This window comes from Diplotaxodon limnothrissa, linkage group LG1, assembly GCF_057381915.1.
Source record: "Diplotaxodon limnothrissa isolate DT_005_m linkage group LG1, D_limnothrissa_male_GT1.1, whole genome shotgun sequence".
NCBI classification, from domain to species: domain Eukaryota; kingdom Metazoa; phylum Chordata; class Actinopteri; order Cichliformes; family Cichlidae; genus Diplotaxodon; species Diplotaxodon limnothrissa.
This window is the reverse complement of record NC_140596.1, coordinates 40142722-40431079: the sequence shown is the minus strand read 5'-3', so window position 1 is coordinate 40431079 and position 288358 is coordinate 40142722. Positions and strand designations below refer to the sequence as shown.

At 42.1% G+C, this 288358-nt stretch overlaps 7 protein-coding genes across 11 annotated transcripts; 1 reads left to right on the top strand and 6 right to left on the bottom strand.

Moving 5' to 3' along the window:
• Positions 1-25175: 25175 nt before the first annotated feature.
• Positions 25176-64201, bottom strand: LOC146640203 (uncharacterized). Of its 4 annotated transcripts, none has more exons than XM_085350370.1 (30): positions 64085-64201; positions 61956-62014; positions 60531-60686; positions 57418-57552; positions 57131-57244; positions 55774-55929; positions 55413-55589; positions 55206-55328; positions 55009-55122; positions 54363-54666; positions 54078-54193; positions 52611-52728; positions 52433-52524; positions 52185-52335; positions 47657-47763; positions 46646-46769; positions 44568-44701; positions 43925-44034; positions 41520-41688; positions 41335-41439; positions 29851-41232; positions 29510-29592; positions 29245-29278; positions 28467-28595; positions 28057-28173; positions 27839-27936; positions 27619-27711; positions 27417-27531; positions 26365-26562; positions 25176-26149 (listed from the first exon to the last, which is right to left on the bottom strand). In XM_085350370.1, exons 2-29 carry the CDS (start codon positions 61998-62000, stop codon positions 26404-26406), a joined length of 14760 nt encoding a protein of 4919 aa, XP_085206496.1. In that variant the 5' UTR covers positions 62001-62014; positions 64085-64201; the 3' UTR covers positions 25176-26149; positions 26365-26403. The 4 variants fall into 4 exon arrangements, with proteins under 4 accessions (XP_085206496.1, XP_085206503.1, XP_085206494.1 ...); XM_085350377.1 differs by adding an exon at positions 44382-44429 and having other exon boundaries at positions 25176-26562; positions 64085-64093; XM_085350368.1 differs by having other exon boundaries at positions 25176-26562.
• A 2759-nt stretch (positions 64202-66960) lies between these two features.
• On the bottom strand, positions 66961-69624 carry guca1g (guanylate cyclase activator 1g). The gene is made up of 4 exons (XM_085351767.1): positions 69430-69624; positions 69198-69347; positions 68339-68435; positions 66961-67091 (listed from the first exon to the last, which is right to left on the bottom strand). Exons 1-4 carry the CDS (start codon positions 69622-69624, stop codon positions 66961-66963), a joined length of 573 nt encoding a protein of 190 aa, XP_085207893.1.
• A 3345-nt stretch (positions 69625-72969) lies between these two features.
• Positions 72970-74330, bottom strand: LOC146640201 (retinal cone rhodopsin-sensitive cGMP 3',5'-cyclic phosphodiesterase subunit gamma-like). Its single transcript, XM_085358477.1, has 4 exons — positions 74266-74330; positions 73377-73489; positions 73260-73297; positions 72970-73178 (listed from the first exon to the last, which is right to left on the bottom strand). The coding sequence occupies exons 2-4, from the start codon at positions 73487-73489 to the stop codon at positions 73102-73104; spliced, it is 228 nt and encodes a 75-aa protein (XP_085214603.1). The 5' UTR covers positions 74266-74330; the 3' UTR covers positions 72970-73101.
• A 4854-nt stretch (positions 74331-79184) lies between these two features.
• Positions 79185-81229, bottom strand: rdh14a (retinol dehydrogenase 14a). The gene is made up of 2 exons (XM_085358467.1): positions 80905-81229; positions 79185-79996 (listed from the first exon to the last, which is right to left on the bottom strand). Exons 1-2 carry the CDS (start codon positions 81145-81147, stop codon positions 79379-79381), a joined length of 861 nt encoding a protein of 286 aa, XP_085214593.1. The 5' UTR covers positions 81148-81229; the 3' UTR covers positions 79185-79378.
• A 2319-nt stretch (positions 81230-83548) lies between these two features.
• Positions 83549-86305, bottom strand: LOC146640199 (ras association domain-containing protein 8-like). Its single transcript, XM_085358455.1, has 4 exons — positions 86200-86305; positions 85308-85949; positions 84953-85215; positions 83549-83832 (listed from the first exon to the last, which is right to left on the bottom strand). The coding sequence occupies exons 1-4, from the start codon at positions 86300-86302 to the stop codon at positions 83680-83682; spliced, it is 1161 nt and encodes a 386-aa protein (XP_085214581.1). The 5' UTR covers positions 86303-86305; the 3' UTR covers positions 83549-83679.
• Positions 86306-108696: 22391 nt separating this feature from the next.
• Positions 108697-254079, top strand: LOC146640198 (serine/threonine-protein kinase BRSK2-like). 2 transcript variants are annotated; one of them, XM_085358435.1, is made up of 21 exons: positions 108697-108790; positions 184183-184277; positions 205077-205162; positions 210679-210819; positions 212868-212984; positions 215581-215614; positions 217998-218066; positions 220910-221056; positions 221872-221903; positions 222570-222734; positions 222970-223067; positions 226013-226166; positions 230265-230324; positions 236306-236366; positions 239351-240008; positions 240521-240569; positions 241535-241658; positions 244136-244316; positions 246183-246275; positions 250080-250127; positions 253862-254079. In XM_085358435.1, the coding sequence occupies exons 1-21, from the start codon at positions 108697-108699 to the stop codon at positions 254077-254079; spliced, it is 2724 nt and encodes a 907-aa protein (XP_085214561.1). The 2 variants fall into 2 exon arrangements, with proteins under 2 accessions (XP_085214561.1, XP_085214570.1); XM_085358444.1 differs by lacking the exon at positions 250080-250127 and having other exon boundaries at positions 226016-226166.
• Positions 254080-263072: 8993 nt separating this feature from the next.
• LOC146640197 (ankyrin repeat and BTB/POZ domain-containing protein 2-like) lies at positions 263073-287070 on the bottom strand. Its single transcript, XM_085358424.1, has 17 exons — positions 286191-287070; positions 275574-275702; positions 274400-274607; positions 274123-274275; positions 273626-273791; positions 272543-272632; positions 272363-272464; positions 272139-272235; positions 271666-271792; positions 271322-271575; positions 267463-267641; positions 266603-266708; positions 266415-266517; positions 264822-264894; positions 264669-264737; positions 263873-263986; positions 263073-263318 (listed from the first exon to the last, which is right to left on the bottom strand). Exons 1-17 carry the CDS (start codon positions 287068-287070, stop codon positions 263073-263075), a joined length of 3096 nt encoding a protein of 1031 aa, XP_085214550.1.
• Between the last annotated feature and the right edge of the window lie 1288 nt (positions 287071-288358).

Here is a 288358-nt window from a genome sequence, read left to right as displayed (position 1 = left end):
CGAATGCCTGGATGTTAAACTCAATTGTTCCACCTGGTAAAGCAGCAACACTGATCATTTTATTAAAGATGAAAGAATTAGGACAGTTTTTAACTCTCAGTGTGCCACAGTGTTCGTTTGACTTTGGGACCTGCAGCGGACTTTGGACCCGGACACGGCTAATGATGACAGACTTAAAGACCAGATGGTTGAACTGCACTGGGGTGTGACATACATTTACTTGACCAATAGAAATACAGGGAGTGCAGAATTATTAGGCAAGTTGTATTTTTGAGGAATAATTTTATTATTGAACAACAACCATGTTCTCAATGAACCCAAAAAACTCATTAATATCAAAGCTGAATGTTTTTGGAAGTAGTTTTTAGTTTGTTTTCAGTTTTAGCTATTTTAGGGGGATATCTGTGTGTGCAGGTGACTATTACTGTGCATAATTATTAGGCAACTTAACAAAAAACAAATATATACCCATTTCAATGATTTATTTTTACCAGTGAAACCAATATAACATCTCCACATTCACAAATATACATTTCTGACATTCAAAAACAAAACAAAAACAAATCAGCGACCAATATAGCCACCTTTCTTTGCAAGGACACTCAAAAGCCTGCCATCCATGGATTCTGTCAGTGTTTTGATCTGTTCACCATCAACATTGCGTGCAGCAGCAACCACAGCCTCCCAGACACTGTTCAGAGAGGTGTACTGTTTTCCCTCCTTGTAAATCTCACATTTGATGATGGACCACAGGTTCTCAATGGGGTTCAGATCAGGTGAACAAGGAGGCCATGTCATTAGTTTTCCTTCTTTTATACCCTTTCTTGCCAGCCACGCTGTGGAGTACTTGGACACGTGTGATGGAGCATTGTCCTGCATGAAAATCATGTTTTTCTTGAAGGAAGCAGACTTCTTCCTGTACCACTGCTTGAAGAAGGTGTCTTCCAGAAACTGGCAGTAGGACTGGGAGTTGAGCTTGACTCCATCCTCAACCCGAAAAGGCCCCACAAGCTCATCTTTGATGATACCAGCCCAAACCAGTACTCCACCTCCACCTTGCTGGCGTCTGAGTGGGACTGGAGCTCTCTGCCCTTTACCAATCCAGCCACGGGCCCATCCATCTCAAGGTTCAAGGTTCTTTATTTGTCACATGCATAGTTATACAAGTATAACACACAGTGAAATCAGTGAAATGTAGCCTGACACGCTCTTCGACATGTGCAAAAATTGGGGGGGGGTGTAGAGGAAGAACATTATATAAAAAAAAAAAACACCCAGCACGCCCCTGCGGGCGGTTTATCCTTCAAGCTCGGGTCCTCTACCAGAGGCCTGGGAGCTTGAGGGTCCTGCGCAGTATCTTAGCTGTTCCCAGGACTGCGCTCTTCTGGACAGAGATCTCCGATGTTGTTCCCGGGATCTGCTGGAGCCACTCGCCTAGCTTGGGAGTCACCGCACCTAGTGCTCCGATTACCACGGGGACCACCATTACCTTCACCCTCCACATCCTCTCGAGCTCTTCTCTGAGCCCTTGGTATTTCTCCAGCTTCTCGTGTTCCTTCTTCCTGATATTGCTGTCATTCGGAACCGCTACATCGATCACTACGGCCGTCTTCTTCTGTTTGTCTACCACCACTATGTCCGGTTGGTTAGCCACCACCATTTTGTCCGTCTGTATCTGGAAGTCCCACAGGATCTTAGCTCGGTCATTCTCCACCACCCTTGGGGGCATCTCCCATTTTGACCTCGGGACTTCCAGGTTATACTCGGCATATATATATATATATATATATATATATATATATATATATATATATATATATATATATATATATATATATATATATATATATAAACACCCAGCACGCCCCTGCGGGCGGTTTATCCTTCAAGCTCGGGTCCTCTACCAGAGGCCTGGGAGCTTGAGGGTCCTGCGCAGTATCTTAGCTGTTCCCAGGACTGCGCTCTTCTGGACAGAGATCTCCGATGTTATTCCCGGGATCTGCTGAAGCCACTCGCCTAGCTTGGGAGTCACCGCACCTAGTGCTCCGATTACCACGATTACCATTTTGTCCGTCTGTATCTGGAAGTCCCACAGGATCTTAGCTCGGTCATTCTCCACCACCCTTGGGGGCATCTCCCATTTTGACCTCGGGACTTCCAGGTTATACTCGGCACAGATGTTCCTGTACACTATGCCGGCCACTTGGTTATGGCGTTCCATGTATGCCTTGCCTGCTAGCATCTTGCACCCTGCTGTTATGTGCTGGATTGTCTCTGGGGCATCTTTACACAGCCTGCACCTGGGGTCTTGCCTGGTGTGATAGACCCCAGCCTCTATGGATCTTGTACTCAGAGCTTGTTCTTGTGCTGCCATGATTAGTGCCTCTGTGCTGTCTTTCAGTCCAGCTTTGTCCAGCCACTGGTAGGATTTCTGGATATCAGCCACCTCCTCTATCTGCCAGTGGTACATACCGTGCAGGGGCCTGTCCTTCCATGATGGTTCCTCGTTTCCCTCCTCTTTCTTGGGTTTCTGCTGCCTGAGGTATTCACTGAGCACTCGGTCAGTTGGGGCCATCTTCCCAATGTATTCTTGGATGTTCCTTGTCTCATCCTGGACTGTGGTGCTGACACTCACCAGTCCCCGGCCCCCTTCCTTCCGCTTAGCGTACAGCCTCAGGGTGCTGGACTTGGGGTGAAACCCTCCATGCATGGTAAGGAGCTTTCTTGTCTTTATGTCAGTGGCTTCTATCTCCTCCTTTGGCCAGCCTATTACCCCAGCAGGGTACCTGATCATGGGCAGGGCGTACGTGTTGATGGCCCGGATCTTGTTCTTACCATTCAGCTGACTCCTCAGGACTTGCCTGACCCTCTGCAGGTACTTGGTGGTTGCAGCCTTTCTAGCGGCCTCTTCATGGTTCCCATTTGCCTGCGGGATCCCCAGGTACTTGTAACTGTCCTCTATGTCTGCAATGTTGCCTTCTGGTAGTTCAATCCCCTCAGTTCTGACTACCTTCCCTCTCTTTGATACCATCCGACTACACTTCTCCAGTCCGAACGACATTCCAATGTCATTGCTGTATAGCCTGGTAGTGTGGATCAGTGAATCGATGTCTCGTTCACTCTTGGCATACAGCTTGATGTCATCCATGTACAGGAGGTGGCTGACAACTGCTCCGTTCCGTAGTCGGTATCCGTAGCCAGTCTTGTTAATGATCTCACTGAGGGGGTTCAGGCCTATGCAGAACAGCAGTGGGGACAGAGCATCTCCTTGGTAGATCCCGCACTTGATGGTGACTTGTGCTATGGGCTTGGAGTTGGCCTCTAGTGTTGTACGCCACATCCCCATTGAGTTCCTGATGAAGGCTCTTAGGGTCCCATTGATCTTGTACAATTCTAGGCATTCCAGTATCCAGCTGTGGGGCATTGAGTCATAGGCCTTCTTGTAATCAATCCAGGCAGTGCACAGGTTGGTCAGTCTGGTCTTGCAGTCTCGGCTGATTGTTCTGTCTACCAGTAGCTGGTGTTTTGCGCCTCTGGTATTCTTGCCAATTCCTTTCTGTGTCCCGCTCATGTATTGACCCATGTGCCTGTTCATCTTAGCCGATATGATGCCTGACAGGAGCTTCCAGGTAGTACTGAGGCAGGTTATTGGTCGGTAGTTGGAGGGGACCGGTCCCTTCTTGGGGTCCTTGGGGATCAGGACCGTCCGGCCTTCAGTTAGCCATTCCGGGTGTCTCTCGTTAACTAGCAGCTGGTTCATTTGTGCTGCCAGACGCTCGTGGAGTGCAGTCAGCTTCTTCAGCCAGTAGGCGTGAACCATGTCGGGCCCTGGTGCTGTCCAACTCTTCATACTGGAGACCCTTTCTTGGATATCTGCCACTGTGATGGTTACTGGACCCTGTTCAGGGAGGTCGCTGTGGTCTGCCCTCAGATCCTCTAGCCACTGAGCATTGCCGTTATGGGTTGCATCCTTCTCCCATATGCTCTTCCAGTATTGCTCCGTCTCCAGCCTTGGTGGTGCTGTTCTCTTATTGTTCCCTTGCCACTGAGAGTACACCTTTGCTGGTTCTGTGGAGAACAGCTGGTTTATTCTCCTGCCTTCTATCTCTCTGGTGTACCTCCTTAAGCGGCTGGCCAAGGCTGTGAGTCTTTGCTTGGCAGTTTCCAAGGCCTCAGGTATGGACAGCTTGCTGTATTTCTTAGGCACCTTATTTGTCGCACCTTGCTGCAACTCCGTTAGTTGGCTAACCTCCCTCCGTGCTACTTTGATCTTGCCCTCTAGCCTCCTTCTCCATGGAGGGTACTGCCCCTTGTCGGTGTTCAACTTGTAGCCAAGCATCTCACTGATCACTGCTGCCGTATTGTAGATCAGCTTGTTAGTGTCGGTAATCGTGGTTGTAGGTATTGCCCGTAGTGCTGCATTAACATCATCTAGCAGACCTTCTGAGGGTACTCCACGTAATCTTGGTAACCGGCTACGGGGGATCCAGGTTTCAAGCTCCTCTTGAGTCTCTCTGTCCTTGCCCGGATGATGTGGAACCTTCTACCAGATTGCAGAAGTTGGAACAGTTTGTTGCCAGGATGGGACGGGTCCTTCAGTATCTGCGCTGCTCTAGTCCGGCATCTCCTGGTGTAGGTGTCCTGAAGCGGGGGGAGAGCAATCCTGCAGCAGCGTTCTGCTGTACGGATCACTCTCTGGAGAGCTTTTTGGTCCTTCACACAGCTGTTCCCGAACCACGATGTCATGTTCTGTGTGAGGATGCTCTCCACAGCGCCTGTATAGAAAATCCTGAGGATCTTTGGAGAGACCCTGAACTTCCTCAGTTGTCGTAGGTGATACAGGCGCTGCCTAGCCTTTTTGGTCTGGACCTGAATGTGGGCAGCCCATGTCAGGTCTGAGGAGATGTGGACACCAAGATACTTGAAGGACTGCACCCTCTCCACTGGAGCTCCATTGATGATAATGGGCTTGTAGTCTCTGTGCTGACCCCTTCTGAAGTCCACCACCAGCTCCTTGGTCTTGCTGACGTTCAGCTGGAGGTGGTTGTCCTGGCACCACGATGCCAGATTCTTCACTTCATCCATGTAGGCCGCCTCATCGTTGTTGGAGATGGCACCCAACACCACTGTGTCGTCAGCAAACTTCACAATGGTGTTGGAGCCATGGGTGGCCACACAGTCTGAAGTGTAGAGGGAGTAGAGCACTGGCGAGAGGACACATCCCTGAGGTGCTCCTGTGTTGATGGTGATGCTGTTGGAGAAGGACCTGACCACCCTCACCACCTGAGTTCTGCCAGTGAGGAAGTCCAACACCCATGCACACAGACGGCTGTTAAGACCCAGATCCCTCAGCTTTGTGAACAGTCTGCAGGGCACTATTGTGTTAAACGCTGAACTGTAATCAACAAACAGCATTCGCACATAGTTACCCTGTTTCTTGTCCACGTGGCTGAGAGTGGTGTGTAGGACGTGGGCGATGGCATCCTCTGTGGATCTGTTGGATCTGTAGGCGAACTGCAGCGGATCTGTGGTGTCTGGGATGGAGGAGGAGATGATGTTCTTCAGCAGCCTCTCAAACACCTTCATTACTACCGAGGTCAGTGCAACTGGCCGGTAATCGTTCAGGGATGAGGGTTTGCTGTTCTTGGGCACAGGGATGATGGTGGATCTTTTGAAGCATGTGGGGACCACAGACTTCGCCAGGGACTCGTTGAAGATGTAAGTGAACACACCTGCTAGCTGGTCAGCACAGCAGCGCAGCAGACGGCCGGTGATGCCGTCTGGCCCCGCCGCTTTCCTTGTGTTCACTCTCCTCAGTGCCGCTCGGACGTCATGCTCCGCGATGCTGGTCACCGGTCTCTCGCTGATGACGTCACTGTCCTCGGTAGTCAGGCGGTAGATAGCATTAGCCGCCTGGCCAACCTCGAAACGGGCGTAGAACCGATTCAGCTCGTTGGTGAATGCAGAGTCGGCGTTGATCGGCGCAGTGTCCCTGGCTTTGTAGTCCGTAATGGTGCGTAGTCCGTGCCACATACTCCGTGTGTCGCCCTGGTGGAAGCGGGACTCCACACGTTCCCGGTACCGGTGCTTGGCATCTCTCACCGCGCGCCGCACGCCGTATGAGGCCGCTTTGTAGGCGCTCATATCGCCAGTGGCGAGACCCGCGTTGTAGGAGGCGGTCCTGGCGTTTACTGCAGTGTGGATCGATCTGTCCATCCACGGTTTCTGGTTTGGGAATTGTCAGGGTCCTGGGACTGGGCGACCCAGGATCCCTGAGCAGTCATGTATCATATTATTATTATTATGATTATTATATGTATTTTGGTATTGCTGCTGCTCTCCTCCATGATTGTAGATGTGAGTGTGTGTGTTTATGTCTGCGGGGATGCTTGGAGGATGGAGCTCAGCCACCTGCAGGCCTGAGGGGTGTGGCCCTGCGGAAGGACTGGCCACACCCGAAGCCACACACCTGCCGCTGATCAGGGCTCGTCGGGGGAGCTACTTAGGAGAGTCTTGGAGCTCCCACCGACGCGGGATCATTCCATGAGACTCCACGTTAGTCTTCTGCTTAGCTAAAGTCTGAGTGTATGCCTACTGGAATTAAGTGTCTTGACGGCTGCCTCTGTCATTTTCCCCTCAGGAGGAGCGTGGAACCTCGGAGGGCAGCAGGCACGGGGTGTGTGTGGACACACGGCAGTGGAGAACACGGAGCACGGACTTTTGGGAAGACACGACACGGGAGTCACGGGAGAGCACGGGGATTTACTGTTATTGTTTCCATCACTGTAAATAAACGCACTGTTTATACACAGAGTACCGCGCCTGGGTCCTCCTTCCCCACACATCCCCACGGTCTGCCAGCCAGACCGTGACAGGAATGTGGTGACTCTCGCAGTGGGGATAATCTCCTCCGCTAGCATATTGACGAAGCATACTGCTACTTCCGTAAACTCGTTGATGTCGACTGCGCATGCTCTGAACATGTCCCAGTCTACGTCGTTGAGTGCGTCCTGTAGCGTAGCTTCTGATTGGGCAGTCCACCGTTTTACTTCCCTCGTGGTCACGTCTTCCCTCCGTATGCTTTGTTTATACTGGGGAATGAGGAAGATGGCGTTGTGGTCAGACTTCCCAAAAGCCGGGTGTGAGACAGCTTTGTAGCCCTGCTTGTATGGCGTGTAGCAGTGATCCAAAATCCGATCCCCTCTCGTTGGACACGAGACATGCTGGTAAAAGTTTGGCATGACTTTTCTGAGGTTCGCTTTGTTGAAGTCTCCTGCTACAATGAGGGCTGCGCCCGGGTCCTTGTTTTGAAGCGAGCTCAGCACATCATGTAATTCGGACAAAGCCATACCTGTGTCCGCTTGGGGTGGGATGTAGACCACCGTGGCGATGACCGAGGTGAACTCACGGGGCAGATAGAAAGGGCGGCACTTAATACTCAGGAACTCCAGATGTGGCGAGCAGCCGCTGGAGAGAGTAGAAATGCTCCTGGCATCACACCACTTTCTGTTTACCATGAAACACACTCCTCCACCTTTGGTTTTGTTCGACTCTGCCGTTCTGTCCGCGCGGAGCACAAAGAATGAGTCCGACGGAGTTACGGCCTGGTCCGGCACGGTGGGGGTCAGCCATGTCTCCGTGAAGCACAGAATATTGCAGTCCCTCATGTCACGTTGGAAGGTGACCCTTGCTCTTAGGTCATCGAGCTTGTTCTCCATGGATTGTACATTGGCCAGTAGGATACTGGGCAGTGGTGCGCGATGCGCCTGCTGTCTCAGTCTGTTCCTAATACCAGCGCGTTTTCCCCGGCGCTTCTTTGTTCTGCGCCTCGGCTGAGCGGCCCGTCCTTTGTTGTTCTCCGCGCCACGTAGAATCTCTGGCGGCCAGGAAGGGTCAGGTTTAAAAGTGTCCAAGATTAGATGTGCAACCTTGGCACCGATGTTTACACGTGATCCGCTGTCGTATACTATAAGACTAGAGGATTTTGGGATGTAAACCAGAGCAAAAAATAAGTAAAAAACAAGAAAAGTGGATAGTCGGAGCGGAGCGGTCAGGAAGGCGTCTGGACGTGGCCGCGCCATCTTACATCTGGCCCATCAAGACTCACTCTCGTTTCATCAGTCCATAAAACCTTAGAAAAACCAGTCTTGAGATATTTCTTGGCCCAGTCTTGACGTTTCAGCTTGTGTGTCTTGTTCAGTGGTGGTCGTCTTTCAGCCTTTCTTACCTTGGCCATGTCTCTGAGTATTGCACACCTTGTGCTTTTGGGCTCTCCAGTGATGTTGCAGCTCTGAAATATGGCCAAACTGGTGGCAAGTGGCATCTTGGCAGCTGCACGCTTGACTTTTCTCAGTTCATGGGCAGTTATTTTGCACCTTGGTTTTTCCACACGCCTCTTGCGACCCTGTTGACTATTTTGAATGAAACGCTTGATTGTTCGATGATCACGCTTCAGAAGCTTTACAATTTTGAGACTGCTGCATCCCTCTGCAAGATATCTCTGTCACAAACTGAAAGCAGGGACTCAAGCGCAGAGCAGGTTGACGTATCAGAACACGATTTATTTACACACCAGTGCAATACTATATACAGTGACGGGGGGAAAGGTCAGGGTTCCAGGGAAGGCTCTCTCTCTCTCACGCTCGCTCACGTCCTTACATCCGACTCACACACGTCCGTACCGCGGGGAGGTCACAGGTCCGGGAAGATAAACTGGAATAGGGAAGGGAGAAATCACTCACAAATCCCGAAGGTAGGTATAAGACCAAAAGAAAGACTAACGTCAGTAGCTCAATCATCCAGCGATGAGAGGATCTGTGACCCAGCCTCAAATAGTAGACCGGTAATCAGCTGATCGCCATCAGCTGATCGCCAACAGCTGTGTGAGCCAAGGGTGGGAGCCAGCTGTGAGCTCCGCCCAGGCAGAGAGGTAGGGGAGAGAGAGAAAAAGCAAAAACACAAGTGTAGCCTTGTGAGGCCGGCTGGGCAGGCACAGGGACCATGACAATCTCACTATTTTTGACTTTTCTGAGCCTGTCAAGTCCTTCTTTTGACCCATTTTACCAAAGGAAAGGACGTTGCCTAATAATTATGCACACCTGATATAGGGTGTTGATGTCATTAGACCACACCCCTTCTCATTACAGAGATGCACATCACCTAATATGCTTAATTGGTAGTAGGCTTTCGAGCCTATACAGCTTGGAGTAAGACAACATGCATGAAGAGGATGATGTGGACAAAATACTCATTTGCCTAATAATTCTGCACTCCCTGTACAAAAGGACAGTGGATGGGATATTTAGAAGTAGAATGGGAGACAAAGCTTTCAGGTTCCTCTTCTGTGGAACCAGCTCCCAGTTTGGACAGACGCCATCTTTGCTTTCAAGATTAAGCTTCAAACTTTCCTTTTTGATAAAGCATATAGTTGGGGCTGGAACAGGTGACCCTGAATCCTCCTTTAGTTTTGCTGCAATTAAGATGTTACGATGCACTAAGGTCCTGCTAGACCTCAGTGCAGCATTCGATACTGTCGACCATAATATCCTATTAGAGTGATTAGAGCACGCTGTAGGTATTACAGGTACTGTGCTGTAATACCTACAGCGCAGTATCTATTAGATAGATAATTGGAGTCTATTATCTATCTAATTATTATACTGCTGATTTATAAGAAATACTGTTTTCAGAGCATTACCTTGGCCTCCAGTAACACTGTGAGGAACCTTGGAGTCATTTTAGCTTCCAGTTTGGATTCAGGAGACAGACACTATCTCTACTTTTAAGATCAGGCTTCAAACTTTGCTTTTTGCTAAAGCATATAGTTAGGGCTGGACCAGGTGACCCTGAATCCTCCCTTAGTTATGCTGCAATAGACGTAGGCTGCCGGGGATTCCCATGATGCATTGAGTTTTTCCTTTCTAGTCACCTTTCTCACTCACTATGTGAGTCGCCTTGAGGTGACTGTTGCTGTGATTTGGCACTATATAAATAAAATTGAATTTAATTGATGTTATCCCTTACGATGTTTTGCCTTGTCAGAATCAAGCATAAAGATTTTTTTTTAATTAATAAAATACATATGTAGTAGATATCCATCTACACTTACAGAGAACATTGCCATCAAATTTGCTGTTTGTGCCATAGCCAATCAGCTGCTCAGCAGTGACACCTCCAACACTGATCAATACAGAGAGGAGAATCCTCTCCAAAAACGTCAGTAGTTATGTTGCTGTTTACCAATGGTCTAATTGGATAACTCCTGCTGATCTGATGTTTGCTATTCTGTTCTGCCTTTCTTTACCTTGCTTGGTGTTTCTTACATAGATTAAACAAATGATGTGCAGGTCAGAACAGTGATTTGATTTCCTAGCTGACAGCTTCTTTTTGTTTGTCAGGTTAGATTACTTGGCAGTCTGTGTGCATGTGCTGACTGTCCAGCTCTGTCCATCCAGGTATTTTCTTTTGCTTTGATCTCCTATAATTGCACAACAACCGGACCTGCGGCTAATTTAGAACCACGCATTAATCCAACGTGCGTGTTGTTGAATTGTGTGAGGACGCTCAGACAGGCACATGCAAACTTCACACAGCAGGCTCCTTGCCAGAAATTAGGGATCGTCTTGCTGTGAGCCAGCAGTGCTGCCCATTATGCCACTTTATAGTTGTTATTCTAAGTAGAGGACATTACAGTGCACATGGCAGCGATGAGTCTGAGAAATTGTGGTAATAACAGGTCATTTGGAAAAGTGATTCCACTTCAAAGGAAGCAAATCCAAAGTTAATTATGGCATCTAACAAGTCACTTTGAAGACACTGCATGTCAGTAAAATGTTCACAACATAGACTAAAATGACCTTTTCTGACAATAGCAGATATTTTTGTGACACATAAAGAAATAATTGAGCAAATTATTAGTTCTTTCAGACACCTGAATAAAGCACTGCCAGAAATGCAGCAGATCAGCCGATCTCATGCATTGTCTGATTGCTACCGAACACCAGCTGATAACTGCAGAGTTCAGATTTCCTCCTTTTTACATTTGCATTGCTTTACTGAACACAAGCCAAAAGCAGAATTACAATTTCAGGAAGCAATATTTCATTACAGGTTCAGCCTTTTCAAATTTCCTTTGTGCACATAAACAGTCAAGGAAAAAATAATTGCAGGAATTGCCTCTGACTGGCTCTCCAGCTGTGGATACTTTTGAAATTCATCCAGTCGGCCCAGTTTACAGCAGCTGATGTCAGAACAGTGCACAGGTGTGGAAGCTCCAGCAACACTTGTGACATAAAGATCAACTTTATATCTCAGTTTCCAGCCTGTGGCCTTCGTTTGCTTCGTGTTCTGTGTGTTTTCACACCAGTGCAGGCTCTACAGGGTCACCACCAGCTCTGTGTGGTGCATGCAGGCAGCTCACTCTTCAGATGACTCTGATATACAACTGAAAGCAACGTTTTAAATATGCTGTATAATTAACTGCCAAGTACTTAAGTAAAAGTGCTTATGTGTCACTACAGTTGGGTTTAGTCATCAGACGCACTCATTTTGTATGAGTGCAGTTAAAGTACATGTATTGTAGTGTTTGCAGAACGTTGTACAACAACTCTTTGTACTATAACCACGAGATGAGAATAAAACTATGAATTTAAAAAATGTAGGGATGCTTAAATTCTCTTTCAAACAACTTTTCTGCTGATGAAAGATGGAAGAAGGTACTGTAGGTAAGATGGCTGATGCCACGTTCTGATATGGTCTTTGTAATCCATTGTTTCAGTTATAAATCTGTTTTCTAGTCTCTGTGATTTTGGATATTCATTCTTGGATTTCGTCGTATTTCCTTCTTGTTGTTTAACGAGCGTTTTCCCTTTTCATTGGCTTCTTGTAACACCCCCGGCTGTTTGTTTGAGTTTCTTCTTTGTTCCTCTTTTCTTTTTCTTCGTACTTTATTTTGAAGCTTCGTTCTTCATGTGCCTTTCAACATTTTTGCTTCTGTCCTTTCTATTCATTGTTTCCTTTTTCTCATTAGTCTCTTATCGGCTGCACCTTTTCCTTCTCCTTGCCTTCTCTTCGCACAATGGAAATTGCCCATGCATTTACATTGTGCTTCATTTCCTAGGTCAAGTAAGCTTTTGTTTGCCCCAGCGTCTCACACTAGCTCTCTCTCACACACACATTTTAAAAAAACTGTTGCAGAGCTCATTGAGTTTTAAGCTTGACTGTGCTCTCTAACGCCTTACAACTTTGGTATTTAATAAAAGCGATTTTCACAGAGGCCACTGTTGGAGTTCTTTACCTGGATTAATAATCATACCATGTGTAAAGTACTTCACCTCACCTCTTCAAGTAGAACAGTCTACCCAATGTCCTAAGACATGTTTTTCATTGCAACAGCCAAAGAACTGACTCTTTTGTTATTGTTATTAAAATTATTATTATTATTATTTAGGAAATATAGTTAGACTTTCATGTTTAAATGTCCAATGCACCAAAACCTTTTTCATGTGTATGGCTGATTTCTAATTTTTATAACTGCAAACTGCACAGGGATGAATTTGTTTATCATTCACTCATTTAAACTGTATTAATGCAAAACATTTTGCATTATTATAAGTGTTGCATTGAGTGACTGGTGAGTGTTGTTGTGTGGATGGACAAATTAGCAAATTTGAGGCTTCAAACCAGTTGACAAAATCATAGGAATGTCACAGTGCCTGTGTGTAATTATTCTACAAAGTGTCGTCCCCAGTTTGCCCCACCTGAACCTAAATTGTATTTGCGTCCCCTTGTGTTATTGCTCTAACCTACTACCCAGCCTAGGATTTATGTAAAAAACAATTTCTTTGAGAAAATATGCAAAAATCTCTGCTTTTTTCTGGCATAAGATTAATCACTGTATGTTTGAAATACCTTGGGAGCAAGCAACTGTGCTGCAAAGATATAAAGCAGTGTATAATAGTCCTGCTTTTCTCAGATCTTATCTCTAAAATCACTGCTGTCAGCACGTTTACGTTTTCATCTGTGTATAAATTTCTTCAAGCACCGAGGACAAAGAGCAGACATCTGGACATGCTATATGATGTACGGTTGGATGAGTTGGGGGTCTTGAGCTCATAGCCAGAGAAGACCATGTTGCTATGGCAACTAATTAACCACACTGAGAGGGAGGTCATGCATGTAGCATTAGATCTCTGCTAAGATGCTTTAGTGGGCCATTTCAGTATTTGTAATAAACCAACTGTTAGAGGAGCACAGCTTCTTATACAGGACGTAATAGAAAACCAAGGTCAGAATGGAGAGTTATTTAGATGACTGGATCACAGGTTTCTGTGTATAATGGGACTGGTGACTTGTAGTAGAGGAGGTACACAAAGGGAAGCAGAAGAGAAAGAGGAAGAGTTGAGAGAGGCATGACCAGCTCTCGAGAGAATGGCAGGCGGGGTGTCTGTCAGGACATGTCTGCAAGCGAACCCAATTTCACATGCAACTAAAGGCAGTCTGAAAGTTTAGAACAGCGCGAGGCTGGATCACAGATGACCTGACAGACACACACACGCACGACAATCTGCAGCACAGACGAAATCTCCATCTAGCTGTTCCTCTCTGTACAGCAGAAGCAGACCTAATTGCAAAGTGGGACATTATATAGGGCACACTGGAAAAAATGTTGGGCTAAAAAGAGAATAGGAGGCAAGCGGGAGCGGTGCGGTACAGTCCTACAGAGTCCAAACAACACAAGCACTCTCACTCACCCCTGACATTTACAGCGTGGGCCCAAAGGTGCTCCATGGTGTCAGCATCACTGTCATTACCATTATCATCAAATATGATGCTGTTAGGGTTATATTGTTGGATTGTCATTTATGCTTGGAAACATATACTCATTTATGCTTTGAAGTATATAATCGTTTGTAGATGGAAAGAATGTCTCATCCTAGGAGGTCTGCAACAACCCTGTGTACCGTGAAGAGGGGAGTACGTTCACTCCTCTTCAGAGGATCACACGCTTCCTAGGGTCATGAGAGAGGTTGTATCTTCTCTTTTGATATGTGGTATAGCAAACACGCCTATATCTGTTTGAGTGTAAGTGAACTGCTGGACTCCCTGGAGCCAGCAGGTCTGGGGAGTCTTCACAGGGTCACATCTGTGACACACACACACACACACACACACACACGCACACACACCTACACGTACATACAGACTGGTACTTTATATGCATGCCTGTGTAAGATGTCATATGTTAATATACTCGTGCATATTCATGCAACCACAATAAAGAGCAGTGCTATGGGGGAGCATACTGAGAGTGACTGGGGTTCAAGCGTCAGGAACAGCGCTCGTCAGTTCTCTCCCTCGTGCACGAGATTACCCAAAGAGTTCAGCCTGGTGTCTAATGCTTTTGCTGTTGTAGTAGAATTGTCTTGGTCGTTCCAGCAATAGGTCTGTGCCAGCAAACCTATCAGATGCACATTTAAAACTCCCTTTATCCTGACTGATTGGTTCATAAATTGCATTAATGTGTTACTTCAAAACTAGTAAAAATCAGCCTGGTATTTCTGCATTATCATTTCATTATTAGTTAATATGCAGGTCTCATTTGTTCATTAGACAGAGGATGTCCTATTACTCCTGTTGTTGTTTTTTCCAGCTTGATATGTGGTTGATTGCTTTGATTGACTGCCTGCGAATTAAGTTTCCCCCGCAGGGACGTTATTGTCTGAATTACACTGATGACTGATCTGCTTACATCACAGGAGTCGTGTGTGGGATTCTTCTCTAGGAGCATAAATTATAGTTTTTTTAAAATCTATTTAAAAAAGGTTAGTTGATGTTTAAAAGCTTGGCTTTCAAATTTAGCTTGTAATAACTGACAAAACATGACAACGATTATAACGGTGTAATCGTACTCATAAAACGATGATGCATTATGTAGAGAGAGAGTAGATTTTTTGAAAGACCCCTCCAGTCACCAATACACTAATGAGGAAAAGAAAAAAGGAAAGCATTACAAACACTTATAGTGCTCATGGTTTGAAGACAAAACATGACTTTGGAGTCGTCTTCCACGTCACAGCGTGTCCAAATCCTAAATAAAAGAAACTGGACTCGCTCGAGGTTATTCGAGATCCTTCACCTTACCTTTTCTCCAATAGGCTCCTTCAGTTCTGACTGGTGAGGAGTCTCCAAGCTTTAATCTTCTCCTTGGGTGGTTTGAACCTTAAGATTTGCTACATCTAAGTTACCAAACCACCCAGCAGTGTCTGAACTGCTGCAGTGAAACTGAACTTTTTATGCTGGATTTTTTATCCGATGGTTTTCTATCCTGATACTTTTTGATCATTTATATTTATTTCATTTACAAAAATCAAATAGAAAACTAGGAGGAGATTATTGTCATGTGCTAATTATTATAGTGGGCTTACACGGCATACCAGAAAGACCTGTCACCAGTACACTTCACTGTAGTGTTAACACAGTACTGCTAGCCTAGATCAAGTGTTACAGTCAGATGACTCGAGCTGTGAAATGGTCCACAGTTAATCTTGACTTTTTAAACTCAACAAACCTGACAACACCCGACTAAAGGTCAATGAAAGTAAACAATTTAGAACGGAAACAACTTAATAGGTAATAAAATCATTAAAACTATTCAAATCATCTATTATCTATTCTGTTGAAAATGTTGAAATTCTAAAAAAAATAAAACATTTTGAAGGAGATATTAATGACATTTAGAAAAATCCATTTTTGTATATATAAAGGAATAATAATGATGATAAAGTTTAAATGACATTTTCACTCGGTTATTTTATGAATATAGCTAAAGGTGCTGAATCGACAGATGCTACATTTACAACGCGGATTTGATTTGTGAAAAATATTTGGTGTAATATTGAATAAAATAATGAAAGTTGTTGTATGAGTTTGTACTGTTTCCACATTTAATCTATTTGTACATATTAACCGGCTTCTGTGTGCGGACAGCAGAGAAAGTATTTCATTGTACAGAGAAATGTTTTTTCTTTGCATGACAATAAATGCTTTGAATCTTGAATTGACCCTGGTCTGGATCACTTCGAATCCATTTGACAAAACCGTCTTCAAACTGTAGAACACTTTAACGATGTTGGTCAGAGGAGCAGTTATTTAACGTAAATCATTAAAACTGTTCCATAAGCTTATCCTGGTTGAATTGTCAGCATGAACCGAGGATTCTGAGGCACAAGTTTTTTCTTTGTTGTAAGCTTCAAAGATCACTCAATCCTCAAAACATAAAGGCTACAGCAACTGTTTATTTAGCCAGGAAATAAAAGTAGTGGACGATGATGACTCACAGCAGAAACATACTGAAAAAGATTTCCCTAGACATCTTAACATCATTGAGATTTGGTTAAAAAGGCAAAGATGAAAAGTCATCTCAGGTGACACAAAAGACATCCTGAAAACGTATGTCCAGACATCTACACGGGACACTTTCCTTCTGTGTAAACTCTTCAAACTCCTCATATCGTGTTGCTGTAGCACACTCAACAGTAAATGGTAAATGGCCTGTATTTATATAGCGCTTTACTAGTCCCTAAGGACCCCAAAGCGCTTTAGATATCCAGTCATCCACCCATTCACACACACGTGATGGCAGCTACATTGTAGCCACAGCCACCCTGGGGTGCACTGACAGAGGCGAGGCTGCCGGACACTGGCGCCACCGGGCCCTCTGACCACCACCAGTAGGCAACGGGTGAAGTGTCTTGCCCAAGGACACAACGACCAAGACTGTCCAAGCCGGGGCTCGAACCGGCAACCTTCCAATTACAAGGCGAACTCCCAACTCTTGAGCCACGATCGCCCCAGTACAGAAAAACACAACTTACTTGTACAATAGAATAAACATGATTTTTAAATCTTTGATTTAATTTAATTTAAACTTTAAGAATTTATTTTTAAAAATTCAGTTAGACAAAAGAAGGAGCTCGGTTAAACAGAAATACAAAAAAGTGAAAAGCTTAATAGCCCAAACCCAAATGTGGTGCAATGAGGAGTCTAACAGCTCAGACAGACAGTAGTAGGGTCAGGATCCAGTAATTATCCAAAGCCATTCACCATGTCACAGTTATTTTCATGGCCTCTAAATCCAAACAGCAATTGATCAGTTGATCCAAAATTCTGCAGCAAGGATACTGATGGTGACTAGAAACAGAGAGCACAGTTTATTGAATTGTATTTTAAATCCTGCTCCTCACATACAAGGTCTTAAATAATCCGGCCCATCTATCAGAGCACTTCGCTCTCGCACTGCAGGCTTACTTGTTGTTCCTATTTAAAAGTAGAATGTGTTTATACACATTCACACCCTAAGTGATTAATCATGGTGATTAATCATTAGTTAATGTTCATTTTTGGCTCTCTTACACCACGTATCTTTGGCCGCCCCTCCCTGAGCCTGGTTCTAGAAGAGGTTTCTTCCTGTTAAAAAGGAGTTTTTCCTTCCCACTGTCGCCAAATCACTTGCTCATCGGGGGTCAAATGATTGTTGCAGTTTTCTCTGTTCTCTCTGAATTACTGTAGGGTCTACCTTACTAAAGTGCTTTGAGGCAACTGTTGTTGTAATTATATATATATACAAATTGAAGTGAATTGAATATGGAACCACTGCGAAGCTTTAAATTTGAAGTCTCTGAAGAAGTGATGCTCCAGGTTAGCGTACTGTTCGTCAAAGGTTTTATTAACATTTGGAAGAATCAGAATTGAATCGACCCCTTTCTTTGTGGTGCCATTGATCTTCTGGTATCAAGAGGATAAAACCAGGGTATATTATAAATCACTGTCGTACCTGTAGAGTCATTGGGGCATTCACATTTCTGCCTTAATGGTCATCAGAAAACACACAGGGAAAACAGGCAAAGTGGAGTTCTTATCCAAGAAAGAAAATCGCCTGATGTTAAGCTATCACTCTGACTTTGCAGGTATAATTCCTGCTGAATTGGTGAGGTAACAGCATCACCATCAACACAGGAGCACCACAGGGGTGTGTCCTCTCACCACTGCTCTACTCCCTCTGCACTTCAGACTGTGTCACCACTCACGGCTCCAACACCATTGTGAAGTTCGCTGACGACACAGTGGTGTTGGGCGCCATCTCCAACAATGATGAGGCGGCCTACATGAAGTGAAGAATCTGGCATCATGGTGCCAGGATAACCATCTCCAGCTGAACGTTGGTGGACTTCAGAAGGAGTCAGCACAGAGACTACAAGCCCATTATCATCAATGGAGCTCTAGTGGAGAGGGTGCAGTCCTTCAAGTATCTCAGTGTCCACATCTGCTCAGACCTGACATGGGCTGCCCACATTCAGGTCCAGACCAAAAAGGCTAGGCAGTGCCTGTATCACCTCTGACAACTGAGGAAGTTCAGTCTCTCCAAAGATCCTCAGGACTTTGTATACAGGCGCTGTGGAGAGCATCCTCACACAGAACATCACATCGTGGTTTGGGAACAGTTGTGTTAAGGACCAAAAAGCTCTCCAGAGAGTGATCCGTACAGCAGAACGCTGCTGCAGGATTGCTCTCCCCCCGCTTCAGGACACCTACACCAGGAGATGCCGGACTAGAGCAGCGCAGATACTGAAGGACCCGTCCCATCCTGGCAACAAACTGTTCCAACTTCTGTAATCTGGTAGAAGGTTCCACATCATCCGGGCAAGGACAGAGAGACTCAAGAGGAGCTTCTATCCCCAAGCCATCCGTGCCCTAAACACACACACCCGCCCTCTCACATCCATAAGTAACTGAGACAGGACTCAGGACTCTCTTCCAGACACTCTAAACTCAGAGGCACAATGTACATTTCAAATTCCTTTAATTATAAATATGTTCATGTAGAATAGAATAGAATAGAATAGAATAGAATAATCCTTTAATTGTCCCACAAGGGGGAATTTGGTTGTAATATTGTCTATTCTGTAAAATGGTCAGATTGTTTATTGTTATTTAATTCACTTAATGTACAGAATTCACCTGCTTGCTGCATACATGCCACTACTGCACATTCACCTAATCTATATATTATATATAATGGTGTCAGGTTTCATTTCACTGTGTGTTATACCTGTATAACTATGCATGTGACGAATAAAGAACCTTGAATTACTTTTATGCTTCACAGTTTCACATGGATGCATTAAAATGAAGATAGGATCATTTATTTGTTGAGCGTACCTCACCAAAGCCTACTTGTTCTCTCTCCACCATCACCACGTATCACAGGTGCCCTTGTTCTGCTCTCTCTCTCTCACTCTTTCTCTTGCGCTTTCTCACTCTCTCACTCACTCCAGCTCTGAAAGCACATTAATCATAGCAGTCTCCCACATGTTTTCACCTCTACCTCCTCCCCGCCCCTTTTCTCCTACTCCTCCGGTTCTCTTCCTCTGGTGCTGTAGGCAAGTGGGTCACCGGCAACTGGAGGACTGTTTTCACTCTGGCTGAGAAAGACAGAGATAGGGAGGAGAAGGCTGCAGGAGCAAAACCGAGATGCAGATTTCCTTCTTTTATTAGAACATGGTCGGAGCGGTTTCCTCCAGAAGCCACGAGATTCAAACCGAGCTGACTTTGTGTCAGTCTGACTGTGAAATTTCACCGTCCAGTCTTTAAACGTGGAAATGAATGAGTCATCGTCATCAGTATCAAAATGAAACGTCTACCTCAGACGGGCCACATTTCACATAAAAAGACAAACGTAGTATTACTAAGAAATGTGTCTCTTCAGTAATGAAAATTCTGCAGGAAGGCAAAGAAGTGTAATCCCTCTGTGATCAGTGTTGTATAGAAGAGCACAATAGCGGTCGTAGATTGATGTCGCACTGAGAAAACTTGGTTCTCAGTGTGGTCCACCCAATCACATATCTGGCCCCGTGACTTAAACAGGACACCGCAGTTTAAAAGATGAGATCCTGTCACAAAAGGGAAGAAAGGGAGAATTCTCCATGAATATTTATGAGACTGGACAGGCCTTCCAGGCAATAAATTAGCCACAGTATTGTATTCCACAGCTGAAATAACTCCAATAGAATGAGGAAAATGGGCCAAATTCATGAACAATGGCACATATAAGGACAAGATACAGAACCCACCTCTCTCATCCGTCCCTTCGTGGTTATCTCAGATAATACCAAAGTACAGCGCAGTTACATAAAAGGGTTGTTCCGCACCTTAACAGACTTTGCCATCTAGTGGCCTTATGTTCACATTACATCAAACATCAAAAACGTAAATGAAGAAGCCTGCAAGCCATTGCTGTTAAATGTTACATTCACCATCCACCTTATCAGGTACATCTTGCTAGTACTACTGTTAAGTCTTTTTCTTCAAGAACTGCTTGAATTCTTTATTGTCAGCAGCCTGACTGCTAATGCAGTGTGAGATAGAATGAATATTTGCTTTCATGTTCACACCAAGTTCTGATCCAGCCATCTCTCTGTCACTGCGGGAATCAAGACTCAGACCAGGTAATATTTCCCCAAACTTCTGCTGTCCAGTGTTGCTGGGTCCACGTGAACTGTACCTCAGCATCCTGCAGGAGAGCCGCACAGAGAGCTCTGCTGCTGCTGCTGTAGCTCATCAGTATGGTACCTTGGGAATAATGAGTGGCTGTTTGAGTTACTGTCTGGTTTTCAGCCCATTCTCTGTAAACCCTACAGATAGTCGTGTGGGAAAATCCCAACAGATGAGCAGCTTCAAGTACTCAGACCAACACGTGGGACCAAACCATGTCTGAACAACCATTTAAATACCATTTCTTCCTCACACTGATGCTCAGTCTGAACTTTTAACCATGTCTACTTGTCAGGATGCACTGAGTTACTGCTGTGTGATTGGCTGATTTGTTTTCATGAGCAGTTGAACAGGTTACATAAAGAGTCTGAATAGTTTTCAATTCTTTTAGACATATTTTCAGTTATTTTATTTTATGTGTTTTGGTTAAATGAACTAATTAATAAACAACTATAGTAATCAGTTTACTTTGAGATAATTTCAAATGACTTTTTTTTATAGCCCCACAGCCACAGTCATTTCATTGCACACAGTACAATGTTAGAGACATAACCACAGCAATCAGGTGATACTGTGAGCAAGCATTTGGCAACAGTGAGCAATACCAACCTCCAGAGTTGAAAAACAAATTCAACACTGAAGTGCCAAAACTTGCAGTTTGGCCCCTTCGAGCTGGCTCCAAAAGTCCCCATGGACTCCATGTTAAATGTCTACATGAACAAACCCAGTGTGGCCCGTTACAGGAATCCTAACACAGGCAGCTGTAGCCAGCTGGTGTGTGCTAAGCCTCAGCAGCCTCAAGAAGCCTGTGCTTCAACTGCGTGCACGTTTTATCAGTGCAGCTGGTTAATCAAGTTAGCTAGTGGTGGATGATAACGCGGCACTCCACTCTTAGCCAAACATTGTCACATCTGACTGAAAACCTAACATGGGGGGCAAATAAGGTTTCAAAATGTGCATTCAAAAACCAGTCGGTGGGCTTCACAGCAGTCGTCTTTCTGTGGAAGCCTGTTTCCGCCACTAAATAAAAACAAAAAAGCTAGTATCCATAACTCGAAATTTCGAGTTATTTTCTCGAAATTTCGACTTATTAACTCGAAATTTCATCCATGAGCCAACCCTCATTAGAAGAGAGGGACTCTGCCTCCTGAACCCAAAGCAGGTGGTGGTTCCAGACAAGAGAAGCCTGATAGTTAAAAGATTTTAACCTTTAAATATATTGACCCCTCCACTTCTTGACTTTGTTCCCAGGCTTTAGAAAATCTAGCATGTGATAAGACATTACATGAGCTATTATGGCCGATTTTGATCCTCTAGCATGTAAAAAGCATGGATTAGATAAAGTATGGCAAGTAATTCTAAACAGTGTCACTTAGTTGTTTTAGTAGCAGTAGTAGACTGGCAGCCTGCTCTGTGCAGTAAGATGCTGCCTTTAAATTATTCCTACTCTCAGACTGTGGATCTGCTCCTTATCAGCAGTGAATTAAGTTTCAGTGAAGCATTGTTCCTGGTTGGCCAGCAGAGGCTTGCACCTAGCATACATTACCAGCCTATACAGTAACTGAGTATAGGATCTGTAATTCAATTCAATTCAATTTTATTTATATAGCGCCAAATCACAACAAAAGTCGCCTCAAGGCGCTTCATAGATACAGAGAAAAACCCAACAATCATATGACCCCCTATGAGCAAGCACTTTGGCGACAGTGGGAAGGAAAAACTCCCTTTTAACAGGAAGAAACCTCCGGCAGAACCAGGCTCAGGGAGGGGCGGGGCCATCTGCTGCGACCGGTTGGGGTGAGAGAAGGAAGACAGGATAAAGACATGCTGTGGAAGAGAGACAGAGATTAATAACAGATATGATTCAATGCAGAGAGGTCTGTTAACACATAGTGAGTGAGAAAGGTGACTGGAAAGGAAAAACCCAATGCATCATGGGAATCCCCGGCAGCCTACGTCTATTGCAGCATAACTAAGGGAGGATTCAGGGTCACCTGGTCCAGCCCTAACTATATGCTTTAGCAAAAAGGAAAGTTTGAAGCCTAATCTTGAAAGTAGAGATAGTGTCTCTCTCCTGAATCCAAACTGGAAGCTGGTTCCACAGAAGAGGGGCCTGAAAACTGAAGGCTCTGCCTCCCATTCTACTTTTAAATACTCTAGGAACAACAAGTAGGCCTGCAGTGTGAGAGCGAAGTGCTCTAATAGGGTGATATGGTACTACAAGGTCATTAAGATAAGATGGGGCCTGATTATTTAAGACCTTGTATGTGAGGAGCAGGATTTTGAATTCAATTCTGGATTTAACAGGAAGCCAATGAAGGGAAGCCAAAACAGGAGAAATCTGCTCTCTCTTTCTAGTCCCTGTCAGGACTCTTGCTGCAGCATTTTGGATTAGCTGAAGGCTTTTCAGTGAGTTTTTTGGACATCCTGATAATAATGAATTACAGTCGTCCAGCCTGGAAGTAATAAATGCATGAACTAGTTTTTCAGCGTCACTCTGAGACAGGATATTTCTAATTTTAGAGATGTTGCACAAATGGAAGAACGCAGTCTTACATATTTGTTTAATATGTGCGTTGAACGACATGTCCTGGTCAAAAATGACTCCAAGGTTCCTCACAGCGTTACTGGAGGCCAAGGTAATGCCATCCAGAGTAAGAATCTGGTTAGATACCATATTTCTAGGCTTTTCAGGGCCGAGTACAATAACCTCAGTTTGATCTGAATTAAGAAGCAGAAAGTTAGCGGCCATCCAAGTCTTGATGTCTTTAAGACATTCCTGCAGTTTAACTCATTGGTGTGTGTTATCTGGCTTCATGGACAGATAGAGCTGGGTGTCATCTGCATAGCAGTGAAAATGTATGCTATGTCTTCTAATGATGCTGCCTAAGGGAAGCATGTATAATGTAAACAGAATTGGTCCTAGCACTGAACCCTGTGGAACTCCATAATTAACCTCAGTGTGTGAAGAGGACTCTCCATTTACATGCACAAACTGGAGTCTATTAGATAGATATGATACAAACCACTGCAGCGCAGTACCTGTAATACCTACAGCATGTTCTAATCGCTCTAATAGGATATTATGGTCGACAGTATCGAACGCTGCACTGAGGTCTAGCAGGACAAGCACAGAGATGAGTCCACTGTCAGAGGCCATAAGAAGATCATTTGTAACCTTCACTAAAGCTGTTTCTGTGCTGTGCTGAGCTCTGAAACCTGACTGAAACTCTTCAAATAAGCCTCTGCAGATGATCTGTTAGCTGTTTGACAACTACTCTTTCAAGGATGTTTGATATGAAAGGAAGGTTGGAGGATTGGCCTATAATTAGCTAAGACTGCTGGGTCCAGAGATGCTTTTTGAGTAAAGGTTTAACTACAGCCAGCTTGAAGGCCTGTGGTACATAGCCGATTATTAGAGATGGGTTGATCATATTTAAGATCGAAGAATTAATTAATGGCAGGACTTCTTTGAGCAGTTTTGTAGGAATGGGGTCTAAAAGACACGTTGATGGTTTGGAGGAAGTAATTATTGAAGTTAACTCAGAAAGATCAATTGGAGAAAAAGAGTCTAACTTAACATCAATGGTACTAAGAGTAGCTGTAGATAATATTACATCTGTGGGATGGTTATTGGTAATTTTTTCTCTAATGATAAAAATTTTATTTGTGAAGAAGTTCATGAAGTCATTACTAGTTAACGTTAAAGGGATTGTTGGCTCAACAGAGCTCTGACTGTTTGTCAGCCTGGCTACAGAGCTGAAGAAAAACCTGGGGTTGTTCTTATTTTCTTCAATCAGTGATGAATAGTAAGATGTTCTGGCTTTGCGGAGGGCTTTCTTATAAAGCAGCAAACTATTACTCCAGGCTAAATGATGATCCTCTAAATTTGTGACACGCCATTTCCTCTCCAGATTACGAGTCATCTGCTTTAGGGTATGTGTTTGAGAATTATACCACGGAGTCAGGTACTTCTGATTTGAGGCCTTAGTTTTCACCGGAGCTACAGTATCCAGAGTCGTACTGTAAGACTGGTACTGTCATGTTTCTTTGTAGAGGAAATGGTAAAGACTGCACATCATAAATATTATTAGATATTTTACTCCTTACCTGTTAGAAGACAGCGTGCCTTTACTCTGTTTATTTCAATAAAATGTTGAAATGTCACATTAGGGTCCAAAACAACACCAAAGACCAGAGGCAGTGCTCAGACTGCATCTTGCTACTTCAAAGCAAAGTGGGATCTGTTCTCAAGACTGCCACAATTTGAATGTTTTGCTCTTTGACGTTCGACTATCCTTAATTTGGATGGTGTCAGTGGCCATGTCCATCTTTCATATACAGTCTTTGGGCTGATTTAGTGAGTCCTTAAAGACGCAGGAGAGCCTCTAATGTGAAACCAGAAGATATACAGGCTACAAAGTGGACTTTGACATGTACAGTACTCAACACTCAAACAACAGCACTGACTGGAAATGTTAGAATTGATACTTCTGCTATTGTTAAGAGGACGCATGCAGTGAGGGCTTTGGCGTTTATTACTCTGTCTTGATTGTTAACTCCACCTTTTGTTATTGCAGTGGTCAAATCACCACAGATTTAGTAAAAAACAATTCATGTGGGCAGAAAACTTCAATGAGCTTTATTAAAGTCCGTTCTAGATGGTGAAAGGCGATCAGAAAAGGTTCTCCCCGACACAGTATTGCATGACGTCAAGCCTCATGAGCCTCAAGGCCAACTGCTTTGCTAACGTTTAAAAATAGAGGCAGTAGAGAAAATATGCCATCTGAACATTTTTCAGTAGTTTACCTTTTTATAAATAGATTTCGGTCACTGTTCGTTGATTGAACCCTTTATATACAGATACTTATAACACAAACATGTGCAGAACTGCATTTTTCAACAAAAATGCATCAACTAACAAGCCAGAAAACAGATCCTGACGCTCATTTGCACTGTTTGTGTTTTTTTAGTTGAACCTACACAAAGAGAATTCTGGCTTGTTAGTCGAAGTTATTTTAGAAAAAAAAATTCTTACCAACCTGTTTTTAACCTCTGAACAATCAAGAAGAAATTTACAGTCAATAAACATCAAGCAGACAGGATAAAAATCATATGTACAGAAATGTGACATACTGTGTGGATGCAGACATAAATACACTTAAATACAAACAACTCGTACCTGCTACTGCGTTGCAGTACAATTTCAATGGCACACCATGATACTGGCGTTAACTCGAGAATATTATGTCTCCCACTAGCTTTTACAGGCATGAGGGTGCTCGCCAAAGTAACAATACAGACACCTTTGGCTTTACAGTTTAAAGGGAACAGAGTGGGAGAGGTGTAGTGCTTCGGAGCTTCCACAAAATGATTACATACACATTTGGAGTTTCAGTGCATAGTTTAAACTCAGCATTTTGATTATGTGATCATGTGCAACACACGAACTCAGGCAAACAAGAAAAGCAGCAGCTGGTGTGTGCAGGAGATTTCTTAGTGTTAAGTACGGGTGTATATGGCTTTCTGCAAACTGTGCAGCTTTTCCCCGAGGGTCACATCAAACAAACTCTTTTCTCGTCTCCTGTCCAGTGTGGCTCTTAAAAAATGAAAGAAAAGAAAAGCAAGCAAAGCCAACGGCTTTAAGGCTTGGTCTACTTACAAACATAAGAAAACTTAAATCAGATGCAAACAAACTGTCGTCCCCGCCCCCCCATTACCATTACATTTAAAAGAGAACAACGTGTCAGTTTCAGGTTTTACTGTGTATGCACAAAGTTATTCACTGAAATCTCTGTTAGCTTTCATATGTACCCTTCAGCCAGTTTGTGTTTAGTCCAGGAACGACTTTGCCTACAGGGTTCCAGTGAGGCACATGAGAACGAGCACATGTACGGTGAACAAGTAAGCCAGAAAGAAATATCGAGAGCGAGTGCGACTCGTCAGCAGCCTGGAGAAGTAAAGGCTCCGGCCTCGGAGCCACCGTCGACACGCCACCATCCCTCCTTTCATCTGCGAGGAGAAACAGAAGCAATCAAAGAAATGCTTACATTTGCACTGGAGAAGCTCCAAACACGGCTTTAGTGCACTGGCCCGAATATATGGTGACCCTAATTAAAAGACTAACAAGACTTATTGGGGGCAAGAGTCCTCGTCATTAAGCCTTTTCTGTAATGGGCCACTGTAGGCAAAGTAGAGCAAAGAAAAATGTATCTAAAACTCTTTATTTGATCTCAATGACGTTCTAAAAATTCTCAGTCTCAGACAGTTTGATCCATATGTACTCCATTTTCTTATTTGTTTTGCATGTGCAATAAGTGACAGTTTTCACATCGCTGTGGAGGAATTTGAGTCCGGACTTTAAGCAGGCCACTTCAAAACTATAACTCTGGTTACTTTTTTTATTAGTTTTATGGTGGGTACGAGTTCACAGGGTCGGGTAGGATAATAAATGTAATCACCTTTTAAAAACTGCATTTTGTATTTACTCAGGTTATCTTTGTCTAACATTAAAACTAAGCAACCGGGAATGGGATTCATATTTTCCACAGCACATCCATACATTACATAGCTACATACAAATAAGTTTCCATACTTTTCTTTCATAATAAAAAGTCTGTCACACTCACACCTGTCAGGCTCACTTTTCACTGATCTTTGTGTTTCATTATCGCTGCACAGACCTAAACAGCCACTATGAACTTGTTTTCTCACGTCATCGATTTATATGACTACTCCACGACAGCAGTAAGGTTACGCTGTCAAACACACCGTTCTGCAAAAGCCAACTCGAAAAAGCTGTGTCATAGATTCACGCTGGATCTGTACAGTAAGCAAATCAAAGGAAAATAAAGTGTACCGAGTACCTTTCGAGTTATGAGAGGCTGGTTTGGGTTGAGAGTTAGAGCTTCCCACTCCTCTTCAGCTTCCATCTCGATGCTGAAGTCTCTGTGACTGTCCCTGGACAGACTGGAGGCAGCACTGCACAACAAAAAAACTCATTAAAGATCTGCTGTGTTGACGAATAAGAGTCAGGTGTACGGCTGAGTGACTGCATCTGGCTCCAACCTCTTTACTCTGTCCTCAGCAAGACGCAGAGCCTCCTCGGCCGTCTCTCTCCTGGCTCTCTCATCTGCCAGACTCAGCTCCACCTCCAGCAGCCTTAAAGACAACCACACCCAGGGATAATGTTAGCATGTCTACGACTTCAACCGACCGTACGGATCTCTCCAGGACAATGTGGAGATTTTTGCAGGGATCCAAACTGAAGGCTGTTTGTTTTTTTCACCTTTCTCTCAGCTGACTGGCTTCAGCACTTTCACTTAACATGGAGTCGTTGCTCTTCTCCTGTGGAGCCCCTGGTGCAACTTCAGTGTGAAGTAAACCCTGGTAGGAACGAGTGCAGGATTACAGGTATAAACACACAAGAGCATACAGAGACAACGCAACTGGATTCAGTGGCAGCTCGGATTTGAGTTTTTAAAGCACATGTATATAGAGCTTTACCTGCACCCGGCCTTGGCTTTCCAGCCAATGACATCGATTCTGGGTGTCCCTCAGAGTCTGGGAAACAGCCCTTAGCTGAGCTGTAACAGCAGCTTTCTCCTCCACTGCCTCCTGCAACTGTGAGTATTGATAACCCAAAGAGGAGGGGCAGATGGCTGTTTGACTGTTTTGTACATTTAGAGTTATTCAGCATTCAGTTGCTTTTATATTTGTATATTATTTTGTAGGAAATGGGAAACAAAAATCATGAAATCAAACCTTGAACATTTGAAGTTTATTGTAGTGTGGTTTAATTAGACAGCTTGCCTACACTGTCTGTATCCTCAGGACGTTTTTGCCTGCTTACAAAGGGCTAGCTGAACTCTGATGGGTTTGGCTTTAAAGGACAGTCACCTGAAGCGTTTTCATACCTTTGTGTTGAGCTGCTGGAAGTACTGGTCTCGCTGCTGAATCTCATACATACAGCGCTGCAGATCTCTGTGAAGCTGCCTCCTCTCTGCATCCAATCGACTCACCACCTCCTCCAGACCGCTTTCCTGCTGTGTCGGAACGAAGAAATGGGATCGTTTGGTGTCACAACTACCAAAGAGAGAAAAACTGGTTTATCAACCAGGATATCTAAACAGTTTAACTTAGGTAGGATTTCCTGTTCTGTGTGCTGGTTATTGTTTGTTTACATATGCAGATACATTTTTCAAAACATACAAAGTCAAATCACAGTCAGACATTAGCCAAGAGTTTTCCCTGCTTTGCTCTCCTCTCTACTAAAGCTTAAATATGACTCGTGAATAAAGAGCAATGTCTACAGATTCTACATATTCATATGCAGATATCTGTTTATGATTAGTCTCGGTCGTTGTGTCCTTGGGCAAGACACTTCACCTACCGCCTACTGGTGTTGGCCAGAGGGGCCGATGGCGCGATATGGCAGCCTCGCCTCTGTCAGTCTGCCCCAGGGCAGCTGTGGCTACAACTGTAGCTGCCTCCACCAGTGTGTGAATGTGAGAGTGAATGAATAGTGGAATTGTAAAGCGCTTTGAGGGTCTTGAAAAGCGCTATATTAATGCAATCCATTATTATTATTATTATGATTAAATTCACTGTGACCGTGAAGGTCAAAAGCTGCACAAGTGCATCCGTGAGTCACAGCCTCCCAACAAAGGAGGACGACTGAGAAGTGTAACTTACTTTAACTGGCAGGTCCTTCGGCTCAGCATCAGATCTACATAACAAAAAATGTGTTAAAAATTGAAGTAAAATGAATTTAAGCTGTGTGCATAACAGTGCTGCAGTCAAGCTTTCAAGCCTTCACATAGATGGAGGAACTTACTTAGCTTACTAGCAAATACAGTAACACACATTTCCTGTTTCTGCTGTATGGAAAAACCTTTGAGCCGGGCAGCTTTGGGAATACTTTTAAAACTTGAATAGGAAACCGTTTTCCTTCCTTTACCTCTGATCCACTGTTGCTTCCTGCTGGCTTCTCACTTCTTTGTGTGCCATTTGTTGCAGTTCGTCCATCTTCTGATGTATCCCCTGCGATGACAGTAAACAGAAAGAAAATGCATCATTCACAAAGACAAACAATGCATTTAACATTTATGTTATTGAAGTGAAGTTTTAAACAGACACCACAGCGTGAGTATTTAACAAAAAAAAAACGAAAAAAAGTATGCAAGTCATACCGATGGGATGTGAAACCAAAAACACATCTAAGCTGACCCTGCATGCTGTTTGAACCACAGAACCACAGCAGAGAAAAGGAAGTGCAAGCAACAGCCAAACTTGACTTACCAGCCCATCTGACTCAGTCTCCAAGGCACTGACACCACTTCCCTTTGACTTTTCCACGCTCGCCGTACCGACAGTCTCTGGGCTCGACCCTTGCCTGGACTCAACCACTCTTTTAGCCCCGGCCAATTCGTCCATCAGCCGTTCACGATCGTTTTGGAGACTGGCCATGGATCTGGAGAATGCTGACAGTTGCCTGCTGTAAGTGTTGTTTTCCAAAATGACTTTTTTTAGTTCTCTTTCCTTTTCTGGCAAGACCTCCGTCAGCTCGTCCAGCAGCTTGTTCAGCTCTGCGTGTGCGTCTTTACTCTCAAAGGCTTTTAATTTGCGAGTAAGGATGTCCCTCTCTTTGGCAAACATGGCCAAATCTGACGTGGTGTCCTGCAAACTGCGCTCCACCTTGTTTAAGGCTGCCCGAGTCTCTCTGAGTTCTTCATCGTATCTCTGCCTGAGGACCTTGAAGTCCTCGATGAGCTGGTCTCTGTCATTCTGCAAAGCAGCCATTGCCTTGCACAGGGATTCATTCTGAGCCTTGGTATCTTTGCTTTGCGATTTAGCCTCTGATAACTGCTGCTCTATTTCTAGTAGGTCTTTTGCGAGCTCTGCCACCCTCTGATCGGCAGTTTCTCGCTCATTCCTCATCAGCTCCACCTCGCGCTCAAAGGCATCCAGCTCACTGTTGTACTTTTCCTCAGCTTCTGATAATTTTTTGTCCGTTTCATCTTCCAGCTGCTGCATTTTCCCCTGGAGCTCATCAGTTGAGAGCTTCTGAGAAAGAAGTTTTTGTTGAAGGTCATTACATTCAGATGCTTTGGCTGTAACAGCTTCCTGCAAGTCAGCAATCACCTTGCCCCAGTTTGTTGACTCACTGTCTTTTCTCAGAGTTAACAGTTCCTCCTCCAGCTTGGACGCACGAGCTTTAAGTTTAGAATTCTCTTCCTTTAATGCATTGCTTGCTTCTTCTTCCTTCTGGACGTCCAGCTGAGCCTCTCTGTGTTGCTTTTCAGCCGCAGCTTTTTGGGTTTCGAGGTTTTTGATCACCTCCTGTTGCTTCTTTAGCAATACTTTCAACTGGTTGTCCTTAAGGGACAAAACCTGATTTAAATCCTCCCTGTATCGGACCAGTTGAGCCCTGAGCATCGCGTTCTCAGAATTGAGATCATCCATCTGATGTAACAGTTTTCTAATTTCGTGTTTAAGGCCTTTGGCTGCCCCACCTTCCCCATCGGGAGAGCCCTCTTTGCCCTTTAACCCCAACTGACTCTTTGCTTCCAGTATTCTGTATTCTGACATCAGCCGTTCCCGTTCGCTCTGCAAAGACACCATTGAGTTCTTGAACGACTCCATCTTTGCTTCCATCTGCTCCTTTTCCTGGATAGATCTGTTTACTTTAATTTGCAGACTTCGGACCTTGGCCTCAAGCGCTCTCAACTCCTTGTCTGTCTTTTCCTTTTGGTATCGTGAAGACGTCAGCCTGTCCTCATAAACGGACACCTGGTTACGATAGTTAGCCTGCAGTTGCTCCAGATAGCCTGACATTTGTCCATCTTTGCAGGACAGTAGAGAGGAGATCTCAGCATCTTTGCTCTGAAGGAGCGTTTTGAGCTGCAGACAAATTCCCTCCTGCTTCTCAAAGTCAGCTTGAGTTTTGTCATTTTGAGACTGCAAAAGGAATATCTGAGCTTCCATGTCAGCGTTTATCTTCTCCACTTGCTGTAGACTGAGCTGCATTTGGGAGATCACGTCTTCTTTGTCAGCCAGCTGTCGTTTCACTGCGTTTTTCTCTTGCTCTGTTCTTTCCACCTGAGCGCTGAGCTCCTTCACCTGCACAGTCATGAGCTCTGCGCTCTCACTGAGTTCAGCATTGCTTGCGCTCATAACAAACAGCTGCCTCTGATGCGCAGCAGCAGCTACAGAGTATTCATTCAGCGTCCTCTCCAGTCTCGACTTGGTCACCCGTAACTCATTCACCTCTTTGTCTTTCATTCTCATATCTTCCAGGAATCTTTTAATGATGAAACCTTGCTCAAGGAGCTGATTGTCCTTCTCATGTAAGGTTTTTTGGTACAAATCATTCCAAAGTTTGGTAGCATTAGCCCCGTGTGGTGTGGAAGCTAACGCAGACAGCTTTGCTTCTTGAGTCTCAGCCGCTCTCTTTAGAGTATTTATCTGCAGATCTCGAGAGTCTAGCTGCTGCCTCAGCTCATCAACTGTTTGACTTTCTTTCTCTTTCAAATCCTTGAGATCATCTATCTGCCGCTGTAACAAAAACTGATTCTCTATGTAAGAGTTGATTTTTGCTTCTTCTACATTTTGAGGTGTCAGATGTGATTTCTGATTTTCAGACTGTTTATTTTGCTGTGACACTTGAAGAGCCAGCTGGTCTCTTTCAGACTCGGCACTCTCAATCTTTTCTTTGGCTTCCCGGAGATGACTCTTGTGCATAATTAGCTCAGCTTCAGCTTGTTTACCTCTCTCCTCTAAATCTGCAATCTTCTCTAAGTTTTTCTTCAGTTCTTTCTCCAAGTGCTCACACGTTGATTGTGAGCTCTTCAAAGAGCTCTCCAAATCTAAAATCAGTTCCTGGTATTTGATGCAGTTTTGCTGCAGCTGATTTATCTCCTGATGCTTTTCTTTGAGCAGCTCTTGCAGCTCTTTCTTCACGTTCTTCGAACCCTCGTTGCCTCTCTGAACTGTCTTGAGTTTCTCCTCAAACTCTTTGACCAACTTGAGCTGCTCCTGTTCTTTTTCGTGACGAATCTGATCGTTCATCTCCTTGCTAGCTGCAAGTTGAGTGGAAAGCTGCGCAGTTTGGGACTGCAGGGCACCGACGGACTCGGTGAGTTCGTCGATCCTTTCCGAGTTCTTGAGGATTACAGTCTCCAAATATTCGTTTTCACTCTTCACCTTGTCTGAGATCTCTTGAGCGTTCTCAAGTTCCTCTTGCAGAAGTGACTTGTCATCCTCCAAAATTCTCACCTTCTCATTCAGGTTAATAGTCTCTTGGCAGTGCCTGGTGATAATGTCTTTGAGGTCCTTAACTGCGTCATCTTTTATTCCCAACTGCGACTCATAGTCATTCTGTATGTTCTCAATTCTCTCTGAAAGAGTCTGCTTCTCCCTCTGCACCAAGTTGTTGATTTCCATTTGAGCAGCAAGTTCAGTTTTCTGAGCTTCAATCTGAGCAGTCAGTGAACTATTCAAACTGAGTGCTTCGTCAAGTTTGTTCTGCATGTTGCTTGTGTATGTATTGGATTCCAGGTTCTTCTTTTCCAGCAAACAGGTAGCTTCTTCCAGCCTTTCTGCTAGCTGGATATTTTCAGCTTCCATCTCAGTAAGTTTCACTCTCAGAGCCTCGAATGAGTCCTGAAATGGGGCAGTCTCTGCCTCCAGTTGTTGGTTTTTATCATTTAGATCACACATCACCTCCATCACCTGTTTCTTGATTTTCTCATTCTGCTCCTCCAGCTCCTCGATTCTCTGCCTTTTCTCTTTGGAAACTTCCTCCACTTTTTCTTTCATTCTTTTATTTTCTTCCTCCATCTCTCGGACTTGCTTCCCCAGGATCTCCATCTCACTTTCGTGCTTGTGTACTTTTCGGAGGGCTTCCTGCCTGTCTCTTTTAGCTCCCTCCAAAAGCTGTCTCATCTTGTCCATTTCACTGCTGACATTTTCATACGCTTGCAAAAGCGACTCGTACTCTTGCTTGAGCTCTGCGTGTTTCGACTTCCACTTGGTCAGCTCCTCTGTTTGAGAATCTTTGAGCGATTCGAGCTGGCACGAGAAGGCTTGTTTCTGCTGAGTGATGCTTTCTATAGTTAGTTTCAAACTTTCGCAGGCTGCAGATAGGTTGCGATTCTCGTTAAGGATGCGGTCGACTTCAGTGCTCATTTTGTCCTTCTCTTCGGAGAAACGTGACACAGAACTTTCCAGGTCCGTATTTTCTTGTTTGAACTTTAAAAGAGATGATTGCAGAGCAAAGTACTCTGTTTCTTTTGCTTCGTGTTTGGCTGACAGATTTTCTACTTCTTCCTTGAGCGCTGCATTTTCCTTCATGAGTTCTTTCCTAGAAACCAAAGCTGCTTGAAGTTTCCTTGTTAGAAGGGTAACTTTGTTTTGGTTATCCGGATCATTCATCCTGGCACCCTCATCAGGAGATTTCTGAAGCTCACCACCCTCTCTTCTCATCTTTTCAGTAGTGGTTTCAAGCATTTTGCTTTGCTGTTGTAGCTGAATTTCAAGGGCAGCAATTAGTTCCTCCTTTTCTGAAACTTGAGCTTGAGAAACTAACAAGGCATCATCTCGCTCCTTTAGTTTTGCTTCAAAGATTTCTGCACATTTGCAAGAAAAACAGACCCCTTCTTTGTTATGACCCTCTTGTTCAACGGGTGCATCGTGCTTCTTCAGCAGCTGCTCTTTTACCTTCTCTGACTCCTTCGATTGCTTTCTCAGGGAGGTCACCTCATCCCTCAGTTCATTAAATAATTGGACAAAATGTTCTTTTTCCTGCTTCAGCGAATCCATATTCCTCTGTGTTTCAGTAAACTGCTGCTGCAGATGTTTAAGCTCCTTAGCCAAAGATCGGTTGTCCTCAGTGAGCTGCTGCTCTGTTTGTTCTAATGTCTTCTGAAGGGTCAAAACTTCAAAGGATTTCTGCGAAACTAAATCAGCTTTTGTTTCAAGTTCTGCTTTCATCTGATTACTTTGCTCCAAAACAGCCTCCTTTTCTTTCAATAAGGTTTGATGCTTCTCTTCATTTGCATGCATATGTTCCTCTAGTGACGATTTTAGGATGCACAGTTGAGTCTCTAAAGCCTTGTTTTTATCAAATAAAGACTGTTTCTCCTGTTGGGTCTTAACCTCAGCAACTCTGACTGCATCCCGATATTTGTCAACCTCTTCAATTTTCTCTCTTAATTCGTTCTCTACGATGTGCAGTCTTGATTTCAAAGAATCTGCTCTTTGCTCCATGGCTATGAGAGACTCTTCTTTATTGGCCATCTCAAGAGAAATAGCCTCTAATCCGGATTTAGTAGCTTCAAGTTCTGTTTGCAGGCTTGAGAGAGAATGGCATTGGCTCTCTTTCTCAGCCAAAGACATCTTTAAATCTTGAAGAGTTTTGTCTCTCTCCTCGACGAGCTGTCTCAGAGTTTGCAATTCATCCAGATAACAAAAGGAGGTTTTGTTGAGTTCCTCCGTTTCTCTGGTCTTCTCATCCAAGCTTAACTGCACTGCGTTTAGCTCGTTCGTCTGCTGGCAGTGTTGCTCCAAGAGCGCCTTGTAGTCATCTTTTAGTTCAGCGAGCTCTTGAGTTAATTTCTTTTCATTTTCTTGAGCTTTCTTTATTGATTCTTTGCGTGCCAGCAAGGCGGCCTGGGCTTTCTTCTGTAAGGTCACCTTTTCTGACTTTACCTGTGCAAGCTCATTTTCTAAGTCAACAGCACTAGCAGCAGAGGAAGACTTGTCCTTTAACTCATCTTTGCATGTCTTGATTTCATTTTGAAGCTCTTCTAATTTCTGCATCAAGCCCTTCCTGTTCTGCTCAAATATCTCTTCCTTCTCGACAGCACTGGACTGCAGCTGCTCGACTAGTGAGTCTTTCTCACTGAGCATTTGTAATGTTTTTGACAAATGAGCTTCTTTATCATTTAAGATGGTTTGCAAACTCTGTTTTTCTGACTCTAGCTGTTCCAAAAGTGTTTTGCTTTCGGTGTTATACTTAAGAAATTCTCCCTCTTTCTCGAGAGTTTTCTTTTCAAGTTGGGAAATATTTTCTTTATGCAATTCTGCTGTAGCTTGAGCTTGACTTTTGGCTTCCTGCAATTGTTCATGCAACAGTGAAACCTCAGTTTTACTGCTTACGCTCTCTTCTTTTTGGTTTTCATATTCTTCAATCCTCCTTAACAGATCTTTTCTCACAATAAGCGCAGCTTGCAGCTTCTTCTTCACTGCATCTTTTTCTTTCGATACTTTTGTGAGTTCACTTTGTAGCTCATCCTTTTCCTTAATTAGCATGAGCTTCTCTAAATTATTTTTCTCAGTTTCACTTGAACTGTGCGAAATCTGTTCTTCTAACTGTTGCAAAATCTCTTCATGTGCTCTCTCCATGCTCTTTAATTGTGCCGAGAGCGAGTCATTTTCCTCACCAAGTTTCATTCTCTCATTTGAGGCGGACTCCATGACCTGGGCAATGGATGCATCTTTTTCCTTTATCTGCTGAGTAAGGCCAGCAAGCAATTCCTTCTGTTGACTGATCTGAATGCTCATGCAGCTTATTTGCTCATCTTTTGTTTGCAATTCATCATATAAAGAAGAGTGTTTAACAGTAGCTTCTTTCACTCTTACTAACTCGGCATTAAGCTGAGTCTGTAAATGCTCCACAGCCTCTTGCAAAAGAGCTATTTGTTGACCTTTCTCGCAACTATTCTGCTCTCTCTGATTAAGTACAGTCTGTGTTTTTTCCAATTCTGCAACAGTTTTAGCCAACTCGGTTTGCAAAGCATCTACCTCACTTTGATGACTTTCTTGTAACCATTTTATCATGTCCTCCAAAGAGGCTTTTTCGTCATTCAAAGCAGAAGATTTCAATAGAGAGGAAACTTTGTCTGTTTTTCTCACTACCAGTCTTTGTAACTCGTCTTCCACAGCTTTGAGAGCCTGCTGCAAAATATGGTTCTCGTTCTCCTTTTCCTGGATAGATGCTAACACATTCTCAAGCTGAATTCTGGATGCGGATGCCTCCAGCTCTTTCGTGCTCAGTTGATTAGAGCCCTCCCTAATGGCAGAGGAAGCCTCTGCTAGTTTCTCCTGCAAGCTGTCCATGTCCTGTTTCAAAGCATTTACTTTAACATCTTTAGATTTCATCTCATTTTCAACACTTTTCAATTGTTCTGCAAGAAGGTTCTTTTCCTGCTTTTCTCTATCCAGAACTAAAAGCCACTCTTTCTCTGAATCCTGCAGAATTTGTTCTATTTTTTGAATGTTTTCGTTCAACTGAGAAATTTCTTCATCTTTGGCACTAACCTTTGCTTGAAGGCTCTGCTTCTCGGACGTCATTCTCTCCACGAGTTCATTCACGCTGCTGGATTTCTGCTCCATTTGAACCTGCAGCTCCGCCAGCGTTTGTTGACGTCTTCTTTCTAGCTCTTCTTTCTCTGCAAAAAGTTTCCTAAATTCCTCTTTCAAATGTGTGTTTTCATTACTGAGAGCAATGTGAAGTTTCTGATTCTCTTCCTTTGACAATCCTATCTCCTCATTCAGGCTCTTATTCTGCTCTTCCAACTTCTGCATTTCTGAAACCAGCTGAGATGCATGTTTGGCCTGGGCGCTGTACTGACTATTGATTGCGTGGAGAGCCATTTCTCTCTGCTCGAGGTTTTCTGTCAGTGCATTCATCTGTGCCACGACCTGAAGATGCTGTGATTTGAGTCTTTCTATTTCGACAGTCAACAATGACACGCTCGCTTGATGCGAAGCAAATGCGTCATCTTTTTCCTTTGAAAGACTGGAGTTCAAATCCTCAGCTTTCCCCAGTTTCTCCTGGATCACATGCAAGTTACTTTTCAGTGTCTCTACGGTGGTCTTTGCAGTCTGATATTCGTTATTAGAATCATGCAATGACATCCGGAGCTCAGACACCTCATCTGTCCTTTGAGAGAGTTGCTTCCTCGAGTCTTGTAACTCTTCTAAGGTGGCAGCATATTTCTCCTGCAGGTTATTGAAGGCACTTTGGGTTTCTTCTGCTGTCTTTCTACATTTTTCAGACTCAGTGGACAGTAACTGCATTTGACTTTGCAGCTGTGATGCCAACTCTGTACTTTCCATGAACTGAGTTTTGAACAGCAATGCTTCGTCTCCTCTTTTCTGGAAGTCCTGGAGAGCTTTCGCTTGTTCCAAAAGAGCTGCTTCTTTTTCTTCCAAGGCCATTTTGAGGTTTGTCACTTCAGATGTCTGTACTTCCAGGTTGCTGTTGAGCTTTGAGACAGATTCCTCAAGGTGTGATATCTTTTCTTTCAAGCTCTCACATTCTGCCTCTTTGGCTTGTAGATGTGAAGTCAGACTATCAAAGGCAGCGGAAGAAGTACTTTGATATTCAAGACTTGACGACTCCTTTTTCTCCAAAGTATTCTTTAGTATGGAAGACTCTGATGTCAGACTGTCAACTTGGCCTCTGAGTGTACACACAGAATCTCCAAGCTCCAAAATGGTGCCTTCTTTCTCTTTCAGCAGCTCCCCCCGCTCAGCAATCTCACTGTTGAGCTGCTGGATCGAATTCTCCTGCTGTTTCAGGGCGTCATTTATTCCTTGGATTTCCAAGTTGAGATTTGCAGCTTCTTCGTTTGCTTTGGCCAGCTCTGCCACTGCTTTCTGAAGTTCAGATTTCAATCGAACATTCTGTTCACTGAGGGCTTGAATGTTGTCATGAAAATCAGTTACCTCTGCTTTCCTCTGGCCCTCGTCCTGGATCAGCTGACAATTTTCTGCAGTGAGTTTCTGCACAGATGCCTTCAGGTTAGTAATTTCCACCTCCATCTCTGAAGCGCTCTCATTCATGGCCCCAAGCTGAGCACTGAGCGAAATGACAGATTCATTTCGTTTATTCAGCTCATCTTTGTGGTTCTGAAATTCGTGTGTTGCTTCTTTCAGTGTTTGTTCTTTCTGCTGTAGTTGTTGTTTGGCCTCCACACATTCTTTCCTGAGCAACTCTACCTCAACCTGCATCTGTGATGCGAGCTCTTTCTGTAGCTTGACTTCATTCAGAGATACACTACATTCCTCAACTTTCTGCTGCAGCATGACATCTTTTTCCATTAGTCCTGACTTTAAAACTGATCCCTGCTCCTGAAGCATAGATACAGTATCCTGAAGCTGCAGCAGCTGGTCCTGCTGGGCCATTATCTGTGAAGTCTGCTCTGACACAGTTTGGTCTTTTTCAACCAAGGACATGCTCAGCTGATCGACCTGCTCTTGTAAACTCTGAAGCTGTTGCTCTTTCTCCCTCAGATTTTTCAACAGATTAGCACATTCGTTTGTTTTCTCGAGTAGACCTACAGAGATTGCCTGTTTGCTTTCCTTGAGGACCTTTTTTAATTCATCTGTTGCTGCAGCGAGCTCCTCTTTCTCCTTCAACAGGCTAGCAACTGTTTTTTGACTATCTGAGATCTGAATTTCAAGGTCCGAAGTTTTTTCTTGGAGAACAAGTCTCTCAGCAGTAAGTTCGGAAACTGATTTCATGTTCTGTGCCAACTCTTCCTGTAGTCTTTGATTATTTTCTGTTAGACTGCTAATCTTCATGCTAAAGCTGGAGTTCTGGTCAAGGGTCGCTTTAAGCTGCCCATCAAGGTCAGACAGAAGCTGCCTTCGTTGTGCAAGCTCCTTTTCTTTGGATTCACATGCAGCACGAAGCTGGCGGTTCTCCTCGGACAAAGCTTGGGTGTGGCTTTTTAAACTAGCCAATTCTGTTTTGCTCTGATCAGCTTCACACTCAAGCTTTCTAGCATTTTCCTCCATGACACTGACTCGGTCACTTAGAGACCTGATAGTTGTGTTTTTGTTATTCAGTTCATCTTTGTGCTTCTGACATTCCTGAGTTGACTTTTTCAACATTTCGTCTCTCTCTCCCAGTTGCTCTCTGAGTTGTGAGCGTTCCTCAATGAGCGATTCCGCCTCAGCTTGTAGCCTGGACGCAATATTTTTCTGGTTTTCAGTTTCCTTCTGCAAACTCTGGAACTCCTCCTGCTTCTGTTTATACATTGCATCCTTCTCCAATAACCCAGACTTCAGACTACTTTGTTGTTCCTGAAGCAGAGACAGAGTTTCCATAAGCTGTGCTTGCTCATTTTGTTGGGCCTCTATTCGTGCTTGAAGTTCAGTGACAGTCTGCTCTTTTTCGGCGAGGTCGCGCTGCATTTTGTCTATCTTAGACGTCAAGCTTTGCACCTCTTCCTGCTGCTGGGTCACTGTCTCCTCTCTTTCCCTGAGTAGCTGCTGGAGCGAACTACATTCATTTGTTTTTGCCAACATGATCTCAGAGGTTGAATGTGTGCTTTGCTCAAGAACTCTATTTAGCTCAAGAGTTCGAGTAGTTAGCTCCTCTTTATCTTTTTGTAGCCCTTGAATAATTGTGTTACTTTGTGAGTGTTGCATTTCCAATTCAGATATTTTGACATGCAAGGAATCCATCTCGGCTGTAGCCTGTGAAATATTTTTGACATGCTCAGTTACTTCCAATTCAAGCCCGTCTCTCTCTTTTGTAAGGACTTGCACTTGATTCTCCAGACTGCTGTTGAATTCAAGAGCAGATGTAACCTTTTCATTTAGCTCTTTTAAATTCCTACGTTCGAGTTCAAGCTCCTCATTCAGCCCCTTCAGGTTTTCTTGGAGCTGCTCTTTTTCAGTCTTCATGCTTTTTAAGAGATTTTCAAGCTTGGAGATATTTTCAGATCTGCTTTGAAGTTCATTGCACAGTTTCTCATTTTCAGTGTTGAATTTCTGCCTCTCGTCCTTTAGCTGGTTTTCGAGTGATGCCATCTTTTCCACTTTCTCTTGCATTACTTGCTTGACATTCTCTTCACTCAGAACTTGCTCGTCTAATTGCTTTGATAAGGTCTGAAAGTCATTGTTATACTTCTCCACCTGTGCCAAAAGCTTATTCTGTTCTTCCTTGAAAGACTTGAGCTCCTTTTCATACGTCTGCTCTTTGTCATTAAGCTCTTGCTGTAGTTTCTCATTACTTGCATTTCTATCCTTAAGCTGCAAAACAAGTCCTTCTGACTCCTGTAGTTTCTGTGCAGATATTGCCAGCTGTTCCTTTAGTGAAGTGATGTGCGTTTCACATTCAGAAAGATGATTATGATGGCTCACATTCTGCTTCTGGATTTCTCCTCGAAGGTCCTGAATAGTCGTCTTATCCTTTTCAGCCTGCTTGATTAAGTGTTCCACCTCAACTCCTTTAGACTCTCGTTCATCTCCGGCCTTGACCATCTCCATCTCAGCTTCCTTAAGTTTCTCCACCAGCTCTGTGATCTTATTATTAAGGGCCTGCTGGTCTGAACTCTGTGATTCTTTCATTATATTAGCCTCCCTCTCTGCCTTACTCAGTGCATTTTCTACTTGTACCAGGCTCTCCTCTTTGAGTTTGATCTCTTGTTTCAGTGCTGTGACCTGCTCTGCATACTCAGCCATGTTCCCAACAAGAGTTGATATCTCTTTATCCTTTTCCAGCAGAGCATCTTTAAGGTTATCGATTTCCCGCTCACAGCTTTGAAGGTCATAAATGAGCTGGGCTCGTTCCTCCAAATGCGAGGTGTTCAGTTTGTCCAGCTCCTCGTTTGTCTGATCAAGGTCAGTTTGTAATGTTTCAATGGTGACATCTTGTTTTTGCATCTAAAGAAAATTAGGGAGGAAAAACACCATTGGCACCTTTTTCTTAATCTTTACAGGCAAAACAACGAAAATCTTAAAAAATCTTTATCTTTTCAAGCATACCTTCTCTTTCAGCACACTCAGCTTTTGTGTGAGATCCATAACTTCTGCTTTCAACTCAGAGCATTGTTTCTCTGATGTAGCGTATTTCATGGAAATGGTCTCAAACTGAAAAAAACAAAACAACACATTTAAAGACTGAAAAATGGCAAATCATAACACAACGAAAAAAGGAGCCCAGCTCTTACAGTGTGCTCCGTCTGAAGGAGCTTGTCAGACAGCTCTTTGCACTGAATGTCTTTTTCACTCAGTGATTGTCGAAGGCTGCTGATGAGCTCAAGTTTCTCAGATGTCTTGGCCAAAGTATTCTCCTTCTCAATCAGGGAACTTTGCAGGCACTCCTGTGTGTCAGTCAGCCTAAAGAAAAAAGTGACAATCGATTGAAGGAAGTCTTGAAAATAATTAAAATCTTACGGTTCATATATTAATGTCTTGTGATCTAAACCATCACAAAGGACCAAAGCCATACTCTAGCCAAAACGTAACCATAAAAATCAAGTCTTTAACCCCAATGAAAAACTCATTCACTCATCTTGACTCTTTAGATGTCTGCAACCCACAACCCGCCCAGTCTAAACAACCATGTTTTCCACAATCATTTAGTGAGTGCATGTTCACAGCAGTCCTTTTCCAAACTAATAACTTTATGATTGCCGACATGGCAAAACATGTACTACAAAAATGGATTACACTCTATTTGAACATTCAGCTTATTGTTAAAAAGTGAAATCCTCTCATTAATAGCCATAAATTAGACTAAATTAGATGATGTGAAGTAAGAGCTAGCTTGTTGACCAAAATTTGTCTGAACCATCTGACCCCAATTTAATCAAGTAGCCACTTAATGGTTTGGTGTAATAAAATCCTCTCGAATAACAATGTTGAACATAACCCAGAAACACCTCCTTTTACATTTACTATCTTTTGTTAAAAACACTTGTTGGTGGTTGAGCTTTATCGGCTAAAACTGACTGTGGACACCATCTGTAACGGTGGTACTAAAAGTATTTGTCAAAGCACTTAGGCTACGTTCACACTGCAGGCGAAAGCGCATCAAATCCGATTTTTTTGACCCTATGCGACCCATATCCGATCATGGTATGACAGTGTGAACGGCACAAATCCGATATTTTCAAATCCGACCTGGGTCACTTTCGTATGTGGTACTGAATCCGATACATATCCGATGTTTTAGAAAGCGACTGCTGTTTGATGGTCATGTCGCATTAAATCCGTCTTTTACGTCACCGACAGAAGACACACTAATTATCAGCACCGGAGAAGACATCGCGAACGCTTCCTGGCCATACGGTGAAACTGCTGGGAAGACAACGTGAACATTTTATTTGTACTGTATAATCTGCAGATTCTGACAGAAATCTGCAACTATCCTTTGAAGCACCGCTCCTCTCTAAAACAGCAATAAGGATCATTATTAGGTTATTTACATTATTATGTAAATAACAAAATAACTTAAAGCAAAAATTGGGAAACGTAAAGTCCGAAGTCTTTATATTAAGGGCCATCGGTCAAACAATATTGTTTGCTTTGGGTCTAAACAGAGCGCGTTGTGTGTGACGTCTTCTTTTGCGCATGCGGGCCGCTTTGAGCGCTCACACTAGAGCGCGTTTGCTGTCGCATTTTAGTTGTAGTGTGAACGAGCAGACAAAAAAAAAATCGGATTTGATCAAAAAATCGGAACTGAGCATTAAGACCTGCAGTGTGAACGTAGCCTTTGTGGAATTACTAAGGCGGGAAATATCAAGGCAAAGCAGTCTTGAAGAAAGAAAAAAACAAAAAACAACTTGTTTCGCCCAGTTCTCGAGCTCGCAAAGCAACTGGCGTTTGTAATTAATACACTACATTAATTTAATCCTAAGTTTAAGGGTACTGCAAATTACCAATATTACTGAATCATTTGATGAACATCAAAAATATGTACGGTTGTTTACTACTTTATTAGTTCTATCTGTTCAGCTGCTCATAATGCAAATATCTAATCAGCCAGTCACATTTCACATTTCGTAGGCGTGGTCAAGACAACCTGCTGAAGTTCAACCTGAGCATCGGAATGGGAAAGAAAGGAGATTTAAGCGACAGACAGCCTTTATTTACAGATATTACCCACACGACCATCTTTAGTCTTTACAGAGAACGGGTAAAATGGGCGAGTGAGCCTCGACTCACATTTGCGTTCAGTTTGTAGGCAGCCTGAATGACCCACTGAGTACCGAACCTGTTGGTTTAACAGTCCTTGTTTTACTATCCGACTCATTGCAGCCAAAACTAAGTACAGGTTATTCTGGATGCTTTAATGTCGTTTATACACTTTGTTGGTGATATTACATTTTTGAATTATTGGTTATGCAACCCTGCAGCTACCTAATTTACCGTGCATTGACCTCAAATAATTTATATAACACTTTACTTCTAACAATTACAGCACATATCACATACAGTCAGATGAACACTTCAGTTCCTTTTGCATGTCAAATAAACATAAGTAAACATTTCTTGGTCAATGAACAGATGAAGAATTTCGATGTAGCACTGTAATCACAGTGAAGGGTTATGGTTTGAATAGTTAACTTACCCTTTGAGCTGTTCATTGAGACTGTTAACCAGCAGCTGATGCTTCTCTGCCTCTCTGCTTTGTTGACTTCTGACACTTGCAAGTTGGCTCTGCAGTTTGTCTGACTCGTTCTGCAGCGGCAGAAAACCAAACATCAATAAATAACACAAAGATCGTCACTGGATGAAGACATCTGCACTGCACACAAACGTGGATGACAGCAGACCTGCTGAAAACAGCAGAACATGAAATCTGTTACTGCTATCATCAGTCATCTATTTGTGTGGACCACGCACGTGATGCAAAGGAACTTTGTAAATGTCAAAAGATCAGCAGTGTGAATACAGACAATCTGTGAGCTTTGTGCTTTGAACGTTACTTGACAAACGTATCCAAGGTTAAATAAGCACACCACACCATTAGCCATCACCGCCAGAGGTGCTCTCTAACGCACACAGACATGAGTGACCCAACACACCTGAGAGACCCAATTTGGCTGCTCATCTTCATCTACATCAAACGTCACCTGTGTTAGAAGGTTTTGTTACAAAATCCCATTCCATGCAGTTCACTCATCGTTTACTCAACAGTTGGTATGTTATACAAATGCTGCTGTCAGTTAACCCTGGGATAGCACATATGGTGTGTTGTTGGATGGAGCTACCTGTAATGCCTCTATACGGGCCTGCAGCTGCAGTCGATCCTCCAGGTCCTGGCAGCGCTCCTCCAGGCTCAGTATCTGCTCCTGTAGTTGGTTTCTTTCCAGCTCCAGCTCCTCCACAACAGACCGCAGGCCATCTGGAATCAATAGGAGGGAGAATAAACACTAGGTATACAAAAACAGGCTGGTAAGGTACAGTTAGCTGTAATGATTCACAGGGTAAATTCCACCGCTCTAATTTTAGCAGCAGAGCAAACTCTAAAAGGAAATGCAATATTTTAATCAATGCATTTTTGACATTTATAGAAATACTGTTTTCATTCACTTATTTTTTCCTTTTTTAAATTTCTGATCAAATATTTGAAACAATTCAAAGCCTAACCCATCGTTGCTAACTAAATTTAAAAACTCTGCTTTAGTGGGAAAGCTGGGAAAAAGAAGGGATGCCCCAGACCAATATATCTGATCTTGACCAAACATCAAGCTGAACTGAGTCTCTCTAGCAAAGGGCTGATTGCAGAGGCAGGAAGCATCCCTGACAGGTTAATAATAATAATAATAATAATACAATGCCACTATTCATTCACTCTCACATTCACACTGGTGAAGGCAGCTACAGTTGTAGCCACAGCTGCCCTGGGGCAGACTGACAGAAGCGAGGCTGCCATATCGCGCCATCGGCCCCTCTGGCCAACACCAGTAGGCAGTAAGGTAAAGTGTCTTGCCCAAGGACACAACGACCAGGACAGAGAGCCCGGGGATCGAACCGGCAACTTTCCAGTTACAGATACGCTTCCCAACCCCCTGAGCCACGGTCGCCCCAAGTTGCCAGTCTATGCAAGGTTAACAAATCTGTTGCTGAGAAATTCCAAATAGTGAAAAAGTTCCTGCAAAAGAGCACAGGCGCGCACTGACCTCGCTTTTATATACAACCAGCTGAAAAACAGCAGATTGAATCTCTTATTACAAAGAGATGAGTCGCCAATGAGTTGTGCTCATCAGCACAGACTGACTTAGATTGATTGCAATGTATGGCAACAAGGTATTTAAAAGTTAGCTAAAATGGTTTTAGTTTGGCTTTGACAACAGAAATAAAACCAAGAACTCGACTTTTGGTTGGTAATTCAGACCAACAGAATACAGCGGTCTTACCCTCTAAACGGGTCTACACAAACAGTAACGAGTACAGCTTCATTAAATACTGGCATCAGATCAGTACTATCAGCCCAGGGGTCCGTACCATGTGAGAACTGGAAACAGTTAGATTGGTGCATCCCTTGGAAAAAGGAGGATTTTCTTCTTATAAAAAAGAAGAATCCAGAAATCCAAAATTTAAAATTTAAGAAAACTGCATCTCCTAAGAGTATAGAATAATTCACTGACAACTTCATTTACTGCAGGGTGTGAAATAGAATTTCAAATAGAATTTCAGTGCCTATCCACAAACAACCAAAAAAGACACCAGTCAGTTTTCCAAAAGTCCTCAGTCATTAATTTTAATCTTCATTATAGTGCTTTTACTTTTGGGTGATCTTTTTTTCCCCCAAATGCTGGTGTATTTTTTGGTTTTATGACAGCAACAGTGCAGAAGACAGGATGGAGAAGAATTAAAGAAAAGGAGGTGATCATGCACACGACCAAAATATAAAAATAAAACTTACCACAGATGGAAAGCATCTTGCCACCTACATTTATATCATGTCACAATCAGTTCATTAAGACACAAACACTAGCCAGCTCAACCAGCATGCACATGTCCCCAAAACACTGGAAACTGAGTCACATGAATGAGAAGCAAAATATAAAAGTGAAGGTGCTCAATGTCAGGTTTTTCTTCATAAGGCGGGAATGAACTTAACTGTAGCTTTCTGTGTAAGCAGAAATAAAAGCAAGCTAATCCCTGTTCCTACAGTCACAGCAGTCGGAGGTTAGACGACAAACAGAATAAACCAACCAGCACCAACAATCCAGTGCTTAATAAACTAAGTCATGGTGAAAACACAAAGACAGCTCAGGCCTCCCAAAGTAATGTGCAGGTGACTGTGTGCATGCCAGTGGAAACTGTCCAGCGGGTCTCACACCTGTGTCAGGAGTACTGTACTCGGGCCACCAACCTCCCATGTTCTCCCCTTCCATTGGAGTGGTACTCTCTGAGATACTTCGAGGATCCTGAAACGGGGCCTGCCCATGGAGCTCAAAGTCCTCCTGCCAGTGCAAAAGTTTGTTGTAGCAGGGGATTAGATTTTAAGCATTTAGGAAAAAAAGGCAAACTGTTTTTGCAAGTCTACTGTGTACGAGGCAAACAAGATCAAGCAGGCAGGTAGCGAGATTATTCTTCCTCTTTGAATAAAGTAAGCTTCTTGTTCTCTGTTATTAACCAAAAATAGAAAACTGGTATCCATCCATCCATTTTTTTAACTATATATACATTTTTAGACACTAGTAGAGACTAGTCAAGCACAATCCATAGTTGAAAAACTGATCCGTATTTACAGCAGACCTTGTTACCCTCAATTATTTATTTTAGCTCCTTTTCCTCTCCTCCGGCTTATTGCTGAGGTCTGTGTGCTGCTCACATTAGGGATACCTGCTCTCACTGACATCAAGAGCAAAATGTGAAGAAACTGGGTGAAAAGGGGAGATTATGCTATTCTCAATGAAACTCAGACCAGTGAATATCTTTTGGTGTTTAATTGCAGTTAAATAAACTAAAACTATTATTTTTGTTTGCCTTTCTAAAGGATAACGCTCATTTTGCTGATGATTCCATGCATGTAGTGTTCAGCTCCCTGTAAAACCTCGTATTAATGTTAACATGAAAAACACTTCAAAATAACAATCGCAAAAAGGATTTTAAAAAGGCTGTTGTGAAACCGTTTTTTCTAGAAGGTCTGCCCTGAGCTGCAGGATTTGATCTGAACAGGATTTATTTCATAAAGAAAATGTTGCAAGACTCAGCTTCTGAAAATAACTGCAGACTGGTTGATATTAAGCTGTACAGTTAGCCCCGCTCATTCTTCAGCAAATGTCTGAGGCTGTGCTGGTATAACCATGATACAGCCACAGAAACGTCTATAATAAGAGCCGCCTACCTGCAGACTTCGCTGGGATGGAAGCGCCAGCTTCTTGGCCCTGTGCTGGTCGAGCCCCCGAGCTTGAGCCAACTCCTCCTCCAACTCCTGCTGCCGAGTGACCAGTGCTGGATCGGAGCAGCCAGGAAAGAACCAGTCATCCTCAATCAGTTTTGTGCCACAGGGAAAGGGGAATGATGGGTTGGATTGAGGGTGTATTTACGGATGGGAAGTGAGTTTAAAGTGGACTAGACAGAATTATCATAGTGTGGAACAGGATAATGTTTTTGAAGACAGGATGACAGAGATGGAGAGTTGACAAGAAGTATGATGGCATGAATGATGCTGGTGGTTTGGTGAGACACTTTCAACACCACAAACATACTCTGTGACAAAAAAACAGTTTAATCCAATAGTATAGGCAACGGGAGCGACAGTAAGACTGCAAGAGAAGTACAGCAATGACAAGAACTGAGGATGGAGAAATGGAAAGTTACTCCAGGTGTTTATGCACTTGTGTATTTGCATAAGGTAGTGAACCTGAGAAACACTTCAAAAGCAGCATTCTGGTCAGAGCCATGCACACCTAATTTGCATAGCAAAGAAACACACATTTAAACAAGTGGGAAACAGGGAGGAAGGAGAAAACCCATCTTTATGAGTCACATTCAAAGCGAGTGCTTCATCACTCTGTCTTCGAAATGAAGAGCAGACAGAAACACCAGGCAGGTGCATATCTGAGGGGACTCTGATGGTGCTTTGACTTGTATTTTCATTTAGCAGCAAAGGATTCAAGAAGGGCAACGTCAAAATGATTACAACTAAACATGTTCCCATCTGTTTTGTGACGACAGGCCAATTTTTGACACGTTGGGAGGAAAAAGGGGGGCAGCTCGTAGCAAAGGGTGGGGCAGGAAAAGGAAAGGAGTTCTGTGTGTTAACCGCGGTCAGTGTGGGTTCAGTGCACAAGCAGATTTAAACTAAAATGTATCAACCTAATTTTAACAGCATAGCCAAAACAATCATGACCCTCTGCAGCAGAATAGAGCCAGTCTGCCACATGCTGGGCATTTCACCCACACTGACTACAGCAGAGCAGATTACAGTAAAGCACATGCAAGTTCAGCAGAAACGTGAGCATTATGCATGATTATGCATCAAGTCAAAAAAGTGCTGTGAAGTCTTATTACTAAAAATCAGCTGGTCTCAGGTCGGCTTTGTTTCTAGTGAAAAGCTGTGAAAAACATCAAATTCATCATTTAATCCATAATGTTAAGTAGTCATCTACACAGAGAGCTATCGATGTGAATATGCTAGGTAGGATTTTTTAAAAAGTGAACTTAACTCCCTAATATTTCACAGCAAAGACCTCTTTGCTGTCAAAATCATTGTGCATCATAATCCAACGTTTTAACAGCATCATTGACCCACACAGTACTGACTAACGTCTGCAGCAGACTTTAATCTGCACTGGTGAGCTGATATGTGCAAGTATATAGAAAATCAACTTGCAGATCGTCTTTAATGGGAGATTGGCCAATTTGAAATCTGGTAAGACCTTTTCACATTAATGAGTTAATTCATGGAACTTAACGATCTCACCCTGTAGCCGCTAATAAGCATCAAGTTTGATACTTCTTAATTCAAATACATGAATATGAAACCAACATCACAGCAAATCACAGAAGACCCGCTGACAAAGGAGTATTTGCAGCTCATCATGAGTTAGAGCGCATGCTTCAATAGTAACTTTATCTGAATAAAATGACCAACATTACACCAGTGAGCAAGACTCAGATGAACTCTCTTTAAACTCAGTATGAAAAAGCACAAATTGTTTTCCTAAAATTGATTTTGGTTTTCTGTCACACATGGATGAAATGTCAGTGAAGTGGAACACGCGGCTCGACAAAACTCAAATTACCTTTTTTGCAGGGTTTTTATTGATTTATGAGGTTGACCCTTATTATTTGAGATCACGTGATTATTGTCAACTACACTTGACTGATTCATGAAACTAATACGCTGTGACACCACTAATCAAAATCAGGAGGAACAATTAGTACGTAAGAGACCATCAGCCATTTTTCTTTGAGTATGATGTTGGCTTCATCTAACTAGGATTAAAGAAGACTCTCATTTGCATGTTTACCACTGTGATAACATTCTAGATTATTCAAGCAGCGCTTTGGATTTTATAACAGCAGTATCATGTGATAAAACTGCATTAAAAAATATATACTCCCGTGTTAAAACCAAAAAAAAAACCTGATACGTTTTGTAATAAACGTTTCCAGATTTACAATAATGAGCTTAACTGAAGCTTGATTCTTATTGCTGACAAAAATCCAGCCTGTAATAATGAGGCTTGTGCATATTTTAAAAGCTAACTAACATTTTAGGATCACTCACTTAAAGATAATACCTGCTATGTCTGTCTCTGACAAGCTGAGTGGGACTATGTTGCTGAGCAGTAATACAGATGTTTCACAGATGTTTCACATTTCTGAGTATGAAATGTGCCATCTGAAGCAGAGGTGGCATGCATATTTTCACATTTAAAAACAACAACAAACAAACAGAAAACAAAAACAAAACAAATATCCAAATCCCCAAATTGAAAAGCACAAATACCTACACAATGACCGAGTATCTGAGGGCACTTGTGCATAGCTCTACTAAGCCAGGTGTGTCTGTCTGTATGGAGGATAGGCTCTGGTGTCAGCCTTGTAGCTCTGATGAGGTTATATGCATTAGTCTTTTTAATAGGGTTAGTGCAAACCTACCATCCCACCACAATAGAGCAGCAATTTTCTTTAATTATATTTGAGACCAGTTCATTATTGTTGGTGATTTCAGATATCTTAGCACACCAGAAATCAAAAGTTGAGAAGAAGAAACAGAAAGACAGAAGAAAACAAAAGGGTAAAGAATGGAAAAGAACAACACGGGACAGAGAAAGGAAGAGACTAAACTAAACAGCAGACTCGAACGTGCAGCATGACACTGTACTGCCTGTCGTTTCCACCAGCAAATGCAAAATTCAGGGAAACTCCAGGCAGTACAGTGTGCACGAGCTGCACTGGAGGTTTGGAGGAGCCTGCATGCACAAAACTGATGGGAAACTGTTCTGGGTGGCTGCTCCCATCCCTGGAGCAGGGGCTGGACAGGGAGAGTGGGGAGGGGGTGGAGGTCCATGAGATGGGAGGCAGCACAGAGTAAACCAAATCTCGCCAATGACAACAGTGAGGATGGGGAAAAATGAAGAAAACAAAGTACTGTTCAGTCAAACAACACATGACGAAAATGGTAAAACAAGCTAGCTCTATGAGAAAAACAAAGTGTGTGAAATATATTTGAAATAATTCCAATTAGTCCAGTCCTCTCCAGACTGAAGTTGACTCAGAGTTGATCAAACATTAACCCTCTGGGGTCCAGGGTATAACTGGCTGTTTTTGACTACTTTTGATTTTACGTCTATATTTCACCTTTAAACACGGTTTATCTTGCCTGTTTGGCATCATTCTTTTCAGCAATCTACCTTTGGAGGCTTTTTTGGAGCAACTGTGACATTCACTAGTAGAACTGACACACAAAACAAAACAACGACTACACTACACACTAAGTACACACTAACTATAGCCTCCGAACACGCTAAACATCACAAATCTCTCACATGTGAAAACTCGCTCTCTCTCCTAAAACTTCCCCCTCTTCCTAAACAACCAAGTGCCACATGTTGCCATATAAGTTTTTTTGATTGGTCAACATGGTACACTTTAACACCAATAGAAAAGGGGTGTTTTTACTTTTTTTTTTTTTTTAATTTTGCTCGCAAGCAGAGAGTGTTTGCTAGCGCTCTCCTTAGAAAATGACATTTTTACCGTTCTTTCCCACAGTAAACACCACTGTATTTTTTATCTTAACTCTGGTTTTACGTGCCCTATCACCACAATTTAAAAACTGGTGTATGGTTCTAAGTCTGCACTTTCGACCCAAGTGGAAATGGAGACTGTGGGTCGCTGCATCTGAACTGAACTAAAGTTTCCCCAAAACCACAGCTACCACTAAGGTAACTTGACTCTGACAGAACCCCGTGATCCACATTTGTGTTAACAAACAAAATGCCAAAAATGTAGACATCAGAGTTTGTGTTTTATAGTAACACTAAGTTCCTTTTTAGATGCTAACAGAGGATGTGTACTCTGATATACTAACGGGTTTAAGAATGACTAAATAATTAAAGTCGAATTTTGAGGAACAGAAATACAGAACAACTTTAAAGTATTAAAGAACAGATTTTACTACTGTCGTATTAAGTACTGCGAGTCTTTTCTTGCATTTATGAAAAAGTTTTGTTTTTAGGTTCCTCACATATATGAATGTCAGCAGACGTGTGTCGTTATTTCACACTGGCTGAGGATTTATGAGCAGATTAACTGTGACTCTGATGTTCACCCTGCTTCTACCTCCTAGCTATAACTGATCCCACCATCATTAGCTAGTTTGATCTAAATGAGTTTGACTCATCCTCCAGTAAAAGTCTTACCCTCTCTTTCCTCCTCCATGTGGCTGATACGGAGGGACAAGGCAGCCTTCTCCTCCCTGGCCCGGTCTCTGGCACTGACCACCTCAGCTACCATCTCCTGCCACTCCAGCACCTGGCTCTGAGTGTCATCAGCGCTGCCTGATTCACTTGCCTACGTTCAGCAGGTGCAAAAAGGGATAAGAGACCATCCGTGAGTATTAAATGTAAAACAAAAGCAGCAGGTTTAAGAAAGCGTTTGGGTGCTGGACCTGAGAGGCAGCCCTCTTGGTGAACTGCTCCAAGTCTGCCTGTAGTGTCCTCTGTTGCTCCTCATACACCACCAACTTTGCCTCCAGCATTTCTAACGATAACATCGAACAAAAATAATGTTCATTTTTGAACTGAGGATTTCCCTAAAGCATTTTCCAGAAAGTTTAATTTTATTACCGTTTTTTGCTTTAACCTCCTCGTATTGCTCCACCTTCCAGAGGTTTTCTTCTCTCTCCTCCTCGAGTGCAGTGATGCGACTCCGCAGGGCAGTCAGGTCTGGGGGAGCAACTCCAGCCTAAATAGAGTCAAACGTGTCTGTTTACTTGGCAGCTTTGCTTACCAAAGGACTTTCAGCATTTTGACGCGTTTTCGATTTTCACTCTGGATAACAAACTGAAAACGGCGTCCTGCAGACGATCGGCTGATATAAAAGGAAAACGGATAACGTGACGGATGCTGCATCAGCTTTATGGTCATGACGAGCAGCGCGAGCAGTAACGAGGTCAAATCTAAAAACAGGTATCGTTTTAACAACGCCAAAGAGAAAGCGATCTCTCTCCCTACAACTCAGAACAGTGTCATATCCTGTAAGACACAGTGTTACATGATTTAACACTGTGAAATGAACTCTAAATCTACAAACAGTGGTCCCTCGCTGGTTCTCCTGTCGCGGCCTCGCTGTTTCCCGGATTTTTTTGTGCAATTTTCCATGGTTTTTAATTTATTTATTTATTTCTTTTTTACAGCGCTTTATGTTCTGCGTCCTGATTGGCTGTAGACCACTGTCAATCACTCTCCTCCGTGCTGTGTCTCCTGTACTTTACAGAACGCATTCAGTTTGTCAAATCTACATAAATCTCTGATCGCCAGCAGTGTGGCTCTGAAGTGCTGGACTTTTTGTTTGTAAGTTTTCTCCCCAACAAAAACAATCTCGACGAAACGCTTTGGACCGTCAAAGGCAGCTGCTGTTGGTTTCGTTCTATAACACTGGACTTATTTTTCTATGAAGGTTTGAAGTTTGTGTTTAAACAAGAGAGAAAAGTGTGAAAATGTTCATGCCTGTCTGAGAAAAGCGTATAAAGTGTGTAGTGAGGGGTTTAAAACAGCTATAATAATTGTAAAAAACATAAAGTTGGCTACTTTGCGTATTTTACCTGTCGCGGGTTATTTTTAGAACGTAACTCCCGCGCTAAACGAGGGAGCGCTGTAGTATAGTACACCATAAACATCTACATTTCTATGTTTTATTGATAAAGATTGCATACAATTGTAACATTTATACTTGAATAACTGCTGGTTTTATCATTCATAGCTCAACAATTAGTGGCTTCTCTTGACTGCAGGAGTTATTTTCTTCAGCAGTGCTGTGCAAACGTTTTGAACAGCCCTTATGTCTTTATGTTTCATGTATGTTTGACCAAAACAGAGTTGTACAAGCCTGAAACCTGATATCTGGACATCTTTATTCAATACAGCCTGACCTCACTTTTCTTGTTCTGTGAAGGTCACGCCATGACGGTCTTCCACTGGGGTTTTTTTTCCCCTTTTACTGCACTGGCAGTGAATTTGGGATCTTTGCCATAAGCACAGCACAAAAGCACAAAATGCTTTGTTCATCCGACTTGGACAACTTGAAACCCTCACCTGGCTTCTCTTCAGTTCCTCCTCCAGCTGTCTGATTCGACTTTTAGACCAAGCTTTCATTTTTAGGAACTTGGCCTCTGATCTGCTGGCTTCATCTGTTTTCTGCTTTGCTTGTGCTGCAAAAATAACAAAAGAAAAGGTTTGAAGCACTGAAAGAATTTGAAAATGTCCTCATGTTCTGCTGCATTTTGTGAACAAACTAAAAATTCCCAGGATGTACATGGGAAAACGACACAAACTGACCTCTGAAGGAGTTCAGATAAATCATCAAAATGAAGAACCAACCTTCCAGCTCAGCTATCCTCTGGATGGAAGCTGAATCTGTGAGCACATTTCCACTTCCTGATGCCTCCTGACTGGCAGGTGGTGCTGCTGCCTGGGCTCTCCTCAGGTCCTCCAGCTGCCTCATGAGATCCTGTTGGGTTTGATCCAGCTGTGCTTGATGCTGCTCGGTCATTCGCTGCACCTCTGCCTGCTGCTTCTCCATCAGGTCACGGAGTTGTGCTCGCATCACATGCTTCTCTGCCTCCATTTTGGATTCAAGGCTCTCTCGCTCAACTTGTAGCCTCTGCAGCCGCTCTGAGAGTTCCTGCGTGGACAAAGTATTTGTTCCACATAAGTTTCAAGGTGTCATTATTTCAAGAGAGGTTGAAGAATGTCTACGAAACAACAATAGAGAATGTTCTATAGGCTGAATGAAAAGTGTCTGTCTGAAACAAGCTGTTTTAGCCCCTCCCCCTGAGCTCGCTACATGTAAGCAACATTAGGGATATTTCTTCTCTGGTCTGAAAACGAGTGTTTACAACAGTCTGAAGCTGCGTTTAAGCTCAAAGACATTTATTAAATATGGAAATTGATCTTTTTGACAGAAAACAAGGAAAAACACCAACGTCTTTATTGAGACGCAAACAGGAGCGGCGAGTCTGCTAACCTTTATCTGCTGATCTCTCCCGTCCACCTCTCCCTGGAGAACATCAATGACCTGAGTTTTACCCAGCAGCACTTCCTCTTTCTCATGAAGCTTCTGTTTTAGAGCCTTCAGAAGCTGAAAAGGAAAGCACAGATTCACAAACAACACAAAAATTCCAACTTCTTTTAGTTGCATGAACTCCTGACTGTCTGTGTTACCTGCTCCAAGTCTGCACTGGCATCTGACTTGGCTGCTAGCTTGAAGAGCTCCTGTTCATGCATCTGGTTGATCTCCATCAGCTGGCTGTCCTTCTGAATGATGATGTCTTTGAATGTCTGGATCTATAAACAAGCACACGACTCATTGTGAACCCGAGACAGCTAAATTCTACAAAAGAAGCTGTATTGTCCTCTTTGAAAACCTACATTCTGCTTGTACATGCTCTCCTTTTGGCTGTACTGCTCCTTCTCTGTAGCCAGCAGGTCTTTGAGGCTGTCTGTCTGCTCCTGCAGCAAACTGTAGCGCTCCTCTGCTTCCCCCACTTTCTTAGTCAAGCTCTGTACCAGCAACTGCAGCTCCTGCATCGCCCCGCCGTCCTCAGCCTGGGGGGACAGAACACATGAGTGACAGTGACCACATCTCTGAGAAAATGCAAGACATCGCCTGTTGTGACTCAGCTGTAATCCATTTTCTTCTACTTTTCTAACTTTGTCTGCCTATTATTAACACGTGCAATATTTAGAAAAAAGCAGTGAGATGATTCTACATGCTCAAAGCATTTATGACCTTCTGTGGTGGTGCAGGTGTGATGGGCTGATCTCCAGCCAGCGCTGTTTGCAGGTGGACAATGTAGGCCTCTTTTTCTGCCAGTTTCTTGTCCTTCTCTGTCAGCATAGCGTCCATTTCTTCACCACGCTGCCGCTGAGACTCCAACTCCTTCATCTACACAAAGTATTGGTCAGAAAAATTAGATTTCAAAGTGTAAGCGTACACCTAGGGCTGTTCGATATAACGATATATATTGGATGACGATATAAAAACGTCTGTCGTTTGATTTTACGCTATCGTTTGTTTCGTGGTGTCGCAAAATAAACTGTTTACGGTAATATTTCTTCATGGTTCTGATGGTCACTGTAGTAAAGTTCTCTCTTTCTCTTATATTTAATATCACCACACTACGGACGGACAAGCGTTTGTTTTTATGCGTTGTCGTTAGCAACAACGACGGTAAAACCACCGCGTGTCCGCTTGTTTATGTTCCACATAAACCTTTCAGAATAAAGCTCAAGATCCTGTTGAGACTTAAACTGAGTCACGTGAAAGAGCAGATTATTTACGGATGAGAAGTAAACAAAGAGCCGCCAGGTGCTAAAAAATAAACCTTAGACTCAAACATTAGAACGGGCTTTTCCCCGCAGCACGCCGTGTAATAAATACTCACAAAGAAAACGGCGGCCGTTACAACTTATATCTAAAAATGTATCGTTTCATGCATTGGTTAAAACACTCGACTCCAGCTACATGACGCGCAGCTGGAAACACTTCACACAAGACGAGATTCACAGAATTGACAGAAAATGTTACATTTTTGTGATTTATATCGTTATCGGACGATAGAATTCTTATATCGGGATATGAGACTTTGGTCATATCGCACAGCCCTACGTACACCTCAGGATATGTCACAACAGAAAAAGAAATGAATACATCCGTTTGCTCAGTGGCACCATTGTGGGTGCGCATATTCATGGAGAGGATGATTATTCTGTAACTACAAGAAGAAATGAAGAAAAAAATATGGAGCCAGGAAAAGTAGAGTAAACTGGATTCATTTTTCCATAAATGTACTGGATTCATCTCTGTCGATACGAGCTGCGTTTCCTGCGGCCATTTCTTTGTTCTCTGCTGAAATTAGCTGCCGTTGCTGTTCTTCTGTTGTGATTATAATTCAAATTAAGAAAGATAAATGTAATTATAAAAAAATAACTTCAAATAATTAAGTGGACGTGGTGGGGACACAGGGTAAGGCTAGTTAGGCCAAGACTAGCACATATGTGTGTTCCAACAATACTCCAAGTAACATCAGTGGGAAATATCTCATTTCCCTTTATCTGGTAGGCATCAGAATCAAAGTATGCTTTACTTTGGTTTCCAGTTCCACATCTCTTTGTCCAAGCTGCTGTTCTAGTTCATCAACCTTCTTCTTCAGCAGGACAATCTTGCCTCGACTGGCTTGCTCTCCTCCTTCTGATGAACCCTAAACATGAAGAAAGCACTTTAACAACCCCAATGGAAACAGAGCAGAAACATGATTCATGACTGTGTCTGAGCTTATAAAGCCAATGGTGCACTGAATCGCTGGAAAACGTTTAGTATTTATTCATTTCTACGTTTAACCCTTCAGTTCTGGATGTGTGTGCACATCTCCACCTTTTTGCCGTGTGTTGGTGTGCTCGGCCCCTGCTGCTTCTTCAGCTCCTCGAGCTGTGCCGTCAGAGACGTCACCTTGGCCTTGTTCTGCAGACGCAGTTTGGACAGTTTGGCTTCACAGGCCTCCTTCTCAGCCTGAAAACACAAAGAAGAACTTTAACTCCAGTTTAGTGCTTCGTTACGTCATCAGACCAGATGGTTTAACTGTAATATTTTAGGACACGTTAATAAAAAGTGAACTTTGGCAGCTTTAGATGTGTGTGTGTGTGTGTGTGTGTGTGTGTGTGTGTGTGTGTGTGTGTGGAAGCACAGCAAAGGTTTACAATGCAGGAAATGCTTGCACTCTCCTGTAGCGCGGTTGCTAAATCAAACACATTCCTGTCTTTACTGTGGATTGAAAGGCTTGACTGTTTAATATTTAACACAGTTGATGTTTCTCACTGAAAGATCCAAGTCAGAGAGCAGCTTTAAAAACAGTTTTGACCAATTGTGCCTGCCTCAATATTCCATTTCCCAATCTATGTGATGACTCATAGGATTGAATAATTTAAGCACAGTCCTTATAAATCAAGGAACACCATGCAGAGTCCTGCACACTGGAAAAACTTACTCATAGACTTAATCTTTGAAAAATGTATCCATCTGTGTACCCACATCCCCTTTTTTTGCTTGATTTTCTATCAAAAACTGAACAATGTTTACATTTTTAGCTATATCTGCACGCTACTCAAGAACACACTGACAGCCCAGCTGAGGCCACCATTTATAAATAGCACGTGTCAGTCTCTATTTAAAACTAACAATTGTACCTTTAGAGGTGGAATTTGCAAACATTCATTCAGAATTTGCTTCTAATCTGATTCTAATACAGTTACAGTTGAGTGTTTGGACAATGGCAAATTTGCCTCTGTGTGCACAGGGGATTTTTAATCAAACAACCAAGATGAAACTCAAGATTTTCAGCTTCAACTCGAGGTGTTTAACCAAAGTCTTGTATCAACAGTTTAGGATTTACAGACATCTGTTCCCTCATCATTCCACGAGAAAGTAAGTAGATAAAAGATATGAAATTGAGTGAACTGAGCACTAAGGTTGAACTTGTATTGTAAAGATTCAATAAGAGAAAGCAAAAACTAAATCGATAAACTGGTACATTCAGCCAATCCATCAAAGCCCAGACATGTCCACTAGCCTATCCAGAGGAACACAGACTTTTTCAGGCCGGCTGAGAATCTCTCCACTGTGTACGGGGTTGACCTGAGGGCCTCCTCCAAGTAGAACATGTACAAAACACCTCACCCAGAAAGCATCAGGTCAGATGCCCAAACCACCTCTCAAAATAGAGGAATAGCAGCTCTACGCTTCACACTTACCTTGCAGCAGCAGATTTGAGCAGGCACCTGTCTGCCCAGCCTTCTTCAGAATGATGTCAAAGTTCTGCTGGAGGTGGGAATTAAACTTCATGTGGACCCAGGCCACTGCAACATGCTCCCAGCTAGGGCTGGGCCATATCATACCGTTCACGGTAATACCGGTATAACGTTGGGCAACGATAAGAAAATGAAATACCGCGATAGAATATGGGTAAAACGCACATGCCTTTGTTTACACATGGCGGAAAGAGCATGGCGGCGACGGAGAATGAGAAGGGTGAAAGTGGAACTGGTTTAGCTTTCGTCCGTCAGATACACAACAAAGCACTATTTTTGGTAGCGCATGCTAGCGGGCCGTCGTTATTACCGTGTTGTTTGGAAAATACGGCACACTTAAAATCATCCTTTGATTTTTCTGAAAGTCGACAGAGCCCCTTATAATCCCGTGTGCCTTATGTATGAACTCTGGTTGTGTTTACTGACCTCGAAACGGTTTTATGTACACGGCGCTCGAAAATCTGTCAAATGTTTTAGTGCGACTTTGCTGAGCTACGAAGCCGCAGCGCTCGATGGATTGTTGGAGCATTATGCTATCGTAGGCGTAGACGTACTGCACCTCAACATGATATTACCGTATTGTGTGTGTATAACCTCTTTTTAAGTTTTGTGGATATTATACATGGTTATGCTGAGGATATGTCGGCCAGTTTCCACTGGAAATGCCTTTTGGTTAAACTGTCAGCGAGGAATTTGCACTGTTACATTTTTATATAACTTTAATGGACATAAAAAAAAACAGCTGCTTGTTTAAGTGAAAATACACTGATGTTTTTTTTTTTGCACTAATAAAGTTGTGGAGTCATAAAGTATTTTGTCTAGTGTCAATTATATCGTCAGTTATATCGTTTTCAAATGTATATCGTGATAAATATTTTTGGTCATATCGCCCTGCTCTACTCCCAGTACACCCTCACTATGTGTTTGGGTGTGTCTAGCCTTTTCAGCACCTTCTGCCAAATCACCCCCAGGTGGTGAACAGGCGACAGTTCAGCTCCTCTCTTCACCCAACTGTCTAACAGTGTAATTCGGTGCATAAGCATAAAGGACAGTCAGGATCCGTTCTCTGACCTGAATACGTAAGGAAATGACTCTCTCGTCCGAAAGACTGTTTCCAAGCCATGTGCTGGGGAGACCCCAACTATATCTAGCTGGTATTGCTAAACCTCACGCACAAGTTCAAGGGGGTTAGGCTATATTCATCCAGGCACCACAGGCTGAGGCCTGCCTAACAGGTTGGGAACCCAGTAACTCGGTCTTGGGCAGAGTGAATCCAACTATTAAAAGCAATCCTTGCATTAAAAATTTTATAAGATTGTCCAATTACTTTTAAACCTGTGAAATGGAGGATGTATGTATGTGTATAAAAATAACTAAATAGCTATAACTGCTACAGTAATGCAATACTTTTGTTAAACCCTTGAATAAAGCTGAAAGTTTGCACTCCAATCATATATTGATGGTTTAATTTAAATTCCACTCTGATGATGTTAGGCAAAATTTCAAGAAATATATAATTATCAAAATACTAATGGACCTGACTGTATGATAACAAAAGCTAGCACATGTTTTTCATGGTTTAATCAGAGAAATACGATCCCAGTTTGGCACAACTGGACAACACTGTCCTACCAGATGCACAGCTCTTTATTGGACTAATATTGTAGAAGAAATTGTCCCCACCTTCAGCTGGTCATCTTTGGAGCAAAGAGCTGCATCTTTTTCACGAATCATCTCCTTCAGCTGAGTGACAAGCTGCTCAGTCTGGGTCAGCCTCTCTGCCATTTCTTCCACAGGAATCTCTCCGCCACCAGCATGGCTGGGTGGAGAGCCCGAGCCCTGAGAAGAGACGGACGAGGTGGTGAGTCAGTGAAAGGAACACTGATAATGTTGCAGTGAGTGCCCTCATGTTTATTTGCAACACAAAATGCTGCTTTGTTTAGAAACTGTGTAGAGTATGCAGAGACTGAACATATTAGATTAGATTAGATTAGATAGAACTTTATTAATCCCTCGGGTGGGTTCCTCTGGGAAATTCGATTTCCAAAAAAGCACAGCACCGACAGAAGTTACAGAGTTACAGAATATTATATATATATATATATATATAATACATACACACACACACACACACACACACACACATATATATATATATATAAATACAGAGACAATATAAATAAAATATACGAAGGGGATAAATAGAATAAATAGGAATAAAAATAAAAATACAAGTGAATTGCACATTTCAAGTATTGAGTCTATTGCACTGTTGACTATTTACAAAAGTATTGCACAAAAGGTATTGCACAGTGAGGTGAAGAGGCACTACAGCTTAGTTGTTCCCCCCTCCTTTGTCCTCCTGTTTCCCCTCCCTCTCCCCTCCAGGGAGGAGTTAAACAGTCTGATGGCGTGTGGGACAAAGGAGTTTTTAAGTCTGTTAGTTCTTGTCTTTGGGAGAAGCAACCTGTCACTGAACAGACTCTTCTGGTTGTTTATGGCCGTGTGCAGAGGATGTCTGGCATTGTCCATAATGTCCATATATATGAGTGAGAAGTATTAGAATGATAATGCAGTAATAGTACTGTAATATTATAATAGAGTGCAGAAAATGTACAATATGATTTGCAAATTGACACTGATTACATCAGTTAGTCAGAACTAATCCGAATGTCAACATATGAGCTATAAAGCAAAGAGGATCCAGATGTGAGGAGCTTTAAGCTTTAACAGTGACTCCGCGCCCTCACAGGCAGCCAAGTCAAAGCCAGCAGTCCCACTGCATAGCTTACACCAGGTTTCCTTTCAGCTAATTTAATGCCTTTTATATAATAATGACACCACGTGAAATGACATGAAATGATTCATCACAGTGTGAAAAATGCTGTCAGGTACATAGAAAGGTTACTCTGTAGCATTTGTAGCAGCTGTGGTTTTGAAAAGGTGATGGAGGCAAAATCTGGAAACAGTCCAGTGTTCCAGTGTGCCAAAGTCTAGCACTTTAAGGGCTTAATGCTTGTGTAATCTTTCAGAATATAGTTTGTTATCGGTGATAATCAGTGATTACTGAGCCTTCGAGGAATGGGAAACGAGCACATGTGTACTTACTCCAGAGCCGGGCTCTCCCTCTTCACCAGAAAACCATTTAAGCATGGTTACTCTTGGACCTGAAACATCAACACAAAAAGTAAATATTCACAGAGTAACAATGTGTCCTCTTTCAGTTCTCTTCAGTGTGTTACAAGAAGAAAATCTGCATGTATTATTCATCACATCTTACGGCACACACCTCTACATCCCATCCCATCTTTTTTCACTGCTATGGTGAATATTCATATTCAACAATTTGCTCAGTGTAAGTACAAATACTCCCAAGAGGCAGTTTTGTTTTGGTTTTTTATCTTGGTTCTGTATAACGGCAATGAACAGATATTTGTACCATGGTCACCTCGGGCACACCGCTCTGATGGTGAGCCTAAAAGCCCCACCCACCTGCTGTTCAAACTTCTGTTTACAAAGAGTAGAAGAAGAAGGGGTGAACGGGAAGGAGCAGTATATCTTGTTTCAGATAGGATAAAATGAGGGCCTGCATTAAGGCTCAGCAGAAGCTAAATAATGCTTAGATGGAACTGTGAATCATCCAAAGCAATATGCTGGGCTAATTATCTCATTTCTTTCATATCAGCAAGGATTTTGGCATCCAACAACTCTCAAAACAAAACAGTCTAATGAGGATAAAACCATTTCTTTGCATTCACTCGTCACCTCTCTTACAGTGGTGCACTTTTGCCTCTTCAGACTCACTTTTGTTTAGTTCAGGATGAGCCAGGGTGACTCAAAGTCAGCCTTTGTTCAGGAAGGACTACGTGGAAGAAGTACAAGTCATAAGATTTCACTAAGTAAACCTGTAGAAGAACTATTAAAGCCTTGTGGTGATGCAAGTGAGTCAGCTGCTGCCTAGGGTGTGGAGATGGTTGCCCTTATGAAACGGGCTTTATGTCAGAAACGCCATTTAATCTGAGCCTAAAGTTCTCTAAAAAAATGTTTATAATTGACAACAAAAGCCTATAATAATGTAAATGAATTAGAAGGTCAGCGGTCACAGCATTACAGGCAACACAAGACTGTGCTCGCAATGTCCGCTCTTAAAATATTTACTAGCACTCTAGAATATCAGATTGACTGAGGAGTGCAGGAAGGTTTTCAGGTCACCTGAGCTAACAGGATAAAGCTATGCCAAGTCAGACAAGGGGCTGTTTGGATGGTGACCAAGGATAGATTTAAATATAACTGTAAAGACTTTCTAACTTTCCAAAAGGCCATCAGCTGATTTGGAGCAACAAAAGGCATGTCCTTCCTTAAACCCAGACCGACAGGTGTTGATCTTCCACTCAAACCACTGCAAGACTAAATGTAGGCTTAAACTGACCACGACTCGAGGCCCTGTGCTTCACATAGGGCACCAACAGGGTGCATGATCAGCCAAATTCATTCAGCTCGCTGAACCGTCCAACCCACGTGACGCAAGGTGGAAATATCAGGTCAAACTGGTTTTCCGATTCATGCCACAGTGTAGCTTTTCATGAATTTCAGGACTTTTTTAGGTTTCTGCGAATTATACCTACAAACACAAGTTTCAAGCAACAATGAGCCACAAGCAAGAAGAACAACTGAAGTCTGCATGAAGTCTATAACGCAGAATCATTCCCGGTCAGACTGGGAATGTGTGGTATTTTATCCTTAAATCCTCCTAGTGTGCCTAATGGAAATTAGGAGCACGGTTTAAGCTACTGCAGGCAAACATTGTTGAAACACAAGCTCGCGTTTATATGGTAATTATACACACACTAAATTCATAATAGAATCGCCATGTTACAGGAGGAAAATAAGAAATGTAGCGTCTCTAACGTTTGCTCGACATTAGCCGAGCTTGAGTTAGCAACCGGGATCAGCAATTCTTACAACTGACCGTCCCGTACCACAAGTCATCCGACCTCATAACGCTTCGCACTTCGTTCAGCAGCAGGTCTTTAGGGGCTGCCCCGTGCAGGTCGGTCGGGTTTTTTTTTTTTTAAATGACCAGTTATAGCTAACGCTAATCCAACCAGCTAACTTAATCTTGTCAGCTATGCAGCTACATGCTAACATAGTTAGCTCTGAATTTCATCTTGGCCGCACGAGAAATTCGCTATGTCATGCGTCTTATACCCGGTAAAACATTACTTTCAACAGCTCACCGGGTTCACAAAGTCATGAAGAATCCACTTCAAAGATCGCCACGTTAAACAAATCCTGCAATATTACATTTTTATTCTTCTTGACGACTAAAGTGAAACGGGACAGATTGCTCACGTTTGTCAATAGACAATTGGGATGACAATGCGCATGCGCATTTCTGTTATCTTTGCGGGAGTCCGGAGGGTACCCATCTGTGTATAATTATTAACGAGTTACACATTGCATATAAAAATAATGTATTTGTCCACAATAAAGGAGTTAAGTCTTCCATTAGCTAAACATTTAAATTTAAACACTGGAATAGGCATGCTGTACTCTCCAATCCTTATCAAAGAGAAACCAGCGACCAAGAGAATAATCGTCATACCATTTCCGCTTTCGTTTAAACGGCCCTTTGCTGAACCCTAATTTTGTTGGCAAACAGTGTGTCACCACAATAGTTTTATCAAGCACCACTTTCAATCTGATATTTCTTTTTTTCTCCTTTTTTAAACGATAAAAACTAAAATGACTCTTTGCTTTCTCTAAGTATTTCAACAGATTTCTTTCTGTATTTCAAGAAATCAAAACAACAAAATTCAAATTGTCATCACCTTGCCTTTCTCCCCCCAACCGCTCAACCTTGGTATTCACGTGGTTTGGAGAAAAAGCAAGAGAGGTAAGGTTAGGGTGGTTTGGTGCAGAGGAGTAATAGTGGACATACTGGACAAAGGATGGCGCAACTAGTTAAGAAGAAATAAGGAAGACCAAAGAGAAGATTCATGGATATAGCAAAGAAGGACATGCAGAGGTTTGGTATGACAAAAGAGGAGGGACAGGATATGTTGGCAGGATATCCACTATGGCAACCCTTAAAGGGAGCGTGTTGTTAATAATCATTTTTTGTTTTTTTGCGACTAACAGTAAGAACAATACGTTTACATTACATATAAACATACATATAATGTAGGCAGTATGCTGTAACGTATCCAATGCTACATACAACTGGCTATTTTAAAAATGACCACAGAGGTGTGCAACCTTTTTAATCTGCTTAACTCTGCATTTATCAGTAAAACTCTTTTGGCTATTAACCATTGGTTACAAATTGAGTACAAACACACACATGTACACAGCGTAGATGTGTACATGTGTACAAACTGCTGACCTGAGTGAGTAACTAGTACAGTATGAAAAACGAAGAAAATGCAACATGATGTAAAAAAAATATATATATATATATATATATATATATATATATATATATATATATATATATATATATATATATATATATAGATAGATAGATAGATAGATAGATAGATAGATAGATAGATAGATAGTTTGATGGCACCAGGTGCAAAATAATCTCCTGTCCTGTCCTATGTCCTCCCACATGTACAGTATGTAGTGTAATTTGTACATAAAGTGACAAATCCACAGATAATTATACCAGTTTTAGTATCTCTCAGCTCCTTGTTTTGGTTAGTTTTTTACCGTATTGCCTGGTTTCATCAGAAAGTTTCTTTTAGTCTCTCTTGCCAAATGATAAAATGGCAGAAATACAACTTGCTGTGAACAAAATATGTTTTATTTTGCTGTAAAAGGGCAAAAGAAGTTGTTGTAATAAGTTTAAATGGATACATTATTACACGTGACAAAGATTCCAAGTGCAACAAAGAAACAAAAGTCATGCTCACATTCAGTGTTACGCTGCCTCCTTTGGCACACTCCTGCATGACATAATACAGTGTTATTGTTATCTGTTATTGTCTTTTCTTTAATAATGTTCTTAGACTTTCTGGCAGCACTCTTAGGTGGGAAAAGTTGCATCTGAACAAACTAGAAGACTTCCAGAATGTCCTTTACATATATGACACTAAAGTGGACAAGTTTAACCATAACATACCTCACCGAAGAAGAAACAGCACAGCAGAAACAGTCTATACCAACTGTCAAGCACACAGTGGTGGAGGGGTGATGATTTGGGCTTGGATCACTTGCAGTCATGGAAAACTCTGTGTTCCAAAGTGTTCTAGTGTCAAATGTGAGGCCATCTATCCAAGAGCTAAAGCTTGGCTAAAACTGGGTCATACAACAGAACACGGATCCAAGCACACCAGCACATAAAGGCTAAAAAAGAAGGTGTCAAAGTTTTGACTCAGCACAGTTAAAATTCAGACCTCAGTCTGAGTGAACTGCTGTGCATAAATTATTTACTTGCAAACCTCAATCAACACTATTGTAAAGAAGTGTTGGTCAAAATCCCTCAACAGAGAATGGATAGATTGATAAATTCACACAGTGAATAATTCCTTGAAGTTATTGCTGTGAAAAGAAGACCCGCCTGTGCCTCAATTTTATTCTGCAACCTAGACATCCACATTACTCACACTCTCACATAACACATACATATAGGGCCTTGGGGGTGGGCACATTTTACAGCATCCAGAGGATGGTCGGTGTATTCCAACCCACCTCTGGCGCTGGTGCCCTACCCTCAATTTTAAATGCATATAGACACTGAGGGTTTTTGGGAGGAGCCGTGCTGCTCTCTGATAGGAAGCAGGAACCATGCTCTCCTGTGTTTTAAATGCACTTTAGAACAGCACACAGCAACACTACATATGAGCGGGCGGGAAAAAAAAGAAAAGAAGACCCGCAGGCTAACAATGACTCTATAACTCTACAGAGTCCTATCAGAAATGTCTTTTTCACATGACTGTAAGTATCTTTCATTACATTACTCTGATGATTGAACACTACCAACAGAAGAGGTTCATGTATAATGTCCAAATCAAGAGTATACAGCCTCAGGGAGATGAACGTGGAGACAAAGGCAAACTTTTAAACCTCAGGTATGTAGATAGCACCACTCTGTCGGCCTCCAAATACATCATGTGGCTGATTCCAGTCTGCCGCAGTTCTGAATGACCCAGCCGGTGGCGTTGACATCAAGCTTCAGTAGGTCCATGACCCATTCGTCCTTCTGAGCTCCCTCCATGAACTCCAACAAGGTTATCTCACCTATTGGGCACAAAAACACGATCCACACTGTTGACTTTATACCACGGCTTCTATGATGTTTGGGGAAAAGTCACATTTTTGCAGTGTTACACCATTACAGGCAATTTTACATTAAATAATCAAAATGTAACTGAGTTGCAGCTTTAATTCAAGGGGTCTTATTTTATTTATTTATTTTACATTAAATGTTTAAGAATTACAGCTTTTTCTAGAAACAGTGCCCCAGTTTAAAGGCTCAAAATGAATGGGACAATTGACCGACAACCACTTTCATGACCAGGTACGGTCTGCCTCCTTGCTATTTAATGACAAATGAAGCAGACATGATATCTGAAGTTGAATCAAAAAGTAAAATCTGTATTTTATTTGAATTTATAAGAATGAGTGCACAGCTCAGGAATAAAAACTGAAAGAGGGCAAGGAGAGTGCACGATGGCAGAATTATTTCTAGTTAAGAAGAACAACTTCACAACAACTGCTGAAACAATAAAATGTTCTGACATAAAAACAGATTTTAGTTACTAAAAACAAGCTTATTAAGGGTGGATCCACGTCAGACTCTATTACTGTCTGAGTCACCACCACAGATCCATCAGCGAGCCATGTTCTCTCGTTGCTAATGTTCAGTGTCTGTCACCTACAGTTTGTCCTGTCAGGTTAGAGCTGAATACTCAGATTTCAATATCTAATATAAATTATGGCAGTATAAAGAAATGTACATATTTTTTAATCAGATCTTTATTCTGTCTATGACAGTGACAGAGTGAACAAAGCTCATTTAAAAATCCTTGCTTTATATGGCCCACAATGATGCATTCATATTACACAGTCCACTGCATGAAGATTGAAGCTCTGCTCTTTTTGCCACAGTGAATCCAAGTATCAGAGCTCCAGTGATGACGATATACTCAGAGATGATTAAAGAGGCTCTCAGAAGAAGCTCCAAGACTCCATCACCTCAGAGTTTATGATTAGATTCATATTTTACTACACCTGCTTCCTCCTTAGAAGAGACAACTGGAACATCTAAATACTTAAAACTAAAAGTGGGTAGTTAACGATAAACTCGTATTAGGTTGTGGTGATTTACTATTTTGGATGCATTGAAATGAAAACAGAACATATATGAAGTCAGTATAGGAACAAACTACAGTGACATGAGACCATGAGACATGTTACGTCTCATGTCTAAGATATTCAGAACAATCACAGCATATTCACAACATAGTGCAGTGGTTTACACTCACCATCATTATTCTGGTCAACCAGCTGGAAGATTCGGTCACAGATTTGGGATGGAGTCATGCTTATGTGAGTCTTGTGGAGTTTGATTTTGTAAAGAATCTGCATGAGACACATGAAATGATGATCAAGCACACTCACATTCAATTTAGATCTAATCTCCTAAATATACAGTGTGTTGTCCTCCAATATGCTGACAGGAAAGTTTATTCTGTTCTGACAGGGTCTACTCTGCCAAAGTTTTGTTTCTTTGTGATTTGCTAAATATGATGCATAGCTGAAAAAAGATCCAGGTGCAGATAGCATATTGTGTTGTGGTCTGACACACACACATACACACACACACACACACACACACACACACACACACACACACACACACACACACACACACACGCACACAAACACTAAAAAAGGCTAGCTGTATACACACTTGGTCTGTTTGCTCACAAATAAGATTGTTTTAACATCAGTTAACAAACTAATGACTTAGAATTACTAAGATTTGTTATTTCAAGAAGAAAACAATAAAAAGTGTTTAAAGTTTTCTTTTACCATAAATGACCAGCATTTATGTCTCCAAATTTAGAAGCTTCTAGTAAATTACAACAGCAGCCTCCCAGAATGGCCTCATTATGTGTTCATCTAATGTCCCGTGAGGCTGCATTACATGACCCCTGGGCCTAATCTGGTGCACAGGAGTAGTACTTTAAGCTGTCTTGAAAAGATCTGTGTTATGAAACCAGGTAACTTCTCACAGTTAAGACAGATTACACACAGATGATCCTCCTTTTCTACAAATCTTCACTCTTAACATACTGTTCAAAATGAAAAGAAAACTTTGAATCACACAGTTTATCTTACCCTGACAAGCCGTTTCACCTCCGTCCTGTCCAGCCTGCCGTTTCCATCACTGTCATACATCTTGAAGGACCACTTGAGCCGATCTTCAAGATTACCTCGTAAGATCAAGTGAAGTGCTGCCACATACTCGAGGAAATCCAGTGTGTTATCCTGTTTAAAAATAACAAAAAGGTACATTTACAGTGAAGTTGTACATTTATTTTTAGAAAGACAAATTGTTCTGTCTTTTTACCTTGTTTGTGTCGAACGAGTTGAATATTGTTTCTATGAAAAGGGACTCCTCTACAGAGCTGCTTGGAACTCCAAAGATCTTCTTGAACTCATGCAGGTGCAGGACACCGCTCGGACACTCCTTCATGAAAATGACACACAGCTCATGAATCCTTGCCAAGTCCATCTCCTCATTGTGACTTTCTTCTTGTCCCATGGCCTCTGCCAGCTTGAAGGAAAAAACCCCAAGTGTGTTTGTATGGAAGTTCTGCAGAAATGACTGCAAGGCGTCTGCTTGCACAGTCAAACTGAAGAGCTTTGGACTGCTGCTTAGCCTCGCTCTCACTAACCTGACAGGGCGTGGCAGGTTAGTGACACGTTAATCTTTTAATTTGCTAATCTCTTGACTTTTAATCAGCAACATCTTGTTATAACACGTCTGAAAGTTTGGCATTGCATGTCATCAATGTGCCAACAGCAGTGAATACTGTGGTGTCTACTTAATGGTAACTTAGGTGGTTAATTAAACCAGCTCTCTTTGATATTAGCAGCCTGTCTGTCATTAGATATGTGCTGCAGCAGAAAGAAACATGGCACTCAAAGAACTGTAAATAGAAATTCTGTAACAGCAGGGAGATAACTCATGGTGAAGGGGTGGGGTTAAATAAGTGTCACTTCTTCCCACTCCTTTTCCATATGTAACTGAATCTGAACAGGTGAAGTAATGTTCGAATGCCCATCCATCCATCCATCTTCTTCTTGACCACTTCTCTGGGGCCGGGTCGCGGGGGCAGCAGCCTAAGCAGAGAAGCCCAGACCTCCCTCTCCCCAGCCACTTTGTCCAGCTTGTCCAGGGGGAACACCAAGGCGTTCCTAGGCCAGCCAAGAGATATAATCTCTCAAGCATGTCCTGTGCCTCCTCCTGGTGGGACATGCCTGGAATAGCTCACCCAGGAGGCATCCTTATCACATGCCCTGACCACCTCAACTGGCTCCTTTTGATGTGGAGGAGCAGCGGCTCTACTCTGAGCCCCTCCTGGATTGCTAAACTCCTCACCCTATCCCTATCTCTTACCTTACCTTATTGTGGTGGAGGGTTTTCTGTGTCCCAGGGATCCCAGGGGCTATGTTGTCCGGGGGCTTTTGCCCCTTGGTAGGTTCTCCCATGGCAAAGACATTGCTCATGACAAAGAGCGATTCAGAAGACCCCTCTGAGTGAAAGGCTAAGTTCACCCTGCCTGGGATATGGTTACCGGAGCGCCAGCCTGGAGCCAGGCCCAGGGAGGGTGCCCGAGGGCAACAGTCTGGTGGCCGGGCCTAAGTCCATGGGGTCCGGCTGGGCGCAGCCCAAAAAAGGTACATGGGCCCATCCTCCTGTAGGCCCACCACCCGCAGGAGGCGCCATAGGGGTCAGGTGCATTGTGTGCCGAGCGCGGCCAGGAGCGGAGGCCCTGGTGGACTGATCCCCGGCTGCCGAGGCTAGCAATTGGGAAATGTTGAAATGTATTAACTTTATTTTGTGTTGCATTGTTTTCTTCTTTTCGTTGCTAAATGAACTTCTGTATCTTGTTCACGTGTTTTGTAATGTTACATGAAGGCTGTTACCTTGACTGTGACATCTACATGTACATCGATGTCCCCGCTGCACATTATAAATAATACGTTTAAGGCACTTTCAATGATTTCACATATCCAGTTTCCCTGATACGTCATGTCTCAAGTCCAGCTGATGCTATAAGACCTATAGATGATGGGTTTCTTTGCGGTGGTTGTGGCAGGAGGTCATCTACTAATAACAATGATGATGGTTCGATCGCTGGCTGCTCCAGTCTGTATGCCACAGTATCCAGAGGTTGGTCGAGTATCCAAAAATTGTACTCAAGTAAGAGTAGCATTACATTAAAATATTAGTCTTCAAAAAAGTTACTCAAATAAGAGTAAAAAAGTACTTGGTGAAAAGACTAATCAAGTAGTGAGTAAAAGGTTATAATGTCCTCTGACAGTATCCTTGGGCAAGATACTGAACACCGACCGGCTGCTGATGTGTTTGTCAGAGTGTGAATGTCATTTAGAGGGCTTAGAAAAAAGTGTTTGCATGACTGTGTGTGAATGAGACATGTTGTATAGAGGACACTGAAGTAGAGCAGCATTATATAAGAATGAGTCCATTTACCATTTCTAGAAATAGTGTTGTTTGCTCCTCACTCCACCAACACAATAATGTGACAATAATGTCCTTTTGAGCACTCAAACAAAAGTTATTGTTCTCCTCTCATGGCTACATCTCAGCAAGACTTACTTCTTGAAGGGCTTTGACGCTACCATGTAGTCAAATGGACTAAAGATGGTGGAACATGATGAGGCTACCCTGAAATATTTATGAAAAGATGACCTCTTTTGTCATTTTTCTCACTTCTACACATTTATGTCAATTTATTATTTACAACCAATGCATGTTTAATACAAATAAACTGGACATGTCAACTCACAGGCCAGTGCCAAAATATTAGGCTTACCTGACAGGCACAGACCTCTCAGTTCAGTTTTGATTTCCCAGGGGAGTGCTCGTCTACACAGACTAAAAGCTTTTGAGTGTCTACGTTCTCTACTGACAAAATAAACATGCCTGAAAAAAACATATAAGAACATGTAATCATAACTGGATTATTACATATGCCAGTGTTCTTCTGGGACTGGCTAATATGTGCTTTAAAGCAGTTTGAGTGCTCCAGTAGAATAAAAAAGCACTGCGTAAAAACTAGTCCAATCCATTTATTATGAAGACATTTACATTAACTTTCAACATTCAGTTAAACCTTCAGCAAGCTGTGATTATTATTCTGCTGTCATAAATTCTGTTTATAAACATTTTTTACTTGCATGTATGAACAGCATAGATAGATAGATAGATAGATAGATAGATAGATAGATAGATAGATAGATAGATAGATAGATAGATAGATAGATAGATAGATAGATAGATAGATAGATAGATAGATAGATAGATAGATAGATAGATAGATAGATTCCTCTGAGGTCAAGGGAAAGCTTCTGGTCATAAAAACATAATATCAAAAAAAAATGCCATAAATAGTTTTTAATTCTCAAACATTTTATGAAATACACTCAAATACCAGGTCTCCTCAGCACACTTGCAAATAGTTTTTGATGAGTGGCAGTTAGGCTGTTCAACATCTTGAAGAACTTTTCTTCTTGTCAGCCTCTTCAGTCTCTTCGTGTGATCTCTCACTGGCTCTATGAAGCTGAGATCAGATTGGTTCGCCACTGGCAGGATGCTCGTGGCAAAATGTTTGCGACCCATGTGTAGCAGGGATTAGTTATCGGCTGTTATACACTTAAGCCTAACATGTCTTATTTCACAAATCTTAACATGGATTCAGTTGTTTTTCTTCACATTAATCTACACAAAGTCCTCAGCAAAGACAAATCTGTGGATTTATTAGCAGTAGGCTGTTAAATGTTAAATAGGGTCCTTTAAATTCAGTGCAAGTTTGCTTGATTTTGTTTTGATAGTTTACAGATCTAAGGTTCCACTGTTTCCTTTCTCCATTTACAGTAGAGTTACAGAGGCTCCATATGACCCTGAGACTGCCAAGCTCAGAGGATGCTCCTCATCCTCTACATTAGGAACCACAGAGATGTTCCAAACATTCACACATGTCTGCTGGTGGGTTTAGACGACGCCAAACTGAGCCAGGTCGCTCAGCTCCATGTCACCAAAGGCCTCCCAGGGACAGACCACTGCAGAGTCTGCAAGGTAAGAAAAATAAAAGCCAAGCATAAGATTTAAACATAAAACAGCTTCATAATAAACATAATAATCACACTCACCTCCAGGCTCCTCCATCCCTGGGACATCATTGTCAAAGCTATTGGAAAGGCAGATGGAAAGTATTCAAAGAAAGTACAAGAAACTGATGTATAAGTGTAAATAATTACTCAACTCACCCCTTCTGTCCAGGTTTGGGAGCTTTGCTCTTAAACTGCCGAGATCCCTTCTGCTTGAACTTAGGAGGAGCAGGCTTGGAGCCCTCCGCTGGCTCGGCTGCTGTTGCATTCATCTTTAAAAAGTTCAAACACGAAAATAGTTTTATCTCTTTTTTTACGACTTCTGTATGCTAATAGTCTCTATTCCAAAACTAAAGTCAAAGGTCAGCTATGACCCATGATCGTGAATCAGCATGCAGCACCCAGGGATCAAAACGTGCCATCAAGTAAAACCTGTTTCAATTTTCAAAGGTGAGACTGAGCACATTTAGCTCCTGATCAGGCCTCATCGCTCCCTCATACTTACGTAAATGGCACAATAAATACAGAGGATTGTTTTCCACCCTCACATCAGTCATTTATTTCACGAGGAACCTTCTGTACCTACTGGCAGTGACCAGCTTGGACGACAGAGCACTTTCCAGCCTAATGATATCTCCAAATCAAACACCATAGCAGGTCCCTCCACCGTTCAGTAAATCTGTGACTTGTATTATTCTTCAGTCACCGACACTGCTCCAGCCACAGCATGTCAGTATCAGCAATGCTGCTGCACTGCCTCTCAGATATTTATACAACGATGTGTAGAGTATAACTGGACTATCATTCACTGTTCTTTAAGTCGTTGCATGAAGTCTTGTTCTGAATTTTTAACACTTTCAAGAGTTATTTTACATCAACGTGAGGATTTATGAGTGTAATCTGAAGTTACATTTTAACACATCTAAAAGAATAAACGCACACTCTTCTACACACAGTTAAACCAGGAAAAGCTTTCAAGATGTTAAAAAGTACTTTCATAGAAAGGTTTTTGCTACAGTGCGTGCTCATGTTTGCTGCCAGCTCTTACCCTGTTTCAGAAGAAGAAGAAAGAAGTGCGGTCTCAGTCATGCAGCCACTCTCCTCACAGCATTTATATACTGGCTGTGGTCATAACAAAGCTGTAAATAGAGCTGCGATGGTTTTTTTGAAGGATAATCTCATAATCCTGAGCCGTGTGTACCTGTGCTGCAATGCCCACTGTCCATGCCAAAACCTTCTGTGGGTGTTCACTAAACAGGAAGCATTTCGGGTCATCATGAACTAAGGGCTCATCGGTTGTGTTTGTGGAAGGAGGACAAATCTGCACAGGATGCTGGATAAATAAACCCAAAGAACAACACATCTGTTTAAGGCATGGGGCCACAGGGCAAAACATTCACTCTTAATCAGTGTGCTGCTTATCATCATTAGACTGAAATGCTCAGAGAAAGCAAAAATGTAAGAATACACTGAGCTAACACCTGAAAACAAAATCGGGTTAGCCTCCATTCCCAGAGGGTCTGTGACGATCAATTATTCTGTTAATGAAGCGAGTCCGACTCTGTTCTGCAAACCTCATTGAAAACTGAAATCACACTAGGATGCATCATCATAACCCTAAATACTTGAACATTACGTAACACAAATGAGATATTTCAGAGCCGTTTAGCTCACTCGTTATTTTCAACCAAAAACCTCCAATTTCTTTTGTGTTGTTTGTTTTTTCAGAAGCCCATCGAGGGTCCTCAGGCAGCAGGGCCATGTGAGGACTGCAGGGACACTTGCAGCATATGGAGGGAGCTGGTAAGTGTTAAAGTGGATTACTCTTAGGGTTGCCAACCGTCCCTTAAAATACGGAATCGTCCCGTATTTCGAAACAAAAGTACACGTCCCGTATTGAGCTAATAAGGGACGCACTTTGTCCCGTAATACAGTGAGAATCAAAAGTAGTCTATAAATGTTTATGGAATTAACGCTTTGTTTGAAAACATAATTCCCAGCCCCTCTCCTGCTTTGTGACCAATGAGCTGACAGCACACTTATGACAATTCGAGTATGACAATTCAGATTACCGCTTATCTCATTGGTCGAGGAAAGGTCGCTTGCGGAGAAAATACCGGAAGACAACAGATGACCACAACAAGAAGCATGGCCAACAGGGGAACAAACGCCGACACTGCGGTGCACGTCTCGGACGACAGTACACCTAAAGCTGGGCAAACACTGTGCGATTTTTTCAGTCACGTTATTCAGCTCCTGCTCAAACTGCACGATTGACTCGCAGAGGTTAGAAGTTCATAGGTCACGATGCAGGTCTCACACTATACCGCCCGATGCTCTGATGCGACCTGAGTGCTCACACTGTGCCTCCATAACATGAAGGTTATAACAGAAAATCTGTCGCTCTCTCTCTCTGTCTTTCACTCACACAGACACACACCACCACCATCAACTTTGCTAAATTGCTTATGAAAAACATTGATCAGGCAGCTGTGATTGAGCAGCAATGTAAATCCAACTATTTTCACGGTTGTTGTGGTCGTGATCATTTTGTGATGCCACATCGAAAAGGCTCGGATGAGCTTTCCAAAGTTCTACAAGTTGTGCCTCCATCGCTTGTGTCCAGATCACAGGCTGCACAGCCGTGCTGCTCCGTCTTTTTCACCAACGTTTACGTGTTTGCGCGTGAGCAGTGTGAGCGCCTGTGGTGAGACCCTCACGAGCGATTGATGATCGGGAGCTGGTCGTGAGGTGTTAATCACTTCTCGTTACCCCACGTATACTACACGATGCACGATGAAGGCCAAAATCGGTCCGATCACTCAAAAATCGTCTCAAAATGGGCCTAAAACCGCACAGTGTGAGCCCAGCATTAGAGCAGCAATGTTTGTTCCCCTCAGAGAAAGGGAAGAATGGGAAAAGGAAAACACCTGGCTGGAAAACGTTAATATGGGCATGTGCAGTGAATATCAGCGCTATGTGGCCAGAAGTGTGATAATATAACTTATTTTGTGTAATAAACAACTGCAAGGATAGATGATTACAACAAATAGATGACTAATACATAAAAGTAATACATAGATGAATAATGATGATGAGTTAAGATGCGTAATCATGGGAGCAAGTGGGTTTACAAACAGGAGCAGCTGATTAGCATTAGAAAAGCTGAAATAATACCTCAACTGAAGCCAATTGTACTAAATGCACTAAATGTGCACTGTTACAAGAATGTTTTTCTTTCTATTGTTTTCTATTATTTTAAGTTAAGCAGGACAGAGTTCTTTTAAAGAAAAGTTTACTTATATTCTCAAAAGTTAAGCATGACAGGCTTCTGTTTAAGAAGGAGACCTGTTTTATTGTGTTAATGTTGTCATTTTGAGCTAAAAATAAATGGCTAAATGATCATTTGTTTCACATGTGTTCATATCACAAAGAATAGAATATGCATCTACTTAAATCAACTTCAAGTCAAATGGTTAAAAAAATAATTTCACACACAAAAAAAGAGCTAGAAAATTCACCACACTGGGAAGGGTGAAGACAACTGGGTCGCCCGGCCCTGGCCACGAGGTGTCCCTTATTTATTTTTCAGGGAGTTGGCAACCCTAATTACTCTTAATCCCCTGAACTAAATCCACATACTGTACACTTACACAACATGTTAACTAACCAGCAACAAATACTTCATGATCAAAAAGAAATTAATTTACAAATTCAGTCAAATCTGAAATCAGCCAGAAATGCGAACCAGATCAATCCGCTGGTTAAGAGCTGAACACTAAACAAATGTAGTTTGTAGTTTTTTAATAAATACAAATGGATGCTGTGGTCAAATAATTTGCATAATAATTGAATTGATGGAGAGGACTCTCGTTGCTTTGATTGATTTGTTTTGTTGTGATTTGGTTCTTTATAAATAATTTGAATAGAATTTAAAAAATTATCCACAGCAACAAAGCATTATTTGTTTCCTTTCTTTACATAATCAGCTTAAAAACAGGCCGGAGAAATAACACAACGCTATGATCCATGTAATGAGGTCTAATTAGGAAGTGAAGTAAAATAGCTGCATTTACAAGCCTGACAGCAGGTTGTTACACCAAAAGTCTGAGTAATCATTATACATGTTGATGAAAGACAAAGAAAACTGTCACCAAGCAAGCTCTCAGCCATCAACTACATTCACCTCAGCAACAGGTAAATAAAGAGCAGAAGCTCCATTTTAATCCAGGAGGCTGAGAAAATAAACGTGTGTCAGTCAGTTTAAAGATCGTAGACAGAATAAAATGAATTTTTGAAGCTGGACTCTTACCTATTTTTACCTTTAGACTCATGATATGAAGGATCATACCTACACTGCCAAATGTATTCACTCATCTGCCTTCACACGGATATGAACCTGAGTGACATTGCTTTCACAGTCTGCAGGGTTTAATATGATGTCTTTATGGACGTTGCCTCGTGCACCGGTGTGCAGTCATGTCGGTACAGGAAGGGGCCATCCCCAAACTACTCCCACAAAGCTGGGAGCTGAAATTGTCCAAAATGTCTCAGTATGCAGAAGCATTAAGAGTTCCTTTCAGTAGAACCAAGGAACCGAGTCCTGAAAAACACCCGCACACCATAACCCCCCCTCCACCAACCTTTACACTCGGTCAGACTAGTACCGCTCTCCTGGAAACCTTCAAACTCCTCCAATGGACTGCCAGATAGAGACGTGTGATTCGTCACTCCAGAGAACACGCCTCCACTGCTCTACAGTCCAGTGGTGACATGCTTTGCACCACTGCATCCAACAATGAGTGAAATTCAGGTCAAATGGAAAATGAATTCATGAACTGAGCTGAGCTGAACTCTGAAACGATCATTCTACAACGGACCGTGGATGGAAACGTATAAAAGCTGTAAGGAGAGTCTGTGTTCAGGAGGATACGAGTGGCAGGCTTTCCTGCTGACAGCAGAAACTGGGACCATTTCTTGAGAGGTTTTGTGGATGTTTATTGACAAGAGTTACAAGGAAAACTTTTCAGAGATTTGTTTGAATAAAACCAAGGAGAATCTAGATCATTTTCATTTTGTACTGCATTTGTACACATGGACGACTCAATATTATTCAAGTTTGAGTCCATAAAACACTGACGTTGAAAAGGGCCACAATACAACACACTGTGCATGCTTGAGCCGATTTACACAAACACACAGGCCTCAGCTAAAGAACCAGCTATAAGTTATAGTGTAAGTATAACAAACTCTCTTATTTTGGACGACTGTCTGTGGTATAATTCCACTGCAACAAGTATTAGTGCATTCAGTTCAAAAAGACTTGTGCCTCAGTAGTCAGCACTGCCTCACAGCAAAAGCATCCTGGGTTTAAGCAGCAGGGCTCCTCTGTGTGTGGTTTAGATGTTCTCCTCGTGCTTTCTCAGGTTTCTCCAGCCAATCCCATTTCTCCTGCCATCAAAAACACGCTACAGCAGGGCCGACTGTCGCAAAACAGCCCAAGACTTTCACTTCCTAGTTAAATACAAAACTTACTGTAAAAATCCACTTCATGTGCCAGAGTATGATTTTCAAGAGGAAACAATATCGATTCACTTCAATTTTATGAGAGAAGACAACCGCATCACATTATGACAATGACTTTACATCCCTGAACAGGTTAATGACATTTTTACTGCACGTTTACTGCATGTGTTCCACATTCATTTACATCAGGAGCAAAACAACGAGGAGCGTAAATGAGAAATGTTGAGTTCATGGGAAGTTCCAAAGAATCCTGAACCCACAGTTTCACTTTCAGCTCTACATCAGCAAAACTGAGGGACGGTTCTGCCGCAGCCCTCATTACAAGCATTAACTAAAAATTTAACCGCTCCGAGACTGGGAGCAGGTTCCACAGACACGAACGCTCTGCTCCCGTTCTACTTTTGACATTTCTAAGAGACACAAGTAAAGCAGTCTGAGAGCAACGTGCTCTACTGGGAAAGTATGGTACCATGAGACTTGAACATATGACACTTAGGACAAACAAAAGTCTTAATTCTGGAAAACATGGCTTTGGATTTGCTCTGCCCTGTTTAACTTTGTGCTCTCTAGAAAGACTTTGGTTAATAAATGGTTATTAGATAATTGATTTTTAAGTCTCAAAATTCACGCTGATCTCATGTGATTATCCCCACCATGACTTCACTAATGTCCCACAATTTAGCGGCCAGTTCCTGATCCGTGGCTTTGTCCAAAAGAACCTGAGGCTGACAATCTGCAAAGCACTTTCCTTGCACATTGTCAACATCCGGGCTAGAAGCTACATAGACGGATGTCTGAGCTCCTTCTTCGGGGCTCCTAAACAAGCTTCGGGACAGCAGGTCAAAAAGCGGCCTAACAAACACAGCGATGTGAACGTGCCTCCCCAGATTAGTCCTCACTATGCCCGGAGTTACAGCATTCGCTGTCACTCCGCTGCCCTCCAGGCGACGGGCAAGCTCACAGGTGAACAAAAGGTTGGCTAGTTTGCTGCGACTGTAGGCAAAAGCTTTGTCATACGACTTCTCGCTGCTTAGGTCCTCGAAATTTATGTAACCGTGTTTATAGAGCTTGGAAGAGACCACCACTATGCGGCTAGGAGCTGATCGTTTCAGAAGGTCCAGCAACAAATGGGTGAGCAGGAAATGTCCCAGGTGGTTGACTCCAAACTGCATCTCAAAGCCATCCTCTGTCCTGGTGTAAGGACACTGGTAGATACCGGCATTGTTGATCAGCACATCTAGCCGAGGTTCCTCCTGTTTAACAGCAAAGAGGAGAACAGATTATTTCGTACACGGTTTACTTTTACTACTAGAAACACACTAGATATAAAACAGGTCTGTGGCGCATGTGCACACTGCAGCATAAATGAGCTTCCTCCAAAGAGTGGGTGAGCTCATTCAGGACCAGCTCAGACGACAGCCGCTACATACTTAGAAAACCAGTGACTTATTCCCACACTGCAGAGCTGCTCCCAATTTTAGGATGCCGCCACCTGCCAAATATTTTTCCACCAGGAAGAAATATAAATATTGTTAATTAACAAGCATTCAGTGGTATGTAACCCAGTACTGTGGACTGTCCAGCCAGTCGGGTGACACACTGTATGGATATTCAGCAATGCTGAAGGTTTTCTCCATCTGAGTCTTTTCAGCGTGTCTCAGTTCAGTCCTTTGCATGTTTTGGACTCTTTCACTTCCACAGCTGGTCCACTGTGTTCCATAAGATTTCTTTAATTCAACTTCTGTTGTGTTTTGTGGGTTTTTGCTGTTGAGTTTTCTTGAGTTGCAGTGGGTTTGACCTCTCAGGGCCACTGGCTGGTAGCCTCTTTCTGTTCCAGCATGAGTCTGCACCAGCGCCCAAGGTCTATAAAGGCATGACTGGTGTGGATGAACGTGACTGGTCCACACAGAACCTTGATAAAGCCTAAAGAAAGCCTTTTCCAGAAGAGTGGAGGCTGTTTGAGCTGCAAAGGGTAGAGCAGCTCCATATTAACGTCTTGGGATTTTATATGGAAAGTCAGAAAGGCTCGTTTATGTGTTATGTGTACATGGCCCAACACTTTTGTCCATTTAGTACATGTCAAATAAAACGCGGGTGGCGTGTAATCCCAGGTTTGGGGCTCTGGCGATGACACAAGTAACAAAAACAACTATATCGCTACCTTGATTATGTCTTCACAGAATGCGCGTACAGATGTCAGTGAAGCGAGGTCCAGCTGTTTGACCACCAGCTGTGTACTTTCTGCACCGGTGCCTTGCTGGATGTCCCGAGCTGCCTCCTCAGCCTTGTCCAAGTCTCGGCAGGCCATTATTACACGACCCTGGAGCTTCACAATGCCGGCTGCTGTGGCCTTTCCTATCCCGCTGTTAGCACCGGTCACAATAACCGTCTTTCCCTTCATCATTCTGCGGATTTAAGTTGGTACAGGACTCCAGAGTTCAACTAACCAACCACTGCATCCCCCAAACCAGCAGAAGCCTCAAACTAACAACATGACGGCTTCTTTTGGGGGGATTTTTGCGGTTGGCAAACCAGCTAAAAGGTGCGTCAGCACCACCTACTGGACTGGAGTGTGGCGTGCGCCTACAGGAAGGAAAGAAAAACAAGCATTTAAATTCTTTCTTTATTAAACCTGTCGTGCTCACAGATATCATCAGTTGTTCATAATCCTGTGACATTAGCTTTCTAAGAAAGGCTACGAAAGTAAAAGGAGTCTTAAGCTAATTTATCTAGTAACAAGGAAGGTCGCCGGTTCAATCCCCAGCTCTGTCTGTCCTGGTCGTTGTGTCCTTGGACAAGACACTTCACCCCACCGCTTACTGGTGTTGGCCAGAGGGGCCGATGGTGCAATATGACTGCCTCGCTTCTCTCAGTCTGCCCCAGGGCAGCTGTGGCTGCAACTGTGGTTTGCCTCCACCAGTGTGTGAATGAATAGTGGAATTGTAAAGCGCTTTGAGTGTCTAGAAAACCGCTATATAAATACAATCCATTATTATTATTATTATTATTATTATTATTATTATTATTGTAAAGTTCCTATTAATGCCTTCTTTCCTGATCACAGGCCCAACACTACATGTTGGACAGCTGTTTGTTTGTGTGCTTTTTCTGAGATGAAAGATGTTATTTCTTGTATTTGTGCGTTCCATCACAAACATGTTTTTGAATATTGTATAGATCCCTTCTTGTGTCGTTGACATCCCTTCTTCTGCCACATTTGTTGGATCTGGCTGCTTATAATTCTTTGAACGTGAGCGTTGCAAACTTCCACCTTTGCTTAATGGTTTTTTGTTGTCTGCATTTTCTTTTTTATAAAATTGGTCTTATGGAGATCCCAAGTGCTCCCCTGTCTGTGTACTATTTGGCTGATGATTCCTATTGTTCTCCAAACAGAAAATCTAACCCCACTTGAACAGTATACCTCTTAAGCTTAGCTTGTGCTCTTTTGTAATTAATAATTGTTTCTATTCAGCGGTGCTTTTACTATGTCTGCTCTTACCTTGCTACACTGCTCATTCCACCAAGCACTCCTTTGAACCCTGCCCCCCCTCCTTGTAATTGTTTTTTCTGCAGCCTGTATCCTTTTCAAGCTTTTTGTTAAAAACCTCCACACTTATATTCTCCCTAAGAAGTTCTTCACACCAAGTCTTGCTTAAACTGCTCCACCAAAATTCAATTCGTGCTCTGTGCAACATTTCTTCCTGAATTTCTATACCTACATTAATTTAACCTTAATATAAGGTAAGGGTCGTTATCAGTGTTGCAATATCTTATATTTCTAATGATGTCAATGTTACATTTTTTGTGCTTTCCAGTATTTTGTAAACTACTATATACTCAGCAAGAGCCATTCAGTTCATCACTGCCCATATTCTATCTAACTGACGGCCTGTTCAGGGTCTACCCCTGCAATCTTTTTACTTTTTATTTATAGGCTCGGCTGAGCACAGTTGTGTAATAGCCTGTGGCAGTTCCTACAGTCTGTGATGATCCATTCCTGTATGAACACTAATTACAAATGCATGTGCTTTGCTTTCCGAGTGAGCGCAGCCTTGGCTGTTGGGGTTGAAGATCTGTTCATGGATGAGCCTTTGGGGCCCTCTGGTGGAGCAAAGGCAAACAGTGACACGAGATGATGAAGAAACACGTATTAATAACGTAATTAGAGTCATGTGATTGAATACAAACAGTAGTTATAATCAGTGGTATCAGCTTTATTTCAGACACTGGCAGTCAGAAAGAAAGCTACTTATGTCTCCTTCCTTATACACAAGTAATCACGCCACATATTTGACTTGGCAGACTTTTACGCCTTTCTGACAGGACGCCCGAGGGACTTGTGTCTCCTCCACATATTTACACTGTGGAGCCACGAGTGTAAATATTGGCAGTTACACATACAGAGGCATACGAGTGACATTTTTGAGGTCATGTATTTCTTACAGTCTATGTCCTGCAGATGAAAGTGAAATACCAGGGTCAGATATCAGCTATATTGGTGGATATATAAGGTGTTTTTCTACCACATTTTAGAGGAAATGTGGTACATTTGACTCCAGCAGTCATGTGACAGCTTAAGTGTTACATTTTTGATTAGAATGAGCTTTAATAAAAGTCAAATCTCAAAGACAGGAACAAAGGCCTGGCTGGAGAGATGTGATGATGTGTGACAAACTGACTGAAAATACACTCAGGGTGGGAACGAGTTGCAGATCGAAAGGAGTGAGATGAGGTACCAGGTGTGGAAGGAAATACTTTTAAAATAAAACAGGAAATAAATAACATATAGAAGTCCTAATAAAATCCAACATCGTGGCAATAAATTTACATTAAATATGGCACAAACATAAAATGGTATTGTAGACAAAAGATGTAATGTCTCGTCTTCTTCTTCATTTTGTTGCAGTCGCTGGAGTGAACAGCTCCCCCTCTGTTTCTACTCCCTAATGCCAGCGTTATTAAGGTAAACATCGTTGACTGGTAGGTTTGTCTGCTCCGTCTGTGAGGTCACACCGGTCTGCTGGATGAACTGCTGCAAGTTACATTGCCTCAGCTCTTTGTTCAGCTCCTCAATAATCTCCAGTCTGTCCTAGAAGACACAACAGGTATTATATTACCGGAGAACATTGTATCCACGAGCTGATATATCTTACTGTTCTTCAGGGCCGCATCGTTGCCTCCGCTACTAAAAATACAGCAGTGCATCTTTAGTCACACCTTTGCACCAAATGAGACACATTTCAAAAGAATGGAGTGATGACCTGTCCTCCTCCCTCCCTGGAAGGCATTGCAAATGCTCAGTACCATCCCAGAGCCAGAAGCATTATCCAAGACCTGTTTGACCTGCTGCCCTCAGCAGGCACTACAGTCGTCACCAGCTTCTTTCCTAAAACGCTGTTTGGAATCAACTCAAACATCCAAAATCCACATGGCTCTTATGCAACTTTTACAGTCTGCAGTAACATCACTGGTTTAATAACTAAAACTTTCAGCTCAACAGTCAGTTTCTTAACATTATACTGATCAATTAAGACTTTTCCTTCATTTGAGTTAATTAAAGTCCTTAGTTTTTGTTATCAGTGGCTCCACAGAGTACTTCTTAATACATTCGACCAACATACAAACAAATTCCTGGGAGAGTTGTGTCAGAGAGGGAATGTGGTGTAAAAACACATGCCCACATTGAATTTGCAGATTAACCCTTTTGTTTTTTGGTTAACACCAACTACTTTGCAAATGTGTTAATTACTGCTTAAAAGTATTATTTCAGTGCTCTCATTTCCACTGTTTCAGTTTCTGTGTGTGTCTGATCTCACCTTGTTACCGGGTGTGGTGAGGATTATTGGAAAAGTGTGATCCTTTTCAGGCTATTATTCATGCATTCAGAAAAAAGCAGGAGGACGGAGGATTAATGCAAAGACCAACAAAAACCTGTCTGTCAGCTTTAGCCTGCACTTTCCCATTTACAGCGTCTTTTGCCAGTTGGGCGTGTCTGGAAAGTTTCAAGTGTGCAGTGGCCAATTTTTCTCATGTCAGCTATAATATTACGCAGCATTATGTATCATACTTTTCTTTCATTTCATCATCTCATATTAGCTCTATAATGGATCTAGCTAATATGAACCCTGATGTGCTGCTGAAACAAGTCTTACAGTAGTTTTTGTGAGATCAACCCTTCAGTTTAGGTAGAAATGATTGAAGAATTATACCTTTACCCTTTCCTCAGCCGTTTCCATCTCCTGCTGTAACTCAGCCAGTCTTACATCGAGTTCTTCTCCTAGCTGCAGGCGGTTGTGGAGCTCCTGCTTCAGGGACTTCAGGGACTCATCTTGCTGTGCTGTCAGAGAACTTTGCGTTTGGACTCTGACTTGCAGGTCCTCTTCTAGATGTGCAGAACGGGTTTGGAGTGTAGTGATTTTGTAACTTTGATCGTTTATGGATGAATGAATCTGATCCAGGCGCCTGTGCATACCTGTTGATAACAGTGTTAATGGTTTTTGTTTTAGAAATGCAATCTGGAATGCACCAAAAATGTTGGGAATGTAAACAGATATGAGCACATACCTTGTTCTCTTTCCATCTCTGCCTGTAATGCTTTCTCCCAGTCTTCCGTCTGCATCAGCTCTACCTCATTCTGTCTCACTCTCCACTGCAGTTCCTCCAGTTCTTCAGCAAAAGCCAGAGTTACTTCAGGAGATGACCACTTCTGCTCCCATAACTCAGTCTCTCTTTCCAGATCTTGAAGCTGAATCTCCAGATCCTGTAGTCTTCTCTGTTGCTGCAGAATATCCCTAAACACCTCGTCTTTGGGGTAAGAAGGATTTGTCTTCATGGAGTTCACAGGGTCTAGGAAAGATACCGGTGAGGCCCTCAGTTCTGGTGAGGATCTGGGAGATCGAGACCAGTCCTTCTTTGGTTTATTCCTTTTGGGAAGTGTTGAGGGACCCAGACTAAATGTCAGAGCCTTTTGTGGCTCTCTGCGTTTGAGGGGCTCTGGTTCTGAGGGTCTGGAAAGTGGAAGACGTCTCTCGTTGGCGGGGGTGTCTGGACCCTCGCTGAGGCTCGGGCCGGTCCTCCGCAGAACGAACTGGACCTCTGTGGCCAACTGTCCCAGCTGAGCCAGGTGCTGCAGTGGACAATCATCAGCAACCAAGTGTCTCTCATTCCCTCGTAACTTCAAAATGAGAATGTAACGACCTGTCTGACCTGAGCAGGGATACATAAAGGCTTAGTTTTTAACTGATCAACATATTGCTAATAACATGAAATGCAAATATCAGCTGAATGTGGTGCAGAGTGTAATTTACATTTTTTAGTCCTCCTAAAATGTCTGTATGTAATGTTTGTAGTTTGGTGTTCACAACTGCAAACACCAAACTAACACCATTCTGATAACAAAGTAATTCGGTGAGCGTAAAATGAGAATTTTCATTGTTAGTCAGACTGAGAGACTTACCGATTGCTTGTGCGAGAGCTATGACGACATCCTGACAGGAAGTGTTTAGTGATAGGCCACTAACAACTCTGACCACACCCTCCACCCACACCTTCAGCTCCATTGTTCACACGCAACACCAACTTTTACCTACAGGGTGACACATAAACACATCTGTAAACTACACCAATAAACAGTCAATACATTATAAAAATAAACAGTTGCAGTTTGGCAGTAATGTCAGGCTTCCACAAAGATTAAATGTATAAGTCTGCTGTCAGAAATACATACGGTAGCTTTGACCTTTATTTGCTACATCTGCTCATAAGGCAAAGTTGCAAACACTGAGTTTGTGTTTTATTGTACTTAGAGTCTAATAAGTACAAATATCAACAGAACAATTTTCTACATTGTGTTCTACATTCAAAACTGTTCATAAAGATACTTCCAGCAGAATGATTAATCCATCAGGCATGCTCCCATCCATCCACCTGCTTAACTGCCTATTCAAAATATTGCAATATTTTTCTATATTTTTATGTATAAATATATTTTTGCACTATATATTTGTTAAATTGCAGTTACACTAATCTAATTGTAGTTCTATTTATATTTTAGAAGGAACATATGTAACCAATAAAAATAGCAAATCTGCCTTCTCCTATAATCTTTAGAGCACAAATTTATTTGTATGTATCTATTCATGTATACAACATGTTGTATGTGTTTGGTGCTTTGTTTTTGTACCTGCTGAAGGTCTGTTTGACTGAAATGTTGGGATTTAATAAAATAATTGTAGGCAAGATCTATTTTTCTCTCTGATGGACAATTAAAACACTACTTTTTGAAGTATATGAAATAACATACAAGTGGCTTAAGACAGATTAATATTCATTGTTACATATTTATTTTCTTATGGTTTTATTTAAAGTTGTAAAATTACTTATTATTACCAGTACGTTTCACTATGAATAGTTGAACTTGATGGACTTTTCCTATTGCAAAACTTTGCTGCCAGTCTTACAAAACTGTTGGAAATGATACCAATTTTGTCCTGTTTGGAAGTTGTAGGTAGTCCCAAGTCACAAACAACAATTCTCAGAAAAATGATGTTGAATTTTATAAGCCAGCACTGGAGGTAACTAGAGGGGTCTGAGACTCTGAGGTGGAGTGCAGGAGTCTGTGGAGAGTGGGCAGGCAGGTTTGTGTCAGCGGGCTGCAGGAGGAGAAACAGGACGACTGTTCCTCCTGAAATCTTGGCTGGGAGCTGGAACCAATTTCACATGGACAAACTGATACCAGCACTCGGGTTTTCTCACACACTCTGCAATTTTTTTGCAAGAACAATAACAACAACAAAGGCTTTGTAGAAGAGCAGCCAGAAGAAGAGTAGCCTGTTTAAAGGTATCTGACTTATATAGCAAATAATTCTCTGTATTTCCACTGACACTGAAAAGGCCAGTTTACACCCTAATGAGACATTCCTCTTATGCTCTAAGACAAATGTAGGAAATACAGACCATTAGAACACATGTTGCTTTCACTTCCTATCACCTGGTAAATGGATGTGTTCGTATATAGCACTTTTTCTACTCGACCTGAGTATCTTGCTCTAACCCATGCAGGAGCAACAACCAACCACCTTTCGATTAGCAGATGACCAGCTCTGTGCTCTAGCCACCCCCGAACCCACCTGAATATTAACATTTTAAATCATTCATTTAAAAATCCGTCATCAATAAGATCTACACAGACACTGTAAGCTTACCCAGATTCTTTCCTGAAAGCAACTCGTTTGAAATGTAATTGTTAAAAGTGCACTCTTTCATGTTGATATTATACAAGTGGTGATCAACGCTGTCCCACTGCTGAGTGTATACACTGTATTTTCTCTAATCCTCTGTGGATCGGAGAAAAAAACATCAAACTTGTGCACTCAGCGCTTTCTGTTTGCTGTACAATCCTGGAGAACAATTCAAAGACATCATTAAAAGCCCAAAGTTACCATGACATTTATCTCCACGATGTGTGTATGTAAACTTACTCCCAGTTACAGTTGATGGAATTCTACTCAAACTGTTTGTTTTTATCTAATCAGATCAGGGAATCTTTTGCCTCGTAGCTTTTTGCGTCAGTCCTCCTCCATGCAGGTTGCTCAAAGACGTACTGTTCTGTAACCTTTCTTTCACCTCTCCATCCTACTTGCTTGGTTATCCAGTTGGTCTAGGCGGCCAATGTTTTTAAGACTGCCTGTTCCAGACTTGTTTACCACACTGCTCTGCAAACACTCAGAGCTCAGTCTTTGATCTGATGCACAATGTAAATTCTGGGACCTTGTATAAACAGGTGCAATGGTTTTTTAATTATGTATAGAAAAAAACATCTAAATTATGACTGGTCATCTGTCTCTGTGCGTTAGCCCAGCAGTGGACTGGAGATCTATCCAGGCAAACTACCAAATGATTAATATTCCTGCTCCTATGTCTGTGAAGGTTCTCAGTCATCCAGGTCTAAGAAGTCTAAGAAGCTTAGAAAGAAAAACGTCTGGACTTTTTTGAAGACGTTTCACCTCTCATCCGAGAAGCTTCTTCAGGTCTAAGAGCAACTGGTGAGGAGTCCCAGATTTTAAGCCCTATTGGGGTGTCCCCAAGGGGGAAATGGACCCCCTATTGAACCTCTACCCAATCACACGAGCCAAGACATGAAAAAAAAAACGGGTGTAGGTCACAATCAGCAAAGGTTTTGGGACTCTCCACCAATTGTTCTTAGAACTGAAGAAGCTTCTTGGATGAGAGGTGAAACGTCTTCAAGGAAACTTAAAGAAGTCCAGATGCTTTTCTTTCCAAGCTCCTTAGACATTCCTGGTCCGAGTAAAAAGATGTACTGGGTGGTTTTCGGGTGGTTTGTCAAAGTAGTGTGTTGCTGTACCTCAACAGAAGCTGTTGTTTGACTGATGTGGGAATATCTAGTTTCCATCAGTTCTTGACGAACTGCATATTACTGTAACATTACATGCCATTAGTGTCAGTTCAGCCAGGAAATCCATAAAAAGTTAATGTCAGTAAAGCCTTTTGTGTTGGGATTGTAATGAGACCGAAAAATCTTCAGGGGGTTTCTGGAGTGACAACAAATATTTTTGGTGAAAATGGGCTGATTTAGGATTGTTAATCCATCATCATCACCGATATTCTGTCACAGGTCAGTTAATTAGACAAAGACCAGCCTTGCAGCCAACAGTGGTGCTTTCCGGCACATTCAGTGAACATTAGAGGGTTTTTCCTGGCTAAGATTCCTGTAACGTTGCAAATATACATGACTGGTGATTGATACAAAATTGAGTTCCTTACTTAAGACAAGTGTGATAAACTAAAGTGTAATCCATACTGGAGCCAGAGGGAGAGTTTTTTTAAACGACTCTATTCTTGTCATATTTTAGGGGAACCCTCAGAGTGAGCAGTTTAACATATGTGCATACTTACATTTCAAACAGGTGTTTGAAGTGTGGGGAGGTTTGTGTTTGTGTCATGTGTTTGCTGGGAAAGACGCGCGGCCTCACTGAGCAGGAATGAAGCAGAACATGTTGACATTCCTGAAAGAGTCAGACTCCTCCCACACATACTCCAGTCTCTGTTTACTAAATTCCACTGCCCAGCATCAGTTTCAGTGTCACCATCATTAAGAAAACAGTAGGTGCTATCACGCCCTTAAAAATACCATGAAACTGATTTTCTTTATGTGGAAAATGCTGATTTTCACTTTTATAAGACCTGTTGGGTCTTGATGGGTCACAAATAAATTTTTGCCTAAAGTATCAGCCTCTGTGTTACCTTTTTACCTTTTTTTGTAATGATTGACATTAAATTTTAGTCCACATCCGAAGATTTTGTTCTTGATATAGGATTATTTTGGGGGTCTTTTCAAGCTATTTTGCTTAAGTTAACCAAATCACAGCTTTGTCTTTGATTTGATAAACATGACAGGACATTTTATGCAAAACAATTTCTAATCCACGGATACAGTTAAATAAAGGAAAAACATTTAGTAGCTGAGTGAGGTGATGATTTCAGAGCCTGTTGGCACTCTCCTCGAGTCTGTAATCCTGCTGAAATGATGGAACATCGTCCTTTCACAGATATTACCCCATTAGCTGTTTTGATGGTGGTGCTGGACAGCACTGTCTAACTATAAATCTCCCACAGGTGTTCAATTTGGGTCGAGAGCTACACACTATAAAGGACATGCCAAATGATTCCCAGCAGTTTTCTCCTCATCAAACCGCTCAGTGAGCTTTTCTGTTAGTTTGTCTCTCATCTGTGTTTCACTTCATTGTTAGTCATTTCTGTATGGGTAATCTAAAACACTTTATGTGTAATGCTTTTTAATAATTCAAAACTGAGAGATAAGCAGAGACAAATGTTGTACACTTACCTTCTATTTCAGTTTCTCTCTGTTTCACTGAAGGTCCCGCGGCTGTCAGTCTGTTTCGTGGTCGGCCTGCTGAGCAGCTGAACGGCTGTGACTCAAACACACCTACGGACTCAGCTGAGGAGGAGGAGGAGGAGAAAGAGGAGTGCAGCTGTGGAATGCAGCTCTTCTGGGTGTGCTGCGTGTAATGTGATGTCACTGTGAAAGTACTCGGAAGAAGTAAAGTGCATTTACTGTAGCGGATTTTTTTGTGCCACAATCATCCTGCAGGAAATCACCGGCTTTTGTTCTGAGCTTGTTATCTTTTTCTTTTCAGTCCTTCGTGAAAATGCCTCAAACCACCACTACAAGTTCCCACCAGACAGGTCCACCTGTGCTTACTCATTATTCACTTTTTCCCTAAATTCTACAGCCTGCATCTGCCTGATTTTAACAAAGTCATGTTAAACCCACAGCTTTGAGTTGCACTGGTGTGATCCTCTGTTGCAGAGAAAAAGTTTCAGTGCTTTTACTCCAGCCTGTGGCTCCAAGCAGTGATGTCACTGTGACGCTGAAACTGGGCTCCTCCCAAACTAAATAGGAGATAAAAACAGAGAGGAGTGGCTCCTCCCACCAACTTGTTCTTTCTGCACATTTCCAACATTCCACTTCGAGGTATTAGTCTCTCCTTTTCTCCTTTTGTCCTTTGCTCTGTTTCCTACTCTGTGTTTCAGTGTGTTTCAAGTTTTATTGTCATGTACAGATAAACAGTGTAGCCACGTTTATCCATAATGCATTTTCTCGTGCTCCTCAGCCTTACATGAGCATATAGAGAGTGCAGTTATATTACGAAGAAAATAACAGAATTTAGCAGTTGTAATAATAATGATAATAATAACAATGAAAATGAGAAAAGGAGAGAAAAAAGTAATAAATATTAGAGAATTTAAGACCAGTTGGTATTTACAAGTTTGGACAGGAGTATTTACAGGTTGAAATGGTTTTGTATGCGTCCTTTCAATGCAGCTGGTTACAGCACCAAACCAACAGCAAACATCAGCATCAGGATGAAGATAAATGAAGCTGAAGTCGTGCTTCCATGTAACGTTTCTTTTACTGAAGTTATTATTTTGTGTGGCTCTACTGTATACCATTTATACACTGACTTTGTGAATTAGGTCTAAAGATCTCATTCAGTTAGACTGGAAATGTTGACAATGGGAGGAAACCAAGTAAAAGTCTTTCAATCTCTCATCAGGACAAACACAAACTGGTTTGTAGTCAGGTCCCATTGAAGACTGTGCTCAAACACAGAGGCCAGTTATTCATGTGAATTAACATCTTGACATCTCCCTCGACTGGTAGAAAGATGAACTGGAAATATTCCTTTTTATGGATGGACAGAGCTGCTCTTCAGCAGTGAAGCAGCACTGTACCACAAACATGTTCAGTGGCTCATTTTACTCAAGGTCCGGTTAATCCACAGTTGCAGAAAAAAACAGGACAATGAAATCTTGCTAATGTTGTGTGAAATTGATGAACCATTTATTTATTTCCCCAAATTAAATTTTTTGTGCCTCGAGATCTCTTGGCCAATCCCATTTTTGATGTTTGTGTTACTGAGAAATGCCTTAGTAACCTGCCAAGTCCAGAACTCATCAAACACCAGTATCATAGAATATCAATGATACTTGATCTTCTATGATACTGGTGCATGATACTGTATCATACACCAGTATCATTCATCTGCCTTTTCATAATTCTACACCTATGAGTTCCTTAAATCCATAACCCTCCCCCATTTTTCTTATGATCAATTCAATATCTTTGAAAAACTTCATCTCAAGACGAATGATTTTGTCAGTTTGAAATCACGTGGACCGGATGGTTTCCCTGCTGAGCTCTGCAAACATTTCTAATAACTTTTTCCCTTCTATTTATAAGAACGACTTCAGAATGTAGCTCCACTCAGCTGATTACTAGACACCGTCTCCTATAAATGCAGACATTAAAATTCCAAGTAAGGGCTCAGCATCCAGATTAGATAAAGTGATTAAATTTGCCCTCTCATTCACCCTGACCAGACAGGTTTTATTAAAGGCTGACTATCTATCAGTGCTTGCAAACCCAACACTTTAATGCAGCTGTCCCACATTAGTAAATCACTGTAACGTTATCATGTAGAAAAAGCATTCAACAGGGTTCACTGGAAATGTCTTTTTGCAACACTGCAAACATTTGGGGAATCATTTATTAGCTGAATCAGGGCTCTTTGTATTTCCTCAGTGACCACCGTCACCATCAGTTAGTTGATAACATTCATACAATCTCATTCTTCACAGTGGGACCTTTTTCACTAGCAGCAGCAGCAGGAGTGAGATAAGATGGAAATATCAAACGTGTTCAAACAATCATTACACAACGCATATTTGTTTTATGACTCCATTTAGACAAACATGATTTTGCAGCCCTAGTTTCTCTCACGAGGTTAATATTAAATATATCAGGATGAACATTTCCTACAAGCTTACAATCTCACTCCATCATGCCGAATAGTACAAGATGATTTCAGTCACTGCTCCAACCTTCCTGCCTCCCTTTATAAACAAACTGCAGTAATAAAAATGTCACGCTTACCTAAAGTCCATCATGTATCCACAGTAGAAAAACCTCAATCTCAAGCAGGTGTCCTGGTGCTGGGTTTGGTGAGCTAGTGTTTGTGTTTTTGATTTAATATTCTTTGATTATTGTTATTTGTGGTTCTTGGTTCTCTGGTTCTTGATCTTAGTGTTTATCTTAGCCTGTGTTTAGTCTCAGCCCCGTGTTACTCGGTGTTCCTCGTTTCACGTCGAGTCACCCTTGTCTCTATGTTCATCTCCTCTGCCTCCCCAGTCAGTCATATCCCTGTGTCTCATGGTTCCTGTTTTACTTTGACAGTCTCGTGTTCAGTGATTTCAGTTTTGTTTCCTCCCCGTCTCATTTTGTCAGATTAGTCCCAGCTGTGTTTCCTTCTTGTTTCTCCCTCGTTATTTCTTTGTGTATTTAAGCCCTGTGTTTTCCTCTGGTCGTTGTCGCGTTGTCCCATATGTTGTGTATTCTTTGGTTTCATTCGCGGTCACCAGTTCCTAGCTTCTAGATTCCAGGTTCCTGGTTTTCAGTTTTAGGCTACATTGTCACTGCGGGGAACGCCAGTGTATTTATGGAACGGACCCAAAAGCCGACACGGGAGAACAAAACTAAGGTTTAACACTAGGCGAGCTTTTATTGTGGCTGAATATCATAAAAAACTAAGATCAAATATGAAAAGTGTGACAAAAACATGAACAAGAACCTGGACTGGAGCATGCAAAACAATGAGGGGAAACATGAGCATGAACCTGACGAGACTCGACATGACGACAAAAGACGACCTGACAGAGGACTTAATTCCACAGGAGGGCATTGAGGGTAAGCACCCGGGGAGACACAGCTGACACCAATGAACATGACACCATAAGGAGAAGTAAAACTAAACACACGCAACATGGAAACACCAGAGTCTTCAAAGTAAAACAGGAAACGTGGAGAGACGCAGACATGACGCACATGACGGGCTGGACAGGAAACATGACACATAACAAGGAGAGATGAAACAAAAACACAAGAACTTACTATCACAAACGTAACGTAATAAACTTAAAACGGTCACAGACCCAGCCCCTGCTTTCTTATTTCTGGTGTTTGAGTTGCGTCACAGCATGATAAAGCTGCCTCCTTCGGTTTACCCTTTTGTTTCGAGTCGTGCGTTTGGGTGCTCATCCTGCCTGCCACAGCGTTCTACATGACACGATTAAAAGCTCCAAACTATTCATTCTGTTTCTTGCTCAGCTGCTCTCAATCTAATTTTACCTGCTAGTTTATCAGATATTCTCAATATTTCAAAATCATATCAATAGCTGGGATTCTGACAGCTTGAATAAAGACACTTCCAACCACCAGCTCCGGTTTCACCATCCCATTGTTCCATTCTGGAACAAGCCAAACCTTATAATCAATAAGAGCACATTCAGTTTGACAAAATGGAAAGACAAAGGAATTACTGTCGACTTCATCTATTAAGATAATACTTTCATGAACTTTCAGCAGTTTTTTTAAAAGAGTATTTCTTTTTGTTTTATTGGAGGACAGACAGGAAAGTGGGCTGAGAGCGAGGGCACAGCAGAAGGCCACAAGTCAGACTGGCTCAAACAAACTTAAAACATTAAATTTGATTATCTAATGACAAGAGAGAAATTTACACGTTTATTCTATGAGACTAATACTACATGAATGTGTCTGTCTGTATTTGTTCAGATTTATAATAATGTGTGTTAATATGGACAAACAAATATTTAATAATTGCATACGTGACCATAGAACACCCTGGTTAAGAAAGCCCGTCAGCGTCTCTTCTTCCTCAGAAGACTTAGAGACTTCCATCTGCCACTGAAGGTGCTCAAGAACTTCTACTCCTGCACCATCGAGAGCGTCCTGACGGCAAACATCTGCACCTGGTTTGGGAACAGCACCAAGCAGGACAGACGAGATCTGCAAAGAGTGGTGCGCTCGGCCGAACGCATCATTCAATCAGAGCTCCCTGACCTGCTGTCCATCTACACCAAGCGGTGCAAGTCCAAAGCTAGGAAGATTATGATGGACCTCTCCCATCCCAACAATGGACTCTTCTCACTGTTGAGGTCTGGGAAGCGCTTCCGCTCCCTTAAGGCCAAAACAGAGAGAATGAGGAGGAGCTTCTTCCCCCAGGCTATTCGGGCCCTGAACCAGGTGTAGGACTGGACTCTACCAAACACGTCACTATAAGACTGGACTCTCACACATCACCACATGCACCACCACACATTTCCTATAATTTATAATCTTTATAATCTCTTTCTGCTATTTGTACATTTTTTACTGTAAATTTCTAAGTTAATTTGTAAAATTTGTAGTAACCTGTAAATTGTAAATACTGTAAAACTTTTTTCTGTCATTTAATGGTCGGGCATTGTACAGCTACAAGCATTTCACCTCATGTCATACTGTGTATGGTTGTGTGTGTGTGACAAATAAAATTTGGATTTGGATTTAGAAACACTGGGTATATTGTTAGATCATTACTATCATTACTTAATATTGGAATATTATTAAAATATTATTAAAACACAAATTCTAAAACAGTAAGAATCAGAATTTCTTTGTAACTCAGTGATGTTAACAATTACATTATATTTACTACTGTTGTTACTGATATGAAATAAAGCTTTACAGCAGTAAATCATATTAACACCTTCTACAGCGCTGCAGCGCCTGCTTTGTGTTTTATTTTTTCTTTAAAAAAACATTTTTATGCATCTATGTTTGCCCTTGCTTATGTCCCATTGAGGGCACTGGGCTTTTTAGACAGAAACCAGTTAAAGTAGTCCCAACAGGTGTTCAGCACGGCCAGGCCAGCAGGTTACTGACTTCCAGTAACAACACAAACAGTACTAGTCATTAAGAAGGTGAAGGTGGGTCACTTCTTACTTGGTTAGATTGCCACAATAAATTGTGCTGTGAATTTAAGCTGTTCTGAAGGAGATTATGTTCAATTTTAGAGATCAGCAAGCGTGAAGTCACTGACCAAACAAGTCTCCAGAATATCACCATTCCTGGAAGACTCCTCAGATCTCCGTGTCCTGATAGCAGGAGGGTCGGAAGTCTTTGTGTTGAATGATTAGATGTTTTTTTTTTAATCTTCAAACTATTGTACAACCTTTTCTATAAGCATTAAATAATAAATACATCAAAATCAGTATTTGTGGCTTTATTTCAGTTACCCACAGACTAAGTCATTTAAACTGGTTTTGTTTTCATTCTTTACTTGTTCTCAGACCATCAAACATCATTGGACCTGCAGCTGAAAGAATAAAAACTGTCTTATGATGGCATTCGTGATTATAATTGATCAGATCCCATCTGCACTCTGAAACCTGAAACATTTAGTACTGCGTCCAGCGCTTGTGCGTGCCATGGTGGAGGCAGGATACTCTGAGTGGGTGTGTGGTCAGGAGTTTGATCCAGCAACTTTACCCCGAACCACTATTGTGCAGACTCTGCCTAAAATGCAGGATAGCATCTCCCACAAACAGGAAATTATGGTTCACGTGGGTTGAAGGGACTACAGGTCATACATGTACAGTCACTGTGTTTAACACAGTAGCTGACGTTGGCAAAGTGACAAGATTAAAGCAAACACACTGAGTAATGTGGATCATGAACAAGAGCTTTGTGTAACAACTGAAAATAAATACAGAACTGCTAAACTTAAACTGTCACTCTTTTAATGTTTATTGTATCGGGAAAGACCAAAAAAACAAAGAAAAAATGGTCATTAAATCACTTAATACCAACAGGGTGATTGTAAGCAATGCAAGACAGAGTTAGTTTTTCATATGCTGGCCTTCAACATTAAAAATGAAGCACAGTATTTTCCTGTGATGGATCAAAATCATCAAATTTAACTGACTTTTTATGGTGTGATGCTGATGTTGACATGACAGTTGTTGTTCCTAGAGTATTTAAAAGTAGAATGGGAGGCAGAGCCTTCAGTTTTCAGGCCCCTCTTCTGTGGAACCAGCTTCCAGTTTGGATTCAGGAGACAGACACTATCTCTACTTTCAAGATTAGGCTTAAAACTTTCCTTTTTGCTAAAGCATATAGTTAGGGCTGGACCAGGTGACCCTGAATCCTCCCTTAGTTATGCTGCAATAGACATAGGTTGCTGGGGATTCCCATGATGCATTGAGTTTTTCCTTTCCAGTCACCTTTCTCACTCACTATGTGTTAACAGACCTCTCTGCATCGAATCATATCTGTTATTAACCTCTGTCTCTCTTCCACAGCATGTCTTTATCCTGTCTTCCTTCTCTCACCCCAACCAATCGCAGCAGATGGCCCCGCCCCTCCCTGAGCCTGGTTCTGCCGGAGGTTTCTTCCTGTTAAAAGGGAGTTTTTCCTTCCCACTGTCGCCAAAGTGCTGCTCATAGGGAGTCATATGATTGTTGGGTTTTTCTCTGTATCTATGAAGCGCCTTGAGGCAACTTTTGTTGTGATTTGGTGCTATATAAATAAAATTGAACTGAATTGAATTGAAATAACTGCAGTGATGTAACAGTTTAATTCACAATTCACACAGGAATAAAGGAACATATACTGCCTCCTGTCATAAAATGTAAAGCTTTAGTTATACCCATCCATCCATTTTCACTCCCAGATCTCACTGTGGTGCCGGCAGTCTAAGCAGTGAAGCCTCCGCCCAGGCCTCGCTCTCTATGGTCACCTTATCCACAGGCACACCAACGTGTTACCAAACCAGCCAAGAGATATAATCTCTGCAGTGAGTCCTGTGTCTGCTTCATGGCGTGACATAGGAATGTCGCAGGCTCTTAGAAGTTATTTAGGTCTAAGTGGTTTGCGATGCAGCTGCAGGGGAGATGGACACACCTCTGTGCTCTCTGGTTATTGTTGTTGTTGGAGTGTGTAGCTGTGGGCTGAATAAAGTGCTGGAAAGCATGAACGTGGACGGGTCTGCCGTGGAGTTATTACAGTGGCGCCGAAACCCAGGATGGGGCACGGCAGACCTGTCCACGTTCATGCTTTCCAACTCTCTCACAGTTGCTTGTTTACACACTGGCTGCAGCTTTTTCAGCCCACAGCTACTCACTCCACCAACAACAACCAGACAGCACCGCGCCTTATGTCGGCGAGGTGTAATTGCTGATGCCGTGCAGGTGTGTCCATCTCCCCTGCAGGCATCGCAAACCACGCACCGCCACAAAGTGGAATTCCAAAATGTCCACAAGAGGTCTCTGTCAGCCAGTCACCACTGGATGGCAGTGTCTGCACACAGAGTGTGCATCAGTGTTTCTCTCTAACAAGCTGATTCACACAGAGGAAACATTTATCTTGGCTATTATATTTTATTCATTTTTGAAATGTCATCTTAAGTTGTGCCAAAAACAGCTGTCAGTAAAAATTATTTACTGCAAAAAACATTGTAGACTGCAGAAAATAAATCATAAAATTCTCATCCCACTTAGTGATACTATTTCATTTCAGTCTGAAAAGGAACTTTTAATAACTCTTGTATGGTTTTGGTTTTCTGTCTATTTGTTTTTTGAACAGTGGAGCTGATGTTGAGACGTGTATGAGCGCCCGAGTGAGTTTTGGATAAGAAGCCGGTGAAAGGAAACATGAACAGAAAAGGATCAGATGTTTGCTCGTTCAGTCTACTACATCTCATAATTTTCATGAGGTGTACCTTTTTTTTATATTACTATGTATTGTTTGACACTAAAACAATACCTCTACGGGGGGAAGATTTATCTGTGCTCATATCTCAGCTTAGCAGCTGTAACATAAAAACCAGTCTTAAAGCTGTGATCAAGCATGCAACGAGCCAAACTGGTTTCTGCGTTCGAGGTTTATTGAGAGTGTATTTATACTGCATTGCACTTGTTCCGCCTCACGGATGAAGGAACACACAGACACATAGACTTATACAGGCTCAGAGGTGGTAGTGAGTGAAGATTTGGCCCTGTGTCAGTCTGTTAGCTGTCAATCAATGGCACATATACAGCCACAGAAAGATCTGTGAGTAGAACAAACTGGCCGTGACAAATAAACAGAAAAACTAAATAATATGTAAGCCTGCACATTGTAAGTGCTGTTGGTAATTATAGTCTTTTGCCAATTTAATTGCAGCACTGTAATCTAAATGGGTTTACAGAGCAATGGTCTAAATTAGCAGTTTTATAATTACTACTGAGCTGCGTGCACGTCTCTCTATCCCCCACTTAATTACTAACAATTTGTCTCTGGAAAAGCTATTGTTAAGCAAGAAGTAATTAGAACAACAGCCTTTGTTTTCCATGCGTTTCAGATGGCCTTTCTTATCGTTCCACCAAACACTGTCACTGGTGATCACAGCAGGCACTGAGGTTGTAAGGCACTCTGCAGACTGTGAGGGAAGTGGCAGTGGAAGTGTTTTCTGTGTGGTCATAAAAATAGTTTTGGAAACAAAACAACAAAATTAAAGCCGGTTCATTTTTCAGCTGTGACGAGACACCAAGAAAAGACTGCCAGCTGTTCTGTTTGTCAGGAAGCTACCGTTCATGTCACCTGTGGAGTCAGCACCGGATGATTAAAAGGTCTTAAGATCTCCCTCGTTTCTTTTTTAACATACTTGAATCTTCTAGCTGGTTGCATTTTTGCTGCTAACCTGCAACATGTTGTTATCACCTCTGAGTCTTTGTGCACTCCTGAATGGTTTTAAAGTTTCTGAATCAACAGATGGGACTTTTAAACATGAATTAGAAATATTGGGGTTTAAAAAAAAAGAAAGACATTTTTTTTATTTAATCTCAAACTTCACTGTTTTCATTGCATTTTTAAATTTATATAATTTTATTGATTGGTGATATTATTAACACTTGTGCTGATCAGGCTAAATGTGAACTGAAAGAGGATTATCATCATCGATGCATGAACAGAGTTCACTAAGTTTTTACCTCAATGAGGAACTTAATTAAATGACTTTACATGAATCAAGTGCCATTCAAAGACAAGCCAAACACAGACACGAGAAACTAAATAGAATAGAATAGAATAGAATAGAATACCTTGTCACTATACAGATGCACAATGAGATACAGAGCATTGCCAACTCAGTGCAAACATGTGGGAGAAGAAAGGGGGGACTGCACAGTTTCTGCAACAATATATACACATGAACACTATTTAGAAAAACAAGAAAAAATATATTTATATAAAATGTACAAATGTCAAAAAAAGGAAATAAATACTTAAATAAATAGTGTTATGTATTTACAGTTTGGGTCATTGCATATGGAATTAAGTATTGCACAGTGGTGGTTTATAGAGGGGGGGGGGGGGGGGGGGGGACTGTGTTATCAGTGCATGTGTGAGTTCAGGGTGGTCTTGGCTTTGGGGAAGAAACTGTTCTTGAGCCTCTTGGTCTTTGTGCTGATGCACCTGTAGTGCTGCCCTGAGGGAAGCAGGTTGAACAGGTCAAACCCAGGGTGGGAGCTGTCCTTGATGAACTGCAACATGCAAAACTAACAAAGCAACTAAGCTGAGGCTGGCAATTAGCAACTTAAAACCACTGATGTTCACGAACAGCTTAAAACAGGATGTAAAGGAGCTGAAAAAGTCTGAACAGTTCGTCGCCTCCATATTAAAGAGTCTTTATTTAACTGAGAGACTCTCACTTTCTGAGCTCAAAACATCAACAGCAAACCATGTGCCAGCACCTGTTTTTGCGTCCTGTCCTGAAGAATGTTTGAAGTTCCTGAAATATTTTGTTGAAAAGATGGAAAATATGTTATAAATTACTCTCCATCACATTGTTAGATCCATTACCCATATCATCCCCAGGGATCTGGATGTGTTCTAGACTTTATGGTCCATCCAAAGTTATAAAATGTTCTGTAGATGTCCTGCATTCAGTTTGGTGTTTTCAGAGTCCTTTTGAGTTTCTTAAATCTGGCCTTGTTCAGACTATTTTAAGTATTTTAAATAGGAATCTGTTCAACTGCTCCTTTTTAATCCAATTTCAATTTAACGCTGCTTTCATTTTCCTGACTGACTGCAGTGTTTGACCCAGTTGACCATACACTGACTCAGAAGACCCAGGAACTGGTTTGGCCTGCTCTCAGTTGGCTTTCATCCTCACTGAGACGTCCTGTTTCTTTCTCTATGAAACACAACAGTGCTGCAAACTGTGCATAGGCACCACCGTTAAAGAGTGGAAGAGTAGAGGAAGCAGTGTGTTGGCGTGTGGGGTGGATCACGGGGCATTGCTAATGAAATTAAGATTAGGACATTAACAAAAGGAAGAGTGCCCAAATCTATGCAACATGCTGCAAATGCAGAAGAGCACACACACTTACAGAGGACCCATGAAGTAGGAAGTCATGGTGAAGGCACGAAGCAGAACTTTTTCTTTGATTATTGCCATGTTTTCCTTCACTTCCTGCACTTTTATTACTCGTTTATTATAGAGCTGAACACTAAATACATAAAACAGCTCATTTAAATGTATAGAGGGGAGCACAGTCTACACTTGTAATCAACACAATGGCTGAGATTTCTGCCTGAATATTTAATGTGCTGACAACAGCAATAAACTGTAACTCCCTGCTAATTTTCTCTGTGAAGTTTTGTTTTATGATTTCTGGGGAAATGTGTGTTTTCCAATTTGGTGGTATCAAAAATGCTTCAGAAAAACAAGCTGATTTGCATTGAACTACAAACGAGTCAGTTTAAACTGACAGGAACGGCTTGTCTATCTTCCAAATATGCAAATGTGCAAAATCGCGATTAACAGTGTTTGTATGCATGGACTGGCAAAGACAATACCAGTTTTAGGACTGCAAAAGCACGAGCCAAGACTTAACTGGTTATAGTTCAAAGGTTTTATTGACACAGATTCGATAATGGCAAGGGAAACCTGTCAACTGGGCAGCCACTGGGAAACTGGTAAGGAGGTCGCAAGAGGAACACAACAGCGAGAACCTCTGGTTAAGGTTTCTTTGGCAAGTCAGCACCACGGACAAGCAGGTAAGTCAGAGAGGTGAGTATTGTGCCAGACGTGGGTCCTGCAGGGAGCATTCAACACAGGAATAACTGGAAAACAAGAGAATTGGAGTGATAACACCGAGTAATAAAACTATGAATTCAATTTAATTTTTTAATTTTTTTTATTTAGAAAGAGGGACAATTCATATTAATGAATATTTGTAACAAATGTAAATATGCCATTAGGCTAATTTCCATCTGTACACCCTCTGGCAGGTTGCTGTATGTTTTTACTAACATGCAGCGTATGTTAGTAAAAACATACAAAGACACTATTTACAGCCCATGTAGATAGAGACAAAAACAGTGATCACATCATATTAGAACAAACAATGACAAGAAGAGTAGACAACAGAGGACAATATTCAATTATATTGAACAAATATTACACATGCCCTCATTGTCCTGATATTGCACTGACCCATTACACTAATAGTTGTTTCCCTTTTTGTAATATGTATCAACTTCATTACTATTACTAGTAATAACAATAAGAAGAATGAAATGCAGTAGTGGTGAATAAACACCGAGTGTGAAAAGAGCAGAAGCACTCACGAGAGTCTGGGCCTATTACAGCGTAATTACAGGAGGGTTCAGGTCACCTGATCAGGCCTAACACTGAGCTTCACCAAAAAAGGAAAGTTTGAAACCTAAAAGCTGAGACTGTGTCGCTCTCATGATCATCAACCAGGAGTTGGTTCCACATCAGAGGAGCCTGATAGCTGTTAGGATAATAATGAGGCACTATCACATCTTTAAGATACGATGAGGCCTGATTCAGGATTTTGTATGTGAGGAGAATGATTTTAAATTCAGAATTAAACGAGGAGCCAATTAAGAAGCCGATATGGGAGAAAGCATTCTGGATGCTTGTCACACAGCTTTTAGAGTGACCTGACAATAATGAATACAACAGTACCGTCTAGAGGCAATAATTGCTTGAATTAGCTTTTCAGCATCGATCTAAAAATAGACTGTTTCTCATTTTAACAATATTATGCAAATGAATGAAGCCACTCTGCATATTTGAAGGACATGTCCTGATCAACGGCGACTCTGAGACTCTTCACAGTGTTACTGGAGGACAAGGCAATGCCATCTCAAGTAAGTATCTGGTTAGATACCATATTGCTAAGATTTTAAGGACCAAGTACAGTAACCTCAATTTTGCCTGAATTTAGAAGTTGGAAATTCGAGACCATCCAGGCTTTTATGCCTTTAAGACATGCATGGATTTTGGTTTGTATGATCTGGCTTCATAAATAGATAAATAAAGCCGGGTATCATCTGCATAGCAATGAAAATGTCTGCTCTGTTTTCTAATAATACCGTCTAAGGCAGGGGTGTTGAACTCCAGGCCTCGAGGGCCGGTGTCCTGCAGGTTTTAGATGTGTCCTTGATCCAACACAGCTGATTTAAATGGCTAAACGACCTCCTCAACATGTCTTGAAGTTCACCAGAGGCCTGGTAATGAACTAATCATTTGATTCAGGTGTGCTGACCCAGGGTGAGATCTAAAACCTGCAGGACGCCGGCACTCGAGGCCTGGAGTTGGACACCCCTGGTCGAAGGGAAGCATTGGTCTCAGCACAGAACTCCGTGGAACTCCATGTCTAACTTTTGTGTGTGACAAAGACCCTGTAAGCTGGAATCTATCAGATAAATATGATTCAGACTCACCGCAGTACAATTCTTTTAATATCAGCAGTGTGTTTTAATATCTGCAGTAAAACATTGTGGTCATCGGTATCAAATGATCCACTGAGGTCCAGCAGGACAAGCACAGAAATGAGACCAATGTCAACGGCCATAAGAAGACCATTAGTAACCTTCACTAGTGCTGTTTCTGAGGTATGATGCACACTAAATCTTGAGGAAAACTCTTCAAATAAACCATTCCATGCAATTATTTCCCGCAGCTTAATTCTGCTGGCTCCAATCAGCTGAGTTTGGAGGATGGAGTTCGGAGTCATGGCATTGGACAGGCTCAGGTTACTGTGTTTTGTAGCAGCAACATACACGCTGTTTTAAACAATATCAGCTGTTGTTTGCTATGTAGAAACTGTCACTGGATTACTTTAACGCTCAGGAAATCTTAATAGGGCTCACTGTATTTCCCTGATGAATATGTCATAAACAGCTGGATCTCCATGGTGATGTTCCTGACTAAAAACAAAAACTGATGAAGTTTCTGTCCTCCTCTCAGCCTCGCAATCCACTCTATCAGTCTGCTGTCAGAGGAGATGTTCTCTCATTTGGCTTCTTTCTTTAAGTGTGTGTGTGTGTGTGTGTGTGTGTGTGTGTGTGTGTGTGTGTGTGTGTGTGTGTCTGCATTATCCCGCTCTGTTGGCAAGGCAGCCACAATAGAGCTGACTAATGCAGAAACAGACACTGCGGGCTAAGCTTCTTTTTTCAAAGAAGTCTTGAAAAGTGAAGGGTGCATTGTGTGGCCCATTCCCCTAATATTTATACCTCGGCCCTCGGCCTTCGTCCTGCACTGCAGAAAAGCATCACCAATGTCAGGAACACAGAAAACACACCCACTCACGCAGAAACATTTGTATATACTCAGCAGGAGGGGAAAATGATTTTTCAGCCCCAGTTTGCACTTAAAGGTAAAAAACTAATTAAAAATCATTCATTGGTCAGACCTGTGTTTTGTATAGCACCTTGACAACTGGGCCTTTTGGCTGTTCCTGTCTGGGCTCTGTGACGTCAAAGGGAAATTAGGATTCAGACGTATTGTATAGCTCACGCAGTTTATCCTATTTCAGACAGCAACACATCAGAGAATGGCTTACTGTTTTTTATAGGAAATCCCATTACAGCTTTGTTGCTTTGATTTTGAAAGTGAATGCATTTTTTATGTATGTGCTTGTGTGTATGAGAGTGGATGTGGTGGAACACACCTTTGTGAGAGATGTGAGTCTGCTAGCCATGAAAGATGTAAGCTCACATTGAAAAAACGAATACGCAGAGAAATCAAAACCTTTGCTAGCAAAGCTGTAAATGCAACACAGACGTTTTTTATTTTTACCAAGCTTTACACGTCCAGGAATGAAGCTAAGCCGTTGTGTGATAGGGGAGCGTTTTGACTTTTGTCCTCAGCTCTGGATGAAGCCCACGTTTCTCATCTTTGTACATCTTTGAAAGAGTTTATGATTATGGAGGAGCAGACAACAACTCGGTCAATGAAAGGGACTATGACAGGAAGTGATTTATTCATGTAGGTAAGTGCATGCTTGGAAATGGGACAAAATTGGCAGGTGTTACAATCGATGGCTGTCCAAATCTTACAGGGAAAAATGGCGGCTTTTTGAAGCAGATCCAAGATAAAACGACTGAAAGAATCCAGAACTGGAGTTGGTATTTTTGCAGTGTATTGCACACCAGGAGGTGTTCTGTAACTTCATGCTAAAAATGAACCATGTTGTAACTAAAATAATGACCTTAAGGGCAACAGCACTGCATCACAGACAGTTTGTTGCACTTTTGGAGGAGCATGACCCTGAACATGGTGACTCTGGGCTCTGGGCCAAGTGCTAAAGAAATGTTTTTAATATATGAAGTTCACATTTTCATTGCTTAATTGTAACATCTGTTCTTACCAACAGTAGTTTAGAAATTCACTGGGCCTCCACGGCAGTCCCAGTTTCTCATGTGGCCTTTGGGAAAATTGCCTGCCCCATCAAGGGCACATCAAATAAAAGAATATCTTTAGTAAGAATGCTGTTCTGGCTCCATGTGGTGATGTGAAGTCACCATGTGCCAACATTATTTTCATTATTATTTTCTCCTGTATGCACGTTAATATATAAGCCAAGTGTATGCCTATAAAGTTTGACTGGGAATGGGCCTGTGACAATAAAAACTTACCTGTTTTAAATGTTTGGATCTTACATGGAAGATCAGATGTCTTTGCACTTCTAGGGCATTTTCACTGTGGTCACTACTGTTTTTAGATCACTGTGTAAAAGTCATGCCGTCTCTCCTTTCTATGATTGATTGATTGAATCTTTATTTTGAAAATGTTGAAAAATTACAACAACATAGAATTAAAAACAGATAAACAAACAAAACAAAAGGAAAACGAGCAACCAAAACTACAAATAACTTTCATGTTCAAAAAGGAGCAGGAAGCAGCATAAGCTTATTTAATCCCACCCCCTTTCCAGTAATCTAGTAATCAATAGGCTACAGAAATACCTCCTTACAATTACATTATATGTTACGTGTATTTTTTATTTATTTATTAATTATATGTATATCTATCTATTTTTCTAGCTATCCATCCATGATCCATGATGCATGAAGGGTCTCCTGTAGTGTGCCAAAACATGCTTCAACTTCACTTTCATTTTCAGCAAGTTGATGAATTTAAAGAGAGCCTCACCTCTGGGCAGCACGCTAGGTAAACAAGAGAGTCACAGCCTCTGTGCATGACACGATTATTGTAGGGAGATTTCCTCTCTGTGACATAACTCCCATATTGCTATGTTGTAGCAATATGGGAGTTTTGCCACATGAAGAATAGAAGACAAAAAGAAGATATTTGGGGTCAGCTTATCGCAACACCTTATTTGCACTTTTGTTCTCATTGAACAGCCAGTCCTGTTCTCCCATAGACTCACTGCAGGTGATTAGAACGGTGCAGCTTTACCACCACAGCTGTCTGCAGCTGTTAAACAGTGTTACAGCCACCGGGGATCAAAGGGGTGCGATCCTACTGGAAGTGCGCACGGTGGCATGAGTCTATGAGAGGACTTATGACTGATCTGTAGACAGAGGTCTCAACCAACAGCCAGGTCTGATCACAATAAAATGCACCATCGCTCACTCATCCCTGCCAGTCTTTGTTAGGGACATGGTTTTGACTGTGTGTGTGTGTGTGTGTGTGTGTGTGTGTTGGGGGAGGAGGAGGCAGAAGGACAAGTGGGAGGGAAGGTAGGAGGAGGTGGGGGGCCCATCTGCCACTGAGCGTGCTGGGTCAAAAGGCCTTTGTTGTGAAGGAGTGATGAGACAGATAGATGGTCTTTGTCATCAACTGCTGGTTTAATCAAGTGAGAGTGTCCCAGCATGTAACATTTAGTCGTACTCCACCGCCACGCACACAACCACAACCACCCACAGTCAAACATAATGATTCTTCACCTTCAATTAACAACTGAGTGTCTGACAGAATGCAGTGGTTACAGCAGAAATCAATTAAAAGATTACGAAAAGAAAAATGAGATGAACAAGTGCAAAGAACATTTCTGGATGTCTCTGTGCTTCACTATATTTTATTTTGTGTCGTATCTCAGTTATTTATATTTTTATTTTTTTAAAGGAACTTTTAAACAGTGGCAGCCTTTTATCCCCCACTGTCTCCCTCAAGCCAAATTCAATTGAAAATCCTTGCCATGCCAGATATGTGCGCATGTGCGCTTCATAATTACAGCAGCTGCGTCAAGCGGGAATGGAAGCGGAAGTCAGAACTGCCCTTCAAATTAAAACCAGACACTATAAATGGAATTTTAAAAGAGAAAAATAATAAATTCAGCAAAACACAGCTTTGCCAGAATAAGAAGAGATAATATTATTTGAATCAGAAGATATTATGATTTCAAAATCATTTTTAAACATCATTTTTGTTTTTTTTAGGCTTAAAATGAACCCTTACACTTTAGAATTGAACATGTAATAACAAAAAAATAAACACTGGTGCAGATCTATCCTCTAGTGCTGAATCAGTCCAAGGTTTTTTCATGGAAAATCAAAGGAACTTAAGTTAGTTAGCGCATCTGCGTATTGGTGAAACATGTCATTTACAGTGAGAAACCAAAAGGTTACCATTCCAGGAAAAAGAGTTTCTGAAGAACAAGAAACAAAAGCATCAAAACACCGGAAATGATGCTTTTTTCTCTTTTGTTGCATTTTGTGGACCTTCTTGGTTTATAAATAGGAAAAGAAATGTGCAAATAAGACCATAAAAGCTTATAAAAAAAACCTTTGATTCATATTTGACATTTTACCTTGTACAGTGGAGCCGGAAGTACTCTCCTGGCATCAGCTGTGACTTGACGCAGGCTGCTGGGGCGCCAGGCAGCAGCAGTAGCTGTCCCGTCATCAGCTCACACCCAACGGGGCTGCAGCGCACCGCTCCTCCGGCGTGAACATCATGACACCCCGATTCAAAACCGCAATCTGAGCCGCACTGAGGGAATCGGCGGAGGACTGTTAGCAACGGACGTGGATACACACACACACACACACACTCATGCACATATACATACACATTAACAGGCGCACACACAGGATCGCTAATATTGCAGCGGCCACCAGCAGCACAGCACAGACTGGAGCTGTGACCGAGGCGAACTCCACTGCTCCGTGGAATTGCTCTCTTCGCCCCAGAGACGCGTCCCGCTCGGACCCCTGCTAAAGAAATCCCTCCCCGCGAGTCGTTTCACGCCAAAAATGTCTTCTTCGGGCAAGGACGCCAACAGCGGGCATTACGCCAACTATGTGGGACCGTACCGCCTGGAGAAGACGCTGGGCAAAGGACAGACAGGTTAGTGAAAGCTCCCACATCACGCGTGGGTGCTGTGAGGACCGCGCTCGGCGTCACCGCACCTGCCCCGCTGACATCATGCCGGGTGATGCAGTTTTGCGTCCTGCGTGTCCCGAATGCGGGAAATGGGAGGAAACGTGTGCTAGTTGCGGATGTTTCTGGTGGATGCGGGGAGAGAGCTGCTGCTCTCTTCTGATCATAATGGTGGTGGTGATTGTGGTGGTGGTGGCGGTGCGCCTTTAATCCTTGTTGTCAGGCAGAGAGGGCTGATGATGATGATGATGATGGGCCCCTCTGATTTTTCTTGTCTCTAATTCCGTTCCAGCGTCCATCTGTCACATGGGCCCGCTGTGCTGAGGCTGCTCTCTGCAGGAGAGGCAGAGCGGTGATGCTGCACTGTCCGGTCCCTGCTCTCTCTCCCTCACTCTCTCTCTGTCACACACACACATACCGCAGCTGCAACGCAACACATCCCTGCATTGGCTGGTGCAGCGTAGGTATCATCGGCTTATTGCACTGAGGTCCTGCTGCTCTGTACATAGAATGTGTTCAGTATGGAGAACAGCAGTGGGTGATGATCACTCTTTGCTCCTGCAAAGTATCATTTTCAGCTGCACTATGAGTCATTTTGGTGGACTGGACTGTTTCAGGGCTTCGGTGCTTTGGCCATTTTGGAGACTGCAGTTCGAGGCAACGCTGCGAATGATCTGGAAGTGTTTATTATTTAATCTTTAGTTTATAGCTAAAAGAGCCTAAATGGGATGGACACTGAAAATATTGTTCAGGTATCCCCGTCAAGCTGCCAGGTGATGTCATCACAGCCATATTAATGAGACATCAGGCAGAAGGCTGATTTTCATCTGCAGCTCAAAGTCACTGCACTGTGTTGTCACTGCATCAGAATCGCCTCTCAGGTACTGTGACAGTAATGTGGCTGCTCTGGCCTGGTTCCCTGTTTCGGATGCCCCACCATCTGTGATCACATGCGTCTAGAAACTATAAAGGTTCTCCCTCCAGTTCCTGCAGGTAGACCCGATGCACTGCTCAGTTCCCTCAGGGGGGTGAATAATTCATAAGCAGCCAATTAGCTGCTTGCTGGAGTTGGATTGTAACAGCCCCACATTGCTGCTGTATTACTCACAGAATTCTCCTGTTTAGCAGATGGGATAAAGCTGCAAGAGCAATTTGTCACACAAAGCAACCCAGATAATTTGATTTGTTCGTGAACAAAGAACTTGGAGGCGACTAAAGTTCCAAATTTTATATTAGTTCTATTTATAGTAGGAGTCGACTTTGCGTGTAAGAGCTTTCCTTCTATTGAAAGCGGACAACCTCATTCTTTTCCATTCCTTCTCTCTGTGGCACCGGCAGTATAATAGCTGCTGTTCAGCGCGACTAAGAAGGCGTGATGTCATCACATCCGTTCTTGTTGTGATGGCTGTCTTTCAGTGTTGCACATATGCTGAAACAGGATGGGGACGTCTGCTGCCCAGGTATATCAAGGATACTTATAGCCCAAGCGTTCTTGTGGCTCATTTTTCAATCCACTTGCTCTTATTTTGAAGGTTCTGGATGCTGAGAAGCTTGCTGTTGTCCTATCAGAGGTAGCTACCTCTGTACACCACCTCCATCATCTTGGACTTCAGCTTGGCTCAGCAGTCTTTCTTCTGTTGTGGAGCTCACTGCGAGCTGGAGGAGTCTCTCTCACCAGACCCTGAACTCGCTGAACTCACAGAGGCTGCAGATGGTTGAGTCGGACTTCGTCGCCACGCTGGAGCAGTGGCTGTTTATTGCTCCATTGTTTATTGTCACTCTGCAGTATTACTTAATGATTTATTTAAGGAAGTTCTGGTGCGCCTCCTTTCACATGTGCATGCGCTCTTCCTGCTGCCACAAATAGAATCTAATTATGTGGAAACACTGCTCTTCACAGGCAAAAACAGCACTGAGATGTTCTGCATTTCTGAAGTTTTCTAGACATTACCTGCAAAGCTTCATGTGAAAATGTCCAGCGCAGCAGGACATTAATGTGCCAGCTCCTGGTACAAAGTCTGCACAATGCCCATTCGAGATATTGGAATGGCGAGGATAGCGGCGAGCTGAGTTTACAGCCAGCGGTTGGTGGTTCTGCACCACCTCAATCCAAGCAGAGTGTTTCCTGTTGTGACAGCTGAGGGGTGCTACGAGCAAGGTTCAGACAGCACTCTAACCTGATTCTGATGACATTTTTCACAGTTAACATGTGAAAACTTGCAAGAATCTACCCCTCAGGTTATCATGTCACTGACCTCTGAAAGAGGTACGATATCACAGACACATGTCGCCTTCTCTTTTCCCGTGCCATCATCTTCTCTGGCTTAAAAGAGCCACTACCAGTAGTGGTGCTGTCCAGTGCGTACATCAAGTGACCCTGTGAGTGCTTCTCTGTAACTGGATACAGTGGTTGAGTGCATATGCTTGTAGAAATGAAGATTCATGCAGGAGTGCATGTGTGTGCTGGCGTGGTGAAGCGACAGCACTGCAAGAAAGGCTCTTCGTATAAATCTAAAGTGCTGGTGCTGAGCTGGCAGATGGGGAAGTCCGCACATCATTAAACCTCCTACACAAGTGCAGAACAAGCTCACGCTTTTTGTTTGTCTGTTTGTGTGTGCTTCCCTCTCTGCACAAGTGGCATACTCGCTGTGCAGAATCGCCATGTATCAGCTTTGTGGTATGATTCTGAAGATTAATTGGAAAGGACAGACGTACAACATAAGATGTGATTGTTTCCAACTAATAAATGAAAGTTTTTGGTGACAATGTAATTATCTAAAGCTTTAGGTCAGCACTGTTGTTTCACACCAAGGTGGTCCAGGGTTTGAATCCACACACCAACTGAGCCTCTTCTGTGTGGAGTTTCTATAATCTCCCCAGTTTCCTTCAGCAGTCCAGAGACATGCATGCTAGGTTAACTGATTCTAAATTGGCTGTAGGTGTGACTATGAGCATGAGTCCACCCGCATCACTGAGTTGGATAAACTGAAGCAAATGTTTGCATGGCTCTTTATATTTCACATGAGTTTATTTATATCAGGTCTGCTCGTAATAACAGTCACCTAAAGGCGCTTTATAAGTAACTATTGTAGAGTTATAGCCGTACAGCTGATTATAAGCAAGCACTTGGTGACAGTGGAGCAAAAGAACTCCCTTTGAACAGGAAGTGAATGACAGAAGATGACAGAAAATGTGCAATCATCTCAAAGTCTCTTCACTTTTCCTTATAAGCGATTAACCAAAGTGGCAAACATCCTGCGATTCCATCCTGTCAAAGTTAGGATTCCCATCTTCATTATTGGAATGTTTTTGGATCGTTGGCCCGGTGAAACAAGGAGTTTGTTCGGAATCACCTCGTGCATCCTGTGGAAACCTGGCGTGGCTGTAGCTCTTGTACACTTTGTGTGTTTTTCTATGTGTATTTGTGTGTATGTGTCCACTGCTGCCAGGACACTTGCTCGTGGTTCAATGAGGGGAAACATGAACAAATAATAATTGAATTGTATTTCCCAGGATGCTCAAAGTGAAGCCTTTTCAGGCAAGATACTTCATACATCTAGAACATTCATTTATTCTTTTCTGTAGTCGGTTAGTGGAGGGCTTTCCCTGCTTTAGAGGCGTTTGTTGAAGGCTGTCCACCTGATTGGATGTGTGACACACTTGCCCAGAGCTGCAACAGGATGGCTTTTGTAGAAAGCCATTTATTTAGACATTTTACAGACTCAAACAGCAATCGTTTAACTGAACGGGCCTTTAATCGATTCATAGACAGTAACAGCCGTTGCTGTTGTTTAGTTGCTTGTCCTCTGGGCTGCTTTGCCGTCCTTTCTCATAGATGAGGAAAAACTGTGTTTTCACACTGATATGATGCAAAGTGCGTTGCTGTCTGTGCGACCACAGACGCTTCTTTGAACATTTAAAGTCTTTTTTTTTTCACTTTTGAAGCTCCCACTGTGATGAATGCTTTATTCCTGCACTTCTGGAGTTGGAACAATGCCTTCATGGTGTGTCTGCTGGTCAGAGCTCAGTGGCGAGAGGCTGTGCTGACTCTCAACAATTAGTCAGTCTGTTTTCATGTGTGTGCGGTGAAGTATTTCTCTTCTTACACTGGTTTCCCAGGCTCCACACAGCGCTCATTTTCTAAGTGTTGGCCAACATTTGGCATGTTGTCATGGTTTCATCGCTCCTCCTGTGACAGTGGCTGTTCGTTTCCTTTTCACTGCAAGACTGAAAGCTGCCAGTCTTTTCTTTCCTCTCTCTACACACACACACTGTATGCATATGTGTGTTTGGTAGCTCACTATCCTGTAAGTGCAGGAGTGACAGCAACAGTTATTTTTATTTGACCATAATGTTAAAATGATTTTCTGTGTACATGTTTCCCAGTTGTGTTATAATGAATGTCATGTGGATGTAAAGCATCCTAAGGACAGTAGTCCCTTGGGCCCTGTGTGTGTGAGTGTGTGTCTGTGTGGGAGTGGGGGTGTAAGAAGCAGGGACATCCCCACCACAGATGGCTGCCTTTAGGTGGCTGAAATACAGCTTCATTATCAGCAGGTTGCAGGTGGTAACACTCCCATCATTCTCACTGCGTATGGATGCATTTGTGTGTGTGTGTGTGTGTGTGTGTGTGTGTGTGTGTGTGTGTGCGCATTGTGCTTAGATCATGAGAAATTACTGTGAGTGCTTTTTCTGGGTCTTCACTATATTTTATTAGACTTTGCTTCATTATTCTTTGTTGAATGTAAAACAGCAGAGGTCTGTGCTGCCTCGTGTGCATACAGAGGGATGTCTTGATAGAATAATGCTAACAATTCTACACAGCGTTTTACAAAAATAATAAATGCAGTAAAACAGAGTCATGTAGGTGGAGAATTATCAATTAAAATGCACAAAGGAGAATAAAATCCACCACAAGTCGATGCTTATGTATAAAATTTAAGAAAAAGCTGGAAGCTTTAAAAGAAAATCTATAAAATCAGCCCCCCAGGATAAACAAGTCCCCCCCTCACCAAAATCCAAAAAACAGGGACTCATGCAGTCTGGCCTCAACACAAACTAAAATGTACAATATTTGTTAATTAGAATGTGTGAGCATAATGTGAACCAGGAGTGATCCTGTTGTCCTCACAGTGCTGCTGGCAGAGTCGTTCTCTGCAGGCAGGATTTAGGATCATCAAAATTACGGCTGGTGTCATACACCCCTCCTTTTTCTCGTCTTCTTTCTCTACCCCCTCTTTCTCTTCTGTGCATCCTTTTGGCACTTGCTTCCCTTCCCAGCTGAGGGCTCGTTACCATGGTAACCGGAGGAATGCTCTCTTCTGTGGCTGGTTGGCGGTATCCTCACGCTGGATCTCAGCGCCCCTCTGCTCAGCCCTTAAGAGGGGGTGGTGTTACGCCTGAAACATTAAACAATGAGCAAGAGACTACCCCCCATGATCTCTCTCTCTCCTTACATAGCTCACTCTCATGCCTGTGCTCTGTCTTGCTGTCTCTCCCCTCTCTCTCTCTCTCTCTCTCTCTCTCTCTCTCAGTTCTTCAGCTCAAGACTGTCTTTGAACTCCTGCTGCTTGAATGAGTCATCACTGGGAGCCAGAACTATTTTCATCTTCCCAGCCCGGCTAATGCCTCTTTGTCTGCCAGATTATCCACAGCTTCATCTATTTTTTTGTGTAATTTTTATGTTTGTGCGTTCTGCGGGGACAGAGGACGAGGTTGCGGGGCTCTGGTACATGTGTGATTACTGAAAGTTGATTTCCATGCGGGAGGGAGAGATGTACGTGGAGCGACCACGGTGAAGATAGAAGCAGACGTGTGGACATTGCTTGCAGATGTGTTAAGTGAATTAGTGATGCAAGAAAAGAAAGAGAACAATTTGTAGATCAGATAAAACGGAGTCTTTGAAAGCGTGGGAAATCGGAAGAACAAAGTCTGTTTATTACACTGCAGCTCATCGAAAAGATGCTGTTTGTGTGATACAATTAGCTGCCCCCCCCCCCCCCCCCCCCCCCCACACACACACACACACACACACACACACACACACACACACACGGATGCACAAAGACATGCAGTGCTCGTTTGTTCCTGGGCCGCCTTGAGACAGCTCGATGTGATTTAGTTTAGCTTGATGCCTGTTGGCTGTCGGTCACTATCAGCTGTGCGACTGACTTCAGGTGGATGAAGCTCCGAGTGTAGATCACTGCGAGTGTGACTTCTGCTGGTTTACACTTCATTCCTGATGTTGTGATTTTCACTAAACCGACTCAGCTTTGTCTCCATTAGTCTTTAATGTTAAATACTTTCTGGAATTTTCTCATCAAGTTTTATCAGGTTTGTTTATTTTCTGTTTCCAAGCGATACTGAATGATAAAAAGTATTTGAGATATTAAAGGTATTAAACTCCAGACATGAACAGGTTACACCTGTGCATTTTCTAGCAGATTGCTGTGGTTTCCTGTAGTTTGCAAGGAAGATGGCGTCTTTTACTCTCAGAGCTCGAGTGGAATTTGAAAACACGTTAAGCAAACTAGAAATGGAGCATGTTCACCTCTCTGTTCTTTGTGTATGCAGGCAGACAGCTTTTTGGGACCATAAATTACGCTTCATCTTGGTGATAGCTTTACATGGTAAGCACGCGCTCGGAAAGATGCTTTTTGGTCACCTGTGGAATCATAGTCCATCACAGTATCTTAGACCAGATGATCATGTTCAGACCCCAGAAACATTCACTTGTAATTGTAAAGGTGAACCTTCTTGTTAGTTACCACAGCGAGATGGATAATTAGATCAAATTTCTGTTATTTTTCACTTAATTCTTTAAGGTCTTTAAAGTCGGAGATGTGCTTTTTAACTTTCTGCTGCTTCCCTTCAGTCTCCAGCTTCAATGCAACTAGGGCTGCCACAAACGATTATTTTGATAGTCGACTAGTCACCGATTATTTTTGCGATTAGTCGACTAATCAGATCATGCATAAAACGTACAGCTTATTGCACCAGCAGCATCTGCTCTTATATAACTATCATTAGCTTACAGCTTTAAGTGTTTAAGGTATGTGCTAACTAAAAATAAAGACAAGATGATAGTTTATTAAATTTTAATGACATTTGCAGATTGTTTCGGTGAAGTTTAATAAACTCCTTGCTATCTAAAATATAACAGGACACCGGAGTATATTCTCGAGCATCTCACACTTCTGATGATCAGCTGTCTGCTTGACGTTTATTCAGCTGTGTAAAAACTATAACTTTATCTTAACTTTATATAACTTTAAGTTATCTAGGTGACTTATATATATTTAACCTGAGTAGCGAAAGACAGCGGTGGGTTTGAAAACGATTTGCCGGGAGTCCGGTGTTCTCACAGGCTCTAGCGAGCCTTGCCCCCGGCTAGCTATCAAGCTAGTGGGTAACAGACGTCTCTGAAAACGTTGGCGTGCTTTTGAAAATATGTGGTGTCTTGATAAACTGAGCAGATATTTGAGGTTTACACAGCTACATTCTCGCCTGAAAATATGTTAAACGTTTATTTTGTGACCCAGAAAGAATAATAAGAGTAACATTAAAACTAACTAGCTGCCGCCATTGTTGGAAACTGAGCTGGGCTGCGCTATGAATTCTGGGACACAGCTTCTTCTTCTTCTTCGGGGTTTAACGGCAGCTGGCATCCTTGTACATGCAGTGCTGCCATCTTCTGTTTCAGTCCGTTATTACACTCTTAAGTCCTACTACTCATTCCTGCGTCTTTTGTGATCTTACAAATCTTCAAACGACGTGTCGACTAGTAAATCAGTCGTCGACGACTTTGATAGTCGACGTAATCGTGACTAGTCGACTAATCGGGGCCTCCTCTGCTCTGCTCCATTACCTCTGCTGTATTACAGACCCATGTCCTGTTTGTCTCTGGTCAACTCCTGCAGAGTGTTTGCAAAGCCAGATAATTGTCCTTAAATTGCTGCTGATTGTGTCATTGTCAGCTTTAAATATACAGCACATTTGTGCACCAGACAAGTTGATACGTTCATGTCTACATGTTGTTGAAAGTGGACCACGTTGCCACCTGCCATGATGGTTCCACCTGCCTGCAGAGTACACTATCGAGCTCATGTGACAAAGTCTTGATGATGTCTGCCATCGACGCTATTGATCCTAATCATCAACATGATGACGTTGGAGCACTTGTTGTGATTAGAGATGGTGAACCTTTGCTGTACAGCATGAAAGGTAGTGAAGCAGAGGTGCTGCTAGCTATTTGACACTGTCGGTGCAGATGTGAACCAAAGAGAGAAGCCGCGTCTCGCCTCTAAACATTAAAAGCTTTCAAATTAAAATCTGTGGGTTGATTTCTTTTTTTAATCATTTCATTTATTAATTAAACATTTTCCATGACTCTAATTTAGGGTTTTTATTTACATTTAAAGTTTTTTGTTTCTTTTTGTTACTAAAGAAACTGATTGCAGAGGTGAATAATTTTTCTAAAGTAATTCAAACAGCAGCTGAGCCGTCCCCTACACGGCTTATTTTGTCCTTTAGCTCAGCATTCAGGACACATGAGACTGCAAAGAATGAAGTGGCTGCGTGGATGCCCTGGCACCCACACAGCCCTTTCTGAGGGACTCGCCTGTGTCTCCTACAGGCAATAAGAGGCAAAGGGCAGGTCCCGTGCCTCAGTCTCCCCACGAACTACTTGGTGCCCAGAGAAGGTGCTGATTAGTCAAGATGCTGAGGAGAGCCCACACAAGAGAGCTTCCATCATTCAGTGGTGTTTGGTGACTGTTCAGGAGAAACACTTCTCAGTTTTATGTATTTAGAGTCAAGTGGCACCAACAGCCTCCTCAAGGCAAAAGCATTAAAGAGAAAACCCTGTGAGAGCTGCTTGGCGACAGTGGCAAGGAAGAACTCCATTTTAACAGGAAGAGACCTTCCACCATACTTGGGGAGGGGCAGCCATGTGCTGTAGTCGTGACATTTCCGTGGAGTTCAGTTTGTTAATCATGGTCCCCAGTAGAATGAAAATGGGTAGCTTTGTCTCTCTATTGTGTGAGTCTTCACTGTCCCGTTGTTTCTGAGTTAGAGCCACTCTTACGTGTCATTTCTGGTTTCAAAACATCCAGATCCTGATGGTACTCAGCTCAAGGCTCAACATTTCACTAACCAGTGGGTGATGTCACAGTGGTTAATATAACGTCAAATTGCAGAAAAACATAATACCGCAGTTCTGTTTTTTCCAGTTCCTGCAGCTCTCGTGCCTTAGCTTAATAATAACTGAAGCACCTGACTGAAATCCAAACCTACACAGGTTTTTCCAGCAGAGGTAGCACACAGCCTCACACAGAGCTGCTCATTCACGTAGCTGAAGGTGGCCACCAGGCATATCTGCAATCTCCTCTTTTAATCCACTCCCACTTCCTTACACGCCTGATAGCCCGACTTCACCTGCTGTCATATTGAACAGAGACCAATTTAAGGCCTTCATCAATAGCTGGTAATCGAACAGGAATAGCCTATGGCTCCAGATAAGCCCCTTAAGGTCCCGCTGACCTCTTTCTTCAGCCAAAAACTTAATGAAATTGAGCATAAATTCTCCCCCTCTTCTTAAAACTCTTTCATCCTGTTCCAAAAGCAATCTGGACTTTCCCCCTGAGTCAGCACTTTGAGCGTCCAGGAGTGAAGCAGGGGAAATTACCATTTGAAGAGCGGCTTTACTTCCTTCTCTCTCTGATCCAGCCTTGCGCGCACGCTTGGCCCTCACTTCATTTTGCAGCAATATGAACTTTCCGGTATCTCGTATTAGATAAATAAACTCTCTTCCACTCTGTTTCCTAAAACCCCTGACTAGTGCATGATGGAATGACCAAGTGCTTCTGGTACCAAGCGATTTCACGGCAAAGAGGACACAGTCATGGTTGGAAGGTCCTGTTAGGCATCAAACCTTAATGAGGTTTTTGCTCTTTGCTCATTAGCATTACCTAAGCGCATCAGGGACAGGCTGCGGCCGCTTGTTGCTGTTTCATATCCCTTTTGCTGTAGCCAGCTGTGCAGATGGTCAAGAATCTGGGAGAGGTCCTATCTGACTTTCACTCGGCATCTAGTCCACCCAGATGGCTCGTAAGCGGTGGCGCGTGCAGATGAGATGCGTCCCCTGGAACTCACTGCCTGCAGTCACAGTGAAACATCCAATCATGTGGCATAATCAGATTAGGGGGCGTGAGAAACCCCACTATACTCACTTTACGGGTAGCACTGGCAGGGTGATCCCAGGATTATGTGTGTGCCTGCGACTGTGACAGTCTGGAGGTAAGAAAAGTCATACATCTGAATAGAAACTCTTCCTCAACCCTTTCTGATATACACTAAAGCAAACTCACATCCTATCACACAGTAGTAGAAGTAGTACACTGGCTCTACACTGTGTGTCTGCACATCCATGTGTGTTGTTTTGCAGCATTTTAAGGGCCTGCTGCACTTCTGTGACTTGCATTGGGGCATTAGGACTGCTGGGGCGTAGTGCTGCATTACAGCAAAAGCTGGCCGCAGCCTCTCTGCAGTAAACGCACAGACAGGGTGCAGCCAATAAGAAGGTCACCCAACTGGTTTGAAGCCACTCAACACTGTCCTATGAATCATTCGAGCATAAAAAGGCTCCGAACTCGAAGGATGAATCAGTGCTGTGTCTGCATGTATCAGACAATCTGCCAAAGAACATATTTGACATTTTAAAGGCACTTTAGTAGTTGCTTACAATAACTTACAGTAGGTGACTTTCTTAAGGGGATTGTTTAAGAATGAAGGCAACACAGTTTGAAAGGCTTAACATAGTATTTTTGCACCAATAATGTGATTCCCAAAATGTTATTAGCTAAAAATCTGGCATCTCTGTATATGGTGTGTAGTGTATTATTAACACTGAGTAAATTGGACAAGTGGAGGATAAAAAACAAACAAACAACCTGTCTACAGCAGATTAACAGTGTTAGCAAAGGCCTGACACAGAACCTGAAAGATGCATCTGGCCTTTCAATTCATCCATCTACTGTTCACTGACCCTTCATCACAAATGGTCTCAGTGGAAGAGCGGCTCTCAACAAGCCAATCTGAAGGAAGGGAGATTCGGAGGGGGAGGCTGAGGTAAGCCCCATTACTTAAGAACTGGACTTAATCAGTGGCAACAGGTCTTAGGAAGATGGGAAAATTAGGTTGAGCTCATTGTTCAGTATATACAAGGGAATTTAGGGGATAGTTATGAGTCAGTTATGAAGACAAAGTTAAAATGACTAACCGTATTTTTCAGACCATAAGGTGCATTAAGCGAAACAAAACAGTCAGATAAGTCAAACTTTACTCAGCTCATTCTTCTTGCTTCCTCCACTTCCGTACCATTGATTCATTAATGTTGAATTCTCTGCAGCTGCTCTATTCCCATGTTGTTGCAGTATATTAATGACTAACCTCGTATTGTGGATGGATTATCTCAGTTGTTCTCCTGACTGAAGTTTGGTCCGTTTACAGCATCCTGCCATGTGATTGCATTTGTCTCTAACCATCAGGAACCCTCACGTTAACTTTTATCAAGTGGAAAGAAGTTAGCGTTCATCCTCCAGCTTCACTGTTTATGTTATGCTAACATAGCTGTGTTGCTAGCGATCACGTAGCACATCATTATAAGATAAGATAAGAAAAGCACAGCACCAACAGAAGTTAGAGCGTGAGCAGAATATTATATATATATATATACACATATATAAATACAGATACATATATAAATAAAATATACAAAGGGGATAAATAGAATAAATAGGAATAAAAATAAAAATACAAGTGAATTGCACATTTCAAGTATTGAAGTCTTATATACCAGCTACCAACTTCAGTAACCTTACAAACATCACTGCTGTTTAGTTTCCTGTCTTCATTTATGTTGGAAGTGATAGCAGAGCTGTACGTTTGAATTCTTTCAGAAAATCTCTCAGTCAGAACATGCTATATCATGTTTAGGTGGAAGCTAGCGAGCTAACTTCCTGCTAACTTCTAACTCTGTTAAATTTAATAAATTCTGTTTTCATGGATGCCTGGATGTTAAACTTAATTGTTACACCTGGTAAAGCAGCAACGCTGATCATTTTATTAAAGATGAAAGAATTTAGACAGTTTTTAACTCTCAGTGATGCCGCAGTGTTCGTTTGACTTTGGGACCTGAGGCGGACGGAGTTTAGGACCCAGATGACTCCGTGAGGCTCCTGACTACGGTGCTCCAACAATCCATCAAGCGGTGCGGCTTCATAGTTTACCAAAGTCGTACTAAAACATTTTTGACAGATTTTTGAGCGCCGTGTACCGCATAAAATTGGTTCGAGGTCAGAAAGCACAACCAGAATTCATACACTGTAGATTTTTGAGAAAATTAAAGGATTTTAAGAGAAAAATACGGCACTGTAGTGAGTGTTTACAGCCGTCTAAAACAAGATGGAAGCTCTGTCAAGGTTTGAGCTTCAGCCAGTGGTGCTGCGTTAAAGTAGAAAGGCTGGTGGAGATTTTAAAAAGCATATGCTCTTAGTGTTTAGATGGCTGTAATGAACTTTGACCTCTTCTCTCAAGTGGTGCAGGTTGCCCAAATATGTGAATGTAAAGTATATCAGCAGTTGCGACCACAAAACTGAACATATGCACAAGCAGACGTGTTTTCTTTGTATATATATTTTATTATACAAATTCTGTATCAGTGGACGATGGCCATATTAAACATGGCCAGTGTTTCAAGTAATGAGGTCAGTTTTGTGCAAGTAACCCCTGTAAGCCAACACAGCAGCTGCCAGACTGCAGAGGAGCTCTTTTGTCTTTTAAAGGCACCTCATCAGAAAACAGTTGGTTTGTAGGAAATGGGATGTGACCTGAGATCGTCTTGGTTTAGACAAATCATAAAATTAAGACTCAGCTCGAAGGCTGCAAAATGAGAATAAATCAAATCAACAGGTGTTGTGTATTATTGTATACTATCTTTTAAATCTTTTGTTGTAAAAACCAATAGGACTGCAACATTACGTCTCAACAAGCTGTTTAAAAAATCCAGACAGGAAAGTAAAATGCATAGACTTGTATGGAGTTGGGTGACACAGCCTTTTTTTGTTCCTTCATTCGTTTGGAATCATCAGTAACGATAAGATCCTGACTGATGTGCAGCCCAGCAGCACAATAACAAGTCTGATGAATAAATCATTGGATTGAGAGTTTATATTTGAAGGAGAGATGCTTAGTTAGTTAGTTTAATTGTTTTTTTGCTCAGGATTCTCTCTTTTCAAAAGATAAACATCATCCATTGCTGCAGTTAGTGAAGCTAACGCCAGTCTTTACCAAACATTCACCCATAGCTGGATGCAAATTTTTAAAATGATTGAGTTTAAAGTTGTTATTCAGGACGTTATCTCGCTTCACCTCTGAGCGAGCATGGGCAATGTTTAGTGAGAACAATGACATCATTGCTAGATATGACAAAATGTGCAAACGTGTGAAAATTGGGCCTAAGTTTTGATAAACTGTAATAATGGCACATTTTCTGCTGTGCCTTCTGTTCAGCCTCATGGCTCTTTGTACGTGGCAGCTTGCTAATATCGTCGTCGGGGTGCAGTTGGTTCAAACCGGCATTGATGCATAGGTGCGAAGGAATTTGTCCCTCACACTGAAACCAACACATTCACTGTAAAAAGACTGAGCGCAGTGAAAGACCAGAATAAAACTGCTGAAAGTGAAGATTGAATAATATGATCTGCCTCATTGTTGCTTTGTGCAATGATGAACACAATGAGGACATCATAGCTCTGAGGGGTAAACTGGGTTTGGTTTCCACATGTATGACACCCTGATAGATGCTCTTTGTGAATTATGGTCCTGTGCAACTAATAAGAGAGTGGGTGGTGGGTGAATCGGGCCCTGGAAGCAGCACCCTGATGGAATGGCCTTAATCTGCTGTTAATCTGAGCATCTGGTGTACGGGGAGTGTCGGCTGATTTCACCAAACAACACAGGAAGCACCGCACACTCAGTCACAGTAACTCACAGAAATGGCATTGTGGGAGTTTGTTTCTGTTAGATTTGTATTGTTGATTGTCATTTATGCTTAGAAATATTTACTTATATATGCTTAGAGTTTTGTAATTAGTTGTAGATTGGTAGAGGTTTTGATCCTTGATAGTCTGCAAACTTTGTGTGTATTAGACAGCACTTTGGGAGCATGAGAGGTCATACCGTGTCTTATTATTTTATGGTAGGATTAACGTAGCTACGTCTGTTCTAGTCTAAGTGCTCTTTGTTTAGATGAACTGCAGGACTTCCTCACCGTGTTATCTAGGATGAACCATCTAGGGTGAGGGGGAGGCTACCCTCTTCCTGACCAAGGATGTTTAACCCTTTGATCAGCAACACACACACACACACACACACACACACACACACACACACACACACACACACACACACACACACACACACACACACACAGGCAAGGTACTCTTTGTTTGTATGTAGACGTCGTATGTTAATGAACCTATGCATATTCATGTAACCTCAATAAAAGGGCAGTGTTACAGGAGGACGGACGAGACCAACTGGAGTCAAGCGGTTGTCCGGTTCTCTCCCGTGCACGAGTAACATGAAGAACTTTGCCTATTTGTGTCTTGCTTAGCAGTGTAATTATATTGTCTTAACGTTCCAGCGAATAGGTTTATGCTACAAACCTAACAGTTTCTGTACTTCATGTGGTCCACAGTGAAAACGTGACATCTCATCTGTGTTTTCATACATTTGCAGCGCTGCAACAGCTTTTTTTCTTTTTTTTTGTCACTGCCTGAAAAAGGCCAGATTGCTGCTGTTGTGAAGATGTTAGCCTGATAATGGAGGGAGAGGGGGCAACAGGAGGTCGTGACCCTCATTACACCACCTGCCAGATGGTCCAAGACCACGCTGCATGTGTGGATGAATTCAGACATTCATGTAGGTGATGATGACACAGTAAAGCCAGTCAAACAGACTGGGAAAGCACACAAAGGGTTTCCGCGAAGGTTTTGATTGGCCAGGGAGCACATTTGTTATTTCGGTTATGTTTATGGCATTTCCTGTTTTAGAGGCCTTTCTCAATTCTGAAAAAAAAGTTAAATAATTTTTGATGCATATCAGTTAAAATGCTAATTTTATGTATTCTTCAATCTTTAATCACACCAAAAGTTTCAAATATATTTTATTTCCAACTTGTTTCCTGCTGTTCTGGATAAGCGACGGATGAATGGATGGATTTGGTTTTTCATTTTTTTGGGTTGTATGGAAGCCCCAAACGCAATTTCATTGTTCTTGACAATGACAATAAATAAATAAATAAATACTAAATACTAAATTTTGCATCTTTGAAATTTACCTGACAGATTTATAATTTGAACAGTTGGAAATCAAACTGTAACCCTAGACGGTCTCTCACTGAAAGGAAGAAACAACGGGAACGAAACCAAGGAAAGAACGATGGAAGGAAGTTGGGAAACAGGGAAGGAAGTAGAAAAATGAGAGAATGGAAAGAGGGGAAGATGGAAATAAGAAAAAAGAATAAGAGGAATTTAAGAATGAAAAAGAGAAAAGAAGAAGAAGGGAAGGATGTGTTGAAAAGAAGGGATAAGAGGAATAAAAGATGAAAGTAACAAAGGAAACAAGGAGGAAAGAAAGAAGAAAGGAAGATCTGGTCAGAGTATCATGAAGAAGTGCAGACGTCGTTTTCTTACTCGACACAGTTCGTTGTGAACATGGCTGTCTGCCTGTCATTTCATCTAACTGATTTTATCCTGGAGGTGTTGATCCATATCTCCACCACTTTGACTCTTATGCTGGTCCAGCTGGTCCAGTCCCAGTGTGACTGGTGTGGCACAGAGTACGGAGCTGTGTGTTGTACAGACAGCGTCACTGAAACCCTTTGATTTTGCAGTCATGACTCAGTCTTCAGAAACATCTTCACTGAACATAAAGTCACACAGAGAGAAACTCTTATTCCCATCAGCCTTCTTCTGCCCCACCACCTCGCGCCCTTTTTCTCCTCTCCCCTCCCTTTAAATCCTGTCTCCTGCCCTAAGGCGCAGGCAGCAGGGTGGGAGGTTGGGGGTAAACGAAGTCAAGTCCCCTTGTTTGACCGTGCTGTTGCAGCCTTTGTCCTTCAGGCTAAAACCCTCCCACAGACTTGCACAAACACCTCCACAGCGCTGCTGGTGTTCAGTGACACCGACAGACATGCTGCCGGGTCCAGTCTGTGAACGGGGCTCAGCACCTGCTGTGGATAACAAATGAAGAAAACCACTCTGTCTCCCATGTGCCAGCGAGATCTGAGAGGGTTTTGTAGAAACACAACTCTTAGTTTTTAAAGATGCAGTGTCTGATGTCTGTGATACTTCAGAGTAAATCTAGACATGCATAGTCTCTAATTTGATTTAATCACAAGCTTTTAGAAGACCTGACAGCACCTTCACCCTGCAGTCACTGGGCAGGTAGGTTAGGGTGGGTTAAATAAAACATACAAGGTCATCAAGCATACATACACTGTCTAATGACCCCTGGGACTCCACTCCAACCCTAGCACATCATTGCAGAGATAAAACACACACATTGCCACAGCATTTATTCCCAACTCACAAAGAAATGGCTGAAAGTGATGGTTTGTTATTTGTTACTGTTACAAGCTGTCTTATGTCCTGTAAGAACCATTAAACATAACTGTAGTGCAATGTCTGTTACTTTGGAAAAAAAGGACCATATGGCACAACGTATGTTTCACAAACATGTGGAATTGCAGTGAAACTGAGCGTACCAGTTACAAGTAAATGAGTGAGATTAAGTGGCTGTGCCGGCAGTGGAGGACTCAGGGGGCTTTGGGGGAGGTTAGCAGAAGTATATCAGCTCAGCTCGAGCAGGCCTCACCTAACAAGGAGCTGGGAGAGCTGAGAAGAGCCCGAGCACCCGCTAAAAATACAACCCAGCATCTCAGAGTCCTGCAGCGTTCTTTAGTTCTGGAAGCCTACCAGCAGATCTCATCGGACACACACACACACACACACACACACACACACACACACACACACACCATACAATCGGCATGGAAACAAAGACGGTGCTTCAAGCAAATCTGGAATTAGAGAGGGAGGTGGGCGGGGCAGAGAAGAGGATGGAGTGAAAGAGAGAGTGAGAGGGGGAGAAGCATGCATGGAGGATGAATGCAAGCCAGTGGGGGGAGGGGACGGATGAACAGAGAGGGAGGGGAAAGGGGGGGCTGAAAACAGAAATCCTGAAAAAGGAATGAGCAACCAAAGAATAAACAAGAACAGATATGAGCAAGTTGATCATTAAAAGGGTGAAATGGAGGAGAAGACTTTGTGATGAGCTGTGATGATACCTTGGCTATTGTACAAGTCTGAATGGCAAACTAGGCAATGATGTAATCATTTGTAATTGGTCCCAGTTGCTCGTTTGATTTTGACTGGCATTTTAGCACAGCCAATTAGATCCCAGGGTGGGACAGTGGCATCGAGCTTCATGTCTTACACGCTGTGTGCTGGAGGAACATGGTTTTTCTCTGATGCAGAAGTCGAAGCAGGAAATGTAGCAGAAAAAGTATTACACGCATACACACACATGCACACATGGACACAGTCGCATGACTGCAGGACCTGCAGCAGACATGCAGTGTTACATGAAAGGCATTCATGCTTCAGATGACGAGTTTTTTGTCTATTTAAAATAACATGAAAGTGTTTCTTATCCATACACATGCATTTGTAAATGTTTGGCTAAAGCCTCAAATTGAATTGGATTTGAGAAATGTAAAGTAGCGACTGCCTTTGTTTGTTTGTTCAGTTTTTTATCAGAGTAACATCCACCCATCTATTACTGCTAATCTGGATCCAATTCATCAAATTACATTTGTTCCTCATTGTTCACCAAAGTTCAGTGTATCAAAATATGACATGAAATTAAATCAGCAGACATTGTTGAGTTCTTTCTGTTAAAATAAGGTGTTTATTTGCCTAAGTGCATCCCTTAGAAGCAAAATAGTCTTTCACCTCTTTCGATTACCAGCCTGATGGATGTGAATGAAACGATAATTTACATATTTCCCTACTATTTTCTGCTATTTCCTCCACAGTTCTTCAGGTTCTGCCTGTTCTGACATGACAGCAGATCTACAGGCTGAACTGAACATTTAATAAACTCAAAAATAAAAAAATAAATAATCAAACTGTGTCTAATGCTGACTTTCAACTTCACTGCCCAGTGCTGTTGTACGTCCTGTTATCGTCGATGGTTAGTTTTGGTAACTGTAGTGAAGTAAAAGTAACTGCCTAATGGCTGAAACATTATTACATAAAATAGTCAGTTTAGTGGCTGTTTATTGGTGCTGCCCATCTGTGTTCAGATTTGATCTCTCTCTGCCAGCTGCCATCTGCATTCAGCCCGGCCACAATTACCCACAGCCAGAAGAGAACGCTCCTTGTGACCCATTCATGCTCCTTGATGCGAGGTCAACCCTTAATTGGCTAGAGTCCCTATCTGTCCCACAATACGGGCCTTTGAAAGAGAGAGCTGTGATTAAGTTGTGGCTGTTTGGTTTTAGCTACACAAAGAGAGACTCTCTAAAACACTTAGTGGCTTCGAGTAGCCTAATTCAAGCCCTTTTTGTTTACTCTGATCTCTTCCACACCTACCAGCAGAAGAGGATGAACTGCAGGATGGAAAACACACACTGGCTTGTAATGCTGTACTTGAATATCTACACATCAGTATCAACTGTAGAAACTATAAGTGGTGTTCAGCAGAGTTCTGAGCAATCAAGAAGACAAAAGGAAACTTCCTGGGTCTGGGACCATCTACTCTTAGTGATTTGTGAAGATCTAGAGAGGTGCTTCACATGGCTTTTGGAGGACGGGGTGTAATTGAACATATTGCTTAGTTCCTGCAACAATCAGTGCTGCAAAGTCCAGACGAAAAGGTCAGAGTTTCATTTTAAACTATGCATTTATTGCAATTAGTGAGTAAAACTAGAATTGATGTCGATAGAAATTAGGGGTGCAACGATACACAAAATTCACGGTTCGGTTCGATACTTTGGTGTCACGGTTCGATATTTTTTCAATACAAAAAAAAAATGTTCATGCCTTTTTAATTTGTCATTTATTAAAATGATAAATATATATTTTAACTCAAAAATACAGTTTTTAAATTGAATGTTGCTGAAACAACAAAGTAATAAAAAAATAAATCTATCTGATCGAGAAATCACTCTTCTTTGGAAAAGAGAGTTTATTACAGAGAAATGGCTCTTTCCAAAATAAAAGCTATACTATACGCTTCTTCTGGGCTATATTCTCAGCAGCATATTAAACATATCAGGTCCCCATAAGGAGAATCCTGTGCTAACGGCTGTCTAAATGACTCGGGTAAAGTTTGTACCATGCGTGCTTGTTTTTGTCTGCTTCCACTTGTCTTTGCACTAGGATGATGTCGGAGTAAATGTGCAGTCATATTCGTTGTGTTCCCACAGCTAACTGCGCTAACGCACTAGTTCCCACCAATGTAATTGAGCATTGTGTGGCACATCCAACATACTGTTTTACTTTTGTCCATGACGCGCTTACCTTCAGGGTCATACGTCACATGAAAACCAAAATAGTTCCAAACGCCAGATCTGAATGAGGGTGGGGGAGGTTCAATTTGCCATGTTGCAAGGAGAGCTTAACGTCTGTCTCGCTAGCTTGCCCTGCGCTCAGTGAATCTGCGTTGGACTACTCCGCCTAGGCTGCACTGTCGAGCGCAGATCCACTGAGCGCTCAACACAGACAGCATCGTCAGAAGGAAAGTTGATAAAATAAATTAAAAATGTTGTATTGTTCGATACATATGCGTACCGAACCGAAAGCACTGTATCGAACAGTTCAATATCGATACGAGTATCGTTGCACCCCTAATAGAAATGTAGAATGTGAAGAGTTGGACCATTGAAGCCTACTGGAAGATGTTTTTCCGACATCTGACATGGTTGGGTTTGATTAGGGTTAGAGCATACATTATAGCCAATGGACCATCGTGATCAAGGCCCTGGAGTACTCAGATGCAGTACGCAGATGGATGGAGGAGATGGAGGAGGCAAACACAGATAGCAAAGATTGTAGCTTGATCGAAGAAGCGAGTTAAAAATGGAGGAATTTCTCTAGACTCGTCTCCTTGTCAGGATAGAGTCAGGTGGGAAGGTAGATGGATGTGAAGCTATAATGGTGACTGTGTCTGAGGGATGAGGAGCTTACGGCCTTGTCATCAGTCTACCTTAGTCTTCACTGTCAGGCCTTATGAACAATTCAGCTCAGCCTCCAGCAGACTGAAGAGATTCTGTCACAACGTATAGATTTATCCCATGTTAGATATATTAAGTACAGAGGACCACTTGGAAGGTAAGTAACCTGACGACCCCCAAACCCTTTCAAATAGAATTATATGTGAACAAATATATCTTGGAGTTATTTTTGCCTGTCTGATCATGTTTTTACCTGTTATGTCAGCCTCCTCTTCTTAGATATATCAGAATATTTGTGGCACCAGATATTTGCAATTTCGATCCCTTGGTGCTTGATAGTTTGATAGAAAGCACCTAAGCATAGAAAAAGCTTTGTTTGATTGGGTGTGAATGGGTGAATGAGGTGAAAAGTAGAAAAACGCTCCTCTTATATAACCATCATTAGCTTACAGCTTGGAGTATTTAAGGTATGTGCTAACTAAAAATAAAGATGATAATTTATTAAACTTTTAATGAAATTTGCAGATTGTTTCGATGGAGTTTAATAAACTCAGCTGTCTGCTCCTTGCTATCTAAAATATAACAGGACACTGGAGTAAACTCTCGACCATCTAACACTTCTGTTTAATCAGTTTTCTGCTTGACGTTTATTCAGCTGTGTGACAACTGTAACTTTAATCTCAGCCAAACCGATTTACTCAGGAACAAATAAAACACTGAAAAAAGCCAAACAATAACATTTTTAAATTATCTAAGTGACTTATACATCATGTTTAACCTGAGTAGCGACAGACCGCGAGGGTTTGAAAACGATTTGCGGGGAGTCCGGTGTTCTCACGGGCTCTAGTGAGCCTTGAATCCCGTTGAAACCAAGCACATCATTGTTTTTCTTGTGACATTACCAATAAGTGTGATGTGTCACATGGCCCTCGTCCTATTGAAAAAACAAAAGTTGTATCCAAGATGGCCGACTTCTAAATGGCCACCATGGTCACCACCCATCTTGAGGAGTTTGCCCCCTCACATATACTAATGTGCCACAAACAGGACTTTAATATCACCAACCATTCCCATGTTATTACCGTGTATCCATATAAATGGCCCACCCTGTATATACATGTGCTGTTCATAAAATTAGAATATAATAAAAGAGTTGATTTATTTCACCAATTCCATTCAAAAAGTGAAAGCTGTATAATGTATACATTCATTCCACACAGACTGATAATCTACAAGTGTTTATTTCTTTTAATTTTGATGATCATAACTGACAACCAATGAAAACCCCAAATTCAGTGTCTCAAAAGATACTGAATTTGGGGTTTTCATTTTTTGGATGTTAAACTTAATTGTTACACCTGGTAAAGCAGCAACGCTGATCATTTTATTAAAGATAAAATAATTTAGATAGTTCTTAACTAGAGCTGGGCGCTAGAACGATAATGATATGTATTGCGAAATAACTTTTTCTCGATAGAAAAATTAAACTATTGTGATAGGCCTCATCTCTCTTGGCCTCTTAAAAAAAAAAAAAAAAAAAAAGAACAGCCAATCCAAATTAAGTAGCGCAGAGCCGAACCAATCACAGCCGCAGCGTCACGTGACTTGTTACGTGCAGCACAAGTGCCAAGCCGCACATATGTATATATGTTTGGGAAGCAGCCAGCCGCCGTGCCGCCCGGGTAATGAAGGAAATGAGTGTGCCGACTAGAGAAAAATCAACCGAGAGCGTGAGCGAAGAGAAAAAAGATGATGGTTCCAATGCCGAGAGATTGTCGAACGGAAGGGCCATAGAAGTTCCGTAGTGTGAAGGTATTTCGGCTATTTCAAGTCTGACAAAAAACAGAGCAGCGCGCACTGTAAATTGTGCCGAAAGCAAGTCTGGAAATACAATAAAGCGGTGCATGCTCAATCTCTGGCTGGAAGCGCTAATTCGTCATTCGGCTTTTGTCAGACTAAAGTAACTGTTAAAACTGTTTGAAAAGCGAAGCTATACAACAAGGAGAGATTAAGAATTTCCTTTTAGTTCTCAGTTTATTTGATATTGACAAAAGTTAGTCAATTTTGTCTGTTCTTCTGTAAAATGAACTAAGATTTATTTTTAGAATTAATATTTTGTTTCTAAGTGGAATTGACAATTTAGTCTGTTTTGTTTGTTCTATTTTGAAACTTAAACGCTTTAGCGGCTGCCTTTTGTGTAGTTTGCAATATTTTCCTTTATTTATCTGAAACCAAAGTCTCATGTTCCTTAAGTACATCTACCCTGTTGAACTTATTATGGGAAATAAATATTTAAATTAAAACAAGCTGCTGATTATTTCACATTTTACTTGTGAGCAACGGCACATTTAAATCTTACAAATATAGTTATTTGACTTATATCGTGATAAATATCGTTATCGCCAGAAATGAAAAAAACATATCGTAATATGAAAAAATCTCATATCGCCCAGCTCTATTCTTAACTCTCAGTGATGCTGCAGTGTTTGTTTGAATTTGAGACCTGAAGAAGACGGAGTTTTGGACCCAGATGAGTCTGTGAGGCTCCTGACTACGGCAGCCGTAATGCTCCAACAATCCATCAAGCGGTGCGGCTTCATAGCTTACCAAAGTCGCACTAAAACATTTTTTGACATATTTTTGAGCGCCGTGTACCGCATAAAATCGGTTTGAGGTCAGTGAGCACAACCAGAATTCATACATAAGGCGCACTGTCGATTTTAAAGAAAATTAAGGGATTTTAAGTGCGGAAAAATACGGTAGCTAATGTAGTAAGCTAATAGTTTAGCTAAAAGAAACTATGAAGAGAACAGCTCCAGATTCCAGGCTGTTGTTCATTTCACACACATGTGAGCTGTAACAAAGACTTTGAAAAACAAGCTAGTTACTTTTGGTTTATGAGACTTCAAACATCAGACTAGTTTGAACCAAATGAAGGGAACAGTAAGAGATAAAATGTAATCCTATTGGTTTATCCATCACTGGTGCTTGTTACACACAAAATGATGAAAGAGGCTAATAACATAATATATGCATTATTCATAGCAGTATAGTCCAGTGTTAAAATGAACCAGAACTACAGAATGAATTACATTTAGGCTGATGCTGTTGATTAGATTTGGAGGATTCCACCTTCATACCAGCTTTATTCCGGCTAGGGTTGAGAAATCAGGCGTGATGTACACTGAACAAAAATATAAACGCAACACTTTTTGTTTTTGCTCCCATTTTTCATGAGCTGAACTTAAAGATCTGAAACATTTTCTACAAACACAAAGGACCCATTACTCTCAAATATTGTTCACAAATCTGTCTAAATCTGTGTTAGTGAGATCTTCTCCTTTGCCGAGATCATCCATCCCACCTCACAGGTGTGGCATGTCAAGGTGCTGATTGGACAGCATGATTATTGCACAGGTGTGCCTTAGACTGCCCACAATAAAAGGGCACTCTGAAATATGCAGATTGATCACACAGCACAATGCTACAGATGTCACAGCTTTTGAGGGAGTGTGCAATTGGCATGCTGACTGCAGGAAAATCTACCAGAACTGTTGCCTGTGAAATTAATGTTCATTTCTCTGCCATAAGCCGTCTTCAAAGGCGTTTCGCAGACCACATGTAACCACACCAGCCCAGGACCTCCACATCCAGCATGTTCACCTCCAGGATGGTCGACCAGGTGGAGACCAGCCACCAGCTGCAGCAACAATCGGTTTGCATAACCAAAGAATTTCTGCAAAAACTGTCAGAAACCGTCTCATGGAAGCTCATCTGCATGCTCGTCGTCCTCATTGGGGTCTGGACCTGACTGCTTATTTTTTAAAATAAGCATTTTATTATTGTTCAAAGGTCTTAAGCTGAATTAGAATCACAGTTTAAGTTGAAATGAAGTTTTACATGCTGGTCTTCATGTTTAAGTTGACTTGGTACCAAAAAGAAGAAAAAACTGGTAGAGTTACCGTTTACCTACGCGTTGTATGGATTTCAGAGCGTGTACTTTTTCCACTGTTAAAGGTATAGGAAGTTTTTTTTTTTTAAGTTTCTTTAAAAAGAAAAGAATATTGTACTCATAAATATACACTGGTTTGCTTGTCATTACATCAAGAAACTGATGCCTTTTCATAACATTAGAATGAATGGAGCGAGTCCGGGTTTGTGAAAGGTGCCAGACTGCCCCGCTGTTTAGGATACAGTGGCTGAGATGGACATTTGCTTTTGCCTGATCACATTTCATGTTTGTGGGTAGAGAACGACCGCAGTGTGCAACTTGGTCAGATTAGATGTTTCTGTAAATGATGAGCATATTTATGTATGAATTCTAGTGCACAGTAGCGTGTTGCAAAGACATTTTAGAGAGGGTACATGGTAGGGCTGGGCCATATCATACTGTTCACGTTGGGCAACGATAAGAAAATTAAATATCGTGATAGAATATGGGTAAAACGCGCATGCGCAGTGCCTTTGTTTACATACGCACATGGCGGAAAAAGCATGTCGGAGAACGAGGAGGGCGAAAGCGGCTCGTTGAATGAAACGGATGAACCAGAACTGGTTTGTAAAAATGCTGCAACTACAGTGGTGTGGAACTGGTTTGGCTTTTGGCCGTCAGATACACAACAAAGCACTATTTTTGGTAGCGCATGCTAGCGGGCCGTCGTTATTACCGTGTTTTTTGGAAAATAAGGCGCACTTAAAATCAATTTTTTGATTTTTCTGAAACTCGACAGAGCCCCTTATAATCCCGTGTGCCTTATGTATGAATTGTGTTTACTGACCTCGAAATGATTTTATGTACACGGCGCTTGAAAATCTGTGAAATGTTTTAGTACGACTTTGCTAAGCTACGAACCCGCACCGCTTGATGGATTGTCGGTACATTACGGCTATCGTAGGCAGGAGCCTCGCGGAGTGATACAAACTGTGCTTTAACATAATATTACCGTATTGTGTGTGTTTGTGTGTGTAACCTCTTTTTAAGTTTTGTGGATATTATACATGGTTATGCTGAGGATATGTCGGCCAGTTTCCACTGGAAATGCCTTTTGGTTAAACTGTCAGCGAGGAATTTGCACTGTTACATTTTTATATAACTTTAATGGACATAAAAAAAACAGCTGCTTGTTTAAGTGAAAATACATTGATGGCTTTTTTTGCACTAATAAAGTTGTGGAGTTGTAAAGTATTTTGTCTAGTGTCAATTATATCGTCAGTTATATCGTTATCGCAAATTTTCAAACGTATATCGAGATAAATATTTTTGGTCATATCGCCCTGCTCTAGTACACGGTGTGTGTGTGTGTGTGTGGGGGGGCTTTGGGGAAAAAAAGGCTCCACTAAACATCTGATAGTATTTCTGTTTGAAATCTGTTATTTATTTTTAGTCCATTGCAGAAATCTTTCGATTAGTGACTTGCTGGACACAAACTGCATGCATTACATAGAGGAAGTAGCAGGTAGCTGGACGTGTTCTGGTCTTCCTTCTGTTCTTGTCATTTCAGAGCGACTCTGAGCAAAGACAAAGAGTGACATCTTCCCTGGACAGCAGCCTGCTTATTATTGTCCTCTCCGACTTTAGTCCGTTTTAATAATGGAACATGACTTGGGGAAAAGGTGCAGTGCCGCAAAGACACACAGATCTGAGTTTACTTCTGCTTGTAATTGTGGCTGCTGACAGGGTCCAGCTGCAGTGGGATATCTGACAGTAGCCTACACACACACACGCACACACACACCACATTATTAGGGTTTGTGTGTCTCTTTGAGCTGTGCTCAGGCTTCCCGCTGTCTGCCGTTCACTCTGTCACAGTAAGAGGATATGAATTTGAGTCTGGCTGACATACACGGCTGAGTAGATGAAAATGTGTAGTCTTGTTTACAGTTAGATTTTTTTTAGTGCAACAGATTTATAATCCTAAACTGTAGACAGAGGAGTTTGCAGCTGTCATTTCACCCGGATGCTGGGAGATTAATGGCTCTCTGGCTGATGTAAGCTGTATTTACACTTGATGGGTGACAGTGTAATGACTTCTCGTACACTACGGCATCAACACTTTGTAGCAACACGTTTTCATACAAATGAAAATACTTTCCTGAATAGTAAATGTCGGCTTTCCTGTCCCGTAGTGACAGTCATGAATTCTAAACAATGACACAGTAAATGCAGTGAAAAACGATCTACCTCTGTTAGCTAGGTAGCTCCGAGTGATGCTGTCAGCATTAGTGACAAAGCTGCCTTCTATTCCATTCTATTCAATTGTACAGTAGACCCTACAATAATAGATACAGAGAAAACCCAACAATCATATGACCCCCTATGAGCAAGCACTTTGGCGACAGTGGGAAGGAAAAACTCCCTTTTAACAGGAAGAAACCTCCGGCAGAACCAGGCTCAGGGAGGGGCGGGGCCATCTGCTGTGATTGGTTGGGGTGAGAGAAGGAAGACAGGACAAAGACATGCTGTGGAAGAGAGACAAAGAGTAATAACAAGGATGGTTCAGTGACAAAGCCTTTTTCTATTGGCTCAAACGTATTTTGTGGCTAAACCGTTGAGAAAGACACGTTTGGAGCACTCCCTTTTGACCAGTGTCAGTACACCATGCAGGTACCCAGTGCACAGCTTGTCCCTGTATCTCTCAGCGTGAGTGCAACATTGCAGAGAGCGGGTCCTCTGCTAATCAAAAGGTTGGTAGTTTGATCCTTGGCTATTCAAGACACAATAACAGCAACAACTCCAGCTCCAGGAAAATTCCACAAGCAGGGAATACGCATGATCATTTATTTATTACAGATGTGTGACTGCTGGATGGCATCTTGGCCCACAGGGCAACTAATGCTAACGATGAGGGCTGGAACAAACAATAGGACAGCAGTTTATGAAAATATCACAAACGAAGGAGAAGGATTGGTGGAGGTTTGCTGAACATGCCTCGCAGCTACAGCTTGTCAGAGTATCCTTGGGCAACATTCTTGAACTGTAGTTGGATGTGTGTGAGTATTAGATAGAAAGCACTTTGGAGTAGAATTGGTGGATGAGGAATGTTGTTAAAAAAGTGCTTTCTCTCTAACAGTGTTTTTAAAAAAAAGCTGTAGCTGCACTCATAGCAAACAGAAAAATAAATCACAGCGATAAGGAGAAACCTTAGCTTTTTATGTTTTGTGGCAGAGCCAGCATGTGTGTGTGTGTGTGTGCCTGCTGCATGTGTGTACTGTGTATGGGAGCTGTTGTCCCCTGTGTCTCAGGCCTCCCAAACGGCAGTGATTTAGGGGCAGCCATTATGAGCAAAGCGCTGTTAATCCATCCGCCAGACTGGAGTGATAAAAGTTTCATTAAACCATTGATCTGCCACCTCTGTCACTGGAGGCTTGGTCAGCATGTCGCCACACTGGAAACACACCATCGTCATTTATAGAGGAGCTGCCTGCATGACACAAAGACGCTGAAAAAGCAACTCACACAAGACAATGAATTTCTTTAGCATTAATGTTTCAGCCTGCCAGTAGGGTTACTGGCCCATCTGATATTATGTTTATTATGTTTCTCTGCTCTCACTTTCACTCTATGCAGACCTCCCAATAACGCATTGTTGCAGTAAGTCAAATACGAACAAGTGTTACAGCTAACATAATGTGACAAACACGTAGAGGGAGCCGACAGGGAAAGCCAAATCGACTGAGCTTTTCTGTGCACAGTTAACACCAAGTAGTGCAAACACATAAAGTCGTTGGCATGTCGTTCTAGCACACACTCCTGTGCTGTTATGTCTTGTAGTGAACATAGACACAGATGCACAGACCAAACCTCCTGAGTGGACTCAAGAAGTAAGGCTGAGTTCAGGGCTGGTGTCCCTTGACAAAATACTGGGGAGCTGACTCTGATGTGCAAGATGGTTAGAAAACGTTAAATCCACACAAGGAAAGAGCTACATGTAAGTGCAAGTACCAGTTCGTTTAACATTTACATCACTAAAGTGAAAAAAGTGAGTACAGTGGTGAGCAGCATGCATGTAAAAAATGACAGGGTCATTAAGTTTTCCTCTTTGGGTTTAGCTGGCTGTCCCCAGGGAGCTCTCATATTCAATTTAAGGTCTCTGACCTTACACAAGTCCTTCCTCTTTGATACTAATATCATGAAGTCATTATCTAGCAGTTCATATCATGATTATGTTTTCATATCTCGTACCTCAAGCAGCATGGTGGTGCAGTGAGGGGGTCTGTACTTGCTGTACTTCACCTTTCACACAGCGTCAGGACGGCCTTCATTCTTTTTTCGCGGCCCTTGAGTCTGAGAAAAAGTCTAATCTAATCTTGAGCAATCAGTTACTCAAAATCACATTAATCTAGAGTAAGTAAAACACTGATCACTGCGTCGTTTACTTCATTAGCACAATTCTCTAAAGCACAGTCGTGTGCCTCAGTCTGGGTAATCTCATTTACAGTCATCGCGTCAGTGTAAAACAGGAAGTCTGACTGTCTTTGGACAAAGAACTGTGCACTTGCTGGATCTACAGCCGTATATGTGCATTACTGAAGGTCAGCTCTGCTCAGCCAACAGGAAATTGCTGACGGAGCGAGAGGATGTAGGAGCAAGCTATTAGGCAGTTATCTGCCTGCGGGCTTGTGGTGAGATGAGTTTGCCTCCCTGGTGAGTTTCTTCATCTCCTCACAGCTTGATGCTCTCAGAGCAAATGTGTCAATACTTGCTGTAGGCCCGACCATCTTTCCATGTAGTTGTTGGTCAGATTCACGTACAGATGCTAACGTGGACGCTCAAGTGGCTTATCCAGCTCTATAGAGTTGATTGGAGGAGAGGTAGAGCTGAGAAAATGCTACAAATGCTCTGTTTGCAATTTAATGTAGACAGAAAATGTGAAAACTTCCATAAAGCTCTCTAACGTCAAGTTCCCAGATAGGAAAGACATTCTAATTGCAGTCATTGTTTCCCACTGCAGGGCCAAACACGCCCTGTCCGTGAGTAGACAGAGCTCATTCAATTCAATTTTATTTATATAGCGCCAAATCACAACAAAAGGCGCTTCATAGATACAGAGAAAAACCCAACAGTCATATGACCCCCTATGAGCAAGCACTTTGGCGACAGTGGAAAGGAAAAACTCCCTTTTAACAGGAAGAAACCTCCGGCAGAACCATGCTCAGGGAGGGGCGGGGCCATCTGCTGTGATTGGTTGTGGTGAGAGAAGGAAGACAGGATACTCCCAGAAGCTCTACTGAGCATAACCTGTTCTCTCATCCTCGATAAATAGAGGCAGTAACCTCACAGCTGCACTGTGAAGTAAGAACTGGAAACCAGACTGACACTTACTGTTGAGCCTCAGTGTCAGACCTCTCTAAAGCCAAAGGGGAGCAGAGCTGAAAGCAAGAGCAGGAGCTGCAGAAGCTGCAGAGTGTAGCTGCGTGGCATGTTCAGCAAACCTCCACCAAGCCTTCTCCATCGGATTCGTTTGTGATATTTTCATAAACTGCTGTCCTATTGTTTGTTCCAGCCCTCATCATTAGCATTAGTTGCCCTCTGGGCCAAGATGCCATCCAGCAGTCACACATCTGTAATAAATAAATGATAATGCATATTCCCTGCTTGTGGAATTTTCCTGGAGCTGGAGTAGTTGTTGTTGTTGTGTCCTGCATACGCTCCAGATTTAAAGCCCAGACGCTAACATAAAGCCTTATTATACCACTGTCCTGTTTACTGCTGTTTTAATCTTTAATCCTCATATAGCCGGGATATATAAAGTGGGCCACATACTGGCAGAGAGACACTCATCATGCCCTGGTTGCCTGTGGTGTGATGTTGGGGCTCGGTGAGAAAAAAAATGCTTCAGGCTGCAATAAAAGAGATTTTCCATCCCAGAATAAAATGATCTCATAGCTCTGTTTTAAATGAAAGCAGTACATGAGCCTTTCATCAAAGGCTGGATGTATGGTTTTGAATAATGGAGCCGAATGTTGTTTTATTGACCGTAAAATAGATCATTTCATTTCGGAATAGCATAGGGACAATGCTCCATCACCAGTCATCCCCTGAAATTCCCTTTACATGTGTACGTGTTTAATTTCCTGAGCGGAAAGAAATCAACAAGGTGTAAAACCTGTAAAACCATTTTGGAAACTTGTGAGGTTTCAGTCATCATCACCTTGATTTTTGGAAACCTTTGGTGCTGAGCGATTTTTCAGGCCCTAATGCTACATCCATCTTTTTTATACTGTCTACAGTTTGATCAGAGATAATCTGACCAGCAGATTTAAACCCTCAACTGTTCAGTTCATTTTTATTTCAAACATATACATTCACCAACATTTCATAATATCATTCCATGCAGTTGTTTGAAAAGGAGTAGGCAGAAGTGTATACGTATTTAGCCCCACCCCCTTATGTTTACATCTTAATCATTTCCTCATCATCTAAATTTGAACAACAAAACTTATACAATGTTTCAACTTAGAACATAGCACAAAAACTATTTTCTCCTATTCAACTAAAAATATGTTTCGATTTACTGATTTGCAAAAGAAAATAAACATCACTTTGACTGCTGTCTTGGGTTAATTGCATTTTCTTCATTCTTATACTAATTTAAAATTTATTTTTTGAGTTTTATTTTAAACTGGTTTATATCACTACTGACCTTTATTTCTTCTTTTGAAAACACTGAAACACTCAGTTTATTTAAATCCAGGTTGAAGACTCACCTGTTCTCAGCTGCATTTGAATAAAATACCAAATCCACACTTGTAAGCTTAAATTTCAAAACTTACATTTTAACTACTGATTTTATCTACTGTTCTGATTTTATCTACTGTTTTTTAATCAATTTTAAATCGTGCTTTTTATTTGTTTTTGTTTTTTAATGTCTTTGAATCACCTTGTTGTTGAATTGTGCGATATAAATAAACTTGCCTTTTAACTCGTTCCAGAATTTAACTCCCACTATTGAAACAGACATCCTTTTCAAAGTTGTTCTTACTCTTTGTATTTTTAAATTCCACTTCCCTCTAAGATTATACCTCCCTTCTCTCTCTAAGAACCATTTACTTATTTCGATTGGGAGCATCCCTTTCCTTGCCTTATATATTATTTGCACTGTTTTTCACCAGATCCTGGAATTTTATAGCTTGCGTCTTAATAAAGAGTGCATTTGTGTGAGCCCTATACCCCTCCTGATTTATTAATCTAATAGCCCTTTTCTGCATTATGATTATAGTCTGAATATTACTTTTATATGTATTTGCCCAAACCTCTACACAGTAACTCATGTATGGTAATAGTAAAGCATAATATAACATATACAATATTTTCCTATCCAGGAATTGTTTTGCTTTCCCCAAGACAGCAATGCCCTGAGCTAACTGTCTGACTATAGTTTTTCTTTTAGCCACAGGCTAAACAAGCAAAATTTCAGAAACTAGAGGATTTAGCCATTTAAATAACAAAAAGTCTGTAGATATATTTTCGACTTAAAGTTCACAAAAAAAGGTGGATGTGAACCAGGTCTTCAGTTTAAACAGGTTGCCAGCAATTTGATGGATGTTGGTTAACCTCATGTTAACCCCATCTTCATCCATGGCCGATGTGTGTAGTCCCAAACTGTTCTGTGCTCTGATATTTTAGTTCTGACTCATTCACAGGGATGACCTTGATTCTCTTTACTGTTCTCTTCACTCTCAAAAAACTCTCATCATGTAAAACATGCCAAGGAAACCCAAACAGTTGCTGTTCCTGTAATCACAATCACAAATTAAATTGACTCGAGTTTGAGATCGGTCCAAAAAACTCCACCTTTTCGAATTATAACTTAAATTTCAGTTTCAAAAACTTAGAGGCTCATTTTGATCGTGTAGACATTTTTGTCAACTGATCAACTGCAATGAAGCGCACAATACAGACTCTGTCACTGAAGCTTAAGTGAAAAGTCAGAGACTGAGTCAGTGATGACTGAGTCAGTGATGACTGAGTCAGTGATGGATGTCATTTTGGAGCCTTTGATTTGCCGAAATATTTATTAATATTGTTCAGAACCAGGAGAAGTTTGTATTGTCAGTTTATTGAGTAATACAGTTTGACAGTATAAACTCAGCTCCATACCTCTTTGTGCTTCTTAGCTGCGGGTGTGTGCCAGTTGGAGAGCGGTTGCAGGCTGTTGGCTCTCGCCGCAGCAGCGGGACTGCAGCAGTCTGCTGCTGGGTGTGAGGAGGAGGCCATGTAGCTTGCAGCTACCGCTAACCCCTTGATCATCTCCCCTGGAGAGTTAAAAGAGAGCAAAACAGGAACACCGGCGCTGCCGTATTTTTCAGCCTGCACTTTAATCTTTTTTTGTTGAGTCTGTTGTTGCTCTGCTTCATTTCCTTTGGGGGCGGGGTTTGAGACACTGACGTTAGTTTTTGACATCAGCCATGAGCTACTGAATTCAGAGTGTGATGAGATGAATAGAACTGTCAGTTCATGTCAGATTAAAAGTCTCATTAGTATCTGTTTGTAAGACTGAAGTTTTCAGTTTGGATGAGTGTCAGTGTTGTCACCAAACGACCCAAAGAGGAGCCAGCTTTACCAGAACTAATCATGTTCAATTTGTAACACTTTGAGTCTCATTTCTGCAGTTTTGACCACATATTCTTGGGAAAAAGTAATTACCTGCTACACAAGCATGACATCAGGTCAACCGGTCATACTAGTTTATAAATGCAACTGACAATTCTCATGTAGGGAATATTATTTCAGCTTCTTTAGCGTGGGCTCAAATCCTGCACAGCTACAAGCCGCTTTGCAACCCACCACCTCTCCATTAATGTAGTATCTGTTTTCACTGATACCTTCTATATTCTTTGGGTCATGCAGCTGGCTTTCAGGAAGTGTGAGGGGTCCCAGAACAGACTCATGCAATAGTGGCTGTAATATGGTGCAAGACAGAGTACAGCCTGAACAGGTCTCCAGTCTAGGACTGTGCGATTTGACCAAAATCTCATATCCTGATATAAGACATTTATCGTCCCGACAATGGTATGTATCACAAAAATGTTACATTTTCTGTAAATTCTGTGAATCTCGGGCAACTCGACTTACATGAAGTGTTTCCAGCTTGGCGTTGTGTACCTGGAGTCGAGTGTTACATAAGTTGAAACGGACGCAATTTTCTTTGTGAGTATTTATTACACGGCGTGTTCTAAGGTTTATTTTTTAGCACCTGGCGGCTCTTTTTAGCTTCTTGTCCGTAAACACTCTGCATGCTATTTCATGTAATTCACTTTATTTTGAAGAATCTCAACAGGATCTTCAGCTTTATTTTGAAAGGTTTATGTGGAAAATAAACAATCAGACGACGGAGCCACGCAATGGTTTTACCGTTGTTGTTGCTAACGACAACGCATAAAAACAGGCGCTTGTCTGTCCGTAGTGTGGTTATATTAAATATAAGAGAAAGAGAGAACTTTAATAAATTCTACAGTGACCAGTGTTGGTCAAGTTACTTGAAAAAAGTAATCAGTAACTAATTACTGATTACTTCCCCAAAAAAGTAATCCTGTTACTTTACTGATTACTTATTTTCAAAAGTAATTAATTACTTAGTTACTTAGTTACTTTTTAAAAATACAATTTACAACCTGAAGAGGTGATAAAGCGATAGATCTTTCAGCCCAATTCTACTTTTTCTACATAATCCATCATACAAAATGTAATCTTCACAATTTCACTCACATGTGCTGTACCAATGTACCTGCACATGTGATGTGACAATAAAAGTGATTTGATTTGATTTGATTTGAATCAAATGGAAACGTCTCTTTTTAAAACTTGTTTTATTAGTTTTAATCTTTTAACTTTATGCATCAAGCAAAAATTTAATTATCTGCAACATTCTCTGACTTGAATAAATTAGTTTAACATTTAAACCTATTTTCTGCACATTCCAGCACATAATTTTTTTTTTTTTTGTGTTTACACTCAGTCTTTCAAATAGATGCAAGTAAAACACAGCAGAAAATAAATAAAGTCAAAGACTCAGCGGTCCTGTTGCTCTATTTTCACCTGTAAAGCAGAAGCAGGGTAGGTGGAGGTTTACCCTGGTGCAGGTGTGCCGCAGTGGTCAGTGGAAGAATCCGCGAGTTGTCGTTGCGCACTCGGTGCTTGCTCGGAAGTTTAGGGGTGGGGGAGGTTTCCCTGTAAAAAGAAGTTTTCTTCCCACACACAACGGACACTAATGTTTTTGTCACGTTTTATGGAATCAAACTCAAAGTAAGGTCAGTGCTTCCACGCTTTAAACGCTGCACGCTCATACTCTCTCCCGCACTCGATATATTATCCATTGTTGATCTGCACACAGCTGTTGTCACAAACGTCGCACTCGCTTACGTCACTGTCGTGAGACATTCTCGCAAAAAAATCACGGTTTTATTAACGCAGTAACGCAGCGTTCCTATGTGAAAATAACAGTAATCTAATTACCGTTTTTGCAATAGTAATCCCTTACTTTATTTGTCACTTGAAAAAAGTAATCGGATTGCCCATCTCTGACAGTGACCATCAAAACGATGAAAAAATATTTGCGTAAACCGTTTATTTTGCGACACCACGAAACAAACGATAGCGTAAAGTGAAACGATAGACGTTTCATATCGTCATCCGATATATATCATTATATCGAACAGCCCTACCTCAGTCCATCACAGGGGGAGCGTAGTCTGCATTAGTAACATAGGTTTCATAGGTTTCCAATTTCTTCTGGCTACACAGGTCTGGCTACACAGGTCCTGATTGAACTACAGTTTCTACAGTTTTGCACCTTATCGATCCTGCCAATACTTCCATGAGGTTTATTGTTGACAAAACATGACTGTTAGGTTAATTGATTATTTGTAAATTGGCCATACGTGTATGGCCTACCCTAAATTTCAGACAGTGTAGATAAGTGTTTTCTTATTATTTGTAAACAACCAAGGATTTTGAGTTTTTTCCTTCATGGACAGTATTTAAGGTTCTGTGTACTTCCTGACCTCTCAATGCTTCTGTCTAACCATTACAGTCTGTCTCTTGTCACAGTCACTCCCATCTTTGCCTGCCAATTTTTCCCGCTTGTAACGCATCAACTTCAAGCAGAGACTCTTCGCCTGCTGCTCTTTGGCAGATGGCATTGGGACAAGAAAATCAATGTTATTCACTTCACCTGTCAGTGGCTGATCAGTCTAAGCCTTAAGCAGTCAATGACTGTTGGAGGTCTCTGACCCATAGACTTGAAGAATTTGCCGTGTTCCTTGCTGGTGCTTTGCTTGGCGTATGCTTCAGCCAGCACAGCCTCGTGTTTGTTTTTGATGATCTTTGCCTTCAGGCTGGGCTTCAAAAGGTCACACAAAAGGTCATGTTAGATCGAGGTCATCAACCTGGCCAGACAAAAGCATTCCACCTGCTGGGCCACAAACACTTGATGGCTGAAAGGTGGAGTTTTCCAAGGTGTTTCCATTGGGAATGACGACAGGTAAAAACACACTAAAACAATAACAGGCTGAATATTGTTTCCTGTGAGATCAGCTAAAAAGAAAAACCATCAGAGCTGATCAAAACCTGAAATGCGCATTCACCGTGTCTATCAGACGGATGAATCGATCCCAGACGCACGCTGCTCATAGTTGTATTTTCTAGGATTATTGAGTACAGGATCTCACTTTGGGGAGGCGGTGACAGCAGACGTGTACAGTATTAGTGAATAGAGTCATAAAATGTGGAGGTTCTTTTATTTGTTTGGGGATTTGCTTTAGTTTCCACCTATGCACAGACAGGATTGGAGTGAGATCAAGCCCTCTCCCACCTCCCCTCTCATCCTTTTTCCTTCCAACTGCTCTGATCCAGGCATGGTGGGATGTGAAGCTATAACAGCTTAACCCCACCCACAGCCCACAATGCCCCCCCAGCCCTCCCTACACACACACATGCAGCACATCTATAGCAACCCCACAACCCCCAATCCCCCTTTCTCATAAAGCCCCCCATCGCTCTGTGGATGAACTCGTGCTCCACTTTTTTCATCAATACATGCACAGACTTTAGGGAATCCCTTTGTCTGCTGTGGAAGTGGAGTATATTGAAACATGGAGAGAAGAGATTTATCTCCTAGCACAGAACAAATTTGATGAAAAGACAAAAAATGAAAGTGTCTTTTATTTTGGAAGCTTGTAGGCAATTTCATTCCCTGAAGACAAAGACTCTGGTTTTGGAGCTGTTTTTGTTTTATTTTTATGAACCACACCGATGGTAATGAAAGGCACCACTTTTAGCATAACATAATGGGGATTAGTGTGGGGCTGGGGCTCTGTCCCAGTTTTCTACCATCAAACATCACAGTTGTCAGCTGAAACCCAGTTGTGTCAGCGGAGGGAGGCTGATTGGTGAAATACCTGAAGGTAATGCCCAGCTGTATCCGTTCCAGTGTCCTCTGAAGTGTATTGCTGCTGTGTTTGTGCAGTTAGACAGGATGGCAGCAGCGCGTCTGGCAGAGAGCTGCAGTCGGCAGGCTCCTCACCGTCAATCAGTCGGCTGTGAGCGGCAGCACGCGGAGGCCTTTGATTGTGGCGAGGAGCCGTGCGGCGGTCTGGTCTCTGCCCACAAAGATTCACAGCTCGGTTTTTCAGCTCGCTCAGCAGCAGCACGTGTTACACACTGTGACACAAAGATGGCTTTGATGGATGGACGAAGCTTTATGATGCATTTAGAAAGATAGGAAAAGAAGTGAGACTACAAGAGAGCGCATGATGTTCTGTGGGATTTATTTATTATCAGCTAAGCTTCAGGGATGGTCACCGCAGCACTTTAGTCTCTAATGAAATGCCTTATGAGCAAATTCTGGATGAGCACACTTTATTTTTTACACACATTCATGGTTCCCTTGGTTAATGTATGTATAGATGTCACTTTCTTGTCTTCCTTATGATGTTTTGTCTGATTTTTAAAAGCTAATGGTATTGTAACATTTTACCTTCTAACTTTGTTTAAATGAAATTTGTTTCAAACTTTAATTGTGATTTTCAGAGCTGACAATGTTATATGATCAGCTCCAGTGCTGAAAAAGAATGAGGATTCAAAAATGGATGAAAAAGAAGGGAACTTATAGTATGGAGTCAAATTTTTAATCTATCATTACTAGTGCAGTCAGCGTTAATCTTGTTAAAATGACGTTAACACCATAACTGCATTAACGCGGCAAACCTCCATTAGCGAGTTAACGTGTTACCGCCGTTCAGCCCCTCGTACAGGGCGATCTGCGTTAACTTGCTAATGAAGATTTTTGGCGAGATTATGGCGTTAACGTCATTAAAATGACGTTAACGCTGACAGCACTAATCATTAGTTAACATAATCTCAATTTCACCTTATTCCACACTGAGAAATCCAGTCGTTAAGTGATGACGTGACGAATCCTACTTCCGGGTCTAAAGTAGTCTGCGTTTAATATGGCTTTTGTGTTGTTAACATGTTTAATGTTTTGTATTTTCTTCTATTTGATCTCAAAAAGCTCCTAAAACAGTCAGTGATCCCTGTTGACCTCCCTCGGCTTTTATTACCGCTAATCATTTATTTAAGCTCAGTTTTTAAAACCTTAGGATGTAACTACAGCCCAGCCCATGCAGCAGTATATGAATGACTAACCTCGTATTGTGGATGGATTATCTCAGTTGTTCTCCTGGCTGAAGTTTGGTCCTTTTCCAGCATCCTGCCATGCGATTACATTTGTTCCTGACCACCGAGAACACTCACGTTAACTTTTATGGAGTGGAAAAAAAAGTTAGCTTGTTTATATTATGCTAACATTGCTGTGTTGCTAGCGGTCACGTAGCACATCATTATATACCAGCTAGCCAAACTTCAGCAACCCTACAAACGTCACTGCTGTTTAGTTTTCTGTCTTCATTTATGCTGGAAGTGATAGCAGAGCTGTACGTTTTAATTTGTTTCCAAAACCCCGCAGTCAGGACATGCTATATTGTATTTAGATAGAAGCTAGCGAGCTAACTCCCTGCTAACTTCTAACTCCGTTAAATGTCATAAATTCTGTTTTCATGGATGCCTGGATGTTAAACTCAATTGTTACACCTGGTAGAGCAGAACGCTGATCATTTTATTAAAGATGAAAAACTTTAGACAGTTTTTCAACTCTCAGTAATGCCATAGTGATCGTTTGATATATGGACCTGCAGCGGAGTTTAGGCCCAGACACGGCTAGTGACGTCAGACTTAACGACCGGATAGGGAATCTCATTGGCACAAACAGCCTGTATCATATTCTTACAATTTGGTCCACATAAAACACAACACCACAGAGATTAAAGAGTTTCCTAATGATGACTGATGACGTCTGGTTACAGAAGTATGTAATTTAATAAATATTTCTAACATCTTAACGTAAATGGAAAAGGATGAATCTTGTTTTTATCGCCTTGACTCTATTGTGTCATCACTCAGACAAACATACTGGGCTTAACCTCTAATAGTATTGTCCTTTATTATTACCTTTAGTTTTATATGTATTATTAGTAGAGATGGTAAAAGGATATGTAGCATTAAAAGTTTTATAGGTTATGATTGATCTGTGAGAGAGAGAGTGTGTACTGATACTATTATTACATGATACTACTACCTGACAGTTTGTACTGTGTGCAGTACGAGCAGGAGTGCTGACACTACTGAAATTCTGGCTGCCGTACAAGTAGAGCTGTCCGTGGTGCTGAACCAGCACAGACTAGAGTCCCGGCTGCAAGGAAGCACATTCACTTCCTATCTAACCTCCAGCTTTTGGAAGACAAAAGAGCCCCGGGGAGCGGCTACTAATTTGAAATGGCTGGAGTGATTTGCGTCAGCATACAGCGAGTCTAAATGACGACTCGGAGAATGGTCTACATTTAACAGCCCCACGGAGCGAGCGGGAGTGCCAGGATTTCTTTGATGTACTGCGAGCCTCAGGAGCATAGGACTCTAAATCAGCCCGTCTCAAAGCAACAGACAAACACACAAACATGCTCATGCACATGCTCCACTTTAGCCTTGGGGCTGTAATTTGTCTCTGGCACCCCCCTCCTTGGAGATTGGGGAGTATTTATGTAGATTATTGCTGGAAAGTAGGTTAAGATGAATGTTGTTGTGCCCAATACAAGCACCATCATCTGCCTGTGAGTTCAATGTGCACTTTGAAAGCTATTTTTAGGTGGGCAGGGGGGTCTTCACTCCCACTCTAACCTTTATCTCTCAGTGTAAGCTCTAATTGGCCTGGACTGAGGTCCCATCTATTTACAGAGTAAGTAACATAAACTAAAACTTCATCTCCCAGCATCCCCGTGCACGTCCCTTGTTTTTAGAGCCAATATTCACATTCACTCTCCACAGTGTTACTGCTACATGGGTAACGTGGAGTAACGACTCCATGTTACTGTCTTCCCTCCTTCACTGTTTATTTGCAGAGTCCAGTAAAGCAGCGGTCTCCAACATTTTTTGCGCCACGGACCGGTTTATGCCCGACAATATTTTCACGGACCGGCCTTTAGGGTGTTGCGGATAAATACAACAAAATAAAACTAGTACCGGTACCGAAAAAAAGAAGATTTATTCATAACACACGTGAAAAGACCCAGGAAAACCGAGTTAACGATAAAAACGATAACAAAATAACGATAAAAACCCTGAAAACCACACATTTCACACCTGAGCCTCAACTCTCACGGCCCGGTACCAAACGACTCACGGACCGGTACCGGTCCGAGGCCCGGGGGTTGGGGACCGCTGCAGTAAAGCATCCTTACACAAACAGGACGGCCACAACGTTTACGTTGTTTTGGCTTCTATACAGTCTTTAAATGTCAGCCTCTCTGTACCAACTCGAGATTAAATTTGATTGAGACATTTCGCAGAAGTGAAAAATAGCTCTCTGACCTTTATGAAAGCCTCTCTGACAGAGTTGAAGTCTGTTTAGAAGGCTAACACAAACTAATACTGTGTGTAACAATGTCTCTTTATTTAATGTTTTGTACATGTCACATTTTTTTGGTAAACTGAACGTTTGTTCATTCAGAAGCCATCTTTATTATTACTACTTCAGCTTCACAGGTTAGCACGTGTCACTTCCTCACACTCAGACCAAACTAAAGATTGTTCTTAAATGAAAAAATGAATATTCGTGCGAAATTCTTGCCTTTGATTACACATGATGTTACATAGTGTAATACTTACAAAATAAACACTAGTGTTTGCTAATTGAATTCACTTCAGTTGCCTCAAATCCCCGATAACAATATTGCAGTACTTATGGAATACTAATATTTAAGGCTGTCAGTCTAATCTGTGTTTTTTGGGCATACAAATAATAATAATAATAATGGATTGCATTTATATAGCGCTTTTCAAGACCCTCAAAGCGCTTTACAATTCCACTATTCAGTCACTCACACATTCACACACTGGTGGAGGCAGCTACAGTTGTAGCCACAGCTGCCCTGGGACAGACTGACAGAAGTGAGGCTGCCATATCGCACCATCGGCCCCTCTGGCCAACACCAGCAGGCGGTAGGTGAAGTGTCTTGCCCAAGGACACAACGACCAAGACTGTTGGGGCTCAAACCGGCAACCTTCCGTGGCTCAAGAGTTGGGAGTTCGCCTTGTAATCGGAAGGTTGCCGGTTCGAGCCCCGGCTTGGACAGTCTCGGTCGTTGTGTCCTTGGGCAAGACACTTCACCTGTTGCCTACTGGTGGTGGTCAGAGGGCCCGGTGGCGCCAGTGTTCGGCAGCCTCGCCTCTGTCAGTGCGCCCCAGGGTGGCTGTGGCTACAATGTAGCTTGCCATCACCAGTGTGTGAATGTGTGTGTGAATGGGTGGATGACTGGATATGTAAAGCGCTTTGGGGTCCTTAGGGACTAGTAAAGCGCTATATAAATACAGGCCATTTACCATTTACAAGACAAACTGCCACGATCGCCCTATAAATACATGGATGTAGTTAGAGTCTATGATATTACTACAGAAAGCACACGTATGGAGTTATTATCATATGTGCATTAATATTTTTTAGATATCTCTGTTATCGCAAAACTTGAGTATGAAATCATTTATTTCAGATTTTGATTATTTGCTTCATGCACATCAGCACATCCCTAGTTTAGGTTCTGCTGCACAATGAGCTTATCAGGATATATTAGTATTGACTTGTATAATATCTGATATGTGCTACAATGAAACTAACTTTAATGATAACTTGTTGAAATCTGTTGTTGAATGTATTTCTAGAAAAACCTAAACATACATACAACAGCTTTCAGTCAGAAGTGCTGGTGTAGAATAATCCAGAAACATTATATTTCATCTGCCCACTCTTCTGAAAATATTAGGCGTACCCACAGCTACACATAATATTTAATTGAGTTTATTTTAGATTTCACACAGTCGGCCTGGTTTTCCGTCGTCTATTTGAATTCACTGTGACAAACACGCCATGACACTGTAGCAGCAGCACACAATAAACTCCAGCTGGCAGACAAAAAAGTGATCGTTTGTTCCTCTTCAAATCAGAGAGCCTCCTGTCAGGCTGAATGGCAGCGCGCAGTGTCCTGAACACTGTTAATGGGCATATTTGTTGAGTGGATGGCAGGGGGTGGGGGGGGGGGGGAGTCTTTTTTTAGATATACATAATAAAGGTGGAAGGAGGGGAGAGAGGGTGGGATGATCTCATAGCTGCTGCAGACATCAGGCAGGATGCTTTGTCTCTGTGCTGGTGTGGAGAATTGTCACTGATGTCATTTACAGCTGCAGTCAAAAGCTAAAGCTGGATTAGCTTTACATTTTTGTGCATTTGCACAGCTTCAGACTTCCTGTTTGTTGAGAACTCTGAGGTGATCATTTCCGTGAGGGCTTATTTCGAGTCAAACAAAACTAAAAGGCCTCGGGGATGCTCGTGGCCCTGTGACTGCAGCAGACACGCACCACAAAACAAAACCCTCCAATAGATGACAACAGACAACTTTGCTATTCTTAGTTATTTTCTTTCCTGCTAACACTATAGTGTCACACCTGAGAGTTGGCATTTTGTTTTAGCATCTCAGTGAAATCTGGCCACGTTTCTTTTGCTAAAACTCTCACAGAAAGACCAAAACTGAAGACTTTCTTAGTGCCACTGGTACCTGCTGAAGGATACATCAGATACAAAACCCAGAAAAACACCTCATAAACACCCCAAAAAACCCAAGTAGAAGAATAAAAATCTTAGAAATTGCTGGCCATTGTTCATTTTTGGCAAATGTTACTTAAAGAGTTAGAAATGCTGCATTTTTTGGGGACTAGTTTCAGTGGATTAATCCACATTTGTGGCTCCAGAATGGTTTGACTAAATGAAAAGCTTCATGTGTTCATGTAGATTCATTGTTGGCTGTTTCTAAAATCCCATAGTATTACCAGTTGTAACCTTTAGGCTCACAATATAATTAAGCCTGACTTTTACACACAGAGCAGGCCTCATTAATTTTGATCATTTTATAGCTCCGCTGCACTTTCTCATTAAAATTAAGATGAAATGTTTATGGATGAGAATTCCACTAATGAGGAACTTAATGGCAGAATGTCTACACATGGAAGCTGTTTAGTTGCACTTTTATTGTAACAAAATAAACTTGGAGGTCCCAAACATGGGTCATGTGATCACGCCTGGGCCAGGAAAAGTATGAGATGCATTCATAAAGGAGTTTTATGTTCTGCTAAAAGCATTTAGTTCAGTTGAACAGTGGGTCAGTAAACAGTTTATTTGAGCTGTTTTAAGGTTTTACACTAATCTGTGTAATTTTTGGACATGACGAATGAATCTGAGAAGAACGTTCCACCAACACTGTACCCTGTGTGTCTGTGGTTAGTAGGTCGGGTAGTCATGACCGTGTGGAAACAAACTAATAGTTTGCTCCAGGAGCTCTAAAGCAGGGTGTGGGGGCCTCCTTCACACTTTTACCCCCACGCTCTTCTGAGGGGACAAATAGGAAGCGGTTATAGTTTTATAATATTACTATCCCAAGCTGAAGAGTTCAGGTTTGCCGGGGTCATGCTAAGAAGTGAGAGTGTGAGATTGACAGTTGGCTGGTGCGGTGATGCTGATGCTGCACAGGTCGGTCGTATTGAAGAGGGAGCCGAGTTTGAAAGCAAAGCTGTCGATTTACTGCTCAATCTACCCACCCTCACCTTTGGCCACGAGCTTTGGGTGGTGACCGGAAGAATGCGATTGGAGGTACAGACGGCAGAAATGAGCTGCCTCCAGGGTGTGTGGGCTCTGCCTTATTGACACAGTCAGGAGCTCCATACCGGATACAGGGCTCAAGAGTAGACCTGCTACTCTTCACGTGGAAACGAGGCCTTTGAGGTGGTGACTAGAATATCTTCAAAATTCCTGCGAACGCTCCCGGCATGTCCATTTGAAAGGAGACCCAGGATTGGTGGAGAGAGCGTGCGTCTCGGCCGGTTTGGATCTGCCTCGGAGGAGATTTCGTGTGACCTGCACATAGATCAGCAGCAGAAAATGGATGGATGGGAATTCTAACCAAAGTGGTTTTAGCAGTGTTGATTGTGCCATGGGTTTAATTTAATGTAACGAGTCTTTCATACAAATGCTATTTGTAAGCTGTTTCTAAATGTGCCTTCAGATGGTGGGAAAGATACATACAGTACACAAACTGCTATTGCTCACAATGAGGCAATCTGGCTGTGTGTGTGTGTGTGTGTGTGTGTGTGTGTGTGTGTGTGTGTGTGTGTGTGTGTGTGTGTGTGTGTGTGTGTGTGTGTGTGTGTGTGTGTGTGTGTGTGAGTTCTCATTTTCTCTGTGTTTACTTCTTCTCACCAAGCCATTGTCTCCTTCTATTGAAAAGGAAAAGAGGATTCCCTCTTCTTCACTCCTTTCTCTTTTGACACCTTATTTTCTGGGTTTTAGTATCAGTTCAGTTCAGACAGGATGATCCCTGTGACTCATCAGGCTTTATTACTCTGAACACTTGTATAAGATTAAATATTAAAAAAAGGGGCCATCCTCCTCCTCACAGCGTCATCAGCTCTCCTCTCTCTTTCAGTATTTATCCTTTTCTCCTTCTATCGCTCTCATCTTCCTCTGCTCTCCTCCTCAGGGAGCTGAGAGGAAATGACAGCGGGTGAGGTAATTAAATTGCATTCAGTGGTGGGAGAGAGCGCGCAGGAAGTTGATGATACCGGGGAAGTTCCTTTTCTTCCACGCTTCTATTTTTTCTTGCACGATATTTTGTGTTTTCACGTTCTTGCACGTGTCAAACGTAGGCCTGCCGGTTATTCTCATCTCCCGGAGACGCAGCCTCTGCTCCATCCTGTCACTTTGTCTCAGATCACAAACGTTTGAATAGATCTTATGAAATGATGTTCTGGCACTGATTATGAAATCAAAATGCCCCCCCCCCCCCCCCCCCCCATTTTTTTTTTTTTTTGCTCGTGCAGCAGCAACCAAAAAGGTGTTGTCTTCAGAAAAAATGACTTTTTTTTTTCATAAAACACACGTCTTTCTGTATAACTTCAATAGATGCTGCAGGAATAGTATTTACAGATGTCCATCTGCTGTATATCTGCTTATGAATCAAAACAAAGCTGAAATGATTATTTCCAAAACAGTTTTCACAACTCTGTGGTCGTTCTCAGCAGCAACGACTAAACTTGATGTGTAGTGTCTGAGTATATTGGTCTGATTTCAGTTACGAAGACAAAGTTAAAATGACTAACCGTATTTTTTTGAATCATAAGGAGCATTAAGTGAAACAAAACAGTCAGATAAGTCAAACTTTACTCAACTCATTCTTCTTGCTTCCTCCACTTCTGTACCATTGATTCATTAATGTTGAATTCTCTGCAGCTGCTCTATTCCCATGTTGTTGCAGTATATTAATGACTAACCTCGTATTGTGGATGGATTATCTCAGTTGTTCTCCTGACTGAAGTTTGGTCCGTTTACAGCATTCTGCCATGCGATTGCATTTGTCCCTAACCATCGGGAACCCTCAGGTTAACTTTTATCAAGTGGAAAAAAGTTAGCGTTCATCCTCCATCTTCACTGTGTTTATGCTATGCTAACATAGTTGTGTCGCTAGCCACCACGTAGCACATCATTATATACCAGCTAGCCCAACTTCAGTAACCTTACAAACGTCACTGCTGTTTAGTTTTCTGTCTTCATTTATGTTGGAAGTGATAGCAGAGCTGTACGTTTGAATGTTGTCAGAAATCTCTCAGTCAGAACATGCTATATCATGTTTAGGTGGAAACTAGCGAGCTAACTTCCTGCTAACTTCTAACTCTGTTAAATTTAATAAATCCTGTTTTCATGGATGCCTGGATGTTAAACGTAATTGTTACACCTGGTAAAGCAGCAACGCTGATCATTTTATTAAAGATGAAAGAATTTAGACAGTTTTTAACTCTCAGTGATGCTGCAGTGTTCGTTTGACTTTAGGCCCTGAAGGAGACGGAGTTTTGGACCCAGATTACTCCGCGAGGCTCCTGACTACGGTAGCCGTAATGCTCCGACAATCCATCAAGCGGTGCGGCTTCATAGTTTACCACAGTCACACTAAAACATTTTGACAGATTTTTGAGTGCCGTGTAGCACATAAAATCGGTTCGAGGTCAGAAAGCACAACCAGAATTCATACATAAGGCGCACTGTCGATTTTTAAGAAAATTAAAGGATTTTAAGTGCGCCTTATAGTGCGGAAAATAGGTTAATATCAATGAATCCCTGAGATTTTTCAGCCCATGGTTGTCCTGGACAACAAATACTCTTCCTCTCATTTTCAGATGTTCGTTGTGTGAAAACTCAATTTGAGATTCTTTGAACTTTTTCTCACAACATCTGTCTGTGTGGTGAAGTATATGAAATGGTAAATGACAACATGTCTTAGCGGCCACATGACGTGGTCAGCTAGGACGTGTGGTGACTGTCTGACATGGAACTAGAAATAGAAACGGCAAAAAGCTGACTCACTATGATTTCTGAGCTGTTCTAATCTTTGGAACGCCATGGTGTAGACGTTAACCCGTTTGTCTCACATGGCAAACGTGTTGCTGTTGTCTCCTCATCTTTTCAGTTTTAGTCATTTTTCCCTCTCCTCTCCTCTGGACTCATTCTATCAGTCTAGCAGTGTAAAAGCGGCCCAGCATGAGTCATAGCTCAATAGCTCCTCCCTCCCAGTAAGGCTCCAGCTTTCAGTTTTCTCTCTCTCCTTTAAATTGACCGAGTCGGTGCAGCAGCTACGAAATCATTATTGCCCCTCTTGTTTCATTCGCCACCCTCTTCTTCTGTCTCCGTGTTGTCTATCTGTCTCTGTTATGTCGGCTTATTCAGTAAAAGTGACAGTTCCTCTCTCCTCTCCTCATTCTCCTCTGTGGGAAAGGCTCGGCCAATCAGATTAACATCGATCAGACATTCCCAGAGATGAGGGAGTGAGAAAAGGTCCTCGAACTCGATTGTCCTCTTCCTTTGTTGTGCGTATTACTCCTATTTAGTTTTTCTTCTGTCTCTCCTCCCAGTGCTTCAGATGCTCACATAGTGGAAGTTATATCACACCACTCATTTCCTGGCTCGTCTCAGGTTTGCCTCGGTCCTTTTAGCTCGCCTGCTCTGTTACGTAAAGCTGACCAATTAACAACGCGGCTTCCTGGCCTCTGGTCACGGAGCGGCTGAGTCGTGAGCCATAATTAGCAGATCAGATGTCCACTCTGGACTACAACGTGCAGACAGAGATGGTTATTGCTCTGCCAGTGCAGGGACGAGTCTGCTGCTGCTTTCATCTCAGCCATCCTCTGATTTTTAGATCTCTGCTCTGCTCATCATGAATTTCTGAGCAGAGGTGGTTCGAGCGCAAAAACACCTGCAATATTTGAACAGTGCTGCAGAAATGTGAAAACCATGGGCAGTAATCTGCTACATAAACATGAGTTTGTGTGCTATGTATATATAACAGAGTCCTCTGGCTTTATTAGTAAAATCTGATAGGCCAACTGTTCCGACTTGCTGGAACGGTAAGTTGTTGTCACCTCGTTTAAAGATGGCGACGGCATAAATCAGAGGACATTTACTCAGTCTAGTCTTGTTTTTGCTTTTTGAGTTTATGCTCCGAATCCCGTAGCCTGACTTTGTTCCCAGAGCTTATTACTTTCATTTTGTTCCCACAGCGTCCTTACTTTAATATGACACAGCTGATAATAGCTTCAAAATCTTCCTAAAGACACCTGTGAGTCATCTACAATACAATGACATCTAGTCTAGTTTTGAATTTTGCGGCTGACAGACTCAGTCAGGCAGCAGACTGTTGGCCGCACACTCTGGTGTGCTGTAACGTGCCGGGCAGCGTTTTCTGTTGTGCAGTGTCACAAGAAGACATGTTCATCTTCCTGCCTCGCTGCCTTGTTTGTGTCCCGCTGACAGTGGTGTCATTGTGAGCTGCAGTTTCATCGCTGGTGGCGGCGGTGTTGGTGACGCCTACACGCCAAGTCAAACAGCACATTCCTCACTGCACCAGACAGAAACCATGGAGACATTAGCTACACACCACCAGCTTTCTCACTGGTTTTTTCCTTTTTCCACACAAATTGAAATCTGCTGACCTTATTAGTGAGAAGTGTCCCCAGCAAGACGCAAGATTTCCCTCAGCTGTAAGGTCTGTGCGCTCACCCTGATGGGAAAACTGTTGAAGTCGTTCTGCAGAACACCTCAAACACATGCTTGGTGTGTGCGCTGTATAGAGAAACGTTGAAAGCACGGCCTGATACACATACTGTTTGGTTTCACTTGCAATAAGTTTTCAAGGCAAACCTCCTTCACAAAGTCTGTCCTGTCTGGTTGATGTCTGCTTTTCTGCTTTTTAAAAATGTGTATTTCCAGAATGTCAGCAGTTGGAAAAACATATGACGCTTCTTTCGGCTCACAGGCTGGAGATAAACGGCGTAAACACAAATAAAGCTGTTCATATGAACATGAATACAAAGTGAACAACTAATGATGTGAACCTGCACGTCAAAAGTACATTTCACACGTCAGGAAGATGTTATTACAGAGTAATATTCAAAGCTGTGTGGAGAAATGTCCTCTTTCACGAAATGTCAGTGACTTCTTAAACATGATGACTTGATAACCGAAATCCACGAAGCTGCTGTGGAGAGGAAAGATCGGCTTTGTCTCACCAAAGCAAACAGAAAGGTGGTGAGAAACGTGGAGATGGAGGAGGTATGAATCACAGACTGAGCGCTGGCTGGGGGTTTGAAACGGTGATCCGTCAAGTGAAAGGCGAGTGTGCATGAAAGAGGGAGCTAAAAATAGTCGAGTGTCTCTAAAGACATCATGCAGAGAGTAGAGGAATCACCTCTGCAGCCTCCGGCACAAAGACTGCCAGAGAAACAGGATGAGCATGTGTGGACTGCTGAATGGGACATGCTGTGTGCTTTAAAATACAGCTGTGTGTGTGTGTGTGTGTGTGTGTGTGTGTGTGTGTGTGTGTGTGTGTGTGTGTGTGTGTGTGTGTGTGTGTGTGTGTGTGTTTTCTCTTTTGTTTATTCTTTGGGGGTTTTCTACTTTCTGTAAGGGAATGGTTGAGAGTATGCTGAGCTTACTGAGCAGAGAGTTCAGAGGGCTTGCAAACAGAGGTGGAGCAGGGTGGATGGTGGATGCAGGTCCAGTGCAGATGTGGAGTTCATTTCTTAGCTTGCCTCCACTGCCGAATATTCTATTAATATGTGTGGGCCACCTGCTAAGTAATGTCTGTGTGTGGGAAACACTTTCAAAGTTGAACTCTGTGGACTTAGCTTGACACAAATCGACTCTGCCTTTGCAAAGTAATCCGCTCGTGGCAGCTCTTCTGGAATAGCTGCCATGAAATTAAATCGAAAATTAATTCCCTAAGGACTGAGGGGCAGTTATTTCATGCTGAAAATTACACTGGAATTTGATAAATGACAGTCAAAAGTTTTAATAGGACTGCGTGCTGTGGTGTGGAGACACAAGACACATACCCTCAGTGCTTCTGTAGAATTAAGAGGGCAAGCAGCAGCTGCTGGTCAGACCCACCTGATGCGCTGAAACCAGAGCGGAGATGTTTGGCCATAACGCACAGTTTGGGCAGAACTTTGTGCCATCAAAAACTGGATTTGAATTGGCCTAATTTGAAATCCAATGTATTGGTTTGAAAATAATTGTCACTAAATTGTAACTGAATTTTTTCTTTTTTTATTTAATTTGACTTTCGGCTTTCACGAAGGACCCAGATGTATGACCTCAAAAACTGAATCTATGAACTGAAATTGTATCGTGTGAAGTGAAACTGAAAGCATTCAAGAGCTACATTTAAAGAAGGATGGAATACAATTTCAAATTTAAAATATGAAATTCGGTTTGAATTTAGTGCCGATCATTTTCAAACCAGTACATTCAAATTCAGTTTTATTCAATCTGAGCAATTCAAATTCGAATTTAACTTATTCAGATTCAGTTCCTGATGGCACACAGTTCTGCCCACACACAGTGGCGTGTTTGGTAAAAAACCAACACAGCAAATCTGCACAAAGATCTCACGTGTACTGTCGAGCACGGCAGCGCAGGGCTTGTTTTTGAGCCACAGCACCCTGCAGTTTTTGAGTGCACACCAACTTATTCCAGAGTGTTTTCTAGAGCCAAACGTGAGGCCGTGTGTCTGACAGGTAAAGCTCGGCCAAAAGCAGGTCATGCGATAGGACAGTGATCGGTAGCACGCTGTGTATGAATGCGTGCTGCAGGACTGTCCTATGAAAACCATCTTTCCCACATGACTAGAGCGCAACATAAGCACAGCCTGCTTTATATTCAAAGCCACTTTTTTTTAAATTAAATGCAGTGTAACATTTCTAAACTACAGCAGGAGGTGCTTGGGATGGTTGGCAGCTGTAAAATAGCGCTAACTGCTATAAAGCAAAGGTTGTGATGTGAGCAAATGTAAATAAAGTATTTTTTCAAGAGTTGTTAAAGTTTGCTCTGATATTAACTCATTCACTGCCATTGACGTCTATAGCCGTCAATGGCAGTGAATGAGTCAATGGGTTTAACTCATTCACTGCCAATGGCTGGCAGTGAATGAGTTAACAGAAGCCCGAGTTTATTCAGCAGTGGGAGCAAACAAAAAAATCTGCGTCTTTCTGTTCATCCATGAGAGATCGTTGGGATTTGCCTAGAAAATTACTTCACGACAGAGGTGAGGTATTGCTTCACTTATGCAAGACGTTATTTTGCACCAAGTGTAAAGCTTGCAGCGTGCAGCATGTTTTCACCAGTTACTTTCCACAGTCACTACTTCCTAACTTCTAGCAGTGTTTATCAAGTAAACAATGAGGGAAACTTCATTGATATCCTGATATCATAGATGATGAAAAGGATCAGGCCACCTGAGGAACTCAGCAACACCACAGGCTCAGAGACCCTGTTTATCCTCACATGTTTGATGTAAAGTGGAACAAAACTCACAAGCAAACATTGTGCTACAGTCAGTGATACGTGTAGCCTGGACACTAGTGACAAAGACGAGAGACGTCCTTTTTAACCCGGAGAATCCCGCTGTCCATGTGAAAGACGTGAGGTATTTCTCAGAGAGATACACACTCTTTGCATTAACAGTTATTTATTTCAACAGTGAAATCACAAGCATTAAGTTCACTTTGGGCCACTGAGGGTACAGGTATTCCCCAGTGACACGACCCGATCCTCTCTGCCGGCTCCGGGCCAGAGTCTCGGTCTCCGGCGCTGAGCAGACTCCTGTGTGTTTGTGTTGTACACGCATGCTTAAGTGAGTTCTGTGTCATATTGATTGGCGCTCTGCTCTCTAAGCGCTTTGGCTGGGATGTTTGGATTTCACCCGAACATGCTATCACGCTGCGAGTGTGTGTTTGAGGGAGAGCGGGGATTACTGGTATTGATAATCAGATCATTGTCACCGACACTGGCGTCGGAAACCATCCTCGGACTAGCTGTTGGACTCAGCAGGTCTGTGGCCCGGGGGAGCTACACAGTGTCAACACACACTCTGTGTGTAGCCTTGGCCTCTGAGGTGTGTGTTTGTGTGCACTTGTGTTGCCATGCAGCACCTTGGCAGTCCTCCCTGTAGTGATGTGGGCCAGCTGAACATGAAAGAGTGTCCTCCAGTCTTTGTGTGTGTACTGCTGTGAATGTTTGGACAGAATATTAGAAACACCTCTTAGCTTAGCTCAGTGAAGTTTAGCCCCACAGAGGACGGCGTACTGTAACCTGCAGTATAGTCTCTTATTTACAGTAACATTTATAACCTTTATGCATGCAGGACCTGACTGTGCTGTGATAAAATCAAACAGCTGTGATGCTGGAGACAATCTCACAGTGTTTTTGTATGAGTCAGAGCTTTTCCCACTAATAAAACAGGAATGATCTTAGATTAGTGGACATTTCTGCTCTCTGTTTGAAACGAAATATTTGAATATTTTTCTGCTACAGACACTTACATTACAGAGGGAAATAACTTTTAAGAACATAGGATCCCACAGCTAAAGAAAAGGACTTTCACGTCCCTTAACGGTGTATTTTAAGCAGCGCAAATTGGAGTAAATGTGTGAAACTTTTCCCACTTTGTTACTGTTAGATTGCCATCACATTGCTACAGCGTCGGTTCTTTACAGGCTCACTCTTCTGGTTAATTCTGTATCATTTCACCAAATTTAAGACAGATTCCCAGCTCAACATTTCTAATGTCATTGGAAAAAACCGTTCCAGGGTAATGATGGACTTCTGCCAAATATAAGCTCTCTGGTGTTATTAGCCCGCTCATAAAAATCTTTTTGATTTTATGTGATCAGCTCGAGGGCCGTTTTCTGCAGAGCCATTTTCAAATAGCTTCATCTGGAGAGTGACTGAAGCTATGTCATTCAAATGACCAAAAGGCCAAAGATCTGCTGCTGTGACTGCAGGAATTTGGAGTTTCAAAAGTGTAGCTGAACATGAAATTTCAGGAGCTTGAATTTGTTTGAAATATATTTTCATGCACGTTTATTAAAAAAAGACTGTGTAACAACTTTTGTAGAAGGTCTTTGGGACGTCACCATCAGTGTTGGTCAAGTTAGTTAAAAAAGTAATAAGTAACTAATTACTGATTACTTCTACAAAAAAGTAGTCCCATTACTTTACTGATTCCTTATTTTAAAAGTAATTAGTTACTTAGTTACTTTTTAAAAACAACTTGAATAAATAAAGCAACAGACGTTTCAGCCCAATTCTATTTTTTCTGCATATGAAACTGCATCAAATGAAAAAGTCTCTTTTTAAAATTTGTTTTATGAGTTTTAATCTTTTAACTTTATGCACAAAACTTCATGCAAAAATTAAATTACATGCAACTGTCTGTGGCTGGAAGATTATTTAACATATTATTCTGACAAAGTTGTATTTTTACTCAGGTGTATGTAGCATTTGTATTCTATTTTTATCCTATTGTATATATTATTTTATTTTATTCTATTCTATTCTGTACAGTTGTGTACAGTATCTTATTCTTATTGTATTCCAGTCTTGTTGCTATGTAACTTTGCACTGTCCACTTCTGCTATAACAAAACAAATTTCCCCCGTGTGGGACTAATAAAGGTTGTCTTATCTGATATTATATATTTAAGCTATGTTCTGCATATTCCAGCATATAAAATAAAATCATGTTTTGTGTTTACACTCTTTCAAATAGATGCAAGTAAAACAGTAAAAATGAATAGAATCAAAGACTCAGCAGCTCTTAAATCTATTGTCTGTGTTTAGCAGGAGTGGGGCGGGTGGAGGTTTGCCCACAGCGGTCTTGTCAGTGGGAGGATCCGGGAGTTTCTCTGTGGATGTCACGTTGCCGTGGCAGCGTGCTCGCTGCTCGCTCAGATCTGAAGTTTAACTTTTCGCTGTAGAAAGAAGTTTTCTTCCCACGCAGAGTGAACAGCAGACGCTAATGTTTGTGTCACTTTTTACTGAATCAAACTCAGAGTAATGTGATTACTTCCAAGCTGTAAACGCTGCATGGTCGTACTCTCTCCATCACTCCATGTTATCCATTGTTGATCTGCACACGTCTGTTGCTGCCACGGACGTCGCACCCTCGGACGTCGTTGTCATGAGACACTCTCACAAACAAAATCACGTTTTAGTAACGCAGCGTGCTTACGGGAAAGTAACAGTAATCTAATTACGTTTTGCAATAGTAATCCCTTACTTTACTTATTCCAAGTAACGAGTAATCAGATTACGCGTTACTGCCCATCTGTGGTCACCATAAATAATGTCTCCCACAAGAATTTGTTTTAGTAGAGAGGTCTGTGCTCAGTGGTGCAGACAGGAGTGTAAAATGTAAGGCAACATTTCTTTGGATCTCGAGCAACAGCTGTCAGTTATGTTGGAGAAAGCTCAGCAAGTCGTTCAGAGGGGTTAAAGCATCCTGCCAGGAGTTGGTGTTCTCGATAACAGAGGGAAGTGTGATTGCCTCAGAACTCAGATTTCCAAAGCTCATGGTAGGAATCCTCAGGAACAAGAGAGGAATTTTGGCTCGATTGAGATTCATCACGTGTGGATTTAGGTTCATTGAAGCTCCTTAGTTTTCATGACAAAATTTTGAATGAAGGCTCTGTCGTGCATTCCTGCTGAGTCTGAGCTCAGACAGTCTGACAGTAACCGAGCAGCTAAGAAAGTTCTGTATTTCACAGTGTGGCACTCCGTGCCTGCAGGCTAAAAGGCTGCCTCTGCCACTGTGGCATCAGCAATTATAGGAGTAAACTCATAATGTAAAGGGCTATAAATAAATATAAATACATTGCAGTATACCAATAGGAATCCCCATATGTTGAGTCTTAGGATATATCGACAAATATGCACAGAGTGGCATTTTTCCCTCTTTCTTCAGGGTGGAAGGAGGCATCATTCTGTCCTTCCCCTCCTCCACCGTCTCTCTCATATCATCTCCCAGCCAATCAGAGTGCAGCAGCTGGCAGACAGGCAGTAGGCTTATATTTAGGTCACAACAGTAGGATGCCAACTCAGCTAAGTGAGCCACAGAGCGGCTTGTGGAGATGCTGGCACGAGCCTGCTCATTGACTCGAACACATCCAAGCACTGGGAGGAAACTGGGGGAAGCTTATGAAAAAATGTGTGGCCACAATGCACGGCTCATTTGAAAAAAATAAAAATAGTGGTTTGCGTTGGTTGTCCCTACATCGGGGAAATCAAATATGATTGGTTACATATTTTATAAAACTGTTTTTATTGGCGTATTAAACTAATTCTGGGATCTAAATCATCTGTTACAGTCAGATGTTGGTGTGGAAGCTTCAAAGATCTACATGTACACCAATCAAGCTGCTCAAGGTGTGTGTGTGTGTGTGTGTGTGTTTTATTCATGGAGATGCCTTATTACAGCAGAGGTGAGTGAAGAAGAAGGAGCCAATAGTAGAGAGCAGTGGAACTGAACCAGATGTTGCCCACCACCTGTGGGAGATGCTTGTGAACACTGGCACTGAGCTCATATATGTAATCCCAGAAGATAAGATCAAGGATTCATCTAAAGAAACCATCCATCCATTTTTCTTCTTCTCATGTGAATGAATGGAGGAAAGGGAGGCTGCCAGTCTGATGATTACACCTTAAAACTAATCGGACCATATTCACCTGCTGTTTAAAAATCCACAAATATCGTGTGTGGGAAATTTGGAGAGCAGGCCTCATTTACTGCACACCCAGGCTTCTGTTGTCATGTTATTTGATTTCCACGTAATTTTTGACCACAGGAACTGTGATGAAAGTGTTTCTTGTCCGACACGAATGGTAAGACTGATGGTGGATGCGTCCAGCAGGCTCCGGCAGGGCCTGAATGAACACTGCCGATAAGTGGCTGCGAGCTGCGGCGCTTCGTGTCGTCAGCTGTGTGTGTTGTTCAGGGAGGTGGCGGTCAAGCTTGTGCTAACTATGTCAGTATTTCTCGTGCTTTTGTGAGAAAGACGTTGGGGCTCATTAACAGCTTGAATCTGACAAGCAAGTTGAGTCAGGTCGGAGTCATGTTGGAAATTAATTTGCAGTGGAAACGTTATTACGAGGTATTTGTGTTGTAGGAGAAGAGCGATGGAGCTAAGGGAGGGACCAGGCCTCTGTGGAGGAGGTGACAGCACAGGCTAACGCTAATTATGAAGCTCCAACTTGGGGCACTAAGAGTTTTGCTGCAGGACTGAATATTTCAGTGAAACTCACTATATGGCTTTATGTTTAACGAGTTCTAATGTACAGTTATCACCTTTACCTCTTCGATCTGGTTTTACCATCAGTCTGGCTCAGAGTTCGATTCGCTGCTCTCACTCCCGGCGGTGGATTATTTCCTCTGCACGCCTCTGTGATGTTTGGATGTCTGCTGGGTTTTGGTGGTAAGACACATCTGATGCATTCGCTGTGTATTTTCCAGCCTGAACTGCGACACTAATAGAAATGGAGACTTGATAGTAAATCCTAAGGTGATATTTTTGAGGTCAAGAACTCAATTCAGCTTGAAATTGAAATGACCAGAACCATGAACCATGGTTTGGGTGTAACAGCGCTGTTTCTGTGCAGGCTTTGAAATTAATGTTTTTTTTGTTGTCACAGTTTCTATCGCTTCAATTTTGCATTTTTCCCCATTGTACATGTTCATGTTTACAGAAACAATGGTAATGGAAACCTTAGAAGCATCTTAAGACCTGACTGGTGTTAAAGTTTTTGTATCCCGGTATAACTGAAGTCAATTTTAGAAGTTAATTAATACTTAACAATGATTTGCCCAGAGGAATTTTACTGCAGATTGATGTGACTGAATTCTAAAAGAACTTTATTTGACTCTATCTCAGTATAACTTCACTCAATACAGCACTTTGTTTTTCCATCTCACAGCATCCTGGAAAGAAAAATAGGTGAAAAATTAAAGTCTGTTTGATTTTAGTAAAGCCATGAGCATGTAGCTCTTTGAATATGCAGAGACAAGGATTACTGTTTTGTGTTTCAGAGGATGTGCAGAGATTCTTCACTCTCTTTTTGGTTTGATTCGTGGACCAGAATAAATTTTTCGGTATACGAAAAGATGGTTTGGAGTCAAATAAACATGTTGCAAGTTCCCAAAAGCTGCATTTTGGTGTTAGATGGGTCACGATCAAACATTAGCACACGTTTTACACTCATTGCCAGAATTTGCTGAATTTAAACCAGAACTACAGGCTGTAGTATTTTGTTTTTTTAAATTTACAGAACAGATCCTGTCTTGATAAACAATTACACACTTTTAATATTGACATATATTAAATATGTCCCTGTAAGTCTTTGTTACACTGACCCCAGCGTGACACACACACACACGCACACACACACACACACACACACACGCACGCACACACACACACACACACACGCGCACACACACACACACGCACACACGCGCACACACGCACACACGCGCACACACGCGCACACACGCACACACGCGCACACACACGCACACACACACACACACGCACACACGCGCACACACGCACACACGCGCGCGCACACACACACACACACCTACACACACACACACCTACACACACCTACACACACACACACACACACACACACCTACACACACACACACACACACACCTACACACACACACACACTGTCCAGAGCTGGTCGCTCTGCTCGGCCTCTCTCTCCTGCTCAGCCCAGCTCTGTCCTCAGTCTGTACTGTGACCGCCCCGTCCCCCGCAGCCAATAAGGGAAAGCGTGATTAACCCACTGCTCTACCCCTCCCCTGCAGCTGAGCCACAAACCACACCCACCACATTAACCTAAGTACAATCCTTGTGTGGGTCGCTTGATGAGTCTTATGTTCTACTCTAAGATGGTTTTTATTCCAAATATTCTAACTTACAAGAAGCTGGACTCGGTCCTTCCACACATCTGCAGCTTTACATTTACTGATGGAGACACAAGAAGAACAGAAAATGCTGAAATGAATTTGTTGGTGTTGGTACGGGATTAGCATCAGTCGTTAATGAAATGTAATCGGCTGTCAGTGTGGGGGTAGTGGTGCAGCAAATGTTACAGGATGCAGAATTATTCCATTATTCATGTTCAAGCTACGAAAACAAGAATTTAGCTGTATGGAAAAGCAGCTGGGTTTGCATCTGCAAATGAATCCCTTTGGGGAGGTTGAAAGATTTAAATTGAAAATCACAAACTCATTAGTCCTGAATTCAAAGTGGCTTCATGCTGAGCAGGAGAAAGGAACGCGTTTCCACTCTCTGCAATAAAATGGGCTCCTACTGTATGTGTAAGTGTAGCGTTAGCAGCAGGATGATGCTTTATCTCTCACTGCACTGTGGCCTGCAGCTATCAGTCGATGGTCAGTCTGGCTGCCTCATCGCTGCACAAGTGAAAGATACAGCAGAGGATTAGCTTTGTGTGCTTTCTCTGTCACAGGCTCAGTGGAGCATACCTGATGCTACACCTGCTTTAGCCAAAGTACGACCGGTCTCCTTCTTGTTAAATCTGACTTTAGTCGGGTTTTCCAAATTACGGAGAGCAGTCGAAATGCTTGTTTGAGATGTTCTAATAAAGCTCTACTTCCATGAGGAGGATTCCAAACTAATTGACATCTAAAGTTAAACATGACTTAGTGGGCCATGTCCTGACTGAAGAGGTTCTACTGCACTGCTATAACTTTGGCTCTAAAAGAAGCACCGTTAGTGTCTGGAGAATTAGTTGGACTTCATATTTAATGAAGTGCGACTTAATAGCTAGATATATGGTTAGGTTTTAAACACAGTATCACAGGGAAGATGAGGAACGTCAGTGGCAAAAACTGAAAATGGTCCAGCCAAGAGACTGTCTCAAATGATCCCGTCGACAACGTCACAGATGTGAGGCAGATATCAAGTCCTGAAAAGTCTCGATCCAAATGCTCATCATCATCGTCATCTATGATTAAACTGTATTGGTGGAAGGGTCCCCTCACCATCGAAGATGCTCATCTAGTATCTTACATGCATCTCAGTGTGATGCAGATGTGTCCTCTGTAGCTCAAAGCAGGGACATAAGGGTGTACGCAGCATGGAGGACTCTTAACAAGTTGGCTTGGCACATTATGTGACACAGTTTATTCTCACAGGGGCTCTGGAAGCATGCGCAGTTCAATCAGTAGAACGTAAATGCTGTGATGCCGTCGAGTTTGAAGATAGATTTGGTCCAGTAAGTGAGTTCAGAGAAAACGAGGTGGAAGCGAGCAGGTGCCCCACTTTACGCCCTTGCAACACGTTGTCGTGGATTTTGAAAGCTCCTCACACTTAGTGTTTTAATCTGGTTTAAGCAGATCTCTGGGAGATGTAAGTCAACTCATCCTCAGAGTAAAAGCACAAAAGACAAGTAGGTTTTAGTCTAATCAGTTTGGAGAGGGGTTGCATCATAGAACTGGGCGTTTGGTTCTACCTCTTGGCATCAGCACCAATTTTCTGTATTGTCAGAAGTGTTTCTCCTCCTCTCCTTTGCTTCTCCTTTCATCATGTGGCTGATGTGAAGCTCCCTTTTAATCGTTTTTTCTTCTTCTCCTACTCAGATTTGGATCGGTCCCCTGTTCGCTCGCTCGCGCTCTTTCTCTCTCCAGTGGGTTAATTACTATATGTTGCAGCTTCCCCCTCAATCCTGCGAGTTACATAAAAGCAAAGTCATTAAAGTGAAGAGTTGGAACTTTTGCCGTTCTTGTCGTGACGAGATTTGCATCTGATGCCATGTTGGCAGCGAGGCAGACTCGTGGCCATTAAAATGGCCTGAGAGCTTTCAAAAAGACTTTGCAGAGCTCTGTGCCATTGCAGTGTCCTCCTTATAAGGACTTTAAGTACAGTGCAATATGATGACGACTTAGGCTACCTGCAATGAATGTGCCTAATGGAATTTTTGGCCAGGTTACAGAGAAGTGCCTCATATTTCTGCATAATCGACAGATAGTCTGATTAGATCACAGGGATAAATCTCTGTTCAAAGAAAGGCCAAAACAGAGAAATATTTCAGAGGATGAGTTGCATATATGCTCAGATAATTCATAAGGCATACATTTGTTTTCCCAAAGACAACTGGCAGCCAAGACAAACACATTTCCACTGCTTCTATCAGTCAGCTTGTAGCCATAGGTGGGGCTTGCTTTATTATACCCCAGAAACTTCAGCTCCACCTCCTCATCCCGCCTGAAGCAGGCGATCCACCTTTTGCCAGCTGAGAACTGGCCAAACATCCACCGTTGAGATAAATGTACCGACTGTAGCTGCTTTAACAAAAGAAGCTTTTATATCTTCTTTCACCGCTCACAGTCGAGAGGAAGCCGTGTTCTAAAAGTAGCACTTGTGTGTCATCAGTTGCTTAATTGAAAATGGGGGTATGGACGTCATACTGTACTCACAGCTCATGTCTGCACAATGCCGCCGCAGCATGGAGCAGCTCATTTGCTGCAGCTTTTTAGGACTTCATGTTGATATGAGTCGATTTTAAAGGCTTTGGTATTCAACGGTGCGCTCAGATGGTCAGACATAAAGCTTGGTCGCTACTCCAGCATGCTGCATAAATCTGCTGTGTCATTCATAATGTTGGCAGAGACTAAAAACAGATGCCAACAGTAGGGCTGCTCAATTAATCGAATTTTAATCTCAATTACGATCTGGGCTTTCAACGATCATTAAAAATGACTGAGCCGATTATTAGCCCCTCCCTCGTGCTTTACTCTCGCGCTGCTCCGTGTGGCAAATCGAGCGCACCTCTCTGCGTTTCGAACACGTGTCACAACAATTAAGAGCAGCGGTCTCCAACCTTTTTTGCGCCACGGACCGGTTTATGCCCGACAATATTTTCACGGACCGGCCTTTAAGGTGTCGCGGATAAATACAACAAAATAAAACTAGTACTGGTACCGAAAAAAATAAAATTTATTCATAACACACGTGAACAGACCCAGAAAAACAGAGTAAACGATAAAAACGATAACAAAATAACGCTGAAAACCGATAAAAACCCTGAAAACCAGACATTTCACACCTGAGCCTCAACTCTCGCGGCCCGGTACCAAACGATGGTACCGGGCCGAGGCCCGGGGGTTGGGGACCGCTGATTAAGAGGACCCGAGGGAAGCTCGGAAAGCTAAGCAGAAGTTATTTGGAGAGGAGAGTGACTGCCGTTGGTTGAAAAGAGAGGTAAAAAAAACTTCAGTGGTGTGGAAACATTATGGGTTCAGTCAGACGTGGATCAAGTAGACACAGTGTGAAAACTTTGCAACAGTGTCGTAGCTGCACCACAGAGCAACACTGCAAAGTTCACTAAACACAGATGTTTACATTTTTCATTTATTTTTTATATTGCAAACATTTGCACTGTTATCAGTATTTGCACACTATTTTATATTGTTTTTTGACAGTCTTTAATAATAATAATAATGGATACTTTATTGATCCCCATGGGGAAATTACTTGTTTTTCTCTGCATTTGACCCATTCACTCAGTGAAGCAGTGGGCAGCCCACTAAGCAGGCGCCCGGGGAGCAGTGTGTAGGGACGGTACCTTGCTCAGGGGTACCTCAGGGTAGCCGTTAAGTGGATTCGAACCGCCGACCTTCCGATCATGGGGCGACCACTTTACCTACTGAGCTATCCCTGCCCCTTTAAAGTCATTATCCAATACATTGTTATTGTTAAATAAATATCGTCAAATAATCGAGATCTCAATTTCAGTGAAAATAATCGTGATTATCATTTTTGCCATAATCGAGCAGCCCTAGCCAACAGTATGTGGGAATGTTTTTTCCAGTGGATTTAATGGACAGAGATGAGATGGGAGCAAACATGCAAAGCTATTGGTCAGGTGTTGGACGGCCACCTGCCTTGAAGACTGTAGGATTTCCCAGATATAGATTTTACTTGGATGGGCCGACCATGTATTCTCACGGTGCCAAATTTGAATGTTTATTTTTTGTCATCTTTTGATTCCATCCAGAACAGAGCTGTCCACGGCTGATCCAACTCCACTGTGTTTGACTGCAGCTACTGACTGTAGTCCATTTGCTCTGTCAGCCCGACGGCCATCTCTCTGTGTGCTTTTAGTACCAGCAGCTGCTTATCGACATTTACACTATATTTTTATGGAAACTTAGTTTCTTAAAGAGCAGAAGAATTTTTCATATAATGTTAGCTTTACAACTCAGCCCCACTGTGGTGTGTGTGTGTGTGTGTGTGTGTGTGTGTGTGTGTGTGTGTGTGGCTCTCGGTGTTGACCTCCACTTGCTAATAGCTCTCGCTGCGGGAAGCTAACTCACAGTGGGCCATTAAAGCGCACTCTTCACTGTAATTTACTGTAATTTCGTCATCTTCAGCTTCTCCTTTGCAGCCCATAGAGCTGAGGCTCGTGGTTTCTAATCGACTGACAACACTCGGGCAGTATCTCACCCTGCGTCCAGATGGAGACGGATGGTTGAATCATGAGCTTGAAGACATAATACTGAGGAACTGTAAATATAAGCTACACAAATGTTAACTTGTTAAGTTAATGTTAAGTAACCACTTGTATACATTTGGTTTTAGCAGTTTAGGACACATGCCACATATCCTTCCTTACTGCCTACGATAACACTTTATACCTTAACCCTTTCCTACACTCAAGGTTTTCTTATTCTCTTCTCCCAAAAGCTTTGCTTGTTCTAAGAAAGAAATGAATGCACAACATTTTCTGGGCCATTCACTATAATGCAGCTACTACAATATTTCCTGTTATCCCTTCTACCCACTGAATGACACATTTGCTAAACTGCACATCCTCAGTTTGCACCGGGGTCCTATTAAAAGTCTAAGTAGAAATAGTAGAGATAACCCTTTTGACATCATTATGACATCAGCCAGATTTTTCCCAGGCTCAGTAAAAAAACAACAGAGGACTTTAACAGAAATATTTTACATTAAGGAAGTGCTGCATAATTTTATTGCAGCATTTCTTCATGTTGTTTTACAGTAAGTAGGACACGTGGGATTTGTGCCACCTCCGGCTGCAGATTATCATACTTATGTACAAATTTGCATACATTACCCAAACATACTGATATGGATCTTGTTTGTCACTGATGGCGACCTGCGTTTTAGCTTCAACGCTGCACAAAAGCTTCCATGCTTTCTGTCTTTGCTTCCCTCTCTTGAGGCCTGACCTGCTTTCCTCTTATTATTTTCTTCTCCTCCCCCTCTCACTCCATAAGAAAAGATGGGGGGAAAAGGAGGAGCTGGTTTTATTAATTACCTCATTAATGGAGAAAGGGGAGTTGTTTTTGTGAGAATGTGGAGGAAGAAGGATATTGAGTAAATTCATATCATCAGGGGAGCACAAGGGAAATGATGAAGGAGGGGAGGCTAACCTTGACATAGATATGCTGTAACTATGTTGCCTGTTGGTCTTATTTTCTTTAATTGTCAAACAGTCGAGGGGTGATTGGATGTCTGAGCTATCAGCTGTTGCCCGGTGTCTTTGGCTCGGCTGTTAGAGTTGATACGTATACATCCTAATGAAGGCTGACAGAAGGATGCTGAATTGCTGAATTTCACCGGTCTGCTTTGTCGATATATAACTGCAATGATTCAGGATGACCTTTCCATCAGCTGTTATCACCTGGTGTGTCGCTATCATCGCTGCGGGGGAAAAATATATATTTTTGACACAGATGGAGAGATTAATCCAACCAAAGCAGAGGGAACAACGAAACGCATTAATTGGTGGACGATCAGGCTGCTGTCTGCACTGCGTTTGTCTCCATTTGTTTAGGTTTTAGTTTGAAAATCACCGTAAATATCTTTGGACCCATTTGGTTCTCATTGGTGTCCTCACGTTCCTTTCAGTCGGATTTGTTTCATCGTAAACAAAACACAACTAAATATATTGTGTTAGGTTTTCTGTTGATCGGACGAAGAAACCAAAAGATTTCTGTCAGTTATGTTGGCGACATTTTTTGTCCATTAACAAGCAGGACATCTTGAGACATTAATATTAGATCAACTTGGCCCGATCGAAGTCAGCTCGAGTGCTGAGCGAGTTTTGACTGTTCAGAAATCTTTCTGAATCTTTCTTTTCCCTGTTCTTGAGTAAAACGAATGCAATCCTGATATCACAGTTACAGATGAGTGTTTTTCTTTTTCTATGCGCGTGTTAAGTTTGACATTACAAACCTGAAATCCAGGGAACATCTAGAACTTTGCTTTAAAAAATGCCTGGACTGAAATGTCTCTGACTAGATCTTCTGTTTCTCAGGAACGCCACAGTTTTTTATTCAGTTGCTGCAAATATCAACTAAAGCCCAAAACCACAGCTATCCCACCAAACCTGATCTATTGAAATTCAGTATTTTTTTTGTACTGATCTGGAGCCAGGAGTGAGTAAACTATGTCCAAGGCTTCATTCATGGTATGAAATCAATGTTCAAGCCCATTTCTGTATATATGATCTCATTAGGCTCAGTTGGCACCCATGACATCGAGCATTTCCTCCAGGCCTGGTTGCTACGATGACCACTCACCACTCAGCCTTTTTGGTAAACCTGAGGCTGGAGTCGATCAATGTTCCAGAGCAGCGGGGGAATTTGACTCAGACGATTGGTTGGAACAAAAGGGGTTTGCATCAAAATGATTGACAGCGAGGTGGGCAATTACAGGGGTGACGTGAGGATAAATCAATATGTGCTCGTGTTGATATGAAGGCAGGGAAATGAATACGTATCGACTCTTATGTTTATTCTGTTTGGGTGTATGAGGGAAAAGGATGTTCTCGATCTCTGTAATAAGATGTAAATAGGCCAGAACTCGTGTTTAGCGGTTGGCAGATCTGACTCAAAAATGAGAAGCAGTGTGCTCATCAATCTGGTCGGACAGATACAGATGGCTCCCAGACAAGCAGGAAACTCCATCAGAGTCCTGCTGAGTCCCACACATGCAGGTCTGCTGCTAAATGACAAGCGTTTTCCCCTCATTTTCTCTGTGCCCCATTGTCCCCCACCCCCCACTGACAGTTCCCATTTTAAAGTTTTCTCTTGATCTCTCTCGATACATCAGCCGGACTCTGATTGGTATTGTGTATCACAAAGCTGTTGTGCTTCACGTTTGCATTCGGTGCTGCAGCTTGGCATGAGAAATGTCTCCCTTCAGGATGTTAATGTTGAATGTACAGGAAGCTGGAGTCGGTGAGGATTGTACAGATGGATGATTTAGTAGGTCTTTATGCGGTACGGACACCAACTTCAGAGGTGGTAATTGTTTGGTTGCAAAAAGAAAATTCCTCGTTTGGGGACACATTTAATGAACCTTAAGTCCATTTTGTAAATTATATTCATATATTTTGAATGTCAGAAAGAAGGACTCACTGGTTAACAGTGTACTGGTTCCAAGTCATTAGTCAATGGGCATCCAAATTCAGTCTGAGCTGCCCATCACCCATCACAGGAGACACCAAGATGGCAACAATGAAAATGCTCATCCTCAGGGTTCAAAGCAGGACCAGTGGGTGACACCGTGGTGGCTAGATGAATCTTTCTCTGTGTTGCATTCATCAGTGCCACTGTCATCACCAACGTCAAAAGGGGCAGGACTGTGACATTTTAACATTATGCAGCACTCCCGCAATGAGCTCATGGGAGCGGATTCAGCCAATAGAGCTTCATGTCCAATCAACACCACTCCAGCAGTCTAACCTTACCAATATCGAAGAATACATTTACTTTTAGAAACTCCAGGATCCGTGGATCATCTTCACTTAGTGCTTGCTTGTCTGTTTTGGTCTGAGTGTCGTTATCATGTGGTCGGCTCTTCTAAAGGTAAGATTTGGAGGCCTTTTGACTTTCACAGATCGAAACTATACGTAGTGGGCCAGCGTCTAAATCACGCTCCTTGTGAAATTGCTGCCTGAACTGTGATGAGTATCAGACTGTTAACTGCTGACTTTACTTGGCTGTTACTTCATAGTTTGAAGTATGTGTGGGTGACCGGCTGTGGCCTGTAGGTCCGGGTTCTGAGAGCTGCGTGGTAGAAAAAATGTATCTGAACCAAAAAAGAAAATAGTTTTACACTTTTCAGTTCAGTTATCACTTGACTCTTATTTAGATATATCCTGTTACAATGGTGGATATTTGTATTACAAAAGTTTCAAATGACATAAGGAGGTACAAATATGGAAGTACAAGTTATGCCTGTGAGCCAGAAGCTATATTATTGGATCTGTATGTTTACATACAGCGTGGATGTCCTTAATACGGTCCTGTCAGGCAGGTATGAGCGAAGGAGCCCCACTCAGAGTCAGAAAGGTTTGGCCAGTGAACTTCATTTGGGAATGTCTCCCAAAAAATGTGCCAATGCCAACATCACAGAGGGTTCTTTTGTTCTCAGGGACAATAAATGTAAATTATGTCATCATATGCATCCAATTGCCCTCCAGTTCACCATACCTCACTATAGGTAAGGGGAGTTGTCACGATAGTACAGGGTGGGCCATTTATGTGGATACACAGTAATAACATGGGAATGGTTGGTGATATTAAAGTCCTGTTTGTGGCACATTAGTATATGTGAGGGGGCAAACTCCTCAAGATGGGTGGTGACCAAGGTGGCCATTTAGAAGTCGGCCATCTTGGATACAACTTTTGTTTTTTCAATAGGACGAGGGCCATGTGACGCAACTTATTGGTAATGTCACAAGAAAAACAATGGTGTGCTTGGTTTCAACTGTGGTACTCGCTGTAAACATGTATGAAGCATACAGTGTGTATTCTATATTTATGCATACATTACCGTCTCTAAATAACTTGGTGATGTGTGTGCATGTGTGTAACTGCTGAGGTCACCAGAAACAGCCGATCTGTTAGTTGACTGTTAGCTGACAGTTAAGGTTTTTCAGATTTTTGTCACATCATAGGAGAAAGTTTGTGTCATTTACAATCAGCTTCATGGAAAGTTAAAGTCTGCTGTTCCTGTTGTATTAGTCTTTAAAAGTAACCAGTGCAAACTTGTCTTCCTTAGGGGGGCGCTGCAGCTGTCTCAACTATATTAAAGAGTACAACAGAATTTTAAGGTAAAGTCAGAGACCAGTTGGCAACCATCTGGCAGCTACTGGTTGCCAGGGAAAAATGTGTATTCCCCAACTGATTGGAGAAATCTTGCAGTTGCGAGGTGGTATATGGTGCTGCATTGAAAATCAGAAGAAAGCAAAAAATCATATAAAAAAAGGCTGAACCCAGGCTGAGCCTCGGCCCTTTGGCTACTTTGTTATTTCACTACCGACAAACGACAACATCTGTTTCAGTTCAAATGTAACTGTTTTGAAATATCGAGTGGGTTAAAAAATTACCACCATTTTTGTCTAATAAGCAGATTAACGAGGCTTATATCTTATATACATACTTTAGAAAATAGATGGTGGAATGACACAGAAGTTCATTAAAGTGAATTTCCAGCCGTTATCTTGAGCATGTCAGAATAATTATCAGCTGATGTGTTGGTTCCAATTAGGCTACAAGCGAACAAAAATCACTGCTTAATGTCCAACAGCCTCAAACAAGGAGGGAAAAACTCTCTTTAGGGTTTTTAATCGACCTAGGCCTCTAAATGCTTTAATGTGGAGAGCTAACAATAACATCAGAGTCCTGTAGGAGTAAATCATACCCGAGGGTTATTTAACAGATGCCATTTATAAATATTCCAGCTTTGTTTGTGAGAAATGGTAATTTTTCAGTTGCTCAAAACCATTAAGTACTGCAATTCTCATGAGTCTTATTAGGAGTTGCTATGGAGATTACTCCAGTCATAGCCTTGAATCTGCCTTGTTCAGAATATTCAGAACACAACTTCTCAGTCTGAAACTAACCCAGACCTGCGTTATTTATCTAAAATGTATTAGATGCCAGAAGTGCTCTATCGGAGGTGAAGTGGCCATTGAAAACCATACGCATGTAGTCTTTGACTTTTTGGATTCCACTGCCTGATTTATTATATGTGTGTATTCATTAAAGAACCTTAATTGGGACTTTGAAAGCAATTTGTGCTTTCAGCTCCAAAGCACAGAGAGAAAACACAGAAGGTTTAATGAGACAGGAGTTTAAGACTCGAGGGCACATCCCCTCTGGCAGAAGCTCGGTCTGCAGAGTTCACAAGTCCTGGACATTATTGATCTGATTCAGCACAGAGGACCAAACTGATCGAGGGGAGAGAAATCAATGAAACTGAGTCAGTTGTGGCTTCAAACAGTCGCAATGATTCATTCGTCAGAGTTCATGTAAGTTAAAAACACTTTTCTTAAGAGTCAAAATACAGTAAATTTGTAATCTGCTGTTCCGTTGTGAAATGTTGAAGCTTCAGGTCTGCGTAGTGAATGAGTTCAAACTGAACATGGAGCAGCAGCGGTCAGTGTTTGTGTTTTAAAGGTGTTCTTTAGTCCATTACCACTTCATTTTGAAGAAATGGAATCTGGGACAGTTATTCACAGCACACTGCTGATAGGAATCTACCAGCTGGATAGATTCTTTCTGTAGGATTTTACATATTCCCCCGTATCTGCTGGGTTGTCCTGGGTACTCCCAGGAGATGCATGCTGATCCTAATTCAGTTTAAGTGTGTTGGTGTAAATGGCTGTCTGTGTCTCAGTGTTGGCCCTGTGATGGTGACCTGTCCAGGTTGTATCCCGTCTCACGCCCTGTGACAGCTGGGATAGGCTCCAGCCGCTGAACTGTGGTCAAGATAATGGGATGGATAATTGTTTTGAGCTAACAGTGCACTATGGAAACCTATCAGATATATTCTAAATGTAAATCCATATGTCTTTAATTTGAGTTAAAAGTAATATAAGCCAGTAATTTTTAAAACTTCATATCCTTCCATGTTTGTTGTTGGACTATAATGGATGGGGGAAATTCAAAATAAAGATAAAAAGCTGTAAGCTAATGTCGATTTATCCAACGTGACTTAACCGGGCACCTGAAGTCATATTTAAATGCAATAAGCAAAACTGTGGCCGCCCGCCGCCCATGGCGTTAACGCCGTGCCGCCTCATGCTCGGGACGATCCACAGTAACTCATTAACGGAGATTTGCTGCGTTAATGCGGTTATGGCGTTAACGTCATTTTAACGAGATTAACGCTGACAGCACCATTTAAAACATAATCCTAAACAATGAAACAGGTCGTGAAAGCTTCAGCTCCCACACATCTTTCCATTGTTGTCTCTGATGTTTGTGCGTCTGGATGTTTCATGTTGCAAAGGAGAAAACTGTATTTTATTGTACGACACTCGCTGATGATGTTCCTCTCCTGTAATGTCCTTTATATTTACATCGCAGCGCTACACTTCACATCACACTCAGCCTCACAGAAGGTGATGTGAAATAAGCTTCCACTGTGGCTGCTGTGCACTTTTCCCCTTCCAGCAAGCAGCATTTTCCAAATCATTTAACCTCGAAAACATAATGTACAGTTATTTATGCTGTTCTGATGCTTTAAATAATTTTTTGCATTTTTTATCTTCTGGTTTCTGGTTCCTTTGCAGGAAACTCTTTGTAACATAATGCACATATTACATAAATTACTTCAGAAACCATCTGCTAAAATTATGCTTATATTTTTTTAAAAACATAAGAAAAAGCTGAAAAATCTCTTAGTCTTTCATTAAGTGCATGCAAAATGTTCTCCCTGTTAAGAAAAGCATTTAATAGATAGAATATTACATTTAATAGAGTACTTTAGATGACTGACGAGGACTGTCTGACTCTAGGTCTAAATGCATTTTGTAAAAATGTCATCTTAAAATGTTCTAATGTACGAGATTTGCCAAAGCTCCATTAAACGTGCCATGTAAGCCATGAAAATGTCTCATTCGCGCACAAAGTTTAAGGAATATTCTTCAATATCTAAGCACAATTTCATGGAACTATTCCCAAAGGAATAACACTTCATATAGGGTCCCTTGACTGGTGGGTAAAGTTCCAGGATCTAAACTCAACTTTCCTTCATAAATAACCAAAAAAGACCAGCGTGTGCACATCGATGGGGCTGTGTCAAACGGCAAAGGTACAAGCTTTTACGGACGCTTCCTTGCTGAATTATACAGGAATGAGAGAAACAGCGGTTGTTGTGTAACATGGAAATGTCAGAAGTTTTTACATAAGGGCCTAGTTGGGAGTTGTTTTTTATGATTGTAAGAACAGAGAAACAGTGAAAACTGTTCAACATAAAGTGCTTTTACTGTTTTCATACTGTATAGAATTAAAAACGTATAGCTTTCTGTTGAGACAAAGTCACATTACAGTGTCAGAGGAGTAATTATAAGACGGAGGAAAAACTGTGAAGAAGACTATCGGGACACAGCTGTGTTTTTAGTGGAAATGAGTCATCTTTATCGCCTTCATTGGGCCCATGTAGCTATAACATACACTTTAAATACCTTTCATAGAGGTGCAGGGGCTGAAACATTACTGCACTACAACTTCAGTGAGAAACCTCATTTCATTGGGTAGACTTCTTAGATTTATGTGCCATATACACATGGAAAGGTTTTCTAATGAGTGATGTGATCAGAGAGAAGTTCAGCAGCAGAACTAACTCAAAATGACAATAAGCAATTCAATTTAGTTTAGTTTTATTTACATAGCGCCAAATCGCAACAGTCGCCTCAAGGTGCTTTATATTGTAAGGTAGACCCTATAATAATACATACAGAGAAAAACCCAACAATCATATGACCGCCTATGAGCAAGCACTTTGGTGACAGTGGGAACCTGAGCCTGACAGAACCAGGCTCAGGGAGGGGCGGGGCCATCTGCTGCGACCGGTTGGGGTGAGAGAAGGAAGACAGGATAAAGACATGCTGTGCAAGAGAGCCTAATAACAAGTATGATAATCAATAAGTGACCAGTTTGTTTAATGTGCCTTTGGGAAGTAAGAGATATATGGACATTTACGCAACCATTACATGTATTGGAATTTACCGTTGGATTGTTTGGAGTTGTAGTCTGGTATGAATTTGGAATAATGCATTTTGCATTGCTCCTGCTCCTGTTCAACATATGCATTATGCATTCACTTTCTTTTATTTTGTGGAACAAGACCAGTTCAGTGGCAATGTAAGAAAAATGCCTACATTATAAGGTAACCCTCCATAATGGAAGATGATCCACAACCTGTGGGACATTCTCTTATAGCACTGCTGTGCTGAACTTTACAATGCAAGAGATGGTTTGCTCTGTACAGTCAAGGTAAAAAAAAAAGTACATCTTCAATTCTGAGGTACTCCATGTCAGAAAACATAAAAAATGGAATACACTCTGTGATTCAGTAGTTTTTACAATCACATTTAGCTACAATAGCTTGATGTAACGATTTCCTATATGCCTTTATCAGTCTCTCACATAATTTTAGCCCACTCTTTGTTGTGTCATTGTTTGAGTTCATTTAGGACTGTGGGCATTCATGTATGCACAGCTCTCCAAATATCCCTCCACAGCATTTCAGTTGGGTTGAGGTCTGGACTTTTAGCGGGCAGTTGTACCACCTTGATTCTTTTGTTTTTCAGCCATTCTGTTGTAGATTTTCTGGTGTGCTTGGGAACAGTGTCCTGTTACATGGCCCAATGAGCCAAGCTTTAGCTGTTGAACAGACGCATGCATGTCACTCTGCTTTGGGATAAAAAGGAGTTGAAGGTTGACTCGGTTACCTCAATGTGCCCTGGACATGCGGTGGAAAAACAAGCCGTGCGTTATGGTCATAACGCTGTATGTTATGACCAGACGTCATTGTGGTCTTGTCTGTCCAAAAGACATTTTGTGGTTTATTCAGATGTAGCTTGACAGACCTGAAATCTCACACATCTTTTTAGAGAAAAAGAAGACATCTACCTTAAACCAGCCATGCTTACTCAGTCCTTTTCTAATTGTATGATAACAAAGCCTGGAGGTTAGTTATGAATGTTAGATTTTGACATGTAGGTCTTGGCTTTTTTACCATTTGTCTGACCATTGCACAGTCTGACCTTAAGGTGAAGTTCGTGGGGCATTCACTGTACTGGTTGTGGTGAATGCTCCAAACCAACTAACTTCTAGAACTCAGTGGTCATACTGGCGGATGATCAGGTAATCAAGTGTAATTGATTGGCAGCACCTGGGTGCTACTTAACCTCTACAAAAGCAGTAAAGGTGTGATTGCAAAGAGTCGTAGTTATGATTTCTGCTTGGTCATCGCCGGTTGTCACTGGTTACTACTACTACAGCGCATAGTTATGCTAAACATGTGACTTGCTTGTTTTACCTGGTGGAGTTTTCGTGTTTGTTTGGTTTCTTCATCTTTATTAATTTTTTAGGACTATTTGATGGGAGTTTCTCCTGACTTTTACTTTGGATGTTTCTCTTTGTTATCACTGTACCAAAAAGTAGGGCTGTTTGATATAACGGTATATATCAGATGACGATATAAAAACGTCTGTCGTTTCATATCACGCTATCGTTTGTTTCATGGTGTCGCAAAATAAACTGTTTATTTTTTCATGGTTTTGATGGTCAGTGTAGCGGCTATATTAATTTCTTAAAGTTCTCTTTTTCTCTTATATTTAAAATAACCACACTATGGACGGACAAGCGACTGTTTTTACGTGTTGCCGTTAGCAACAACGACGGTAATATCAGCATGTGGGACCTGTCACTACCCGATCCGTACCGTAAACCCGATCCGTACCACGCACGTGCAAAAGGCCACTATTGCCGCTCAAAGCATTTTCGGATAGTTATGGGTCAGAGTATCTGTTAAGATGTTAAGAATAACAAGTATCTCTTAAAATGCTTGCAATAATGAAGCATTTCAGTACAATGTAGACAAAAACGAAAAATAAAAAGATAGTTACGGATCAGGACTCCCCGATCCTTACTGCGCATGTGCAGATGTTTTCTTCTTCTTCTGTTCGTTTAATGGCAGTTTACTCCCCAGTGTACGAGGATACTGCCATCTGCTGACCGAGCGAATGAGCTCTGTTGTAAACTGAACTAGCGTCATTACAAACGCGTGTTAAATTCTACCACCGATGCAAGAATCACGTGAAAGAGTGTGCAGAGAGTTTACGGATGAGAAGCAAAAAAAAGAGCCGGCAGGCGCTCCAAATGTTAGAACAGACTTTTCCCCGACGCACGGCGTGTAATAAATACTCACAAAGACAATGGCGGCCATTCCAACTTGTGCCTTAAAAATGTACAGTTTCATGCATCGGTCAAAACACTCGACTCCAGGTACACGACGCCCAGCTGGAAACACTTCGAGTCGAGTTGGCTGAGATTCACAGAATTTACAGAAAATTTAACATTTTTGTGATTTATATCGTTTTCGGGACAATAAATGTCGTATATCGAAATATGAGATTTTGGTCATATCGCACAGCCCTACCAAAAAGACCAAAGTTGGTGGTTATTTCCTCTGATGTTCAGCGCCAGTCATGAGCCCTTTATGATGCTGTGCAAGTGGAACAATAATTGCTTGATGCTCACATTAAAAATAAAAATTATAATTTTCTGAAAGCACGCAATAGCTGATTCAAGACATTTAAGCTGTAGGTACAGTATCTCTGCTTCCTAGTTTGCTACTTTCTGCTCAGCTCTCACAGAGTACTCTCCTCTATAGCACCTATCATAACTTGTTGGGTTGAATGTGTTCATACAGAGCAACCTTTATAGGGCTTTCTTAGTCCTGAATTATGGCAAGCAGTTGTAGCCGTCCTCGAGCCTCTCTGACAGCAAGATCAATAAGACTCGGCGAATGTCACGCAGGAAGCCATTTCAGTTCTAACTGGTGACATAAAAGAGCCCCCAGGCTGCCATATTGGCCCAGAGACCCCCGCTGCTCGCGGCTCCGCTCGCTTCCTTGTGAACCACCGCAGGGAAATCACCTTTCAAATAGTGACACACTCATCTCCTGTGAAATATATATGCAGCGCCACGTAATAAAGAGGTGCATATGCACAGTGGCATTTCCACTGCTGTCTGAAGACCTTCAGCACAAAGTAAAATATAGTCCCCTGGTGTCGGAGCTTTGATAAAGATGAATGGAGTCATTGTGACTGTAATAAGATAAAGGTAGTATGTGTTGACATTTCTGTTGGAATGGTGGAATAACATCAGGGCAGCTCTCAGAAGTACACAGTGATAAAGAAACCTGGGAGATGTAAGCCGGTGACATTTTTATCCATGTGGTTAACAAAGCTGAGTTTATATCAGCTTGTAGTAAAGCCAGCTATACATGTGCAAACTAGAATCATTAACTTCACTTTTAGTCTGCTACTGGGTCTTAGTGTTTTATTAATTATCATATATTTCTTTTAATGTGTAACCAGTTGCAGTAGTTGTTGTTTGGATAAAAGAGATATTCCTTCCAGATCCTATGTCAATGAATGTGTTAGGCAACAGAACCAATGCTCTGATACAGCGGTCCCCAACCTTTTTTGCGCCACAGACCGGTTTAATGCGACCGTGGCTCGGGGGTTGGGAAGCTCATCTGTAACTGGAAGGTTGCCGGTTCGATCCCCAGCTCTCTCTGTCCTGGTCGTTGTGTCCTTGGGCAAGACACTTTACCCTACCGCCTACTGGTGTTGGCCAGAGGGGCCGATGGCGCGATATGGCAGCTTCTGTCAGTCTGCCCCAGGGCAGCTGTGGCTACAACTGTGGTTTGCCTGCACCAGTGTGTGAATGTGAGAGTGAATGAATAGTGGAATTGTAAAGTGCTTTGAGCGCCTAGAAAAGCGCAATATAAATGCAATCCATTATTATTACACAATATTTTCACAGACCGTCCTTTAAGGTGTCGCCGATAAATACAACAAAATAAAATGATACGACCAATACGAAAACTGTGGTAATTTGTAAATATAATAATAAACGTGAATTAACTGTGTAACTTTATTAGCAGCGTCCTCCTGAAATGCGCCAACAACACTGAGAGTAACGTCCTCCTCTCTGCCCCTTAATGCGCTCTGGTCGCTATGGTAACGCGCAAATATTTCTTTCAAAATAAGACACACGACTACAACACGGGAAAAGACCCAGGGAAACCAAGTTTACGATAAAAACCCTGAAAACCATAAATTTCACACCCGAGCCTCAAACGACTCACGGACCACTACCGGTCCGTGGCCCAGGGGTTGGGAACCGCTGTGTTAGGCAACAGAACCAGTGCTGCAATAAAATACCAGCAGTACCAGCAGAACTACAGAACTAGAACAAGAACATAGGTAAAATCCTAAAACTCAAAATATTGAAGAAATTGATTCTGATTCTGAAGTGGGCTTATTTGTTCCCATACTCTGGTGAAAGAAACAGATATGTCTGATTCTATGCATTATTTTTTTAAATGTATATATTTATATGTAATGTTAATATGCAGTTGTGTGGTTTGGGATCAGTGTGTAGTATTATAAATCGTTCCTTTTAAACTATGAAAAAAAATCCTGTATCAGGATTTGTGGTTTTCTTTCATCTTTGTTCTGAAATACATCAAAACAAATTATTTGTTTTATATTCTTTGTGACTCGTTTCTTCAAAAACAGATAAAATAAGGTAAGACTTTGAGAACTAAACTTAGGAAAGGGCACCTCGAGTACATCTGCTTCAGAAAGTTACGGACTACATTGTCTAACAAAACTTTATGTAGGACTTGTGTGACACAACAACCCCAACCTTATCCCCACCCACAGCGGCTCATAGAAACCCCTTCCTGATGCAGGTCTGTTCCTGCTTCAAAGGGAGTTCTTCCATCTTACTGCCATCAAGTGCTTGCTCACATCGTCTTCATTGTTCGGGGTTTTCTTTCTATGATGGTCAGCTATGGTTAGACTTCGTCCTGCCATGAAAACCTCTGTTCAAATGTTTTTGTTATGAGTTTGCATAGTCCGAGTGTGACTCAGAATATGAAGAAATGACGACTGATGTGAAATTTATTTACGTTTTTGTGTTTCAGGTCTGGTGAAGCTGGGTGTCCACTGTGTCACAAACCAGAAAGTTGCCATAAAGATTGTCAACAGAGAAAAGCTCAGTGAGTCAGTTCTTATGAAGGTAAGACCAATTTTACTCTCTGCGTATGCAGTCATCCCCGGCTCATGTGGTTTAGTTGGGGTTCTAGTTCATCACCTGGTTCCCGGTCATGTCAGTGGGATTTGGAGAGAAAAGCAAAATCACTGGCCGTGTCTTGTCTGTCATGAGTGCATTGTCCCATGTACAGGAGTTAGGAGTTTGATGCACTGTTCTTTTTTTCTATGTGAATAATATTTAGCATTGCATGTTTTCCAGATTCTTTGTGGTAATTCTTACAACATAGTAGAAAATGTTCAGGTCCTTAGATTTCTATAACTACTTTTTTGCAAAGCTGCTATTGGCAAATATTCACTTTAGACACCAACAGGAGCAGGAAATAGACCAGAACATGATGCAGGTACAGTGCATTTCTCTCTACATTTCAAATATAAAAACCTCAGTTTCTCATGTACTTTCTCCGTCGCCTCTCTGTACAATGAAGGCGAATTTACTACTTTACTTCTGTGGGGAGATTTTGCACCTATGTGATTGTCAGACGTCGTTGCCCACATTTATGCTTGTGTGTGGTCACATATTAAAAACTGTGCGGTCATGTCGTGGAGTTTTATTTGCAGTCCCAGCCGATAGGAGGGAAAAAAAAGCGTTGGGCCTTTTTTTCCCTCGTCAGTCTTGTTGTTTTTGTTTTGTGTTTGTCACATCATGTCCCTCTCGGTACTTTCAGCAATCTCTTTCCTGCTGACATTTCTTCTATATTTATGATTATTATTCTTTATACCGAGATGATGTGATGAACCCTGCTTCCAGGTCCAAACTACTCTGTGTTTATTAAGGCTGTTGTGTTTTTAACATGTTTTAATGCTGACATGGTTGTGTTCACTGCCAGCCATTCCCTCCTCTGTCTGTCTGGGGGTTGCCCCTGTAGCTTTCTCTAATCTTTCGCGCCTCGGCTTTATTTCAGAAGAAGCCGAGGCCCTGTTGTCATGGCAACAGGCAGCTATTGGCTCAAGTTATAACCGTTGCGTTCTCGCACAACGAAATTTAACCAGCTACCTAAAAATATAGTACCAAACCCAGATGGGATTTGAAGGAGGTGCATGTTGAAAGCATCACTGAGGCGCCGCTCCTCCTGCTTCCGTTGGCATTTTGAAGAGACCCCATCTCGTCCCATTTTGTTTGACATTTTCAGATGTGCTGCAGGTTCCCTTTTTTGTGTCTCTCCTTTCCTTTGCTCCAAACTTAGCGAAGCATTGGATTTATTCTGTCGAGGTTTTGCACACGAACGTCTCTTTTGTTCACCGCACAAGACCCATTTACATTTCCCTTGTTCGTCGTTAGACGCCGGATCACCCAAATCATTTCCATATAAATACATTTTGTTTTCTTTTTGTCATCTCAGATTTTTATCCATGACTGATAAAGTTGAAAGAATTTCTACTGGCTTTGCTAAACACACCAATATGAGAGAACAGGGCGAGGTTACAGGCAGCAGTAGTTCTACAGAGATAGCGGTGTATTTTAAGGCTGTGTGAATTATACAGGACTCAACCTGCTTCCCTCACGGGGATGGTGTCTGTTAGTCAGCATCTGGACTAGTGAAAATCATCTGACTCTAGAGGACAGTGATGGTGCCATACTACTACAGAGGCCGACAAATAGTTAACTTTATATGCTTGGTGAGTACAAAATGTTTGATAAGCAGCTGAATAGCTCGGGGACCGAGTAGTCCCTGTTGTAGTTCCTTGCACTGGTCTCCTCCAGGTGCTCCACTTTCAACCTTTCAGAGACTAATTAACTAGCCAATCAAGTGATGGCGTGGTGGTACAACAGTTAGCACTGTCCCCTCCCAGAAAAAAAAATGGCTTCAAGTTGAAACTTTGTGGCTGGCCTTTCTGTTTGAGCTCATGCTCTTCCTGTTCTTCCAAAGGTTTCATCCCAAAGTCCAAAGACTTGGATCTTAGGTTAGGTTGGTGATTGTAAATCGGATTTGGATGTGGATGGGAATTTGTTTGCTCACTCAGCTGGGATTGGGTCCAGGGAAGTTGGATAAGCAGTGGATGAATAAATGATCAAAGGATTACAATAAGCATAATAATGCTAAAAATGAAGCAAAACTATCTAATAAATAAGAATTTAGCAGCCAAACTGTTAATCACATTTTTAATAAACCGGTTATCCCCCTGAAGTGTGTGCCATACACAGTATATAAGATGGATGTTGCTGCTGGTTTCTGAAATATCATTTTGAAGATGAACCCTTCCATCACTGTCATCTTTGTATATGGATGTTGGATCTGACCGTGAAACTGCGTGCTTATTGGCCAGTGACATGTCAGTCACTAACTAATGAGCTCATCCTGAATAATCCTGTGCATGTGAAATGCAGGAGTGTTAAACTGTGCTGGGGTCACACAGGTCACATATAAGCCAATTTAATTAACAAAAAAAAAAAAATCCCTTTTTGTTAGTTTAAAGATCATCCTGACAGGGTTCATGATTAAGAAACCTTTTAAAATCACACATTAAAGTTATTCCATGTTTAGTAATTTGGTAATTATGGGCTTATTGATTAGCTGCCATATCCGTACCTACTGCACCCCAACAAGTTTGGATTATATAAATTGACCATAGATGTGACATGGTCGTCTGTCTTTGTGGTGGTCCTGTGCTGGACTGGTAATCTGTGGAGAGTCCATACTTTTCACCCTACGTAATCTAGAATGAGAGCCTGCATTCTCTCAGGAAAACTGTGCAAATTTAATTATTGAAAATATAATAATATTTTTATGTTTTAAAAGCAAGAAAATAAGTTAAATAAAAACAGAAACTAAATAGACATTTGTAATAGGGCTGGGCCATATTATACCGTTCACAGTAATACTGGTACAATGTTAAGCAACGATAAGAAAATGAAATATCACGATAGAATATGGGTAAAACGCGCATGCTGACAGCACACTTATGACAATTCGAGTATGACAATTCAGATTACCGCTCATCTCATTGGTCGAGGAAAGGTCGCTTGCGGAGAAAATACCGGAAGACAACAGATGACCACAACAAGAAGCATGGCCAACAGGGAAACAAACGCCGACACTGCGGTGCAAGTCTCGGACGACAGTACACCTAAAGCTGGGCAGACACTGTGCGATTTTTTTCAGTCGCGCGATTCAGCTCCTGCTCAAACTGCACGATTGACTCGCAGGGGTTAGAAGTTCGTAGGTCACGATTGTGAGATTATTTTGTTATCATATGTTACCTTATATATGAGATCAAAGTAGTTGCATTATAATATGGTATGTAGTTTTAGTTTGCATTAGACCTCTGACTTAGAAGAGTGTGAAAATCATTAGATCTGTTGGATTGACCTGTATTATGTTGAATGTCTTACATTGTTTCAAAGGAGTTGTTAGGATAATGGATGTTATTTTAATCTCACTGATATCATTTACATGCACTGTTATTAGTTCATTATTACTTCATTAGTCTGCATCAGGACATAGAAGGAGAACTTTCTGACTGAGGGGAAGTTATCATTTCCAGGAAGGTCTGTGTGATGTCATCATGGAGAATATAAAAGATATGGGAGAGCCGCCGCCCGGCGGAGATCTGTGGCTGTACGCTTGTCTTCCCATGCTTCTGTCTTAGAAGTGTGTAATAAAGATCACTATTCTGGCATCTACTGAGACCATGCAGTCGTTTGTCTTCTCCTCAAAACTCGAATCATGACACGATGCAGGTCTCACACTATACGACCCGATGATCTGATGCGACCTGAGTGCTCACACTGTGCCTCCATAACATGAAGGTTATAACAGAGAATCTGTCGCGCTCTCTCTCTCTCTCTCTGTCTTTCACTCACACAGACACACCACCACCATCAACTTTGCTAAACTGCTAATGAAAAACATGATCAGGCAGCTGTGACTGAGCAGCAGTGTAAATCCAACTATTTTCACGGTTGTTGTGGTCGTGATCATTTTGTGATGCCACATCGAAAAGGCTCGGATGAGTTCTACAAGTTCTACAAGTTGTGCCTCCATCGCTTGTGTCCAGATCACACGCTGCACAGCCGTGCTGCTCCATCTTTTTCACTGACATTTACGTGTTTGCGCGTGAGCAGTGTGAGCGGCTGTGGTGAGACCCTCACGAGCGATTGATGATCGGGAGCTGGTCGTGAGGTGTTAATCACTTCTCGTTACCCCACGTATACTACACGACGCACGATGAAGGCCAAAATCGGTCCGATCACCAAAACCGTCGCACGACTCAAAAATCGTCTCAAAATGGGCCAAAAATCGCACAGTGTAAGCCCAGCATTAGAGCAGCAATGTTTGTTCCCCTCAGAGAAAGGGAAGAATGGGAAAAGGAAAACACCTGGCTGGAAAAAGTTAATATGGGCATGTGCAGTGAATATCAGCGCTATGTGGCCAGAAGTGTGATAATATAATTTATTTTGTGTAATAAACAACTGCAAGGATAGATGATTACAACAAATAGATGACTAATACATAAAAGTAATACACAGATGAATAATGATGATGAGTTAAGATGCGTAATCATGGGAACAAGTGGGTTTACAAACAGGAGCAGCTGATTAGCATTAGAAAAGCTGAAATAATACCTCAACTGAAGCCAATTGTACTAAATGCACTAAATGTGCACTGTTACAAGAATGTTTTTCTTTCTATTATTTTCTATTATTTTAAGTTAAGCAGGACAGAGTTCTTTTAAAGAAAGATTTACTTATATTCTCAAAAGTTAAGCATGACAGGCTTCTGTTTAAGAAAGAGACCTGTTTTACTGTGTTAATGTTGTCATTTTGAGCTAAAAATAAATGGCTAAATGATCACTTGTTTCACATGTGTTCATATCACAAAGAATAGAATATGCATCTACTTAAATCAACTTCAAGTCAAATGGTTAAAAAAAAAAAAAATTTCACACACAAAAAAAGAGCTAGAAAATTCACCACACTGGGAAGGGTGAAGACAACTGGGTTGCCCGGCCCTGGCCACGAGATGTCCCTTATTTATTTTTCAGGGAGTTGGCAACCCTATGTGGAACTGGTTTGGTGTTTGTCCGTCAGATACACGACAAAGCACATTTTTTTGTAGAACATGCAAGCAGGCCATCGTTATTGGACTAAGGTGCTCTAAGGTGGGCGACCGTGGCTCAGGGGGTTGGGAATCGCATCTGTAACCGGAAGGTCGACGGTTCGATCCCTGGGCTCTCTGTCCTGGTCGTTGTGTCCCTGGGCAAGACACTTTACCCTACCGCCTACTGGTGTTGGCCAGAGGGGCCGATGGCGCGATATGGCAGCCTCGCTTCTGTCAGTCTACCCCAGGGCAGCTGTGGCTACAACTGTAGCTTGCCTCCACCAGTGTGTGAATGTGAGAGTGAATGAATAGTGGTATTGTAAAGCGCTTTGGGTGCCTTGAAAAGCGCTATATAAATCCAATCCATTATTATTATTATTATTATTATTAAATCTGGGAGTTATCTGAGTCCTAAACTCCCTCCGTTTCAGGTCCCAAAGTCAAACGAACACTGCAGCATTACTGAGAGTTAAAAACTGTCTAAATTCTTTCATCTTTAATAAAATGATCAGTGTTGCTGCTTTACCAGGTGTAACTATGAAGTTTAACATCCAGGCATCCATGAAAACAGAATTTATTACATTTAACAGAGTTAGAAGTTAGCAGGAAGCTAGCGGAAGTTAGCTCGCTAGTTTCGCTAGCATGATATCCGGTCGTTAAGTGATGACGTGACGAATCCTACTTCTGGGCCTAAAGTAGTCTGTGTTTAATATGGCTTTTGTGTTGTTAACATGTTTAGTGTTATGTATTTTCTTATATTTAATCTCAAAAAGCTCCTAAAACAGTCAGTGATCACTGTTGACCTCCCTCGGCTTTTATTACCGCTAATCATTTATTTAAGCTCAGTTTTTAAAACCTTAGGATGTAACTACAGCCCAGCCCATGCAGCAGTATATGAATGACTAACCTCGTATTGTGGATGGATTATCTCAGTTGTTCTCCTGGCTGAAGTTTTGGTCCTTTTACAGCATCCTGCCATGCTAAACAGCAGTGACATTTGTAGGCATGCACGTTATCATATTTAGAGATGTAGGGCATAGCTACAAATAATCATCGTCCTTTAATCCACTTTAATACATTTGTTCCTGACCACCGAGAACACTCACGTTAACTTTTATCGAATGGAAAAAAAGTTAGCTTGTTTATATTATGCTAACATAGCTGTGTCGCTAGTGGTCACGTAGCACATCATTATATACCAGCTAGCCAAACTTCAGTAACCCTACAAACGTCACTGCGGTTTAGTTTTCTGTCTTCATTTATGTTGGAAGTGAATAACAGAGCTGTATGTTTTACTTTGTTTCCAAAACCCCGCAGTCAGGACATGCTATATTGTATTTAGATAGAAGCTAGCGAGCTAACTTCCTGCTAACTTTTAACTCCGTTAAATGTCATAAATTCTGTTTTCATGGATGTTAAACTCAATTGTGACACCTGGTAGAGCAGAACGCTGATCATTTTATTAAAGATGAAAGACTTTAGACAGTTTTTCAACTCTCAGTAATGGCATAGCGATCGTTTGATATGTGGACCTGCAGCGGAGTTTAGGCCCAGACACGGCTAGTGACGTCAGACTGAACGACCGGATAGCATGTCCTGACTGAGAGATTTCTGAAAAAATTCAAACGTACAGCTCTGCTATCACTTCCAACATAAATGAAGACAGAAAACTAAACAGCAGTGACGTTTGTAAGGTTACTGAAGTTGGGCTAGTTGATATATAATGATGTGCTACGTGATCGCTAGCGACACAGCTATGTTAGCATAACATAAACAGTGAAGCTGCAGGATGAACGCTAACACTTTTCCACTCGATAAAAGTTAACGTGAAGATTCCTGATGGTTAGAGACAAATGCAATCGCATGGCAGGATGCTGTAAACGGAGCAAACTTCAGTCAGGAGAACAACTGAGATAATCCATCCACAATACGAGGTTAGTCATTAATATACTTCAACAACATGGGAATAGAGCAGCTGTGATAGAATACAGCATTAATGAATCAATGGTACAGAAGTGGAGGAAGCAAGAAGAATGAGTTGAATAAAGTTTGATTTATCTGACTGCTTTGTTTTGCTTAATGTGTTTTATAATCCCGTGCACCTTATGGTCTGAAAAATACGTATTTGACTTTTTTATTTGGCACACTGCAGTTTAATGTTGCAAAGCACCTCTTTTTAACTTCAGTGGATATTATACATGGTTATGCTCAGGATATGTCAGCCCATTTCTACTGGAAATGCCTTTTGGTTAAACTTTCAGCAAGGAATTTACATTTGTACTGTTAAATTTTTATATAGCTTTAATGCACATAAAAACCAGCTTCTTGTTTAAGTGAAAATAAATGGATGGTGTTTTTTTTGTGCTAGTAAAGTTGTGGAGTTGTATTTTGTCTCGCATCAATTATATCGTCAGTTATATCGTTATCGCAAATTTTCAGATATATATTTCGTGATAAATATTTTTGGCCATATCGCCCTGCTCTAATTTGTAATAAGTTGGAATAATTGAAACCATTAAAAACAAAAAGTGATTTAAGCCGATGAGGTCATGGTTGCAAAAAAATGTTGAATTATAACTGAGATGTAAAGGACAACTTCAGGATTTAGTGCTTGATCAACATAACCTTCAGAATCATCTGTTCTGTCATTCATTCTGCTGATCACTGGTAACTCAGTCCTTTCACCTGTGTTTTCACCCTCAACCTTTTCCCATATCTACCTCATAGTCCTTAGTGACCTTTGTTGTGAACTAACATGCACTTCATGCAAAGATGCTATAGTGTGTATATCTACCACCAATGCATGGTTCTGGTGGGATGAGCAGCCTGACATTTATAGCAATGCTTCGGAGATCAACACCTTACACAAGACTTACCATCGTCCCGCCTAGCACCCACATGTCTGCCCTGGCTTTACACTGGCGTCACGCTGGTTTTAAAGGAGCGCGTTGTACAGGAAGCACAGGTTACTAAGAGATGGAGGACAGAAACTGCTCAGGACAGGATAATTGAAGCAATAATAGTGCATGCCAATCTCACACTCACACAGACTTTGACAGTATAGCTGTGTGCTGTGGTCTACTACCTTTACTGTTGCCTCATTGCTGGTATTAAATGGTACTGGGAGACTCAATTTTGACATCATCAGTTATACATTAAAATCTGATGAGACATAAACCTAATCAAGTCTTTAAGATTAAAAACCAAAAGAACATTCCACGTAATCTCGATACCTAACAGCACTCAGGGTTCTGTGGCCCGGAGATGTCTGTGTGTGCCTCCCCAGACTATCACTGACCCACCATCAACTTGGTAATACTGAGAAGGCAGCATAACGTCCTGTCACATGTGACATGTGCTCAGGGTGAACTTGCTCTCATCTGTGAACAGCACAGGGAGCCGCTGGTGTACCTGCCAATTCTGGTATTCTATGGAAAATGTCAGTCGGGCTCCACAGTGCTGGGCAGTGAGCACAGGACCCACCCGTGGCACATACTTGTGCCGTGAGAAGTGTTCAGGTGTGCTGTGGAAGATTATCTGGTTCCACCTGATTAGTACTCTAAGCGACCAGCGTGAGTAACAGGCAAAACAATCACATTGTCTTCCACTAGAGGGCAGTAAAACTACCTGCTCTAATTCAATGGGTTGCTAAATGCCAGTAAAACAGAAGAAGACGAAGAAGAAATGACATAATAGTCATGCTGTGAGATGATGCAGCATGAATAGCAATAGATAAATATTTGAAAAGAGGAAGTAGTCCGCCTGACCTGGTCCTGGAGAAAACTCTGATCCAGATGAGGGCCCTACCATGAGTAGTGGTCAGAAGAAACCAGCCAATTCTGCTATATCTGGTGCGTGGAGAAAAATGATCAATATGCTTTTCGGGACATTTTTGTTTGGTGTCGTGTGATTTTTGTAATGTGAAATATGTGCCGTGGCTCCAAAAGGTTGGGAAACACTGCACTAGAGAGTGTTGGGCTCTCAGTCCACCCTTCAGGAAGTCTGTTTCTGATTGTTTGGTCAAAGACATTGACACCAGTAGCCTGCTGGAGGTGTGGGGCTCTGGCAGTACTCATCCTGTTCCTCCTTCTACAAAGGAGCAGATACTGATCATGCTGATGGGTTATAGGTCCAGCTCTTGTAGTGTAACTGCGTGTCTCCTGAAATCTCCATGCTCTTGAGACTGTGCTGGAAGGCAACAGGACACCTTCTGGCTTTGGCACGTTGCAGCATTTTGGAGTCGTTGAACTACCTGTGCAACCTCTGAAGGGTCCAGGTATGATCTCGTGCTAGCAGTGGTACCACTGATCCTAGCCAAACGCAAAACCATTCAAAAAACAGGAAAGATGATGGGAGACCAGCGCACCAGGGAAAGATAGTTGTCTCATTGTGAGTCCTCCAGTGCACCTGTTAATAACTTCATTAACACCAAAGCAGCTAAGATGGATCAACAACTCCCTTAACTGACCAGATCACATGTCAATATCTCAGAAGTTAATTTGACTCGATGCTGATTAAACTTTTTTCTTGTATTTTTTAACAGTGTATATAAATTGAATGAATGAAGACAAATAGTCATTACATGTTGCTACGTTGTAAAGGTGAGGTGTTTGAAGGCACATTAACATTACTGTCACCTGTTTGCATATTTACCAGTCACATGATGTTGCTGTCATGTTTGTCCATGAGATTATGCTGTTGTCTCTGGGAGCATGGGGAAGAGTGGGTGAAGGTCCAGGATTTTAGAAATAGAAACAGTTTATTGACATTGCAAATTTATAAAATATGATTCATTTGTTTTGAACAACTTCTCTATTGCATTTGCTACACTGAAACGATTGTGTTTGGGGGGGAAAACATAATCGAACCACCTGAAAATGCAACTTTCATGAATGTCTTGTTCAATTCATTGCAACAATACGTAGCAATGACACTTTAGAATTATGTTGTTTTGGTGATATTTGAATCAGTTCATTACAGCTAAATCTGTTTAATCCATTTAGTCCATCGCCTATCCTCTGGTCCAGCTGGTATCCAACAATGGTAGCGTACAATTTAGAAATTTTTACCAAGTGCTTTTTCTGTCTCTGCTTCATGCGCTGCCTCTTGTCCTGTGGGAGCACTCGTGTTGTAAGCGTGAAAATACAGAAACAGCATGTGGACAGGGAGGGTGATTGTGTGTGTGTGGATTAAATCTCTTTTTCCACTGAAGTGCAGTGGATCATTGGCTAACCTCCTCAGAGGTTGAATTGGGCCGGTGGTTCGATCCCAGGCTGCATCCTGGCTGCATGCCAAATATCCTTGGGCAAGATACTAACCCCGTGTTTGCCTACTGGTGGTGGTCAGAGGGCCCGGTGGCGCCTGTGTCCGGCAGCCTCGCCGGACACAGGCAATGTAGCACAATGTAGCTACAATGTAGCTTGCTATCGCCAGTGTGTGAATGTGTGTGTGAATGGGTGAATGACTGAATGTAGTGTAAAGCGCTTTGGGGTCCTATGGACTAGAAAAGCGCTATACAAATGCAGGCCATTTACCAATACTGTCTTAAAGTGTGTTTATGCTGCACACAGCCGCTGTTGCATGTGTGTGTGTGTGTGTGTGTGTGTGTGTGTGTTAGGCTGATTTTCGTCGTCCTTGGAGATCGAAAGCTTCTTTTGTAAAATATGTATATCTCTATATACATATATATTTGGAGATTATGTTTATTTTACCATACTGTCAGTGGCTCACCTTTTGCATTGGGACCAAAATGCCCCCCTCCCCCCGAAATTAAAAGGAAAACAAAAAAGGGGAAAAAGAAAGTGTGAGGGCGTTGGGGTATGTTTTATATGAAGAAGATGATTGTAATTATTCTTACTTTATTCACTATTATTTCTTCAGTGTGGGAGTAGGCTAACTGGGCCTTTCTTGAACAGTTTTAATGTTTGTTTGTTTGTTTTTTATGTAAGGGCATGAACCTTATTCTTCCCGTATGTCAAGCCCAACCCAACATTTCCAAAGGGAACTGAAAACTTCACAGCTGAAAATAAGTGTCTGACATTTCAGATGATATGATCCCGGCCAAACTAATGCACTTTTCACAACTCCTTATCAATCATGTAATTAGTTTTATAACTTGGATTTGGCTGTTGTAGCTCTAACCACTGGTTCTCTCCCAAATAATGAAAATAATCTCATTCATAGACAACATATTATGCCATTTCTGAATGTCACCATTATGCACAAGGTGTCTTTTTGTCTTTCTGTGTCACTGCCTTGATGAACTAGGGATAGTGATGGTGGATAGGGCTGTGCGATATGACCAAAATCTCATATCCCGATATTAAGACATCTATCGTCCGATAACGATATAAATCACAAAAATGTAACATTTTCTGTAAATTCTGTGAATCTCGGGCAGCTCGACTTGCGTGAAGTGTTTCCAGCTGGGCGTCTTGAGCTTTATTGTGAAAGGTTTATGTGGAAAATAAACAAGCGGACACGCGATGCTGTTACCGTCGTTGTTGCTAACGACAACGCATAAAAACAGGCGCTTGTCCGTCCGTAGTGTGGTTATATTAAATATAAGAGAAAGAGAGAACTTTAATAAATTAATATAGCCACTACAGTGACCATCAAAACCATGAAAAAATATTGCCGTAAACAGTTTATTTTGCGACACCACGAAACAAACGATAGCGTAAAATGCAACGATAGACGTATCGTCATCTGATATATATCGTTATATCGAACAGCCCTAATGGTGGATGTCAAGATATAAGCCCATAATGTTCATGAATGAAGGTTAGAGTGGTGTCTGTGGAATAAGTAGGTGTAACAGATAAGAGACCCTGGTTTGTGTCCCACTTGAACTTTTGGGTTTTGCTTGGTTGATGTGGGGCATTAAACAGTACTTATAGCACCTTTATATATAGAAAATATCATGGTTTTATTTGAAATACATTTATTTCATTGAAAAATTATGAATTGGAAGCACGTCATGCAGCTCTGCCAAAGGATGCCTTCTGCACAACTGAAACACACCAAAGGGATTAAGCCTAAACGAATATATTAGTTGTTAAGAAACAAGGAAACTAAGTTTGTCTGACCTGGAGATGGTGCTGGCCAGTGCAAGTGGTACAAAACAAAGTCATCTTTAGGTAATATTGATTGAAATGCTCGTAAATTCATATAACAATTTATGTGTATGTCAGATTCCCCCCGTCTGTCTTATGTCGGTAAGTAAGAAAAGCTATTTTTAGAGATTTGAATTACAACAAAAATTGCATTTTAAGAAGTGAAGACCAAACATTCTTAGTAGGGCTGGGCGATATGGCCTAAAATTCATATCGCAATATAATTTGAAGCATGTACGGTAACGATATATATCACGATATATTCTTTTCTTCTGTATAACGTATTTTCTACACTAAAAATCCTTTAATTTTCTCAAAAATCGAGAGTGTGCCTTATGTATGAATTGTGGTTGTGCTTACTGACCTCGAACAGATTTGGGCGTGCAGAAATCTGTTAAAAAATGTTTTAGTACAACTTTAGTAAGCCGCACTGCTTGATGGATTATCAGAGCATTACGGCTGCTGTAGTGAGGCGCTTTGCGGAGTAATCTGGGTCCAAAACTCCGTCCGCTTCAGGTCCCAAAGTCAAACGAACACTAAGAGTTAAAAACGGTCTAAATTCTTTCATCTTTAATTAAATCATCAGCGTTGCTGCGTTACCAGGTGTAACAATTAAGTTTAACATCCATGAAAACAGAATTTATTAAATTTAACGGAGTTAGAAGTTAACAGGAAGTTAGCTCGCTAGTTTACACCTAAACATTTCATACCATGTTCTGACAGAGAGATTTTTGAAACTAATTAAAACGTACAGCTCTGCTACCACTTCCAACTTCCAACATAAATGAAGACAGAAAACTAAACAGCAGTGACGTTTGCAGGGTTACTGAAGTTGGGCTAGCTGGTATATAATGATGTGCTACGTGATTGCTAGCGACACAGCTATGTTAGCATAACATTAGCACAGTGAAGCTGGAGGATGAACGCCAACTTTTTTTCCACTCGATAAAAGTTAACGTGAGGGATTCTGGTGGTCAGGGACAAATGCAATCGCATAGCAGGATGCTATACACGGGCCAAACTTCAGTCAGGAGAACAACTGAGATCATTCATCCACAATACGAGGTTAGTTATTAATATACTGCAACAACATGGGAATAGAGCAGCTGCGAGAGAATTCAACATTAATGAATCAATGTTACAGAAGTGGAGGAAGCGCAGTTTTTGGCTTTCCCCATATTTCAAAAGTGCTTCATCTCTTTGCTATGACTGTCGCCCGCCATAATTTGCAGATGATAATATTTTTAGCTGCTGCAGTGCTTTCGACCAAAACGGGCGCAGCTTGATGACATCATCAACATGCGATAGAGCGATATAGTCAAAATTTCTATCGTTGGCCAAATTTATATTGTTTATATCATTTATATCGCCCACCCTTAATTCTTAGGTAAATTAGGCTCTTTTACTGTGATGGTGCTTTTGTACCTGCGCGACCTTTAGCCTGTCATCATTCAGAATGACTGAACCTCTCGAGTGACACGGCAGCGATGGAGCGGACAGCAGATACGTGGAATTGTTCTGACTGTAGTCCTCCGCATAGGACAGCGTCTACCCTTTAACTGTGATTAACCACTGACCTTCATCCGCTCACTGTCACATCAGCCAGCCTGCGCTCCGCATGATTGTTGCTCATGTATTCTGATTGATGCCGCTGCACAGTGAGGAGGCTGTGAAGGCTGCTGGCTTCGTCTCACTTATCACGAAGATATCTGCAGGGAAACAACTGGGCACACCGCCTGATAGTTATCCAGCAGCTCTGGCAGCAGGGTGGGAGACGCTCCCTGGTGATCACTGAGATGCAGACATCTCCTCTGACTTTATTGCTTTTCTTCTGTTATTCTTTACTTTTTACTCTTCTTTCCTCCTCCATTCCGATCTTTTCCCGCTTCCTTTCCATTTTTTCTGCATTCTTTCCCTTTTATCTTGTCCTTTTATCTTTCCATACTCTTCTCCAGTTTTGCACTTCTCTCTTTCCTTCTTACATCTTTGTTGTATTAGATTTGCACAAAGATGTTCTGTCTGTCGTTTTTATGGAATACATCTGCATTGCTTCATAAACTGCTTCATTGTTCTGTCTCTTCTGTTGGTTCACACAAAACAGTCATCGTCAGGACTAGCGGTTTGATTGTGGGATTGTGATTGGATACTGGAGTGGACTGGGCTTTTCGTGGTTCCAAGATCACCGAGACATCATAGCAACAGATGGCGGTTTGATTACCGAGTAGATGTTCCAATCTATTGCCACTTGTGCCCCTCAGCCCGGCATCATGTTTCAGTTAAATAGAGATTTGGAAGCATCATCAGTGCTGATAATTCATTAAGAGTATCTATCAGGTGTGGAGGCATCAGTCAGGAGCTCTGAGCCCCTAATGAAACATGACACCTGGCATGTGACAAGAACTGGTAAAATTAGGCATCACCATAACGCTCAGACTGAGTTTTGACATGATTGTATTCAGGCTGCATTCTGAAATCTTAGTGCACTTTACACCTGTGGACCACAACACACTGTCTACTGTCAGCCAATAAAGTTGCACATTGAGTTAAGTGTGGACATCAAAATCATAAAACCTATTATGTGGATTCACTTGGTACAACACATAAGTATCGGATATCAGCAGAAAGCACTTTGAGGACTCAGTAGTAGAGATGGACCGATCCGATATTACCTATTGGTATAAATTACTGGATCGGATATCGGAGAGAAATAAAAAATGTAATCCGATCCATTAAATATCAAAAAAGCACCTCACAAAACTTGCGACATGGCGTGTCAAGGTGCCATTCATACAGGTAACGAGTGGGGGACAGAAAAGCTTCGTACAGAAGACGTTACAGGTCTGTGAGAGCCAGAGATCTTCCTTGTTTGAGGTGACCAAATACTTATTTTCCACCCTGATTTACGAATAAATTCTTTACAAATCCTACCATGTGGATTCATGGATTTTTTTTTCACATTCTGTCTCTCACAGTTGAAGTGTACCTCTGGTGCAAATTACTGACCTCTGTCATCATTTTAGGTGGGGGAACTTGCACAATCGGTGGCTGACTAAATACTTTTTTGCCCCACTGTATATAATGTCATTGAGAGCACAGACACCTCTGACAACAGAAGCCCAGCTCATCAAACCTTCTGCTTATGAGAAACAGCCAAGACGAATAAAGTTGGCTCAAAGAGTAGCATTAAAGAAGGAGGAGCTAAAGCCACTTGTTTACAGAGTGGATGAACTGTCAGCCTGCATCAAGGCCCAGTGTGTGATACACAGCGACTATTTTTGAACGATGAGTCATGGAAAGCTCAGGTCCCAGAATAAAAATCCAGAGCTTTAAATGAGCAGAAGAGGTTGTTAGAAATACCAACAGCAATATATTTTTAAATTCTGTCTTTCAGATAAAGATAAGGCTCGAAAACGACTTTGAATGGGTTCAGCTTAGAGATACTCCATCTCTGACTGACAGTGTCCAAGATATGAATGTGTTCTAAAGCTATAATGGCTTTACATTAATGCATCATTAATGTTAATTCAATTTAAAGCCGACACTTCTTTGTGTCTTATAGGCTGCATTATGCATGCTCTAACTTGATAAAAGCTGATATGCTAATGCCTTTTTGATGACACTGAGCAAAGCTTGAGACCTCAATGGAGAGGATGAGGCAAAGTTAATTAAGTTGAGCGGAGATGGTGGTTGAAGGATAGACGAGTCTCCGACGTGATCACAGTAACAGTGTTTCACCTGTGCTGCCGCTCGCTTTTACTCCCACCCCACCCCCAGCCTTCTCTACGTGCCTTCACACTTTATTACCACACATTAAAAAACCATATGGGTCGTAATCGAGCTTAATAAATGTCAGCGTCGTAGCTCGCACGGGGACGGCCGGGGTTCAATGTCTGTTTGTCTTGTACATGAGTTTAATTAGCCTCTGCCATGCTACAGTGTGTGCCCGATTGTGTGAGGAGATGAAAATGAGGCTAATTAGATGTGATAGCAGGAGGCTGGGCTGATGTGCTGCACCTGCAGCCATCCTGCTTTGAGAGCGCTTGTGGGAGGTGGGAACATGCACACCTCGTTACCTAAAGTGTGCTGACCATAGATTGCATCGCTATAATGTTAAAAATACTGACCAGTGAAAGGTATAACACCAAGACGTGTACCTCCTACCTGAACATTGTTGCAAACTAAGCACACTGGTGGCATTTACACTGTCCTGTGGGAAAGTGCAACTAGACTGAGGAACAACAAAGAGTTCATGGCATTGGCCTCCCAACACATCAGATAGCAATCCAAACAATCATCATGTGCCAGGACAAGCCTGATCCACCGGGACCTCACTCCATATCCCTGACAACGGAAAGGATCTGATGGAGAATTTGTCAGAACAAGTTCCCGGGAGAACCCCAGAGCTCCTGGGTTCATTCACGCTCCAACTGGTCAGAGCTGTTATGAGAAGCACACAATATTTAATCCTGGTAGTTTTAATGGCTGATTGTTGCACAGACAAATCGATGAGATGACGACAACAAAAAATCTGCAGTAAGGTTAGGGTTAACCGCCACCAACATTAGCAGGACGCTTACATTAGAGCTGCTTATTGTGTGTTTTGTTTGGGTTTCTGGCAATGTGTGGAATTACCACAATTAGGGAGGGGATAGGCTAACATATGAAACAGGACATGGCTGCCGTGTGATGCATTTATTTCAACAAAGTAACTGTATTCTAATTATAACTTATTTAAGCGGTAACTGTAACAGAATACAGTTACTCATATTTTGTGTTTTAAATATGTAACGCTGGTACATGTACTCTATTACTCCCCAACACTGCCTGCAGGCAAGATTTTTGAACGTTGGCAGTGCAAATTGCATATTTTCCACACAATTCCATAACTTCCAGCTCTGTCACAGGGAAAGGAGTGAGCCGTGTGGGAGAAATAAATGAGGATCCATGTGAAGGTGGTTTATTGTAACATAAAATACAAGGAGAAAAATGGCAAAACAGAGCTAAAGCTAAACTGTACTGGGACAAAACTAAACTACAAAACAGCAAACACAGGGAGACAATCTGAATACACTCACATGAGACACAGACCTTCACAATAAAACAGGAAACCCCTTCACAAAGACGCAGACTAAACACAGAAGTGAACCTACACTAAACATAAGACACAAACCCTAAAAACGAATAAACAGAAACAGAGAATTCTAATAATAATCAACAAAGCGCAGAAAATAATCCATGATGCAAAAATAAACCAAAACATAAGAAACTCAGACCCAGCACCGTGACAATTACCAGCATTGACAACGCAGGCAGCTTCAGATATGAAGTAAGACTTGTTTTTCATTTTCTTTCTTTCTTTTTTTTTTATTGGAAATGCAAATAAATGTAGAAAAACTTGATTGCATTTTATATTATCTTCCACAGACCATGTGACCATTGTGAGGAAAAGTTTTTACATTTAACACTTCATTCATAAAGTGACCAGAACGTTGTCCAGCGGGAAAAAGAACCTTTTTTTCTCTCATTTCTTAACTTTGTCATTCCGAATGCATTTGACAGCTAGCCTGTTGTTTTCTGTTTTTTACTATCACACAGTAGTAACTGCTTTACAGCTGATTTTAACCTCATCATGTCAGCATCTTTGCAGATTCTTTCAGTATTACTGTTGACATGGATATTTCTCATTACTAATCTTGACTTCCAAATATGACAGCAGCTCGCCTGGTATTCTGAAAAGCCATTTAATTAAACTCATGGACAGTTTTTTTTTGGAGAGCTGGTCTCACTTGAGTTTGCTTCATTGGGCTCTATTTGCATTTGTGCAAAAAAAGAAAAAGGTTAATAATTATTTTTAGTTTGCTTTGAGGGCTGAGAGAGACCGAGCATAAAACACACTGAGTACATCCTTGGCCTCTTTTACTGCCTCCCGTTTCTACCTCGACCACACATAGACATGTTGCAAGGGTGTCTGTTGAAACAGTGATGATTAGAGGGAGGGCAAAATGATCAATATTATTATTTTCTGTTAATGCAGCTTATATCAGAACGATTAAAATCAAATGATTTTTGCCTTGGCAGCCAACAGAGATGGATTTAACCCTGAAAAATTAACCTGATGATATAAAGAAATGCGTCGCCTTTCTCACCAGCTTTGGGAGAACAGTTGCAGGTTAACAAGAAGAAAGGGAAACGCTGGCGTGGTCTGGGAAACAAATACTCCAAAGATTAAAGGAAATTCTTCTCTTATTTGTTTGCTGCAGCCAGCACAGCTCACTGTGACCGAGCTTTGATAGAAACAGAATGTCATTTTCAGGCGTCCTCTGCCTGCTCTCTCAGACCTGTCACATCACCCTAAGCAGGAACACCAGAGGATCACTCCCATCTCAGGCCAGCCTGTTGACACATAAAGAGCAGGAAGCGTGTCGTGAGGACAGAGTGAGTGATGACGGACTGATGGCATTTATGTGTTCTCCTGCTTAAAGCACAACAGTGATGAGACTCTGCAATCAATAGATGTCAGTGGTGTAGTGTAGATCCCCACTGACTTCAACACTCAAAACGGCAACAATCAAGCAACTCCCCTTTAAGAAAGCACTTGGTGACAGTGGAAAGGAAAAACTCCTTTTTAACAGGAATAACAGGCTCGGGGAGGGACGGCCATCTGCCTCGACAGACAGCTGATCATCAGTTGTTGTACAGGTCAGACGCCCACAGTGTAATCAAGTCAGAGTGTGACACACTGAGCTGTCTCACAGTTCAGTTCAGTTTTATTTATACAACAGCAGTCGCCTCCAGAAGGTAAGGAATACGTATCCGAGTATCCGTAATTGATTGATTGTAATCTGTGTGCCACGTCCAGATCAATGTGTAACTTTTATGCAATGAGTGTTTTTTGTGTATTTTTGGTGACATGGAGAAGGTAAAACATGCCTTTATTTCAACATGGCTTGACTGCTGTAATGCTGTTTTTCTGGAGTCAGCCAACGATCTCTTGCTCGTCTTCAGCTCATTCAAAATGCTGCTGCCCGCCTCTTAACTGTTACCCACAGCAATGAACGTGTAACATCTGTCCTGTCTTCTCTTCATTGGCTTCCTGTTCGTCACAGAATTAATTTCAAAGTCCTAACACTGGTTTATAAATGCCTTAATGGTCTTGCTCCCCCATACCTTTCTGAGTTACTTCAGCCTTATATTCCTTCACGGACCCTCAGATCAGCTGACCAGCTGCTGTTGGTTGTCCCAAAATCAAGGCTTAAACGTAGAGGAGAACGAGCCTTTTCAGTTATGACCCCAAAACTTTGGAATACGCTGCCTTTAAATATTAGACGGGCACCTTCGTTTCCTGTTAAAATGCTTTTGAAAACACACCTTTTTTCGATAGTGTTCAGACTGGCTTGAGTTGAAATGGTTTCTATGTGTTTTATTATGTTTTATGTGAGTGTCAGTGGTTGTATGTTTTGTTTCTGTACAGCACTTTGGGCAAACTTTTTGTCTTTAAACGTGCTATATAAATAAACTGGATTTGGATCTTCTGTCTAAAACTGCAATAAATCAAACTACCATTAAAAATGAGAGATTGTGATTTCTTTGTCCCCCTATGGATTCAGCATTCATCGCCCTCTGGTGGTTTCCTTCCTGTGTGATAAGCTTTGAATGTTTTCTGCTTTCAGACTGGATTGTCTGACTCGACATCACTCTTGTTCCCCGTTTAGCGATCTGTCCACAGGATTTACATTAGAGCAGCAGACATAAATGGCTCCGAGATGCTTAATAAGATATCAGACTGTGGGTGTCCACAGAGAAAATAGTGCTATACTTTACTTTGTGCAGCACAGAGGTCTAAACTCTGTTTACCCTCCGGCCTGCTGAGGTGCCAACTGGCAGTAAATCCTGAGCACAGCAGGCAGGTTAGCACTTAAACAGCTTTGGGCAACATCTGTGCAACTACTGTATCATTTCATGACACTCACCTGCTGGCAACAATGATTTAAAGCTCCTCTCATATAATCTGCTGTTATGTACTCTTCTGCAACACGTGTTTTGCAGGTTTTTTGGTGGGGCTTGTTTTTTAGATAATAAAATATCACTCAAACAAAATAAAGACATTCATAGCGATGTGTGTGCATATTTGAAATGAGGCAGCCAGTTGATTCTGCATTCAGACTGCTTCCTGTGAATCGGTCAAATACTGGAGTCCTTCATCTAACACGAAAACATGTTTTTGTCCGAACATTCGTCCATCTCTTCAAATCAGGAGACTCAAAAACTGAAATGAGTCATCGAGCGTTTTGCTGTTCAGATGTGTAATCACACACTGAGCTGGACGCAGGATGAGTAATCCCTGCTCTGACAGTTCAAAATAAATATATAGAAACATCCTCAAGTGTCTGAGATGTGCAGGCGCCGTTTATCGCAGCCGTCGCAGAAACGTGTCTGTTTGTGTGGCACGTTAACAGTCACCTCTGTGGTATCACGTCAGCTTTTAAAGTTAGACAAATGTACAAGCTGAAAGTGTGAGAAACTTTTAGCCCTCATTATGAGTGTTGTTATTCAGAACATCGGGCTGTCTGCTTCCATCTTTTTGAATCTTTTTCTTGTGTTTGTCTTCAGGTGGAGCGGGAGATAGCTATTCTCAAACTCATAGAGCATCCTCACGTTTTAAAGCTGCACGACGTCTACGAAAACAAGAAATACCTGTGAGTATACCCCTCCCTCAGTCAACACTGTTGACACACTCTTTTTTTAAAATATAATGTGTGAAAATACAGTTTTGTTTTTCTTTATTGTTTAACAGAGTTAGGAGAGTTTGTAGGCTTTGAATATAGCAGGTACTGCGTTAAAGCAGCGGTCCCCAACCCCCGGGCCTCGGACCGGTACCGGTCCGTGAGTCGTTTGGTACCGGTCCATGAGAGTTGAGGCTCAGGTGTGAAATGTATGGTTTTCAGGGTTTTTATCAGTTTTCAGCGTTATTTTGTTATCGTTTTTATCGTTAGCTCTGTTTTCCTGAGTCTTTTCACCTGTGTTATGAATAAATCTTCTTTTTTTCGGTACCGGTACTAGTTTTATTTTGTTGTATTTATCCGCGACACCTTAAAGGCCGGTCCGTGAAAATATTGTCGGGCATAAACCGGTCCGTGGCGCAAAAAAGGTTGGAGACCGCTGCATTAAAGTGCTCGTCCAAATGTTAATGTATCCAGGAGAACTTTAGCTTTGAACTTTTTAACTCGCGCTGCCACAAGTTTCAAATAAAACTGACTGATAAGTGTGAAGTAGTCAGACTCGAACGTCAAGGAACGTGATGGGGAAGCAGACTTAGGTTTCCAGAGGTGAGCAATTTATTTACAGTGAACTCCATCTTACGTGAAACTTAACAAAACTTCCCCCCAAAGTAACTAAATTAACAAAACTCAAAGTACATGGATGCAGCAACACAGCTCACCTCTCCTCCCTCAGTCTGGCAGAGACTGGCTGTGTATAGGCCCATCAATTTCCCTTCAGTTAGTGCAGCCAGTGCCACTCACTAGAGCTGACTGACCTAAAACTCTACACAGATGACTAAGAATGACAAAAACCTCCTCTCACTTCTGATTAGCACATTTACACAGCTAAACGGCTCTATTTATAAAAACAAAAGATTCAACAAATCCATTCGGACCTGGAAACAAACAAAAGGAAGCATTTCTATGGTAGAAGAAACCCCTCCTCTTGGTTCAACCTGCTGATGTCATATCTGACATCATCAGCACTTTAAAATGAGGAAATGCTAGGCGGGCCTTTCCCCACACCTGACCTGCATGAAGACTGAAAGAAAGAACAAAGTATGAACAAATGACTTAATCTGCAACATAATAAAATATAAAGAAACGTGTAACTGAGTATTTACCTTAATTTGCCAGCAACAGAACGCTTGCACAAACAAGCCCAGGTTAGTCGGACAGCAGTGTTACTTTGATACAATAATGTGCATAACGTGCAAGAAAAGTCAACACATCTGGGACCCGTGGAGAGCATTACAATTGCTCATCTACTTTGTCACAATGAGCATGATGCCAACTCAAATTAACAACAGCACGAAGGCCTTTCATCAGTCCGCTTAAACCTGAAGAAATCGAACCCATTCATCCAGAGTTGAGTTATAAAAATATAAATATATAAAATGCTAATCTAGTAAGTAAACGTGGTGTATTGTTAAAATGAATATAGTCATTATTAGACACATTCATTTTCAAATTATGGGTAATAAATTTATTCATATTTTTTTAGATTAAGTCATTCATTCATCCTCAACTTCAGGCCTCAAAGATGATTCAGACACGGTGTCCATAAACAAGCTTGGAAACTGTTGCTATTGTGAATCCACAGAGAACGATGCTACACTCTCATATTAGGAGAATTGTAATTTTGCGACGGCTCTTTAACGGCTGACAAACAGCACTGATAAATCAAACGTCTAACTAACAGTCGGCAGCACTGTACAACAGTACAACGTTTACACGAGCAGCAATCTGAGCTCCGGGATTTGATTAGAAATGCTTCTTTGGTTCCCGTCACTTTAACCGGCCCCCGGCAACTCAAGCGTTCGTGTACGGGTTTTATTGTATACATTAATCTCATGCATGTGATGGCTGCGCTCCAGTGGCGTGGCTTAATATGTTGTTCAATAATTGATAAAGGTGCTGCTGTCAAATGGAGCGGGAATTTGTTTTCTTAATGTTGCGAGGACGGGGACGAATGGTCATCATGGATGCAAACAGTTTGAAATTCTCACACTCACAAATCACGCCCGAGCGTGTTTTTAATTTAAATAGCTGTGATGGGTAAATGCTTGAGCAGATCCCTTAATCTGCTAATAAATCAGGCCCCGGGGAAGACGGGCTGCAGGAGGAGCCGGCTCAGCACAGGAGATGGATAAAACCACAAACCCACATGGGTTGTGGATTTTCTCAGGGATTTATGTTGTGCATCAATGTGGTGACTGCAACACATCACAGCTAAATACTCTTTAGTTTATAACCCAATTATTTCAATAATGCTTCTTTCGATTTGAGGTGAACATGAACCAGAGGATCTGTAGGGACTCGGATGGGAAGTACATTTAATGTAATGTTACATGATTGGAGGTTCTTTACTAACAAAACTGTGGGAGATCTTTTAGTTTTGGTCCAGTAAATTACACAGATTTCTGTTATCGTGTGTTTTACTTTACTATTTTATAGCAAAAATTGCGACGGCTGAAATAAGGTTTGTCATCTCAGGTTGTGTTACATTTCTAGGCAGCAATCAAACTGAAAGCGACTGACCACGAGAGGTCGCTTTTCTCGAATTGTTTCTATCTGCAGAAACATTCTGGCTAATCCGAGGCGTGTTTTCAACACATTACTGATTAGTTCAACACACAACTAATCATTCCCTTTATATGTCTATGCGTCTTCTTACTTTGCCTTGGAGTTAGGGCTGCTCAATTAATCGAATTTTAATCACGATTACGATCTGGGCTTTCAACGATCATTAAAAATGACTGAGCCGATTATTAGCCCCTCCCTCATTTATCCGCGACACCTTAAAGGCCGGTCCGTGAAAATATTGTCCGTGGCGCAAAAAAGGTTGGAGACCGCTGATTAAGAGGACCCGAGGGAAGCTCAGAAAGCTAAGCAGAAGTTATTTAGAGAGGAGAGTGACTGCTGTTGGTTGAAAAGAGAGGTTTAAAAAAAAAAAAAAAAAAAAAAACTTCAGTGGTGTTGCACACTATTTTATATTATTTTTTAAAGTCATTATTCAATAAATTGTTATCCCTTTAAAGCCGGTAAGAGCAGCACACTGTTTTGTGTAACTATTTTTAAATCCCTGTAGAACCTGAACCGTGTAAGCTAGCGCAATAATCTGTTTTGCATATGAAACTTACATCTTATGCCATCAGCTTCTCCTCGGTCAGTTTCCTTCCACATAAATTGCATAAAAAGCGCTTGCAGGAACAAAAACATAATATTCCAGAAACACGCTTTGCCGATCCGATCAGCTGTTCGTAACACTTCGCACATTGAAACAGACTCACCGCTAACTATCACATGTCCGCCATTTCCTGCCCGAAACCGGAAGTGATGTCATTTTCGCGGAAAATGTAGTTGTTTTTTTTTACTTGTAGGCCTTAAAAGCCTATACTGGTCATGTTTGACTTTTCTGAATAGTTTCTGGGATGCTTAGAACTCGAATTGCACTGCTGGAAATAGTTTATTTTTCTTTGCAAATTTGCATCATAGGATTGTTTTTGTTTTTCCTGCAGTATATAAAAATTGGTGTATCTCCAAAATAAAACTATGAAGACACTCAAAATAAATTTCCTGTTGTTGTAAACTATTTTTTGCAACTTTTTTGTATTTAAAGTTTTGAGGGATAAACCTCTTAAATTTCTCCAAGTAGAAATATATGTTAAAAAACAAAAACAATTTTCAATTTTTTTGTAGTTTATTGCACTTTTTTGCAATTAATGTAGTTACTATGGACTTAATGCATACATATTATTAAAATATGGGCTATAACAGTTGTATAGCAACTTGAAATGCTCCCACAAATGGCACTACAACATGTAAAAAATAATATAAGCTCTGGCGGACTTGGTTCTATAGTAGGTCTTAAAGGGTTAAATAAATATCGTCAAATAATCGAGATCTCAATTTCAGTGAAAATAATCGTGATTATCATTTTTGCCATAATCGAGCAGCCCTACTTGGAGTCACAACAAAAATGGAAAGCAGGCCGATGTTCGCACACATTGCAGAGGACGGGGTTCAGACGCACCCTAAACCATTGGTTGTGTGTCTTCACTCAAAGTGTTCGGCTAAAAGTCCCTCACACTTTCAGCTTCTACATTTGGCTAAGTGGCACGATGTCACATGCACGTGGTAGTGGTCACACAAACATTTCTGCGACAGTTGTGATAAAGACTTGCAGCTGCAACACAATTTATTAACCTTCACTTCATCACTTCAAGATAATGATCTTATCTTTTGGAGGGAAGCAGCAGAAAACAATGAATTCTTCTAGGAGACGGTTCTTTAAGAACCCCACGTTCCAGACACGTGGCCAAAGACTTCTTACTAATTTATGGCTGTGGGTTGTTTTGGCTTTGTTCCTTATATGTAGTGAGCTGTCAGGACAGGTTAGTATATTAATTACAACAAAAAGTGGTCATGTTGAAGGTTTCTCTAAAATATTATTATAAAAAGAAAATTGGGCTAAAAATGTGTTTATGGTGATCAAACTGCATCTCAGTAGCCCTAAAAACTGGCTTTTGTTACAATGTGGGAAACTCCATTATCAATCAGACATTAACTGTCCAGGTTCTCAGTCACCATCAGTGACAACTCTAACTGCACAAAAAGCCAGTTTTTCAGTTCAATTCAATCCAGTTTTATTGATATGAACAGTCACCTCGAGCAGAATGATTACTCTCTTTGTGTTGGGAGAACAATTGAAAACATTTACATCTTCTAATAGGGTTAAAACTGCTGATGACATCACAGGGTTAAAATGCTAATGTATAACTGTAATACTAATGTACAGCAGTCCCTCGTTTGTCGCGGGAGTTACGTTCGAAAAATAACCCACGATAAGTGAAATCCACGAAGTAGCCAACTTTATGTTTTTTACAATTGTTATAGATGTTTTAAGGCTGTAAAACCTGTCACTACACACTTTATACACTTTTCTCAGACAGGCGTGAACATTTTCTCTCTTGTTTACTCACAAAGTTCAAACCTTCGTAGAAAAAGAAGTCCAGTGTTATAGAATGAAACCAAAGGCTCCCGCAGGTGACGACGTTTCGTCGACATTGTTGTTTGTTGGGGAGAAAACTTACAAACACACAGTGCAGCACTTCAGAGTCGCACTGCTAGGATCGAAGATTTATGTAAATTTGACAAACTGAACACATTCTGTACTGTACAGGAGACACGGCACAAGATTGATTGACGGTGGTCTACAGCCAATCAGGACGCAGAACACAACGCGCTGTAAACATAAATAAATAGAAAATAGAAAGTATGCAAAATTGCACAAAAAACCCGCAAAACAGCGAAGCCGCGAAAGGTGAACCGCGATTTAGCGAGGGACCACTGTAGACATGACTGCAGCAGTAACTGCTCCTTGTTTTACTGGTATTGCAGGTTTCAGAGGTTTCCCGTCACATGTATTTGGCCTCTGTCTTCTTTTGCAGATACCTGGTGCTAGAGCATGTGTCTGGTGGGGAGCTTTTTGATTACCTGGTGAAGAAAGGCCGGTTAACACCGAAAGAGGCTCGAAAGTTCTTCAGACAAATCATCTCCGCTTTGGACTTCTGCCACAGCCACTCCATATGGTTTGTCACTCAGAGACAAATATTGGGTTTTATCAGAGGGTTGGGTTTTAGCTAGGAGTGCTGGGGAGAAATGGACTTTCCATGTAACTCTGTTCTACAGGGCAAACATCAGGGTGCAGTAAAACAGATAATTTATCACAGCAATTTGTAATAATACATTTTCAAAATTACACCAGTGTGTGGGTGAGTCTCAGGTAGCTCCGCCCACACACATCAAACGGACCAGGCTCTGCTCTGAGCCATTATAAGTGCGACCATACACAATGAACTGATCTCGTTGCCTTTGCTCAAACGATGGGGACCAGGTCTGCAGCTACTCTCAGGAAGTTGCTGCCTTGAAAGCAACTTTGGTGTGTTAATACGGCAAAAATAGGACAGGCATCAGTCTGCTATCAGTGTGACTGAATGAGGTCAAAGGGCAAGTAAATGTAATCTGTTTGTATTAGTACGCCAGTTAACTGTGATAAATCTGCAAAAATTGCAAGTCTGTGTCGGTTTCTTCAAATCTTTTGTCATCCTCACCCCACACAATTAAACAAAATGAAGTGCTCAGTGTCCAGCTGAGTCTCGTATTGCAAAGACATGTTGCAGATTTGAGGTCAGGCTGACTGCAGCGTGAGGGCAAAAATCTCTTTACCAAATGCAGTATCGTAAAACTGAGGCAGTCATAATGATAGTTAACAGAGTTCATTGCCCCGGCCTGCTTCTTCACCTTTGAGAGAATTTGCATTTAGTTTAATGTGCACTTAACGAACTAATAAAACGATCAAAGCATTCTTACTGTAGTTTATATTCTAGGGATTGTTTATGACTTTTCTATCGTTTCTACAAACACTGGAGTGTTTGCTCCATTCGGATGTGTGAAGAACGGGTTTCCTCCTGCAGCCTCTTTCCTCATCAGCTGCAGCCGGCGCTGACTTTAGAGGCTGCAGCTCCTCTCGATCTCTTTTCATCTCTGAGACCACCTTTAGTTCCTCCACACATGACTGCAACACAAGAGCAATTGCACATCAAACATGTTCTGCCTTTGAGCCTCAGCGTTAGACATCAAGTGTTCGACTTTTAAGAAGCACATTTATTCTCCGCTGTGTGTTTTCTGTAAGAAAGACGCACAAAACTCGAGCTCTGTATGTCTGCGTTTTATGTCCCTCGCTGGTTTTAAGTAAAACTGTGGACTCGTATTTGACTCTTTCAGTCGCTGATGAGTTGCAATCACCTTGTCTTGATTACAGAAAACATTAAAGGCCGTTTCCCTGAGGAGGTCGGGACATGACTGCGAAAGCTGGCACAGCTCTGATGACCTTCTGTATTCACTACTTTGAGTCGAGCCTCTCGGGACAATTTAAAACTGCTAAACTGATCAGTGTGGAACAGATTCTTACAGTGCATGATCCTGGTGTACTGTAGAGGCACCAGTGTTCACACTGGGAACATCACAAAATGGGAAAATGAATGTTACATTTTTAAAAGATGGACGTCCCATCACGTGTTATTCTCTGCCGCCCTGGTTTAAAAGCATCAAGCTGATCTGGCTGTCACCATCACCCCTGTCCTAAAGCATAGCATGCTTCATCCTCCCACGTGACTTTAATCAGAACCATAATTTACAAAATCAATTTGTAGACTCGACTCTCTATAAGTAACGTGTTCACTGAGGTCACAGAGCAACTGAAGAGTCATTTTCCAATAGTACTTTGTAATGTCACCATTCCTGAAGGATCCTGTGGACCTCAGCGTGCAGACAATAAGACCTTGAATAAAGGTTAGAAACCAGTCTACGCTCCAGGTTCAATTATGTGTTTACTTGTTCTTTACTTGCCCTCAGACTGTTTAGCACCACCAGGGTTGCAGCTGAAAATATAAGGCCCATGTGCATGTAGAGTCATGGCTCCAGCTGGGCTCAGATTGTCTCTTATTATTTCCTCCTGTGATGTTTGTCCTGTTGAACAGAGTCATATAACCAATTCAAGTCCCTTGAAAAGCCACCACCAAGAAAATGTATCACGAGTAGACTCATGTAAGGATCTGTCTTTGCTGTTCTCTGGCAGCCACAGAGATTTGAAGCCCGAGAACTTGTTGTTAGATGAGAAGAACAACATCAGGATAGCAGACTTTGGCATGGCGTCTCTGCAGGTCGGGGACAGTCTGCTGGAGACCAGCTGCGGGTTAGTATTCAAGTTATTGACTTGCAAATTATACCAAGTGCATGTCTGACACATTATGCTTTGAGTTCTTTATAGCGAGCACCAAACATGAACATGCTGAACAGAACAATAGATGTTATTACTGTTCTAAATGTAATCCATGGTTATTATTTGCACATCTTGATTTGCATGACTTTAAATCCCTTTAACTCGCCAGTCTTTCCATTTACCTCTCAGCTGAAAACCTGCTTTAGCTCTTTGTTTCTGACTCTCTCGAGAGACATAATGGTTCACAGTGTCATTTTTCCAGCATCTTGTTAGAACCAGTTGCTATAAATCAAAAGCGTAATGAAAAATGATTGTTCCAGCAGTAGAAACCTTTCCTAGTATTTTGTTGTGTAGTCTTTGTGGGCTCTACAGGATATGTGCTGGTCAGCTGTAGGCCAAGCAGCATTTCCCAGAGTCAGCCATGTGGAACGGCTAAAGCTTGGCTGCTCTGGCTCAGAAATGCTGCACAAAGCAGGAGGGAGACAAATCTCTGCAGTCCAAGTGCTCCAGTATACAAACATGTGGACAGTTTGACCCTGTGCTGTACATGTTGTGTGCTGGCTGTGTGTCCGAATCGCCAATAAAACAAAATATGATGTGGAAATGTTGGCAAATCTGACATGTGATGTACCGATACATGCCGAGTCTTTCTTTGGGGCGTACCTCATAGTCTGATAGGATGGATACTGGAAATCTTCCATATAACTGAACCAGTATAGGGCGTCCTTTACTTCTGGACCTAGTTTAGACTTCTGCACATGGATTTTTTATCTGCATATTTTCAGTAATTTATGGCTGTTTGCTGGGCATTCAGTGCAGCTGGCAGTACGCGTGCATCGATTGGATTCAGTGGGGCTTTCGAGTCGTTAATAGTCTTCAAGCTCACTCTGACACTGTGTCCGTGTTGGGGTCTGTCAGATTAGTCTTTCGCTGAGCGATCCTTTAAATATCTCTCGTAAGTCAAAAGATTCTTTCACTTCATGTGACGTTAATGGAATTCATTAAATGAGCAAGCTGCCTCCAGCAGGAAGGATGAAAATTAGCTCGGGTGTAATTAGATTGCAGTTAGTGTATTTTGACATGACTGTGTTTGAGTAGTTCAGATCGACTGGGTTTACATACATTATCATAATTAAGTATGTTGCGAGTGAAGATGGAGTGTGTGTTTACTCTGCGAGTTTAGATGGGATGCTGCTGGAAGAAGTCATGCTCTGTGCTTCGTTTATTCCATGATGAATCCGCACAGGGAAGCTCCAGAGTACAGTTAGTTCTGCTGCAATTGTGCAATTATTAGATTATTTAGAATGCAGACATGAGAGGAAATACTAGAGAAAAATGACCATGTTTCAAAAAGCAGAAAGTGCAATATTTAAACAGGAAGGCAAAGAGCACAGAGCCCATATTTTGGCACCGTGCATTGTCAGTACTTAACGCTCCCTTTGACTCTATCACAGCTCGTGGCGCTCTTTCTGCAGCACTTCAGATTCTTTCACTTTCTGGCATATTTTCGCTCATTGCTTCTGCAAGTGTCTGCTACGACCTTGAGATTCTTTATCCATCTTCCTGCACTGCTCTTTGAACACTCAGATTTTCACTGATGGGGGTTGTGAACTGTGAGAAACATGGCAAAACTTTTGTGCCTCTTCAGGTCGTCTGTTGTGGATTTTGAAGGATTATTGTTCTATTATAGAGGATTTTCTCTTTGAAATTGTCTTGCAAAGTCTGACAACCATCACAGCAGAGATGGTTGAATTCATTCTTCCATTGACCATCGTTCAACAGTCTGCAGAAAAGACTCCTGCAGTCCAACGAGTGGTTTGGATATCTTACAAGCTGTTATTAGAAACTGAGGAAATTGCACTGGCGGCATAGCGATGCAGTGATGAGCAATGTAGCATCACAGCAAGACGATTCCTGGCTCAAACCTCTGGTCGGGGCGTTTGTGAAGAGGTTGCATGTTGTTGGTTTCCCCTTACAGTTCAAGGCCTTTCGCCCAGTGTCACCTGGGACATGGATGGATGGATCCACTGGGATGGATCGAAGCTGACTACTTCTTTGTGGGCATCAGTTATGCTCGTTTTCAGAGTGCTATTAAGCTGTTTAGGGCCTTGGTTTCAGAGTCACAGTATCAGAGGCTTAAAGACATACCTGCACTTGACAGATATGCTCTTAAAGGTCTGGCACTATGATAAACGACATAAAAGAAAGCCCATGTCGCTTTTCTAAAGACATTTTTTTGTCTGTCTTACTACAACCTTTTTATGAGTTTGTATAACTTTTGTTTAAAATTATTATTATTTTTTGCCGTGTGCTGGATGCTGCCGTGCGTTATCCAATAAGCCGAGCCACCACAGCACAAGATTCTGTTTTGAGGCTGTTCGATGTTATGTAATACTCTTTAAGCATAAAGAAATCTGTCATGCAATAAAGACTGATGTCATTATTTTAATGCATGTGAGGTAAAGACTTGCGTGTTTCAAGGAACTGCTATCCAGAGCATCAGCTGATACTTCCCCAGTGTATTTATTGTGCTTCATGTTGTATCCTGAATGGCCGCCTCTTCTTACAGATCTCCACACTACGCCTGCCCAGAGGTTATCAGGGTAAGTGCTCGCTCTCTTCTTGTCTGTCTCTTTCTTTCATTCAATAATAGGAGCTCTGAATCAGAGTGGCTCTTACATCACTGCTCCATCCTCTCTGCATTCACCAGGCTTCCTCGTTCCCTCTCATTTGTGCGTCTCTATTGCCATATTTCTTTTTATTCCTACTTCCAGCTGCCCATACCTGTACATCTTCATAAAGTCAAGACTTTTTCAGTTTGATCCCTTTTTCTGTGATAGGGTCTTAGTTTTGATTATCATGGGGCACTTCTATCAACAGTATGCCCCGAGTGAGTGCTCTGTACTCTCTGAGGGAAAGGGTTGTAATCTGCATGGTTTATTTTTTTATTAAATATTTCTCCCAAGTCGAAAACACAAAGTTGCTGTTTAAAAATGACTGTTTCAAATGTAAGAAATAGACATTGTTTTTAGTGGACAGCAGCCCAGCTGTGTTTCTATGCTGTCAACATTCAAAATAGTTAAGCATTGAACACATGACTGTAAAATCAAACTGCGACAAAGGGCGGTACTTTGGTTCTTTTCAAGGTTTAACCCCCAAAACATCATTAATTATGAGCATTTGTGATTTAGTGTTGTTGTTTACTAATAATTCTTCATTAACAATTCTACAGTGGCTTGCAAAAGTGTTCGGCCCCCTTGAACTTTCCCACATTTTGTCACATTACAGCCACAAACATGAATCAACTTTATTGGAATTCCAGGTGAAAGACCAACACAAAGTGGTGCACACGGGAGAAGTAGAACCAAAATCATTCATGATTCCAAACATTTTTTACAAATAAATAACTGCAAAGTGGGGTGTGCGTAATTATTCAGCCCTCTGAGTCAATACTTTGTAGAACCACCTTTTGCTGCAGTTACAGCTGCCAGTCTTTAAGGGTTTGTCTCTACCAGCTTTGCACATCTGCAGACTGAATCTTTGCCCATTCTTCTTTGCAAAACAGCTCCAGCTCAGTCAGATTAGATGCACAGCGTTTGTGAACAGCAGTTTTCAGATCTTGCCACAGATTCTCGATTGGATTTAGATCTGGACTTTGACTGGGCCATTCTAACACATGGATATGTTTTGTTTTAAACCATCCCATTGTTTCCTGGCTTTATGTTTAGGGTCGTTGTCCTGCTGGAAGGTGAACCTCCGCCCCAGTCTCAAGTCTTTTGCAGACTCCAAGAGGTTTTCTTCCAAGATTGCCCTGTATTTGGCTCCATCCATCTTCCCATCAACTCTGACCAGCTTCCCTGTCCCTGCTGAAGAGAAGCCCCCCCAGAGCATGATGCTGCCACCACCATATTTGACAGTGGGGATGGTGTGTTCAGAGTGATGTGCAGTGTTAGTTTTCTGTCACACATAGCGTTTTGCATTTTGGTCTCATCTGACCAGAGCACCTTCCACATGTTTGCTGTGTCCCCACATGGCTTGTGGCAAACTGCAAACTGGACTTCTTATGGTTTTCTGTTAACAATGGCTTTCTTCTTGCCACTCTTCCATAAAGGCCAACTTTGTGCAGTGCATGACTAATAGTTGTCCTATGGACAGATTCCCCCACCTGAGCTGTAGATCTCTGCAGCTCGTCCAGAGTCACCATGGGCCTCTTGGCTGCATTTCTGATCAGCGCCCTCCTTGTTCGGCCTGTGAGTTTAGGTGGACGGCCTTGTCTTGGTAGGTTTACAGTTGTGCCATACTCCTTCCATTTCTGAATGATGGCTTGAACATTGCTCCGTGGATGTTCAAGGCTTGGGAAATCTTTTTGTAGCCTAAGCCTGCTTTAAATTTCTCAGTAACTTCATCCCTGACCTGTCTGGTGTGTTCTTTGGACTTCATGGTGTTGTTGCTCCCAATATTCTCTTAGACAACCTCTGAGGCCGTCACAGAGCAGCTGTATCTGTACTGACATTAGGTTACACACAGGTGCACTCTATTTAGTCATTAGCACTCATCAGGCAACGTCTATGTGCAACTGACTGCACTCAGACCAAAGGGGCTGAATAATTACGCACACCCCACTTTGCAGTTATTTATTTGTAAAAATTGTTTGGAATCATGTATGATTTTCATTCCACTTCTCACGTGTGCACCACTTTGTGTTGGTCTTTCACGTGGAATTCCAATAAAATTGATTCATGTTTGTGGCTGTAATGTGACAAAATGTGGAAAAGTTCAAGGGGGCCGAATACTTTTGCAAGCCACTGTATTTCTATAAATCTGGGACTACAAATGATTTTAGATGCTAATTTTATACATTTTTGAGAAATGAGGGCTGCGATTTTTGGTCAGTTAATGTGTTAAGGCCCAGAGCAGCCAGGGTGATGTTTGGGAAACATTTTAGGATGAAGCTCATCTCTGTGTGTGTCTGCATGTGTGCACCAGGGGGAGAAGTATGATGGGAGGAAAGCCGATGCGTGGAGCTGTGGAGTCATCCTGTTTGCACTTTTAGTGGTAAGTGACTTCTCCTACTGCACTGCAATGGCAGAAAATGGCCTGGACATTGTGCTTTTACAGTCATTTTGACACGCGTTTGGCATCTTCATGCAACAGCAGTGAAATTCATAACATTTCCAGACACAACCAAAATATTGAAGAGCTGCAAACATTGCAGAAAAAAGAAGCAAAAAGACAAAACACTGAGATTAAAAACAGCTACAATTGTGTGATAAATGACCATAAAGTATTACTAAGAGATGCGAAATGCCCACAAAGAAACCAAATAGTTTAAATATAATATGTAATGACAAACTGAACAAAAATACAAAAAGGTGCTAAACAAAATCAAAAACTCATGAAGAGGGATGCGAACAACTGTAAAAAGAGGGGCATCGTATCCACGAGGAAGCACAACAGAATCATAACATTAAAATAGTTACATTTTCTAAATCTGGCAACTCCTGATCTGATACAACATGACAAGGGAAAAAAACCAAAGGGGCGGAGTTAATTCAGCTTTTTCCTTGGCAAAGTATTTATACTGTATGCAGCCGGGATAAAGTAAAAAAGATCGTGAATTACTTCTGGACAAAGTAAATCACCTGATGGGAGCACTCTGCATCCTTTGGTACACCTGGAGTCTGTGGTTTCCACCAGCCAGGATTAAATTAAAGATGGGCTGCTGGAAACACAATGTGTACTGATAAAATATTAAAACCACATTATAAATAAAATGGGTACAGACAGGATGTTCTCCTTTCCTTTGTAACGGGCCTCTTTGTTCTAAATTGTGAATCGACAAATGACCGACTGCAGAAGAATGTTTCCACAACAGAAATCTGTGTTTCATAAGTGACAAAACACGGTGATCGATCATTTAAGGCCAGTCATAGGCTGGTGTGTGCAAATGTGGCTGCTGGTTGCATACATCTACATGCACATTATGTTCCTGTGCCGTAACGACCGTAGCTTTGCCTTTTCAGGAGAACTCTGTGGAATTTCTTGTGTTTGCAGTGACTGTTTATCTCTGCAGGAGATGCTAATAGCACATTTGTGAGTGAGAGTCCACCTCTGACCTTGGTTTGTCTCATTTCTCATTGTTCCCTCTTGCTTGAATGGCTAGCTTAAATGATTCGTTATTACTAAATATTATTATACCAGCATATCATATGTATGTGCACGTACAGCCTTGATGCCCTGAATCTAAATGAGACTTTAGTTCTTTAATCACTGTTTTGTTGAAACTAGTGCTGTCAGCGTTAACCTCGTTAAAATGACGTTAACGCCATAACCGCATTAACGCAACAAACCTCCGTTAGCGAGTTAGCACGGATCGCCCCGTGCGTGGGGCTGCACAGTGTTAACGAGCGATCCGCGCTAACCGCCTAACGTAGATTTGTCGCGTTAATGCGGTTATGGCATTAACGTCATTTTAACGAGGTTAACGCTGACAGTACTAGTTGAAACATGAGAAAATGCAGGTTAGAGAGCTCACTTTGTTTGGTTCGATCAAAGGATGCTCAATTTTAAAATGCGGTTAGAGATTCTGTCCGTCCATAAAATAATCAACTTATTCTTGTCAAGCTAATAGACATTTAGACCCGGACCACGTGTACGAGGCTTTATTATGGTAAATATGGCAGCTTGTATGTAGTTTGGCCATGGGTAAAACTGGGCCTCTGAAAAACTCTGGATTTTGTAAATTCCAGGTTGTGGGAAAATAAAATATTTATGTGGGGAAAATCCAGTTTATCCTAATATTGTTTTTTTCTTTCCCCTACAAAATGATTTGAATATGTCAGCTTTGCTTCGTGCGGACACATCACATACGAAGGCTTTTCATACCAGCAGCTCTGTAACGTGATAGTAGGGAGTAAATGACTGTTTGTTTTGGTGCCGTGTGAACACACGAGTGTTTTATCCTCTTGATGAAGATGGATCACATAACACAGTCATCATGTGAAGATAAATCTCTCCGCTGGTGTTGTTTTGATTACCACGCAGTGTCAGTGACCATCTAGCTTCATCCTGCTTGTTTTTTTTATGAGGAGGAAACGGTATCAGTCATCATGTTATTGAGCGTGCGCCCTAGCTGGAGAGCAGAGGCAGAGCCGGCTGGCTGCAGTACAGAGTGCCTCATCATCACTCACTCTGATGACTGATACCTCTCGCAAAACTGCCTCTGGTCACCTTCTTTGTCAAACGGCAGATTATCTCTCAGGGCACACCTGACAGGCCGGCTACATGACAACAGGCAGATGTCAGCGCTGGGCCATGTGATCTCGTGTTGCTGGTGTGATTTTAATACAGAACTGCTTAAACAAATAAATACAAAGAACCAGGATCTGCTGTGCTCGTTTTTAGCTCCATATCTTCATTCTTGGTAGTTTGCATGATTCACAGAGCAATCCACATATTAATAATGATAGTTTATTAATAATTATTGAGTAATTATTTAGGTTGTACCAGGCCTAGAGGCGACATCACTGCTCATCCACTAACTGAAAGCTACTTTAGCTCCTCCCCCTTTAAGGCTGTCACCACTTTCCTCTGATTGCCTTCTGCTCATCAACAGAAAGCTTAAGTAGCCAGTGGGCGGGGCTTCTGTGCTTCATGTGACCAACTGTAGATATCCACTCTCACTGACATTATGAAGATCTGGGAGTACAGAACAATCTGAAGTGGAGCGTTTACAGAATTGGGAAGACTTTAGACTCCAAAGGAGTATCTACAGCTATGCTGACCTTTATTAAGACCACGTTATTAAAAAGTAACCACCACTACAACAGGATGTATAACAGAAAATAAGGGATTGAAATGTGTAAATGTTTAGACGTTACCATTGTGCCTTTTCTCAGGGTGCTCTTCCTTTTGATGACGACAACCTGAGAAACCTGCTGGAGAAGGTGAAGCTGGGAGTTTTCCACATGCCTCACTTTATCCCTCCAGACTGTCAGAACCTTCTGCGTGGCATGATTGAAGTAGACCCCATCAAGAGGCTGACGGTAAGCTGCTGCAGTCTGCCCACGTCACATCACCCCCTGGCCCGATTCGTTATAGACCCAGAGAGGACTGAGGTCCTCCATCAGCGTGACTGTGGTCGCTTTGCATTTTTATGATCTCCGGCTGCTGCCTTAGGAACTACATGCTGCACTTGTGCTAAATTTAGCACATTTGCACTGTGACTAACCTTGCAGCTACTGTTCTTTCCTTTCATCTAAAACCAAAGATTTGTTTAGAAGACAATCATTGCAAATATAACAAAAGTACTGTTAGATAATCTGCTTTCACTTCATTTTCTTCTGCAGGTTAAGCAGCTGTGTTAGGCATCATACCGCAGCTGATAAATCTGTAACTCAAGAGTAAGAACAGCATAAAAGTGTAAAACGAAATCAAACACCAAAGAAATGATAAACAAGTCACAGAGAAACTATTTTTAAAAACTAGTTTTATAAAGAAGATTTGAAAGAAAAGGCTTTTAAACTTTTACACTGCGAACCTCCCTTCCTGCATCTGTTTCCCTTTATTCCAGCTAAGTCATAGCCTAGGTTTACTTCACTGCAGTTAGCCGGACGGTGGCTGTAGGGTCTGCTCCTGTTCATTGCTCCTGAGCTTTAAAAAGGCTGGAAAAAGCTGCAGCGTGCAGTTAACCAGCATGCTCACCAGTGTGCCTCGTTGTGGTGAAGTGGACACTGGATCCTGCAACTTAATGCTGTTTGATAAAGACGCCCATTCCCTGGATCTTCAGAGACCATTGAGCCTGCTCGTCTTTGTCAGTTTCACTTGGAAATCATTCATTAATGTTTATTTGTCCTTACAGTTGGAGCAGATCCAGAAGCATACGTGGTATCTGTGAGTACAGACACTTGAGTTTATTTTCGTCTGCTTCTGTCTTGGTTCAGTGTGTACGTGCATGTCCGCTTAAAGTGATGTGATGAAAGAAAAACGCCACAGCAGATAATGCAGAATGAAAATAATAAGAGTGTTTTTTGAACTCTCTGATGGAGACCTCTCAGAGAGGAATCATGTCCATTAGTCCTGAGAGTGAGAGCTGTGTTTGCTCCAACGTTGAGAGGCCAGATCATCAGGATGCTCTAATGCACCTCTGATTTCTAATGGATGTAATATTTCTGGATTTTAAAACTCAAATTATTTTGATTTGAAATCACACAGAGGGTCACACAGTTCAGTAAAACCTTATTTCACTGATTTTTGCCATCTTACTAAACATTTTAGATTGAATTTTTGTGTCACCACCAAAACACCACCACCACCACTAAAACTCTTACTGTGTATAAATGTATCCTCTTATCAAAAGCAAGTCTTGCCAGATTTTTGGCCTGCTTGAAAAACCTCTGTGCATCTTTGGTTCGATTACTTTACTACTTACTAACTTTCCACCAAATTTAACTTTTCAAAAGCTTTTTCTGATCATTGAATTTAAGGACTGAGCTTCTCTTTTGTTGGGAAGCTTTAGTGTCTTCACCAGAGCGTTTGATTGTGCGGTTTATGTTGCAGAGCTGGAAAGAACGAGCCAGAACCCGAGCAGCCCATCCCCAGGAAGGTGGCCATCAGAACACTCGCTTCGGTCGAAGAGATCGACCCCGACGTCCTGGAGAGCATGCACTCCCTGGGCTGCTTCAGAGACAAGGACAAACTGACCAAAGATCTGCTGTCTGAGGAGTGAGTGACAATCAAGGGACGAGGGAGCAAAAAGTCATTTACAAAACCACACATGAAGCAGATTGAAAGGGTGGGAGGCGCTGAGACGGAGAAGAGAAATATATTAGAGACTGCTTGACAAACTGTCAGCTTGATGAATTATTTCATTTAATATCTTGCGATGATCAACCGTCTTTTTGTTCCAGTCTCAACTGCTGGGTGCTCAGCTCACGGTCATCTCTCTTTGTCTCTACAGGGACAACCAGGAAAAGATGATCTACTTCTTGCTACTGGACCGGAAGGAGAGGTATCCCAGCCACGAGGACCAGAACCTGCCACCACGCACCGAGATCGGTAGGCCAGTCTAACCAATATCTGTCATTGGTCCATACATGAATGCCTCAACGACTATTTGGTGTTTTGCTAATATCTTTGGAACGCATGGTCATTAGCCCCACATGACTGAATTTTAATACCTTTGGTCATCCCCTTAACCCCTTAGGGTTTGGCTCAGCAGGTTTTGTTAACATGCTAAGCATGTTTATACAGTAAATCAAACTAGAGTAAGGCAAATGAAGCAATGAAGGTTTTAAATGCCAACATTTTTTTTGATCCCATATGTTTTGATTTTTTTTAATTATTTCATCCAGGATTGCCACAAACCTATTTTACAAAAAATATACGTGTTGTTTGGTTCCAGTTTTGAACTATCTCTATTAACTTTGAAAGCAACTCAAATCTACCAATAACCTGTTGTCTGTCAGTGTCCATGCCAATTTAAACTAGTTTAATTAAGGAGTAGCATTCAGACTCCATCTTATAGAGATTAAGTATTATCTGCATTTCTGTTTGAGTAAGTTCCTACTAATTTTTATTTTAATATTAATAGAAACTAGCAACTTAAAAAAGGTGTTTATATTTAATTCATTCAGGTTCATCAAAACTGATGGCTATCCGGTCTTTAAGTCTGATGTCATTAGCCATGTCTGGGTCCAAACTCTGCTTCAGGTCCCAAAGTCAAATGAACACTGCAGCATCACTGAGAGTTAAAAACTGTCTAAATTCTTTCATCTTTAATAAAATAATCAGCGTTGCTGCTTTATCAGGTTTAACAATTAATTTTAACATCCAGGCATCCATTAAAATAGAATTTATTACATTTAACGATGTTAGACGTTAGCAGGAAGTTAGCTTGCTAGTTTCCACCTAAACCTGATATAGCATGTTCTGACTGAGAGATTTTGGAAACAAATTCAAACGTACAGCTCTGCTATCACTTCCAACATAAATGAAGACAGAAAACTAAACAGCAGTGACGTTTGTAGGGTTACTGAAGTTGGGCTAGCCTTTATATAATGATGTGCTACGTGGTGGCTAGCAACACAGCTATGTTAGCATAACATTAGCACAGTGAAGCTGGAGGATGAACGCTAACTTTTTTCCACTTGATAAAAGTTAACGTGAGGGTTCCCGATGGTTAGAGACAAATGTAATCGCATGGCAGGATGCTGTAAACGGACCAAACTTCAGTCAGGAGAACAACTGAGATAATCCATCCACAATACGAGGTTAGTCATTAATATACTGCTGCATGGGCTGGGCTGTAGTAGTTACATGTAAGGGTTTAAAAACCGAGCTTTAAAATGAACAATGGTAATAAAAACTGAGAGCGATCACTGACTGTTTTTAGAGGTTTGTTGAGATTAAGTAGAACAAGATACAAACATTTTAAAACACAACAGCCTTATTAAACGCAGAGTAGTTTGGACCCGGAAGCAGGATTAATCACGTCATCACTTATAGTAAGCTAGTTTATGACTGTCTCTCTAGTTAGCCGATTTTCTATAAATGTAGGTTTGCCATTTTCACTTTTCATGCTGTTAGTGACTTTTGCTTTGGTTTTTGCTTGGATAGTTAGTTAAATACACTCTTTTTATGAGTATAGCTCTGTGGTTAGCTATCTTTTTGTGGAAGAGTGCAGAGTGAGCTAGCTAACAAAGCTACACAGTCTTTGTGTACTACATGTAGAACCTTTTTTCATCAATTTTTGTTGTTACTACTAGTTTAAAAATACGTTTTTGGAAATGACATACATACACACACATTTTTTTTTTGCCTGTCCCGTTTGGATCTTTAGCCGTCAGAATTGTTGTCTGAAGGCCAAGAAAGATGCCAAGCGGATTTACTTTACCAAGTGGATCATCATGGCCTTGCCATATTGGTCCATTTGATTGACCTTTATTATAATTATGTATTTATTTTATTTGATTTTTGGTTGTTACAGACGGGACAGACATGACTGGGGGATAGGACAGGGAGAAAGAATGAAAGAAAGAGAGGGAGAGAAAGAAAAATAGAGGCGAGGAGAGATGGTGAGAAAGGGGGGGGGGGGGAGACAAGAAAAACAATCAAAACACCTGGATCACCTGTATGAAGATAAAAAACCAGAAGAGAAAACAAACAACAAAGAGCAACATAATAAAAACAACACCATCACAATAAACTAGATAACAGTAGATAACAGTAAATACTAAATATTACATGTTATTGTGCAGTACGCAAGATTGACAGTGCACAATGTGCTTTGAGGTAGCAGCCAAGAAAGGTGTAGATTGTGTCTGTGAACACCTGTGTGTACACCTGTGTGGATCAGCATGCTTGTATTCAAAGGGTTTCTCCTTGTAACGATCTGCCAGGGAGTGTCATCAGTATTTTAATGTGTTGAAGTAAAATTTAGCTAATGTTAGCCATTTAGGAAAAAGCTAATTTACCAAATTAAAGCTAAATATATGCTAATACAGTCATGTTTTGACATACTGATTAGCTTTTTAATGTGAAACTGATAATAGCTGCGATACCAAGAAAAGGTATTTTGTGTTTGTTTGCTATCTTCTTTATCCATGAGCGTCTTCCTTCCACAGAAAAAAGTAAGTGGAAAATCCTGACTAAATGTATGTCAAATGACAAAATTTGGTATGCTTGTCCAAATACAGGAACGCATTTTGTTTTCTACTCTGCTCCTTTAAAGTGGTGTCCTAGGTTACATGTAGAGGGATAAAAAGAGCATAATGAATAGCTTAGGGGGCTGAAGTGTTCTGATAAACTGAACCTTTCAGTTAGTATTTCACCTTTAATTTACTGTTTTATATCAGCTTTATGAGATTCTACCATTTGATAAATATAGAATAACGTGTTATTTTTATATTCTTCTGACTGTTTTTTGTTTTTTAATGATCACTTTTAATGTTTTTGCCTTTGTCTTTTTCCTTCTCATCTCGGCTCACCCTGGGCCCGCTCAGCAGACCCTCCCAGGAAGCGTGTAGACTCCCCCATGCTGAGCCGTCACGGCAAGCGGAGGCCGGAGAGAAAGTCCATGGAGGTGCTGAGCGTCACAGAGGGAGGGTCTCCTGTACCGGTGCGGCGAGCCATCGACATGGCCACACACGGACAGAGGTAAAAGACCGAGATTGGCACGTGTGCTCGTGTGCATGGACAAACATGTTTCTCCAGGTCAATCAAGGCTGTTTGCTGTTGTTTAAAGTGTCATTGATGAGTTTTGAATTGATTATCAGTTATGATAAATAATGCATTTAATCACAGTTTACAGCACTTTATCAAAATTGGACTGGTCTTTTAAAAATATTAATTTCACACGTGTACTGTTTGCCCTCAGTACGACTTTACTTCAATCTTTCGTTTCACTGAGCTCTGTCAGGTTTACTGGGAAGTCTCTCAAACAGCTGTAAGTCCTTCCATGCTTCAGTGAACTGTGGTTAAATACATGATGCATTATTCTTTCTCTGGTGGTGTCAGACATACAATACACATCACAGAAGGCTTGATGTAATCTCTGGGTTTAGATCTGCCTGAGACTAACGGTGCACTCTTAGCTCTGGCGGAAATTCATCACAGATGTTGAAATGCATGGACCGGTCTCTCAGGTTTGTGCGTGGTGTGGGTAAAGTGTGCATGGAGCATGCAGGACAAGAAGCATCCCGGTTTGAGAAGCTGTGAACTGAAATCCATTTAGCAAGCGGGCGTGCACGAAATCTGTGGATGTTTTTGTAGTCGAGCTGTGACAAAATAATGGAGGAGATTGTAATCCATGTGTTTCCTGCTTCCTAATAACCTTGTATGGACATGGGTGTACACACATATACTGTATGACAAACAGAAAAAAATAGATGATAATGTGAAACCCTACATGACGAGCTGAAGCAACAGCATGTTGTTTACTAGAGGAGTGAGGTATTAGTATGAGACAAATGTTCTAAATCTTCTAAAAACATATATATATAAAAAATATCTTATTAACTTATTATCTGATCTAATGCGAGTGAGCGGTCTTCATCAGTCCTGGCTCTGCAGCTCCCTCACCAAAACCAGAGTAGGAGTGAAAATGCAGCTGAGGATCAATCCCATGCTGCAGGAAACGGCAGACGATGTCCAAACTGTATTGTCGTTGTCGGGGGTTTATGTGTGAAAACAAGCTTTCATCAATCTACCACATTAAATTACTTACTTTATATTCAGATGCAGTAGAAACGATTGATGGAGCATCAATTTATTGGCCTGATGGACTTCTGTAGCCAATGGTTGACACTGTGGTGGCTGTATGTGTTTTTTATATTATCTGTGTATTTAAAAGAGAGCAAGCTAACACATTTAATTCAATATATGCTCTGGATGTGTTTTGAGTAATTTATGGTGTCATAGAAGAGGTTAAGTAGAAGGAGCTGAAGATCTTTGTGGTTCTCTTTCATAGCATTCGTTTCCTGTCTCATTATGGGAATGTCTCTTGTGTGACCTTATCAGAAGCTCAAATGCCTTTATGCCAGCTACGTGATGCCCAGACAGTGGGATAGCTCAGTAGGTAGAGTGTTTGCCCCATGACCGGAAGGTCGGGGGTTCAAATCCACCAAACTGCTACCTTGAGGTACCCTTGAGCAAGTTACCGTCTCTGCACACTGCTCCCGGGCGCTGGATTGGTATCTGCTCACTGCTTCTTCTCGTTTTTAACAGAAGAGTGGAAAGACACCTGTGCTATTGGGTGCTAGCATACAAGGAGTAGCAATACTGTCCTGTGGCTAATGTTGGTGTCAAGTAGCAATACTTTCACCCCGGGAGGTAGCAATCTTTTCCCAAAGCAAAGTAGCAACACTTTGCTAATAAAGGTACCACTAGCTTTATCATCAGGTAGCAATACCCTTCGGCGCTAACGGTTTCTCACATTAGGTAGCAATACCTGTAGAAAAGTACTTTTCACCCCATGCTAGCTGAAGAATAGCAATATTCTCTGGACTTTAGTGAGTTGTAGAGCTCGCTAACATTCACAACTCTCTAGCTAACCATGGCTATGACTGACAACAAAGTTGCAAAACTTTGTCCTTGCAGCAAGTAGATTTCTGCCTGGGATACACACCCCGTGTGTGCGGCATGCCTTTGCTTATCGCATGCACAAGCTACCATGACATCCATACACAACTGTATCCAACGCGCGGCTTTCACACACAAACTACTCCGCCACAGGCTAGCTCACCAGGCTAACCTGTCGGGTGGCGACCCTTTGCTGTGTGAGGCTGCTGTGGCGCAAGGAGAAATTTAAATGCCCAATGATTTGGCCGCAACACCAAGCCCGAGCTGGGCAGATGCAGACCCTCACCCCATCGTCACTGCTTTCCCGTCACTGGAGACACATGGAATATGTGAATTTTTCCCCCATGCTTGAGTCACCCTGGATTGGAGATGCTAACGAGGACAGAGATGAGTCAGGTGACACGGAGCTCCTGCAGTCTGACGATGAGGAGGAAGAGTCCAACTCCTTGGCTAGCATCAGCTTGGTTGAAAAGCCCTCGGCTACCGGTGAGGTAGAAAAATCTGCACTGCCGTCTCCCCTGGACATGCAGGACGTGTGCAAGCGCACAGCTGCTAGGCTCAACATCCCGTGGCACGGCGTGCAAAGCGAGGTTGTAAAATCTCGTTTTGATGGTGAGAAATATCCAAAGGCAAAAAAGACGGGAAAGCATGTGTTGCCCGTTTCCCCAGAGCTACTTGATGAGATATAAGTGATGGGGAAAGAAAAGACATACAGCGAAAAACACCCCATCGTGGGGAGCTCCCTTCTGGTTTGTGAGAGGATGGAGTCAAATGCCACAAGTGGAACTGTTAATATTGAGCCATCTTCACCTGAAGACATCTATGTCCTCATCACCCCATCCCTCCTCTCCAAGACAGACCGCTTCCAGTCTAGCCTTACAAATAAAGTGCTAAAAGGCAGCAGGTCTGTGGGTAAGAGCCCACAACGCCGCCTCTATGCTAATGGCTTACCAAGCCAAGCTAGAAAAGGACATGACAGCTAAATCAGATACCACAGTGTGGGAAGAAAACTGCGTCATAACTCACCACGTCCTCCACCTCCACAAGGTAGCTGTACAGGCTGCTGGGAGAGCCATGGGTCTCATGATTATCCAGGAGCCGACACTCTGGCTCGGGCTCACCAACCTGCTGACTAAGAAAAAAGAGGAGCTCCTCGACACCCCTGTCGCCCCTCAAGGACTCTTCGGCGCGGCTGTTATATCATTGCAGAAGAGATGTGAGGAGAAAAAGAGAGGTGACAAGGCTCTTCTCTAGGGCCTTGGGCCGCTGTGCCTCTACCCAGGTCCTTTTCAGAGCAAGTTCAATGGGACATGTTCCACACAGAAGGCAGAACCCGGGCCGGCGTTGACGTCACTGGACCTTTCAGAGGGAAACAGCAAAAGATTGCAGTGTTGTTTCACAAGCACGTCTCTCATGCATTCTGGATTAAACTGCGATAATGCAGACGTGCCCGTTGCCTCCGTCGCAGGTGAGGAAGATGACAGGACACCGGGATGGCGAATGTTGGCAACCACAATAGTGCAGCCTGCGTGAGCTTTGAGATCACCTGGTCTGCTGTGTTCTTGTTGTCAGAACATGAAAAACTGTTTCTCTTCATATAAAGCAAATTGTACATTTGCAGTATATATTTTTCTTGTTCAAAAACCATATTCTAAATGCTGACATATGCTATGCTGGAGTTTTCATACAAATTGTTGTACGCTGCTCTGCTCGTGATGAGCTGCACTCAGCAGGTGCTGTCTGATTTGTTACACTTCAGCAGCTTTAACAGCCAGAAAGCCCGCGCGTCTGGCTGCGTTCTCCTATTTCTGAGGATGATTCAGACAATAAAGCTGAACATTACAGCTTGTAAAAATGTTTCAGAGGTGCAAAAATACAGAAACTGATTGTTTACGGTAAGGGAGTGTGTTGAATGTCCCACTGACTCCAGCATGATCCATGAATGTGTGTCTCCTCTTAATTTTTGACTCCTTAGTTCTCGATCTCTGCATGTATTTGAGGTTTTTTAGTTCTTGGGTTCTTGGTAATTTTTGTCTTGTTTTGTTTTAGTTTCACAGTAATAAATTAGTTTCAAGATTTATTTTTTAACAGGCTCGCATGTTGCACATTAGGTTTTCCCTTGCTTGACTGCCTTTCTGTCTATCTCTTGATTTTTCTTTTCTGCCCCCTTTTTAGCAAATCTGTTTTCAGTAAGAGCTTGGATATCACAAACGCTAACTGCAGCAAGGAGGAAAGGTATTGGATTTCTGAGTTTCTGTGTTGTTGTCTGTGTTATTTTCTTCCCACTCATCTCTTTGGTTTTTCTTATTGCTTGCGAAAGTTCGTCACACCTTTGTCTTTCACTTTTAGATGTAGCATGTGGTTCCTCATAGAAAAAGTTTATTTACCTTTTGTTATGAAAATCTGTCTGTGGCCACTCAAATATTTGTCATTGCTTTTGCATCATTTTTGCATTAATTGATCATCTAAAAAACCCACATTGTGACCAAAGCAACGCCACAACAAGATATTCTCTTTACTAACAAATCACTTCAGACGCTCAATATAAATACGACATTAAGAAAAACAAAAACATCCCCAAAAAGAAACACAATCAACATTTTTAACAGCTAATGTCAATAATATTTTATTTTCTGGACAAAGATGGAGAAAGTCTTATTTTGTTATTAGTGGATTGAAATCTCTGGAGACAGGCGAGCATCATTTCTCTCAGCACCGTCGTTGGCTCCGTTTTTTACTACCTTTGAACTGAAGGAACAGAAAACTGAAGATTTTGAAGAATGATATTTATGTAATGAGTTTGGGTCTCCGGAGAGTGACATCACTTATAAATGCATTGGTCCAAATAAAGGTAAGGCAGTGACTCGGTGTTACTGCCTTTGACAACATATTTTCCTCATATTTTAATAAATAAAAATCAATTTTATGTTTGGGTAAATGCAACCCTACTTCAAAAAACAGGTTACAAATATTTCCATTACAATCCTGGTGAATAAGTCTAAAATCATTTTGGTGGATCACGTTTACCTTTTCTGTTTTTGTCTAAATGCTGTAGTCAGTTTTCAGCTTTCTTCTTATATGTTCTGACTTTTCATTTTAGGGCCACTGTAGGTGCCCCTTATTTACTGTAAATGAATCCGTCTGTGTGAAGAGTGCCTGGACAACAACAACTTTTACATGATGTTAGATAGGGCTGTGCGATATGACCAAAACCTCATATCCCGATATAAGAATTCTATCGTCCGATAACGATATAAATCACAAAAATGTAACATTTTCTGTCAATTCTGTGAATCTCGTCTTGTGTGAAGTGTTTCCAGCTGGGCGTCATGTAGCTGGAGTCCAGTGTTTTAACCGATGCATGAAACGATACATTTTTAGACATAAGTTGTAACGGCCGCCATTTTCTTTGTATTTATTCCACGGCGTGCTGCGGGGAAAAGCCTGTTCTAACGTTTGAGTCTAAGGTTTATTTTTTAGCACCTGGCGGCTCTTTTTTACTTCATCCGTAAATAATCTGCTCTTTCACGTGATTCAGTTTATTTTGAAAAGTCTCAACAGGATCTTGAGCTTTATTGTGAAAGGTTTATGTGGAACATAAACAAGCGGACACGCGATGCTGTTACCGTCGTTGTTGCTAACGACAACGCATAAAAACAGGCGCTTGTCCGTCCGTAGTGTGGTTATATTAAATATAAGAGAAAGAGAGAACTTTAAGAAATGAATATAGCCACTACAGTGACCATCAAAACCATGAAAAAATATTGCCGTAAACAGTTTATTTTGCGACACCACGAAACAAACGATAGCGTAAAATGAAACGATAGATGTTTTTATATCGTCATCCGATATATATCGTTATATCGAACAGCCCTAATGTTAGAATTGTAGGGACAGACTACAAAAGGCCCTGGTGTCCATCAGTGCATAATAAGACAAAGTGGATACAAATGGAAACTCAGGTGTATTGTGTCAGATAGTATTGGATCTAAACAGTATTTGGATCCAAGTAGCATGATGTAAAATGGTCACGCTGTTATCAGAAGCCTATATCAGTGTGAGCAGAGTATTCTGTTCACGCTGAAATCTGAAAAATGGCACACGATGAGTTTTGCACGCCCTTCCTCTTTGGTGTTGCTTCCTCAGCCGCTGAGAGGCAAACACAATTTTTAGGTCAACTTCCTGCCTCCGTGTCTAACAACGCCTCCTCCCCTCCTAACATCTTCACTCCATATCGTGTGTGTGTGTGTGTGTGTGTGGAGGAAGTACTGGCAAACAAACAAACTTTTTTGCACTTTGCCAGTGTGTTTTTCCAATGATGCATGGGGAGGGTTGTGTATAATGATTTGTGGATCCTCCCTGTGCGGCTGAACACAAGTTTGTCTATGGATTTGTGGCCTTAATGGAGATTAGCATAAATTAATTGCTTTGAATGCAGATGGAGCATAAACACGAGATGAAAATGAGGTTCACAGTCCCACTGAACAGCTTTTTATCTTGCTCGTCATCTAACTGGGAATATCCATAAAATGAAGCTTGTTGTGCCCACGAACAAACATCACCAGCAACAAACCAGGAATCCATTTTCCCGTTTCAGAGATGAGCTAGCGTTAGCGTCCTGGGTTTGTCCTGGATGGGCGCCACCGTTGATGAATTGCGTGTTACAAAAGAGCTCCTCTCCCTGGCGGGAGAGTCCCGTCGCCATGATTTAACGTAACATCAGCGCGTGCTTCCTTAGCATGAGGACGCAGAGCAGATAGAATATGTATGATTCTGCAGTATTATACTCTGTGGGACTGTATCACAGCGGGGCTACAGACAATAATGGAAAACAAAGAGCTTTTAAAATCATGAGGTAGTTGATACAATTAGCAGATTTTCAAAAAGTTAGGTTTGATGCTTCCAACTTCTCACGTAATGATTTCTTAACTCCAATTATTTATTTGTTTTTGCTCTTCGGTTATTTTAAATAACTTTGATGGTCCAGTTTTTGGGTTGAAAAACAAACATCATGAATGAACTGTGATTTCATCATTTCTTTAAAACTCTTTAAAACTATAAATGTTAGCTGCTGGTATATTTCTTTGCATAACCAGAAGCGCCATATTTGGATAAAACGATCAAGTAATTCTAAGAAGCTTAGGTAGCAAACTGCATTCAGAAAGAGCACTGGTGCAGTGCACAGACACACACATCTGCTAATTAGTTCAAATTGATATAATTTCACTCACCAAAACAAACATCGTCGATGATCTGTACCATTTAGTAAGTCATTGTTTGTCAGGTGTTTTCATTAAAAAATAGCCTAAAAGGTACTGACGGCACAAACAGGCGAGAGGCACAGTTCAGTGGCTCCGATTAGATGCAAAGATGAGGCCTGTCAGAAAGTGTGAAACGACCCATAGTTGGGCTAGCAGGCTTTAAATATACTCTGTAATGCTGTTAAGTTAGGCATTTTAAAATGAGACTCTGAGAGAGACCTTTGTTTAATTCATTTGGAAATAATATCAGTTTTTAGTTGCAGTTCACTGGTAGGAAACATAAGCAGTGATCACATTTAACGAGGTGCGTCTATATATTTAAATTAATGATAGCTGCTTCAATTGAAAGATTAGAAGTGGTTTTATTAACACAGGCTCACCATCAGGTGTTTGATGTTCGTCTGTACTTCTTAAATACGTAAATCATCAGCATGTTTAAGTCAGACTAATTCATCATGTCATTAAAAAAACAAGATTAATGTAGTTTTCTATTTCAAAAAGACAAAAAAATCTGGATGATGAATCAAGTAGCACAGCAGCAGTTAGGCAGATGTTTTATTTCACTCACAGCTGAATTCAATTAAAGTAGAATGTTGAGTTCAGATGTAAAAATACTGTTTATAAAAGCTTTACACAAGCAGAAGAAGCTAATTGATTTCTAACAACTTGCTAATATTTGTTTTAGAAGTTTCTTCAGCTGCATCGCTGTAGAGACGCTAAAGCAGCCAAAGAGAGAACATTTCAACATCGGCATTTTAAATATTATGTAAATATTATTATTATATTATTTAAATAATATTATTATTATAATATTATCCATCCATTCGCTTCCGCTTATCCTTTTTCAGGGTCGCGGGGGGCGCTGGAGCCTATCCCAGCTGTCATAGGGCGAGAGGCGGGGTACACCCTGGACAGGTCGCCAGTCTGTCGCAGGGCCAACACACAGGGACAGACAACCATTTGCACTCACATTCATTCGCACATTCACACATAGTGGCAATTTGGATTATCCAATTAACCTATCCCCACAAGTTGCATGTCTTTGGACGGTGGGAGGAAGCCGGAGTACCCGGAGGGAACCCACGCAAACACGGGGAGAACATGCAAACTCCACACAGAAAGACTCCGGCCTGATGGTGGAATTGAACTCAGGACCTTCTTGCTGTGCGGCAACAGTGCTAACCACCGTGCCACCGTGGTTATAATATTATGGTTATAATGAAAATAGTAATAATAATGAAGAAACCATGGTTTCTTCATTATGACGGGGCAGCGTCATAGCTGTGAGCTCCAAATACTGCCTCGTGTGATGACAGCGCATCTTCAAAATCTAATTTGCAGTTGGCAATGTCATTTCTCCTTTATGAGAATTTTATTTAGTTATTTTCTTATTTTTGTGTGTGTGCCTGTGTTTCTATCAGTCTGTCTGTGTCTTCAAGCATTTTTAATTATGATGTAGTGTTTTCATTTTTCACTGGCAACAAAGCCAAATCGTCTATGGGCAATTAAATCCCAAAGTCTTCAAAGACGTCAGCAGGTCTGAATGGTGAAAGTGGCGTACGGGCAAAAGCGAGAAGGGGGGGTGAAAAGTTAATGACACGTAAATGAAAAATGGAAACACTCATAAAAAGCAGAAAAGAGAAACCATGGTAATGAATTTTGCAGTAGCTCTCTGGTTCGGTGTGTGTGTGTGTGTGTGTGTGTGTGTGTGTGTGTTGTAACACTGACTGAGCTGCTTTGAACTATCTGAACTTTGGTTAAGGACATGAATTACTGAAGCCTTAAGTTGTCCTGTCACACCATAACTTTCCCCTCTAGTTGTATTAGCCACACAAAAGCTAAGATCCTTCAGAATCAATGGAAGTGAAAATCTCCACTAACCACTTCCCCTGTAACTAACCATTTACGGCCAGGTTAGCAGCCTCTTACTACCATATCTGTAATGGTCATTGCACTAAATCAAATAGAAAAAGAGCAACCCAAAGACGGGAGGAGAGCAGTCAGTGAAGTCTGTGGATAGAAATCATGAGAATGGAGCAGAAAAGTCCAAAAAACCACAAAAAAATTACTTGGTCAGGATATTTTGGATAAGCGGAAGAAGATGGATGGATTTCCACCATAGCCCACATTTCCATCAGGGCTATATTATAGGAATATATTATATTAAAGATAGCACCTTAACTCCAATGATCAGGAGAAAAGGCTGCACTTTGGAACAGACCAGCTCAGGGGAAGCTGAGTATATAGAAATGTGGAAGATGAATGTTGTCTGGATGAAACAATGAATGATTTAAACATTTTCAAAAAGAAAAAAGAAACTTGCTGAGGTCCAGAACTCATGCCAGCTGTAAAAAAAGCATGCTAGCTTAATGGTGCTTATTGTGACTGTGACCTGGGGGGGAAACAGCCTCGCTGACAAATGCATTTTTAGTTCAGTGCCCCACGAGGGCAGCTCAAGAAGTTTGGTTTGGAGAGCTTACAGATGTTGATAAGAGGAAAGGTTTCAGCAGGACGGAGACAATAAAATGTATTTGTAGAAGGGAAAAAAGGAAGAGCTACACAGAAAGGTTCAGCTCCTTTGGATGAAGTGTGTGTACATGTTTAGGCATCGCTGTGAGGACAGAAAATTGGCACTTGTGGGGACCAACAGTCACTTATGGGGACAAAGTGCCGTCCCCACGAGTTTGAAGACATTTTTGAGGCTCAAAATGTGGCTTTAGTGTCAGGGTTACAGTTAGGTTATGGTTAGGTTTAGGCTCAGGGTAAGCAGCAAGGGAAAGCATTATGTCAATGAGATGTCCTCACCAAGATATGAAAACAAGTGTGTGTGTGTGTGTGTGTGTGTGTGTGTGTGTGTGTGTGTGTGTGTGTGTGCTGCTTTGTACATTGTGGTATTGTGCATCATGCATACTGTCCACTTTGTGAATATTGATTTTACCTTGTGTGTGTGTGTAGGTCACGGTCAATCAGTGGAGCGTCCTCTGGTCTGTCCACCAGTCCTCTCAGCAGTCCCAGGGTAAGTATACGTCCCTTCCATGAAGTGATTGGTTCCCCACAAGCACCTTGCTGGCTGACTGGCTCTGCTGGCATATTGTTCCGCTCATACACACATACTTGTTCACATTTCCCTCCCATTGCCTCCCATCAGCAGCTCACATTGTGGACTTCATCATAAGCCTGTTTGACGTACAGCACAGCCTAAATGAGGGAAACGAGTGAGTTGTACATCATGTCCGGGCAGGTGAAGAAAGAAGAACTCTGCAGTGAAGCCAATCTGGAAATGTTAAACTAACTAAAGCATGAAAAGGCCAAAGCTGACTATATACAACTAACAAAGTCCATCTGAGAGCCATTTGTAGTTCTCTCATTGTAGCCTGCTGAAGATTCATAAGACTTCGTTTAGTTTTATTGAAAAAGTCAAAGCAGAAGGAAAAAACATGTCAGTAATTTTCTAACAGCTGGTCAGTGTGGGCTTCAGCTAACATTAGCTGGAGGAACTCGAGTAAATTTCAAGTTCTGCACATATGATATTAGAGTATCTGTCATAAAAATCCCCACAAAGTGCTCACTGTAACGACAAAACAAATCACTAACCATAAAAAACGAGTCCTCTGGTGAAATAACAGTACAGCTGCGGTAAATAGTCAATTAATTTATGTAACTGATCGAAGTTTAATAGCTTAATAATTTGAGTTTTCAGGGAAAAATGTTTTAAAAAGTATCTATCGAGTCTTCCATTGTAGTAAATGAAATGTTTTTTCAGTCATATGTCATAAACGCTCAGTTTTCCTAATGAGCCACTAGAATACGCCAGCGACCTCATCGCTACGAGGATAAATTAGTGTTTGCCTGTTGATTGAATTTAAATTTTTTTGTGTGTTTGGGTTCCGGCTGGTCACCAAACAATCAAATACTTTTTGCATTTTGTCCTTTCTTTCCAATGAACCACTTCTTCTTCTGAATAAACTCTAAATATTGGCTAAAACCAAATATTTGGAAACAAACTAACACGTGTATAATTCACTGTAATAACTTATGTTTAAAAAGTGAATGGTGAAATCGTCAGGGGAAACGTAATAAGACATTTAACAGATGCTATTTGTTGGGTTGATGATGATGTCGCTTACTAACTAAAACAGTTTCCACCAAATTACTGAAAAACAAATCATAGTCAGTTGGTCATCTGTGGAAAATAAAAGATGCCCCTTTTTTATCTATATCGTCATCTAACTGCTCTGCAGCTGTGAAATAAATAAAGGCCTTCTTGTTCTTATTCTTTTTATTCTCGTTGTTATTCACAGCAGGCCGATCTGATTTAGGATCATTTGAACCCAGTGTGTGCTGCGCTGTACGTCACACAGAGCTTTAGATGAAGCGGGACCAGATCCATCTATGAGCGCAGACCAAACTGAGATCTGGCGATTAATATCCATGAAGAAGAGATTCTAATGACGTGGCAAATTAGTGGAAGAACACGTCTGTCAGTCTCTGAGAAAACCCTGCTGCAGAGTCAAAGCAGGGAGGAGAAGTGTGTGAATCAGTTCACAGCCTCCAGGTGCTGCTTTGCTGTTTCCTTAAAGTCATTCATTTTTACTAACTAACGCTCAGAAAGAGCACAGGCTGGGTATCGTAACATTTTCTATCCTGTGAGGACGTGCTGAAGTTTTATGTTTTGTCCTTGTGAGCCGCACATTGTGATGTGTGACACAGCGAACTAAAGAGGAGATAGATTGTAATCTTCAGCTCCTCTTCCTATAAGTGATGCTGATTCGTTCAACAGACCCACCTGAGTTTATTTGCTCAGTCTGTTTCATACATGCTGAAGAGAGGATGCTTTTGAAACTTCCTAAAAAGGTTACTGTTTTAATTACTGATAAGAATCAATGAGTAGCTGTTGAGTCTTCTGATGCATTTCTTTTTTCGGTAATAAGAAAATACTGAATCAGAACTGCAGAACTCTCAGTGTTAAACTCTTACACAGACATGACTGTATTACTTTATACACATGCTATTCCAAGAACGGGCTGACAGCTCACCACAGGCTCTGCAGCCTCGCTGTTTTTGATTTGCTGAGGTCTGCTGTGCTGCTGCAGTTTGTTCAGCTGTGGATTCTCACTGCTCTGACCTGTCTTATCAGTGATCTGCTCATTCATCCCACAGTATTGTGCGTCAGCACTGGGCATGCACTCTGGCTGCTTTCCCAGGTGGAGGGTGAAGCTAAATCGGTTAGCTTTCATGCTGGGTCACTTGCTGGTAATTAGGGATGCACCGATGTATCTCACAGTAGTGGAATTCTGTCAGGTGAAAGCCTTAGTTTCAGGAAGTGCAGCTGATGGTTGGCCCTGATATTAAGAGGCCAAAACATTTAAATAAACTCCAAACCTTCATCTTTTCAGTTAAAAGTTGTTGCTTTCTCCACATTCTGGAGATTTGCTGCAACATTCCGGCGTGTTCAGTGTGACCACAGACCACAGTGACCACAGAGGGGTTTAGCTTTTAAAGAGGTGGACACGCTGCTAGCTCATATGTAGGATAGATAAAGCGTACGATGCTTTATTCTCCGTGTAAACAGTGATTTACATGGTTATAATGCACTAAAGTAATGAGTCCAGGTGAACCTTGGAGAACAAAGCTAGACTGTGATATTGTGTATGTTGTAACACTGCAGAAGCGACACAGTATGAGAATGTGGACAAAGTGACCACGTTGATCTCGGTGCATCCCTTCTGTTAATGCATCATGAATGCTCCACTGCTGCCTCGTGATTGGCTTAATCACTCTGCTAATCGCATGTTCTGTCTTTCTTTCTTTCTTGCACTCTCACCACTTCCTGCCTGCTCCACTTCTCAACCATCTGCCACACTCCTTTTTTATTTCCTGGTGTTTGCTTATTTTTATTTTTGTTGAATGGGAATGAACCTTCATTGGGCCGTGGTGTTCCTCTGGCTTTTTTTATTGGCTGACCCTGCTGTCATCTGTGACGGTGCATGACAATCGCAGCCCATCCGGCGGTTTTTTATCCCACCCCAATCTCCAGACCTATGCCAGTCCCCCAACTGCAGCCCCACCCACTCCCCCGAGGTCCGCCTTAATGGGGTGGGGCCCCGTACACTTAACTCCTACCAGCCAAAGATGGGCTCGCCCATCATGCACCCCCGCACACAGACCCTCCCTGCTAAGCCCAAAGTATCTGAGAAGCCCCTGCAAACCACCAGGTCCAACCCACTCCCTAACACGGACCAGACTGCCACCACCCCTAAATCTGAGCCCTCCACCCCGAGCCAGCCTCTGGCCCCTTGCATCCCCAACAGCCCCCGGGTGAGGCGCCACCCTCCCCTTACCGTTCCCCCCAAGCTTTCTATCCCTCTCTCCCCGGTGCCTCCGATGTCCCCACTCCGCCGCTACCACCTCCACCCTGACCACAACGCCAAATCTGTCCCCATCACGCAGGTGACTCCCCACCCCTCCCCCAGAGGGAGCCCTCTCCCAACCCCCAAAGGCACCCCAGTGCACACGCCCAAGGACAGCCCGGCTGGCACGCCCAGCCCGACACCACCGCCCAGCCCTTCCATGGGTGGCATGCCCTGGAGGACGCGCCTCAACTCCATCAAGAACAGCTTCCTCGGCTCACCACGCTTCCACCGCAGGAAAATGCAAGGTATGGTGGAGGAGACAGGTAGGGCCCAGGAAATGAAACCTCATGATTTGGCTTAATCAGATTGAATTTCTTACTCTTATCCATGTGATAATCTACTCAGCAGAGTGTGTTTATGCAATCCATCCTTATCGCTCAGGGGAATAACAAGGACAAATAATCTCTTAATGACTGCGTTTACCTGCAGTTAACCTGACGCCAGCCTAACCGTGAGAATCTGCATCCTGAGGCCATGTCATAAAGAAGATAACGGCCTCATTACAGAAAGTGGAAAATTTACAAAATTCCCTAATTTTTTCATTAGTTTGGGTAGTTTTCTTACAGCTGCTTTGATGCTGCTGAACCAACCCCCCTCCAGACAAACCGAATTAAGTCATGATGAGGCCCAGTACTCGTTTACACTGATGATATCTGCTTAGTAGTGCTAAAAACAAGACACAGAAGTATCTCCCCAAGTGCCGTTTCCATAAGTTATAGAGCCGAATCTAACATTTAGCCTCTGTTTGTGTCCACAGTTCCCACCCAGGAGGATATGTCCAGTCTCACCCCAGACTCCTCGCCAGAGTGAGTACCACAGCAGCAAACATGAATACCTCACCTGTCCATTATGTTTATTTAATAGCAGCACAAGTGTTTCAAATGTGAACCTGCAGCAGCTACATTATTTTAGCATATTGGGAATCTGAATGGTAGACTTATCCATGTGATAGCATTTTAAGTTAGCAAGCGAACTGCGTTTTTTCATTTCAGGTCAATTCGATGTTATTCATATAACACCAAATCACAGTATTATAGTGTAAGGTAACGATCCTGCAACAATACAGAGAAAACACAGGAACAGGCTCCCTGTTGTTAGGTAGTTTATTATTTAGCAGTTAGCAGTTTGTCCCTGTTAGCAGGCAGGCTAATGACGGTTATCATAAGTCAGACGACACCAGCTACAAGTTATTTTAAACTCCAAAACCAAATCTTACCCCAGTCAAACACTCGGCCTTCTTCGCTGGAGAAAACTATTTTTTAATTAATTAGCTGAGTCATTGATAAGCATGTAAGACATTGCCCTTTTTTATTAGGGATTTTATCAAGGAACTCAGTAATGTGCTCATTCTGTGCAGTTATACCATGATTAATAACCAGCCAAGCTGCGTGAGTGTGCAGCTGTCCACTTCCTAGAAAAGCATGTTTGCTGTGAAAGTATCTCCTCAGTCACAGAGAAACGCGTGTGTCCCATCAGGTCTGTGTTTTGGGAAAATGCTTCAGTACAAATCTTTCAAAAGCATAATAACAATTTAAAATTAGGTAAAGTAATCATCTGCACAACTCTACGTTAGTTAGCAGTGGTGATGGAGCTGATGGAGCTGTCTGTTACAATTATTAGTCAGGTATCGGTCTCATTTGTTTGGGTTTCTTTGTAATTGTTACAATCCCACCTCTTTTCTTAGCTAGTTGTTAGTTGTTAATAAAATATAACCTGGGTATACTGAGTGTGCTTTGTAACGCTGGAACCAAACTTTGAATCTTTTCTGCAGACTGGCTAAGAAGTCATGGTTTGGAAACTTCATCAATCTGGAGAAGGAGGAGCAGATCTTCATAGTCATCAAAGACAAACCTCTTAGCTCCATAAAGGCCGACATTGTGCACGCCTTCCTTTCTGTAAGTCTCCCTCCTTACTCCTCTCTTCGGTTCTTCTAATCCTGTAACATTTCATTATTGATTACATTATGCCCGATTTGAATGATCTATGCTACAATGGAGGCTGATCTGATAAATAACTGTTCTATTGTTGTAGCTTTCTTCCTTAATACAAGAAGTCATTGCTACAACACAGCAGACTGGAAGACCCGACAGAGCATGTTCACATCAGTTTGACCTCAATCTGCCTTTTTTCCTCCCACATCTGAACTTTGTTGATGTCTCTGAAGTCTTATTCTCAGATATCAGAGAAAAAATAAAGACAATAAAATCTTTGTTAGCATTTTTGCGTACATAATTTTACAGTCTTACAGTCAGTGTTGGAACATTTCTTTTTCATTTTTCTTAAAGAAATCACCTACATCATGTTGTTCATCATGTTTTTATGTCATGTGTAATTTCCATTGCAAATATTAATCACAGTTAAATTAACAGTGGATGCAGCTGTGATGTCATGTACACGTCCTGCGTTCTCGGGAAGTCCGGACTCCCGTGTGAACTTACAAAGTCCGGACTAGTGAAAACGCGAGTACGGACTCGTGTACATGAGTATTTAAAAATGGCCTAACAGTCTGCAGTCTATGAACAAGCTAACAATGTTCGCTCGGTGGCGAGTAGCCTTCAGTAATAGTAATAAAAATCACACAGCAATAGTACATCGAAGATACTGAAGTTTCGTCCGTCCCATTCTTCTTATGAAGTGGTGTCGGAAACGCATTCCTGCCTGTGCACTGCTGCCTCTGGGTCCATGGTGTAACTGACACCACCAACATTAACAGGCCGCTTACTAGGGGTGGGGGAAAAAATCGATACTGTGTAGTATCGTGATATTTTGTTTGCTAATAATGTATCGATACAGGGACAGCAGAAATCGATATTTTGTTACAAAAAAGGTTTTTGTGCTCTGACTTCAGAGCATGTTGATCCTTTTTCTGAGCAAGGATCCTGACATTCCTTCACTGTCCAAATGTGTTTAACTTTTTTATGGCAGCAATAAACATGACAGTTTACTTATTTTCATTTAAGACATGTTTTATTTTAATTAAGTTTAAAACTTTTTTATTTAATGCAAAATTATATTTTGTTTTAATTTACTTTCAAATTCTTCAGTTGCTGAATGGGCTGCATAGTTTTCATAAATTTCATAGTTCAGAATAGCTATAATTGTACCAGATGGTTGCATTCAGTTAAGTTGGACTAGACTGTAATACAAACCGTTCAGTTTGTCAACAATAAAACTGACTAAAATGAGAGAAAGACTGAGTGCGAGACTTTGTTATTAGATAAAATGAATATTGATAAAGTTTACCTTTATATACAGAATCTGAATATCGCAAAATATTTTTAGAAATTGCAATAATATCGTATCGTGCGTTAAGTATTGTGATAATACCGTATCGTGGGATGTATGGTGATTCCCACCTCTAATGCTTACATTAGAGCCTCTTATTACATGTTTTGTTTGTGTTTCCAGCAATCAGAATCAGAGAAACTGTATTAATCCCAGATGGAAATTAAATTAGAAAAAAAAAAGGGGGGGGGGGGTCGGACTCAAACCCGGAGCATTAAATCTCCAAAATTGGAGAAGGCATAGAAAGGGGACAGCTTAACATGAAACAGGAAGTGACCCCCGTGTATTCTATTTATTTCAACAAAGTAACTGTATTCTGATTACCACCTATTTAAACGGTAACTGTAATGGAATACAGTTACTCATATTTTGTATTTTAAATACATGACGCTGGTATTGTGTTACTTCCCAACACTACTCACAGTGTATGTGTAAACCTTCAAAATAAAGCACAGATGAAAACCAACATTATGTTCATTATGACTCACGCTGGTACCTGGAAATACTCACTAAGCAAATCAAACAGGAGGAGTAGTGATATTTTTTTCTTCTCACATACACACGTTTGAAAAACATGATGCGTTAACTTATAGATTTTGCATTTTCATCCCAAGTTACAAAGCCTGAAATATAAGGTGAAGGTGCTCCCTCATGAGCGTGATAAAAACCTGCTATAGTGAGCGCGAAACTCACCAAGCAGGACCATAGAAGCCCAGCAGTCCAGGAGAAAAATGCAAACGCTCATGTACACCAACCAGCCATGAGATTAAAACCTGACTAATATCGTGACGATCCATGCTGGTCCTCCACAACAGCTCTGTGCAACAGCTTGCTGTCTGTTCACGTCTTGGTGTTAGCGTGGCCTCCGCTGATTACGCATCAAAATGTCACCACATGTTAGGGTGTAGCACATCCAACAGTGTCTCCTTCTGCTCCCGTCTCTTTCTCTTACATCCATGCTGCCATTTTAACTGATGTGCAAGTTGTCTTGTGTCTGCGTGCCCAGTGCTGCTGACTCAGAAGCACTCCGCCTTTGCTCTTCCACCAACCTCACCCTCCTACCCTCTCCCACCGTCTTTCTCCCCAGATTCCCAGTCTGAGCCACAGCGTCATCTCTCAGACCAGTTTCCGGGCAGAGTACAAGTCCACAGCTGGTCCGACGGTTTTCCAGAAGCCGGTGAAGTTCCAGGTGGACATCACCTACACCGAGAGCACCAGCGCCACAAAGGAGAACGGCATATATTCTGTCACCTTCACCTTGCTCTCAGGTAAACCACATACATCACAACACATAGAAAACCATGGAAACAACACTGCGCATCGAGGCATGCAGACTTGGTCAGGATGACCTGCTGAAGTTCAAGTCGAGTATCAGAATGGGGCAAAAGGGGATTTTAAGCATGGCAAGATTCTCTACAGTTTACAGAGAACAGTCTAGAAAAGGAGAAAATATCCAGTGAGCAGCAGTTTACTGGGTGATCATCCCAGTCAGAGGAACAGCAAAGCCAGCAGCAACTCAAATAACTACTCATGGCAACCAGCGTATGCTGAAGAGCTTAATAATTTTACATGGAGTGCTGCAGCATTCAGAGGCTGGAGTCAGAATTGCATGTAAACAGCAAGAATGCATGACTCCATCCTACCGTAGTACCAGTTATTATTGCCACAGCTCAGATCATCTCTGACTGCTTTCTTGAACATGGCAAGGAGTTCAGTCTACCCCTCTGGGGTCTTTTTGTTAGATCTTTGGGGGAGCGAGAGATTGGTGTCATAGATCTGAGGAATGTTTCCAGCACCTTGGTGAATCTGTGACAGTGAGGTCCAACCCAGTCGTAGCAAGGTGTACCTAAAAAAGTGTTTGGTGAATGAGTGTAGGTCAGGCGTGTCCAACTCCAGTGTGTCGGAACAAGGACGCATCTAAAAGCTGCAGGACGGTAGCTCTGGAGGACTGGAGTCGGACACCACTGGTATATTAAACAGGAACAAACATGCACATTTCTGCTTTGGAGAACTCGTTGGGACGCCTCAGCAACACGAACAGGGACTGTTTTCTTCTTTCCTGTGACACTGAACACAGCACTGTGCTTTTCAGTGACTGTTCTGCTCACAATCTACAACCATTTGGAGTAACTTACTGTAGCTACCACTTACAGCATGTTTATGTATGTGTTACTCACACACCAGGGAAAGCTTATTATCTGAAGCTAAACCTGCGATCTATAGCACACGTAGGTAACACAGGTTACCCGCAAGAGGTTTAGCAGTCTCTTACATTGCTGTTGCTGTCCATCAATCTGGAAAAGGCCTCTCCAAACAGCTTGACCCCATCATTCTGCACTGAGAAAGACTGTTCAGTGGAAAGTTTCCAGGAGAAAGCCCTCATGTTTGCATGTTCTGAAAGGACCACAGTACTTCTGTACGATGCCCTTTTGGCACACAAGGCCAAGATGTTTGGCATGTTATTGGACAGCACAGAGTCCAGCTGTTGCTGGGGGAGGGGTGATGATTTGGGCTTGTTTTACAGCCACAGGACCGGGAACTTTGCAGCTTTTGAGTTGACCATGAACTTCTCTGTGTACCCAAGTATTAAAGTGTTAAATCTGGAGCCAGCTGCTAAAGCTTAGCCAAAATGGTGTCATTTAGGAGGAAAGTGATCCCAAACACAGCCAGCAAAAAGAACCAAATCCAGAAGTCAGCCTGAAATGCTGCTGAACCTTAAGAGAGCCGTGCATCGGTGAATGCATAGGAACCACAACAAACTGAGACAACGCTCCAAACAAGCCGGTGTGAGAGACTGAGAAAGTCTTACAGACAATAGTTCAGATTACTGCTGCTCAATATACTGAATCATGGGTTGCACTTAGTAGAAAGCCAAAAGGAAACAGAACAGCCATCAGAGATTTGCCTGTGGTATCAGGTGATGTGGGCTTACATCTGCTGTGACTGCTGGCTGAGCTGAACCCGTGGACTGCTAGTGCTAACACTAAATGAATTCAGTGGGAAACACACAATATTGAAATTATGCTTGCAAAAACCACTCGTGCACCCCTAGTATTGCTTTTTTAAGTACTCCTTGCAGCCCTGTGGCTACAGTGTCAAGTCTGGATTATAACACGGACCCGGTTTCTCAACAGGCCCTAGCCGCCGCTTCAAGCGTGTGGTGGAGACCATCCAGGCCCAGTTGCTCAGCTCCAACGACCAGCCTGGCATCCAGCCACAAATATCCGGTAAGTGGAGTCCCTCGCCACTCGTCCTCGACCACGCCTACAACCCCCACCCTCCACGCCCTCACAACCTCCCTCCCTCCTCGCATCACAGCACAGCCACACCTGCGGCCCACCTCGGCTCAGCTTAGCCCGGCGCACTGCTTTTAGCACACGGCATTTCCACGTGCATGTCCCTGCCACATACCATGGTGTGCACGTCAACACACCAGCACACACACACACACAGTCTACATGGCAGTGTTATGTACTGAGATGTATATACACATTCACAGGACTGATTACAGCCACTAAGAAGTGTATCTCAAACTGTAAATAATTCAACATAGACGAGCAGCTTGGCTCTGACCTCACACTTGACTCAGCAGAAACACACTCTCTCTCACACACACACACACACACACACACACACACACACACACACACACACACACACACACACACAAGCAAACTGTAGGTTCGGCTAATGGATGTTTACAACTGTTCATTTGTGGATTAGCTGCTTGTGCATGCAGCATTTTCGTCTGCAAGAAGGAGAAAAGTACATTTGTCTGATTAGTGTCAACACGCTGGAACAATCCCACAATTCTTTCAAACCTTTGATGTGATTGGGACTTTTGCCATTATTTTGGGGGCTGCCTATATATAGATGGAAACATTAGGGAAAAAAATATGGAAGAAAAGAAAGTCTGTGTTCTCCAGCTGTCCGTGTTAGTTTTGTTTGTCAGTGTGGTATCCTGGTGGTCTTCCTCTTGTTTTATCTGTGGTTATTTACTTGATAATGGTCCCCTCTTGTGGTGAAGCAGAGAAATTACAACCTGACCTTAGCGTCACACACAGGAGCACTGACACGTAAAAGTAGTCACTCTAAGTTTTGAAATGGATGATTCTGCCAAACAGCCAGTCACGATCATTATTAGTGATATTGTGAAAGATGTCCACCTGCAGGAATCGCACACTCAGCTTAAAGGACCCACTATCAACAGTTACTGCCACAGATGGGAACTGCTATCACGCACTGTATGCACAGCCTCAGTCGCTTCCACCATTATGTAGATGTGCCAATGAGCCACATCTCTCTCTCTTTCTTATCTCTCTGTCTCTCTCCCTTTGGCCTGCCTCTCCATGTCACCCAGCTTCTGTCATCCACAGCTTCCTCTAAAGCCTCGTGGATGATTTGAATGGCTCGCATGCTGAATGAAAGCCCAGAACCATGCACATTCACACACACACACGCAGTTTTGCAAACTGGCCTCTTTACTGGGGAGAGCCAGCATTTCCATACTGTGTCGCGTTTCTCACGAATGTGTCTTGATGGTTCTGGGTGAGCTGCCATTCACACACACACTCACACACGTGACTGTCTGGTACTAAAATGAAAGCATGCTCTACAGTGTATGTCGAACAAACATGTATGTGATATGGTGTGTGTTGATCTCTGTGCAGCAGGAAGAAGGCAAATCTGCATGTGTGATAAAATGTGCTAAACCCCTGACAGCTGTAAAGACGTCAGTCTTCTGGGCTTCTGTGTGTATTTGTATATATGCAAGGTTGTGGAAGGTGAATGTAAAGAAATGTTCAGCCTATTTCTCACTTTCTTGCTGATAAACAGCTACAGAGGAGCAAGTTTCTCCCCGTGGTTGTTTAGTTTGGCCCCACAGTTGTGATGATGATGATGATTAGGGCTGGGTCGTCACTGATTTCTAGAATCGCTTCAATTCCGATTCACAAGGTCCCGAATCGATTCGATTCAATTCGATTCAATTTTGAATCGGGGAAATTTTGCCTCAGACAGTCAGAAATATTATAATTCTGATCACTTATCAGTACATATCGATATTTTTATATATATAAAAAGAAAGCTGCCACTTGTGAGACTTTATCAAAGGTGTGAGCATCACAGCAGAGGCCTTTGTGTCAAAGTAACTGAAGATAAAACACAGAAAAACATGAAGGCGTTTTCCTGGTCGGGGTTTTTAGCAAAGTTACAGAGGTTTGATTAGAGACACAGCATTTTGCAATTTTAAATTTTAAATTTTAAAAAGTTTACATTTGTTCAGTATTGAACAGCAGAAATGAGGCTTTCTTGTCAGAAGTAAGTAAAAAAAAACAGCGGCCAACACCGTAGACTTGTGGGTAATAAGTAAGCGAATAATGCAAAAAACGGATTTTTAGATGGGAAACTGTTCCTGAGAGAGAGAGAGAGAGAGCGCTCTACATGCAGTGTGATTTTTATCGTGGTGGAAGCAAAGCAGCAAAAGTCAGAGGAAATTCATGACTATGTTTATGTGAAGCGTAGTTTGGATCGTCTTTTGCTGCTGGTTCAGTCAGTATTGTTCGGAGAGAGATGAAACCTGCAGCTTCAGAATCGAGCGCAAAAAGGACGTAAACACAAAACGAGCTGCCGACGCTTCAAAACCAGCGAGCTGTCGGCTTTCAGCCCCGACGACATGTCCGTGTTCGTGCCGTCGGGGGATAAAGGCGACAGCTCACTGATTCTGATGCGTTGGCGGCTTCGCGTTTTGTGTTTATGTCTTTGAGCAGAATCCGTGTTCCTGCTCTCATTTACTCTTTTAGCTGTTTGGTGGTTGTAGAAATTTTGTGAGGTTCAACCTGAGATTATTTAAAAATGGATTCAGGATTTTAATGAATTGATATCACGTTATCCAAGCTAGAATCGATTTTAATCGATAAATCGATCATCAAAACCCAGCCCTAATGATGATGTTTAGATTTTACTTCTTACCCAAAGATTTAGAACAGTCACAGTGGTGCACTAGCTTCTTTTTGTCTTCTTTTTTCGAATCCAGTCCATGCTAGCTTTGTCAGAAAGTCGTGTTCGATTGTTCTTTCTAAAAAACAACAACAAAGAGGTTCAGGTACGTTTGAATTAGGAGGGCAAACCAACACGTGAGGGACGTACTTGCATTGTACAATCATGTCAACATCTTTTAAAAGATCGGGAAGGATTGTGAACGTTCAGCACAGAGAAGTTTTGCTCTCTGCTTCCCTAAACCCAAAGTCTTTGCAAACAGAGATCAGACTGTAAATCGCTCGCTCTGTAGCACAGTTGGGCCTTTAAGTCTCATTATTTCACAGTTTTTGATGAGACCGGTCCACATTACCAAGGAATGCTTTATTTTTTGCATATATATTTGTTTTGAGACTGAAAGAGTTGAGGACATAAAAAGAAAAATCAGGCAAGACTTTACACCATCTGCAGATATCCATCCACTCCATAATTACAGTAAGATGTCATTTTTAGGACATTTATTTACAGCACTTGTCCCTGCTAAGAAAGTATCTGCTTACACGACCAACAAATGTTGAGATTTTTTCTTTCTAACTGTCAGTTTTCTTTAGGTGTTTTTTTCATTTTCACTCATTTCACCAACATCCTGTAAAGTTTGGTTCCTATAGAAAAATGGAACGAGAGCGTCAGACTAGCTCGCCACGCTGACTAAACTGTTTGCAGCAGGTTCTCCCATAATATGCTGAATATAAGTTAGTAGGCTCAATACTCCCAACATTAAGGTTTTTCAGTTGGATGTTGGATTAAGTCGACGTGTTTCTACCTAAACCAATCTAGCAATGACTGAAACACAGAAAATATCACAACAAGGAAGGATCGCAAAATAGCAAACAGGAGAAAGAAATGAGCTGAACATTCATGTGTTTGGAGTCCACTCATGCCAAGAGGGAGTGTAATGTGTTGCCCTGCTGATGTTGGGCTTCAGCTCATGTGTTGATGAAGCACACGGCCTCAGTGCGTGGGTTGGTGTTTCTGACACTGTCCTTTGCTCTCAGATGGCTCTCAGCGCTCAGCTTCTTTGCCCAGTAAATCCTCCAAGCGTGGTAAGGCCCAGAGCGTCCGGGAACTCCCGGCAAACCACCTTAACTCTGGCTTTTAACACACTGGCAACGTCCTGGAGGCCCTTTCACCAACACACTCTGTCTGCACTAACACGTGTGTCTGGGAGCGTGTGAGCTGCAAATAAAATATAATTCATCGTAACAAGTCATTTTAATGGAAAGAAATGGAGTATTTTCAATGAGGAGTAGAAAGTGCTTTGGGGGTTTTTACAACAAGAAACTGAATCCACGGGAAGGCTTCTTAGAGGCACCTCTTCATTTTTCCAGTTGTTTATTCTGAGACAAACATTAGTGTTGATGAGGGCTTTTGAAATTTGGTCTCTTTAAAAAAAATATGCCCAGAATGTGCGCAACTCAGTGACTTCTTTTAATCAAACAAAACCAATGTGATGCATCAACATACTGAGCCAATTTCTGACCCAAGCTCCACCAGTGTCAGTAACACAGGCATGTTTAAGTTTTATTGGATTTTAATAATGCTCTTTGAATAGGAAGTTTTTTTTAAAAATGTAATTAACTAATATTTCTTATGGCTCATTTTAGCTAGTCAGTTTTAGCTTTTCAGCTAGGACCAAGCGAGTCTGGGCGCAGGTTTATCTCAGTGGGTGAGCAGGCGACCGTGTGGCCGGAGATCCTGAGCTCGAGTCCGATCCGCTGCATGTCTTCTTCCCTCTCTCCCGGTTTTCCTGTCTGTCTTCACTGTCCGAATCCAATAAAGGCCAAAAAATCATCGTAAAAAGAGGATTAAGCAAGGTATAGAAATTATTTCTAAAAATTAGATTCAAATTCTTTCAGTTTGTGCCAGAAAGATAATGCTCGTGTAGCCGCTTATTCACATTTGTTCCTGAGTCTTTCTTTTTCAAATTTTCTTTAATTTGATGAATATATCATTCTGAAACAAAAAAATATAATTTTTGTTGACTGATGAAAGTCATGAACAATAAGAAAACAACGTATGATGACAGCAGTGTGTTAAAAATTAGTGCTGTCAGCGTTAATCTCATTAAAATGACGTTAACGCCATAACCGCATTAACGCGTTACGTTAGCGAGTTAGTGCGTGGGGCTGCAGGACATCAAGGTGTTAGCGCAGTTAGCTCGTTAATGCGATAGCCCCGTCCAGCCCCACGCACGGGGCGATCCACGCTAACGTAGATTTGCCGTGTTAATGCGGTTTTGGCGTTAACGCCATTTTAATGAGATTAACGCTGACAGCACTATTAAAAAGGTTTTCACCTGACAAATCTAAAAGGGCCTCATTGTTAGTGTTTAACAACTTTTTTTTATTGACGGACAATAAAAAATAATTTGTTCAAAAGCCACACAGACTGACCATTAAGCTTTCTAAACACAGAGACATCCAGTTTATGATTTCATAAGGACGATGATGGAAGGCAGTGAATTCTCCAGTCTTGAGGGGCAATGGGCATCTTTCTTTATGTAAAAGATTATTTTAAATGTAGTGGGGCCCACTAATTGGCCACTTGGTCAAAGTTACTGGGCTATGTAGTGTCAGTGATGTTTCCACGGTAGTTTTGGCTGAGTTAGGGAACACAATGACTTGATACGATGACTATATTTCTGTGTGTTTGGGGTTGGAGGTTGGCATTGGGGCTTTACTAGCCTGATTAAGCCTTTGCATGATAAATGCTTGATACCAGGTTGTTCACCCCTCCTCTATAACTCTCCATATTTAACCTCACTTGAACAAAAGATCAGACACAAATGGAACACATGTGTGCGTGTTGTCAGAGGGGGACGATGGTAAGTTCTCAGGACACGCCTTCACTCTTCACGCACATTCAAAACCAACACCAACAGATGCTCACTGAAGGATGTACCGTTTTAAACTAACCCTGTAATGTGTATTAATGTGTGCACCGTGCTGTATTGTTGCATGTTTTATTCATTCATTGCTGTTTAAAAGCACTGATCAAAAGACTTATCAAATGTTGTTGTGATGGATGTTGGTATAATGGGGAGTTAACTGGAGCTTTGGAAGACATTTGCACTGACATGGTTTACCGCCCTTTATTTCACTGCTTAATGCAAAAGTAACACAATAAAAAACAATGGTTAGAGACTGCAGCACGGTTATCATGATTATTGTGATTGTGTGCAATGAACTCATTGTTGCCACTTCTGCATCCATTCATAGCCAGATTAATAAACTGGTAAAGATCTGTTGCCCTTCTAAATAGACAGAAATGTATACTAACTGATTAGAGTCCAGCCAGAACCTCAGAGATCTAAACAGAAATTCCTGATGTAGTTGCTGCAGGACAGCGATTTAACTGCAGAATGACAAAGTCACTCAGCAACCTTGTCTTCATATAGAAATATAACCAGGATGCAAACAGCTGAGTCATGTCTGACGAGATGCTTCTAAGAGAAGCTGCAGTCATTGGCACAAACCAACTCTGATTGATTGTAATTTGCTTTTGTAAATTAGGGGACAGTTTGCAGACCTTCCCTCACCAGCTGTCCTGTGTAAACACTGTGCTTGTTTCAGCTGCAGTCAGTCACCAAATGTGAAAAAAATCAATGTAGGGAAAACCACCAATTTTTTTTAATCTCCTCTATTCACAAGGAGGATGCTGTCCTATTTTTACTCTGTTGCAGGGAAGATGTGGAAGACTAAGAGTGCTCTTAGAGTCTGTATCTCTAGAGTCTGCTGAGAATCGGGACATTTTTTGATTTTTCACTGTCACAATAAACCAGTTATTTGATCATCTACAGTACAGACGGTGGCTTTTATTAAATAACACGTTAATGCTGCATTAACAAAATTAGAAAGTAATGCAGGCTCAAAGCCTGTTACGACAGGCTGACTAAGCTTTTTTATCAAAAACATTTTATTAGACATAGCCACTGCGATCTCGCCCTTCGGTTTGTCGACATACGTTCTTGAGCCGTTTGTGCTGTGAAGTCATATTTTTTAATGTTTGTGGGGAAACACTTTTGGACTCAAATGGCTAAAATTATCATCTGTTGAGGGTGGCAGTCTATGTGTTGGTGGTTTATGAAAATGTAATTGAACGCTGTTTAAAGAGCACAAATTATACCATTTGGAATCATTCTTGTGTACAGCAGTGAAGCAAAAAAGTGAACTTTTAAGCCATATGTTCCTATTGGTTTTTCCCTTACAGCTTCATAGTTGTACTATGGTTTTACAGGAAACACTGAGTCCTGGGTTTTTAGTCATTTATTTTTTTTAACAAAGACTTCAATTTACCGATCCCTCTAAAAACCCCGCAAGAAATGTCCCTCTAGGCTAGCTGTTGAAACCAAAAGCTGAACCCAGGTATCCGTCAGGTCATGATAAACTTCCAGTTTAAAATCTCTTCCCTCTGCGGTGTCAGCTGAGATTTGGTGGCGCGGTTCTGATGGTAAGATTCAAAATGTCTTCCAGTGCTCCTGTTGGTTCTCCATGTTGCAGGGAAACTGAGACTCAGAGACCAAAAAAACCTCTCGCAGTAAAAGTGATGGAAGTCCTGATACAACCAGTGTCGTTTTGGTGCCACCTCTTCTTCGTCTGGCCTGAAAACAAAAGCTCTGACTTCAGTTGTCTCGGTCGTAAGAGTCTCCTTTCCTAGCTCCACTCCTCTCATTCCTCCATCACGTCCTCTTCCTCTCCTCATGTTAACCCCATTGCTCATTTGTTGTTTGTTCTCTCTCTCTCTCTTTCTCTTTTTTCTTTTCTTCCCGTCTGTGTAGGCAGCCCGTTGAGTAACTTCTTTGACGTAATTAAACAGCTTTTTTCAGACGAGAAGAACATCCAAGCGTCCCACTCCCCCGGCGCCACGCCTAGCTCCCCCACCAAGCATACCCCCAGCAGCAAGCCCAACCAGCCCCCACCTAATGACTCTAAATGCCCCCCTGGCAAAGACAAAACAAAGATGGCTGCCAGCAGCAGGACACAGGAACAACCTTAAGGAGCCGTAGCTGTGCATGACTAGATGAAAGCAGTAATCAGGTCATTAAATAAGAGAAATTAGGAGAGCTGCTAACTTTGCCCTTTAGTTAAGAATAAAACAAGAAGATCTACTTTTTGCCTATAAATTTTGTACTTAATAATGGGAATGGCTATTTCAGTTTAAAGGTCGATCAGTATTTTACAATAAGTAGCAGATGTAGCTTCGTCGTCCCTACCTTGTGTCCCTCTCTGTGTCCTCCTCACATGTGTGATGGCTTGACTTGTCTCTGCCACCAGGGATCATCCATAATAACTATTAACCTTGGCGAGATGGCTGACAGCGGCCTGCTGGGCCTGCCAGCACCAGGAGAGTTTGAAACTGGAAAAGACTGAGGACCACTTCCCTAGCCCACTTGAATCCACTCCCCCCGCCCTATATCTTTGAGTCTCTTCCTGCTGCCGCATCAGTAGAGTACACTTCACCCCGCCAGACCAAACACAGACACGTCTTGGAAGACTTGTAAAAAGAAAAAAAGCCTTAAGACAGTGACGTTTGTCAGTCTGCACACATGTATACCCTCTCCCTCTTTCTTCCATTTCTCCTACATGTACATAAAAAAATGCACCCACACATACACCTCGGCATAAACAACCTGTTCGCGTGATGAACTTGAAATCGAGATGGGATGCAGGAGCGATGGAAGAAAGCAAAGGTGGACGGATGGATCAACAAACACTGGCTGGATTGTAATTCTTTTTAAAATCATATTTCTTTGTGAGCAGCAGGTTCTTTTAGCTCGCTCTGTGGTGTTTCTGTACATGGGTTCTTGCAATTAAAGACTGCCCATAAAAGTATGATAAAGAGGGTTGGCGGTGGTAATATTATATAAATGAATGATCTATTCTGTTGTACAGACTAAACTATGTCCCTGCTTAGTGTCAAAAAGTGTAGTAGTGGCATTATGTTTTAGAGTTTTTGCCATATTTTCTTTTGTATTCACGAACAGGCACGGCCACACCAGCATTTGAAATGTTTCATTGTAACAGTAGATGGTGCTCACATACAGGAAGAGACCTGCAACAGAGGTCGTGGGGAGTCAAGAAATAATGCAACTGCTAGCGATAACGGCAAAACAACCTTTGTTAATGTGAGGTACACGAATAGTAATCTAAATGAGCTAGTTAGCTAGCTGCAGACTTGCTAGCTAAACTTAGTTTCTCACTTCAGACGGAAGAGCCCATTACGGTAAAAAATAGAAAATGCTCAAAAAGCCATCTTGGATTTAGCGCTAGCAAGTTCTTGCTAGCTAGCGCGTTGACCGTTAACATTGCCCAGGAAATTTTGCTGGTGTGACCAGGCCTTTTTGCTTAGTCGTCTCCTTTTTATTTTGCACTTTGAACACTTGTCTTGAGTTACACCATTTCAGTATGTTTTAAATTTTCTCTTTTATTCCCCAAGTTCTTTTAGATTATCTGCAGGTTTCAGACAATATTGAACTGCTGTGTATATTTTTGTACTTTACTGTATTTTGTCATTTTTTTAATTTAATTTATTATTGTTTATTTATATGAAAGATGTAGAGAATGTTTCTTAATGTCAGATTATTTAAGGATATTTTTGTCATGTTTAATTTATTTGACCACTGAGAAATGAAAACATTTGTGTCTGTTTGTTGCTTTCCCTGGGTTTTGATGCAAGAAACCTTGTAATATATGTTTGGGAAAATAATTTACTGTAATTTAAGAATGTAGTTTTAGCCTCTTTGAGAGGAACAAACCCTTTGTTGATAACTGTCCTTTTCCCCATGCCCCGTGCGCGTATGACGGCTCAGAACTCACCAAACACTCATTCTGTAAATAAGCCGAGTTTACTGGCAAGCTTATTTAAAAAAGAAAAGAAAAAAACCACAAAAAAACAAGGGGATCCCTATTCTTAGCTTTGACCTTGTATGGTTGTTTGCATGTTCAGCATTTGTCTTTTCTTTGCATGTTGTCGTTGGAATTGTTCTCCTCTTCCCCTTTTCTCTACACGTTTCAGTTCTTTATGTGCATTCATTTGAATTTGCCTTTTTGTTTTTTTACATTTTCATTTAATTTGCTGTCCTTTCTCTTTTTTGATTACTGTGTGCACACAGTAACCGTGCAATGCATTCTCCTTACTCATTCTCTCAAAGAGGGACCTTGCTGGCAATTGGGTCACTCACTCAGCCCATCTGGGTGTGTGTTGAGTTGTCAGAAAGGAAAATTAAAGCAATACCTTTCATCATTCGCTTTCCTCTTTTTCTACTGTGGGAATCCAGAGCACACAGAATGGACTCTTCGGTACTGAGCGCTACTACTGAGCAGGATAACCATTTGCAATGTATTCCCTTGTGATGTTACTGTGAACAACTTCAGTGCTAAAGGAAATAAATCTGTTGACTTTGGAGTAGTATTTGTGTTGCGCCTTTTTTTATTTTATTTATTAGGTTTATTCGTGTAAAGAAGTAAATCTTATATGTTCAGAGTTCCAGTAGTGAAAAATGCACAATTTCTGTTCAAATCTTGGCCTTTCAGACTTTCTGCTGCTCTAATAACTGGTCCAACATGGCCGGTGTCCTGCAGGTTTTAGATCTCACCCTGCGTCAACACGCCTGATTAGTTCATTACCAGGCCTCTGGAGAACATCAGGACATGTTGAGGTCATTTAGCCATTTAAATCAGCTATGTTGGATCACGGACACATCTAAACCTGCAGGACACCGGCCCTCGAGGCCTGGAGTTGCCCACCCCTGATATAGACCAAGATGGCTTGAATGAACCTTTACATTGTCTTTGTTACATTACTACTTTGATGGTCCACCATTCTTCCAAAACATACTTTGGTGTTTTGATGATAACCCTGGAAAAATCTGTGTGACCCGTTGGTTCAGTAGAGCTGATCAGTTGCAAAAATGAAAGTCTGCTTCTGTGATCTGCACGTCACCTTCATTGGGTTGTTGTTTATCCTCAGTCAGCCAATAAAAATGACGTAAGACTATTCACCTGAAATACCTTTTTGTTGAGAACTTGGGGGAAGACCTCCTTAAATTAGCGTTTCTTTCTTGCAAGTAGTGCTACTGCATAAACGTAATGGTCATAACTCCCTAGTAATGCTGCAGCCAAGCATAGAAAATACTTAAATTATACTAAACATCATATTAAAGCAGTCAGTTGAAAGAAATCAATTCTGCAAGTTACAGTTCTTAGATCATTTAAAAGACTAATGTACATCAAAGTGCTTCACAATAAAACCGCAGTGCAGGCAGGGCAAAGTACAAATAGTACAATTATACTTAAAATTGCATTAACATGGTGTAGTGCAGGCAAACTAATTTGAAAGTCAAACTAATTTGTTTCAAAAGCTAAGTACAAACAAGTGTGTTTTTAAACAGGATTTGAACAATTGAATCGATTCCGAAGTACGGATTTCGACTAGGAGGTTATTCCAGAGTCTAGGGGCAGCGATGGCAAATGCACGGTCACCTCCGTTTTTTAAACGAGACCTTGGTCGCATTAGGAGCAGTTGGCTGGAGGATCTTAGTGCTCTCTTTGCGTTGTACGGATCAAGGAGATCAGTTAAGTAGCTAGGGCCCAGGTTATTTAGAATTTTAAAAGTGAGCAGAAGGATTTTGAAATCAATGCAATATTTGACGGGAAGCCAGTGTAGGTTAGCGAGGACAGGGGTGATGTGCTCATGCCTTCTAGTGCCAGTTAAGAGGCGTGGTGCTGCATTTTGGACTAATTGCAGGCACTGAAGGAGGGAGAGTTGCAATAGTCCAAACTAAAAGTGATGAAGGCATGGATAAGTTTTTCGAGTTCTTTATATGATAAATAGGGCTTAGCTTTGGAAATTTGGCGTAATTGATAAAAGCTGGTTTTTAACACAGTGGATACTTGCTTGTTTAATTTAAAAGAACTATCAATGAGCACTTCGAGGTTTCTGGCAGAATGAGAAAAGTGGCTGGCAAAAGACCCCATTGTATCAGTTAGCTGGCCCAGGGGAACGTGGCTATCAAAAGCACTAATTTCTGTTTTTCTTTCATTTAAGAGAATTCTGGGATAGCCAGTCTTTAACCTCCCGCAGACATTCGAACAAAGGCGAGAGCGGGGACGAGGCATCCAAATTTAGAGGAAAGTAAATTTGGATATCATCTGCATAGTAGTGATAGGAGATGTTATGTTTTTTAAAGATGAGTCCCAAGGGCAGCATGTACAGGGAGAACAGCGTGGGACTTAATACGGACCCCTGAGGCACACCACAATTAACAGGGGAAGAAGAGGAAGAGTATTTCCCCATGGTGACAGAGAAGTATCTGTCTGATAGATATGATTTAAACCATGAAAGAACATTACCTTTAAGGCCAACTACATGTTCTAGCCTTGTTAGGAGAATATTATGGTCTAGCGTATTGAAAGCAGAAGTTAGATCTAATAAGACTAGAGTCACAGGGCGGCAGTTAGGAGGAGATCATTAAAACCTCTCAATAAGGCTGTCTCGGTACTATGACAGGGTTTGAATCCAGATTGAAATTTGTCACTGACACCACGTCTCTAAGAGGGACTATTTGTTTTTACATTTTAGACATGAAAGGAAGTTTAGAGGACTGTTGGGGTCAGCGTTGCTTTTCTTGATTACAGGTTGTACGGCTGTGTGTTTGAAGGCAGTCGGAACCAGTGGCGTGTCTAGAAAATTTTTGTTGGGGGGCCAGGTAGGGGCACAGATTTGGAGAAGGGTGGCAGATGTAATCTAATGTTAAAAAAAAATTCTACCAAGCGTTAACCATAATTCAATAACCCTATAAACCTAATAACCGAATGCGCTTTTAACTCTTATTAGAATGAGATTTTAAACACTACAAGTGGGATAATATACAAATATTACATTTCATTAAATTAAAAAAAACTGTTATTTAAAGAAGGATTTTGTTTTACTTTCCAATTATGTGCCACAATACATATATTTGCTTAGTTAATTATTTATCCCCAAATATTAGGATCGGTTGAACACTTGACAATATAAACATCCCTTCCTTGCATTTTCCTTATTCATTCTCACATACCTTCATTTGTAGAACTCACAGGTGACAATGATGACTGCTGCTCAGTCCACCTTTCCCTGACATTGCTCTCTGCTTCTGGGTGTATTTTAGCCTTCTTAAGAAAGAAATTCTCAATATTTTGAGATCTTTTCATTCTTCCTATTCTTTTATCTCTACTGGTTGGCCCTGAAGTAATAAAGCAAAAACTTATGTCACAAACAACAACTTTCCTGATGTATGACCTTGACTAGAAGTCAGGGATGTCAAATTCTGGCCCTCATGGACCCCTATCATGCACGTTTTAGATGTTACCTATACCAACAGAGCCAATTCAAATCAAATAATCCCCAAACACCTAGTTGTGCAGAAGTCTGTAAATGATTCTTTAAATCAGCTGTGTTGAAGTATGGAAACATCTGAAACCGGGAGACCAGGAGCCTTGAGATCCAGAACTGCACATCCCTGCAGTGAACATGGCACAGGGGTGATTTACACTCTATTCATAACATGGAGCTGGCAGATAGGATAAGTAATGAGAGAAATTAGCTAAACCGCACAGTGTAGTGTAAGTGCTGCCTTATGGTCAACTTTGGTAATATTGATGTATAAAGAACAACACTGGCTGGTGATGAAGTACAGTCAGCTGGCATGGTGACACTGCCAGTATTAACCTGCAACCAAATCTGCAGCTCCACACAGCAATGTTACGACTTGGATTATATCTTATAACTCATAACTCTTATGCTAGCTCCCCCCAGCAGCCTACTGTCTGAAATATGCGATGGCTGCAATAATTCTTTAACTGTTATTTTTTCCTTGGTATTCTAATTTCACCGAAGTTTACTAAACTCAACAAACTTAATATTACTTACAGGGACATTTATTCTCTCCTCATTATCTTTTGCCGAAAAATAGTTTTTCCTAACGTGATGCTCATAGTGCAGAAGCTGATGCTGCATTCACTTGCACTCAGATATCCGAGCTTAACTGTTAAAACATAATCGTACATTTGATTGAATTTGATTGTTTTAGCTTTGGGGTGGCACCTGGGGTGGCCTGTGCCACCCCGCTGGACACGCCACTGGTCGGAACACAGCCTGATGACAGTGAAGAGTTCATTAGAAGTAAAATAGAGAGACCGATAGTAGTCAGAGGTTCCTTATTAATGTGGGAAGGCAGAATGTCATGCAGCGTATTAGAGTTACTCATATGATCAATAATTTCTTTCAGAGTCGAAAAAGATACAGGCTCAAACTGTTGAAAAACCATAGAGCATTCAGAAACTGGGGTTTGGTTAACTGCTGGTAGATATGGTGCCCTTAGTGCTGAAATCTATCTATCTATCTATAAAGTAATGTAAGAATTTTTCACAGAGCGCCAGGGAGGCGTAGAGCAGGGATTATCAACTGAATTAAAGATTTTAAACAGAACTTGTGGCGTGTGACTGTGGTCAGTAATAAGTTCTGTCAGGAAGAAGGCTTTTGCAATTTTGACAGTCTTCTGATATTTTGATCGGCAGTTATGCAGGATTTCCAGGGACACCTGAAGTTTGCCTTTTTTCCATTTCCTCTCGGCTCGGTGACATTCACGCTTGAGAGCGCGGGTGGATTCATTCAGCCATGGTTGGTAAGCCCTTAATGGAGCCACAGTGTTTAAAATCGAGGAGCATATTGAAATAAAGGAGTTAGAAAATTCATCAACCGATATAGCTGAATTAGAGTTGGTATCATAAAAAGTAGAGTTAGTAAAGGCCACAGAGAAGCTGGTAATCTCAGGATTGTGCACACTTGGCACAATTCAATTCCACATTACAAAGTTCAATATCAAACATGACTGGGACCGAGCGTCGCTTATATCCGTAATGTGCATGTCCAGACCATATGACAATACCAGATCAAGTGTGTGGCCTTGGAGTACATGGCAGGAGGCAATTGCCGTACTCGAAATTTGTTTTTAAAGACCAAGGCTAGCCCTCCACCTCTACCCGAGGTCCTGGGACAGCTCAGAAAGGCACAGTTTGGGGGAAGAAGTTCCAAAAAGGAAAAGGACTCACAGGGGCGTACCCAAGTCTCCGTCAGGAACAAGAAATCTCACCTTGATTAGAGAAAAAAGTCATTTAGGATTAAGGACTTGTTCTTTAATAAGCTGGTGTTGAGCAGTGCCATCCGGATCGTAGTCACATTATCACTTCTATGAGTGCGCCTGAACAGGCGTAGATTGCTGTGCTTCACGCCACCTCTGGAGGTCTGCATCCAACACCAAGCAGGTAGACCGAGTGAGCATGCTGGCCGACATGGCGAATCAGCCTAAAGGTAGACCAGTCCTGGAAGGATGGGGAGGAACGTAAAATATCCAAGATAACATAGTGGTTAATCACTTCGTGTGACTTTAGGTAGGCCTTGATGCGTTCACGGATACCGCTCCGTTTACCCTGTCTCCTAGGTCGTTTTTTCTGTAGGAGGCAAAAGACAGGTGGCGTACGAGGGGAAGAATATCCGTCGAAAGCGGGGGGAAAGTCCCTGGTTCCCAGCGTACGTCTGGCGTTTGATGGTTCAATGGTCGAAGATTCAAAAGAGTTTGACGATCATAGGCAATTAGTGCAAAAACAGCCGGGAAGCATACATAAAGCAAAACGGCAAGCAGTACTCAGAGCTTGGGGAGATGAAGACGGCCTGGCGTACACACTGGCGCCATCTTGGATTCGCTACACTAATAAGATATTCTGTAAATGTAGCCATAAATGAAGCTCGCAGTCACTCAGGCTCATTGGTGGTATTCTTTACAGGCAGTCTTTTTCTCCCACTTTCAAAAAATGAATCTGTTCTTAAAGCCTATTGATGTAGCACCTTTCACCTTATCAACGGTAACACCTTAATATTCCCAGACAGTCCGTCCTGTTAACAATATATGGACCAAACAATTAACCAGTCAATCCTGAGACAGCAGTGCTATCATCTATGATGGTTTCAAACTGAGTTTCCTTATATTTCCCCAGACCATAAATCTTTATTTAAATGTCACCAAACCATTTAGCAGTTTCATGGAGTACTTTTAAAATAGTGTTCCAGCTTCTCCGTTTATGTCTGTCAGTTAGCTAGCTCAGCGGTCCCTAACCTTTTTTGCGCCACAGACAAGTTTATGTCCAACAACATTTTCAACATTTTCACGGACCGGCCTTTAAGGTGTCGCAGATAAATACAACAAAATATAACCAGTACTGGTACCAAAAAAAATAAGATTTATTCATAACACACGGGAAAAGACCCAGGGAAACAGAGTTAACGATAAAAACGATTAAAAAAAATAACACTAAAAACCCTGAAAAACATAAATTTCACACCCGAGCCTCAACTCTCACAGCCCGGTACCAAACGACTCACGAACCGGTACCGATCTGTGGCCTGGGGGTTGGGGACCGCTGAGCTAGCTAATAAAATCTGCTAGCAACAGTTTTTCAGATTACCACAAAAACAGGACTGAATCTGACAGCAAGTCAGAGTAGAAAATGTTTTCCTAAGGTTGCATTTTAAATGAGTACTGATATTTCTCATTATTCTTTTTTGGTGTTGGCGTGCTTCCCAAATATGGGCTAAAATAATGTAAAGTAATGCTAACACGTTAAATCACCAGCTTTAACAGGTGGTCTGAGATAATGTCTTTATTAAACACACATCCTCCGAGTGAAAACTCGGGAAAATTAAATGAAGAAATGATCGTTTACTCATCACAGCTAACTAGAGCCAAACGTGACATTGATCCTTTTATCTGACCAACATCAGAGTCAAATCCAGAGTAACAGGAAAACCTTCAACCAGTTAAGAGCTGTTAATTAAGATCATCGATACTGGGATTCTTCTACACTAAAATGTGTCTCTATACTATATACAGTATGGCTTCTATTCCCAGGTACACATACAAGTGTGGTCGAACACAGTCAACATTTCCACCATTTCTACTCTCGACATGCAGAGTGGAGGATATAAAGTCTCTGGATAAGTACATTCTCCAAGTCCCTTAGGAGGACCAGTAGATCCTGATCTTGGTCGAGTCCAGATCGGGTGCCCAGGCCTGGGTATAGCAGCTCTTGACTGAGACCTCCTAGCAGCAGGCTGTGGAAGTCCTCCCTGTCCAGGAGCTGATCCATGTTCTGCAGGAAGAATCCTTCACAAAACCTGCAGAGTTCAGCTCCTCCATGGTGCTGCAAGTGCAGAAGCTGAGTCAGTGTCTCTGCGATAATCCATTTTATATATGATGTTGATATAAGAAATTTTTCCTTGGAGATTTTTTTCGCAGCAACATTTATGCAAACAGTTGTTCCTTCTATTATGATCTTGAAATTCGAGTCACCATTAAAAAATACAATAATTTTTACACAGCCTGAAGCATGAAGGTCTAAATAGAACATGGTCCAATCAATCAAATGTAATATGAGAAATCACAAATTCTGCCTATTCTTTATTTTCTCTGTAATCTAAAGTAATAAAGTGAGAGAAACAGTTTGTGGTGGAGTTTATACGAGTCCTATCATCAGGTTCTGTAACTGCCCATCAAAAGGCAACAATCCAAAACTTTACCTGAGTTATGTTTGATCAGTCTCCCCTTCAATTTAATCTTTTTTGGGATATTTAGATTTGCCGTGGCTACTACTACTGCTACTTTTCATGACAGTGCTTTCATATGCAGTCTATGGTTTGAATAAAAGCTGTGTCCCAGATATCTAACTGTCTTACATGTCAGCTTGTGTGTTTTTACCTTAGCAGCCTTGTATATGCTGACAGTATTGTCCAGAGTAAGGCTTTGCGACAGTGACATTTCACAGCGTCTTTGCAGACCTCGGAGCTGGTAGAAAGTGGCCACTGGCAACAGCTATGAGACAGATACCAAAGAGTAAACCATCAGTGTACTTTACACTATTTACAAAGCTGGATATGCACACACGAGTGGTGAATACACATTAAAATCATTTGTGGATGTGTACTTCTGCCATAGTAATAACCTGATGGTAAAAATGGTCTGTATTTGTATAGCGCTTAACTAGTCCCTAAGGACCCCAAAGCACTTTACACATCCAGTCATCCACCCATTCACATTGGTGATGGCAGCAACATTGTAGCTACAGCCACCCTGGGGCGCACTGACACCACCGGGCCCTCTGACCACCACCAGAAGGCAACGGGTGAAGCGTCTTGCCCAAGGACACAACGACTGAGACTGTCGGAGCCAGGGCTCGAACCGGCAACCTTCCAATTACAAGGCGAACGCCCAACTCTTGAGCCACGATTGCTGCTCCTGTCCAAAAAAGCACGTTACCAAAAAGAAATGTTTGACTGATTTGCCAGCAGAAACAACAGAAAATAACAGATGCCGTCTAAAGTATTTGCCCCGGTGACAGAAGTAAGTCATAAATAGTTTAAACCTACCTCACAGTCAGTGGCTTAAAGAGATTCATCTAATGAAACACAAACCAGTACAATCCACAACAAGCTGGAAATCCTAAAAAAGGCCCAGACTGGAGCAGGCATTGACTCACAGTCTGTGGGACGTTTACCTTCAAGGCTTCAGAGGGAGACACAGACAGCCCCTCAGTTCCTCCACAGTACAGAGACTTCATCATCATCTGCAGGGAAACAAACAGCCTTCATCCACCTAAAGGTCTCAGTCACATCTGCACCGAAGCACAAGGGGTAAGCTAGTTCCTCACCTGGAAGGTGCCGTAGGTCATGTGATTGATGTGGACGATGTTATCGGGGGAATCTGCGAGCAGCTGGCGAAACCTGCCAGGACAGAACGCACATCAGGACACATTTCATTCTTTAAAAAGGCGGTGACATTCGAGGCCACTTGTTCACATAAACTTTCTAAATAAAGTGTAAGAGCTGTTCTGAAAGAATTAATGATCAATAATCACATTAAAATGGATACTTTCTCTCATTGGTTATCATAGCACACGGAAGCTCACTGAGGAATGCCTCCTATTAGTGGATGAAAGGTTCATTTCTAGGTAAGCAGTGCTCAGCGCCATTTGATAAAATGAACATTTAAAGTTTGGTTCTAAATCATGATGTGTCCGAGTGTGGTTGGTGGCTCGGCTGCAGGGGAGGAGTGGAGCAGCAGGTTCAGGGTGTGCTGTGTAGGTCTTCCCTATTTCAGTAGCAGCCGGGGCCGGAGAGAGAGGAGCTGCTGGAGCAGCGTGCGCCGGAAAGTGCCACGAATAATAAAAACGGATTGTATCAAAATAAAAGAAAAAGGCAAAAACACACCCACGGAGCCGTGTCAGGTCACTCAGTGAAGTTACACGTGCTATTTAAAAAATAATAATATTGGATCCATTTCACAATGTTGATATTTTGAAATTGATCTCACATATTGTGAGAAGAAACAATTAAGGTATAATTATTTTGTATTACTCAAAGGTTTCATGAAAATACAGTTTGGTGCAGGTTAAACTGCTTAGCGAGCAGTACTGTGGTGAAGCTTACGGCAGTGCAGTGTTAGAATCAAGGGCGGCAAGCAGCAACCACAAACAGGTCAGCTGATCACAGCCTGTATGCAAAGACAAAAAAACTGCTCAGGCGTATTTGTCTTATTTCTAAATTATTTTCTTCCCTCACACTGGTCCAACCTGCCAAATCCCACTTTACTGGATCTGAACACGCCTACTCCAATACATACGTACATCAGAATATTTAGTGTAGTGGACAGGTTCCTCTGTTATGAATTATAAAAAGCTGCTTCACATCTTAGGTTAATTTCACACTGTCAGCACTTTATAGTGTGCTTAAGTGTTTTTGAGTCAGCAGCATGTTTGGAGAGTCTGTTGGGGGATTTCACTTATCATAACTCTTCTAGACGAGCTTTGCTTAAATAAGAGCTCAAAATAACTTTACACTAGAGCCATGTGCAGTCCCTCATGTCCTTCTCTGTCTGAATTAGAGCTGTAGAGTTAATCATATTAATAATATCTGCTCTCAGTGACATCATACAGATCCAAGAGTAGAAAAACTGTGAAATGTAGCGTTTAGAGGAGTCAAAAGCTTGAGCCGTTAGCTCACCCAGACTTCTTATTTACACATGTACCCTGACCTCATTATTGGAAATTTAACTACTTACAATTTACATGTTATGCAATTTCTCCAAGCATTGCGTGCACGAGCCTATATTCTTGCATTGTATAGTCCTTTTGCTACATGCCCTTACACATTAATTTTGTTTGCATTGACTAGAACATGTCTGCAGCCTCTTATAGGTTAATAATAACAGGCAGCTAATGTCAGTCAGAGAAGAGAGATGATACCTGTCTGACGCAGACATCAGCAGCACTCGGTGTGCAAAGAATGGGCGCCCGTCCACCATGAATGTCACATCTGACATCTCTTTGTTGTTCAGAAAATGAATATCTGAGCAGAGACAACCATGTAATCCTTCATAAGTTGGTCAAATGTAACATGTTAAACATTGACACTGGCAGGAGGGGAGTGTTACCCAGCTGTGTGGACAGAGTGACGTCCAAAGGTGGGACCGGAGGAACGGGAGACGAGCCGTAGCAGAGAGAAAAGACAGTCGCCAGACGCTTTGTTACCACGTAGTCCTACATAGAATAAAACAGAACAGGAGATCATCGTAGCACTGACCTCTGCACATTCAGCAGCACACATCCACACACACAGTCCTTTATATATGCTGTATTATATAAGAAGACTGATGATCCAAACTCTGACTCCTCCAGTGGTGAAGCATCTGCGGGAAATTTTCCCCGAAGCATCCATCAGCATGTGAGAATGACACTGATGGATGTGTGAACGTGGCTCACACTAATGCCACTGCTGAGTGCTGTGATGAACTTTACTGAGAAATTACCAAAGAACAAACAAGTATGTAAATAAATGAGAAAATATTTTTATAATATGGTGTCATAGTTTGAACAGGTTTGAATTTCAGAATAGTCCCCAGTGCAGGTATAAATGTCCCCAAATGGTTGGCTCTGTGTACCTTTTCAAAAGTGTGGGAGTGGTCGGGAACTACGCTTCGTCACGTTCTGCAGCAGTATCATTGTGACACACAGTTTGTCTTTCATGCATGGGAGCAAAAAACCAACTGAACATCCGCCACCTTGTAGAGCTAGTAGATGTTTGTTGTACTGGGCACAGAGTGTGACACCACTCTCTAAAATCTGTTTAACAATAAAAATGTACCATCGCTATTTTTCAAGACAGGTCAGGAATCATCATTTCTGTTTCTTTTGTTTAGCTGCTCTGCCTCAAACCCTTTATCCGCATTTCCATGAAATTATGGAAAGACGGGAAAATCCACATAATCAGAGATGCAGAGGTGCTGAGTTGTACCTTGGTGGTCTCCAACATGCTGAACATGAGCGGGATGCCCGTGGAGAGAAGCCCGGGGCTGTAGTCCTCCGTCCTGATAGAGGTGAACTCTGTGAGGAGGGAAATGATGACATCGTCCCTACACAGCTGTTGGGCTCTGAGCAGAGACTCTAACCAGATGTGCAGCCTCCAGGGGACACCTGGAGAGATCAGCGAGAGGGAACCAGGGAACGTGTTTGAGGTCTTTGTGCAGTTGGAGCCAGAAGCAACAAGCTGTTAAACTACTCTGTTTTTCCCCGCCGCTCTCTGGATTGCTGCTCATCAAAGCCAAAGGAAATAGGAAGCTGCAGGCAGGTGATTGCAAATGTTCCTTTTATAAAGACGCTTTCAATGCAATATATGGAAAACCACCAAGTTTCCTGGCATCATACAAAGTTTGGATTTTGAATGCTTTTGTTAGTTCATTCAGTTTATTTCACTTTCATTTGTTGAAGCACACAAATACAAAGAGAACGTGCACACCTCATGGACAACAAAAAAAAGGGTTCAAATTTATATTGAAATTTGTGCTGTCAGCATTAAACGCGTTAACGAGCTAACCGTGCTAACGCGTTTAACGCTGACAGCACTAGCTGTCACATCCTCAACTTCTTTTACGTCTCTCAGTGATCTAGTATTTTTATATACACTCAACAAAAATATAAACGCAACACCTTTGTTACTGCTCCCATTCCCCATGGGATGGACGCAGAGACCTAAAATTCATTCCAGATACACAATATAACCATCCCTCCCAAACAGTGGTCACAAATCAGTCCAAATGTGTGGTAGTGGGCACATCTGCCATATTGAGATAATCCATCCCACCTCACAGGTGTGCCACATCAGGATGCTGATCTGACATCATGAGTAGTGCACAGGTGTACCTCAGACTGCCCACAACAAAAGGCCACCCTGGAATGTGCAGTTTTGTCTCACAGCAAAATGCCACAGATGCCACAAGCAATGAGGGAGCGTGCAATTGGCATGCTGACAGCAGGAATGTCGGCAGTAATACATCCAGCACCATCATTTTAAACACGGGGGCCCCGCAGGGATGTGTTCTGAGCCCCCTCCTCTTCACTCTGCTGACCCATGACTGCACTCCATCATATAGCTCCAACCTCTTCATCAAGTTTGCGGACGACACAACGGTGGTGGGTCTCATTAGCAACAGGGATGAGACCGACTACAGAAGTGAGGTGAGACGCCTGGCCACGTGGTGTGCTGACAACAATCTCTCTCTGAATGTGGAGAAGACGAAGGAGATTGTTGTGGACTTCAGGAGAATGCACACCCAACATGCTCCTCTGACCATTGACGGAGCGTCTGTGGAGAGAGTGAGCAGCACCAAGTTCTTGGGTGTGCACATCACAGAGGATCTCTCCTGGACGTACAACACCACAGCACTGGCCAAGAAATCACAGCAGCGTCTCTTCTTTCTCCGCAAACTAAGAAGAGCAGGAGCACCAGCCCCCATCATGTACACTTTCTACAGAGGCACCATCGAGAGCATCCTGTCGAGCTGCATCACTGTGTGGTTTGGAGCCTGCAATGCGTCCTGTCATAGAACCCTCCAACGCATAGTGAGGGCTGCAGAGAGGATCATTGGTGTCTCTCTCCCCTCCCTCCAGGACATTTACAGCACCCGTCTCACTAAAAAATCCCTTTGCATAGCGGCTGATCCCACGCACCCAATGCAAAGCTTCTTCAAGCTGCTGCCGTCAGGGAGGAGACTGCGGAGTCTCCAGGCCAGGACCAGCAGACTGAAGGACAGCTTCATCCATCAGGCTGTCAGGAAGCTTAACTCCCTCCCGATTCTGCCCCCTCTCCCCTCCACAGTCTCACTGAACTCTGTCACATACACACACACACACACACACTCTCTGACTCACTCACTGGCCTGCACCAGTTACCAGTCACTTGTGGAGCATTGGACTGCCATTACCTCATAAGACTTTGTTGTTACACTATCTCTTACCGCATACTACTAAATCTCCATTTGCACTATTTGCCTATTTGCACTACTATGCCTCCTTACTTGAATATTGTATATTGTATATTGCATAGCTTTTTTTTTGTTATACGTAAAATTGTATTGTATTTATTTAAATTTTTACTTTTTAATTATTTTATTTGCATTTTTTAATCACTAGGGTTTGAGAGTAACGAAATTTCTATTCTCTGTATGTCCTGTACATGTGGCAGAATTGACAAATAAAGTTGACTTGACTTGACTTGACTTGAATGTCAACCAGATCTGTCGCCCGTGCGTTGAATGTTCATTTCTCAACCATAAGCCGTCTCCACAGGCGTGTCAGAGAATATGGCAGCACATCCAACCGGCCTCACAACCGCAGACCTCGTGTAACCACACCAGCCCAGGACCTCCACATCCAGCAGGTTCACCTCCAAGATCGTCTGAGACCAGCCACCCAGACAGCTGCTGGAACAATTGGTTTGCACAACCAAACAATTTCTGCACAAACTGTCAGAAACCGTCTCAGGGACGCTCAACTGCATGCCCGTCGTCCTCATCGGGGTCTTGACCTGACTCCAGCTCGTCGCCGTAACAGACTTGTGTGGGCAAATGCTCACATTCGATGGCGTCTGGCACGTTGGAGAGGTGTGCGCTTCACGGATGAATCATGGTTCACATTGTTCAGGGCAGATGGCAGCTGAGAATGTCCCAGTTCTTGCATGGCCAGCATACTCACCAGACATGTCACCCATTGAGCATGTTCGGGATGTGCTTGACCGGCGTATACGACAGCGTGTACCAGTTCCCACGAATATCCAACAACCTCGCACAGCCATTGAAGTGGAGTGGACCAACATTCCACAGGCCACAATTGACAATCTGATAGACTCCATGCGACGATGTGTTGCACTGCATGAGGCAAATGGTGGTCACACCAGATACTGACCGGTTCTGGGTCCCCAGACCCCCAATAGCCCAAAAAACTGCACATTCCAGGGTGGCCTTTTGTTGTGGGCAGTCTGAGGTACACCTGTGCACTACTCATGATGTCAGATCAGCATCCTGATGTGGCACACCTGTGAGGTGGGATGGATTATCTCAATATGGCAGATGTGCCCACTACCACACATTTGGACTGATTTGTGACCACTGTTTGGGAGGGATGGTTATATTGTGTATCTGGAATGAATTTTAGGTCTCTGCGTCCATCCCATGGGGAATGGGAGCAGTAACAAAGGTGTTGCGTTTATATTTTTGTTGAGTGTATATAAAAATACTAGATCACAGTTTTAAACGCTCGCTGTTGAAACATGTTTTCTTTGTTTTCCAGATTGTTCTATATGTCGACACACCCTCCTGTCAGATTATAATAACTCTATCAAGCAGTGAACACTTGAGGTAGATTTTCATGTCCCAGCAATGAGCTTCATAAATACACCTCTGTGCCTGCTTCTTGGTACTGTGCTAGGGCTGCACACTAGGCTAATAGTTTCAATGTGTTCACTTCACTGGACGTGTGTTTTTTAATGAACTAATTTTTCAATCAATTTGATTTCATTCGAGCCAATTAAAGTAACAAATAAGGTGTAACTGGGCTCATTATGAAGCTCATGATGAAGCTCTGTCTGATATTCATGGATATTTTCATCCTGAGCTTTGTAATAAAGGACTGTAAATCTCACATTTTGCTGTCCTCTGATTTCTTCAGCATGAAATTTTGTTTTTATCTGTCACAAGTTTACAATTAATTACGCACATTTCAAAATTATACCAGGAGCCTGCAGTGCATATGTATTTACTTCTTAATTAAAAGTCAATTACCCCAGTTCAGAGTTCCTCAGTTTGACATCACGTGCTTACCCATGTCTCTGAGCTCCATGGTGACGTCCAGGTAGCCGTGCTCCGCGCTGTAGTAGGCTGCCTGCTGCAGGGCCTTCATCCTGTTCTTACACAAACTCGGAATAATGCTTGGGGAGTCAGGAGCTAGAGGCTGTGTTGAAAATTTTAGTTCCTCTTCCTCCTCATCCTCCACTCCTTCAGCCAGGATCTCTTCCAGAGAGAGGATGTCCTCCTTCCTGTGCTGTGGCTGCTGCAGAAGCCTCCTGAGGATGTTTCTGCAGGTGGAAAGGGCAAATGTGTTGCTATATATGTGTGAAAGAGCAAGGTAAAACAGGAACTGGAAAATGTGGAACTTTAAGTCTCACCTGTGCCCATGTGCTGCTGCATAGCTAAAGCAGTTCATGTCTTCATACAGCGGTGAATTCCCATGATGCACTTTGATCAGAGGGTCTGCTCCGTGAGCGAGCAGCAGGCTAACCATGTCGTAGTAACCTGAGAAGATCGGATGTTCTATTGGTGGATCCATTCGAAACATGTGACATGTGACATGTGTGACTCGTGGTCACATGGCCCCTCATAGAGCCTAAACTGGCAGCGCTGTCAGTATACAAGTCATTATTCTGCTAAAACATCTATTCATACAAATAGTTTTCACCAAACAGTCAACCACGCGAAAACCTCAAAATAGATGTTATATTGTAACCAGTTTTTATTTACACCATTGTAATTTATTCTTATTAACAATGTGTTTCTGATCAAAAAGGTCCACTTTGGTAAAGCTACAGTTTTGTCAGTTAACTTCAGATTACATACGCTAAAATGTTCAGCAGAATGATACCTGCTGCAGCAGCTAGCTGTAGTGGTGTCTCAGCTGAGCTCTCCTGACTGTCCAGCAAGGCTCCACCCTCCACGTCTGCACCGGCCTCCAAAAGCAGCTGCCAGCATGAGAAACACGATACTGTGAGAGACTCATTCAGTCAGACCACTGCAGCAATTAAAATGCTAATTTCAGTAGTCCAGTGAAATGTTTTTCTGCTGATGGAGTCTGTTTGAAGGACTCACCTGAGCCACGGACAGGTGACTGTGAAGCACAGCAAATGTTAAGGCCACCCAGTGCCGACTGCCTGGGTAAACAGACGGATGTCTGGCAGAGCTGCCAGGGACCTGAACATAAAGCACACACATACTTCACAACCTGTTGTTATGCAATGAGGTTTTACCTACACCACCATCACTCTTTACCTGCATGTCCAGGTGAGCTCCGGCTTCAATGAGCATCTGCACTAGTGCCTCATCTCCTGCTGCTGAGGCGTACATTAGAGGGCTCATTCCCTGCAAGAACACATAGTAGGTTTTGTTTCTTTTTATTTATGTACATAATTTAGATACAAAGTAATACAATGGAAAACACATCAGGAGACAGAGGAACAGAATGACATCCACCAGTGCAACTATGTACACATGATATGTAAGATGTATTTAAGATTTTTAAAATGTTAATGATTTTGCATCGTGAAAATAGATACAGTTGTATCTCATTATTTGTGCACAAAAGAAGAATCTACATTTTTACATTTGTAGATCGTAAATCAATGCAAGACAAAACAAACGGACTAATGCATCGTTTGGCTCGTAGAGTCAGCTAAAATGAGCAGATCACATATAAAAACACATAATCATTTTAATTTTGCAATAATGAGCACTGGACAATACATGTCATTACAGTAGATGTCTTTCTCAAAGGGCTGGAACTAACTTTAAGGAAGTGATACCGCCACTGTTATCTTCTTCCATCCATGTGCCGAGACAATGCAGAGCAGCTACCTAAACTCTGCTACGACAGAGGTCCATGATCCTATTATTACGGTTACTGTTATCTAGCATATGATAATGTGACTACTCTGAAGAAGAAGCCAACAAATCAGACACACTTCAAACTCTATAAATCTATAAAAAAGAGATCTGAGAGCTGAGACATCATCATGTCAGTGCAGTCAGACTGACAAAGAGTCACAGCTTTGTTGAACCAATTATTCCTTTAACCTTAACTAGCAATGACTTGATGAATTTCTTCGCAAATAAAATTGTAACCATTAGAAAACAAATTATTCATAGCTGTCCCACAGCTGCTGATATTAGACTCTGTCTCCTATGAATCTATCTGTATACTGACAAAGGTATCACATTTATCCAGCAGAGCTCTTCTGACCTTACTCTGATTGGAGTCTTCTCAGTAAATTTTTAAGCAGTTTTCTGAATTACATTTTAAACGTATAAACATCAACCTAGTATCTGTTCCAGTCACTGAAACACAGCTGCACTCACCTGATCGTCTATAGTGTTGACACCTTCAGCTCCTAGAAGCCGGGCGGCGTGGTGGAGCAGGTCTGCTCGGCCACACGAGAGCATCCTGAATCCTAAATCCAACTGGAATTTAGCCGAAGCAGCTTCTGCATCCAGACATTTAAACAACTGGAAACAGCACTCTGGCCTGCAGAGTAACACAGTAAAAAAAACAGGTCATATCAATTTAACTCCTATCTGCACGGCATTTTTAGAGAACATCCACCTATTAGAGGACTAGATGCTGCTCATACTGATATCCATACAGCTTGTTTTGATATTCAGGGTTCCTGATTGGAGGCTCGATTTCCTTTTCTTTTTTGTGGTCACTAGGCAGTCTTTCTGTACCTGGAGGATCTAAGGCATCCTTTCAATACAGTCTAGTTGAGAAGGTTGAATAATGCCAGACAGGTTGGTAATCAGTCAACTCCAGCTTTGACAGTATACACGATCAGTGGTTTTATTCTTTGGTGTCCTACCTCAGCTGCCTGGGCTCACAGTCCAGTCCTGGCAAAAGCTGTCTGGCCGCCTGTCTGACATCATCACTATCAACCAATAGGCTACGGCGATGTTCAGTGTGCACCACGGCAACACGGATCCACTCCATGAGAGGAGGGAGGAGCAAGAATGGCCTGAAAAAAGTTTAACATAAGACAGTATAGAGATGGCCACACACACACACACACACACACACACACACACACACACACACACACACACACACACACACACACACACACACACACACACACAAACCTCTCTCTGCTCAGTGTCATGGTTGGAGGGTCAAGGTTGGGATTCTCCAGTGATTCCATCTGTGGGCTGGACAGGAAGTAGTAGAGTGTGCGGAGGGCATCTGGAGCCCAGGATACTGGCATTTGATTGGCTGAAGAAGAGTGGCTGATGGAGGCACTCGAGCTTCTTAGACGCTGCATGTGGTGCATTGCTCGACACACCAGATCACCTGCAAAAAGACGGGAACCATCATTTCCCACCACCACAGGCTGTCATATTTCAGAAATTTCAGAAAGTTTATAAACTTAATATATTTGTAGTTATGTCTGTTTTATGGACAAAGAAATAATGTAAAAAAAAAAGAAAAACAACAGCAATAATGAGGCTGAGATTATTTGCCATAAAGCTCATACAGTTACAATTTAATTTGCATTATTTTTCCCTCTGATCTGCCATTTACCTGCTGATCCAGTGTTTTTGAGTTATGAACCTTCCAGTTTTGTTGACATAGTGAATCACAGTGGGTCTGTAATAGTCAGAGTTCTGGAGTAACAGAGTACATGTACCAGCATAATGTATTTAAAAACACAAAATATGAGTAACTGTATTCTGTTACAGTTACCACTTAAATAAGTGATAATTAGAATACAGTTACTTTGTTAAATGCATTACATGGCGGTCATTTCCTGTTTCATATGTTAGCCCATCCCCTCTCTAATTGTGGTAATTCCACGCATTGCAGGAAGCCCAAACAAAACACGCAATAAGAGGCTCTAATGTAAGCGTCCTGTTAATGTTGGTGGCGTCAGTTACACAATGGACCCGGCGCCAGCACAACAGAGCCAGCAGTGCACAGGCAGGAATGCATTTCTTATTGACCGTGCAGCCAAGCTGCTCTCAGCGTCAAAAGACTCCAACCTAAAGAAACATCTGGAAATAAGTTCTTTTTAAAAGCTAACGTTAGCCTACTGCAGCTAGCTTGTTTTAGTTGTGGTAGCTACCTAGGTTATGTGCCAGATAATGAGGTGCGGTGGCCTGCAGGGTCTGAAAGTGCTCTTGTTATTTGGACACAAGCCACAGGTTATGGAACCAAGTGGAAACACTGTGTCCCAGGAGTCCGACGTCGGTCACAGTTTAAATAAACACACACAAAACACAGGAGCCTACTGTGCTGACTGACACAACACACACGTACTCAGCTCTCCAATGCTGCCAACGCAGGTGGCAAGGAGCGCCTGCTCCAACATCCGCAGCTCCAGCTGGATGTAGGCATCTTCCCTGCTCTCTGTGTATGGGCTGATGTGGGCTGGGAGTGACAGCTCACCTACAAAAACAAAGAACATTTATGAAGCTGTAAGTTTTTAGCCAAGTTTCCTGCATAAAGGTGGGAGTTGGTTTGTTGCATCACTTTGGCCTATGTACGTGGTTGGAGAAGGTTCTGTCTTCAGAAACTCTTTGCCAGTTTTAAACTCATCACTGCAACGTAGCATTACAAAAGTATCTCACAAACACACAGAACATCATGGATACAACAGTTCTGAATGCACTGCAGCACAAAAGCTCTCTCATGTTATTGACATGATGCACCACCACTTCAGGCCATCTGCTAGTACGATGCGATGCACTCACTCTCAAAGCCAAGCAGCCACTTTAGAAAAGCCCATACAGATATACGCCAACACACACACACACACACACACACACACACACACACACACACACACACACACACACACACACACACACACACACACACACACTCGTAGATCCCTGACCATTGTGTGCTTTTGAATCGGGGATTTGCTGACTCGTAATCTTACGCACAATGGAAGCCACATCACTGATGACAATCTGCAAAACCTAAAGCCCAACAGAATACAAATCCAGCTTTAGTGAGGCATTCACAGTGATCATGTATGGAGACATGAACATGACTGACCAGCCAGGACAGATGGGGATGGTGAAGTGGTTGTAACCACTGGAGCGTTTACAGGTACTTAGTTTTCAAGTTCAATTCAATTCAGTTTTATGTATATAGTGCCAAATCACAACAACAGTCACCTCTATATTGTAGAGTAGATTGTACAATAATTGTAAGAGCTAGCTAGAGTAAGCTAGCATTTTCTGCATCCTTACTATACTCCAGTGTTTTTAAAACTTAAGATCCAGCAGATTTCACAGTCAGAAGACAGACAGATCTTCATCCTCTTTGATGCCTTCCCTGCAGATGGCGGCCCCTCCCTGAACCTGGTTTTGCAAAAAGAGGTTTTGGGGGTCTTTTTCTCCCCACCGTTGCCAAGTCCTTGCTCACTGTGAATCATGTAATTCCACTGGTTCTCTCTATGGTCAGATCTTTAGCCTTGACATGACCATAAACCACAGGTGTCGAGGGCCGGTGTCCTGCAGGGTTTAGATGTGGCCTTGATCCAACACAGCTGATTCAAATGGCTAAATGACCTCCTCAACATGTGTTGAAGTTCTCCAGAGGCCTGGTAATGAACTCATCATTTGATTCAGGTATTTTCACCCAGGGTGAAATCTAAAACCTACAGGACACTTGAGGCAGTATACAGCTCAGTGTATTAGAAACAATATTCACCGTACGGTGTGGCCCAAACCTCATCCAACACCTCTGGGATATACCAATGTTAATCAGACTGTTTATCAGCCTGAGCTGATTCATTCCTCTCTACTGAAAAAACATCTCTGCTTTCTAAAACCAGGCCTGGCCAGAAATAAAGAAATCTTTGGTTAAAAAACGGACTTGTGTAGGTGATAATCGATGCTCATTACCCTGCTATGTTTACAGACAGGAGACAGGGTGAACAGGCATCTATTCACTGGTGCACAACAGGGGACCAGTCTGCAGTGGACAAAGCACAAATCACTGTTCTCTAATACCGACCCGTGTAGGACCGACCCCCCCTAAAGACACGCCTGAGCTCCTGTTCCCAACACTGCCCTGCTTACATCCAGAATCATGAGTGATTAAGTCATTTCCTTTGACGGTCTCCTTGTGTGTACCTGCGGCTCAGTGAAAACAGTGCTCAACAACCCTCGAGCCTGCAAGCACACACTGTGAGAAAGACTGAGTGTATGTGTGTGTGTGTCCCAAATGGAGAGAGAGGCTCAGTCCCCGGCCCCGAAAACAACAGCTCTTTTCTGCTGCATGGTATAATACTGCAAGTGTTTGGCTGAGACAACAGAACCAGAGAGTCAAAGGTTGTGTGCGTGTTTCAGTGAGTGTTTGTGTGTAAGGGTTTAAGGTTACAATCTCAGTCCCGATCCAGACTAAACCAGGAGAGAAGGAAATACATTAAAAAGAAAGAAAACCTCTGCAGTGCTGTGAAAACGGGTCAGATAGTGACAACATGGAACATTTACATGCAGAAGGTTTTATTATTGCTACAAAAATAATTTAGAGTAAAGACTAGTAACAAGAGTAAGAGTAATGCTCATGGCATCAAAGCAATAGAAACTCAACAACATCCAACTGGAATCATGTAGGCAGACCTCTGTCACCTTCTCACTGTGTTTATTCACCACTCCCCATTTAGTCATGAGTTATTATTAATCTCTGGCTCTCTTTAACAGAGGGTCTTTATCCTGTCTTCCTTCTCTCACTCCAACCAATCGCAGCAGATGGCCCCGCCCCTCCCTTAGCCTGGTTCTGCAGGAGGTTTCTTCCTGTTAAAAGGGAGTTTTTCCTTCCCACCTGCGCCAAAGTGCTTGCTCATACGGGGTCACATGATTTTCAGGGTTTTGTCTGTTGTATTATTGTGTGATCTTTACCTTACAACATAAAGCACATTGAGGCAACTGTTGTTCTGATTTGAGAAAACGGGGAATCACAGATTGTTGCTAATCAAATAAATTAAGGCTTTTTTGAACTTCTGTTAAAGTCATTTATAACCTGTTGCTGTTCTAATATTTTGGGACTACATCACACTAGAGTAAAAATAGGATGTCAACTAGCTGGGAACAAAAGGTTACCTGGTGATCACATCTTCAACCAGCAAAACTGTGGATGCAGTCGAGCCTCTGCATCTAAAAACTGAGTCAGTAGTCTCGAATTCTTTCTAATGGTCATCAGGGTCAAGTTTAAGAAAATGATCTTATTAATCATTTTAAATAATTTATTGCATAAAGGCCTTCTTAAGTATATCTCCCTGTTCATACTTTGGTTCGTTAAAATAGATGATAAAGGCAGAGCATGCTTTTTGCGACTGACAAATTGTAACCAGACCATTAGGCATGCTTTGGATGTAAGATGCATCCCTCACTTATTTGGCTTTCATTCTACTAAGGACACGGCGTTTCATTTCTTCTGACTTTTCTCAATTTAATTAGCCAAAACCTGTACCCCAGTTTAAATAAAAGTTAATAACTAGCTGTGGTATCCATGGTGTCAGTGTCTCCACTATAGCACTGCCTTTTTTACCTTGACCTGTTGGTCAGAATATTAGAGAGATGGATGCTTAACCCAACAATGTAGACAAGAGCCTGCAGCTACAGAAATATTATAACCATGAAAAAGGGATTTTTGAATTCACACAGTTCACCCAAAAGCACCAGTAAGTCACTTGTTTGTGTAGTATACAGTATGATAATACAGTACAGTACAATACAGTATGATCCTAAACAATCTCAGTGTTTTAAGCGGAGGTCAGAAGGTCAGTCAGAGCAGGGGTTAGCTCAGTGTTCATAACATCAAGGAACCTGAACAGACTGTTTAAAGTCAACTTATGGTAGAAACAATCCGTATCAGGGCTTTTATGATACGATCTCTGTTTCACATGGAGCCAACATGACAACACTAATGGAGCAAACATGAAGAAACATGAAGTGCCAAATGGCACAGAAACAGAGAATCCTGTGCTCCTACTTGGGTGGGATTAAATAAAGCCTCCGCTCAGAGAAATGTCAAACACACAGGCAGAAGATGTTGTTTTCGTCGTATAATCTGGTTAAAACCTGCAGGCCGCATGTCTGGAGCGATTCTGTGTTGGCTTGGGGCAATGAGCGCACAGAGCCAGGAATCAGCAGCCATGAGATGCTGTTAACAGCAGAGCAGAGCTCCAACATCCAAACGGCCTCCTGTCACAAAGAAGTTTACAGTTTGATTAAAGCTGGTCAGGACAGAGCCGTCCAATGTGCTCGACCTCTGGTTAACCATTTACTTTGGTGCAGTTGTCCATAAAATGCTCCTGCTGGAGCCTTCCTCTGTGGTGGAGCTCACAGATTGTATCCTCCTGCTAATACAACCCAAAGTAGCCAAGCCATTAAACATTAAACCACATTTTCCTTCTGTTTTATAGTTTCACATAAAGGCCAGATGGAGATGACATTAAGTGACATTTGGTAGCCAATGAGTGTTGGATTACTCCATGTAATCTGACCCAGCATCAGATACTGTCTCCAGCTGGCTGCATCCACTTCCTCCTCAGTCATAGCTGACACACACACACACACACACACACACACACACACACACACACACACACACACACACACACACACACACACACACACACACACACACACACCAAGTTTACCAAACATTTCAAGTGTTCATTAGTAAACTTTTTTTTTGACTGTTTTATCCTTTACACTTAGTTTTCTTTTATGCTTTCATATGCAATTTCTTTTGCTTTTGTGTTTTAATGCCATTCAACTTGCTAGCTGTTTTGGTACCTTGCCATAGCCCTCATCCTTCCCTGTTACTTCATCCTATTCTCTTGCATGTTAAGCACTTTGGTACACCACTGTTTTTTTGTTTTTTTTGTTTTTTTGTGTCCCGTTTGGATCTTTAGCCGTCAGAATTGTTGTCTTAAGGCCAAGAAAGATGCCAAGCGGATTTATTTTACCAAGTGGATCATCATGGCTGTGCCATATTGGTCCATTTGATTGACCTTTATTATAATTATGAATTTATTTTATTTTCAGTTGCTACAAACGGGACAGACATGACTGGGGGATAGGACAGGGAGAAAGAATGAAAGAAAGAGAGGGAGAGAAAGAAAACCAAAGGGGAGAAGAGACGGTGAGAAGGGGGGGAAGAAAGAAAGAAAAGCAAACAAAACACCTGGGTCACCTGTATGGAGAAAAGAAAACAGAAGAGAAAGCAAACAACAAAGAGCAACATAATAAAAAAAACAGCACCATCACAATAAACTAGCTAGCAGTAGATATCAGTAGATACTAAATAATAAACGATATTGTGCAGCACGCAAGATAGACAGCGCACAATGTGCTTTGAGGCAGCAGCCAAGAAAGCTGTAGTCCGCGTCTGTGAACACCCGTGTGTACACCTGTGTGTACACCTGTGTGGATCAGCATGCTTGCATTCCAAAGGTTCCTCCATGTAACGATCTGCTAGGGAGTGTGGGGGAGCCACAGCCCCGTCCACCAGGGTATGAAGCAGGTATGGAGGAGATCCAGGCCCCAGAGTACAAGGACCCGAGGAGGACCACCAAAAGGGGGGGAACCGTGCCACCCTCCTGGGAAGAGCTGAGGAGAGCCCCAAACGAGAGGTCACCCAGCAGCTACGGAGCAGAGGCCAGAGGGGGTTGCAGTGGCGTGCCCGTGGGTTCTGCCGGCAGCCAGCTGTGCCAGAGAGGACCGAGCTTCAGGCCCAGAGGCCAGAGGCCTGCGAGCATCCCACCCCCCCGGAAGGGGCCCAGCCGGGCCACAGGCACCAGGCCCCACCAATCGGCCACCAGGAGTGAGCTGGTACACCACTGGTTTTTAAATGTGCTATATAAATAAAGTTTGTTGTTGTTGTTGGATAATGCTTCAAAATATCTGCCCAAAGATAGCTCCCACGACCTTGCACAAAGGATTGTGACATCACTAATAGTACTGATTACAGTAATATTTGGTTGTTGAGATCCTGCCTGTAGAGCTGACACAGTAAATAAATCTAAGTCAGCTTTCACATAACCAAAGCGTTCTTCGGGTAAGCCATCTTTGTTGGTGACACGGCAAACACCATCATGACCGGGTGCGTCTGCTCTCTGAGCCATTACCAGTTTGCAGCAGAACAACTGTAACCACTGTATTTGCTGCAGAGTAATTCATCTGCGCCTCTTTTTCTGTTCTCTGTCATCCTGCTCATGACCCAGAAATCAGCCTCATCAGTGCATCGTGTTGAAGGACGTCAGAGTTATTCAAATATATTTGGAGGAAAGAGGAGAGTTACTGAAGGATGCTCAGGAGTAAAAATAGTTCACTGATTTTTTTAACCTACACAGAAGCAGATGAAAACTACAGATGTCACAAAGGAAGACAAAAAAAGCCTCATGTAAGGAGTTCGCTCTGAGCTGATCTGACAACCATGTGTGTTGCAGTGTTAGCCTAAATCTGCTTTCTGTTGTATTTATTATGAGCTGTGTCTGTGGATGCTATCAGCAAGCTGTCTGCAAACAAAGTGGAAATATTTGCTCAGGTTTCACTGCTTTTCTTGCCAGATCAGGAAGAACACTGTGGCTGTGTGGCTGTGTGTGTGTGTGTGTGTGTGTGTGTGCGTGCGTGCGTGTGTGTGCGTGCGTGCGTGCGTGCGCGCGCGTGTGTGTGTGTGTGTATGGGTCAGAGGCTAACAGCACTCATTCATTTACTTTCCCTGTTCGTCCTCATTTGAGGGTTGGGACCTGTAGTATCCCAGCGTGTTGCAGGCAGTTTGAACATATAAGGGAAACGATTCAATTCAGTGTCATTTATATAGTCCCAAATCACAACTCTGTTTCACCAGGTGTGGTCACTAGGTTCTGTAAGCATGCTGTTGTTGAGCCAATATTAAAAAGAGCGGTTTGGATCCAACACAGCTTAAGAATTATAGGCTTATCTCTAAGCTTTCATTATTGTCAAAAATTCTGGAAAAACTAGTTGCAGATCAACTTACCACTTTTTTTTAGAAAAACATGAAATTTATGACAAATTTCAGTCGGGTTTCCATAAAAGTCACTCAACAGAAACCTCTAGTGACATTATGATGTCAGCTGACTCCGGAGCATCCTCAGTCATGGTTTTGTTGGACTTAACATCTGCCTTTGACACCGTTGACCATACCATCCTGATTAACAGGCTCCGGGACATAGTCGCTGTATCCGGTCTGGCTCTGGAGTGGTTTCAGTCACACCTCTCCAACAGATCTTTTAGTGTTTTTGCAAATCAGTTTATGTCACATTCTAAGGATCTGACATGTGGGGTACCACAGGGTTCAGTTCTGGGACCGATTCTTTTTCTCCTGTACATGTTACCTCTAGAACTTATAATCAGGCAGTTCCCTGAGGGGTCTTATCACTTCTATGCTGATGACATTCAACTCTACTGCTCTTTTAAGCCGATGGAAGTCCATAAACTGTCCTCTTTAATTAAATGTTTAGCTTCCCTTGAGCAGTGGCTTGGTGACAACTACTTACAGTTGAACTCTGAGAAGTCAGAAACATTAATTATTGCCCCCAACAACCAGATATCTCTAACCAAACAGCATCTTGGTTCTCTTGGCTCATCTGTTCACCCGAGCCTCAGGTACCTTTTTTTTTAAATTCTGCCATGTCCCCAAAACAACACTCTCGACAGTTCATTAGGAACTGCCTTTTCAGCTAAGAAACATCTCCAAACTGCAAACTTTGTCTAAATCTGAGTTAGAAATGGTTATTCATGCTTTTATTTCATCTCGCTCAGATTATTGTAACAGTCTGTATCTTTGTTTGAGCAAAAGGAATCTTGACCGTCTCCAGTTAGTCCAGAATGCTGCTGCAAGGCTTTTAACTAAGACACGAAAAACGGAGCACATTACACCAGTGTTACGCTCATTACACTGGATTCCAGTACATTTCAGAATTCATTTTAAAATCTTGGTACTGATTTTTAAAGCTTTGAATTGTGATGCCTCTGCCCACATTTCTCAACATCAACCCCACACTCCCTCTCGCAGCCTGAGATCATCTAATCAAAGGCTGTTGATAGTCCCACGAACTCGTTTTAAGACCAGAGGTGATAGATCTTTTAGAGCGGTGGCCCCCAGGTTGAGGAATGCTCTAACTCCATCATTGCGTTGCTTTAATTGTATTTATTCTTTTAAAAAGCAGCTTAAGACTCATTTATTTAGACTAGCTTTTAATTAGATTTCTGCTGTAAGTTTGATTGTGCTGTTTTTTTTTATGTATATCTGTTTTTATATTACTGTGAAGCACTTTGTGGTTTTTATCCTGTGAAGAGTGCTATATAAATACATTGAACTGAAGAGAACAACAGTTGCCTTGAGGCACTTAATGGAAGGTAAAGACCGGTGACGGTGGGAAAGAAAAACTCCCTTTTAACAGGAAGAAACCTGACAGAACCAGGCTCAGGTAAGGGTGACCATCCGCTTGGGATAAGGGGAGAAGAGTAGAGATTGTGGAGATACAGAAATAATTCTTTTATTGCTGCCATATAATCTGCATCATTATAATTGCATTAATAACATTCTTTACAGCATTATTTCATTTAATAATATTTCTTACAGTATTGATATTGCATTTGAGGACCCTTCCATTAAGTATTTTATACATACTGCATATCTGTGCTTATTTTGAGTTGATGTTCGGTTCATTAAGGGTCTTAAGCTTCACTGGCGTGACTGTCCAGGTGATACATGCTGAGGGAAACTAGAACATAGAAGGATAACTGCAATGCATGCTTACAACACATATAATCTAGGAATAGGCCTGAGCAGAGGCCCAAATGTTCCCAGCTTCTTGTTGCAAACCTGTTGCATTTTACTTTCTGGCAACAGATGACCAGAGTCAATAATTAGCCCCAGAGACCCTGAGGGCTTGAAGTTTATTACCTTGCATGGAAGGTGTTATAGAAAAGAGAAGTTCTATGTCTGCTTATAGCTATCAAAGATGTACAAGATGTACGATTAACTGTGACTAATGTCTGGTACCTATTTTAATCTGTCATTGACGCCATGGGGGGGTGTGTGTGTGTAACCCCACTGCTTTATAAGTATCCACAACATGTATTTTGGTCAGAAGACATATGTTGATGTTTTCTCCGGGCTGTTAATAAACTCAACGTTTGATTGCACTTTTCTGGGGCCTCCGTGGTTTGCGACACTGCTCTACATTGATCGATTTCACGACAAGATGAATGATAACTAATGATGAAACGCAGGGTGGTGTATAAACACACAGTGGGTGAAAAAAAGGTAAGTGAAGAGAAAAAAAAGACAGTGCATCATGGGAAGCCCTCACCAGCCTTGGCACAACCAAGGGAGGATTCAGGGTCACCTGATCCAGCCCTAACTATATGCTTTATCAAAAGAAACAAAGTTCTAATCCAAATCTGTAAAAACGTAACCATCTGTCTCCCGAATTCAAACATGAAGCTGTCAAGCCTCAGTCCTAGCATTCATGTGGATCTTGCTTTAACATGTACCTCCCACTTAAAAGCTGCAGCCGATCAAGCACACCTAATGATGGCAACAACACTCTCCATCAGCAGCACCCTCCCACAGCAGGAGCAAGGCCACAAAGACTGCTCAAGAATACAATAAAGAGCCCAAGGAATTAATCTGCCCTTCAAACTCAAGGCCGAAAGCATCTTTTGTCAATTTTGTGACATAAGATTCATGGAAACTTTGCTCTGTAACACTTCCTCAGTTGCTCATTGTCCATGCTGTGATTATTCAAAGGCAAAATATGTTTAAGAAGAACAAAGCTGACCTCAGTGAGTCTAACAGACAGTGTTTCCTACTTACTACCCAAAATGCCTCTTTCCTGTCTGAAGGATTTTCTAATTGCTCTCTCTGTGGTGTTTGTAGACTTCTTAAGCTTCTGGTTCTTATTATCGGGACTCTGGAGAGTTCTCAGCAATTTAATGCCATCATCAACTCGTCTAATCTGTAACACTACCCAGTTCAACAGAGGACCGAGTAGGAAGTCAAGGTTTTTCCCCTCTGTAGTGAGGTCAGCCTGTGAAGATGTAGCCCACAACCGTCAGTCACAGATGCATGTATGCATGTATGCATGTATGCAAGTCCTGGCACTGTACTGAAGAAGAGTTTTTTTTCAAAGACTGATTGAAATAACAAAAGCTGGCAGGTTTTCATCCAGACATCTTCCTCTTTCTCACAAGCTGTGATGTGAAAGTGTAACAGAGAAAGAAGAGGAAATATCACATATTATAAGATAAATGTGACAAAAATTTGGAAAGAGAAATCTCAGCAGAGCCTCAGACTAGCCTCAGACTAGCATGCTACAGCTGGACATAGTGTTGTTGTCTCTATATATGACATATATACAGTATATATATATGACTCCTATAACAGCAGAGGTCAAAAGAACACTGCTTCACTGTGACTGACAGTGAAGTAAGAGCTCCAAAACAAATAAGTCCTAATGGACAAATCGTTTTGTAACCAGATGAACATAATTATAATAAAAGTGAACATTAGATTGGAATGTTGCACAAAGAACACATTGTATCCACTGTATCAGAAAAAAAGGTGTCAGAACCTTTTTTGAACTTTCTGAAGCACCGTTTGTGGATCTGCTGGAAGGTAACTTGGATGAGTTGGTTGTTGTAAAGCTATTTCTTATTTTGGATTTTCTGTAGTTGTCATTTTTTAATCTAAGGTTCTTGACAGGGGAGAGAAAAACAGCCTGTACATGTGCATATAATACCTGCTTTAAACTTAAGCGATAAATTAATAACATTTGCATTTTGATCCTTTTTTGTCTTTTTATTTAGATCAGAATTTTTAAAGATCTATACTTTATTAAAAGTAAGCTTCAAAATCTCGTCATGAGGTCACTGAACTCACCACTGGCGTTTTTGCCACATATGAGATGCTCGTAGACCTGCAGCAGCCCCCACAGCTCTGCGTCGTTGCTCACAGCTCCATCCAGCAGCTCGGTGGTCACCGGACCGCAGATGACCCCGTCGATCTGCCCTCCCTCCTCTTCCGCGGTCAGCCTCGCCGCCTGCAGCCCACGTCCTGCCACTTCCTCTGCCAAAGTTTCGACACAGGCTGTTAGGCACACTGCAGCGTACTCGTGCACACGAACCGACACCCGCGTCTCCACCATCCACCTAAAGAAACGGCCCGCGGAGAGCGTGAGGCCGCAGCGCGAGGACTTGCCGCGCTGACGCGCGGTGTTGCCTGAGTTCATGCAGTACAGGGACACCGCCTTCACAGCAGATGAGATGCACTTCTCTGCGAGACCCCAACTCAACACCAGCCTCACTGCGCTCTGCACTTCCAGCCGTGTGCACCGCCTGTGCAGCTCACTCAGCCGCTGAGCCTCCCGGGAGATGCGCACCAAAGCTCTCCGGAGCAGGACAGAGAGCCGGTGGACCGCTTCCCTCGTGTATGACGCACGCGTGCGGGCAACTTTACGCACAACTTCCAGCAGCTCCTGTTCGATCCAGGGATACTCCTCCAGCTCGGGCAGAAAGGGGCATTTCGTTAGGATATCTATCACGTCCTCCGGCAGCGTGCTCACAGTGTCCCAGCTACCGTTTCTGCTGTACAGGGAGCCGGCGTGCTGCCAGCAAGGACCCCGGTGAGGTGTGTTCAAATTTGGCTGCGAGTGCCCCGACCTGCCCGAGGACAGGCTGAGTGACGGGCAGTTCTCCCCCGCCATATAACCTGAGTCCAGGCACAGGCCCTCTAGGGTTTTAATCAACACATTGTTGGACATGATGTGGAGCTCTTTACGCACAATAAAGAACCCAGCTAGTGTTTACCATTCCAATTTTGAGCCCCAGTTTAAAGAAGAGAGGCTCCTACATCCAGTTGCCAGAAACACACAGCTGTAGGAGAGGCTATACCAAACCTGACCGCAGTTTAAAGAGGGACGGAGTGTTTTACGCACAAGCGACCAATCAAACTCGAACTCACAGTACTGCCACAACATCCTTTTCACCCTGCTCGTCAGCACCTCCCTGCGGCTATAACTACGCGTGATTATCTGTGGGTGTGTTAAAGTCATTGGGAAAAAAAGTCTGGTGTATGATGTTCACATTAAAAACTACGCTGGACTAGAACTCCTTTTCACCTCAGCTGTTTTTACTTTCCAAGTTGGAAAAGTATTGATCCAAGATGGCGCCGCGTATGGATGCCCTGGTGCTTCAGTGCGTTACTTTTGTCTTGTTTTAAGCCCAGCAGAGGATGTACTTCCTGAGGCAGCTGAAGGAATTCAACCTGCCAACACGGACGATGATGCAATTCTACACTGCAATCATCGAGTCCATCCTCAACTCCATCACCGTGTGGTACGCTGGAGCCACTATCAGGGACAAACAGAGACTGCAGCGTGTTGTGCGCTCTGCTGAGAAGGTGATTGGCTGCAGACTCCCATCTCTGCAGGACCTGTACACCTGCAGGACACTGCGGCGTGCAGCCCGGATCTCAGCTGACCCTTCTCACCCTGGACACAGTCTGTTTGACCTGCTCCCCTCAGGCAGGAGGCTCCGGTCCATTCGCACCAGAACCTCTCGCCACAAGAACAGTTTCTTCCCCTCTGCTGTCGGACACATGAACAATAACCACATGACTGTCCCCGCCACTCACACATGACCCTACGCTGTGTCACTGCATCATCTCATGTCTGGCACTGATCACCACCTGCACTCATGTATATATCCTTCTACGTAGCACTCTTAATTCTTATTCTCATGTATATATCTCATGTATATCTCATGCACATATCTTTCTTTCTACATAGCACTTTAATTCTTATTGTTTGCACTGAAGCACCGCAGCAAATTCCTAATGTTGTAAACCTCAACATCTGGCAATAAACCCATTCTGATTCTGATTCTGATTCTGAAAAGCCCAGATGAGACATATTTTGTTAAAAGCCAGCATGAACAACACGGAAGCTGAACTGTATTTTCAAAAATGTAATTAAATTTGTCCTCTGAGACAAGCAAAGACCTTATTCAAAGCTACGAAACCTGAGGCCTCTGATATGATGCAAGATTTCA

Bases quoted from the DNA above. Each gene is read 5' to 3' on its own strand.
- LOC146640203 (XM_085350377.1), bottom strand. From the start codon at position 62,000: ATGCTTAAATGGTTTTCTGGTGAAGAGGGAGAGCCCGGCTCTGGA. The intron at 55,329-55,412 runs GTAGGTTTTCAA...GCTTGTTTATAG, and splicing joins AGAGCATGTACAAGCAGAAT to ATCCAGACATTCAAAGACAT. The intron at 55,123-55,205 runs GTAACACAGACA...TTTCCTTTTCAG, and splicing joins CCAGTGCAGACTTGGAGCAG to CTTCTGAAGGCTCTAAAACA.
- LOC146640201 (XM_085358477.1), bottom strand. From the start codon at position 73,489: ATGAATGCAACAGCAGCCGAGCCAGCGGAGGGCTCCAAGCCTGCTCCT. The intron at 73,298-73,376 runs GTGAGTTGAGTA...CCTTTCCAATAG, and splicing joins CCCAAACCTGGACAGAAGGG to CTTTGACAATGATGTCCCAG. The intron at 73,179-73,259 runs GTGAGTGTGATT...CTTACCTTGCAG, and splicing joins AGGGATGGAGGAGCCTGGAG to ACTCTGCAGTGGTCTGTCCC.
- rdh14a (XM_085358467.1), bottom strand. From the start codon at position 81,147: ATGATGAAGGGAAAGACGGTTATTGTGACCGGTGCTAACAGCGGGATA. The intron at 79,997-80,904 runs GTAGCGATATAG...GCTGTTAAACAG, and splicing joins TCTGTGAAGACATAATCAAG to GAGGAACCTCGGCTAGATGT.
- guca1g (XM_085351767.1), bottom strand. From the start codon at position 69,624: ATGGGACAAGAAGAAAGTCACAATGAGGAGATGGACTTGGCAAGGATT. The intron at 69,348-69,429 runs GTAAAAAGACAG...ATTTTTAAACAG, and splicing joins ACTCGTTCGACACAAACAAG to GATAACACACTGGATTTCCT. The intron at 68,436-69,197 runs GTAAGATAAACT...TGTCTCATGCAG, and splicing joins AGGTGAAACGGCTTGTCAGG to ATTCTTTACAAAATCAAACT.
- LOC146640197 (XM_085358424.1), bottom strand. From the start codon at position 287,070: ATGTCCAACAATGTGTTGATTAAAACCCTAGAGGGCCTGTGCCTGGAC. The intron at 272,633-273,625 runs GTGAGTGCAGCT...GTGTTCTTGCAG, and splicing joins TCAACACTATAGACGATCAG to GGAATGAGCCCTCTAATGTA. The intron at 263,319-263,872 runs GTAAAAACACAC...CTGCACTTGCAG, and splicing joins GCATATACAAGGCTGCTAAG to CACCATGGAGGAGCTGAACT.
- LOC146640198 (XM_085358435.1), top strand. From the start codon at position 108,697: ATGTCTTCTTCGGGCAAGGACGCCAACAGCGGGCATTACGCCAACTAT. The intron at 205,163-210,678 runs GTGAGTATACCC...CTTCTTTTGCAG, and splicing joins TACGAAAACAAGAAATACCT to ATACCTGGTGCTAGAGCATG. The intron at 240,570-241,534 runs GTGAGTACCACA...TCTTTTCTGCAG, and splicing joins ACCCCAGACTCCTCGCCAGA to ACTGGCTAAGAAGTCATGGT.
- LOC146640199 (XM_085358455.1), bottom strand. From the start codon at position 86,302: ATGGAGCTGAAGGTGTGGGTGGAGGGTGTGGTCAGAGTTGTTAGTGGC. The intron at 85,950-86,199 runs GTAAGTCTCTCA...ATCCCTGCTCAG, and splicing joins AGCTCTCGCACAAGCAATCG to GTCAGACAGGTCGTTACATT. The intron at 85,216-85,307 runs GTATGTGCTCAT...TGTTATCAACAG, and splicing joins AGAGATGGAAAGAGAACAAG to GTATGCACAGGCGCCTGGAT.